Source organism: Anthonomus grandis, chromosome 4 (assembly GCF_022605725.1).
Source record: "Anthonomus grandis grandis chromosome 4, icAntGran1.3, whole genome shotgun sequence".
In the NCBI taxonomy this organism is placed as follows: Eukaryota; Metazoa; Arthropoda; class Insecta; order Coleoptera; family Curculionidae; genus Anthonomus; species Anthonomus grandis.
This window is the reverse complement of record NC_065549.1, coordinates 20,489,501-20,733,293: the sequence shown is the minus strand read 5'-3', so window position 1 is coordinate 20,733,293 and position 243,793 is coordinate 20,489,501. Positions and strand designations below refer to the sequence as shown.

General features: G+C 31.5%; 2 protein-coding genes across 4 annotated transcripts; both read right to left on the bottom strand.

The window, feature by feature from the left end:
- Positions 1–478: 478 nt before the first annotated feature.
- Positions 479–197,279, bottom strand: LOC126735702 (protein jagged-1b). The gene is made up of 18 exons (XM_050439771.1): positions 196,769–197,279; positions 170,998–171,294; positions 59,718–59,772; positions 48,953–49,207; positions 48,835–48,895; positions 45,365–45,498; positions 35,911–36,144; positions 24,408–24,731; positions 22,574–22,701; positions 15,450–15,603; positions 10,439–10,588; positions 10,246–10,359; positions 9,896–10,165; positions 6,944–7,243; positions 6,581–6,859; positions 6,266–6,522; positions 5,865–6,202; positions 479–1,501 (listed from the first exon to the last, which is right to left on the bottom strand). Exons 1-18 carry the CDS (start codon positions 196,859–196,861, stop codon positions 1,045–1,047), a joined length of 3,900 nt encoding a protein of 1,299 aa, XP_050295728.1. The 5' UTR covers positions 196,862–197,279; the 3' UTR covers positions 479–1,044.
- Positions 197,280–239,679: 42,400 nt separating this feature from the next.
- LOC126735425 (uncharacterized) lies at positions 239,680–241,632 on the bottom strand. 3 transcript variants are annotated; one of them, XM_050439403.1, is made up of 3 exons: positions 241,061–241,632; positions 239,917–241,004; positions 239,680–239,852 (listed from the first exon to the last, which is right to left on the bottom strand). In XM_050439403.1, exons 1-3 carry the CDS (start codon positions 241,098–241,100, stop codon positions 239,844–239,846), a joined length of 1,137 nt encoding a protein of 378 aa, XP_050295360.1. In that variant the 5' UTR covers positions 241,101–241,632; the 3' UTR covers positions 239,680–239,843. The 3 variants fall into 3 exon arrangements, with proteins under 3 accessions (XP_050295360.1, XP_050295361.1, XP_050295359.1); XM_050439404.1 differs by having other exon boundaries at positions 239,680–240,161; positions 240,220–241,004; XM_050439402.1 differs by having other exon boundaries at positions 239,680–241,004.
- Positions 241,633–243,793: the final 2,161 nt, after the last annotated feature.

Below are 243,793 nucleotides of genomic sequence, written 5' to 3'. Positions count from 1 at the left end.
GCAGAAATGCGAAAATTATATATAACTTTTAAAAACATTAACGTTTATTATACAATACTGATGTTACAGAATATTTCGCTTATCTAAAATAAAATAAATCAAATTCAATCCTGGCAAAATATTCTGTAGTTTCTATAAGATATTTTTATGTACAAACATTAAATATTTACAAAACGTTATTCAAATACACCAAAAAGTTGCACTAAAAAAATAAATATTAATCTAGGAAATGTTCACAGATATCTTACTAGACTATCAACTAAAAATGCAAAATAGTACAAACTAAAAAAATAGTATAAAAAATATCAGGAACAATCATACAATAAATACAAAAAAAAATAATAAAAATAAAAACAAATCGTATGTACAGCGTTCGATATGATTTTAAAATTACATGTTTAATATCTAGAATAAAATAAAAAGTTTAAAAAATCTAACAAAGATAAACAAAATTTGAAATTAATATTAAATAATATCACACTATATTTTTATGTTTTAAACTTCGATTTTACATTTAGTGTCACTTTGAGTGTCCTTTATAAGAATTAAAAAAAAGAGATCATTACTCCATTTAGGTTGTTAACAAATGCTTTATTATATAGCATTTTTATTAAGTCATTTAAAATTATTTACAAATATAGATCGCTATTTAATTTTTGTGTTTTAGAAACAAATTGTATATCTTTTCACTAGACGTATAATTGCACAAATAAAATACAGTACCGTATATATCAAAAAGGTCTTACCAAAATATTGGTTGTCTAAAATTATAATATTCGTTATTAAGTTAAATATGATGTACAGGGTGTATTTAGGCATTCAAATGGAAATAGAATTTATTATTTGCATTAAAGTTGCTCTTATTTAGTTTAACTGTAAGAATATATAGTAGGAGTAATCTGTTTTTCATCATTTGGTAATATAAATTAGAAAAGTTTTAATAATATTAACACCCTGTATCCACCAAACTAACATTATGCGTGCGTCAAGTTACGTTCTGCGCTAAAAATATAAGCTAATTCACCTAAAACTGGCTCAACGCCCTCACACGAGCACAGTAAGAACATCCGCACTAGCACTAGTGTTCTGCTGTTGCTGTAAAGTCCTTTGCTTATTCACATTAATGATATTCTTACTAAAATCCTTGTGCGCAGTCGCGTCGTCGAACGCCGCGGTATTCTTTCGCACGTCCGGATTCTGAGCTTTGTAGAGCATAATTTGACTGCTTCGGTGCGCGGGACTCAACCCGTCCAGAGTCATGCTCTCGTTCAGCTTCAGACTGTTTTCTGAGGCGCTGGTGCCCGGTAAAACCAACATGGTTTTACGCGATCCCGGGCATTCAACCTCGGAGATCATCTCGAGCATTTCGCTGGAGCTTTCGCTTGGTAGCATAGAGGAAAGAGGGCGCACCACGCTAACTCTGGGCATGTCTAGACCACACGCGCTGGCTGAGTTGATGCTTGCCATGCTACCCACGTCTTCTTTTAGCGGGTTAGCATATCTGAAACAAAAAATGAGTTATCTATCTATAAATACGATTTAAAATTTTTATTATTGGTTTTTGGATCCAAATGCCAAAATTTTCAGTTTACGTGGACGCAATATACCGAGGGTTTGATTAAGGGTCATTAGGTACCATATTAATATAAGCCTACCATATTAATATAGGAACATTAGAGAAAAATCGCTTACTAAAAGTGGCAAAAGAATTTGCTAGCAATATTTGTTTAAAAGGCATTTTTTTGAACAAAATCTGCATAAAAAGAAATTTTTATAAAAGTTACAAAAAAATGCAATTCTACATCTTTTTTATTTAACGCTTGTTGCTACAAAATATCAAATAGGACAAAAGGCAAGCGAGAACATCTATTAATACAGCACGGCTGGAAGTATTGAAATAATTTGTTTTTATGGTTCTCAAAATCGTTGTGTTTTAAGGACTATTGCATTATTTAACGAAAGAAATCCTGAAAAAAATTTAAGTCATACTTGTACTTACGTGAGGCAAGTAATTCTCAAATCTGAAGAGACAGGATTGATGGGAAACAAAAGAGTTAAGCGTACTTGATGAAGCGGCACAAGTAGAGGTATTAAGACATTTTGCTATAAATCCTACCTTATCTCTACGCCAAGCTTCAGCGATAATAGAAATTTATCATGCATTTTTACGTCAAGTATTTAAATTAAGTTATTTCCATCCATACAAAATGCAAATTCTTCAGGAATTGCGTGAAGACGACCCTGACTGAAGAATAGAATTTTGCAAGGGAATCACAGAAAAATTACGTATTTTTCCTGAGTTGCTAAAAAAATTGTTTTAGTAGATATAATTAGAGAGAGAGAGTATTAGAATCCAGTATCTACACAACTGTAGATACTGGAGTGATGAAAATCCTCGTTTTTGGGGAAGGACACACACAGTATCTAGAAAAAAATCAATGTGTGAGCGAAAATATTGGGTGATACTATTGTTGGGCCTCTATTTATTAAAGGTAACAATAATGATGAAACTTGAAAGTGATAATAGGCGGTTTATTAAAATTATTGTAATGCTAGAATTCGGAAGAAAACCTAATACAACTGTCACAAGAATTAAATAAATATAACAATCTTAAGATACAGACCTCTTTCTAATCAAAATTAAACTTAACAGTTTTCCTAATCAGTAATTGAATAATATTGGGTGGTGTGTATATGTATTTTATGTATGCAACGGATATTACCTACATTGCCCTAACAATTTACTCAACTTATCGTAACCTGCCACAAGGTTAGAAGCTGTTCCTTAGTCATTTTTTTATTAAAGAAATTTTTAATTAGGAAGAGGTTGTGTTGATTTCGTTTAGCTCCTAGTATAGAAATTGTTTATGGATTTCGTCTTATTTTAAAGGATTTAATAGTCTGTGGGATTCTCCAGATAAGCTCCAAAAAATTTAAAATTACATACATTTTACTTAAGAATTATGTAAAATTACTGAATTTTATTAATGATTTAAATATTGATAGTACTTGTTTGCCTTTGCGCCTTATGTGATCAGAGTATCTCAGAATTAAACTGCCTTTATTTTAATGTAAAGTATATTTATACAGGGTGTCTCAAATGTGAGATAACACGTCATCGATAATTTTTTTTAAATGGCAATCTTATTTTTTTTAATGAATATTATTAAAAGATTTAACAAGTTACACATGAGTGTCAAATTTCAATTTCTTACTCCTTGTCTTTTAAAAGTTATTTAACAAACATTATCTAATTCAAAAAATGAATTCAATTTAATAGTCTTTCTTTAATAAGTGTTAAAAATGTTGTCAATTCACTAACTGACAATACCCTAAATGATACTGAAACTCGTTTTGAACATTTCTAATTACTTCGTCGGAAATTAGCTTACATTCCTGTCTTATTTGTTCTTTCAATTCCTCAATATTTGCCGGTTTAGTCTTCAAATCTTTGCTCTTCAAGTAACCTCATAAGAAAAAGTCCAAAGGAGTTAAATCCGACCGTGAGGGGTACTCACAGACAGGTCTTGCAATTTTTTTTTATCAACAGTAGGTATAACAAAGTACAATAGTTCTTTTTTACTCACAATTCAAACATTAAACTACTTACTAGAATCCCAAATTATATAAGTTAAACAGAAATAAATATTTCTAAATTATTACTTACTGCTAACCCTTATACAGTGTTTATTAAAAATAAACAGTATTTTATTAAAAATACTGTGTGTGCACTCTTATCATAAATAACAAAAAAATCATGAGGTCAAGCTATTGATATACAATTGCAATTAAAAAAAATATAATGTTATGACACTGTAAAGAAACAACACATATCCAAAATTATAAAGAAAAGTTAAAGACAAAAGGAAAAAATATAAGGTCGTTTATCAAAGAATACCATAGAAGAAAAAAGAAAACGAAAAAGATAATTCAATTAACCAAAAACTAGTACAAATTATGATCATTCTCTGCTGTAATGCATTTAATTATTTCTCCTTTGAATTTCTGGTATGGTTTAGATCTTAAATATGCAGGGAAACTGTTATAAACCTTTGGCCCTATACAGTATATGTGATTCTGGCATATGGAATGCTTAGGGTTTTGTAATAAGACATTATTTTGTGTTCAATTTTTTCTATTCACCCCATGATTAATATTCTGGTTATACCAGTCTGATTTTAACATGAATCTAATTATTGCCTTCATATGTAACTCTTTTGGTGAAAGTAAGCCACTCTGTTTATAAACCAGCTCCGTAGGATATCTTTTCCTTTTAAAGAGTATTACTTTAATAACCGTTTCTGCACTATTAATTCTATTGTAACTAATTAATTATAGATTCTACTAAAGCAAAATAGACAGATTTTAATGTCTTAAAAGATAGTATATTTCTCAATTCAGTAAATTTAAAAATAAGTTTTCTAATTTTACATGTAACATATTCGATAAAATGAGGAGTCACGTCGTTCTGTTAATTAGATCTTTCCATTCGGAACGTTAGCTTCTATAGAGCAAGGGAACAAAATAGCCAAATTCGGAAGTGTGGTTCGCTTCGCTCATCCAGTGTGGTTTTTTTTTTGCTCAATAACGACAATTTTAACGATTTATCACACAATTCAACATAAACGTTCATCACAGAGTAGGATTTTTATTTGTAGAATATTCCTGTCCTGAGATGAACTTATTCATGTTTCAAAACTCTTGCCACTGAAGACTGGTTAATTGCCAGTTCCCTAGCTATCTGCCTAGTAGGTGGGACATAGGGATTTGCTTCAGGAAAGATTATTTTCTTTCAATCTTCTGTGTTTCAGTAAAGTGTGGCATTTTACGAACGGTGAACAACAAACTGTAAACAGTTTTGTCGTACAAATATGAATTGAATGTGATAATACTCTCCTAACTTATTTGTTATGAGAATGTCAATGGCAGGTATTATCATATGTCACATTCCAAGTATTTTTTAAAGAAAGAATATTGAATTGAATTCATTTTTCGAATTAGTTAATATTTGTTAAATATCTTTTAAAAGACAAATAGTAAATAATTGGAATTTGGCACTTATGTATAACTTGTTAAACACATTAAGAATAATAGTCATTAAAAAAATAGGGCCATTCAAAAAAATTATCGGTGACGTCACATCTCATTTGAGACACCCTGAATAAAATTTTACATTAAAATAAAGCTAATGTAAAATACTAATCGACGTGTCCGTGCATATTTTCGAAAAAAAAACATTGATTGGTATAATTTTAGAGGTAATGTTTCCAACTATTATTAACATTCTGCTTGAATTGTAAATTGGTTTTTAAATACAGACACAAGTTCTGGTCTTAAGTCTTGTCTTATTGATGAGAAATTTGGCTTTATTAGTAAGGGATCCACTTATCTAACAGACTTAGGTTAATTTATTTTTGAATGATATTTGTCGTAGTTTTAAGTTTGGAAAGTTTTTACTGTTTGACTATTTGATATTAATATCTATAGCACAGCTAGATCAGTTAAACATAGTGACAAACTTCAAGTATATCCCAATCACTTTTCTATTTTATATAGGTTTAATAACTTTCATTGAACTAATTATGGGTCGCATAGTTTTATGTATATGTGTAGAATAATCGGTAAAGCTATCCTGAAACGGACTCTGCTTCCTTATCAACATTTATAAGGCATGTTCAGGATTTAATTTAATTGTTTATGTGTTTTCAAAGAAGTTAAAATTACATATTTATTACTCATTATTTATTTAATATTACGTTTATTGTTATTTCTTGGTATGGGGTCGTCCCGTTAATGAAGCAAATGTAACTTCAAAATTGTAAAATGTAAATTAATACTAGTCACTACAAAGGCTTTTATCTTACCTTCTAAGGTTCTCTTCATTTTGCAAATTATTAGACTTTTCATCCTCATGGTTCCTATGGCAAGTTTCCGAAGATGGAGACAAGTTCACACCACTCAACCCGATATTTCTTCTTCTCTGTCTCAAATACAAAACAACAGCCACTACTGCTGTGGCTAGTCCAATAATAACAAAACAGACCAGAGCCACCAACAGTTTATTGCTTTGTTGCTCTTCGGATACGAGAGCAGTCTCCACTTTTACTTCTACGATGGATGTAAGTGCTAACAGGGCTGTTTGTTTCCTTGAGATCGCTTCTCCCAAAATGCGGATTCCGTCTGGGACCCATTTGTTACCAAACTGTTCAAGAAATCATCAGAGTCAGCAAATTCTATTAAACTTTTTAATCAAGTTAGTACTTACCAGGGTAACCTCAACCGTGTCATTGTAATCAGGCTTAAGATCACATAGCAGTACCAAGTTATCTTGCAAACCTTCAATTGCTTGTTGATTAGCCAACAAAGCCCTTAGGTCATTGCAAAGATCTTCAACTGATGTACCCTGAGGAAGCTTTATTTTATCCAGTAGTAATGTGAGTCTTGCGCAAGTGTTACTCAGTACCGCTTGGTTTGGCCAGCAACTGGTTGGACTGGGTAACAGTGGTGGTTTTACTCTGCGGCCTGTAGTAAATATTATTAAATTATCAATTATACTTATGAGCAACATATAAAATCTTACCACTTTCTAATTCCCTACATTCACCATAAGGTAAACAAGGGGGCGATAAGCACGATTCGGCAGGCGAAGGCACGCAAACTTGGTTTAAGTTGCACATCATACTGCTGGCTTGGTTAGAATTTCGGCAGTTGCCCAGCCCGCACCACATTTTCGTACACTTGACAACGCCGCTGTTACATATGCAAGTATTGCACTCGTGTTGCCACGTCACGTTGTTTTCAAGGGTATGACTGTTCCACAGGCAACTACCTGGGGCTGGAAGGTAGGCTATATCATCCACTGAAAACAAATATTTAGAATTTAATATTTATGAAGGTCAAGGTGTGTTGTAGTTGTAAAGTGCAATAAGATGATGGGACTTACTGTTACAGTTCCTTCCTCTTCTCCCAGGTGGACAAATACATTGGTACTCTCCAATTCCATCGATACAAGTACCACCATAGCCGCAAGGGTTCGAGGCACACTCATTTACATTAATTTTACAGTCGGGCCCCGTAAATCCGTTGGCGCACTCGCATAAAAACCAGTTGACGCCATCAATGCATTTGCCTCCGTTGTAACAGGGCTGCGAGTTACAGTCGTTCACGTCATCTTGACAGTTCGAACCTTCGAAGCCATCCCTACAGATGCATTGGTAGAAATCTCCGGTGTTTATACAGGTGCCTAAAATTTAAAATATAGTTCATTTTGAATATTTAAAATAACACATCACATCAAATGACGTGTAAGTTGTCAAGGACTATTTGTGTAAACGGCAGCGCACTAAAATTTGATACGCGAATTTGAGCTTTCCAAACAGGGTAGATTAAATTTAGTTTTTTTCTGTGTAAACACCTAGGACCTATTTTGAAGTACCAAAATGACAAGTTTGATATTTTACTGGATGTTGGCTTACGAGGTTTTTATTTTTGTACACAAAAATAAAGAAGAAAATACAGAGGACAAGCTTAAGCCTTGAAAAAGAAATTATTAGTTTATTTTTATTATCTTTAAACAATAACACTTTTAAAGATTTAGAGGTTATGTCCTATAATTCTTTGTCTAAACTCACTGACACTTTAATCCTAAAGATCAATAAAAAAATCCTAAAGATAATCCTTCACTAATTTAACCCTCAAAATCAATCCTTGTAAACAAGGCTGTACTAAATAAAAATATGTGTATCATTTGATCCATGGATCTAATAGATCCGCGTGTTGTAAACGTCCACTTTTTCAGAAATCGAGATATAAGTGCCATTTTTTTTAAGCACTTAAATATTTATAATTTGGTGTCAATGATTTAAGCTTCCGTTAATAGGTGGAGTCCACCAGTTTCTATGTAAACATAAATATTTTTCAATGTTTATATCAAAATTTTGCTTTAATTATTTGTAATTTTTTAAGCACAAAAATTTTGCCCATTCTTGATACAAATAGACAACAAACGTAATATAATTCTTTATAGTCACGGGTGCGGTGCACAAAATCGCAACTCCATTTTGCCTAATGCACTTTTAAACTCGAAACTTTAAAATAATATCTGCATTATTCAAAAATATTTAGAACAAGTGTGATTTTTATGCACTCCTCTATTGAAAGAAGGATTTCTGGTAGAGTTATAAACGTACCAGCAGATTACGTTTGTTGTTATTTTAAAAGATTTCTCTACTTAATTTTTTTAATAAACTCCGCTCTGGATGTAAAAAAGGCGATCCAAAGTTTTGTTGGTGCTGATTATAACACTTATATTAAGGACTCATTACGCAAAATTAGAGAAGAGTAAATCGAACAGCAAAAATATCTTAGTTTTAAATGGCTCTTCTTGTCTCCTGTAAAGTTTACTTTTTTTGAGTTGGGCACTTTTTATATATATGACAGTGGCGATATACATTTCTATTATACATTTATAATATATATTCAATATATTTGTAGTTAAATTTCTAGGTTAATGCTAGGTAAAATAGAATGTGTTTTTTAAATATGTAGATTTTAGAACGTCCTTTTAACAGTTATGTGTTTGGTCCAAATACTGTATTCCGAATACTCTCCTGTATTTGATTTTTTGTGTTTTTGTTAATTTTTAGTTACATTCAAAAATTTTATGGCGACATTTAACCGAGACAGAAATGCTAAGAGTCACTGGTATGCTTAAAGGTAAGACAAGTCAGCGACAAATTTGCAAGCATTTTCGATCTGATATATAAAAAGACAGGTGGATTAATAACGGATCAATTCCGAGGACCGTCGAGAATAATCACCACCTGACCAAGACCATTTTGTAGGGTTACAGGTTCGAAGGAATGCCAGTTTAACGGAATCTGTTATGGTTCCGCAGCTCTTGGAAGTGAATAAAGGATAGGTTTCGGGTCAGACTATCAGAAACCATGATAGGAGGAAAAATTCTGAATCGTTATTAAAGAAAGTAATAAGCTACAAAGTTGGTCTCAGAACGAATTCCACCGTTTTCTTTTTTTAGATATAGAAATTATTATGATTCTCAAAAAGTTAACTTGTTATCAAACACTATACCTATCTAAGTTTAACATTTATAATAATTCATGATTTCCATAATAATCTGTGACGATTCTGCAAAGATTTCTACTGAAACTAATGTAGTGGCATTTACTAACATTAAGAGACAAATATTGTTTGTATGTTCCACCAATTACGAAAATCTTTCAAAAATAGTTGCAAAATAACTTTATGTTACTCAGAATTTCTAATCTTAAAGCATATCATGAACATCATGTGATCAGCAAAAAGTGGACACCAATTATTAAACTTATCAGTATCATTTACGAGTAGGTTAAAAAGTAATAGCATACATTGGTCACCTTGAGGTACACAATTCGAGCCTTAACCTTTTGGAACCCACCAATTAGTCAACTGGTCAACTATTTTAAGTCAGCTCATTAAAGCCAGTAAGCAGCCTTTGATTTGGCCATCAGTGACCAATGATGGAGACTATCGAAAGCTTTAGACTAGTCCGTATATTTCTGACTACCTGACAGTCCATCTCCAATGGGTCCAACATAGCACTCTGATAAAGCGTAGATGTTGAACCTCTTAAAAACCCATGTGATTTGTAGCAATGATAGATAGGAACAATATAACTCTTGTGCAAAAAAGATTATTAAGATTATCTATCAAATATTCTAAAATACCGTCGTGAGTCTGGACCGCGACTAAGATCTCTTAAACCAATATAGTTTTGTATAATATTGCTTTAAGTTATTTTATTAAACTATTAGTTCCGGAAATATGAAATAAATAGATACATATAGAAAAATGAAGACTTTGATTAGGTTATTGCTAGTACTACTCTAAAACTTACCTCCATTCAAACAAGGATTCGAAGTACAAGCGGTCTGTCTAACGATATGACAAGTAGTGCCCTCCCATCCAGGCGGACATCTACACACAAAACTGCTACCCAAATCCTGACACGTTCCACCATTTTTGCAAGTAGTATGGTCGCAATGGCTGTCTTTTAAGCTGCACGTTTTTCCTTTCCATCCGTTTCTACAGCGACATTCGAAATCTGCTACGTCGTCTATGCATGTGCCGTTATTTCGACAGGGATTTGGTGAACAATCATCTGTATCTAAAACCAGTTAGTTTACATAAATATATTCTGTAATGATCCGAGTGAAAAAACTAATAATGTTTTAAAAAGAGTCTTACTTATGCTGCATAAGGCACCCTCCCATCCTTCGTTGCAGATACATTGAAAAGAATTGACTTTGTCCACACAAGTGCCACCATTTTCACAGGGGTTGATTTTGCAGTCGTTGATATCTGAAAACAAATATTCATAGAATCCGTATGGTTAAAAATTGGGTAACTAGAATAGGTAGGTCTTTCACTATATACTTACTTTCATGGCAGTACTTTCCAGTATACCCTGGTTGGCATTGACATTTGTGTCCAACTCCGGCTTGATTGACACAGTGTCCATGCTCCCCACATAAACTGGGTGGAGAAGATCTGCTGCCGCCCACAGAAACCACCACACAATTATGGATGCCTGCAACAGAAGAATAAATTAAAGTATATTTGACTTTTCTTAAAGGTTAGCATACTTGAACAGAAGTTTGTAATTTTCATTGATAAATTATGCAGATTCTTTATGTAAGATTTATAAGAGCAAGTAATTTTTAAGAGTTGATTACTGTAATTTTAACTTCGGTGAGGCCAAGGAAGTGCAAACCAGTAATTTTAGCTTGAATTGCTTATGATGCTTTGATAGATTTATTTGTACTGATTTTAGGATACATTGCTGCTGTCTGAAGTCAGAGTAATAATATAGTTACATCAATATTATAACTAATCTAGATATATATTTATTTTAACGATTAATAATCAAATATTTTATATTATTATTATAAAACTAAATTTTCTTTCTGCCACAACTAACATCGTAAAAAAAAAATATAAATGCATATAACATTAACGGAATTAAATCCAGGAACATTTGCATGTAAATGATACTATAACAACTAAAGCAGAGATACTGCTAAGAAAATTTTTAGCAGAGGTAATTCAATGTCATATTTCTATTGTTCTGAATCCTAGAGAGTGACGTAAAGTCGCACGGTATTAGAAAGATTATTTTATGTGATGTTGGTACTTTAGGTAATACGCCAGTTTCCAGTTTCAATGGTTTTACATTTTTTTTATCAAAATATTGAATATTTTTATAGGCTAACCGATATTCTTAATCGTATACTATAATTAAGGAACCTCTCTTATATTTTTATGTCTAATACACCACCAAAGACATGACTACAAATAATAGAATCCTAATGAAGTGCCTTATCCGCTACACGAGAAGAAAAAAAGATAGATCACAAGATCACGCGGACCTAACACCTATAATTACATCTAAAAAAACTTTAATTCGATTTCTAGTTATTGTAGATACGATCTGCAGTACGCAACAATAGAAATGAAAGAACTGTTTGCATCTTCTGTTTGGCATTTAGAATGTGGCTAGTCAGGCGCGCTGAATGGACGATCAAACGATATTCATTTTTATCTACCATCTTAGTTATTTCTGGTATTGTACCATTGTAGCCATTGTGCGATCTCGGGTTAATTGTATGGGTGCCTAGAGAGTATTGTTAGTAATCGATTTTGAGATTTTTTTCTTGATTGCGATTTCACTAAAGTTGATCTTTTTGGCTTACTTAATATTTTCGATTGAACCAAACATATTCCTTCTTTTTAGGTTTAAATTATGCTTATTTAAGCGTTTGTAGGAGTCGCATGAATCTTTCTTTAAGATTCTTTAGTTGACAGGGCAATTTTATGCGAACGAAACGGGGAAAAGGGAGGCAAAGACTGCGGGGGACTCGAGGCCCCCTGTTGTTTAAGAAATGAAAGGCTGAAGTGGTCACGGCAAATATACGGGGCTCCTCTCTAATTGACGGGATGGGTTAAAAACTAAGGTATAAAACTGTAAAATAATGAAGCTATTACAAATGCGGTTTTTAAGAAATATGGGTTAGAAAAAGTGGTGAAATTTATTATTCTAACAAGGAGATGTTTACATTGAAAATACAGGATAATATTTCTTAATCAAGCATTTATAAATTTAATCTATAGTCGAGTCATCATCCATATCAAATATGAAAATAAAGGAGGATTGATGCAATTAAGAAATCTTAAAAACAAATATAATTAAAAAAAATTATAATAAAAATTCGTGGTAGTTCGTTTTTCTATTTTCAATTCAGAATCCTCCATAATAAACCCTGAATCAGTATGAGAGCACTGACATCTTAACCTTTAAAAAGCATTTCGTATTTGCCCATGTTCTATTTCGTGATCATATGCCTGGATCCACATTCTGACAGGAAAAGTTTGTTACCAAATATTCGTGCTTACGCACTATAGTTTACAATCAATCCTACATGCCAATAGAGAGAAACTTTTCAATGCAACATCAGAATATTACTGGATTTGAATTTTGGTTCGGATTTAAAAGACAAATTGAGAGAGGTCCGGATTTATATGTAATCCATCTTGAAATCGGAATCCATGTGAATCTTTAATAAAAGAACGTTTTTATTAGGAAAATTACTAATGGGGGGATGGATAATGCTAGGAATAATTTCTTCAACCTAATTATTCAACAATAAATTACTAATTAAAAACATGCGGTAACAAATACAATATTTTATCTTTGTTTTTGTTTACCATTCTTAAAATTTCATGTCTTATTTTTTGTGAAAAAAGCATTTTCTGAGAGCTGATTAGTACAGATATTTTTAGTTATTGTTTGTCCGTTTACTGTTAGGCATAACAAAAGGCCTCGAGTGCAAAGACGTCAAAATTATGACCATGTTAGCGATTTTTTGACAGGGGTTGAAATGTTGGTTTGTCTTATCGCGAAATTGGCCGCCCTGTTAATTGTACGGCAATGATAGTAATGCGTGTGTGTCGGGGATATGGATAGAAGAAGAGGAATACGAAGAAGGCCGACTAGTAAACGGAGGCATACCACAAGCCCTACGAGACCGTTTTGATACTACGCGTCAGATCGCTGGCCAATGATTTGGAGAAGCAGCTAGACCTGTTACTATGCCGTCACTCTTTCGTTGCATTCGAGCCTTTGAACTTTCTTCATACCCTTCACCATTGTCGTCAACGTTTGAACTGGAGCTACGAATACCGATCCTGTCTAGGTATGCACCATGGCCGTAGAAGGGTAAGACACACGGTAAAGAACACACTTGATATTGGATTTCCTGTTGAGAGGCATTTACACAGAACTGTTAAAGTAATGGTTTGGGGAGCCTATGTTAGACGATCACCCCTTCTCTTTGTTCGAGGCAATATGACTTTACTGCCTTATGTAGGGAGCCGTTCATACATTCTTTTTCACCTTCTTCACCACGTTACTTCTTCTTCAAACAACACACGTCCCAATATTGCTCGTTAGACTAAGGACTTTTATCAAAAAGTTCGCGTTTTGTCGATGTCCAGATGTATATAGGAGTATATTCAGTTACGGGGTCGCCAAACACATTATTATTTTTTTCTTACTACTTGTCTATAAAAATTCTTGCACATGTTATCGTTTCATTCTTGATGTACGGCTAGCTCATTTCGAAAAAATTAAGTTGACGAAATTATTCCTTCTGGGGTGTAACACTTCTTATATCGGTGTTAAATTAATAATGGATTGCAAACTTTAATTTAACGACCAGGTTATGTCATTATTTCTATGAGACCCGCTATCGCATATATAGAAGAAATTAACATCTATGGAAGCATGACAATGTTAAGAAGACATTAAAAAAAATCGTCCTATGATTGGAAACTTTTGCGTGACAGTCTACAGTTTTACCACTAACCAAAACTTTATTTTCACTCTCGACACGTGTTTCGCTAACGATGTTAGCATCTTCGGGAGAAGATTAAAACTAAACTAAAACTACTTACAAATTGTATTGCAACGAAAGTTTGCTTATTTTCATCTGTCGCCAGTATTTAAAGCATGTTCGACCCTTTTTGTATTTCACATGAGCTACATGTTCTTTAAATCTAACGTTAATTCATCTTCTTGTTTACCCTATGAATTTCTTATTTCTTTAGATTTCTTTTCATAAGATATTTTGCTAGATTTTTTAAGGTAACTCCAATTTCTTTTCAATACGGGTTACTATGCACGGTAAAATAAAATACATATAAATCACTTTTTTGCGCTATTAAACGACTTATATTAAAGCTTTGGATCTACGTATGACAAGTGTAATGTATTGCTTTGCGAGGATTAAGAGTTGTAATAAAGATTTTTGTGATTATAAGAATTAATGGTAATGGTATTGGTTGCCCCATATTGCATTACTGAGACCGGTTCTTTAAGGTAGTTCCATAAAATATTATTTCAACCTGACTTATTAGTATTTATTATTGTATATGTAAGTGGTAACGTTTACCATCAAACGGATTTTAAAAGATGTTTTTATTTTATATTATCGAAAATAGTAAATGTTTTAAATTCAAATACATTTTTTGTACTTGGGTTAGACAAAAAATATTTTACACTTTCTGAATTAGCAATGCTTATTACACAAAAATATCTATATGGTTTGTGCTAAATAGTTATCAAGCAAAATATTTAGAAAAATCTAAATATTACTTAGATAAAAAAAAAGCTTTTTTTGCTAGAAAAACAATGTTGCAGCACTAATTTCTACCATCTTCAGAGCTACAATAAAAATGTTAAAAAATTGTAGGTGTTATTTGCCTTAAAACTACTAAATCATATATATGTCTTTAAATTCAAGCTAAAACGAAAAGTTACGAAAAAATAACTAAGACGATAATTTTTTAACATGGTAGATCTCACAGTTAAAATGTACATACGAGTAAAATAAATTTCTTTTAAAACAAAAATCTTATTTTAGTTTAAAACAAAAAAGAGCTTTTTGAGTAAGATTTACAAAATAAAGCAATTATATGAATTTTTAATTTCGGTCTCTTTATAATAATTATTATATAGAGTTTTAAAAATAGCCTTATCGTATGGTATATCATATAAGAACTATTTTTATTAAAAATTAAAATTAATATAAATGAAATAAAATTTACTATAATGTTTGTATAAAACTTTATAGTAAAGACATTCTTTAGGCTTCATTACTGTTGTATCAAGTTTTTTTTTCAATTTTTGACAAAAATCAGTTTTAATTTAAATAAAAAAAATATTTGTCGCAAATAACAATCGCCTACAAAACATTTTTATTATAGCACTAAAGATGATGGAAATAAGTGCCGAAACTGCTGTCACCTCTAAAAAAAAATGTCCAAAAAAAAGCTGATCCTTTTTTTCCATGTTTTAGTTATTGGATGAAAAAATTATCATAAATATTACTTACCACTTTCACATGGAGGATTATCACATACAACCTTTGCTTGACTGCAGTTTTTCCCAGTCCATCCCTCTGGACAATGGCAGTAGTAATCGTTTTGAGCCTTGAAGCACGGAGCTCTATTTTGGCACGGGTCTGGGTTACAGTGATCATAATCGTTCTAAAAAAAAATATTTTTATTATCAATTTGACTTATCAAGATTTATCTAGTTTATAAATTAAAAAATTAACCCAGAAAAACCGGCTATGAAACGACCATATCGAAAGCAAAAACCGCGTAAACGACAAGAAAATAAATGGTCACCGGTTAGAAAAATGGCTTTACTACCATTTCTGCCACGGACTGTTTAAAATCGGTTAAAAGGTAACGTTCACTTCAAATAAGAGAGATTAATCAACTCAAAATGTTATGGATTTGTTTTTAAGTAGTACGGTAAACATGACAGGCTAAATGATTCTAAAATGCTAATCAATAGGTAGTTACTAAAAAAACAGTGTGGCTAATAAATTTCGTTAATGGCTCATTTAAATTAAGTGTAGTAAAGAATGGAATTTTTATGTTTGATTTTATAGTGTTTTTATAAAATCGATTAAAAGGGTATAATCTTTTTTTTATTTTGGCCTGAATAAGCCTTCTGTGCAAAAAGTTATTCTGAAAGACAAATGGACCTGCACCCGAAGCCAGTCCGTGTACGGCATTCATTTAAACTCGGGTCGTGTTATACAGATTTGAATTTAAGTGATTGTTCTTGCCGGCGATCGCTAATTCCAACAATGTGTTCGCGAATCCGGAAATGCCCTGCAGAGTACCAGCTCGCACGCATACATGCCAAACTCGTGACCTGGAATATCGATAGTATAAACGCAACAACTCGATACTGCCGTTGGAGACTTGAGAAGTGGAAGAAGTATTAAAAAAATTTAGGAGTAGATTATATAAGAAAATATCATGTACCAATATATTTTATTAAATTACATTGCGCGAATTAAATTGCATGGGTTTTTCTTTAGTCCGACAAACTAATACCACATATTGTGCATTGAAAATCCTTTCTTTTTATCACTGTTACGAAATATAAGCATTACGATATAATTTTTGTTGAAGGAATATCTTCATTCCGTAACCAGTTCAAGAATTCTCCCACGTGTTTGAATATGAGTGCCTGAGGCGCCATCTAAAAATCAAGATATGAATATAAGCCATTGAAACAAAATAATATGCCTCCAAGGCAACTTGAGGCAATCTATCAGGTTTGCTTTTACATATCAGCCTCAGCAAATAATAAATATACAAGTTTCAAATCAATCAATCAATCAGATATTCATTTTCTTTAATGTCAATTTAAGTATTATCATCGCAAGCTTAGTCCCACATTAATACACTAATAATTTTTTTTGGTCTCCTATATCAAGTGGATTAAAACAAAGAAAATTCCTAAATATAATTATATTCTTCAAACTATTCTTGATAACTCACTTTCAATATCTAGCAAAAGATTTAAATATTTGCTATATCTTGTGCTTCTCTGCACATTTGATTGTACTTCTATTTATAACTTTTTATCTTATAGCTGTTAAGAAAAATATTTCCTAGTAAGCAGATAATCCATTTGCTTTTAATTTATTTAAAGTCTAATAAATTCAGTTTGGTAGATTTGGTAGATTATTTATAAGTGCATGATTATCAAATACTCCTTGGTTGATTATCAATATATACCTTGAACATACTATGTATATCCCACATTAATTTTTGAAAGGTTAAAACGGTTTTGTCTTTATAAGTCTCGCATAGCAAAATATTTGTTGTTAGAAGTAACTTCGGTTCAGATATGTGTGAGGAAGTATCAGTGAGCGATAAAATCAAAATTCCATAAACATAAGGAACTAGCATAAAGGAATGAATCACAATGCCTAGAGATAGGTGCTCCTGATGAGATCCTCCTGTCAATGATACTATGAGTTTTATACATTGTATTCCTATAAGGAAATCATATATCATAATATCCTATAAGGACAGTGAAAACTAATAGCTGGTTTAATGAAGCTCTAACTAACTGCATATTTACCTTATTCTAAGGCAATAATTTTGCATTGACCTGAAACTATTGTAAAATTCTAATCTGCGTAAGTCTGCTTCTCTCCAGGCTGTTAATATTTGTTTCTAAAGAATAATATTTGTTGCTAAGATCTCTTAAGTGCTATTTTCAGATTATATATTTGAAATCTTAAGCTGCTCCTTTAATACTAATAAGAGACTAGCTTAAGATTTTGTACTAATATTTAAGTTTTACGCGATCCAGTCATATATTATCTTTTTTTAAGCACTGAATTTTAAATTGGAGTTTTTAACGGTAGTCGGCCCAAGGGCAAGACTGTCGTTGGTGTTACTAATCCAAAAATTATCTAACGATGTTGTTCAAGTATTACAGACTTTTGCATTACTTGGTAAATTATTTCAGGAATATCTAAATCTTTTAGCGAATCTTGTAGTTTCTTTGGAATTAGTCCCATACATGAGAGAACAACGGGGATGACCTTCACTTTTTCAAAATTATATAACTCTTTTACTTATTATTATCGGCTTTAGTTCAACACTTAAACAATATGGGCGGTTTTCAGTAAGACAGTTTTTTTTGTTGAGTCTGTAAAATGGTGATTGCCCGGTATTTCTTTGACAGTTGAGTGTGTGTACTGTGAAATGAGCTTTAGTACTCCTATGACCACCAGCATAAAACTATTGTCTTCATGCTCTACATTTTGTCTTAATGCCGTAATCTACATATACTCCAGAGGAAGTGGCAACTGCGTTGTGACGTTCAATATATTCGTTCTTGGAAAGAATTGAGCAAGCTGAAATAACATGGTAAATAACCACACATTTTGTCTGACACAGTATACATTTTTGGTCTGAAAAAATCCTTATTACGATTTTTGTTTTGAGATAGTTAGTTGCGATCGCTTGTTCTTGCCATGCAGGGATAAGTGCTTCCGTCTCCACTTTTAGTTCTCCACGTTCAGGTATATGCTTTGTTAACACATTATTATTATTATTATACCACTACATCAAGTAAAATAAAAAGATGGAACCAATGCATATTGATATTTTCTTAGAACAAAAAACAGAAAAAAACTATTGAAACCATAAGAAATAGCATTGAACTTTGTAGTAGAAAAAATATGCGATTCGTTTTGATCAATCGATTTATTTCTTTCTAATATGTATTTATTGCTCTATTATATAGATTTTAATTAAAAGATATTAAAGAAAAACTCAAAGGACAATGGAAAGGGAAATGGAAGAAATTTCACTTAGGCAGGAATGGACTGGGAACGGTTAGGCTCCGTGCTATTATATTATATATAAACAATTTGGTATAAATTTAATTTTTTTTATTTAATGACTAGCACTGGCTCAGTGCTTATGTGCTTTTTCAAAAATGCATTTTTGTTCTTACCTTTGTTTTTCAGATTATTGAAGTTATTTCTGAATAAACTTTATAGCATCATAAACAGAACAAAAGGGACAGCAAGTTCCAATTTACATTACAGCCATTTAATTTGGCTGAAGAAAAAAAGGTGGATAACAAAACGCGCGTAGAAAGATATTAAGTGAAAGATATTAAAGATAATCAGGTGCGTTTATACTTGCACGCCGCTCTCGAGGCGAAACAATTTAAGCTACACTAATGTATACGCGGAGCAACACAGACTGCCCATGGCGACATTTAACCGCGTAATTGGCCACGGAACATGAAGTAACAAACAAAACAAATAAGCTTGGAAGCCGCTACTTGCGATATTCCCTTGATTGACAAACCGATTTTTTATTGGCAACTAGTAATTGGTTAATTTGTTCAACGCTTTATTAATAATTATTAGTGTAACTAACTGGTTTTGTATCACTTTGGTTTCATTTTTTTTTATCATAACCCAGACACACGTAATGGAGCACCCATCGTTTGCGAAGGTCAAATTTTGATTTTTATTTTGTCTAGCAATGTAAAAAACAAACAATAACAAATAGATAAACCATAAAAAAATTTATTGAAATATTTATTTAATATTAAAGATTTTTATTTTATTCTCTATCGTAAGTCTCTGTCTTTGCATTTAAACTTATTTTGCGTTAAGGAGATGGAGTTGATGAAACCATTTTTTGACCAAGTGTTAGCCGAGACTATAATATTATAACATAATTTTCAATAATTTAATGTTTTATGCTCAAAATAGCAGGTCTTCGTCGTTAGCTAGTCGCATTTTAAAGTCCCTCAATTAATCTTTGATACCCTTATTCCAGTCTCTAGACAATATCTTTCATCAGACTCATCAGATCAAATAACTTATTCACAATGTTTAAAAAATTGAGCGATGTGTGCTCTGCCAAAGTTTCACCTTATCTTATCATATTGTGGGATTAAAGTAGCCCGCGACCTATTCATATACACGTGGGTTTTATCCGATATTGCTGTAGTTGTGTTTGTAGAAATCTAGCTGTTAATAATCTTTGTCTCAAAGCAGAAATCTTGAAAGCGGTCCTGAGGCTCACGATTTCTATCTTGACCAGGATTTTTTGAATGTCGGCCTCCCAGATACATTAACGAGATTTTAAGCATACATAAAGCCGATTATTCTTCGATAATTGATATCCCTGAGGGTAAAAATATTGCTTGAGCACATTCGGCTGGGGTAAAACAATAGCTAGTCAGAAAATTTACAAGTAAAAAGATTTCGATAAAAACCAGTGTTAAAATATTGTTGTATTATGGTCATTCCAAAAATTCCAATATATTTTATTAAATTTAAATTTTTAAAAAAATGTACAACCTTTATCAAGGGGTGCGTTAAGTTTGCTGGTAAGCTTATATACTATTATAGCTTATATTACATAAGGTGATCTTCTTTTCAGCTTAATCAGGCTTTTTCGGAAGGCATCACTTAATCTGATGCAGCAACGCAACGTCATTGGATTAAAGAGATAATACTATAACCGAACTTGAATCCTGATGACTTACTTAACTTAAATCCAAACGACCTTAATATTGAGAGGTATAATTTAGTATTTGATGAATAATATTTTAATCAAAATGATCAGGTCTAAGTGCCTAAAAACTTGGATTTTACATATTCAATTCAACTTACACCCGTTTTACAATAAATTTTTTAGATATAAACTTATTTTAGCTAAAAAAGCCATTTGCACATAAAATTAAATTAAATTTTATAAATGGTATAATTCCTTTACAATTTAAAACATCAATTATCCTCCAATATCTGTAACAAAAAATTCTTTGAAAAAGCTCTTAATAAAAAAGTAAGATTACAAAATGATCTAACTGATCTAAACAATAAAATCCTGTCTCGCAATGAATTTGGTTTCACACCCGCACTCTCAAGCATAGATCTGACTATAAAGCATATATGTAGTCTGTGTCTGAATCTGGCAAAGGCGTTTAAAACCGCGCCTCATAAAAAATTACTGGATAATTTCATCCATATGGAATAGGAGGCTCGTCATTGAGAACTCATCTAGGTACATACATCAGCAAAAAAAAACAACATAAAAATGGGAATACCTCTGGGAACAATCTTGGCTCCTTAACTTTTCTTAGTTTAATTATGTTCTTAAACTTAAAGAACAATTAATTTATTATGCAGATGACACTAGATTAAAGATACAACACTATCAGAATCAAGAATCAAAAGGTTAAAAAATACAATTAAAATTTTAAGAAAAAACTGAAATACATCAATAAAACAGCAATTTAATATGCAGTATTTGAGTCTGTGCTTGACTAATCAAAGCGTCTCTGCAAAAATTAAATTATTGATTGCTTCCTGTGGACTATCCAACAGGAGTATGTATCAGCCACAATAGGTTCTTGTGAATTTATTGGTAAATTATTTCGAGTTAAAATGGTTCTGCATCTCCCATACTCAGGTATTATCCCATAAATATGCACTTTTGACAATATCTGTATTTTTTAAATACTTCAATATTTTTGTTTTGGAATATCACTATGATATTTGGATGTAAGCAGGTTTCTTTTCTTATCAAAAACAATATTTTGTGTATGTCAATCTCTATCTTTTTTTCTGTAGTACGGGAAGGGTGAAAGACTTGAAAGTGGGCAAATGATCGTTCTATTTAAGAAAAATCACTTATAAAAATTCGATGTAAGCTGAAGTTTACAATATAATTTGGGTAAAAACATAATCAACCTACTTTTTTTATTACCGATTTTTTGACTTGGTCTGACATTAATGACAAACCTAAGAAATACCAACAACGGATTCCGATTTTTATGTTGCCTTTACCTTTAAATTAAAATTATTAAGTAATCAGCACAGACAGCATAAGAAAACTTATGGAGCCTGCTTTAAGTGCTATCAAGTTGATTGACAAAGCGGTTTTCTTTTGCTGCCGGCTAATTATCCCTAATTATTTTGAATATATTGTCGGACAAATCATTAACAACGCATTTACATTAGTTTAATTGGATAACCACGGGTAATTGGGTTATAATTTATAGCAGTACAGATAGTCTTGTGATTTAAGACTGCTCTGATATTCAGAAAATATTTGTAGGCTTGTAGTTAATTAGAAGCGCATAATTATTAAATCCAAAGTATTTTATGAAAAGGTGATTATTATGAGGTTAAAATCATATGAAAGATATGGGAACTAACTAATATATTCTTATGATGGTTTGTTTGTATTTCTCACTAAAAAAATATTTCCTTTTATTTCATAATCACACCGTTACCAAATCAACCTTAATAAAGTGACTCCTCCTATGAAAAAAAATTCGTACAAAACGTTACCTACCAAACCCACCAATTTAAAGATAGCTTAATTACAAAAAGAGATACATCATGTTTTTGTTGGCCATAGACTTTTTTTGATTACTTTCATTACTACTTCGTGATCGGGTCGGTTCTTTATTCATTACCTCTTAATTATACCTGACCTGAATTTTTATACAACTATTTTAGAATCGTACAACCGATAATCTCATAAATTAGATGGATATTGCGACCTTTCATACGGCTTTTGAAGTAATAAGAATCAATATTTTGATTTCACGTTTAACAATGTCAAAGGCCTATCACCGGTATGTAAAAACACTTACTTCACATTCATGTCCCGTGATCCCTACTGGACATATGCACCTGTAGCCATTAACTTGGTCGACACATTCTCCACCGTTTTTGCAAGGATTCGACGCGCACTCATCTATGTCGGTATGGCAGTCCCTTCCTGTAATTAAATAAATAATATGTGAGGTTATGTTATAACTGATTAAAATGTTACCTTTAAAGATCAATTTTACTTATAGTGCGAAAAAGATACAAAAGGTTATTGATGCTCTGCTAGTTACCAACCCAATTATATAAAGCGTGTTTTGAGTTTGAGACTTAGGAAGTTATCCTAATAGAAAAATAAAGAAAAGTAGAAAATCAAAACATCTCTTTATTGGAAATGGATAGGAAAACATTAATAGGGACAACGATAAAGTTTAGCTATAGCACTACCGGCAAGAAAGTTTGTGACAGATAATTTTCAGTCGAAAAGAGCCTTATTAGAGGGAAAGAAGTGAAGATGGTGTAAAGAGAAAATTTAATTTTTAGGAGAAGAACATAACTAATGAGAATGGTGCCTAAGATGAGAGAAACAATAAAAAAGTTGAAAGGTGATGCAGAAAGCAAGAAATGTCTTAATAGAGAGTGTGCTAAAATAATAATATCGATGATTGTGGGCGGGTTGGATATGCAAACATTGAAATAATGTTTCGTTAATTGTTGTCATGAAAGTAAGCTTAATGGATCTGTTTGCTATATTATGTATATTGGACAGGAATGTAGGTATATCAAAATAATAGCTGATGGGTGATCAGAAGATATTAACCTCCACCTAACATAGAAACAAAAAAACTTAGAAACAAGAAACATAGAAACAAGAAAGTGTGGAACTGGAAAGTCTTATTGGTTTGTTAAATCCTAAAGTTTCTCTAATCTCTTTGTACATAATAATAATATTAAAAAACTTTGGAAAGAGATAAAAAAAACAACTAAAGAAGGATCCAGCCTTTTAGAAATAAAAGAAATATTATTTATTTATAGTTTTTAGGTGGCACACTTTCATCTTTAGGTATTTCCAGTCAGACGTTTTTCAGATTCCACATTCTACATCACCTAACGTTGACGTCTGACATTTACCAGTACCATTGAATACAGTTTCCTATATGCCTAGGTTTAAGAAAAAACGGACATTCACACACATTAAGATCAAACTCGGTATTTTATGGTAGACATTCTTATTCCACGCTTTGCACGAAGGCAAGGAAATTCAAATATGCTGTTGTAGAACGGAGAGCCGTAGCGCAGTTTGATTTAAATGATCTATTTTATTCAACTAGATCGGAGCGAGCTGTTCGATAGTCGTCCGCCTTGATGTAACGATCAGATGAATGTCCGATGTCTCCCTGAGGTATTCCGAGACTATTTTTATTTTGGTGCATATGTTTTAACCTCGATTTAAAAGATATGGTAATGGTATCTTTTTAAGATGCGAAAGATTGGCGCTGATACCGGGACAGATTCGATTTTTTTCTCGACGATTTTATAGGAAAGAATTTTAATTTTTGTTGATCTAATCAGAGTGCGCCCGATTTTATCCATCTAGTCCATAGATCAACACCTGCCTCTGTAAATAAAGGGAGCAAAATTTGACCTTTCAATTTAAATCGAGTTATTTCGACTTTCTTGATAACATGGAGCAACTCGCTCATTGAAGAACATATTTTTATTCTGAAAAAGGAATTATATTATTTTAATGTTTGGCCGCAAGAAGTTTGTAATCTTCTAAGAAATAGAAATTTAAAAATGAAAAATTAAGGAAAATAGAAAAACAAGATCTATATATCAATGATATATGCTAATTTTTTTACTTCCTATATTACTTACCTGTAAATCCAGGTTTACATGCACAATGATAATCATTAACCAAATCAATACAGGTAGCTCCATGTTGACATTGTCCCACGCAATCGTTGATATTCTGATCGCAATTTTTACCCATCCAACCTACCCGGCACTTACAGTCGTAATTTCCAATCAAGTTTTGGCAAGACACAGCGTTTATACAGGGGTTTTCGTTTTGACACTCGTCGGCATCAAATTGGCATAAATCACCTTCCCACGCGGAGGAACAATTGCATCTGAAGGAGTTCTCCAGATCAACGCATGTGCCACCGTTTTGGCATGGGGCTGATGCACATTCGTCAATATCTGAAACAAAATAAAGTTTATTGTACAAACTTTTGTAAAAAATCTACAAATAAGCGTAGTAATTTTATAAGTGTGATATTCAGCTTTAACATTAGCATGTCCCTGGAGACCTTGACAACAATATTTAAAATGTAATCAAGTAGAGTCACACTCATCTTGTTACCCTTATCGGCCTATTGGCGTTATTTAACTTTACCAATTATTTCTATTTTTAATTTAAAATCAATACCAAAGGTTCTACTTCTTCAGGATTAAATACGAGTAAATAGAAATTAGGCTCTTGACCGGATGCCTTAAAACTAAGATTTTTTTTTTAACTTTTTCAATAACCGACTAACTATTTACGGAGCGGATGTGGCACCGTGGACAAGTGTTCACGATGCGATCGTGTAGTCTCAGGTTCAAATCCTGGGATTGGCATAGTTGTTTGTGTCTTGCAAATCAACACTCGTGGGTCATAATTTATGTTAAATTGTAGGTCCATTATAAGCATTAATATTGTGTGGCCGTCGAAATACAACGCGAGTCCATTGTAATTGAGGAAGAAGAAGTTACGGAGGGGGTCTACTAAAATATAGAGTTCAGGATTCGGCGCAATGCAATAAAGAACGAGTTACTGCATGTTCAGCTGCAGAAGGTACGGGTGAAAGTTAAGGTTCGTTTTTTTACATCCGTCACCCAGTCAACAAGTGGTCGTTCTTTTCCTTTCCTATCATTCGGATTCCTTTCCTAAACCCTTTCCTACCCCTTGCCGTTGGATATAACGTGCCTTTAAGAAGTAAACTTAGTGAAAGTATCAAGCCCACGTTATCCTGCACCCAGTCAACACGTGGTCGTTCTTTCCTTTCCTATCCTTTGGAACCCTTTCCTGCCCTTTGCCAGTGGTTGCTGAACCTATTCACGCCGGTAGCCAGGCCGGATGATGCCGGATGGATCGTAGAGGAGGCGTCATCGTGCATTTCAGTATTAAAAATTGTAAAAATATCGATTCGGGGAACAGGGTACATATCCGACGGTTTTCCCGAATCTCCAAATCGTGCTGGCAGATTGCCTAGTAGCAGAGCCAATAAACTAGCAAGTCCAAGTCCAAAGTTAAGGTTATTAATAAAATTAATCTAATTCCCAGAATTTTATTTTTGTCTGGTCACCCGCCACCGCCTTCCCTCTACCCGCAGCTCTGGTCTTTTACCAACCTAACGATTTATCAATAACATGTTATTGCGCCACCCGTCGGAAAATTTCAAAAGCTGGAAGTCTAATATGGCTGCCGACTATGCCCTCTTAAAGCTGTTATGAATATATTTTGAAGCTAAAAACAAGATAACTGCAACTCTCAAGTAATTTAAAGGTTAGGTATATATATACTGAAATAAGAGGGTGTTCAATATGTTCTTAAAAATCCAAGAGATCGTATTCGTAGCGTCGAAGAATAATGTTTCTTAGTTGGCAGCACTAACTAGAAAGCTGTCAAAATTTCTTCCGTTAAGAATAAAAGTTTCATCTGTTACATAGTGCTATTTCGATTGTCCATTGAAGTTAACAATTTTTGGTTATTTATAACAATGGAGAAAAGTGAGTTTCAAGCGGTGATTAAATATTTTCATTTTAATGTTTTATACTGAAAGAAATCAAAGCTGAGTCAGATGCAGCTCATGGCACATCTTATCCTCTGTTCGCAACTGTTTACAATTGGATAAACGAGTGTAAACGTGCCTGTTCATCCATAAAAGAAGAACACCTTCGGGATGCCCCGATTGACTACAACTATCAAAAATATTGACAAAATTTTGGATATGGTTTTAAGTGATCGCTGAATTAAAATGCGCGAAATGTTGGAGCCATCGCCATACCGCAAGGTACAGTCACTTCAAATTTGCACAAAAAATTGTCTGTGAACAAAATTTTGCAAGAGGAGAGCCACGCTTGCTGACAAAGGAGAATAAGCACAATCTTTCATGATAATCCTGCGCAGTTTCTTTGAAAATTTGGAAAAAATGGCTTGGCGGATGACAACTGACTTCAAATTAAGACATTACAAAACATGAACAAACAAATGCTTGTTTTGCGAGATTTTCAAAAACAAATAATTTTTTGAAAGGCAAACGAAAAACAACGGCTGGAAAAGTGTATAGAGCTGAGATGAGATTTGTTTAACCTTTTTAAAGGCTTATTGAATGATCCTCGTACAACCTATTCCAGAATAGCTGACGAAATTACTTAATAATTACCATAGATGAATCTGCGGGGATGTTGGCGACTCATCATGTCGTAAAACTCGACATTTTTAAACAAGTCCTTTAGGATGATCATATTGAAAATCAAATTGAAAACTTTCATCTCACAAAAAGCCTACTATCAGATATTGTGAACACTTTAACAAAGGCAGTTTCTTATGTTTTAAATACTCCACCACTTTCCAGATCTGTAAATTATTTGCGAATTTTAAAAAACAATTGGACGAAATTTTTAAGACGTTTTATAAGATCATTAACAAAGAGAGGCATATATTGCTATTTATTTTCGACAGGCAAATCAGACAGATCATTACTAAATTTGTTGCATTTTTCCTTTTTGTAGATTTCCTACAAAAACGACAGGTTTAAAAGGCACAACTCTTTAATATAGGCGTAAGAAAACTTTCTTTTCAGGCAGTAGGAAAAACAGAGGTGGCTAAATACTTATTAAATAAAATTGACAAAAGCAGAGCAATAGAAATACACTCCTTAAGCAAAATATTTGAAATACCGTCTGAACCAAGTAAGCTCATCAGGAAGATGAGCTATAGTATATAATATACATTTCCGATGTAGAAATAACGAAAATATTACATGTACTACCATGTTTAATGTTATTAGCAACTTATAATATATACTTGCTTAAATTGGTTAAAACATATTCACTAAATTAATTAAAAAGCTCAGCTATATCTTGACTAGTGAATGTCACACTTTCCTTAGAATTAGTTTTCCTTGCTACGAGCAAACAATGAGTTTGACCGACCTTGGCTAGATTATTATTAATATACCACCAAAAGGAATATGGATCATGTTTCCAGTTTATATGATATCTGATATTATGAAAATAATTTAAAAAAAAACACCAAATTGTTGACCTAAATGCTAACCTATTATAATAGTTAAACATTTTCAACGGCACTCTCTGTACAACATAAACTAAGAATTTGTCAAAGCCATCGACCATATATAGAACCGGCAGAAGGTGGAAGGTATGCGGCCATATCGGAGGTCAAAGGTGGAGAAGATCATCATTTTGTCGTAATTAAGTTCCACGGCGATCGCAGCGCTCCCTGCATCTAATAGATATAATAACGGAGAGAGGTACCGAAGTAATTGTACGTTACTGATTTATACGGGCAAGGCGAGAGATGGAGAAGAACACGACGACAGTCTGAAAAACTACTTTGTCAGATAGGATCTTCTCGATTTTTTTCAACTAAATGGTTTTCATTATAAATATTAGAGTTAAGCTTGCATAGTACGCTACTAGTTTTTGATTTTTAAAATTAAATCAACAGAGATCAGTTAAATACATGGTATCTTCCCTACTTTATCTTATGAGGAAAGGATCGCAAAGTAAGAATGCGATGTACGTCCAAAGATGAAGAATAAAGATACAAAAGAATGCGCTGGTATGCCACTGCAGACCATATTTATCATTCAGAGACAACTTCATCTTTATATAATCTTCTTATTTCAATCGCAAAAGGCCGCTTTCAAAAATACCTGAAGCTGATTGATTTGTCGTGCCTACTTTGTTATAGAGGTTTTCGATTATTCTCTGTTCACTATTTGCTTCCTAACCAACCAGCAACTTACTGTACGTATTAAAACATCAATTCAATAGTAATTGATAGTCAACGATTTGTGATGGGTAATTAAGCCAAAGGGTTCATTAACGTTTACGAGAAATGACCAAGAGACTCTCATGAAAAAAGTCGCGTATACCATAGGATTTATCTGGCGGATCCGACGCGAATGTAAAAAGAAGACGCCGAGAGCATATAGGTTCTGATTTATGGAAGAAAAATGGCTTTCAGAATCCTACCGTGCATGACGCGAGGGAACTATGGGATATTTATATCGAGAAATTACTTAGCTGGCCGTATAGCTAATAAATATCGATGGTATAACAGTTGTCATGTGCATGAAGACTTTTCAATGGTGCATTAACAGTTTTTAGCCAGTTTATTATCTTTGATAGGGCTCTTCTTCTTCTTTCTAGATTGTTTTACTTTGTTAGATCACTGTTTTTCTGTCATTTTAAATGTCGTATAGTTTATTATACGATTTTTTATTAACTGATATAATATGATACAATGTATAAAATGTGAAAATATAAATTTACTATCGATATACGACAGTAGTTTAAATTTTGACAGAAGGTGTTGTGTCTATGAAACGTAGATTACGTAGATACATATTTTAGGCCTTTAAGACATCACCTGTGCTAATTGAAAGTAAGAACAATCATGCTTTAGTAAGGAAATTAATTCTTAATAATTTTTAAGAAAAAATTGGAAAAGTAAAAAAAAATAGTTTACCCCTTAAAATTTCCTGAAATAAAATCATTTTTTTAAGAAAAATCAATTATTATTTCAGTTAGTGATTACTACCACTCGGCAAGTAATTAATACACATTTTTGCTCAATATACACTTGTTTGAATTATTTGAAATCCAGCAAAATAATGCCATATCCTTTGTTGTAAGTTGTGGAGGAATACTCAAATATTCTGCAACTTCCATTCAGAAGAGCTATATCCAGGTAAGTCCATTTATCAGTTTTCCTGTCAAATAGTCGATATTGGAATCGGTTAAGTATCATGGGTCATAATATCAAGAAAATGTTTAAGCTTATAGATAAAAGCAATTTATATGGAATGGCTTCAGCATTTTGTATTAATTTGAGTAACGCTTAGTTTATCTTACCACATTACACACACACACATTAGTGAAGTGAAAATTGTGAATCGGGAGATAACATAGAAAAATGAATTTCTAACTATAGCGACACGTTTATAACCATAATCGTTAAAAACAATATGGCTCTCAAGGCAATTTCGAAACAAAACATCTTAATACGTTGAGAAAAACTTAAATAAAAATGTTTTTTCGTAGATGCAGTCAACTTAATTTTTGATATCAGTTATGACATTTTATATATCTTCGTTTTTCATTCAGTATTAACCAATTTTTGGCTACAAATTATTTTCACAGGATGGGGCTTAATTCAATCCTTGCTTGGAATAAATAGATCTACTAAATAGAAACTAGAATAATATTGTTAATTATAATACATATTGGACTTATATGGTAATCAAAAACTGTAATTTAAAACTAAAACTGAAGCTAAAAAATTAGCCGGGCAAGAGTTAACAAATTACCACCAAAAGAAGTTCCTATACTGGGCCACAGATGTGTTGTGGATACACGAGTAAATTCTCATATACTTGGTGGTCAGAGCATTCAGGAGCCTTAAGGTGATAAAAAAACTGATGAAAGACAGACGCGTTACATTAATTTGGTCTGATTCATTTATTGAAACTTAAATCTTTAATCAATAAAAAGTGTTTCTCCGAAGTTTTCTTATTAAAAAAATAAACCTCCAAATATTTTTTGGTAAATATATCGACTTTAATTAAACCCACGAAAATGGCACTGGGGCCCCTAAAAAATACCCAATAAAATTTGCCATCGGAGAGAACCCATTCTTTAATCCCGGCAAGGTATTTTAACAAGCACGAAAGCAGTCCTGTTCGGTACTCCAGAACCGATTTACGAAATGCCATTGCGGTACGAAGTTAAATAATTTCCAACCATTTATTAGCGCGAAGCATTTTAATCGCGAAATGACAAATAGGCACTAAGAATATCGTCGTTGTCGGTATGCGAAAACGGTAGCGATAATTTAATATTACAGTTTGGTGAGAAACAATTTATGCATATATGGAACTTAACAGCAAATAACTATAACTTTTCAACTTTGGAATCCTATAAGCTTTTAAACATTAAATTGAAAGCAAAGTCCCGTATATTCGAATCAGATGAATTTCATGAAGTAAATTATAGTCTAAATAACATTCCATGTTGTCTTTTGATATATATCTACATTTCTAGTATTGGATACTGACTTCTTGTATATTATATTTTTCCTTCAAAATCCTACTCTTTTATTAAAATGTTTTTTTGTCCAAATATGCATTTTTTTAGTTATTTCCCTAAAATTGTATGATTAAGTTAAGAACTAATATGTATTTCTTTTAACTGAGTAGTCTCCAGTAGTAAGTATTGACGAAAAGATAATCCTAATTAGACAGTAGCCAAGTGAGAGTGTGAGAACGTAACTATAATATTGTTAACTTTAAGTCCAAATCCTGATGAGCCAGAGCATAAAGTAAAGGAGATGCTCATCTAGTCTAGAGAAGAATGCCCAACAGATTCAACAATCACTGACAAAAAGGAAAATTATATGGCATCCCTTGCGCCACTCCAGAAGTCACGCTGGTCTCTCTTGATATAGCAATTACCACTAATGGTGTAAATACTATCAAGATGAGTAATTAGTTGATGAAAAATGTATTTGCAAAAAACAAGTTCATATCGATTCGGTTCGATTTATTTGGGAAATAAGTCAAGTGACCGTCAAACGAGATCTATAAACTAGATATTGAAGAATTTTATGTTAATATAGACTAAAACTTAAATATGCAGGATGCCACGATACAGGGGCTGGTAGTATTATAGTATAAATAATTAGTTAGTTCGAATTATTTTGTATAAAAAATTATATTTTTATATAAAACATTCGTTCTCACAATTCCATAAAATTCGTAACTTTCAAAACATCTATAGCGGTATGTAGGTTAACAAGAAAATGCAAATGAAAGTGGGGTAGTCGTCAATCCCCGTATGTAAATGTCCGATATCAACCTACCTCGTGAATTATTTAAACACGGAAGGTGTGGAGACTATTCCCAAGCAAAGGAAGAAACAGTATATGCAAATCGTTTCGCGTACCATATGCAGATTTCAGTTGAAATGTCCCCGATGAAGACATTAAGAAATGTTTTTGATACCTTTTCCGCGGGGAGATATCGTGTGGCAGTCAGCCATGCATCAACGAAAGTCTTGCATGTGTTAAATCTGAATCACGATTGCGTCCCATTTGAGAAAATCCAATGCACGGAGCTCCATAAACTTCTCGAAGTGTATGGAGAATGATATTTTGTCTCTGGGCTGTTTCAATCAACTTATGTTTAAAGCAGATATTGGATAATACAGAAAAATTCATTTGTTAGCCCAGTCACATTACAAAATCAATAATAATATTAGTAACCTTGGTTTACTTAGATTTCATTATACAAAGCCGTTCAACTGAACTTTATAAATAAATTGCCACAGGCCACCGATATATTTATTTATGACCAAAAATTGCTTCCAAAAAAAGCCTAAAACACCATAATTACTTAAAATGGTCGATTTAAAATAACACCAGGCTCTTAAATTCTCTCAAAGTTCTTAATGGCGTCTTGGCATTACCAGATGAACGAAAGAAACGTAAATGATCTTTTGATTATATAGACAAACCTCAGGGCCCAAGCGACTGGAAATAAATCTATCAACTTGAGTGTGAAGTAGCTGCTACCTTCGTAGTACAATTATTTTGTAATCTTCGTTGCTAGTTCCACTTCAGAAGTAATTTACGGTAAAATACTTTAGGGTATTAAAGATATTTAACAGCTTAGGCATAATTTATAGCTTATTAGAAATGTGTCTTGTAGGATTTATAAAGTTTAACATATGATCTTTTTTTCGGTTTTTCGTTATATATTGACTATACTATAGTATATATTGAATAAGAATAACGTACTTTTTTATCGTTTCCCTTTTTTAAGGAGAAATTTTACATTAAATTTTTTTAAATTTTAAATTAATAAATGCAAAGCTTAAAAAATATTTAGACATAGATTGATTTAACAGATTTCTTTCAACAGTTTAGTTTCAAAACAAAGATTATGCACATTCAATGGGAAAGTTATCAACTTAATTCCATGACCTTGTAGTTTTCCAAAGTTTTTGAATATGGTTTTTTTGAAGGACTCTCATTGTTATGATCAGTAGAAAGATATAAAATAAGCTAATAAATGAACGTCTGAATAGTTTCCAGGTAGAATCAGTCCACAAACTGAATCCACAGTCTTTATGACGAATTGTTTCAGCAGAGCTTCCTCTATGTCGATTATGCTATATTGTTGAAAAAGCCTGCGTGATTCATTATTGCTTAAAGCTCTCCCACTGTATATAATAAAAAAGTAATTCTTCATGACATCTTCTTAAAAGTACAATTCTAATTGGCCACTGTGATATCGCTTGGTTTTATATCTGATATACATCATCGTTTTCTCTAATCTTCTAGAATGGAAGTGGTGAAACCTGTGCCTCTAGGTGTACGTTAGCTCCTCTGCTCTTTAATATATTATTTATTGATGTGAATTTTTTGTATATGACTTTAGTGATTGCTTGAAATTGCAGAATGACATTAATTCTCTATTAAAATGGAGCACAACTAATGATCTGAACCTAAATATAATTCAGATCAAGTTCTGGCTAGCAAAAAAAAAAAAAGAATTTAATTTTTAAAAGGATGACAAATTTAAAGAGTACATGTATATTAAAGTAGTATTTAGTAATACATGTACATAGTACATTAAAGAAAGTAGACAACAATCTGTTCCTGAGTGGTATTTTAATTCTTGGTACTTAATACTATCTTGCAGTTTTGTTTTTTTCTATAATTAAATAGACTAGTAACTGTGGTGTCTAATGTACTGGCAACTTCATATGCTCATAATGCACTGTTGTATTTCCTGATCGGCAAGATTTTCTTAATAAGTTAAGACAATATATACTTTCAGTCCGGTGCAAATAATAAATTATATTTCGACAAAAAGAGGCAGGTTGTAAATGAGGAGTCGATTGTGTTTCGTTAGCGTAATATATGATCAGTTATCAAAAGTACCCGAAAAAATTATGGAACCTATTTGAATTGAGTCGTTTATAGACATTTGTGTTAGATGTGGCTTAGTTATTCATACATATTATATTATTTATAATCGTAGTATTAAGGAGATAGTTTCTGTAATGCTTCAGGATTTTATTAATAATTCTAACTTTAAATATTTTTAACTTTTAATTTAATAATTAAAGAAATATAATAAATAAACATTGATATTTATTTTCCTTAAAAAAAGAGATACTCAAATTACGATATCTCCTTCCCAAACTTTAGATTAATTTTTAACTTAATAACCAATACTATCAATTAAACCATTAAAAATATCGACATTAATCGATCAAGAAAGTTTGATGACCTGTATTGGGAGGCCCGCCATGGTTTAATAAATGATTCGGTAGATACCGACAGATAATAACGGGCTTACCAAGACGTAGGCGTTAATTTTAATTAAAAAACGTATAACTTTCAATTAAAAAACCTACTATAGAATCTACCCGGGTACAAGAGAAATTATACATATATATATTGTTTTTTTAGTTTTTAAAGATCTAATGAATAAAAAAATACAATTAATGGTCTTGAAAAAATTTTTTTTTCATCGAGATAAATTATAAACATATTTACACTAGTATAGTGAACTCAAATTCCAAAGTTGTTATGATGGGATACATATGGGCACGCCCTGTCGGTCGAACTATATACTCCGGGACCTGTTATTTTCGACGAAACGAAATTAATTGAGTTCTGTTGTAAAAGGTGAAACAACTTGCAGATATAATGAATCCTTCTTCAGTAAATGGTAGTTGTCTACCGTTTTTTAAATTATCATTTATTAAATTATCTTGTTTTTCGGACCCCTCGGACGGCACTAAAACGTATAATTTGAGCGAATTTTAAAACGATAGCGAATATCTTTTAGACCGAATGGGTTACTTTGGACTTCTGCGAATGCATTTGGATCAATTTTTCCATATTAGTGTTAGATTCTAATTTCTAATACGTTTTTATCTTAAATATATTAATTTTATAGGAGATCAGGCAATAAAGAACTGTTTTAATTACAATTAATTTAAATTCTCTCCCAAATTCCCGAGCAGTAGTTATAATATAGTTGTAATCAATACGAAGTAAGTTTTTTATGGAATATACGAAAGAATATACCATCACACAATCTGACAAATAAGTCTTGCTCACAATTCTACCTAGAAAAGTTACTATACTCTATATAAGTAACTATACAACTGGAATAGCCAAGTCTTATTTATACCAAGGCATTTATTCTAAATTCTACAAAGAACACCATTAGAAGACTAAGTAGAGATAACCTGAAAGTCCTAATGGTAAGAATAAATTATAAATCCATGAATGAGCTGACTATATTCCTAAAGATCAAGAATCCCTAATACAATAGAGATTTTTATAACTTCACTAGATAAACACCCAAACACCTCTCAATCTCTTAAATATCTGTTTTCAATAAAAGTTTATTTTACAAGCGTTTTTCGAAAATGTTGAAAGAATTTCTTAGAATTACTTTTAAATACATGATCATCATATCCTATTTAATTATGCTTAAAATGACGTACTTTTCAATATTTCTAAAAAATAATGATATTGTTATAGAAATTTGTAAGTTCAGGTTAAATGTTTACGTAATTTTAATAATTGCATTACATGATACGAATTTTAAACTTGAAAAAAATTCAATTTTAATTGTAATTTAATTTCAATTTTAAAAATTTCATTTTTCAATTCAACTTTAGTTGAATCGTATGTCGGTATCGACTGTCCTAATTAAACTATCTAAAATATATATTTCTCATTTTTTCAATTTATTCCTCAAATAAAAGCTATTTTTGTTCAATATTTCGTTAATATAATATGTTTTTATGTTTTATCTGGTGTTGCTTAAATTTTTTAATTTGTAAATTAAATTAAGTTTTACAGTATGTACTTACATGTATGAAGTAGTTTTATTGACCTAATGCAAAAAAAGACTTTCATGATATGATGATTGTTTTTCCTAATTCTTGGAGACTTATGGTTCCTCTGATGCAGAGGTATCAGTTAAAAAAAACATCTTTTTTCATATTACTAAATTAAACAACGATTGAAGTACAATATAGAATACAATACAATACTTACCAATTTCACAAATCGCCCCTGTCCACCCAGCATTGCATTCACAACTAAAAGAACCTCCTGTTTCCATACAAGTTCCTCCATGGAGACAAGGCGCAGGGGCACAAGGGTTATCAACCACCTCACAGTTAACTCCTGAAAACCCCTCTGGACAGGTGCATAAATAGTTATCTGGAGCGGTATTTTCACAGGTGCCACCATTTAGACATGGTTCGTGAGTGCCACAATAGTTTAAATCTGAAAAAAAAACATTTAATTAAATTCAAAATTTATTATTTGATTGCTTGTAGTAAGAATCTTGGAGCTATGGCTTGTAATGACTGCGGATGCAGTAGATAAAACCTTAGATAGAATGGTAAATAGTAGAACATCAAGACATTAGATTTAAGTAAACCAATTATTCCAGCAGTATAGGAAAACAGTGTTACTGCCCGAAAAGTTGTTACGATTTATGACTTCATGACAGAAGATAGATCAAAATAATAATAGAGGTGAAACAACTGAAGAAGTAAGCGTGTGAACAAGAATTAGACAAGATCTACCTCTTCAAAATAATAATTGACTGGATACTTGGTATCTTAGATATGGATTCTTCTGGATAAAGACAACGGAAATGAAGATGTTTAAGAACTATTAGAGGAACCTCCCTCATAGATAGAAACCAAAACACTCTCACAGGAATAACAAAATAAGATGTTTAAGATGTACTGCGATGGACGAGATCACGACCTTGACAATCGATGTCCAGTGAACCAAAGCAATTAACCATTAGATTTAGGCATCTTTGACGGAACTTCTTCTTTTTGGGCTACTGATCATAAAATGTATCTATTTAGCTACCGATTTAAATTTTAATGTATTCACATATAGCCAAGTAGCATTCGGTTTCTTCATTGAAAAATATACATAAGTCTGGTCACACTTAATAAAGTAAATATATTTCACCCAATAAAAAATAAATCCTAGCCTAAAGACTAAATCATTCAACTCCCTTAATCCTCACTGATAGCAAGACAAATAACCGAGAGCCTCTAAATCGGCTTACTGTCGACCCTAATTTATTCTGACCCATCTGACACATCGATGCTTCATTTTTTTTACATGGGGTGCCCTTCGTAATAATTTAATCTATTGTCATGGGACACTTGCTACCGACCCATGGGTCATTTAATAGCGGGTGCTTACGACAAGAACAAACTATATTTTTAAGGATGTTTTTTTAGAACATTTGGTTACGCATTTGTTTTTTAGAGATTGTAGTATTGTGTATATGGATTTCTATAAGTAGTTAAAATCTTAAGTAATTAAAAAAAATCGGTTTAAATTTAAGAAGATAGGTTCAGGTAGTTTAAGGGAACACCTTGACGATTTGTATATTTAAGAAAGTCACTGCTGCTAATTGGAAAGATTACCTTCATGACGAAGGTGTCAAAAAAGGGTATTATTATAATTATTTGGAGCCAAATCCCCTTATGCACGGTGATTATCCCTTATTAGTGCGGTCTTCATCTTGCTCATTTAATTTTCGATTTTGGCGCATCATATTTTTAAATTAATGAGGACTGATTTGATTAAAGGTCTGGTCTGTAAAGAAGCAAGGGCCGCTTCACTTCAAAGTCTACCGTGCTTTCCCATGAATACTTTTATTAATATTATAACTATACGCTAGATAATAGCGAGTTTGCTAGCTTCCTATAGCATAGGTAATTTAATGCATGGTACGTGAAATATTTTTAAAATTCCATCATTCTTGCGTGGTAAGTAATTAGCTTCGAAGTACCTCGGGAACGTAGTAATGCCGCATATTAATCATCGCAGGTTAAATCAACTATGTTAAAATACGGTTGAAAAATACTGGTGAATTATAAAATATTTACTGGTTTTAAACATATTAAATTTTATTTGAAGTATACTAATAAATGGCAAGATTTGTTGGGCACCTAATATAACAAAACAAGGACGCAACATATTTGGTAAAAAATACTAAATAACGTTGTCTATATACATAGAAAATGTCACAGCACGAGATTTATATCTATAGAATATGATAAATATATTTATAGAATAAATGAATGTAAGTAGATTTGGTCAACTTATCTACTTACTTAAAACCTTGAAAAGTTAATTTCTCTTATCCTTAATAATCGATTCTCATGACGACAATTACTTTAATTTAAAGCAGATAATATTTTAATCCTTCAGTATGGTAGTGCTATCTCAATTACCCCGCCATCTGTGGCCATAAAACACCTACACCTATATTTTGTAAATTTAAGTATTGTGATACTTACTTTTTTCTGGCGGTGAAAAACCGTTAAGGAACTAATCCTACTTACGTTTGGATGTAAAGCGTAACTGTAAGATTTTATTGTTACGTTTTTCCATTTGAATCTAATACCAAATCTGCTGTAGCTATTGCTTTAAATGCAAGAAGATTAAATTATCGTTTAAGTTTTACGAGCCTTCCATACTAGAAGGTATGGAAGGACATTCTTTCTTATACCTTTTCATGCCCTTAATAATCGTTCTTCTTTCTGGTTCTCTTTTATTGCATCTAATAGAAGCAAATGCAGTAGTATCTATCAATATGTATATTGCTTATTTATTACTGATCTAAGCCTTTATCGATATGGTGGAATGTATATATCCAGAACTAGTGTAGATAACGAATAGTGTCGGGTAAAAGTAATTTACTCAATGCTTTTTAATTTAACGGAGGCATACGTTTTTATATACATAAACCCATGAAAGTATGATCTTGCCAATATTCATTTTATTATAATCTCGCCTGTCTAGCACATTTTTTTTCTATTATTCAGCAGATTGTCCCACTACTTGCATTTCAACTTAGCTTTACTTAAGGCCACTAAACATTAAGATACTTTTATTTGAAGTAAATAACTTGCGCTAGTTAAAGTTTATGACTGAATAAATAAATATACTCGTCAACAATAACCGTCTAGATCAATAGTAGACGAAAATCGATTAGAATATTCCATGGGCGTAAATACTCCAAAAATAATCCAGACTTTTGCGGATAAAAAAAATATCTGGAGGTTGGGTGCCGAACTTGCTAACAGCTGAGAACTTATTTTGGTATGCATGCATTGTAACAATAAATGAATTCCTGCGCATATTAGTTACTGTAAATGAAACATGAATTTACCACTCCACCGAAAGAACAATCAAAGCAGTGGATTTTTAAATTGCGAACGGGCTCCAAAAAAGCAAAGACAACATCTGCTGGACACGCTGTATTTTAGAAAAAACGTGGTATTATCTTCATTGATTGACTATTTGGAAAATTTATAGATGATCGGTAAAAAAAACTAAAGAGAAATGGGAAAATCGTCTCCATTTGAAGGAAAAAATCCTTTTTCTCCAGAAGAATGTACGACTGCATACGTACAGTTTCAATTGCTGAAACTGAGGAATTAAAGTTTGAATTCATAGACCATCCATCGTATTCACCAGGTCTGGTCCCGATTGCTTCATCCTTATTTCCAAATTTAAAAAAAAAACGGCTTCGCGGTATAATGGATTACGTAATCGTTTAGAAGTTGGAGAGATCTGTCAAATTTAATAAAAAAGAAATAGATTTTGTTGGAAAAAAATATCCATACATTTTGTTTTTCTAGGTTTTTCTAAACATAAATTCACCTGATTTCGTGTTCTATGAAATATTCAGACGTGCAACGACAATGTAAGTTTTTAGAAAAGCAAACAAATAAGATCATTTGCTGAATGAAAAACAAAGAGAAGCTGTAATAACATCAAGGCAGAAGCTTTAGGATATTCGAATATATGCGAAACTGTCGACCAAGCAGGTCAAAAGAAACTTATCATTTGATCTTAAAATTCTGCAGTTATGAATTTTTCCATTTTGTCTTGTTTGAAATTTAACTTATAATATTTCTTATAGGTATAATTTTCTAATAATCAAACTCATGGGACTATACCTAAACTAATACTGCAAAGAAATTATTATTATTATTAAAAATCATTATGCTACTGAAAGGGAATAATTCTAATAACCAATTTGCTTAAATATCAGTAGAAATTATTAGCTGCTCTGGATTGATAGTAGATATTTCTCCAAGGCATTTGACATAATAAGTAACGCAATTTTACGATACCTTGTACTTTGGTAGTTTCTCCAAAGCTTTCTTCTCCCCTTGGCATACTACTTACTAATTTTAGCACCGCCGTTGATTTACCATTGAGAGACTTATATACTAGAGTTCAAATTAACATTAATTATAAATATTAATGTATAATTAACAAATGGTTTAGCAGCCTACACGTTCATATACCTCCAAGCGTGATTTAAACTTTAAAAGAATTTCAGCTAAAAGGTACTAAACAAAAGATATTAAAACAAAACTGGAAGTAAAATCCATTGACACAGATACACGTTGTTATTAACCGAAGAATGCACCAGACGCATCAACGTAAAACCGACATAAACGTGCCATATCATCTCGAAACTGAATAAATCGCTGAATAAGCATCAAATTACTTGGTAAATTACATTACTTTCGAGTCGTTTGGTGCTTTTTACTCGCCGCGAGATGGACAAGCGACAAAAACTAATAAACACGAAATCGGGTGTGAAAATGACGGGATTATGGTCGAAGGAGCAAAAAAATAAAGACAAGGTTTTAAGATTTACCAAGAAAAAGCGGTGAAACGGATCGATTTAAATGTGGTGTGTATTGTATAGTCTTGGTTTATACAGTTGCTTTGAAAAGAACGTGAACAATATTACTTCAGATACGTGAGGCTTTTCTAAGTTCTAAGAATAATCAATCACTAGCTCTAATCTATAATATATTGGTCCTGTTATATAAAAGCAATTGTTATAAAATAAAAGCCCATATCTATAATATACATACATAAAAATCTATGTACCATAACTAACGTCTTTATTTTACACAAAACTAAAACGCGGGAGTATAACAGATGCGTTTATTCATGATACACTTGCCACTTTGAGTGTCCTAAACCCCATACACTAAACTAAAAAAAACATAAAAAAATACCTTTGGGGTTTCATTGGAGGGTCATTGGCTATTATTCTTATATTGTCGAAAAAAGTAGAGCAAAAGCAAATAGGGTGAAGAGAGATTTTGCCATAGGGGTTGAGCTTATTATGCATTGGTTCAGGCCAGAACAGTAGAGTTGAATGTATTAAAAGTAAACTTGTTTTTTGGTTCTTTTTGGAAGCTGAAAAATGTTTTAAAGAAATCGAGAGTTAATCAGATTGTATCCATGAAGAACAATAGTCAACAGTGACACAGTTCTGTTTAGCTATTTTCAGGTTTTTAAAGTATGTCTGTAATAAAATCCTTTCGTATTCATATTGATTAGGCATGTTATTTTTCTCCGTTAGTTCCTAATTACAAAATTTTATTTCTTTTTGGAAATTTAAAAGTTTCTTCAATAGTTGACATTATTCTATAAAAGATGATGTACGAGGGTTAATCCTAATTTTCCGGTTATTAGGAAAACTAACCATTAGTGACCATGTTGTGTTCGGCCCTTCTCATTACTGAAGGTTTTGTTTGTATATGGTAAAATGAATAATATGATAGTTTATATATAATAATAGGGATAAAATACTATCTAAATACTACTAAAATTCTTGATAATAAAAAGTGATCTGTCCAATGTTCATGCCCTTAGTTATTTTTATAATAAATTCATACTGACATTTTTTTAACATATTTAAAAAAAAATGTAATTTTTATGTAATTATTTACAAAATAATTACAAAATTTAACAGACGGTCATAGTAGTAGGCCTTCTTCTGTTCTTTAATATATTTTTTACTCACCCCATAAAACACATCCATAGAATGGTGTCACGGCTCGGTGACCGATCACAATACTACACTTGATCATGTGACTATGATAGGCCCCTTTGATTAAAAATATAATAGGCTTTGATACTCTCCATATCAGAATGATTAACTAACCCTTTACGCCGTTTTTTTTGGTCATGTACTCAAACATGTGCGAGAAAAGGGTGTGATAATTTATTTATTGATGTGGGTGAGCATAGACAAGTGAATTAAAAGAGTATGTACTTAAAAACAAAAGATCATTTTGTTTTAAACTATATATATTATTTCTTTTTAGTACTTACAAATGAATCCTTTTATGAGAAATTATATTTAAATATATTTGCTCTAATCTATCGCTTTTACAAATAATTCTATTGTGTTATAACGTTAATTCCGGAGGCGTCAATGTCGCATATCTAGCACCTTTTGCCCTCTTATGGTATAATTTTCTATGTAAGGTATCTACCGCGGTATATTAGCAAATGATTACCATAAAATCGTAGTATTAAAATTAAAATAGAATGCTCATTTCCCTTTCCTGGCTATTTCGCTCCTCGTATTTTCTGCAACACGCACTTCTCTACATACATTTTCATAAAATATAAATTCTTTGGTTGCTCATCGAGTATGTAAATGCAGATATAATTATTGTAGTTTGCCTTCATTGGTTTATTAAAGCAGGATATATCTATGATTTATAAAAATTAACTTTAACAGTAACTTGAAATGAGGCATAATGCTCGTACGTCTTCTATGTTTCGTATTTTCGTTTTTCGCTTCGTTAGTTTCATTTTTCTTTTCTTTAACTGCATCTCAGATGAATAATTGTTAGCTGCGACATACAGCTCTTATGTCATCTTCAATAATTCTTGCTTTAATTAACCTTGGATATTCATTTCTAATTTCTTTCCTACTCACTGATTCTATGTTAGTTATTATTCTGTATAACCTCAACATAACCTAGAATTATCAACCGAACCTCTATATCTGAGCCACTCTCACGAATAATTTTTTAGCTTTCTCGGGTGTATGTTATAATGTTATTATATAATAAATTAGGGAAACTTATAAGTTGTAACTGGGATAAGGACACTATTTATTTCAAAATATGTTGTCTCTCAGAAAATCTCCATCAATCAATGCTTACTATCACGTCATTGATTTGGATAATATAGGTATTCGACAATATTTTGTATACAAACAAATCTCGACTGATCCATGAAGATCTTGGTAAGAGGAAGTAACATTCAAGTTAAAGCTTTTAATAACTTTAAGATGTATGTATTTATTTCTTTCTATATTATATTAACGGTAGCTCTTATGGTTACTACCACCTTATAGCTAATATTATACAGTCGAAAGGATTCTGAAATATTGATTCAAAATAGACCAACTCCAGTACAGCTGGTTAGTTAAGCATATTTAAATAAAAACGATTGAAACTGAAGATAAAAAATTTCTTTGGTTTCATAGAACCTAACTATTATATGATTAACAAAAGAAAAGTTAATATAAAAGGCTCATGGATTAGTAAGCATAGCTTTTTCCGGGCTGCTACCCGAACGTTACGAACTTTTGTTGCTTAGTCTGATAAAATATAAACATAATGAAAATAGTCATAATAAATTTATATGCATCTGTTTCTGGATGGTTGGTGGTATGCAACGTATCCTTACATTATATGATAAATATACTGCAAATGCATAATGTTCTTGCAATGAGGGATCTAACATAGACAACATCGCTCTACAGCAGAACATTAATAATAATTTTTGAATTTATTATAATTGTGTGTTGAAAAAAAAATTAAAAGTAAAAAAACCGATTGGGTATATGTAAAAGCTGGTTCCAGTCATTTATAGGAAACGTCCGCGTAAATGGTACGCAGATAGTTTAAAATCAAAAACATGGGAAATAGTCGAAGTAACTAGTTACTCATATGGTATTAGTGGTTGAAAGATCTGTTCAAGAGAAACTTTTTAAGTTAGGGAAAAAAACAATATTATTTGTATAAGCGGGGAAAGTACTAACGAAATCTGATGGGAAGAAAGGGCTTAGTAAGCAAAGCTCTCAGTTCGTAGCCTCAGAACCTTTTTACGGCATGGGTAAGTATATATACCATTGAGCTTAAGAAAAAGGAAGAAAATTTCAGAGAATGCACCTGGGAGGATCTCCTAGGGTTGTGGACTGTCCAACATATTTCTTAGAATCATCAACGGCGAAAAGGTCTAAAGTTTAAGTAAAACTGACCTTAACAAATACCACAGAAAATTCGAAATACTGGATCTCGAGGTAGGAGGAAGAACCTCTAGAGGAACACCTACTTGCATGCTGAGTACTAAGAGTTCTACCATACATACGTTCTCGGCGATTATGGCATTCAGAAGGACATAAACCATCTCTAAAACCCTTACAACTATTAGGCATATGATTGGACAATGATTTAAGACTAGCATTTAGTATTGGCCGAGAGAATACTAGTCGTAGTAGAGTGATTTCACCTCGTTCTAATCTAATCTAAGTTACAGTATATCTATACTGTAAATTATTATTTCGGCGAGGGTCATGGTAAGCTAAAGACTAATAGATTATATAAAAGAAGTTGACCTTTTTAATTATAATAATCTCTAAAATCTTTCAAAATAGTATAATACTCTTATTATTTATAATAAAAACTCGAAATCATATACATACTCTCATACCTCTCATATTATATAAACGCTATTTTCACGACAGCCATTAGACAGGCCGAGCAACAAATCGTTACAGTAAAGTTAATAAGGAATCTTCAAGTTATAACGGTTGTGCTGGATGTGGAAGAAAAGACGCGAATTCGTGAAAAGCACCGCCCAACCAGTACGGTTGCAAAATGAAGTGCATAGATCGTTTTTTTCGAAACGCCCTGTTGATCAGCGCCGCGCTATCATCTACCAACATGCCATGCACACCGAGTAGAAAACGTTCGTGAACTTTAATTATTAATTGTAATTATTATTATACAACCGGAGCTTTTTTACTATGATTTATTCCTGGGAGAGCTATGGCTGGTACATCATGGTATTTAAACTTAGACGTTTAAGTTCAAGTAAGATCGGCTATATATAATTTATTATACTTATGATCATTTAGCATAAGGAGATGTATTATTGTTTTTTGTCTAATCATCTAAGCAAACAAAGATACGATTAAATTAAAATCGATAACTTAATATTTGCATTGCTAACTTAAAAATATTCATCCTCTACAATCGATACATTTTTCTTGCCTTCACTGCGCCGATACCATGCATATTCATGTAGTATACCTGGCATATACTTAGACCAATTTAAACAGAAAGAGTGCCCGTCGAAAAAACAAAGACCTTCAAACGGAGACGGAATACGCACGGACTGAAGAGTGGAAGAGGGATAGAAAACGAAACCACCGTGGGATAAAGGCACAGGTGCTTCAAGTGTGCTTTTAAATACCATGGTAGCTCTTAATGTATGTAGATTTTTGTTTAAAACTGTTGTCGACGGTTTTTGTGAGTTTTTTTTCTTGAGTGGCGACGTAGGAGCTTAATGTTAAATTTTTGGATGGGGTGGAGCACTATAATCAGTTTTTTCCACTTACCTTGGTCACATAGAATACCTCCCCAGTTGGTGTCACAAATGCATTGCCAAGACGATCCGTTGCAATATCCATGTTTACATCCCGGGTAGGGCTCGCATTGGTCACAAAATTCTCCTCTCCATCCTGGACGGCAGCTAAAAGTAAAATATTACTTTAAAATCTAAATATATTTAGTAAATAGTAGAAAATTTGTATTTAGTAGAAGTAAAATATTTCTTTATAATCTAAAGGTATTTAGTTGCCTCGTCAAAGTTTAGGCGTCATACGAAATCGCAAGTCATCAATACCTCCGCTAAGACCACAGTTAGAAAGAACATGTTTTGAAATCAGAGTTTGATGGTCTAGCATAAGAGACTACAGATAGCTTCGATTAGCCACGGTAAATAAAGTTACAAGTGCCTTGTTTCGCGTTTCTTAACGGGTGGTCTCTTCAGTTTCTGTACGCATAGTTAGTGTTAAATAGCCGGTGTCTGGTATAACATTTGTTTGATAAGTAGATGCAATTTGCAACGAGGTATCGAATATCGAGAATTGGTTATTATTAATGAAAAAACATTTGTAACTAAAAAGACTCAAGTGTATTAACGTTATTACCTGCGATATATTTAAATGAGTTATACTCAATCGCTAATGAATCTTGTACCTAGCACTTGTTTTTTGTCCTAGAACCTCTGTATAGTATAGACCTAAAAAGTGCGCAATGCGAAAAAATTGCAGTGTTTCAATATAAACACATCAAGATTTAAATATAATGCACAATCTAAATGGATACGTCTAAGCCTTATTTAAAAAGAACAACGTTATTTTACACTTTGTCATCTCATAGAGGTGTTGCCTAGAAATCTATTATAGATCCGGTGTATCCGGATATCTAATATAACTGAGGGAGAGCCGAGTTCTAGATCTAGTCTAATTAGAAGTTATATTACTGACTAAATAATTCGGTGCCATATTAAAAAAATGTTACGTATATCTTTTATGTATAATTTTGTGTCAAAATCTTAAGTATTTTAGTTTAAATTGTAAGTTTAATTTTTTGTGATTAAGCATTTCTTTCAATTATTAGTGATTCTGCTCTATTCGACCTTTATCACTAGCCTTGCCTCAAATCAAAAAACGTTTTGTAATAATCTACTTTGCTTCGCATAATTATTATAACTTTGATTTAATTTGTGACCTACAATACTATTTATATTAATGGATAATTACAACGATAACTCATTAAGAAAATATTTCACAATTTTGAAGAATTTTATTTCGGAAAAAAACTCATTGGGTATTATAGGCAAATAATGAATTTTTTACCAACACAACTTTTTGAGAACAACAAAAAATTGCGCCTACCTGATCGCATTTAAGCACTTATGTCATAATAAGATACCCTTCAAGGCAGCATTTACATCCTTTATTTTAACTACATCTCAGTTATGCGAAGTTATTTAAGTATCATTTAATTAAGTTATACCAACGTATTACAAGAAGCGGACCGTCAATTTATTATTCAACAGAAAAAGTATTGTGGGTATTATCGAATTAGTACTGGTTTATGGTCGATCTGAATATTTACGGCCGTTGGATTTAAATAAAATCGACGCAATTATGCGAGTAACAGTCGAGGTAATTACCGGATTTTATGGGGCCATCCTGTTCTTCTTGTAAATCGGCCTGTGATCAGTTTCGTGAGTCCCTGGTTGCATGTCGTTTATGATTTCGCAACCGGACGATAGTAAGTAGGTTTTATGTTTCTGTTAAAGATTTTTCTTAGAGTTATTGGGACCAGTTAAGATTAACCCGTATAACTAATGATAGATACTGCAACTATGGTAATATAGTATCATGTTATAGGAAAAATTAGATTGTAGATTTAGGAACTCTAGCTATTCCCCAGAGTGAATATAGAATACAGATGAAATATGATTGATCTCGGTTCAGCATACTATGAGAATGCTAGCATAAAAAGGTAGGAGGCAGAATGCAAGAGCACTTATTGCAACTGTTAATGCAACTGGAAATCATATTCTTAATTTTTTTGTCCAAGTGTAAGTTTCAGGAAATATTTGCTTTCTAGAGTACCTCTGCAAGGTCACGCATCTTTCGGGCATATTCCTATATAATAAACAGCTATCCATTGCTTTAGTACCTGAATACTTTACTGTTTTTTGCAAACCTCTACCTCGCCAAAGTTTAATGTTGAACCATACCTAAAGGCTGAAAAAAGATTAGGAGAAAAAACCCAGGATAACAATAGAAAAAATGCAACTTTAATAAAAATTAAATGATTTAAAATATAAAAAAAGTTATTGTACTAAGGTTAAATTTTTTGTTTTATTATACAGTATCATTGATTCTATGAAACCCTGTATAGTACCTCACTAATAGTTATTTATTATTTAATAGTAATTAAAATTATGTTCGATAAAAATTAGTTATTCTTATAGCTATTAGAATAACTAATTGTTTTAAATTACTTACTTATTAAAATGACTACCCGAGAATCAACGAAAATACAAATCTAACTGCAAGAGACTTATTATTTTTAAATGTGTAAAACGTATCCAACGTGAAGTGGGTGTAGAACGTATCCATAAAGGTTATGCATTAAATTATGTTTTTAAACTTCCTTTTTTACTTAAAAATCAATAACCAATTCCCCTTTTTATTACTACTAAAATAGACATGTAGAATATAAAAAACATGTAATAAAAATTGAGGTTTTTCTGGATTTATTTTCAAACGGTCAAAAAACTCACCACTCTTAAACTGTTTCCTCATTTTTTTATACAAGATCAATGGACCAATACGTACTAGTTCGATCAATAAATCGATTTTAAAAAGGCCATAACGAAAGCAGTCGTTTCCGCAAAGATTACCTGGGCAGATTCTCACGTATTCCGTGGAAGAGCATTGTCTAATCTCAATCTGATTTACCCGTTCAATAATTGACATCTCTTCTTTATGCCTCTTACGATTTATTCTCCTAATAGTTCTTGTAATATATAAATTCTCAGACCAACACGGTAACTATGCTATGATGAGTCTCTCTTGTTCTTTGTTGAATATTTATTAAAACTCCCATTCATATGTTAATCAATTACTCCCAAAAAACAATATGGCAGTATAATAAGTGCCTAATTTGCTTATCTGTCTATCTACCGAAGTGTACAGTTACGGAGATTTAATTTTTTAGTTCTAGGGCTAATCGGCTATTATTCGGAAAGCTTTCGTCGTTAATTGACTTATTTGTATTCTATTGATAGCAATTAAAAAGAAGTGTTATCGCGATTGATGGTGAGTTTATGAGTTATTAAGGTTAAAGGCATACATTTCTTCGTGCAAGAAAGTCATTAGGGAAGCTAGGAAAGCTTTTATGGGGGCGTTAAAACTCATGCTTTCAATAAAAATCAAATAATTAAACATTCAATAATTATATCGGTCAGATAGGTATTTTTGTTTAAAAGTTTAAAACTTACTTGCATTCCCCAGGATTATCACATTTTCCATGTTGTGGATGACATCTGGTCTTACATACAGCTAAAATTAAAAACAAAAAATGGGTATGTATCAAAATATATATTTTAAATGTTTTACCTATATCACAAGTATTTCCTTTCCATCCCTCTATACACTGCTTATCACCGTTAGCATCACAGACAAAATGGCCGAACTTGTCGTCCCTGGGCCGGCAAAATTTTGTACAGGTTGAGTTGTAGTAATGAGTATCACATTTGACGCGCACTCTGTAGGTCAGGTGAGCCTTTGGACCCCTGTGGTTTAGCGTGTGCCACTCCGGGCTGGGGTCGATGATTCCGGAGTATGTCGCTTCCTCGATTATGTCGTTCATTGCTAAAAAGTCAAATTATAAGTTTTTATTAGGCTGACAATATTATTTGAGACAAAATAAGGTATATACTGAAGGTGTATAAAATGTTTTTTTGACGTGCCCCCTCATGTATTAAATGTTATTTCGCAACTCCCTAGAATTGAAAAAATTAAAATTGGGATTTATGTGAGGAAACTCTGGTCAAGAAACGCTCCACTCTTAAGCTATTTTATTTTTATTTAAACACAAAATTAATGGACCAATACATTTGATCAATGCACCGAATTGTAAGTACCTTAGAACATTGAATACTCTAGAATAAACATTGGTTGTTTTAGATTGAGCGCAACATCTACAGAGGGGGCAGAGAAGATATTTAGCTGATAAGCATGCTTAGTATTCCATGATTTCAGTGATTACTTAATTTTAACAGGAGAAAATAAAGTAATATAATAAATTATCGTAATTAGCAAAAACTGAATTGCATTCTTTATTATTTTTATAACCAAGGCGATTAAATCATAGATTAATACTACCTAGACCGGAAACTTTCATAAGAGTCAATAGAACACTGAAGCGGTGAATGTTGCACCCTCTGAATGTCGAGAAGTAGTACTAACAGGCCAAAATTGAATTTCGCTCTATTATACCGTGCACTTAAAATTAGTGCGAAATGTGTGGTTCTTTTGGAAACTATAATAGGCAGATTGAAAAAGTGTCAAATTGAGACTTTTTTTATCTCCATATTAAACGAAGTCTTCTGTTTATCACTTTTTCTATCTGCGTACTATAATTTCTGAAAGACCAATACATTTCCTACTAGATACATAGGTCTGGGTTTTAGAAATTAAACAAAAAATATTTACCAAATGTATTACTTTATTATAAAAAGAGATTATAGCAAATAATTCATAATTTATACAATGAAAAATTTTAAAATTGTTAAACATTAAATAAAAATAAAAATTCGTCCAAATTTCACAATGTATAAACTTACAACTTAATTAGAAATTTTTTTGTATGAAGACCAAAATCTGTAAAGTATAATTTATACAGTGTTACAAAAGCTTATGGTAAATTTATAAAGGTAAAAGAAAATAATAAATTCACAAAAGAATTACTCCCTACTCAATTCAGCAGTAATTCATATGGTAAATATTATAAAATAAATAACTGTCAATAAATTACAAAATAAAGAGGCAATAAAAAAAATTACAGCAGCAGAAGGAAGTGAGCAAAGTGTATAAAGTAGAATTTATAATATGTTACAAAAGGTTATGGTAAATATTGTATAAAGATCAATAATAATGTAATAAATTCACCAAGGAGTTACTCCCTACCCAATTTACGAGTAGTGAGTAGTAATGAGTAGTAATTCCGTAGTAAATATTATAAATGTAATAACTATCAAGAAATTAATAATGAAAGACGCAATAAGTAAATATGTTAAAAGTAAAATTTACACCAGTTACCGTATTTTCTATTTGCTTTTGAAAATTGACTCTAAAATGTGTATAGGATATAAAATTGCTCATGCATTGAAACTGCTGAAATTGCTCTTCTCTCAGATTTGGCGTCATGTTTTGAGTATGTTTTGACATTGAGGCCGTCAAAAAGTCTATACAGGAACAAGATGAGTTCTGCTTCCTATTGAGCTTCACTGGATAATTTATTTTGGAATCCAATATCTAGTAATAGAAACCATATTTTGAAGTATTAATTTTTAAAATCATTAAAACAATAAAATCTTATCCCATTTTGCCCTATTGCAGTCCGTCTAGGATACTACGGTATGACTAAAGACCTGGGTGCAATTTTTAACTTTTCATCCATCAGCATATTCTGTTATCTTTAACAGTAATTAAAAGTGGTCAGTTCTTTATAATCCTGATCTGAAAAAATACATTTTTAAATGGCATGTCCTATACATCTTAGACTCAAAGAAATAAAAAGATATTATTTTATTGATTTCAAATATATCATACAAAATATTCTTTAGCCTCACAGCAGTGAGTCTAAGAGACACAGAGTTAGAGTTAAGTATATTTTTTTTACAAAGTGTATTTTTTACTATGAAAAACTAAATTATTAATTAAAGAGCTTAGCTTAACCCAAGCAGATTCTCATTAAATTAAGCTAAAGCCTACACCTCTGATGGGGTCACTTGTTATGAAGACCAATTTAACTTACCTTGTATTAAGCCTGGGAGGTTAACCGAAAATACGGCATCTGGTTTAAGGCCCCTCCTTGAATTGAGCTTGAATGAATGTGGAGTAAAATAATTTTAACATGCATAGAATTGTTTATTACTGAGATTTTCATGATTTCAATCTGAACCCAAGTATCAAACATATTGGGCTTGTTAAAAAACGAGGCATGTCGCCAATGTCTTATATTCAATTTAAAGTTTTTACTGTTTATATCTCAGTTCTTTTACAACAATTTAAATCAGGCATTGCCTATTTATAAATTTACTATATCCCACGTGTCAGCACATTTAAATAAAAACTAATCACAGCTGACACACAAAACACTGAATTAAACAACTGGAAAAATTTTGTGCAAAGTATGAGAACAAATTAATTTTGTTAAGATTTTTCGGAAAATTCGATTAATGAAAGTTAGTTTAACTATGAAAAATGGTCGTATTTTATATGACATAATTTGATGCTTGACAGTCCGTGCACCCTCGGTAAAAGCGGTAGTTTAACTAGTTTTGCCTTCTTAGCGCCATCTAACTTTCGAGGAGTAGAAGCTTTTTAGTGTTCCGTAAGTCGCCCAAGCTTTCAAGGCCCGGTACTAAATTTATATTAATCACTAATAATAATTTATATTTTGAATTTGGATTCTTTAAATCCCAAATTTCCATTCAGAACGGCAATGATAAATTTCGGCTGGATATATTCTGTCGATAAAGGTATCTGGGCAACTGCGCTCGGTGTGTACGTTTGGGTGGTGTAATCTTTATTAACTTTCGTATAGTTAAATGATATTTTAAGTGCTTTCAGTGCGTTTTTTTTAATTAAGAATAAAGTTAAAAGCTTCCTTTTTGCTGAAAAATGATAAAGAAGTCTGAAGTGGGTTACATATATTGGGCAAAACGAAATTCAAATCCTTCCTTTCACAGGCAAGTTAGGTGGCATCCTTGTAGGTTATCATATTATAAACGACGACATATTTGTGAATATCTGAGGAGCAGACTTGCAAAATGCGGTTTGTCTAAAATTGTAAATTTTCAGGAGACATCAAAAACTGGTGCTACGAATCAGTCTGACTTACCGAGTTAGGACTTTTACCAAAAAATTATGAAAATTTAGGATAAGTAAATACTCATTTGGTAAAACTTTTTGGGTAAAATTACTACCAAAAACTTGTGATATAGTAACTCAGTTTTCAACAAAATATTATGGGTGGAACTTCTTTTCTTTAACAAAAGTTTTCGACAAGAATGAATGCCATTCACTTTTTTCAGATGCAGCAAAAGTTTTTTTATGTCAAGTAAATGCCAGTCAGTTCCAAGTTTTTGTACACCACCCACTTTGGTAGATATCCCAATATTGGTCTGGAGTTTTGATAATACTATGAGACCTTAAGCTTTTTTCAATGCGTCCAAAGATACGATCGGCGGGGAGATAAGAGTGACCTCTAATTGGAAATATAATTTCTATGTCCCTAATCTGCTCACATGAAAACGTTTGAAGCCAAAACATTAAAGCATGCACAACATGATTATTTTTATTTTATCCTCCACACCCATCTGCAAAAAAACGGGTTTTTTCATCGCATTGTCTGGAAATCTAAGTTTTTTCAAAAAATCGATAAGAGCGGAAGATATCTCAGTCGCCCCTCTACCTGCTTGGTGCTCCATCCACGTATAGAATACTGGCTCTTTACAATTACGTTTGGTAATGCAAAAAAAGTATATTGACAGCTGTTGGGCGTAAAATGCCTCCTGAATAGGGACCTTGGGTAATACCTGTTGCAGATCAAAGCAATATGAAATGGTATTGGGATCTTCAACTTTCATTAATTTATGAAATTATGATGCACGGAATTTATGCACTTTTAGTTCAGTAGATAACTTTTGTTTTTGTGTAGCAATTTGAGACATACCAATTTTGGTTTGTGTTCTAACGCAGTAGCTACAGACATCAGTAGCGGGACTACCGAATCCTATTTTAAAGTATTTACTAAACACCCGGCTGAAATATTTGTAATTTACTTTCAGATTGTTTGGTGCTTTTTTGTTATATAATTGCCCAAAGTATAGAAATGTTGTTTTCTGATGATACATAAATCCGTCGAGACTTTTTTCTTCCATAGTGGCTTTCCTTTCCTTAAGCTGACTAATAAAAGATCTTACAGCATTCAGTTTATCCACAAACTTAAAAGTGCGTCTATCCCCTCCCCTTTTTTATGCTTTTCTGCCCACTTTCCTGCAAATGGTATTCACCCTCCTCTGACCAACATTGTAAACAGCCATTATAAACTTCTGACAAACCTGCAATTTTTGTTGCTTAACGAAAACCTAAAAAAAATTTGGTGAAAAATTCAAGCTAAAAAAAATATTTAATTTTAATAGGTAAAAAAAATTTAAATCCATATTTTTTTAAAATAAAAATACATGTATATAACAGCGTGGGGATTTGAGCACTTTTAGTTTAACTCACGCAATATTTTACTGCAAAAGAGTGAGGGTTTCCATCAGCCTTGCGACACCTTTTTCGTTTAGGTATATCTAAAGTAATGTAACTGGCTAAAATTCCATCTTGAACGGTTTTATTGGATTTTCTATAAAAAAACTTCCCGAAGTTTAATTACATCTTCTCGATTCACTTGCTGACATTTTAAATTTGAATTATTTTTATGGTTGCAAGCTATATCAAATTGCTCCAAATCGGGATCATGGTTTGAATACCTTAAAATAGTATAAAGTCGTAACAAAAAGAAATAAGTATTAAAAAATAAATTCATACCTCATTTGTTTGTTTCTTTCTCTAGTTGTTAAATTAATTTGTCGCTTTCGGCTACCCCGGTCACTATCACCAACAATGCGCTCACCATCTACAGACTCCATTATGATTTAAACTTCACGAAAAAGTTATGAAGCAAACACAAAATACATGTACATAAACTAAAACTACACCGACAGAAATTAGGTTATAAAACAAACATGTTTACATCTGGACCAAACGCGATTTGTTTTTCTTGTGGACAAAATACTTTTTGTTTGTCTAAAGGTGATGGACTAAATGCTTTTTGCATGTCTAGGGGATTTTCGCAATATATTTTAAATGGTACAAAATTCGATTTGAACGTCCAAAGTGATGTGAAATGACTGAATGAGAAATTCGGTTAAATAATGTTGCGCCACCTTTAGTTCAAAATGTGAAAATTTGGACAAACTGCGTTTTGCAACTCTGCTCCTCAGCTATTGAGTATTGCATACCAAAATTAAGCTTTTCCCATAATTTTTTTACAAAAATATTAGTTAAAATGTGTATTTAAATATATTGTTATAATTTGGCAAATATTTCGCTTGTTCGAACCAGTAATCGCCACAATAATGTGTATCCGGTCGATATCCAGCGACTTCTACAAACGTTTGCAATCATCTCAAATCGGTTTAGATATATATTATAGAAAAAAGTTATCCAAATGCTTTAGGAGTTTTTTTTATTTATTTTTACAAAAAAATCTTAGTTTGTATTGTTTTAGTTATTCATCGTTAATATCTAGATAAAAAATTATTAAAATTCCTTTAGAAGATACAGACATTATATCGATTAGATAACAGCGGCTGCGGACTATAAATAGGTTGCTTTCAAATGACTTATGCTGCGTTCTCGATCTTGTCGCTAGATACTTGAGCATTGTAAACATATGAGGTATTCTACGTTGTCAAGTTGCTTTTTTTTATTAACTTTTTTGTTAAAAACATTTTTTTTATTCTGAAAAGTTTGTTGATTAGTCTCAATGTATATGTTATTAGTATGGAAAATTTTAAAGAGTAAGTTTTTTAGCTGGTACAAAATACAACCGATTAAAAAAATATTTAGTGGGTTAAGAAAAATATATATTGTATATTATACGAGAAATTGGAAAATCGATTTGACATCATTGTCTGAGAACAACCTCGCCTATGGTTTGCAGCTAGCCATCTTCTATAAATAATACTTATAAATAAATTTATAGGTATTCACTTACAATATTCTAAGGTAAGTAAAGTCGAAATTATACCCATTTGTAGTTACGTCATCCAGGTGAGAAAAAACGTATGGCGTAGATATTTTTGCCAATCAATATTAGGTTAGAAACTTTACCATCGCCTTCAGAAATTAATAGTCTGCTATGTATTTTTATACGTTCAGAAATTAACAAATGATTTATTTTAGCAGCATATTATTATGTTTTTATATTCGTGTATATACTTTCATTCCCTAAAAATTTTAAAAAATCTTGTAGTATTTATTGTATTATTAACAAACTTAACAATTAACAAATATTATTATAATTAATCATAAATAATGGGACATAAACAACAAGTCCGAAACGGAATTGCGCTTCAAATTGAGAATGTGCTAGAGCGAGCCGCAGATGCAACAAAATTGAGCACAACAACGATCGCAAATATAAAGAAGAATGGGATAAAATCAGATTAGGATTACGCTGCTCATATATTTTCCAAGCAAAAGACCGCAAAAACCAAATCTACAACATATTTGAAAAGTAGAATTCGGCACGAGCAGTAGACGTAACAAAACCGAGCTTACAAAAATTGTGAATAATGGTATAAAATTATTTTAACTCACTGGGAAAAATTTAAATACTGACAATTTAATTTACTTGTTCATGAAAAAAAATGCTGCTTAAAGGAATATGTTAACACATTAAAAATGAAAATACCATTCCAGAAAATAAAACATACAAATTAAAAAAAAAAACACGCCATATTGCATTACCAAGTTAATGAAATTGCAACGATATGATTGAATACTTAAACGACGATCATAAAATAAAATTTGCTGGGGAAAAAAAGCTTAATCAATCTCGTCAGTATTGTCAGAGTCAGAACTGAATTCAGAGATATTGTCTTCGTCATCGTCGTCTTCGTCAGTCGTAATCACAAGTGGCAGAATATCATAGGCGTCACACACTTGTATTGCCTCCCAAGCCTTTTCAATTACCTTTTCTGTATGAGAAACATATTTTTGCCAATAATCTATACAAATTTCGTTTATTACCCTTTTCCATGTAGTCAGAACTTCTGAAGGTGACCCCTTAAAATTGGAAATATATTGATCATATTTTCGTTTACATTCCGACCATACCATTTCAATTGCATTAAACTGGCAATGATATGGTGGCAGTCGCAACATTTTGTGTCCTAAAGGTTTAACATATTCATCAAGGAAGTACCTTTTTTCACTAGGGCAGTTTCTGCGTGCAATACTCTATATTTTATCTTTCATGGCTTTTTCTGGAAAGCCAATATTCTTTTTCTTCAACCATTCGGCCAGTCTCTGCTTTGTCCAAGATTTTCTCGGGATTTCTTCCTTCTTTTTTCTAATAAACCATAACTTGCATTGTCCATGATTATAAATGACTTTGGGCGAAGATTTGGAACCAGCTGAGTTTTACACCAATTTTCGAAGTTTTTCCTGTTCATATTGTCATGATAATCTCCCGTCTTTAATCCACTCTTGAATATTAAATTTGCACCCTTGATGAAGCCATCTTTGGTTCCGGCGTGGACCACGATATAACGATGACCTTAAAAATAAAAGATAATTCAATTCTCTTCTTTTAGAAATCATTCTTCCAGAACATTAATTTAATATAATTAATAAGTAATGTTCCATGCACATACGAGTAGTGTATGGAGTTAAATTCCCTCATATTGTCTTAGAGAGAAATTATATGAAACAGATGAAATTATGAGGTTAGAGGGCAATAGTTTTTGTTAAAAAAAATCTAAAAAGATAACCAGATAATTTTTACCTTCACTGTTTTTCCTTGAATCCGTGTGCTTGGTGTCATCTTGCCAGCTACTACGAAATGATCCCTTGCTAAAAATTCACGTCTCGTCAATGAAAACTGGAGTAAAACCTTCCGGACCTACATTTCCATTTTTGATATACTCCCTTAAAAAATTGATTCTTTTATAAACAATATTTGGCAAGTCCATCAAATATTTTCTGTTATTTGATTTTTTCCACTTGAAGCCTATTCTATTGATCCATCTTCTTAAGGAGTCAATGGAAAACTCAAAATATTCAATTTCTTTCCTGAACTTTTCTCTTATTGCCAATATTTGAATTGACGAAAGAATGGGCTGCCAAGGCAGTTGTGCATATAGGTCTCCTGATGGACCCGTCATGCGGCTTAGAGAAACCGACTGAAGGACTTAAAGTCGCTCGGTACACTGAAAGTGTTACCCACGTATTTGAACCTGGCGCGCGTGAGTGCTGGGCACTCCCCGACTACATGGTCAACGGTTTCATCCTCCTCACAGCACCATCGGCATTTCGGGTTGTCCGCAATACCGATAGTATGGAGATGGCTTCTTAAGTGCCAGTGACCGGTTAAAAGACCTGTCACTAGCCGAATCTCGCGTCTTTTTAGGTGTAGTAGATTTTTGGTGAGACAGGCAGATGGCCCACCTATGTGCGCTTTGGCCTGTCAAAGCGTTGTTGCCAATATTACATATTCTTTTCTGGCGTATATAGAATAAATTGTGTCCCGAATTCTATGTTTCAAATATGTTGTAATTTTGGTTTTTGCTGTCTTTTGTTTGGAAGATATACGGGCTGCGTAATCCTGATCTGATTTTGTCCCATTCTTCTTTATATTTGCGATCGTTGTTGTGCTTAATTTTGTTGCATCTGCGGCTCGCTGTATCACATTCTCAATTTGAAATGCAATTCCGTTTCGGACTTGTTCCTTTTCCAATTGAAAAAAGCCAATATATTTAAAATCATCAGCTGCGATTGTTCATTATATCTATTATATCTTTTTTTAGGCATTATCTAACACTTTTCGAAATAACTTTCAAGAACAAGTTGACAAACCAATATTTTTGATTGACAGTGACGGATATTTCACATAACCTAGTATATAAAAGATGAATAATCATCAGATACCAATTTTTTTCAAAAGTTTGTTGTCGCCGTTGTTTGGAATATGGTAAACAAAGATAAACAAAAATGACATTACAAATGGGTATAATTTCGACTTTACCCTAAAGGAAAAATATTATATACAGGCTGCCTGTAGTGCAGTGTGGGTTAACATAGCAAATGTTGGTTAAATTAACGAAGTTTTTTAAATGCATTTTTCTGCTTATCTTAACATGTCAAAAAAAGTGCACACATTGAGTTATTAATAATTTTTTTTCTTAAATGTATACACTCTGAATATTATTACACCACTAGAAAGAAATTCCTATACAAAAAGGTTATATTAAGTGTTTTAATCTAGTTTGTTTTCAAATGTCAGAAAAGGATAAAGAAAATTAAAAAAAAAATCATTTTCCTTTTTTATATTTAAATGAGAAATGTAAAAAAGACATGTTAGGTCTTTTTTTGGTGATTTAACATCTTGCTAGTGAAATATGATGACGTTGGTAGGACTTGTGCCATTTAAAATGTATACTAAAATCGCCTTAATCGTAGTCAGAGTCTACATACAATTTTTCGTATTGTCACACTTCTTCATTTCAACAAAGAGTTTAGCATAGGGCGCCTTTTATTGCAGTAAAACTTTCACATATAAATAATGTAATAAAAGACTTGATCAAATTCAAAAATTCCTTTTTTGAAATTTTTCACGTTTAAAAACAGTTTTTACTGCAGGCTTGATATTCTATGAATTGGTGTAAAAATGGAGTGAAAAAAATTCTGCGTTAACTTTAATAATTTAACTTAATAAATATATGTAAATCGCACCAATTTAAGTTATGTATTAAATAGTATTTAAAAACTTGAATTTCTAAGAGAAGAAAACCTTATTGAATGAACTAATAGACTGAAAAAAAATTAATTTAAAGTTAACATTTTTAATTTAAATTTACCTAGAGACATTTAACTCAATATAAGGTAAAGCTCTAATTAAAAGCAATGTCTCTATGGCCAGTTCTATACTTTCTCTAAACAACAATAATAAGTACAGAATAAAATTCAACAAACACCAAGAATGTGCAAAATATGTAGAGTCCCATAAGTGAGTACTAAACGGTTTCGTACTGTGTACAAAGCGGTGGTTCTTAGATTTGCAAATCACCTCGGAATCGTGGGCGACCTGTACATTCATTAATAAGTGCTTCGAGAGTATTTTATCCCATTTTGAAATCGTTTACAAGAGTGCTTATATTGACTCTTGTGTCCCTTCCTACGCGTCTTTGCACTTTTCTTGTTGACGAGGAATTAAGTGGCTCTCAAGTGCGGCAAATACAGTAGTTTTCTTTTTATTTGCATAATTATTTATGTCTGTGTGAATTATTATGTTCAGTATATCAAATTACTATGTTCTTACCTTGCATGGAAAAGTTGTTGTGGTCCACAGCCTGGAGGATGAGAGTAAAAGACCTCTGAAAAAAAAATAAAACACAAATTAATAATAGTGTGGCCAAAAGATTTAAAGATTCTTCAGATCGATCAATCTCTTAACTTTATTAATTCAATCAATTTACACTCGACTGAGTTCCAATAAATTTAAGCATTAGCGTTACAGAATTGTAATGTAATATTAGTTAAAAAACCTTTCTGTTTTGCAGAATTTAAAAAAATCTCGTATGCTTTGTCAAATACGTCGATAACTAAAAACACTAAAACCATTTTAAAAATTTAATTTTGGAGGTAATGCTTTTTCCCTGTACCTACAAACTTTTTACTGATACGAAACCAGATTTCTTCATAGGAGGTAAACAAACCACTTTAGTGAATAAATTAGACGACCAACACCTTAATTTCTGTTTTCTATAATGCTATCGAATGTTAGATAGTGCAAATGAATATACATATCCAAGCATTAAGTTAGTAAAAGAGGTTCTTTTGTGCGCCACTGCTAAATTATCAAAATTTGTCTTGATGAAGATATTTTCTAATCTATATTCTTTCTACACAACAAGGCTATATCTTAATCACATTTTATTTCTGGTGCCCAATCAGTGATGGTTATTTTGTTTTCAACCATTTCGTCTTTTCGAACTATCGGATGCAAAACCTTTAGAGGCTTCATGTAATATTGAATTATGCGAATACACGTGTGTTTACTTTTATGTGTATTTAATCCACTTGCACCCCTTAGTAATCTGAGTTTTAGATGGGTATTATATGTGGCTATTATCAGATTTTCTGGGGTTTAGTTTATCGATGCGTGAATGTGATGTAAATATATTGACAGGATTTCATTTAGTTTTTCAATATGCTCCTCCTATACTAATGTTTAAAAAAAACGTATTTTATGTTTCCGATAAAAAATTTGAAAATCTAGAACACCATGTAGTTAGCAAATCTAAAATTAACCGTTCTTGCATTTTTTTAATACAATTAATTCGATTTGACAATAATTAAAGCAGTCACAACCCACTTTATTTTTTCTAATTTGATAATTTATTCGGGTTTATTAATGCTCCTCTTTCATTTACCAAAGATCTTCTCGAAAACAATTATTTATATCGAAAACATACAACAAGAAACAAATTTTAAATTTCTTATTAATTAATTTTCTGATGGCCCTATCTATTAGAAACAAAAGATAGGGCCATCTGAAGGGTAATCCCTGAATCCACCTCTAAAATTGGATTTACACCATTTTTGAGACGGAAAATGTCAAAACGCATTTAGATTTAACGGACAAGTGTAGTCACGGTTCTAAATAATCGATTTTCTTGAAGTAATTTGCACGGGCTGTAGCTCCTTGAGGGGCATTTTAGGACATATATTTATAGAAAAAAAGTTTTATTTTGGTTTCAACAACACGCTCAATATTTGCACCTAATTTTGTAGCCACTAAAAATTCTTAAGTCTGCTATGGTTTATGGCATATAAAATACTGTGATTTACGATATTTAATATGGTTAAAATTAATATGGTGATATACAATCGGTCGAACGATGATAGGGAACTTTTTGTGTTCATAGTTAAAAGAAACAACCAATAAGTGACACATCCCACACTACTAATGCAATCATTCATTTTGTTGTAGAAAAAGTTTCTCAAACATTGACTTCTCTTGAGGAGAACAATTTGAAAAAAAATGAAAAAAAGTCTAGTCAGGCTTTGGCCTTAAAGAGTTGTTTTTTGCAATTTGTTTTGCTATTCAATTGCGAATGTAATAAAAGTCGTGTTAAGCCAAACCATAGGTCCAAATATCATAGATACACAGGTATAGGCGGCGCCAGTCATAATTTATTTTCGATACCTACCAAAACTTTTGCTTTTCACTTGTCTTCTTTGACAGGTGACCAAAATAAATGATGTCTGGCGTAATGCACTGAAAGTCAAAATAGTTAAATACTTGTTAAAAGTGGGACCGATAAGCATCAAAGAAAGTTGCAAGCCTTATATCTGAAAACAGGTGCTAGTTAAAAGTTTTTTATGTCAGCGTTTTCACGGTAATTGATGAAGACATGAATTTTGGGATCAGGGGCTGTGATTTAAGGATAAAGTGGTTGTGGCTAAATTGTTTTTTTAATAATATTGATGTAAAACCGTTTACTTAAGTAATAATATAATCTTATTTTTCGTGGTATAGCTGTTACAATTTAATCTATGCATCTTTTTAAAGTAGGGTAGGGCGGGGCTAGTTGAGCCACGGGACTATAGTTGATCCACGCACCATATGACAAAAACCTAACACTTTTTAAGAAATCAATATTCAATCATCAATATCAAACTTTAAGGCAATTTTTTTTTTTGGCACGCGAAAGTAAAAAATCGATATTGAATGTGTTTTTGGTCCTACTTCGTTATTTAAAGTTGTGGACTTTAAATTAAGTACAATATTTGTTTTTAACCGTGTTATTTTAATAATATTTAGTAAAAAATAACAGTTCTAAATACATTTTTTATTATGTGTTGAATTGCTATTGAACAGCTATTTAATGCAGCAAAAGCAGTTGAAAATGAGGGAAAAAGTATTAGAACCGCAGCAACTGAATTTGGAATTAATCGAACGACACTGGTCCTATACATAAAAAAATTAAAGAGTGGAGATGGACCAGACGAAGTAACAATGGGATATGTTGCATCTCGTCAAAACTTGACGAGATGCAACATTCTGCAGATTTGATCATTCGAGATGCAGATTCTTTAGAGCAAAAAGAAATTCTTAAAGATTACTTGCTCAAATTGGCATCCATTTTTTATGATCTATCGTCAATTGATGTTAAACGCCTAGCCTTCGAATTTGCAACAAAATATAACTTAAACGTTCCTGAACCTTGGAAGATAAATAAAATGGCAAGAAAGGACTGGTTGACGGCTTATTTAAAGAGAAAACCTCTGCTCTCAATAAGAAAACCTGAACCGACAAGCTTAAGTTAAGCAACCTCGTTCAATAAACATAATGTTAATATGTTTTTCGAAAAACTTGCCAACGTTATGGACAAATATAAATTTTCGCCATCAAGAATTTGGAACACAGACGAAACGGGCGTGTCTACAGTCAGAAAACCTTCAAAAATAGTAGCAGCGAAGGGAAAAAGAAACATAGGTGCTGTTACTTCAGGAGAGCGTGGAACTAATGTAACCCTAATTACCGCCGTATCAGCAATAGGGAATACAATACCACCCATGTTTGTCTTTCCCAGAAAAAAAATTAAACCCTATTTTATTTCAAACGGTCCTCCAGAATGCATCGGTGCAGGAAATGCAAGTGGTTGGGTTTAGAATTTTATGATTTTATGAAGCATTTCGTTAAACATACAAGCCCTACTAAACAGTCTCCTGTTTTACTTTTACTGGACAATCATTGATCACATTTATCAATTGAGACCGTAGAATATGCAAAGAACAACGAAGTGGTAATGCTTTCATTCCCACCACACTGCACCCACAAATTTTAGTCACTGGACGTGTCAGTCTTCGGGCCTTTCAAGAAATATTTGGCTTCTGCCCAGGATGCATGGGCAGACTCTTACTTCGTAACAACCCCCCCGGACAGACAATTAGCATATACGAAATACCAAAAATTGTTGCCACAGCTTTGCCATTAGGAGCTACAAGTTCCAATATAATAAATGGATTTTCAAAAAGGGGTATATATCCTTATAATCGTGATATATTTTCTGATACAGATTTCGCGCCATCATATGTGACTGATCGTCCAGTTCCCGAATTTATATCTCAGCCGCCGTCGACAGAAAATAACAGCAAATCTGCCAGCACTTGCAACCATAGCTCCAGAAACACCTGATGACAACACCATACCATCTACATCTACTGGAGTTTTTTCACCTGAAAGCTTGCGGCCTTTGCCTAAGGCAGGACCAAGAAAAACACAAAACCAGAGAAAGAAGAGAGCTTGCGCGATTTTGACAGACACGTTAGAAAAAGAAGCACTTGCTGAAGAACAAAGCAAAAGGAAAATGAAAAGTTCTGGTAAAGTAGACAAAAAGCAGAAAGAAGCTGCTAAAAAGCTATTTATATATAATACACTATTGAAAACTAAAGAACGACGGTCCAATATTACTTTACTTAACTAATTTAGCCGTTGCTCGAGAAAAAAAAAACAAGTTTTCCAAGAACATAAAACAGCATAAAATAAATAAGAAATCTTTCTCCCCATTGCCATCATCTGAGTCTGAAGATGATGAATGTTTATGTCTGATGTGCCTAGCAGCATTTACAGATAGTGTTCCGGGTGAAGAATGGATACAGTGTTCCAATTGCAAAAAATTGGCTCATTTAAGGTGCACTCCGGGTACTAGTATATATTATATGTGTATAAACTGCGACAGCGATTAGTTTTTAATTTCCAAAATGTTTAATTAAGTTTTGGTAATAAATTTTTTGAGTATTTCTAAAATTAGATTTCTATATTTCATCAGAAAACTGACTTAACCAGCCATTATGTTAGTTTAGTTTGTGTGGTTTAACAGGCCCCATGTGTCGGTTCAAGTTGCCCCATATGTGGGGTAAGTTGAATCAACTGTACTCAGCCATATTGCAGTCATTTTTACCTAAATAAAACAATATTTCGTCAAACTTATTAATTGCTTTTTAAAAACAAATATATACATAATCAATAATCCCTCGAATATTTAATTATTTATATTAAATAATAACAACATGACCCTTCATTTTTCCAAATCCGGCTTAACTAGCCCCACCCTACCCTACCTACCTGGGTTAAATATGTGTGTTTCTCGCCCAAGTTAACGACTTTTCCAAATTTTAATTTTAAATAAATTTTTGTAACTTGAACTAGCTATATTGATAATTTTATATAGGATAATCTCAAAAAACCGGAATTTATTATGTTCACAACTGTGTTCATTACACTGAAGATGATTTTATTAAGATTTGATCGTTTCATGCAAGAAATGAGTACTGCTAAGTGCTAATTCTAGTATTATTTTGCTAAAACCTCTATAAGTCCTAAGCTATCATAACTTTCATTGTGCTCATTGAGGTTATTTGTGTTTTATTATATTTAATTATTTGATAATTCTAAATGAATAATTGGCTTGGGTATGTATCTTTAAAATCATTATAATTTTGACATTCCATAACCGAAAAACTCACTTTATAATATCATAAAAATTTGTCACTTATTTTGACAGGCGCAAAATAATATTATTCCTCTTCAATAAAATATGAAGTATTTTTTTCCTAAAATATCATAAGGTACTCTATTAAGCAGTCAATGTTCAAAGTTAAATGAATGTAGTATAACGTATGACGATAATAGTATAACGTAATAACGTATCTTAGAGAAAAAGGCAACAACATCGCAACGCCGCTCGATTGCATTGTTGATTCCACCGACACAAGTAATCTTTACCAGTGAGGTCGTCAAGGAATATTTACAATATATATATATTTATTAATAATAGATTATGCTTTAAATTATAAAAAATATTACCGTTTTTTTTACATACTTCATTAGAGTAAAGGTAGTTATCTAATAGTTTTTACTTCTAATACTTAGTTTTTTTAACATACTTCATTAGAGTAAAGGTAGTTATCTAATAAAAATCATTTTTGTAGAATTTAAAAATTTTATATTTATTATAGATTTCTTAATAAGTTTTTATTATTCTACGTTTATGACAACGGTGGTCCCTTGATATGATGTTATGACAATATCGGTATTTACTAGTGAAAAGATCGGCTTAAATCGCTTTTTTCCCATGGTGCGGCACAAACGGCACAAGTTTTTACTACTGTAACAATTCTCAAAAACACTGAAATGACTCAATCTTTTTTCTTGTTCTACCAAAAACTAAAGAAAAATCACAGAACTTTACAAATGCCGAATGTAAACACAAAGCCATTTGTCAAGATGACATTTTACAAGATGACATCAGCTTTTGCCTGCGGTGCTGCCATTTCAAATTTTTCAGAAGCCGTTTTAGTAATAAGAATGTTAATATTTTTTTTGCGTTGAAGATGTTATTTTTGTGCTAGAATATCATATCTATTTCTACTTTTTATTTTTAATCCAAAATTTAACATCAATAAGTAAAATTAACATAAGATATTATGTGTTGATATATAGCTGAAAATGCTTATTTACTTTTATGTTTATTTTCCAATTAGTAATAAAATCAAGTAGTAGAATTCTTTAAAGTTGTACATATTCTTAAATGGGTTCTGCTAAAACTACCAGATATTAAGTAACATTTTTAAAATACCATATACCTACTTTTAAAGAAACACACATTGTTTTTCTAAATCAATAAGACGTAATCTCATAAATCTTAAATTTATTATGTTCACAATTGTGTTATTACATTGAAGATGTTCATATTTAATTACCATTAAATATGTCTCAGTCTAAGATAGGGTCTTTAAATTTTTGATTTTTTTTTCATTTGAATATTTTCTTTTTAGTAATAAAATAAAGCAGTAGAATTTTTTAAATTTCTACATATTCTTAAATGGGTTCTACCAAAACTACCAGATATTAAGTAACACTTTTAAAATACCTTATCCGCTTAAAAAAACATACATTGTTTTTCTAAATAAATTAGACGCCCTCTATGACAAACACTTAATGGCTGTTACGTCTTAAGGCCAATATTTGCCTTAAACTTGTGCCTTCTAGCCAAATATTATGACTTAATTGGTATTCAAATTTAAAAATAACCTATTAGGAACTCATATCTCTGCACCTGTGAATTGAAAATACAGCCTGTTACATTTATTTAGTCATTTACTTGTTAAGGCTTTAAAATTCCTTAATAAATAATTAATTATGATTAGATTAATAAATATAACTTTATTGCTCTCAATATTAATTGGTCGATGTTCTAGCATTAATACGACATCTTTACTGCCTTTAAATTAATACTCGTATTAGCTTTATTCGCTATAAAATTTATTAGATTTTATCCATAATTAATAGTTTCTTAACGCAATTAATCAAGAGTTTAACTTTTAAAGGCAATATTTCACAATATATGACCAATGGCTGTGGCCTGACGCAAAAGGAATGCAGTAAAGAAAGTGTTTGCATACTGAACCTATGGTGCACCTGTGTACATAATACTGGGTGCTTTCGTCTTTGTTTTCGGGTTTTTGTCTCGCTTCATTTGGGTCACCTCGTGGTGAAAAACCAGTTGGTTCACCTAGCAAGACATTCAGAATTTGTTTTATAAATCATGTGACAGCTATCAAAGCGTCTATAAATAATTATTTAAAAATGTCATTCTCAGATCTACGTTTTCTTCTAGTGTCCAGATGCTCTATGAAATCACCATATAGACGACACAGGTCTCATTGAAAGGGTAATTACCTGTATAGGAAAAAACACATGTTAATGCGTGTGTTCACTTCCACTCCATTAAAACTAAGTCGATATTATCTAGCCGGTTTAAACATGCGTTTAATTCATTAATAAGCGGTTATATTAAGCGGTACTTTGTCATTTCAGTTGTTAATATCACGGTAACAGAACTTACAGGAAATTAACTAGAGGAAAGGGACGTTTAAAAGGAATTTGTCTTTGTAGCTCAATAGAAATTTTATAATTATTTTTACGATAAAGATACATGCTGCTATTCATATAAAAATTATTAAAAACAGTTAATTATTTATGTAAAATAAAATGCTAGTTTCAAAAGCTGAAAAGGAATGCAACTACTATCTACTGTGCCATAATAAACTTTCTTAAAGTGTTTTACAACGTACACTACTTTGACTCTACAAATATCGAATATTCCTCCACATTACACAGATAAGTCTGCAAAAAGAATGGGATCTTTAACAAAAACCTTTGGAAAAGCCTTTGAGAAATCAGATAGGACGAAAATAGGATACAAAGTACGATAGGATTCGATAACATTCCTAAATATCGTAAAAGCAATATGTTTTGCGAACAATTTTGTCGTGCTGCTTAACTAAAACTGCTCAGGTGTTTTGGTTGAGACGTTTGGCGATGAAGGATGGTGTATCATTCATCCCAAAACAGTTTCTCAAGGCTTAAAGAAAAGTGCTTTTATCTAAGCTAAACTAATATAAGTATATATGAAGGTATGCTTATTGGTATACTAATTTCCTAAGAGCATATCCATCATCATAACTATTACTGATCCACTTTAGACAAACCATCATGCATACATAACTGAAAGTTCAGAAAACGTAGGTCTGAACTTGGTAGCTTGGTATGTGCGAGTGTCACTGAACAATGAGACTTTACTAGCTTGAAGAATGGTAAAAGACTAAACAGGTCCCAATTGCAGAATACTTCACATCCATTTAACGAACTTTAATTTAAAAAAATACAGAGCATAATCACACGAGGTAGTCTTTCGATTTTCTAGCCAGGACAACTGTCAAAATGATCAATAAACCGTTCCAAAATCCGTCCCAAAATTAATCTAATCAATACGTGGTTGATCATAGTCTTCTCCTTTTCTTAACAACCCTTTCCTACCTCTAGCAGATGGTCAGCTGAACCTATTCACGCGTGCGAGTTGTGGCTATTAAATATCCGACAGAAGTCATAACATATTTAATTACTCACCAATTTGCTAGTTAAGAACCTTGTGCGCCGACTTGACAAATAGATGACTGAGGAAAAAAATCATAGGGGGAAGGTCGGGCGAGTAAGGTGGATGTTCCATCATTATCATCCATGATGATACATTTTGCGAAAAATGCGATAACGGGCTGGTGAGTTGTCTTTATGAAAATCTAGGGCTTGCTCTTTGAAGTGCTTTGGGGGAAAAGGGATTGGTTTATTCATATTTATTTATGGCTCTGAGAAATCTTCGAAAACTTTCTTTGCCATTTATTCAACAAATTCTTGGATGATCAGACGAAGATCAGTACGGATTGACGCACTAATTTTTGTCAATGTTTCATCCGTTTTTGATGTTAAGGGCTGCTTTGGATGCTTATCATCCTCGGTAGTTTGACGCCCTTTTTTGAACGGTCTAATCCACTTAAGATCTTATATGTGGGATGAATGTTCATTATCGTAGACTTTTTTCTTCTGCTTTTGCTTTTCCTATTTTCCTATTTTATCAAGACACTTAAGATTAATCTGTTGCTTCGTCTGGTCTCTAGGTATTTTAATAAGGGAACGCCAAGGGAATACAAAGAAATAAAGAAAATTAAAAAAAAACTGGACTATATCATTGCTGCAATTTTTCCATTTCCATTTCCCACATCTTAAAAAATTATATAATATAGCTCGTAGTTGAGTCTATAAGTGAGTGGTTAATATTTAATCCTAACCAGTAATATAAAATTAGCATAACTACAGATAAATTCAATATGCAATTTTAGCTTAATTAAAAACCAAAGGATGTTTTGACCATTCGAATAATTTAATATCAGTATCAAGTATTTAAAACTTTAATTAGCTGCCGAGATATCGATTAATAATTTTTATATATCCAGAAGTGATACCATAATTTTTCACAACGTGTGAAATGATACCAACGCTAATTAAAATAAGAATTTATAATCATGAAATATAATATGTAATTATGACGGATCAATTTTTTACGTTGGTAGAACGCTTATTGCAATCTGCTGGATCAAAAGGTATAAAAGTATATATAAGGATTATGCACGATTAAGAGCTAAAAAAGTTTTCAATGCTACATTAACATCGTTTCAATTATTTTTATTGCTAATAAAAGAACTATGAAATTTAATGTGCTACATAAATGCAAAAGAAATGGCTTTTTAATAGATCTATAAAAATTATAAATCGATCAGTCCACAGATTCTTTACGTAGAACTTCATTTTATGGGAACATTGTTTCTACCTCGGTAATCTCCTACATGGTTCTGTTTTCACAATTTTAAAGTTAAATTACAGTCGTTACATTTCTGCTCTTATGCATTTATATTGATTTTTATTTTTAGAGAGCTGCTGCCTTGCCATAACAAATTTAAAAATATATTAGGAACAACTCGAGAAAACATTCTTTTGCGCTATTAATACGATTAACTATTCGATATGGCTAAATGAAGCCACAAAATGAATAAAGTAGCAGTAATACGGCCGACAATTGACTCTAGAGGCTGAATACACGCCAATAAAATACTACCATTGTAACCGTAGTAGATTTTTTTATTGGGGAACAATAGAGATCGTCTACGACTCTCTTTATAATAGAATAATAGCTGTGTCGCGTCATGGACGCATCTTTGTTACCAGATACTTTATTAGCTGAATACAGATGGCGGTGTCTTGTTTTATAAATTAAAGATTGTGAAACGACCGGTTTTTTATTTTTTATGTGTGTCTGTGTTTAGTCTTACATTTTTAAGGTGTTACTGGAAAACCTAAGGTAATTTATATAAAATCTGTTAAATATTAAAAAAAATGTGAGGTTTCGCAACTTGCTCAGCAAATGATTACTAATGGTAATTACGTTAACTAACTGGTTTAGATATTTTTTCAATTAACTTAAGAAAGTGCTTTTACAGATCGATACAGAGCTGTTAAGTAGAATATAAGAAGCTAAAGATGCTAGTTCTTCTTAGTTCATAAGCTCATAAAAGCTTTACAGAGTCATGATATACCTTTGAGGATATATCTTTTAATAAGCATATCCTCTAAACTACCTCTTAATTAGGGATAGTTCAGAGCATCCGCATGCAGACTTTTATGGTTTAATCTTTTTTCCATCCCTTTTTCTACCGAATCAGATTCTCATAAGATTGCAGGCTGATATTGCATTACTTTTCCATAGTCGAGTGCACTAGTGCTATCAATTATATTTGGTGTCATTTCAAATTAGATTAAATGTAACTTTCTATTCGTTTTAATTGCAACTTAGCATTTTTCTTAAGATGTTTTTTACTTCACTTCTGGTTGCAGATTGCATAGTTTTTAATTTCGTTAGACAAGCTCTTACTAACTATAATCTTATTAATGTCTGATTGCCTTGTAATTAAATATAGTTAAATATACTATTTTTGAGCATCGCAATAAGGTAATAAAGTAAGTTGGTAGCATTACTTATAGATGGATTCTAGGTTTAACCTCTTATAATCATCTTGTATGATCATACTTGATGACAGGGGTTATTAATTTAATTAAGTGTAAAGTCTTAATAAAACTAAGTAAATGTTTTTTTTTAATTGGTTTCTGTGTTTTTATTATTTTGTTATTAATTTTGCCTTTGTCATTTTCTTTTCTCCTAATTTCTTAAATTTTAATATTGTCCTGATTAATATTCATCATTAGACTGGGAGTTGAGGAAGATCATTATCCGAGATCAATTACAGCCTCTAGCTTTCATGCAACAAAGGTAAATAAATGTTGTCTAAAGACTTAGAGTCTTAGAGACTTAAGTTTTTCTTCGTACAATAATATTAGTTTTTATAACTTGTGCTCTTTTATGTTTTACTTTAATATTCTATGCTAAAATTTGAAGATTCAAACATTTAAACGCTTTATTATGCCGACTACCGTTGCTGTATTATATGACATACATCATTAACATGCTGGGAATTCCTTTAAATACATGAAGAACAGCCTTGTTTCACAGTTCTTTTGACCATAATCTTTATACCTCTCAAAAGGATGGGTAAAAAGGTAATGTTTCAGAAAAAATTAAAATAAATTCATAAATTTATTAGCTCCTTGTCTCTTTTTTAAGTAATTTGATTGGAAACTTAGATCTTTATTTAATCAAATATGAAAACTGTTTCCTTTAGAAGATTCAATATCATTCAAAGACGGTTTCTGAGTCATTTAACAGTTGAATAAACTTAATGATACGCTAAATTAGCCGACCACTAAGCGGTGGTACCTTGGCATGAACGAGCGACGCCTTTAATGTTCCGTGCTCAAAAAAACGACTCTCAATTGAAACACGATTCAATGTGCAAAATTGCACTTAAATTGCGATCTTCGAGAAAATCCAATTAAATTAATATCGGTTTTGGTTTCTTTTTCAGCAATCTTTTTGTGACAATTGCTCCTTTAAGACGCTGCTAATGCCGATATGGTGTGAAAAACACATTTTAGTGCCTTTTTTGGATTAATGATGTATATATGTACATTTTTAAAACATATATTATTTGTGCGCTGGTACTGGCTTAATAAACTTAATAAACAAGCTAATACCATCTGGTTTGAAAGGTAGGTTCTTTATTAGCGGTTGAAAAACTGAAAGCTGTGGGGCGTGCCCTGTCAAAAATTATTTCTTTCGCATTTGCTACGCCGAGTTAATACCAAAACATAACCTACCAGTCATCGTGAAACCGTTTCTCATTTATTTAATGGACAACATGGGAGTTTCATGGGTATTTTTAAAGTACTACTTGGCTCTAGATTATTGTGCTTGTGAAAACTATTTTTTTATTTTAAAAACGTAATACCTTAGTACCACTGAAATTAAAGCACCCACATCTATTAGTATTATACACGTGTCAAACAAAACTGCGACCTGCAGAAGAGTAATGAATGTAGCATCGGACAAGTCCGACGGTACCGTAGCCGGACATTTTATTGACTTCCAGTGGGTGTTGTCGTACGTCACTGTCATTTTCAGGGTGGCAGCACCTTTTGTGAAAGCTCGCAGTCGAAGATCTTTGATAGCATTCTCGTTTTTCGGACCTGATTTTGTATTGATAACAATTGCCAGTATGCAGAGTGTTATGTGCTTTGGCTTTACCTTTATGATACCTATGTAATTTTGAAAAAAGTTAAGTATTTATTAAATAGAGATGAAAATATTGGTAAACTGAATATTAATATCAATTTTCTATATTTTGTTTAAAAATTCTGGCTACTAGAGGCCAATAGCTTTATAGAAGAATTAAAAATGTTAATGTCACTTGGTAAACTATAAAGGTTGTCCAGATATCTGAGCCTAGCACGCATGAGTGCCGGGCCTCTCGGATGACATGGTCTACGGTTTCTTTCTCCTCCGATGCCACCTTGGATTATCTGCAAGACTTAGGATGTAGGGATGGTGTTTTACATGCCTGCATCTAGTTAGAAGACCAGTCACTAGCCAAATTTCACGCCTGGATAGCAATTTGTCTGGTGGAATAGCCAGAGTGATAACAGCCTAAGCCTGTCTTAAGCCAGTTGATTCGGTCCATCTCAAAAGAATTCTGCTATCGAGTAGATTATTAGCGACGCGAGAGCAACATATTTTTTTATACTGATTGCAGACTGGAATCAGGGTGCGACTATTCTAGCGAAGGAGTCCTCTTCCCGCATAATATAAGTGGCCGGACATCCAGATAATTTTTGCCTGAGCTCTTCTTCGCCATGTCATCTATGCTCTTTATACACTCTAGTACTAGCTTGAAGCTCACCTCATGTCAGCAATGACAGCTGTAAAAAAAATAAACTCCACTTAAATGAGAAAAAGTGTTTTTATATAAGTTTCTTTCATAGAGTTTGTAGAATTAGGACAAGCTACACATTAAACGGGCAACCTCTAGAGTATGTCGCTTCCATTCGTGACTTGGAGGGTTATTTTGCATGAGAGACTTAATTTTTCTGAGCACATTTACACTGTTTCTGTAAAGGCATCTACACTTCGAGACTTTATCATTATAAATAGTAAGTATTTTTCGATATTTTTCGGATCCCACAAAGGTTGTTTATTGTGGCCTGGTCAGATCCGTGTTGAAGTATTGTTCAGTGGTTTGTTCTCCTTATTTTTAAATGCATACAGAAACTCTAGAGCGAAACAAACATACATTTCTTAGGTATTGTGCCTACCATACTCACACCATTATCAACAACGTTCACGAACAGTCTTTGTCTTTCTCTCCACTTAGGGTTCATCATTATATGTGAGGAGCTGTATTTGTATATAGGGTCATTCATGGATTTATTGATTGTCCAAACTTGCTAAGTTAGATTTACTTCAATGTTCCGGTTCAGGCTTTATGTTTGCATAACACTTTTAACGTCCCTTTTCATAGAACAGCCATGGTATTCATAACCCACTGGAAAGGTGTATGAGACTGCCAAATAATTTTAACTGTGAGTTATTCAATATAAGTGTTAGTCAATTAAAAAGATCTTTAGCTTTCTGATATAGGTATTTAAAGTTTGCTGGGTCTGTTGGTTGTTTCTGTGGAGCAAGGTTTAAATTATTAATTTTGCACATTTTATGAGCTATTTTAAATGTTTATAATTGTCAGTGATCACTTATTGTTTTTCTTTATAGTATTTAGGTATGTATTACATAATATGTATAGACTTTGTATTATCATTAGATGTTCTTTTTTCTTTTAGTTTAAAACCAATGTATTGTAGCCTAACTTATTTAATATTGTGATTTTGTGCTGTTTACTATGTTATCCTGTATATAATAAATAAATAAATAGGAATGTTATTAAAGGCTTAACATCTTTCAAAGTCAGATCCTTTTTAACAGATAATTAATAAAATATTTTATTTTTGTAATGAAGTTGGATGAAATATTTTCTAAAGACTGTGATGTATATACAACATTTTAGTGTTCATGACTTTAAAACTTATAAGATGTAATAGCCATTGAGCTAGTAAAGCTACAAAGCAATAAATCTACTAATTTTATGATAGCTGTCAAATATAATACTACAGCACCGACTAAGATTTCATAAATTACTATTGATTATAATTTTGTAAGGCCAATTATATAAGATTTTATAATGTTTTCATAGCATCACCAGCTTTAGAAATTTCTTTGAGATATTGGAGCACATAGACAAAACCTTTACCTGCAGAGAGCAAAACTGACTTAAAAAACCAACTTCGAAAATACAAGTGAGTATTTAAACATCTTAACTCAAGCTTCGATTCGAAGGAAGTTAAAGGATATATTTTTAAAAAAGGAAAAATCTTAATATTGTAACCTTAGTTAGACCAAGAAGAAAATTGCTTTGATGAAAGCTTAGCACCCAAAACCTAGACCGGATGTCAAGTGTATTTTGGACAGATGAAAAATCGCTTTTGGTGATAGCAAAAAGCAAACTAATGACTGCGAAATCTTCTAAAAAGCGAAAACACATCTACAATGAGTTGTAGGGTAAAAGAAAGCATCAAAATCAACGTAGTAATATTGAAAAAAGTTAAAATAAAAGAATGCTGATGATGCTTTATAAGCAACAACTAAATAAAAAATGAATTAAAACCACGATTCAGGAAATATAAAGAGAATTAAATGCAATAAACTGTAAACAGATTATAACACCAACTTTTCAGTAATTTTTCAGCGTTTACACTTAAACGCTCGGTGGTTCACTTTCCTTATTTAGCGAGAACCAAACGTGACAAGATTTTAGTGATTTGGTATACTTGGCAAAACGTTCGCACGCTTTTACAAGGTTGTTTACGTATTCTATCATTCCCCGTAAAATAATTATATTTTTTCTAATTAATTAAATGAAATATTTATACCTTAAAGTCTAATATAAAAAAGTGAGTAGAAAAGTCAAATACATCTACTCTTTTACTTTTTTTACAGTTGTTCATAATGTCATTGATAAAACCCTACACACATCCGCGTATTACAAAACTTCGAAACTAATACACAAATAAACCGCAACGTTCATTCCTGCATCCCACATTGTCTCATATTACACCCGGTAAAAATATAACCCAACCATTCCATTCACAATTTCTTAACCTTCCCCTTGGCGAAACACGAGATTCCCTAGAGCTTTGGGGGAGTAACGCCTTACATACCAACGGAAGACGCGGTTAACGGCAAGGAAGAACGCGAAGAAACCAACACAGCGCCGACTGGTGGCTAATACGAGACACGCCGAAGCAGGTTACGTATGATAATTTGCGCGGTCAAACGCCTTGCAGCGGTCGCCCGATATACCATCGATACAGGTGCGAATTTTGTTGTTTGCTTCACTCACGGAGTTTGGGTTGGTAGAAGACCACTAGTCAGTGGTAGAGCTTAATATTCATCATTGATACAAATTCTTGTAAAGTAACATTTTATATATCATAGGTAAAAAGCAAAATATCAATCTAGTAATATAACCCATCCTCGCTAAGTGAAATGTCAAATTCCAACCGGCCCAGATAGATAAACAAACAAACCTAAGAATCTCATTTAACTAATAAATATGCATTTTAATTTCTAAGTGGTTTCGAAAGGAAGTCTCAGTTGATCTGGGTTTAGTTTATTAATGTTACCTATTTAAAATTGAAAGAAACGTGGGGAGAATCTTATCTTATATGTCATAGCTAATAGTTATTAAGGCATAACAAATGAAGAGGATAAGTGATTTTATTAACAAGTATTTGATATTAATGTAATAATGTGGATAAAAAGGTACACGTAGAGAGGTGTAAAAAATCTTTTGATGAACAATTGTTAGGAATAAACGTAAATTAATAAGTAAAAGTTAACTTCAATAAAATTTTAACCTGAATAATTATGTTTCCAATAAGCTATAATATAAGTTTATGTAAAAGTTACGCAATGAAGACTATTATGGAACAAAGAAATTAAGAGCTTCAAACGGACCCTTTTCTTAAAAGACTGTCTTTTTCTTCAACATTTTTCAAAGCCAATATTTAAATTTTTCAAAATTTAATTTAGGAATCTATTACCTACCTATACACTTAAGGCAATACCTGTTTTAGAGGAATATGAACCAGTCCCATTTAAGTTATGCATTTTAAGTGAAAGATTACAGTTCCTTGTTTAAAATTAATAAATTTAAAAAGTAAATAAATCTATTCCAAAAATAACTATAACTATAAAAATAACTATACTAAAGAAAAAAGTCGAAAAAAGTCAATTTATGATGTGCTATCGTGTCTAATATGGCTACTACAATTGTCCCACGTAGAACATTAAATAGGAGCAACTTATGAAATGAATTATAGGTTTTTTACATTTAAAGGTTAGTTGTATTATAAACTTATTATAAAAAATCTATATTGTTAGGATGAATTCATCTTAGTAATCTCCTAAGCTCAATTAGAATAAATATGAACGTATATCTTTATCATTCGTTATATTTAATTCAATTTTTCTTAATGTGTCCAGGAGCTGAGGTTTTATCTATCAACCTTTAACTTTCCAACCTTCTTCTTTTTAATAATTCAGCATATCAGATAGTATTTTCTAAATTAATATTTATTGAAATATTTATTTATATATTCCTGCCAAAAAGTACAAGCTTTTACACAAGTCAAAATTACAAAAAGCATTACAATTTTATTACAATAATAATAAAACCCATGCAGTAACTATATAATACGATAAGATAAAAGCATTATTTAAAACTAACGAATACAAAGCAGCTTTATCAGAAATACAATATAAACATAAAAACCACAATACACTTAAAAAGCTACAGTGGAGTGAAGAAATTCCTTAAATGAGTAAAAAGGGATGTTAATTAATAAATCTTTAACTTTATTTTTGAATATACAAATTGGCACAACCCTTATGGAAGCTGGCAGAGCAGTAAAAAATTTTACTCCGTAGTGCGAAACCCCAGTTTTTGATCTGGAGAGTCGATGAAAAGGTGGAATTAAGGAGTCATTATTTCTGGTTAAGTGCCGGTGGGTATCAGCATATGTTGCATAGTCAGTCACATTTTCACTAACAATAGGCACACTAGAATAGATGTACAGGGTAGAGTGAGAATTTTGAATTTCCTAAAGTGGGAGTTACAACACTCTCTGTAGTCCAAACGAGCAATCACCCTTACACATCTTCTTTGCAATGCAAATATCTTAGATATCTGCACCAAGTGCTCCCAGCTGATAAGACAGTATGTCATTATAGAATGAAAATAGCTGAACTAAGCAATCCTGAGTGTGTCCATTGATACAGAGCCCGATAAATTACGGATAAGGAAAATGCATCTTGATAATTTAAATGACAACTCTTCAACGTGATTTAGCCAGGTTAAACCACCATCAAGAGTAATGCCAAGGAAATTTACTGTTACATTCGAGAGATGTAACGTTTTTTTGTTCTGTTTTTCACAGAACAATAAATTGAGATTGAAATACCCTTCAATCTGTGTCTTAAGCAGAGATTCAAAGATCATTCCAAATATAGGAATTAGCGAAACAGGGTGATTCAAGAATAAACTTAAGCCCCTTTTTATGAATGGGAATTACCTTGGCAGTTTTAGGCCAATTAGGAAAAACTCCTTATGAAATTGCCAAATTATTAACTTGGTTAGTGGTACTTTAATCAAGTTTTTTATGGTTTTTATAAGTCTAGATTTTAGATCTTAAGGATCCGTACTTTTACTATTTTTCAGAGCATCAATCACCTGACGAACTTGATCATGACTCACCTCAATAAAAGAAAAGTCCGGTCCACAACTGCCTATCAAATAATCCGGTTGTTATGAGCCGAGGGAAACTCTTTCAGTTTAGTAGGAACATTAACAAATGATTCATTAAAGAAGCAAGCAGTGATTTGGCCAACGTCGGTTTCTTTAACATTAGAGTGGTGAAGCCATTTTATCACTTTCCACATAGCTTCGGACCGATTACTTGCCTGATTGATTATTTGAATCAAAAATCAGAATCAATCTTTTTAAATCGGATTTCCCTACGGTATCGACTTCGGTAAGTGCAAACGGTTTCACAGGTAACTATGTTTGGCCGAAGTGTGGTAACCTGGCTCAAGAAACAAAGTATGTCCCTCATACCTCTGAGAGAATCGACAAACCAATTTGATGCCGCTGAGCGTTTGGCAGTACTAGCTGACTTAGATTTCAGTGGGGAAAAGTTCATATATGCAACAATAATGGAGTTGACGAAGCAATTAAAAGACAGTTCGCCGGTAATGTTTTCGCAGGTAAAACTTTTAACCATACGGTAACATTGAATAAGGCCCAATCCGTGGCGGGTCTATAACAAATACAAGACACATTACCCATCCTGTGGCCACCCATCCCAAATTGAAAACCAATTCCCAAATGATCTGACAAAGAAACGTCACATATTTTCACATTATAATTCTGGATAAAAATATTTGTGAAGACATTGTCCAGACAATTAACCCCCCTTGTAGCATAATTTACTGCAGGATGTAGTCCAAAACTAGAAAAGAGGTCAACCCTCTGAGACTGATTGCAGTCAAAATTAAACCTAACATTAAAGTCACCAGTGATAACATATTTTTCATTAATGGCCAAGCTTTCAAGAAAACCCTCAAGTAAACCCAAAAAATTATTAAAATTGTTAAAATAGTAACGTCATACCTAAAAAAATAAATAACCAACTCACTTAAGTTTGTTACTCTCTTAAGAAAATATTTATAAGACTGTAAAAGTAAACTAAATACATAAATCAACGGAAATGTTCTCAATAACTTTAAATATAATGAAAATGGACCGATAATCCAATATCATTAATCTTCCCAATCTCTTTCTAGTTATTTGTTTAATCTACAATTGCATTTACAACAAGCAAACTATAGATTTTTATTAGTATCGAGTACCGCAACCACGCGGCCCGCATCAATCGATCAATGGTACCATAAATCATAGTATCGCTGCGTGACCCCACGGTACACCAAAAAAACAACAAGCGAATCGTTGTTTGATGGTATAACTGATCTCCTGTCCAAGTTCATTTTTCTAATTGATGGTCTCAATTGACAGGGAGCTAAAGTCAATTATTTTCAGATGGAGATTCGACCTGGTTGGTAGCGCTTCCTTTAAGGTATCATTAGCATGGGGTACCAAGAACCATGCTGGTTTTGCCGTGGAGAAAATACTGTAGGCACTTACTCATTAATAATCTAGTGTTACTGATTACTTCAATTTTTGTTAAAAATAAATGAAAATAACACCATGATCAAAATCGACAAGTTAATGCCACTGAACCCATTTGATTAAAAGTATCGAATTACATGGGCGCTATAATTAATATTTTAGATTTAAAACAAGTTCTTATGACATAATTTCTTGCTACCGGACGCTTTAATATTAATACATGTAATATAATAAATAGTGCAATGAACTTGGATTTTGAAGTATAAAACGGTTTTATTTTTGAAATGAATCAAACGCTTTAACAAGGCTTCAGAAAAAAATTTCAACTTTTTTGCTAATATTAACACAGTTTACACGACTGGTACTTTTTCCGGACAACTAAATTTATTACCGTAACAAATCTAGAGCTCTGGCGTCAGCTGGCCGTGTCTACTACTTTTTTTTCTTTAACAGTTCTAGTGACAAAAGCGCCATCTATTATAGTGCTACCGTGAAGGAATTTCTTCGATTTAACGAACTGCAGGTCTGGGAAATCGCGGGCTTGTTCTTGATTTCTTCACGTACGAGGTTTCTAGTCTGAAACAGTGTTTATTAGATTTTCAGAAGATTAAAGAACCAGAAGTAAGGTGGCAATGTAGAAAGAATTCGCGCAAATTAGTTAGTGAATTATCTTGATTGGAAAAAATGTACAGCTTCTGAAACCAGTTTTTTTCTTTTTGTCCAAATGTAATTGTACTCTTCATAAATTAATAAAATTAAAGGATTGCGTTGTTTTCGTATTAAAAAAATAGAGAGACAATTTCTTGTCTAATGAAAAATATTACCAGGCTATTAACAAAAAAATATTAACTTCAACTTTATCTAATCCTTTTATATAACCAGTATTTAAATTTTTAAATTTAAGCAAATAAACAAACCTATTAATTTAAGGTAATACCTGTTTTAGACAAATGGCGACTCCCATTTCAGTTGCATAGTATAATATTGCATTTTAAGTAAATGATCTAGGATCAATAAAATTCATAGTGAGGTCCTTTGATTTCTAAAAAAAAAAGGAATTGCACATAGGTAATCAAAATTGCAATGAGCAAAGGTTGCATCTATTTGTACAAGTAGTATAAATCTTATGTTTATATTCTTTTTTTAAGTTGATTTTGAAAAAGCCCTACACCAAGAAACATAGAAATAGAAATACAAAGATATGGGTATGACCATTTGATTCATAGACACCATTTTACTAATACTTACAATTATAATAAATAGAATTAAAAGATTTGTGTTAAGAAAATCGCAAGGTCTATTCACGAAAAAAATTGACAAATATGTTAAAAGAAAAAAAACCAGAGCCCTTAATGCATATCGACAAAAATAGCTAATTTATAAGTGAAATTGAACTAGCGTATATAATAGTAATATACAGCGGGTAATAATATTTGGGGTATTGATAAGGGAAATAATAGTTATAATCGTAGTTTTCGTAATAATAGTTAATGGGTTATCATAATCCTCTTCAGTAAAAAAAAAGAACTGGCAAAACTTACAGGCTCTGGTAATCTTTCTACTGCACTACTTGGTGATATAGGAAAGAAACATTCAGTAATTACAGACTTCAATGTAATTACGTTAATGTAAATAACGATTACATAGCATTATCAAAATCACTTTGAATATGAATAGGAAATAAGAAAAGAGTGATGAGATGAGATATGAGACGCAGACAAAGAGATGATAAATGGAAATCAAAATATTTGGTGTCATATACAGGGTGTCCTATTAGTGCGATAACGGACGATAGCTCCTTATACAGCGATACAAAAAAAAATTTAATACAAAGTTACTTTACTGTCTAAGGTGCATAACATAAAAATATTTTTGGATATACAGGGAGATTCATAAATGTGATATGATACACAACTTTTTAAATTTAAATGGAACACCCTATATTTTATTGCATTTTTGGATTGCTTTAGAAATTCTGCATACCTTTTACCAAGCATCGTCTATACCAAAACTTACCCGTTTGTGAGATATTTAATATTTTATCGAAAAATCGACGTTTGCACGACTCCACAAAAACAAAAATAATTCACTCAATATTGCGGAGGGTTGTTGGGTGGGGTCAGAAATAAACCAGAAACCTGTTTACCTAAATGTCGACGTTTCGACTTATATTAAGTCATCCTCAGGACACTAAGGACACTCAGGACTGGTTTGTTTCTTGGCTTATTGTTGATTCTAGTTTGCCCACAATAACACCTACAATTTAACCCATGTTAAAAATAATTCTACGCTCCTATTATAAATGTGTTTTAATTATAACTTAAGAAACCTAGACTTAGTGTCCTGAGGATGACTTAATATAAGTCGAAACGTCGACATTTAGGTAAACAGGTTTCTGTTTTATTTCTGACCCCACCCAACAACCCTCCGCAATATTGAAGATATTGGGTCACAAACACGAAATTGAAAATAATTCACTCATTTGGGATCCTACAAGCCAAATCTTTTTTAGGTTGTTAGTGCATACTTACACTTACTTTATGGTCCTATGAGAATTTGATAATATTCTACAGGGTGTTCGCAATACTCTATCCAAAATCAAAAAATGTAAACAACCATATCTTATTTTTTTCAAATAGAATGACCCATATTTTTTTATCTTAAAATGTTCACAATGTGATAAGCTTTCTTTTTTGTTAAGCATGTCCTATACCTATCTATAATAGTTATCGAGTTTTTTACACTTTTTCCTAATTTCGTCCTTAAGATTCACAATAGTCGCGTTTTAATTTATAAGAAGTTTGCTGATGCCCGTGGAAATAACAATTGCACAAAAATCAAGGAATTACTTTGACAGAAGATTTAGTGTTGTCAGTTTATCACTAAAGCGAAACATTTTTGCATTAAAAATGAATTTTTCGAAAGAGGATATGGTGAAAATGATTTACTGTTTGGGTGCAAGTGAGAAAAATTGTTTACTGGCAAGCAGAGTTTATGCACAGAGATATCCGGATACGAAACGACATCCAAATCGATTGGCATCTGAAAGACTAAAGGAGAGATTTGAAAGAACTGGAAATTTAAATTATGAAATGTCACAAAGACAAAAAACGGGGACAAATCCACAAAATGAAATGCTTGTTATGCAAGCCCTAGTAGAAAATCCGCATGTCTCTTGTAGGTAAATTGAAAGGCAGTTGGACATTAAAAAATCCACTGTTAATAGAATTACCCGGAAACATAAATTTCATCCATATTACGTACAGCTTGTACAAGAATTAAGCGATTAAGATTTTGCTAATCGCCGAAACTTTTGCCGCTGGGCTTTGCATCAAATCCAACTGCAACAGGACTTTTTTGACTTTGTGTTGTTCACTGATGAAGCGACATTTTATAAAAATGAATTTGTAAACCGACACAACTTCCATTATTACAACGATGTAAATCCAAGGCATGTGATACCACTAGATCATCAACATAGATGGTCACTTAATGTATGGGCTGGTATCATTGGGACAAAGCTTCTTGGACCATATTTCTTTGATGGGGCAGTGAACTGTCAGAAGTTTTCACATTTTTTGCAAAATGAATTCGAAGAAGAGCTGGATGATTTACTATTACAAACAGTAAGATGAATGTGGCTACAATTAGATGGAGCGCCTCCTCATTTTAGCCGTGTTGTGAGGGCTCATCTAAATGACCATTTTCGAAATAAATGGATTGGCAGGAGAGGACCAGTTGCTTGGCCGGCCAGATCTCCTGACCTCACAAAACTCGATTTTTTCTTGTGGGGGTTTGTGAAAAATCGGGTTTATCAAAGGCCTGTTACCACCAAAAACGACATGAAGCAAAGAATTCGGAATGTTTTTCAAGAAGTAACTAGAGAGAAATTCGTTTGTGTGATCCACACCAGGGTGGACATGTAGAACACTATTTATAGTTTAATGTACATACCTTTTTGGTTTAGTCATTTGTTGTTGTTATTGTTCACAATTTTAATTTTTTTTATTTAAGGAATATTTTTTTGTTGATTTTTCGATTAGTTTTAAGATTTTATTATTTGGTAAATTTTAAACAAAATTTCTTTTCTGTACATTTTGGTATCATTAAATTTGTTGTAATTTAATAAAATGCCAAATTTAAAAATGCTTTTTAATCCGTTCCGTTTACTATTTTTAAAGTTTAAGGTTTAATAAATTGTTTTTTTCAAGCGTCTTTAAACGTTTAGCAAAATCTTTATCAGATAATTCTTGCATAATCTGTAGGTACTTACATAAAAACATGTGATTCTGTTAACAGTGACTTTTTGAATTATCTAACTATGCTTGCCAATAAACAGTAAAGTTACCTCAATTGCATCCAAACAGTTGAAACAGTAAATCATTTTCACCATATCCTCTTTCGAAAAATTCATTTTTAATGCAAAAATGTTTCGCTTTAGTGATAACCTGACAACACTAAATCTTCTGTCAAAGTAATTGCTTGATTTTTGTGCAATTGTTATTTCCATGGCCAACTAAGCAAACTTCTTTTAAATTAAAACGCTATTGTGGATTTTAAGGGCGAAATTAGAAAAAAGTGTAAAAAACTCGATAACTATTACAGATAGGTATAGAACATGCTTAATAAAAAAGAAAGCTTATCACATTGTGAACATTTTAAGATAAAAAAATATGGGTCATTTCATTTGAAAAAAATAAGATATGGTTGTTTACATTTTTTGGTTTTGGATAGAGTATTGCGAACACCCTACAAAATATTATCAAATTCTCAAAGGACCATAAAGTAAGTGTAAGTATGCACTAACAACCTACAAAAGATTTGGCTTGTAGGATCCCAAATGAGTGAATTATTTTTGATTTTGTGGAGACGTGCAAACGTCGATTTTTTGATAAAATATTAAATATCTCACAAACGGGTAAGTTTTGGTATAGACGATGCTTGATAAAAGGTATGCAGAGTTTTTAAAGCAATCCAAAAATGCAATAAAATATAGGGTGTTTCATTTAAATTAAAAAAGTTGTGTATCATATCACATTTATGAATCACCCTGTATATCCAAAAATATTTTTATGTTAATTATTTTTTTGTAGACAGTAAAGTAACTTTGTATAAAATTTTTTTTTTGTATCACTGTATAAGGAGCTACCGTCCGTTATTGCACTAATGGGACACCCTGTATATGTAGACCTATAGTTTTAGTTAACTGTAGCTTTATAAGCAAGTTAGTTTTCTAACTTGCTTATAAAGTAATTCCACATTAATTGCTAATAAATTCTACGCATTTTATATTTTAGGACACACCAGATAATAGGCACTATCTCTATTTAGGTATTTAACAAATGATTTGCAATTTGAAATGATCAGTTATTGCATTTTTAGCTTTGTAATTGATAAATCTTTACCGTCAATAAAGGATAGTTTTTTAGTTTCTTCTAGAATGTTAATCTATTTAAACAGCAACAGAATATTAATTTTGCGATAGTAAAAATAGCTTATTATACAGGTTGTTTCGTTAATATTACGATAAAATTCAGGGACGTGTTCCTTGGACGAAATCAAGGAAAAAAGTTCATACGAACATTTATTCTAAACGTCTTAGATTTTGCACTACACGGTGGTAAGTTGAAAGAAAAAAAATCGATAAATTTGATACGCCTGTAGATATTATTCTGAAAATTGGTACGCAGTTTCTAAAGATACGCAGCGTTTTTACTATATACAATTTAAATTCTTATATTCACCATTGGCGGTTATGTGGGTTTTGAACTGAATATTTTTTTAAAGGGTACGCCACTGGTTTTTCATGTAATAAAAAATATTTTTAAGTTCTTTATTTCCTTTAGAGCATATCTGGCCTCTAAATAATTTTTCGCTTGATGCACGCTTTTTGCATAATAAATTAAAAACCATTATTGTGGAAAGTCATAACGCCTAAATCTGATTATCTTAATCAAGTATTACTTTTATAACCCTATTTTCAGCATTTTTTTTAAAAACGTTTAACATTTCCGGTAAACCGATAAAACATTTGAATACATACCTCAAATACACATATACATATGTAAAGACATGTATCAAATTTATCGAAGAAAGTGAGTTTTTTTCTTTCAAATTTACCACCCTGTAATGTAAAATCTAAGACGTTTAGGACATATGTTCATAAGAACTTTTTTGTTTGTTTTCGTTCGAGGAGCACGTTCCTGAATTTTGTTGCAATATTAAAAAAATACCCTGTACATACATATTCTAAAAATAAGAATTTAATTCGATTTTACTAAAATATTATAATTTTAATATCTGATTCTTTGAGCGGCTTTAAATTCTGTAATTAAAACCTCCGCTACTGGAACAGCTGCGTGAGAACTTTTTCGCCAAAACAGTTGCTTATGAATGAATTGACCATTTAATCTTCAAAATTACCATACTACTCTACGCGAAATTTTAAAAAACGCAAAAGCCCTGCCAATTATTTTCAAGTAAATTGGCAGTTCAGCGCCTCAAAATTTTAGGACATTCAACTTTTGTACAGCCGCCCTAATTATAAATAGCACGCCATGACTTTTATTCCAAAGGTATATCTTTTAACCTACGTAAGTTTTCTTATTAATTATTAATGTTTAAAAGGAGAATGTTTTGTAATACCTATATTCAGCAAGTTGGCGGTTGAAACATATGGCAAAGGTGTATACCTTACTTGGCTTTTGTAAAAAGGTTTTCCTTTTTATGTGGTAAACTCCTACATATCATTTAATTACTTAAGTGTTTCTAATTAGCCATTTTAAAAATACTAATTTGGTCACGTAATATCTATTAATACCATATTTTAACAATCTTGCAATATCTTATTATCTGAAATTTATTATTGTTCGACATAAGCTCCATGGTTGCGCTGACCATGGTATTCCTCAAGTATTGTGACGATATTCTTCAGCGTATAGAGGGTCAAAGGTGGAAGCATTCTCGAACTTATGCTTATACAAAGGCAATATTTTTTATATCTATGATTGTATCTATTCGATCGGCATTCTGAAGCGTTGAGCTTAGAAATTTATGCCATTGTGCGGTATTGAAAGTATTCAATTTATGTTTAACGGTGAGTGGATTTTTTTGGGTCTAGTTTGATTCAAAGCTTACGTTAGTAGGTATGAGAAAATTTTATTTAACCTGCAAAGCAAATATTAGAGCCTAAGGAATAACTATCATAAAAATAGTTGTGCACCAATAACTATAAAATTCTAAGCGCTTAATATAGCGTATCTAATATCCCTTATTTACGGCAGATTAAGTACATATATCCATATGAAATGTTAAAGATTCAAGATATCTTTAATTTTTTAAAGAATTTAAAGCGGAAACTATACTAGAAGAAGGAAGTTTGTTTCGTGCGGCATTAAAATTACATAATAACTCCAAGTTACAACTAATAGCTGTGCTAATAAATATTCAAAAATAAGGTTTATTATTTCAATTAAAGCATGAGTAAGTATAGCGATTTTATGCATAACTTCAAGTCAACTGTGAAAATTTCCAGTTAACCAGTAATTTTATGGGGTTTTAATCAATTAAGTTATTGAACAAATTGCTGTAATGATCGGTTTTTAGATGCATGATAGTCTTGAAAACTCGTTTAATAACACCAGTCTGCATATAGTTTTTGCTATATTAATAAATATGAAAAATATATTATAACTAATGTGAGTCTGAATAAAAGTTTAAAGAAATTATCCTTTTACATGAGCAGACCTCTACTAGGAAGTCTTATAGTAAAACTCATCACGGTACTTTCGAATCATTAATCATATCTACTAATAACTATTTCTTTAAAGAACAGAGTTCTTTAATTTTAAGCATAAGATTTTATAGTTTAGGATTTTGACACCACATATCAAAAATCGAAATAACTTAATGCACCTATAATTATGAAAGTAATTTAAATGAATAATGAACTTTCACTGGTTGTTACATTTTTAATATAACGTGTCAATTGAACCTAATTGTAAGAATATCGATACTGAAACAGTCTGCGATCGATAAACATCATATACGAGATTAGCAATATAATATATTAAATTTGCCCTATTGCATAAACCACACTTGCTCAAACATTTGATCAAGTGTTTTGTTCAATTATAAGCTATTGTGTGGTCCCATTCAAATTCACACCCCAAAAAAATATGTCGTAACACATTTGCGACCCTCACGACCTAAATATAATAAGAGCTATTGTTAAGAAGGACGAATGTTGGTCTGCTTTACTGGTTCTAGAATTATGAAAGAGATATGATATGATTTTTCAATAAGGGTGGCAAGCTGGTAACAAGTTCAAATTCAGGAAGTGAAAAAGTGTGTGAGCTTTATATTTTCGCACATATGATATCAGTATGATAAGATATTTTGAATTAATGTCTAGATGGTGAAAAGTGCTGAATAGTAAAAATCAATTGTTTATCAATAAATTTTTGTATAAAATTTCTCTAAGAATCAAATCTTATAATAATAATACCACAGTCAAATCATGTTGACAAAACATTTTCTTTTCTGTTGACTATTACATAATTATTGAAAATTCTTAAAAGATTTTCTTACTATCTTAAAATTGTGCCTTCGGTGTTTAAAAACTTTTTTACTGTTTTAAAACTTTTGCTAGTAAAACCCAATTTTGTTTTATTTGTTTTGTGCATTATAAAAAATTACAAATCATTTATTAAAAAAAACTATAAAAGTACATAACTTAAATAGGGATGGTTCTTACTTTGGTAAAAAAATGTATAAGGAAATATTAACTGTAAGCGATATTCTATTTAATCTACAGCAGAAGTCCAAAAACTGATAATTCTTTGGGTTAAAATTGATAGATAATGGTACAGATAAAAAAAATTGTTCGGTTAAATAACTAACCAGCATAAAATATAATAATGTTTTACCAATAGAATAAAAGAAGATAATTCTATAACTACAAAAAAATTAAATGGTTTTTTGTTCGAAAATCCAAACTGTACATCACACATTACACACACTGTACATTACACAGATCATCAAACATATTTTCGATATTAGAACTTAAGTGTGAAATAAGTGAAGAATATTAAGAAGATGAGATATGACCTCTAAAATTGTATTAATTTATAAATATATAGCTCCTAAAATCTCAAAATGAAAGCCTTAAAAATAACTATGCGCTCGTTACCCATTATAATTTACAATAATCTATTTACTTAATACATTTCAATTAAAAGTTATATTAATAAAAAATCTCTGAAGCTGCTGTGGATATTCTATCGCGATTATAGCCTAAATACAGATTTTGAACTGACTTTTTCAATGAACACCTTTTTTATGATAAATCATCTGAACAATACCAATCTAATATTATATGTTATTAGAGCATAGTATAGGCAGGGTGTAAATTCTTTATTAACATTTTAATATATAAGAAAGAAGTGATAATGATATGATAATTGATCACATAATAAGCCATATGGCTTATTATCATTAAGAATCGACAACCTTCCACTCAATTGGCTAGGAATGAGAAGCAATAACATTTTAGCTTACCTATTCGTATCTACTATTAAGGTATAATTTAATTAACCTAACACTTTCCAATGAGCAATTAATATTACAAAAGGATTTCATGCGAATCGTGACGGAAAATTTTAGTTAGGTGATTAAAAGATGCATAACTTATATATAGTGCATCCGTAAAGTAGCGAATAAATTCCATAAAAATAAATGGACCGTTTCTAAAAAAATGCCCGAACCCGTCGATTTTAATATCAGGTTTAGGGTTTTTCTACGTGGAAATTAAATATACAGGGTGACTCAAAAAAAGATATGATGATATCAATATGTTTTTTAAATGGAAACTACCATTTTTTAATGCAGAATCAGAAAGGAAGTATTTTTTGACAAAGGATATGATACAAATGAATAGTGGTTACATAAGCAGAAATTTTGAACGAAAAATGATGATTAAATGAAAAATTAAAGAAATACCTATAAAAATTAATTATGTCGCGTATTCAAAAGGAGGTGGTTTCTTGTTTAATGCAACTCATTTGCCTACTAGCCAAAGCATGGTAAGCAGAGTTGAAGCATGTTCGGGATACTCAAAAAGTTGGCCGGGGTTCAATAAATGAAGATGAGCTTAACGTTCTGTTAAGCGCACGGCTTCTAATGTTAATTTATCACGATCTACTGTGCATAAAATATTGAAAAAAGCAAAGTTCCACCCTTACAAGATATTTTTACTTCAAGAACTATCGGAAGATGATTTTGATCGCCGAACTGATTTTTGTGAGTAAATGCAGCAATTATGTAACGATAACAATAATTTTGTAAAACAGATAATATTTTCTGACGAAGCAACGTTTACTCTAAATGACTATGTGAACAGAGAGAATTATCGATACTGGGCGACCGAAAACCCTCATTGGTTCATAGAATCTCATACACAACACCCTCAAAAAGTCAATGTGTGGTGCGGTATAGTGGAAGGAAGAGTTTTAGGACCTTACTTTTTTGATGACACTCTCACTGGTGAGAGGTATTTGGACTTTCTTCAAAATTATTTTATCCCCGCTCTGATAACTTTGTATCCGGATTTGGAAGAACCCGACATACACCAACGTGAACTTTTTTTTTTAGCAAGATGAAGACCCGCCACACTACGGTTTACCCGTGCACAATTATCTAGATGAATGAATCAAATCGTTGGATATGTAGACGAGGGTTTATTGAATAGCCACCCAGATCACCAGATTTAACTCCCCTCGATTACTTTTTATGGGAATACTTAAAAAGTAAAGTGTATGTCACTAAACCAGCTAGTTTAGAAGATTCAAAGGAACAAATACGCCAGGAAATTAGAAATATTACTCCAGATATCATCGACAACGTTCAAAAAAGAATTTTTAAAGCGCCTTGATTATTGTCAGGTTGTTAACGGTGCTCAATTTGAACATTTAATTTAGATAGATATTTCTTTAATTTTACATTTTATCATAATTTTTCGTTCAAGATTGCTTATGTACCCACTATTCATTTGTACCATATCCTTTGTAAAAAAATGCGTTCTTTCTGATTCTTCATTAAAAAATGGTGGTTTCCATTAAAAGAAAATTTGATGACGTCATATCTCTTTTTTTCAGTCACCCTGCATATTTAATTTCCATATAGAAAAACTCCAAGCCAAATATTGAAATTGACGGGTTCGAGAATTTTTTCCACTAAAGGTCCATTTCATTTTTAAATTTATCCGCTATTTTACTTACACTGTATATCACCTTTCATCAACTTAATGATTTACAGTCAGTAAGAGTGGTAATAACTTAATTTTTGCAGTACTAGGATCGTTCAGTATATGAAAGCTTATAAGCGAATCCGAAAAAGGGTAGAAATATTCTTAAGAATGTCATGAAACTTTAATTAAAAGACGTGAAAAGATTTTCAAATGTTCTTTATTGAATTCAAATTCCTATAACTCCACAACGAATTTTCATAAGTAGATTCTATAGTCAAAGCGAGTTTAAATCGATATTTACATAGAATTTATATATTATTTATATGGAAATTAATTTGGCAAGAAAATATTCGTATCTTGTTAACAGCTAATAATAAGGTGCTGACACGATACGACACTGACTGGTTTAAAGGAAGGCAATAATTTATAGTCTTAGTTACTACTTACAATTAGATGAAAGCATTCATTTTATGACAAGCCAAAGTTATATTATAACTCTTAATTTGTGTATTGAGATCAAGCGTAAAATACTCAGCAATTACTGTCTGTGGATAATAATACATATTAATTGAAGTTTACAGAAGTAAGTGAGCTGGGCAATCGTATACATATACATAAGTGGTTTAGATAATATCGCTATAAAGGTAGCCATTTTTCATTCCCATTAAATACTTTCTCAAAAATTTAAAATATTATAAAGCCGTAATCTTTTTTGTTATGTAATTGCATAAACCTATTACACATTTACATTTTATTTATTTACATTTTTTAATTGATTTTTAGACTTTATTGAATTTTTTCTACCAGCTAATGTTACTAATCAGTTATTTGTAGTAATAATTCATTACTACTCGTATCTATAATAGTGTTATACATTATTTTTTTTAAGATGCTATTGATACAATGTTTTTGAGTAGCCCATTTTTCTTGATCACAATACTTCTTTTAGTATTAAAATAAACTTCTTATGTTTATTACAATATATTTAAATTTATATTTATGCATATCTTTTATTTCTTATATACATTATATACATGTATAAGCATTCAATTTTAGTTTTAATACCTCGATCCAACGCGTTTGGGATATGAAGAATCTTCTTTACAGTCGTGATTAAAGCATTTTTTATACGTCAATATCGGCGATTGTAACGGGTAATTTAGAATATTTATTTGAAGATCATCATTAAACAGTTTTGGATATCTTATGGAAAACGGATTGAAACTAAATTATAACACGCACATGAAAATCGATCTAGGAGACAAGACGAAAAAAATATTTCCAAGATAAATTGTGTATATTATTTCTTGGATATACCTTTCACAGTCATCATATTAAGTAATTCTTGTTAATATTACATAAATAGATTAAAAATTTCAAGGCGTATTTGATAAACTGAAAAATGTATTCAGTACAATTTTTGCTACCAGTGTAGCAAGAATTTGTTCTGATTGTTTGTGCAACATATTTAATATGCCAAGGTTGTAGATTGGTATGATACAGGGTAGTATGAACATCAGCGAGGTCGCAGAAGCTGTAAATTCTATCAAGGGTACCATTGAAAGGTTGTGGCAGAGGCTTGAAAAGACTGATGATGAGAGAAAAAGAGATACTGATCCAACAAAAGCAACAACTTCTACATGATAGGTTTGTCTACCAATCAGCTAAGAAGTAAGCGTATATGACGTTACACATGAAGTTAGTTTTACTACTCAAAAAATAAGAAAAGTGTTACATGAAAACAAAACCAGATGTCATTTAGATCTACTAGTACTATTTTGTGGAAATCGCGTAAGGAGCTTAAAATGGGCCGAAGGACATCGAAATTTAGAGTGATTCTTTTTATCGACGAATCAAAGTTTGCGTTACGTCTTGATTTAAGAAGGCTTAGGTTGCGACGAACACTAGTAATGCATCTCGCTTGCAAACCATTCAAGAACTTGACAGATACAAGGTGGAATTTTGATGGTTTCGAGGGAAGACACTGGCACAAAAGGGCAAACCCTATAGTACTCGAGCATCACGAGTAGCGCCAGGGCTACGAAGGTGTCTGCGAATATTTTTCTAACATGCTTCTAAGTTTGTAAAATAAGTTTTGCAATTTGTAATGTTCGGGAAAGACGTGCTTAGAGAGATAATTCCACAGAATTGCACTTCTTTATAAAAAGGTCCCGATATAGCGAGGTTCTAGGCGTCTACAGGTGCACTCGATATTCATAGAACAGAGTCAGGTCCGCCACCTTTCTTCTATGCGCCAACTGTCCAACCTTCTAGGCATCTCTGGATCTCTTATAAAACGTATGGCCCTCTTCTGGACGGAATCAAGCAGCTTCAAAATGTGCTTGGGTGCAGAACTCAATATAGGAGAGCAATACTCAAGAGATGAACGAATCTGAGCATTGTTAAGCGTTAAAAGCTGTTTCGGTGTATACAGCCTTTTCGTTTTAAAGACAACTCCAAGTTTCTGAGAAGCCGCTTTACCTATTCCCGCTACATGAGCATGCTAAGGCATATTGCTTTTCAACCTCCACACCTAATAGGCGAACTGACGAAGACAGCGGCAAAGACATAATAAGGCTTGGAGCGGCAGCCTTCTTTGTAAATACAGCAGCCTGAGCCTTATTTGAAAGAACTGTTAAAAACTTTTTATACCAGCACAATATTCAGGTATTGCCATAGCCTGCGCCATCCCTTGACTTAAATCATATTGAGCACGTTTGGAATTTGTTGAAAAAAAAAAATGTTTTAAATCAATGAAGAATGCTCCCAATAAGGGAAAATTTTTTTATTTCGAATTTTTGATATTTTACTTTTTTAAATTGTCATAAATTATTAATCCCCTAGTATACTACTAAAAAGTTTTGAATTGTCGATGAATAATTGTTTAGCAAAGTTCTCAAAATAAATTTAGCTGTATTTAATTTCAATATTTTCCAAATAAATTTAATTATTTTAATTAAAATTATTCTCACACTTTTTGCCTAAGTTGGTATGTAGTTAGTATATTTTTTTATTCTTTTTAAACTCACATTATTTTAAGTAACTTAACAGTAACTGAAAATTCATATACAGAATTCTGCTTATCCGCCTAATAAACGTTATATAAAACATTATTTGTTTACTGTTTTAACGTAAACTATGAAAATTTCTAAATCAATATTTTGGCCGAGTAGTCCCAAATTATTAATAAGTCTTAGTCTAATTATAACTGTCCTACTTCTAAGTGCCACTTAAGAATAAATGTTTGAAACTAGAAAATGTATTTTTTTATCAAACTCGTTTATAAAGCTATCTAAAATAAAAGCACTTAACTTAGAACCAGTTATTAGAGCGGGCCCGGTGTTTCAGTAGATATATACAGTTATTTATAATTTTTTTTGGGGCCAGTTAATTTTTATTCGCTTAATTAGCTTTGCGTCATCCTGCCCGAAAAGAACCGTATATACTTAATTATGAACAATTTTACGGTTTAAATGCCCAGGGTACGTTTTTTTTGGATTTAATTTAAGAAAATTATGTTTCTGCTGCAATACGCATTTTAATATAAATATATTTTTTAAATATGCACATTTCAATTCTGATTTATAGCACTAACTGTTTGCACTGCGACAAATGTAATGACGCTTGTTAAACCTGACCATCTGTACTTCACGGTCCGAAGATACACTTATCTTTGTGCAGTCACTGTAAAGAAAGGTAACTTCTTGTGGCATTGTATGAAATAAAGGACAAGATGTAATAGCATTTTAGTGTTATGAGAGAAAATAAATCCTTATGATTTGTTTTATTTCGTATTCTTAAACGTTTTTGCCTTTTAAACCGGCGGGCAATCGGTTGGCAAATGATGTTTGCTTGATTCTTTGTATTTTATATGGACATAGTTTTGTCAATATTTATTATTTTTGCACAATCATTTATTGACTGTTCGGTTTCTTGTGATGAGGATTTTAATCCGCAATCCTATGCAAATAAAATATTCAACGATGGATATAAATGTATATGAAATTTCTTAGTATTGTAGTTTATGAAAGCATTCACTAGAAATATAAATTTATTAAAAACAAACTTACATTGAACTGAAATTCAAATTCAAAAATATTTTATTACCCATAATACTACTTTTACAATATTCGTTTTACTGGGCAATTATTTTCTTACTTACTGATAATGTACAAGCAAATTCCAGATAGACCCTTGAGATCTCGGAAATTTTCGGACAAATCCTAAGATTTTAATTTTTTCTTTCTGACTTTTAAATCGTATAGTGAATGAATAGATAATTTTGATAGTTAAAATTAGCTTATTTTGTCTATTATTATAAAAACGTCTTATGAAAAGTAGCCGAAATAATTGTTCGATGTTATTACAAGCTGTAGGAAAATCTAAATATTTTTCAAATTCATATAATGATTTTATTGATTTGAGTTTTATCTACAAGCTGATAAGTTTCTTCGCCACAAAGGTTTTTTCAAGTATAATAATCAAGTAAACACAGCCACTTGGAAGTTATTGAAAGTTTTCAAATGAATTGAAAAAACCTTGATATTGTCAAAGATTTTACAAAAATCTAGATATACCTCATGTAACAATTTTATTAATTCTAGTTTAATACAAAAACACAGAGGGTTCTTTGCTAGCTCCATCAGAAAAAGAGAGACGGATATAAAATTTATAGCTTTAAATTAATTTTTAAGCTCAAAACTGTTTTTAAAATTTAATATGTAAGGGTCACTGTTAAATCGATAATTAAAGTGACAATTTTAATCTGGTATAACTATAGCACCCATAAAAAAAGTTGATTGTCGCCAAAAGATGAAACAGCGTAATATAAATTTAAAATCAACTTCGTGTACGTCAAAACAAGTAACCATGCAAAAATCATTTATTTTCATTGTGATACCTCATTTTAATACCCTCAATAAATACGTTGTAATAGTATTTTTTTTTGCATTTTTTATTTTAATTATTCCAAAAGTTGAATCAGATCATAAGGAAATTGTTGCCTCAATACTAAATGTTGGTGTCAATATGGAGGCTTATATTTTCTTTCTTATTGCAAAACACTCTCCAATCGTTCAACAGTTTTGTATATACATGAATAAAATTGCAGCTATTGTATTAAATCGATACTCAAATATATTCTCAATTTCCAAAAAAAATTAATGTATGGGCATATCATAGGCCTTCCGTTTAGTAAAGACAAGAACTGATTTAAATAAGGTACAGAATTGCTGACAATATTGAAAATAATTTAATGAACTTAATATGGAAATTATATTTTAACAAAATGGTCCCCCACGCTATTGCATTGGTCGGGGTTTTACGGAAAAGTCAGCGTAAAACATTTTTCGGAAAAATATTTAAACCAAAAAGTGAATAAAACTGAATTTGCATTTATTTAAGTTTATCACAAAATAATAAACATTTGTTAAGATATTCACGTTAATTAGTTTAAAAAGGTCTAAAATGAAATGTTGGATAGTTCCACATCCATTTTACGTAATCACAGCCTATAAGAATTGAGAATTGTCATGTGGTCTTAATTTATTACGTAAACAAATGTCAAACTGACCAAGTAAAATTTATAATTAAGAATAAATTACACTTAAAAAAGCAATCTTTATTAAAATTACAAACATTATCGATAAAGCAAATTTAGCCTAAATAAAGAAAAGAAATTTGAAATTAAAATTATGACGTCACTGTAAAACTTAAACAGCTTAACGTAAGAACAAGCAAAGTTCGAAAGTAACGGCCAAACTTATATTATTTACACTTAAAATTACATTCATACATAGCTCTGTGAACATTTTTTTAACTCTCTAAATAGTTTAAAACCTGTTGAGGGAGGTTGCATCTTGTGCATCTGTGGTCATCTGGGTACAAGGAACACTCAACACTTCTATCTCTAATGACTCTAAGGCATTCAAAATCCTGGAAGATGATGGTAGATGCATGGAATAATGATCATAATAACGTGTACTGAGAATTTAAATCAGAAATATTTTATCGAGCTAGCGATTTTTCCTTGCAGCACAAATTTTGATGTTTGCAAGCTTGTCTCTCAGCCTCTAAAATGCCTCTAAAACTGTGGTCTAATATACGTATTTAAATCTTACTAAAGCGGATTTTCTAACATTTTGCATTTAAAAACATTTTTAACTAGTAGAGCCCTTATTACGCCCCTGAACCTTTGAAACCTCTTACGTGTATATGAGCTGACCAAAGGAAAGCCTGGCTTTTTATCTGCTGACATAGTGAAATGTGTTTGGGGCATAGATGTCCAGCATTATCAGATGAATTAAGCAATTAATGTTGGTGTTTCAACCTGACTTTCGTGAGCCTTGGGATCATTAGGGCTTGGTTTATGAACCACACCGTTCGTACAAGGAAATCTTGTTTTTTTCTGTTTTGCGTTTAGTTTGAGGGTCGTTTATTTATGCACATTTATAATGGAAGATATAATTAAAAAATACTGATTGCAATATATATGAAAATATTACCAGATTTAAGAAGTTAAATCATTTGTTAACTAATAAGAGTATTGGTTAACATAATTTTTTAAATTATGTGTGTAACTGAGTCATTAACAAAATTTAATATTTAAATACATAGTATTCTATAAGAGGTAATTATTTATGTTTCCGGCTTAAAATTCTTACTTGTTATATTCTGTGGTTTTCTATAAACGATTTGTCGAACATATAAAAGCTTTTAATAAAGGTATGTGGTCATTTATCTTTAGTGTTAATTTCTGTATGTTGCACCTTGCATAAATTATAACTATGTTTAAATTGTACCGTTAGTTTTTAAGAAGAATAAATGATTTTCTAGATTTTTAGGAATATCGAGAAAAATAAATTTTTAGTAACATTCTTTACAAGTTTTTAAACACCATAAAAATAAAATCATCCTGGAAAACTGAACCCTCTGGTATAACTTTCAAATAAAACAGTTTTTATCATTTTACTCTAAGATAGTTTTTTACCATGTATTTTACTAGCAACTTAAATATCATCAGGAAAGATAAATACTAATAGCTTTAACATTTTGTATAACTGTAGCGACGATAACCACTATCTTTGCTAATATGCTTTAAGATATATGTAAATGGCAATAAAAAAACTTATACTTCTAAAGAAGAAAGCCACATGACAGTCTTGCTATATCTATTTTGACAAAATCTGACAGTAGAGAAAAAAGAAAGGGCATTAATAAAAAAAGATAAAATTCACAAAAAAAATTAAATAAATCAGTAGCAACAATTTGCAATTGAGAAATAAATTATGGACAGTAACCAAGTGTCTTAATGTTATCGTTAAAAGAAAACTACAAAATGTGCTATATGCAATTTTTAAGAGAGCAAAAAACAATGAACACAATAGATAATTGTTACTCTAGCTAAATCGCCAACAATGACCCAGTCCCTACTCAGAATAAACTACTATTTCTAAATCCAAAAAACTACTCATTTTTAGATGTAGTTTAGTCACTTTAGTATGCATACCGGTCAATTTTGTAAAATCTGCGAAGGCTTAAAAGAACAAAGATACTTGGAAGAAACTTTGCTATTCTGATAAAAATATAACTTCGGTCATGTATGAGATGTAAAATATTCTGAGAGAGCATAGTGAAGCATAGAAAGAGCAAGGTTTAAAAAGACAAGAACAGCTGTAACGAGCTTTACTCTTCTAGTCAAAAAAGGCCTCAAGTACTGAATGACCAGATGTAGGACACTTAAACAGAGAATAGTAAGTTATCAGTAGAAGTTGGGTTATCTAGTAAAGCATAATAGCCTACCAGAAATTTTGGAAGCCTATAATGAGGAACCATAACCGAATAATGCTAGAGATAATCTTAAATCTTCTATCTCTCACTAAAATAATCTTTCATTATTTTATTATTCTGATTTCGTTTTAAAAACTAAACCTCTCAAGATTCCTAAAATTATTGCTTTACAGGGACTAAACCTTTTCTATTTAATGTTTTATAATTACATAAAGATTATCACTCTTTAACCTTTAAAGCTTGTATTAAGATGCTTTCAACCTTGTTTAATTGCTAAAATACTATTCCAAGAGATTCCAAGTCAAAAAGTTCTGTTTCGATTTGAAATCAAAGGCTTTAAAGATTATACATAAGTTCTTGTCTTAATATCATTACAATAGTAAATGACTAAATAAATAGTAATGTTAAAAACGTACAAAGGTCTACTGTTAATTTTTATGGTTATATGTTAACGTATATGATAACTGGTAGTATCCTTACTGTATAAATATCTAATATCCTGTATAGATTTTTAAACAAAGTAAAGATCGATCAGTTACACAGGTTTGATTTACGACATAGGCCATGGTATCTTCCTCTATATATAGTACTCCTCTCGCGGTTTAATGGTTCTTAATAAATTACGGCATTGTGGTGTCATTAAATATTATATTCATAGTAGTACTCTTGTGGTGCTAAAAAGGAAATAGGCTTATAACATGGGAACAACGTATGCTTAATTTTATAGTTATGCAGCCGTTAACAGTATCTTGGTAACGGATAATCAAATAGATATAAATCATTATATTCGCTTTAAGCCATATTTTCTTATTATATAAACCGATACAAAAAATGCTACTTTTATAAATTTAAAGAAAAAATCGTTAAAAAAAATACAAATTGCCCATCCTTGGCAACGGTCGGGTAAGCACCATCAGCGCTACTGTTCGACTGTTCCCATTGTTACATAGCGCGCCGAGATCAGTAACAATTCCCCTTTTGGCTTATGGGCATCATAAATTTTATTAGCGAGAATTTATGGGTTTATTATGGTAGTTCTATTTAACGCTAGGGGGTCTTTGGTCATCTGTGAATCCGAGTCAAGACCACCATATATCTCGTCCACTAAATTTGTCTCCTACTTTACTGTATAAATTGAATATTAAAGAGGTCTCCTAGTACTTCGACATTTAAAACACTCCTCGGCCTGATACACAATCGATCTTGTCAACTATCAATACAGATACAAATGAGGCTTGCTTGTTGGGTATTTATATTTCACTGTACGATTCCATGTTTGATTTTTATTTAAAACTAGTAAAGCGGTCGAGATGAATGACGTGTCAATCTTTTTACATTGATTCTTGAGGTAGATTTAGAGGCGGCTCGTTAGAGAAGCAAGTGCTTCTTTAATTTATAAAGAGAAAATATTCTCTTCCTCATTCGTATTTAATGTATTTGATTCTTAGAAGATTTAAAGAAATTAAATACCAAATATTTCCTCTGTTATTGTTTTCTTTTTCCAGGATTCCATGTACTTCTTTTGTTCAGGCAAGTAAGTAATTATATATTTAGGTTTTCGCAAACCCCTGTAGTTTGTTAAAAAAAACATTCTGTAAAGAAAATAAAAATTTTCCTTGACGTAGCTTTTATGTTTGAAAATGAAAGAGGAAAGGTAGAAAAAAAGGAAAAAATTAGAAGATTAAAGGTTCACCCCTATTTTGGCGAAAACCATTTTATTATACAGTAAGTAAATTTTAAGCAATAAACAATCCATTATGGGTGTCTTCGATATGTTTTTTACACGAAAATAACGGACTTAGTTACAAGAAAAGGTAAAATCAATTTTTTTGAATATTATATAAGCAATTTATTAATTTATAAGCGTGTAAGTGTGCAATTAAATTAGTTGCCTATTTTCGATTGTTTTAATTCAGACTTAACGAACATATAGTTAGACTTCAAATACCTATATAAGAAAAATTATGATTGCATTTAACTTGAAGAAATAGCTATAATTATTTGAAAGAAATAACGTTAAAAGTTCAAGACATGGTTAGACATTAAAAAATTCCAAGAAGAAACCTAAATTCCTGAATGAAAATTGAAATTTACTCTATATAGACTCTCTAAATACTTGGAATATAAAGGAAATTACTCTAAAAATACAAGTACAGAGAAATATGTATTTAATTTTCACTATAACTATTACATATTTCCTACCTACAATATATCCACTTACAAATTCAAAGTTTTGTCTGTGTTTTTTTTGAGATATTTTTATATCGTGTGTATATAATACGTAATTAACCTTATTTTTTAATCTAGCCCTTTTAAATTTTTTTTTATTATAATTTTATTTATTTTTATTTTTTAAGGACACAATTACCTATTATAAAAGATCTAAGACTATATTTTTGCACCGTGCGCTTTCCCGTCTTCGCGTTTGAATTGAAAAATTAAAATCCCTTCTCAATTCATCTATTTCCTACCTATAATCCTACTATTCATTCATATTAAGTTACAGTCAAGAGTCAAGTCACAGTCAAGTCAGTTCAAAAGTCTTTTTATTTTTTTCGCGCTTCCATAGGTTCTTTCACCCTGCATCTAGATGCAGGGTGATGCATACAAATTCACCAAAGATGTCCCTTTTTTATGAGATTCAGATATTTATTTTGTGATTTATCATTTATTCCCGTCCCCATATTTTACTGCTTTCTATGCCCCACTCTTGCCCATCTATTCCTCTTCTTCCTTAATTCGTCTACCCTCACTCATCTCCATCCTCGCTCTGTAATGATCTCTGTAGCCAATCCTTCTTCTAGTTTTTTCATTAATTTTTAATCATTCAATCCTTAAATCCACTCCTCTCTACCTGACCTTGCAGATGACTTTTACACAATATCTATTACTTCTAGCTTTGCTTCTACTGCTCTACTTTTCTTGACTACCCATTTTTCCTTTTCTTCTATGAGTGAATTCTCTTAAGCACGAATAACTGCCGCCCCATTTCTTTATTCCTAATTAAAGCCTTGATTTAAACTAAGTTTTCGTTCTATCTTATGTCAGTGGAAGGGAAAATATAAAATTATCTATTTAGGACTTGCCCTCTTAAGATTACATTTTCTTTCCATGGGAAAACTAAAAAGAAGAAAATTTAAATTATATTCTTTTTAGTTTTCCCTTGGAGATATTGGGTAGTCCTTGGGATGTAACTGAATACATTTTGATTCCCAATAATCTCACATTGACGAATTGTTCAAATCACAAAGATAGTCGTTCTTTCTGTAATTATTCTCATGATCTGCTAACCTGCTGCTTATTAGAGATTTTTTCCGTTAGTTATCCCATCCTGTCTATTTGATTGGAGTTATTCTACGCAAATACTTTGAATATTTGCATTACAATGTAGAAGCTTAACAATGATGGCTTAGAATGCCGCGGACTCACTGTAAGAGTGTATATATTTTCTCCTATCTATTATATAGTGAGAAAAAATCCATTTAAAATTCATGTTGCCTACCAGCACAATACCAGAATAACAAATTAAATAGAATATTAGAAATAATCAAATAGATTATATAAATGCCTTAAAATAACCAAAAAAGAGACTTCTGGACTTAATGAAGGTTTCTTTTATTCTATGTAACTCTGCTTATGTATTTCCTAAATCTCTTTTAATCTTTCGCATAATCAAATGAAATGTCTGGAAGACAAATATCGTCTACAAGCTAAGAAAAATTAATACGGTTAACAACTGTCGTCCGTCCTCCATATCACTCAACTTTTCTTCTAGAAATACTTTCTAGATATGCATTTACACCACTTTTTTAATCAAGATAAACATTCTATTTTTAATGTAAAATGAAAATCACGCAGTCTTCCTCCACTTATTTATAAAACATTAAGTTTTTTAAAATTCCCGACATGTTTCGGAAACAGTGGTGTCTATAATCACGGGACACAAGGTTTAAAACTGGTATCAGATATACGCCCCAGGATTTGGATGTCAAAAAAAACCCTCTATTTATTATTATTGTTTTTTTTTAATTTTATTATTTTTAATTTTATTTATTTACATTTTGTTGGTGACAAGGACCGAACAGTATGCTACAAATGTTTTCATTTTATTCAATAAATAAGTGGAGGGAGACTGCAGGATTTTCATTTTACCTTAATCTACGACTCCAATGCAAGTATGGACTTTTTCTTCACTATTTTATTTTTATCAAATTAGCATTTTCGAGTTGAGAACTACACTTTTTTCTAAAAAACAATATAAATTTTGCATTTATAAAAAAAAATAAAGTTTTTAAATTTGTATTTGTTACATAGGATACAAATTGTAGAGTTTAATAGGTAAAGATGATATATCTATACTATTCCACACGTGTTCCTCCAGGGAAGCAATCTTTTTCACAATATCTCTTAATAGTTTAACTTTATTAAACTGTTGAATTAAGCAATTTACAAATGTTTAGTATTTTTTGCTTTGGTCCACGCTATGGTGTGCGGATGATTTTTTGTACTAGATAAATAATAATACAATTACTATATTCATTTGGTACTTAACAACCTGACATTTTTTTATAACTTTAGGCTCAAAATGTTTTTTAAGTAGTTTTTTTAACATTATTTAAAACTTATTCCACTAAAAAACTTTACTGATAAGGTTTAGTCTCCAAAAAGGTAAAGCGACCTCTGGCTAGATTTGAAGTTAATCAAAATATTACTAACTATCTTTTTGATAAAATATATCAGATTTCAACATCTTCTTTCCGCAGCAAACTAGACATTTAAAAGAAACGAGATATACTATCGGTAAACTCCTATAAGTAACAAATCGCTTAATTATAGACCATTGTATAATATGTTACAAATCGGTTTTAGACACAAGTTTATAACAACGCGCTAGCCGGTACACGAGGCTTATCTTTAATTATATCTTATAAGATGGCATGGTCTTCTTTAGAGATACCAACGGGAACGTCCTAAGTGGACTGTACTTATGATTTTCTTAGTTTTATCGTATAAATATAAAGACTCTGTTAACTAAACATAGTCAAGTTACTAGCATGGGGATCTATAAATATTACTTTAAACATTTTTAGAAATATTCTGAAATACTATAAATCAATATCATTACAAAACCTTCAGAAAATTCAATGCATGAATAGATTTACTCCTATGCCCTAGTATAAGAGAGATGTAATGATGCAACGATAATTTTGTCAACTCGAAAGAAGTATATTCTAATAATATTCTGAGTTATGTTTTAATATCAGAAAAGTCAATTACAGCAAAATTCAATATTATGTTTAATGTTTATAAATACCAGTAACAAGACATTCTACACGTATATTAATGGGTATGTAAATATAGATAGATAGTGTTTTGTCGTTAATTGGTGTTTGAATTCACTAAAAAGTAAACATTATTAAAAAAAATTAGCAGAATCGGTTTATAAAGGGTTTTTCAATAAGAAGCTCGCAAGAAATTTAGGGTTCAATAAAATGGTTTTCTGTAGCAAAGTATTGAAATATTTATTGATTTAAAAAATATATATTTATGTGTTATGTATAAAACAAAATATCTTGTAAATGGCCGCCATGGCTTTTCTGGCATATGCGTACCCTTTTGACGAAATTTTCATGAACGTTAGTGTATACATGTGAGTTTTGTCAATACAGCATCCGGTTTCTGAGCGTTAAATCGTAAAAGTTTGGAAATCAATTGGGGTAACCAAATCGAGAAATAACACGACCAGGAGCGAATTCGTGCAAAATCGTCAATGTTTCATCGGCAGTATAATAAGTTCTGAAACCAAGATCAATAGCTTCCAAATGAGGCACAAGAAACTGTGTTATTATAGCACGATAGCATTCGCCATTCACCGTTACTGTTATTACTCCAGGCCATATGGTACACCATTCAGTGTGATATGTTGTGGATGCATTGATGAATCACTCGTAGATTCTTAGCCCCAAATGCGACAGTTTTACTTATTAACAAAGCCACCAATGTGAAAATGGGCACAATGAAAATAATTTTGTTTGCAAAATCGGCAGGTTGCTTAAGGACCCAATTGGTGAATTTTTCTTCGCTTCTAATGGTCTTCTGGCAGAAGTTGTTGAGTCAGTTTGATTTTGTAGGCATATAAATCTATAAATATAAAGCTATAAATCTTTAGTGAGAATTCGCTGAAGAGTACTAGTTGCAATGCCCAATTCTTGTGCCCGATGACGAATTGTGATCTCTGGCCTTTCTATCACACTCTAGCGAACTGCCATGATGTTTTATTCTGCCGACCTCCACGAGCTCGTATCATGTGTTTTATACTTCCTCCTAGTATCACTACTTCCGAACTAAGAACCGAAATAGTATTTTTGACTTTTTTTATTATTCTTTTCACAGTAGACTAATTAGAAACATTGTTTTGACCGAACATTGGACATACTTTACGTATAGTGGCAATTACGCCTTTATCATTTTGATAATAATTTTTGACAATCAGGACGCGTTGTTCTACCGTGTAGGCTCCAAGTTAGCTAACTCTCATCTGTCAACTTTCGATCTGTCATATCATAAACGTTTGAAATTATAACTGTCAGACATAGCGCGCAATTCAAATCTTGCTTTCTTATTGAAACACTCTTTATTTCCTATAAGTGTATTGATTTTTTGTCATTTATACAGCTTGGAAAAGAGCAATAAAAATAAAAAACTTTTCCAAAAGTTTTCATTTTCATAGGTAAACCAGAAAAAATATTTTGAAGTTTTTCCAACTAATCATTACACTTTTCATACAATTTTTTAGTGAGTTAATATAGAAGCAAGCTCGAAACTCATTGAAACATCTTGCAAAAATTAATAAGAAAAGAAAGAGTTTTTTATTTTTAGACAAAACTTCTTGAAAAACTAAAAATTTTATTTTATACAATATTTGGATAGGAAAGGTAGAAATACATTTGAAAAGCAACACTTCATTACAGCCAAATTTTTCAAGAATTTGTAAAAAACTTAAGTTAAGTTTCGTAAACTAAAAAGTTACGTATAGGAAATAGTAAAGTGCATGTTTTTGATTTTGAACTAAAAACTTAACCATAAAAATTAGAAAAAAAAATTAAAATGAAAAAAAAACTCTATATTTCTCATAGAAGAGTTATGAAAATAAATTTGCATTTCACTTTTATGCAGTAATTAATATATGTCAATAAATGAAAAAAAATGTTTTAAATGAAATAGTAAAAAACATAGGGTCAGTAAGTACATCATTAGTCTTTAACACACTATATGCCTTACAAATATTTAAAAAATAAATATTCTTTAATATTGTAGGTGGATTTGGATTCGGCTATCACCTACATATACAAGAAAAAAACAAAATAGGAAGAATCCTCGCATGCTCAGAGATACAATTTTATCAAGATCAAGAGAGGAAAAAACTGATTACTCACGATCGAAGCCTATGAACGCCCAGTGTTTTTCTGCCTCTTTGAAAAGTTCATACTGTACATCCCAGGTGTAGTATCTTAGATCGGTTAAACATGTCAATTAAGCAGCTTTTGAGAAGCTGTAATTAAGTTTTTATGTTTAAATGCCCGCAGATAATAGCTTAAACGGTTATATCAATGATTTGTTAAGTGCCTTGCTTTCTTTGGGAGTAATTACCTTGAAAGAATTAGCTTCTTATTAGTTTATGCAACTTTCATTTTATTAAGTGCAATTAGAGTATTAGGTGTGAGAAATGTGTTTTAAATAAGGATCTATAACTAAAATTACAAAATATGTTTTTTTTTAAGGTTTTATATTTACTCAAGAGTCAACGCTCAAGACCCTATCTTGCTACCGTATATGATAAAAACAGATAACAAGAAAGAATTATTTAAAGTAGAGAATAACACTCGAAGGAATGTACAAATTTGATATACAGGTAGTCAGGATAGCTGACATAGGATCAGATAAAATCTGAAATATATTGAAAAACCATAGATCAAGGAGAAGCTATTAAGTCTTTAGTAAAGTCGTGTTGGTCCTCAGTCCTAGATTAAACTAAATAAAATAATAGAGGTAGGATTAGCTTAGGAGAGAAACTTTGCAGTCTTTCTGTCCGCCGTGACAGGACTTAGCGGTTCATTGCTTCATTAGAAGAATAAACAATCTAAGCAGGATCGCTAAACCATCTTGGAACTTTTCGATGATCATGGACAGAACCAGCTTACTAGCAGAGCGCTTTCTTGCACATCATTACTATTTTTATACAAAGGTACAATACAATAAAATAAATTGATCACAGTAAGAAACGTTATTAGATATTACAGAAAATTTTGTCAATAACTCTCTTATAATAACATCCTTTTTAAGAAAATTAATCATAAGATCCGGAAAGTTAAAGAAAGGTAGCCTAGGGTAGGTTTATTAGTTTAATAGTATGGTAGGTTTAGTTAGTAAGTTTCGACATACATCATTTTCGATTAAAAAATCATTACCATATGAGTAAGGGTAACAAGAACTGCACTAAAGCTACCCAAACGTTTCGAAATAATGGATCGAATTCTATACTTGAATTACTATTATTAACTAGTAATTGCGTCAAGCAAGCTCACCTATGATTAGATCATGGCAGCGTCCCTCATTATCTAACATTATATTGATTTTTTGTTTAATTTTAATTCTATAATTAAATATGCTAAAGATTTCTGCCGCCCCCTATATTATGTCTCTTTCGATTTTAGGCATAATCTTTTAGGTTATTAGTTTCAGATATTTTTAAATAGTATTTTTGAATTACACAGTCGTATATGTTTATTCTCTTTCAGAGTTATTCATGTTCTTATATTATTTTAGATTAAACTATAATAAATACTATTAAAAATCTAAATTTCACAATAGAGAAAACAAAAATGCATAAAATACACACGTATTGAAATATCAAATGAAAATAATTATTGACCTTGCTTTTTTTACGATGCAAGTCAAATTAGACAACTTAACGATCGATGAAGTAAAACACCTACTGTAGTTTTAAATATCTAACGTTTCACAAAATCTATTTGCTTCTTCAGGGCACTGACATATTTAGTCACATTTTGGGATATACATATTTGTTCATACAATTTGAATAATAGCACAATAACTTGTTTTAAATATAAACTAAAATGAGTATTAACGATAAGTAGTATGATTTATAACAAACAATAATCCATTGTTATCCTTCCCCTCATATTTTCTTTTATATCCTGATCCTCTTCCCATGCTCCCGTTAGGTATGTTCTTTTTTTAGTAGAATATTTATTATTAAATTTTTAAATTATTGTTTTTTTAATATTTTTTTTTTGGCCTCAACAGAATTCAGGGATTCTTTTGTGTAAGGGATATCTCTGTAAATCTGCATATTATGACCTGTTGGTAACCTTGCATATTAGCTTTTTTATTTTTTACAAATTCTAATGTAAATGATGAAATACTCAATATTTAGTGGAATTTTGTAATATTTACAATTTTGTAAAAGTTAATACACCTTTTTAGTCTAAAGAACCATTGAAATAAAATAAGTATAGAAAGACTAACTACGCAGGACAATACACATAAATTTTGGACGGGATGAAACTATTATGCATCCTAAAATGCTATCTATTATTTCAGTGCCCTGAAGCTATTTAGGACTATAATACAGTAGTACCTAGTATACCAACTGGTGTCAAATAATTGTATTATATAATTATTTTAAGATTAAACCAAGAGAAACCAAGAAATTTTTCTTTAAAATTGTCATTCATTCATATACAAAAAGAACATATTACATAACATTTATGTAAATATTGCTCATAAACAAATACAAGCTGCTTCATGGCGTCTTGAATGCATAACACTTGTCGGTGTGGTATTTACGACAAAAACGGTTTAAGGCCCGTTTTAATTATCGATTTGTATTCAATGGTAATTACGTTAAGTTTTGTAGGTGATTTATCAAGTTTTATTTACGATGTACTACCTAGTTCATTGCGCTGATAAATTAGTTAATTTGCTTCTCGTTTTCTAGTCGATCGAAGTTCTTAATAGAAACTGGGAGGTAATGAGTCTGAGTTTAAAATATATAGTCAAAATAACTGTAGTTAAATGGTTATATCACTTTTCATATAATTTTTGAGAAACCTCTCCTATTCTAGATACTAAATAAATCATATTTATTTTAGTGTACTTTACTGCCTCCATTATAGTAAACGATTTTTCCAAAAAATGACCCTACCAACGTCACGCTTTATATACCGAACGTTCAGCCACATACTGTGCAGCGAGAGCTAGACGATTGATGGAAGTAATCTTACCGGTAATCCATAAAGTAACAAAACGTGAGATTAGCTGACAAACAGATAAGTTAGGGTTAAGGAAGAACTTTAAATCCACAGCAGAAATCTATGAGGCCATTTTATTGGTTTATCGAGCATACAAACACGCTGAAATATTGCAACCGATTTTGATTTTATTGGCCTGTAAATCAAAAATGATCAACTCTGTGTATTGTTTAACTTAGATAGTTATCCTAGATCCTAAAGCTTTAAGTTAATCTCTAGGTAAGTACTGCAGTTAAAATTGTCATGGTATTTATAGCTTTTCATTCATATACAGATCGCATTGCATAGTAGGACGATAAGTAGAACACCCACTCACCTCGGCAAGTCGTGTTAAATCCACTTTTGAACAATTACAACAAAACACCTTTTAAATTATCAGTTATTTGTCAGTTCCACAGATGCGTACTACGACCGTGAATATATTAACACCAAGAACGGTCTTGAAAGTGAAGTTTTACGTGGGTGGCTGGTAATGACTTTATACCATCCTAATTTGGAAATATGGAGCAGACAAGTGCTCTAATGTCAAATAAATGAACTTCAAGTCAATAAAATATTTACATAATATACTGCCTAGAGAAAGGATGAGTTTTATGTTTGTGCGTGCCGTTTAGGGATCGAACCGAATTACAAAAGTAAAACCGTTAAATTACGAAGCCCCTGCTGAACCGTATTGTTGGTTCCGGAACGCGCAGTAAAATGGTTTACTGGCTTTAAAATTTAATTGCTGATAATTATGCTCTTAAAATAAATCAATGCATGAAAATGAGTCTTTATAGTAAAAAAGACCTTACCGATATGTAAGTGTTACCTAATATAAATTGTAAATTGTAAAATTTAAAATCTTGATAATATTTTTTACAACTCTTATTAGACCGTATTTTTTGAGGAAAATAGACTGAAACTTGATATTTAATTGACTAAAATTTTGAAAAAATGTGGACAGGAACACAATATAGAAGACTGCAGATAAAATAAAATCACAAAATTTTTCGATGTCTCTATAATAACATTAAAGTATTAAGTACGTATAATTTTATTTATAGCTGTTGCTGTATAATTGTTAGTCAACTATAGATATTACAATAAAATACATACTTCAAAATGGTCTAGGGGACAGAATTAAGGTAAGGCAATCAAATGAAAATTTGGAAAATTATAAAAACCACTTTTGTTTAACTTCTAATTAAATTGTTAATGTCGTTTTGCTCACTTTGTAGCCATGGGTTTTACAATTCACAGTTCGGCAACTATTCCCTTTTCTAGAAAACTATTCCTTGATTGAAAACATGTCTTTTTAACATATTCCAAACATGATCAAAAGGATTTAAGTCAAAGGATTATGTAGGCCATAGCAATACTTTAAAATTGTGCTGCTTCAACAAGTTTCTAGCGATTCTTGAAATATACGATTTAACATTGCTGTGCACAAGTGGAAATTTTTTACCAAATTCTGTAATGCGTGGATGAACAATGGGTTCTAGAATTTGAACACCAAAAGTTGTTTGCTGTTAAAACCCTTCAATGGGAGTCAGATTAGTCCAAAAACCTATCTGTTCTTCTCTACCTATCACCCATGGCCTGCTGATGTCATGATGCCTATAAACTATGTTTCACGATCAAGATGTTGCCTTTGTATTTTGACTATGTTGCACGGACAATTAAAACAAATTCTCAAGACACTGACAGCAAAAATAGTACTGAATATATTTTCAAAATCGCCTTGAATTTGAAAATATACTCAGAACTATTTATTTAATATGATCAAGAATAACTTAGTATGCGAAATAATATAAGGTTTGTTCAAAGAAATGCTTAATAAATAATAAACACAATTTGTTTTTGCAAACAAATTTTTGCTTTCAAAAATAAAAGGGTTTCCCGTTTTTTCTTTTTCCCTAGACTATTTTGGTGTGTGTAGGTACTGAAGTGAAATTGTTGGCTTCGAAGTATGCAATAAAAAGTTTTACTGGTCTTAAACCTTTAATTATATATATTTATATCAATTTAAACTAAATAAATCTATAGACAATTATTTTTTTCATAATAAAAAATAAGCCTAACGTTATGATATAAAAGTTTTTACATCATTTAAATTATAGCGACTGCGATAAAATTAACATGTATAGAATATTTTATTTTAGATTTAGAATTTTATAAAAACTTAATAAGCCATGATATTTCAAGAACATTTAGTATTTGATACTTGACGGTCATTTAAATACTTCATAGGAATTTGAAATAAAAACATCAAAATAACCTAAAAGTAATTTCAGTTTATTTGCAGAGCATATCTAAAATGTCAACTTATCAATCTATATTGAGTTTTGGTTTACCAGCCACTTCTGCACTTAGACCGCTTATGCAAACACTTAGGACCACTTTTGTACCCCCAAATCAAAATCATATCAATCCAGCAATTTTACCTCTGTGAAGAATCTTCCTAACCCAACCCAAGAATCTCCCTGGGTTTATTTAACTTGATGTTTGCCGTATTCAGCCATTCTGCCAATTTTTCAAGGAAGTTAAGCTTGAAAGAACGTAATGAAAAACGTCATTCACAAGAGACATGGTAAGCCGACTCGTCATTTTCTCTGCATGTAGGCTTTTCCACTATACTATTTTATTCAGTTTATCGATGGGTTGCAAGTATTTCAGTTTATGATTATTGGGCTGAAATAATTGCCGTTAGAATTTCAATGTTTTTGCTTGTTAATTGAAGGACATATTTTGAATAAAATTCTGCTGGTCTTTAGAGATGCTGTAGTCTAATTTCTTCTAAGGTTATACATCTTCTTGTTGCCAATATAAGTTTGGTCCCTTATCTCAATATTCTTTAATTTTGACAAAAAACCGTTACTGATATAATCAAGGTTGAAAGTTATTTTTTGAAAAGATAACAGTTTTATTTACTTTTTGTATGTAAGCCTAATACCAGGGGCGTAATTATTATAAAAATTAAAAGAAATATAAAATAAAATAAATATTTAAATTGAAATTAATTAACGTAGTTTATGCACTGGTAAATTGCAAGGATTATATAAAATGTTATTTCGTATTTGTACATCTATGCAGTGAGTTTCATTAAGACATTATACTTAATTACATGTTTATTACTTACGATCTAACGACCTAGTTAACCTTTGTGGCATACGGTGGATTACATACCTGAAAAAGAACGAAAAATTAAATTAAATTATTTAACAATACTACTGCATTAAGTATTTATTAACTCAAAATCAAACAACAATTATTTATGCTGAGTTCACCGACGTACAAAAGAAGTAACATGTGAACATGCAAGTGTGGTTTTGACCACATCATTTGATAGATCACGATGTGATCAAGCAGAAAGTTGTATTGTCCATTAACTATTCTCTTGTTGGACCCTAGGGATAGGAGCATCGATTAGTCAGATTTTAATTGGAGCTTTGAATGGATAGTAATTAAGTATTGTCTCGTAGTAGAGGGAGATGAAGAAAAATAACTACTTAACATAATAATTTTTTGTAACATTATTGGTAATTTTACACTTTTATTAAGAAATCTATAATCGATACGGCACGTAATATATCCCCTTTTAAAATCGTCAATAAGAGGGTTATTCAACTGTTCTTCGACCTGAAGTAATCCAGTTTCGTTAAATAAAATCCGATTTAGTACGCTGACCTCTCCATTGATTTTAGTGGTAGAAAAAATAGGATAAAACAGTTGCTTTTCTTTATGTAGATACCAGATTTATAATATTTTACTTAGGGAGCGTCATTAGAAGCTCTTACTTAGGAGCGTTAGCTAATTAAAACTGGCATTGCCAACTGAAAAAATGCCTTAAATATTAAAATCGTTCATCACTTTTGTAATTGCTACTGCTTGAAAGCTCTCCCAATTACTAGTTACTTCTACTAACTTCTTTATTACTAAAAACCCATAATTTTCTAATTTCCGTTAGTTATCTATAACATAACTAACATAATCTACCTTTTCTTAAAAGTTCGAATTAAAAAAGCGGCGACTCCACATCCTCAATAAAGTAACACGTTATACGACTTATCGCATTGTATCAATATATTGTGCTACACATGTAAATTAGCGGCGGAAAAATAACAAATGGCAGTCTACCGACACTCCAAGGCAAAGAATTCGCTTATATCGCTCCAGATTTTTTTGAAAGAAAAAGTCAGGCATTCGCACGATTTGAATTTATTTCACAGTACCTTTATTTATGATATGGAATTATTGGATTTGCTACTTAATGAGCGGCAGAAAGTTGAAATTAAAGAAGGTACTTTATAAAAGGAATTTTTAGAAGTATAACCTTTTTTATTTATGATGAGATAGAGATATCTGCTAGTATAAAAGTATGCTAGTCCTGGTTTTTGCTTCGTTACTAACCCATTTATTATGTCATCTAAATACCTCATTATGCTGTTAAACCTCCTCTTCCTGAAATGAAAAATATCTTTAATCTCCAATATCGTACTTTTTCATAAAACAATGGAACTTTGAAAGGTCCAGCCCACAATATAGCTGCTCTCACGCGCTACTTTCTTATAATATTATATTCATAGCACAAGGGACAAAATGTCAGAAAAGTCAAAGAGAATTCATAAACAATACCGCGAGATGCCAGATAAATGAATTTAAACGGCCTAATTGTTTAGAAACTTGCGTTTTGTTGATTTATGACCGTGCCTTTTACTCGGGAATGTTTTTGGAATAAATAATGCATAACTTGTAGGTATTTCACAGTATGTTTATATGTATTTTAGTTATTATATACAGTGAAAGATTAAGACGTATTGTATAGAGATAGATATACAGGGTATTTTTTTAATAATGCGACAAAATTTAGCGTGTTCGTTCGAACGAAATCAAGCAGAAAAGTTCCTATGAACATGTGTCCTAAACGTCATAGATTTTACATCATAGGGTGGTAAAGTCCAAAGAAAAAAAAAATACTTTTATTGATATACTTTTTTATTCTCGACATTGAAACTAGTTTTAATCTTCTGCCGAAGATGCAATGAACTTATACTATGGCCGAGAATAAAATAAAGAGTTTTGGTTAGGGATAAAACTGTTTTTTGATTTGCGTATCACACAAAAAGTTCCAACCAGAAGACTGTTAGTTCTTTCAAAATTAAAGCTTGACTTTTAAAGCTGCAAGTTGGTAATTTAGAGTTCTTTTTTTAGCAGATTTTATAATATACCTACAAATGGTCAAAAGAATTATATCTCTAAGTAATAATCAGCCCTTGAAACTTAACCTATAAATGCAAATACCAAATTATTTGTTATACTTTTCTTTACCTTATATATGGAATGTTTAAGGCTGGACAACAGTTGAATATGAGAAACTTGGTCTTATTTACTTGGAAAAGAAAATTTTATGATATAAGTGACTACTAGAAATATAATAAAAATATTTTGGATGCTTGACAGTTACTGCAAGGCGCAAATAATTTCCTTAAAATTAATTTTATACGCAGAATTAGACATTAATATAATTTTTTAAAGCAAATCATATTTTAAATATTTTGTAATGATTTTTTAGCAATAGCCTATAAATGATAGGGAACGTAAGAAACAATACCTTTTATTATTTTGCGTCCGATATATTGTACTGTCACCGATTTTAAAAATGGCTATTTTCTTTATTCCATAATTTATTTACTATATTTGTTTTGTAATTTTTTCTAAAAATGCTTGAGTTTTGCAAAAAATAAAATATGAAAAATCTTTTAGAAATTAAAGATTATCGAACAGGCGGCATATCTAACGTCTAGAATGATGTTTGTAACAATAATCTACTTACTCTCTACAACTTTTAAACGCTTGCAAAAGATTAAAGAAACATTCCATGCACAAAAATGCAACAAACTATTTTTGGCACCTTAATCACTCTCTATCTTCGGTACTATTAGTCGCAGCAAAGTCTATATATTTCAACTTTTAAGTCGGTATATATAATTCAACCAAACGTTCCAGTTGAAGCTACGGACACCGCAATACAGTCGTATCAATATGCTCAGACAGCAGAGCTGCCATTAAGGCTATCACGGCCGTAAAGGTAAGATCCAAGCTGGTACTAGAGTGCATAAAAGTCCTGGAGAAACTGGTGCAGGTTGGCTGTAGGGTTCAGCTCGTTTGGGCACCTGGCGATGCAGGCCATGCTGGCAACGAGGAAGCGGACTCCCTTGCCAGACTGGGATCTGCGAATGTGCCGGCCCCATAATTGGTATCGCCAAATGCGTAGCGGTCGCATCAATAAAGGGTCTGCTGGTATGAGACAGGCCAAAGCGCACATAGGTGGGCCCTTTGCCTGTCTCACCAAAACTCTATTATGCCTAAAGAGACGCGAAATTCAGCTAGTGACAGGTCCTTTTACCGGACACTGGCGCTTAAGAAGCCATCTCCATACCATCGGCATTGCAGATAAACCGGAATGCCGGTGGTGCTGGGAGGAAGATGAAACTGTAGATCACGTGGTTGGGGAGTGCCCAGGACTCACGCGCGCCATGTTCAAATACTTGGGTAACACTTTCAGTGCACTGAGTGACTTTAAGTCCTTCAGACCAGAGAGCCTTATCGGTTTTTTCTAAGGCCATTGGGCTCTGGTAACCCCCGGTGGGGCATGACGGGTCCATTAGAAGACCTATATGCACAACTGCCTCTGGCGGCCCACTGTTTGACAAATTTCGATTTGAATTTCAATATAGACTTTGGTGGCAGCAACTTTTGTTTTATAATTTTTGTCAAAGAAGTTTTTCATTGAGACCTAATAATTAAAAAAATGGATGTATAGGATTATTGATAGGAAAAAGTAGAAATAGTCATAGGCAGTATTTATACAAAGAATATTAAAACCGTAAGGCAGTTGTCTCAATAATTTATTTTGATTATTCGTGTATTTAATTTTTTTATTTGTTATGCCTTGATGAGACAACTATTTCCTTCCTGAGAAGATAAACTATTCTCAACCACGCAAAAGATATAAAAATCCGATATAGCTCAAGAAATTATTTCAAGAATGCTCCTGTAAGAACTTGAAAACCGACCTTCGGGTAGACAAAAAACAAAAAAAAATTGTTAATTATTTGCCGAGCTTGTGCGAGTTCACTACTTAGATACTATATAATTACTCAGGCATTTCACTGAAAAATCTGACATTTAAGTTTATTTTAACGACAGCGTTATTTTGCACTTTAAGTAAGGTGTATTATACTTAATTATACTACATCAAAATTGGCTAAGATAACATAGTTTTTTTTTTGTTCTCCCTTGCAAAGTTACTTTTTCAACATAAGCCATTAACCTTTTATTTTTTAATAATAATTAAATACAAGTCACTACTGATAAAACAAGCTTCACCAGAATCGCATTCCCCATTCTTTTTTGTCACCGCGAAGCAAGAATGAAAAACCAAAAAATCAGTATCTCTGCTCAAAATTAATGATCTTAACTGTTCATATTTTTCGATTGATGGGCCCGGGCTTGCGAGTGACAATGTTTTTGCTACGCCCGCCAGAACGGCTAACCGGTATCTGAGATTTTAAAATTTATGACGCGTATAGATGGCCTGAGAATGAATGTTAACAAGTGGTGTACTTTAAATTATATTTAAATACATCTCGTTAATTGAAAGCTTGTAACTTTATCCATTTTAGGTGCCATTTTTGGCGATTAATCCCCTCAATTTTGCAAAGTGCCCGAGTAGTAATTATTTTTTGGATTTACGATGTAATGAGGTGCTTGTGGCTCCTTTTAAGGAAGTCATGGTATGCGAGCTAAGTGAATAACATAAAGTGAAAATGCTGCCAGATTTTTGCATAATTTTAAGCTTACATTTGTTTCATTTTCGATAAGTCTACTCAAAATATTGAAATTAAATATGCTTTATAGTCACGCGGTTTACCAGAATCCTTAAAAAAACCATTTTCTAATAGGAAAACAAACCCCAGAATATCTCTATAATATTTTAACACCAATCGAATCTATCAATCGAATCCAGCTTTCACCAGCAAATTCATTTAATTAACGATAATTTTCTTTTTTTTACACCTTTAAAGGATAAAGTAAAATTGAAAACTAAATAAAATAAGCACCATGGCCAATTAAGATTGAATTTTTTTAAAAGAGAAATAATGAAGTGATTTTCTGATCTGATTATCTGAATGTGTCTATGCTTATAGTATTATATATCTTGTAAATGCTTATTGGGAAATTTTGCCGATGTTATTTTGTATTTATTTAAATTATTGATGATACTCATAATAATATTTAAAAATTACTTTGTAGCGTCTATACTACTTCATTAGGACGGCACAAATTATTGTCGACATTTTATTTACTTTATATATCATTTTTGGCGATTAGGCTTTAATGAATCGTGAATGTAAGGCTGTGGGCAGCCAAAGGGACTGATACACACATAGGTCTCCTAATGGACCCAACGTGCCCCCTTCGAGGGCTACCAACTAAGCCAATAGCCTTAGAAAAGCCAATAAGACACTCTGGTTTGAAAGGCTTACTGTCAATGGGTAAACTATAAGTGCTACCCAGATTTTTGAACCTAGTGCACGTGAGTGCTAAGCACTTCCAGATAATGTGGTCTGCAGTTTCATCCTCCTTCCAACACCACTGGCATTCCGGGTTGAACGCAATACCTATGGTGTAAAGATGGCGTTTTAAATGCCAGCCGGTTAAAAGACCTGCCACTAGCCGGATTTAATATCTCTTTAAGTGCGGTATTTGTCTGGTGAGACAGGCAGAGGGCTGTGATTGCGCTTTTTATTCTTATTCTGTTTCTTTATTCACAAATTCACTATTTTCTCAATATTCCAAGATAGCTTTTTATTGACTAATAATCATCGCCAAACTCATTAAATTTGATAATTTTCTCCCTTAAAGTTTATAAATCGTAAAAATCTGAAATTGATGTTTTGGTGGCTAAGTGAAGGAAATATAACAGCATATATTGGAAATTTTTTTCGCTATTGTTATGTATTTTGTCTAGATTATTGCACATACTTCTAGTAATATTTAAAAATTGCTTTGTAGCATCCATAATACTTTAACACTAGACTAATTTATTCAGATTTTAATGATATTAGCACCAATACGACGTTAGTTAAAAAAGAAAAAGTCTGAACTACAGTATGATTTCATGAATATTTATAGTGTGCGGTATTTATGTTCTCGCTATAATTGTTTTTTTAAATTGTAAATTATGCATGCAAAAATGCATAAATATGGTTTTTTAACTGTTAATGATCTATAATATCATATTACAGACCCCTCACAATTTAAATCTATAATAACAGTTAAGCAAACCAATCTTTTAAAGTCAATATTGATCCATTGTCTTTGTTATCTTTTCTTTAGACGTTTTGGAAGTCCCTCATCTACCTATACGGTTTGTTTCGATAAAAATCTGACATACATGCCATCAAAATAATTCCAAAGGCTGGCAGAAGACAGCGGCCATCAATTAAAATTAATTAATAGACGTTCAAATTCTGCAGATAACGTATCTACCAAATTTTATTATGGGTGTTGGCTTTTAGCTCTGTTTTATTGTTTGTCGAAGCTTTGAACTTATAAGATAGGAATGCCTGAAATCGGTTGATCGATTGAATTTCACAATAAAAAATGCTTTTTTTTAAATTTTTTTAGTTTTAAACTTATGAGATAAAGGTAATTATAATACTGCTGAAATACTTTGCAATATAAAAAAAACTCTCGGCTGCTTTAAACCTGTCTCTGATAAACAACTTTACTTAGTCCTTAATCCAAGTTTATTATAGCTGGTGAACCGTTACATAAAAGATATCAAAATGGAAGGTACCCTCGGTATACATAAATGCTTCTTTCGGCGCTTGGGTATGTTAATATTTTGCAGTAACAAATTACTACCAGCTCTTTTAATTTGCTCTCAAGATAATATTTATATTTATATTCGTGGGGTTTTATGCAAATAAGGGCCCGATCTCGGGTTGCCCGGTATTGTGAGCTGATTTTATTTATTGGTTTTTGCTTGTAAATAATCAGTTTAATTGGTTTAGTAAAAGCCGTTTTTGATAGCTAAAGAATGTTTTAATTAAAGTAAGATGAGAAAGAAGGATGTTATATCGAGCTATGCCGCTCTTACTGCTGCAGTTAAAACTAACACTTTGAATTTGATGAAAAAGAAAATAAACGTTCTAATAATATGCATTATTGATAATAATAATGCATTATTGATTATTTTTATTAAAACTTGTTTGGAATTTTTGTGAGAAAGACCTGAAATAGGAAAGTATTTTTGCTAAAATCATTTGTGCTAACGTACTAACCAAGAATAACCAAAGATCGACAGGGAGTTCTTCCCTTCTTGGTATTCCTACTTCAAAGGACTCGCTCGGACAGACTCACAAAAGACTAAATAGTGTTGTCTGGCTTCGAACTCCTTTATTGCTAATTTGTCTTACCCTATTCTACAGGTAGCAAATAGCAGCTAACTGCACTAAGCTAATTATGTTTTCTGATATGATGATACAACTTAGAAATCTATCCAGAGTTGTACCTCCTTTAAACTGGAGTCACTATGCATATATTGACAAAACTTTAATAAACGCTCGTGTATATTAATATAATCGTAACTGTTGTTGGTAGATTTCTTTCTTTTATATCGAATCCGCAGGATAATAGCAGAAGATAGACATGGTTCTATGTTGAATTAACTTCAGACTATGAACTATAATTACTTACAAATCATCGGATGATGATGCCACTTAATTAGTGACACTCCAAAAATTATTTCTTGGGTACCAATATCTCTAAAATCCTACTCCTTCTTCGAATGATGAAATGTTTCTTGATACTGAAGTCGTCTTTTTTTATAAAAAACTCAGGTTTTCTTGGATTAGGTCTGAGCATTCCTACCTTTCTAACTCAATATATCTTACTCTGTCTTTTTAGGACACTCTGATAAGTATTTTAACTAAAGACAATAATTTTTATTTTCCAAATGCACCCAAACGAATGACCGCGTCCACTCAGACACCAGTCTCAAAAATTAAAACACCACGTCCTGATATTTGACGTTCATTGATACCCAATACGATGCGGAATAAGGTGAAACCAGTTTGTTGCACCCGTTGATCAAATGACTCTTAATGTACTGACTTATGAATTGTATTACTTCTTAATATGAATTTTAAAAACAGTGAGGCCTTTTTTCGGTAGGTTGTTTTCGTTGAATGAAATACCTGCTACTTTTAGGTGAGAACCAGGTGCCGCAGGCTTTAACTTTATTTATTGAATAACATATTTTAGGACTTTAACCAAATCACTTTAACAAAAACAACGCTTATTTAAATTGTATGAAAATGATTAATATATTTTTTTTAAGTAAGGCTTTAGCCTAGTTTAGGTTTTATACTTTATGAAGACTTCTCACGCGACACTAAGCATTTTAGGTCAATTAAATATATCTACTAAAAACTACAATATGTGCGTCAAGTCTAAAAAGGTTATGCGTTAAAAATATCCACGGGGATCATATCTTTGTACCTACGGTTCCCTCATTTATTTTTATTGATCGGCGCAGCATATTTTTATGCCCGTTTCTAATTGGATGACCTTATCTCTTAATTGGGAGATTAAAACCGCTTGCTATACATTTCAGTTTTTGACAAAGGTCAGTTTATCATGGTTTAATATCTTAAAGTCTGGTCATCTTACTATTATATTCTTATATCGGTTGTATACCGTCCAATCTTTTATTAGGGCGGTATATTATTAATAAGATTATAAAGGCGACATGCAATTATAATTTGATAGAGGCTTGTTTGTACATTATGAACTAATACAATATAATTTAATTAATACTTATTAAATATTATTACATATTTGAATGATTATTAAAATGTTAAAGAATTAAAGAGTTGCTAGCTATAAGTTTTTAAATAATATTATTGGTAAAAAAGGAAATAATAGCTAGGAATAAGTGGGTGCGTTCAAGCAGAAGCCTAAGAAAGCCAATATATAATAAAATAATTCACCACGTAACAAGGACAACAACAAACTATTAAAACCTAATTATACTTATTAACACCAATCATATGATTTACATACATCAATCATTTGTTCAAATTCTACTTAAAAGATGCTGTTCTCATATTAAAAATGCTAATCTCACAATAAGCATAAATAGTTAATAGCTTTCAACAGGGTCAGAGATAAATAATTTTTACTATAATGAGTAGCATGATAGGTTACAGCAAAGTTCATTATGCCTACCCCTTTGAGTAGTCCAATTAACAGGTATTATAAAATTTAGTAGTTCTTGAGACTTGATGTGACCCTAAACGAGTTTATCTAAAAAACAAATATGAGCCATATGCTTTCTTGTAAATAAATTTGATAGATCCAAAGCTTGCACAATATCATCATATATAAACTCTTCCGTGATGATCGGACACAAGGATAAGCATTTCCTCTAGCCCTTTCAATTAACATGGCACTATACACCAAGCAGTATTTTAATTCTAAATAAACTAAACAGCAACAAGGTTTCGAAAAAGTTCTTATTGATAAATCCGCTGATAAGTCTGCAAATTCTAACATCTTGCAAGCTTTTGAGATAATATTTGAAATACATTTTTTTTGTATGGAAGGCACTGGCACAAAAAGACAAAACTTCTGGTACTCGAGTGTTACCAGTACTGGCAGTGCTACGAAGGCGTATGTGGATATTTTTCTTAAAATTCTGCAAGTTGTAATATTCTCTCGAATTGGTGCTCGAAGCAAGTAACGAAAGTTGATGGTAAACCACAAGAATAAAGTTTGTTAGAAAAAACAAATACGTGTGAATTATCCAAAGTTATTGCACGAGATTCACCATATTTCTCAATAGCGTCGGTCCAAACATGCGTGACATGGGTAAATAGATCGCCAGTAAATATCTGCTTTCGAAACCATATAGACGGTTACTAAGTGTGGTGGATTTTTTATTAACAATGTTGGAATTTTTGACTCACAGAAACTTGACTAACTGCTTTTGCTGTAGACTATTTGGACAATTAAGAAGTTTGTTCTTCACTCTCTTATTATATTTTTATTTGTAGATATCGATCATCTGCCTGCATGCATTATTTAAGGCAATAGAGCTAACATCATTTGCAAGGCCTGGTTCTTAGCGTATTTGCGCTAAGCAGAAATTTTGTCAATGACTGCTTTGGTACAACTTTTATTAAACGTTCATTGGTCCTAAGGCAGACATCATTCCAAGACAATGAAGAGAGAAAAAAAAAAGATTTTATCAGCAAGGTCGATGAAAAGCCTTTTGTAGTGTGTATCGCTGCGTGGTCTGTAGACCAAGAAAAAATACTTGTGAATCTTTTGGTTGTTATTTTGAACCATATAACATCGAACCCTGGGGTTTCCAAAGCTTCTACCCGTTGTGCTGAATATGTCAATAATATATATAAGATATGTCACTTCTAACGAATACGGTGATTACAAAATTATACATAAATCGAGTGTGGAGGTCATATTCAGGATATAACAGATCTTTCGTCTCTACTAGAGCCAACATTTTATTTTCTATTATGTTTTTAATTTATGACACATCAGAGCATCCATGTTTTGAAATTGGAAAAGCAGAAAAAAATGAGACGTGAGAACCACAAGCAGCAAGTAAAAATTTCCTTTTTGAAAGTTAGATAAACGTTCCTAAATTATATAATAAAATAAGGTTGTCAGTGAAAATGCTAATACATATAAATATTAATTTCATCCAAGGGATTTGTTTTATTAGTGCTCTGTAGATTATTATGAAACAGTCTTATAAATTTTAAAGAAACAAAGAACAAACTAACTTAAAGTAATTATTTTATAATAGCAATAATATTAAAACCTATATATAGAATTATAACGTTAAGCTTATTAAAAATACATTGAAACATATTTAAACCACATTATGCCAATAACAAATATTTGCAATGAACTATTTTTGATTTGTAGTAGTAACAGAAAATTCCAGAATCGTTAAGTACTTTAAGAATATTGAGACAGTGGGCAGTCAAAGAGACTAGTATACACATAGGTCACCTAATGGATCTGCCTTGCTCCACTGAGGATTATCAGAGGCCAATACCTTCGGAAAAACCAATGAAATAGTTTGTTACTTAGATATTTGGGCCTAGCGTGCTTCCGGTGGCACATAAGCGGATAACGGGATCGACAGATTCGTTCTCCTCCAAAGCCACCGACGTTCCGGATTTTCCGGAATTCCTATGGTGTGGAGATTGCGTCTAAATCTCAATGACTTAGCACTAGCCGGATTTCGCGTTTCTTTATGCGTAGTTGTTCTCCGGTGAGATAGGCAGACGGCTGGTCTATGTGTGCCTTCGCCTATCTCATACCAGTTGCTTCCGTCCATTTTTGGAAGAGGCACTTGTCCAGCAGACTATTCATCAATGCAACAGCTACACATTTGACTATACCGATAGTAGAATCGAGAATTACCAGCCGTTTCGCGGATCCCAGTCTAGCGCGGGAGTATGCTTTCTCCTTTCATGTATAGCCTAAGTAGCCAGGCATCCAGACAAGCTAAATGCTGCAGCCTACTTTCAGCAGTTTCTCCAGGACCTTTATGCACTCCAGTACGAGCTTGAAGCTCACCTTTTTGGCCGTAAAAGCCTTGATGGTAGCCCTGCTGTTATGTTATGAAAGGCCAGAATATTGAAGTTGACATAAAAAGTTTTGTTATACTGAGGATTATTGAGGTGCAAAATTGCAACATTAAAACTACGTTTAGGCATCTGAAAATTTATTATTCCGAATATATTTTTTCTATTATAGTTGTAGACCTAAAAATAAAATTAAAGACTTTTAAAGTTATAATTCACATTAACTCATTACATAAATGCAACTTTGACATAATTTAACCGACGTGGTATCTTTTATGGTTTCCGACATTCCAATGCTAAATCTTGTTTTTGGGACCATAAAATGCTTCATTTGAAACCCTTATGAAAATATATTGATCTGAGAGTGGGTTCTGTTCTCGAAAGGTAGCTATCGAAATGGTTTCGCCAGTCCATACAAAAAACCAGTTTTTTGTGGCAAAACATTTTTAATTAAAATATCTCCTGTGATCGTAATCTAACCGCTAGTTATTTTTAGTCCCGAATTATTTTATAATGAAACCAGTAAATCTATAGAGCGAGATTTTGGTCTCGGCAACAACGGCTGGATGGCCGCAGCAAGAACAGAGAGAACTACATGGTTGCATACCTCCTAATTAGACTATATTTTTGCCGGTCGCTCGATGGGAGGTTAAAAAGTAATCAACCGCGGGGACCGGACTTTATAGAGCCTCTATATTTTAACATAATTAAAGTAAGATATAGTATCGTAACTGAAGGATTAAATGATTGACTTAGGTAACCATATCAGGCATTAATAGATATATGTATATGATATTTTTAAATAATAATCTGTTGTAACAGAGCTTGCCACATTTTAATACCAACAAAAGTTAATTTATTATGAAGTTTACTAAATGTACCGTTGAAGCATCACTCTTTTTGACTGATTGAGGTCCTGTAATACGTACCTGATATTATTAAAATCAGTATTTTGTAACTAAAGTTATAAATATGTAATTTAACAATTCTCTACCGACATGCAACTGAACTAAAAATAATAAGCCAAAGAAAGCTCAACAGCGTGTTTACTGACACATTAATGGTAGGCCTGGACACTTTTACATAACTGGTATATTAAGTATGTTGTATCAATTTTGATTTTTAAGACGACGTCTTTTCATCTATACCCGTATAATAAAGTATGATTCATACATAGTTTTCATCAATAAACAATGATTTATTCAATTCAAGAAAGAGTAAAAAATAACAAAACTGTATGACCAAAATGGGAGCAGTGCAAAAGTTACTGCCCGGTTGTTTAATGCATTTAAAGTTAAAGCTAGCTTGATAAAAAAAATTAAAGAAACTTGATCTGTAATTTAATGTAATCTTAATCTGTAATTCGCCGTAATCGCCATTAAGAAAATCGACCAATTTAAAATGAAACTGGAGGAATAGAAGTTTTGGGACATGTAGCACTCCAAATCACTCGTGGACTGGCTATTTCCTCAGAACTTACATGCTCAATAATATGAAGAATTTTGAAAGACAATAAATTTCACCCGTACAATATAAAACTTTTTCATGAGCTTTATGAAGATGATTCTAATAGAAGGTTGGAGTTTTGCAAACTACTGTCCCAACATACAATCAATAACGCAAATATACTATTAAATATTAAATTATTGGGAAAAATAAACCGCATTTCAAATGTGGTTATTCCCAATAATGTGCTATTTAAGAAAATAAAGTAAATGCCAAAACTAATGGTTTGGACATTTTAAATAGGCGTGTCAGTAGATAGATAAGTCATAAAATGCAATGAAAACTATTTTTTTTTTATATTTACTTGATTAAAAATTAAAACTTTCAACGCATTCATGGCACCCGATTTAAAAATTTTAAAAAATAATTTTTTCTATGTGTATGAAACAAAAAGTAGCAAATAGAGTATCATTGTTTTCAGAATATCATCTTCTACTGTATGATGGTTAATAGTAAATATGGAATAATATACCACGTGTCCGATTTAAAATAAGAAAGTTAGTGTCGTTTCGTGTTAAACCGGAAGTGATGGAAAACAATAGAATACGTCAAAAGCTGCTCTTATAACTATTCTATCGATATACCAAATTTCATTTGTTTATCTTGAACAAAGTTATTTAGTGTTCCCTTTTTTCTGTGTCACTATTAAAGCATGAGACATCGTTGAAACATAAATTAATGAGACTATTTAAATACTTCAAATTCAGTAAAGCGCCCAGAAGAAAAAAAGTCAATGATCAAGTCAATGATCAATGTCAAGTCGCCAAAGGACGAAATCTTCTATCATCAAATTTAAATCATTATTATCTAATACTGAGAAAGTATTTTTATTTTGCTTTACGGCATTTAATAACACCGGGATTTTTTTTCTATTACCATGCTTAAGGTTTTACCATAACTTCATTCACTGATAAATGCCCAATGGTTTATGTAGTTTGATTATTTACTGCAGTGCGTATAGTAAATCTAATATTTAACTGACATTTTGCTTTAGTTGATGTGGTGGTCTAAAAATTTGCATGCTAGCTTTTCTGACAAAGTTACAGTATGGTAGGCAATTTACATGCAAAAGATTCCAGTTTCAAATATGCTCAATATTTTATAAATTTTATTTTTCTATAATGTTCGTTTAATCAGAAAGGAAATCTAATTTATAATATCGGTATTTTATATTTTTTGCACTAGAGTATTTTAATTATCGTAAAGTAAAAAAAACGAGCACTACTTAAAGTAATTTAGAATTTTGATTTGTTTTGTTTTTTTTTTGACAGTAAGAAATTTGTTATATATGTTGTTATGTGTAAAATCCCCTTTTTTCCTTCTTAACTTCCCATTCACAAAGAAAATATTGTTTTCCACTTCAGATTTTTTTAAATAACATTTTGATCATTCTGAATTTGAGACATCCTGTACAATTTGTATTATATCCTGACCCTTATCTACAATAATTATTTGCAAGATGCTAGCTTTGAACAATTCTATGCGGCTTGATAGCAGATATCTATTAGGTTTCATAAAAAACATTTAATATTAATAGTAATATATACCTAATTTTTTTATTTAACGGACCAATAAAAGCCTATAGAAAATATTAATATCTTGTTATGCGTTACATCTTATAATAAATACCATTCGAAATTAAATCTTCTGTAGGCGTGTCTAGTGGGAAAATGGATTGGCTTCTAATTTCTTTTGAACGTTGCCAAATACACGCCGTGATTGATCGTTCCTGCTTTCAATCAATAAAGTTTTTTCGAACCATTATAAAATGTACCCACAGAAATCATCGCTGCTTCTCTTATAGGTGTGTTTGCCGTTACTTAATTTTTTAAAGGTACTGCTCTAATGAAGTTTTGTATACAATTCATTAAGATAGCCGTAGTATCGTAGAAAATGGGTACTAATTAGGAACTAACCCAAACATGGCCTGACAGAAGGTGAAATTCGTGCCAATCAAAAGCTTTTAACCTTTCCATTGTTTGTATATCACATGTTATGCACCAGTATTTTTAATATAGCGCTAATTGTTAATTTGGTGAAATCGTGCTCTTCTTCGAATAAACAGTTATATTAGAATGATTAGCTTATTTCAATTCTAATTAGACAAGTATTTATTCTCTAGTACAATAGAGTTAGAAAATAACTATTAAGAAGCGATCATTAATATCACTTTATAATATATAATGAAATAATTTCTTCACTATACCAGTCCATCAGCCGACGTCTTAACTTCATCGAATTAATTACTCCTTTTTGCGCCAGTCGTTTTATACCATTTTCCTTTACATTTATTTTGAAACTCTCCTTTCGCAGCTCTTCTTCTGATATATAAATAAAACTGATTAGCAGTTGCATCACCGCAAATTACTCTGTTAATCTGGATCTTGACAAGCTGTTCGCGGCTGTGTGTGGTCAACTGTTCACGAGTCTACTTCTGCAGATATTAAGGTGACGTGAATGAAAGTAAAAAGATATTTGCAGGTTTTATAAAAGAAATATTGGGACATAGAAATGATGTTACAAGTTTTATATTAATTAATATTGAATTTAATTCTTTAAGAATACATTATAATACCATTATAACAAAGTTGCATTATTTAATGTCATAATAAAATAAATTAATTAAATATTTTAATAATTAGGATAACTAGAATAAATGAATTAATCAAATAATATCTGAGTGCTAAATGGATACACTCATTTAATGAATACCTAAAAGGGACGTAAAAAGAGTTAAAAAAAAGATATATTGACTAACCGCAGAACACCTCTTAGGTAATTTGATGAATCTGCACAGAGAGCTTTTCTGGCTATACACCTCCATAATCAACTATTAAAATTGCAGAACACCATCGCCAATGATCGGATCTATACAGGCTAAGCCTATATCCTACACGTGGTTCACCTGTTAAAACTAAATGCTGCAAATCTAGACTGGACGTCGATAAACTTCCCAGAAATGATATTTAATTATCGAACTACCATCACACCTTTCTTCTGCTGTTCTTAAGTGTGTTTCTGCATTCTCTTACTTCTGTTTTTTGCCGTCCCCGGCTTGCTGTTCTACCTTCTTAATGTCTCTGTTTGACCCCTTTTGCTCTTCTCTTCCTCACCCCAATAATCCAGGGTGTGTAGGAATTGTGCTTAAGGATGGATGCCCGTGGGAACCAACATTACGGCGACCTTTCAGACTAGAAGTCTTACCCAGGTAGACAGCTCTGCTTTGATGAACCGCTAATTCTGATATTCACTCAACTTTCCCTGTGACTTTTCAATTCACTGTGAACAATATGACCAAACTGGAACACTAAATAAAATTAATATTTTTCTCCGAGATTTTCTTTTACTACGATAAGTTCAGAAAACTCATAGCACGTAATTCTTTCCTATCCCGCTGCAGGTCCTCTAAAGAGCACATAATTCTCTTCCCTTATTCCCGAGGGTACTTTCTTAGCCAAGAATCCTGTATCCCATTCCATATTAATATCTAGTCCTCCAGGCTGAAGTATTTGCTGTGTTGAAATGCAACAAAACATTTTATAATGAAGATACCGCAACAAAATTGTATCAATTTGCTTTGACAGCAGATCCGCCATTAAGGCTATTGCGGCTGAAAACGTACGCTTGTACTGGCGTTTATAAAGGTTCTAGAAAAAATTGTTATAAAGGGCTGCAGAGTTCAACTTGGCTATCTGGAAACCTGGTCACTTGAACAATGTTGGTAACGAGGACGCTCGACTCCCTTGCTCGACTGTGATCCGCCAAACTTATACTTAAACCTATAGTCGGTATAGTGAAATGTAGAGCTGCATCAATAATGAAAAGTCTCCCTGGAAATAGATGGAAGGACCTGACATAAGATAGGCTAAGACTGAATCCACATTGATACGTAATTACGGATCCGTTGGGACCACGTAATTGCTTGCACGTAATCAGCTAATAAGAGACCCGAAAGGTTTCACGTACCTACGTGAAGGAAAACACGGATAGAAGTAGGTTAATTCGAACTTCATTCCATATTTTTGGTCCATTGTATTATTTGTTTTTTATTGTTATTTTAAAAATTTTTACCAAACTTTTTTTACCATTTGCTATTTTGTACCATTCTTTTTAGAATGTCGAGTTTGGGTTCGATTCGGGGTTCCACATATTTTTAATGTGACTATTACGGCTTTTTAGTTAATAGTCAGTCCCAAAATTATTTGGAACGTCAAGGTTTTCTAGTATATATGGAGGAGAACCAGGGTTTTACCTTCGAGCTTTGTGCCAATGAGGACAATATTTTAAATTTAGTGGCCTCTATGGGATCCGAGAACCCCTTTACAACCAAGACATAAAAATAGCTTGAAGCAATTGTGAAATGTCAAAACTGTAAATACCAAAAACTCGAGTAAAAATATAACGTCATTTAACGGATACGCTTTTCTCTATTGGATGAGATAAAAGTCACGTATCCGTACCAATGTAGATATAGGTTAAGGCACTCATATATAGGCCCTCTGTCTAAATCACCAAAAAATTGTTGTGCTTAAAAAGGCGTGAAATTTGGACAGTGACGGGTTTTTAAACAAGGCATTGGGTATTGCAAATAACCCGGACTACCGCTGGTACTGGGAGGAGAAAGAACCTGCAAACCATGTCATTGAGAAGTGTCCAACAATCACGTGTGCTAGGTTTAAATATCTTGGCAACACTTATAGTTTGCCCAGCGATATAAAATTCATCAGACCAGAGAGCCTTATTGGCTTTACAAGGATGCTGGCGTCTGATATCCTTCCGATTCATTGAGACTCATGTGCGCAACAGTCCTCTTGACTGCCAACTCCCATAATTCAATTTAATTCATTCCTTAATTAGAATCAATACAATAGAAAAAATTATATATAATAAATCATTTAACAATGAGTTTTTGAGAGTTACTGCCAAAGTTTTTTTTCTATAACATTCTATTATTAGCTATTTCTAGGTTAGTTGAAGCAGTTTTTATAACATCTAGAATGAATTCAGTAGGATAAGGAATCCTAGACACGTTAAAAGGAATTTGCCATGGATTTTTCTCACAAGAAGCCTTAAAACGAAATTTTTGGTTTCAAATAGATTTTCTAAAACTCTCTTGATTGCTTTTTTAGTCAAAGTTCTTATATTATCAATGTTTTCGTAATAGCTATACGCTATTCTTCTTTTACTTATTAGAATAACCTCTATTATATCACTATAATATCTACATTTTCTTAAAACCCAATACGTTTTTTTTATTCTTCTGCTGTATGTTTTAGAATTATGACAAATTTCGTAGTATCATAGAAAAAAGTTAGTGCCAGATGAAACTAGTACCAGATAGAAAATAGTGATACATAATTGACTATTTAAATTCCTGATCTTCCCTAACAAAATCATTTATCAGTCTTTATTTAGTTCCGTCATGTGAATATTCATTTTGTTCGAGCCATTCGAGGATTTCTGTCAGGATTTATTTATATTTCGATGTATTTACGTGATACGGTTATCCTTTTCATCCGAACCGCGAGTCTTTGATTCTCGTATATACAAGGCGTAGCTATTAAACAACCGGAGTGATGCTGTTCTTAGTAAACTGCGAGGGTGCTGCATGTTTCAATATGACAGTATCTAATATTCCTTTTCCGACCTAAAGCTCTGAATACGATAAACTAGTACATCGCTTAGTTTGACTGTAGCAGTCTATTGAATCAGTCTACGAACTAACGACTCACCGGAAGAATAGCAGGGAGCAATGGGTTAAAATCAAGTTTCTTGTTAACCCAGTGAAACTGCCACAAAAGCTTATGCAATGAAAGTAGCTTATTCAATGCAGAATCTAATAATTTTTTTTAATATAGTATTTTTTTAAGATTATACATTATTTAGTAAGTTTACTAGTCAGCCATACTGCTAGCTCATGAAGAGGCAAAATAAAGATGATTATGTAAAAGTGTATGAGATCGTATTTTCAAGAAGTGTTTATACTATATGACTAAATATTAACAAATCTGGTTTTTTACTCACCATGAAGTCTTTCATTCGTAGTCTTTTATAACATGCGGAGAAAGAAAATCATTTTTGGCGAATTTATGGCGAATTGAATTTTTGCAATCGAAGAAATAGAAGCCTGCATTCAAGAAAAAGCAAAAAATAGATAACTCAAAAAGTACATGGATAGAATTAAAATAAAATTTTGCTCTATTATGCTCGAAAGCACTAGTATATGTATATATTAGTATGATCTAAGGATGCAAGACTTGTATAGGTTTACAGGATAACATAAATTTCATTACATTCATTTACTCTGCTTCAATGAACTAATAAAGTTAATTAAACACAAGCCCCTTTACATCTACAAGCTGCTAATTCACTACTAATTAGAGTTTAAATAATTTGCTATTAAAAATAATCCATTAAGTAATGCTATTATAAATAATCAGCCGGGTTTCTACATTGGCTTTATGTATATCCTTATATGGTACTACCTTCTTATAAATATAAGCAACCATGCCCTAGAAATTCAGATTTATATACTCGGAGCTCATTGAATAATACAAGACAAGGTTCCATCGGTTAAAATATTAGGGTTTTTTAGAAATTACATTTTTTTTTTAACTAAAATAGAGGTAAAATGTTTTTTTATTATATTAAAATTAAAGTTGTATATTATATCCTACCAGGTGTTTCTTCAACTTTTTGTTCTTATCTCGTCACCTTCCCAACTTCCAAGAAACCTTTTTCTAAAGATCTTCGATTATCACCGCATACGTTATATAGTAATTATGCAAAAACTCGTTCAAAGCGATAATTACACTACGAGGTGTGGCCTTAACACTTCCAAGACTCTAAATTCCCTTAATTCTTCACTGGGACGTGCGTAATGGACATATATCACTTGGCGCATAACTTCCTACATGTAAGGATACTTTTTCCTTAAAAGTAACTCATGGTAGCCATATCATTATGTTAAAATGACAATGAAGATGCCATTGTCAAGTTATTATACCCTAATGTGTCCTAAAAAGGAACGTGGCTGAGCGAAAGATGGCCGTGCAATTTGTATTAAATAAGTACTATCGACTGGTGCAACAAAAGGAGCAGTAGTAGAACATGGTTGAATTGACTGGCTGTAAGTGCTGTAAGGTGGTTTCTGCCAAATACAGAGAGCGTGTGAAACATACCGATTACTTTATTATGTGCTACTAGGAACAACTCATAATTTTTTTACAATAATATCTGTAAAACTAGAACTAAGGGTTTCGTGTACCATCCACCTTACAATAAATAATTTAATTAATTCTAAATTAGTTTGAAATTATGATTATTTAAAACATATATAGTATAAGTTTTTCTAGCCTTAAAGCCATCAGTTGCCTGCTTTTTTGACATATAAACCTATGTGTTGTTGTAACATCTCTTCCAGAAATAATTTCTTATCATTCAGTATCTAGTATTCTGAATTGAGGAAAACTCTCTGAATGGTTCGTTAGTTTCAGAGATGATAAAACAAACTTAGTGATGATAGTGATAAAAGATGTAATAGTAAAAACAACTCCTAGGCTCAAGAATCGTGACACAAATAATAGAATTTGGGGTTCATTGAATAAGTAAATGAAAAGCAAACATAGGCATTCTTGGAATTCTCATGCTAGCCTTTTACTAAAAAAGTGTTAAGTTATAGACGAATTTGCAAGTTTAATGGTCAAACTGGTTTGTGGTTGTATCGTAAAAAGGGATAAATTCTTCTGCACCCTTCATAATAAAAGATCAAAAAGTGCTAAATGCATCTCACCACACTATTTTCAACTATAGTGAATCTTTTTTTATAATGACGTTAAAAAAATTATCGTTGGAGTTGCTAATTCGGCTCTCATTTATAGGGCTTTATTTAGCTAAGTGCGTAAAGGCATCTAAAATATTTTTGGACCCACCTAATTCTCTAGGGTGATTTTCATACGACTTTATCACTTAGTAACTTAGTGACTGTTAGCATTAAGTGCATCTACGACTGCTCTTGACTTAATTTTTGCATAATTTTAAAGGATGTCGCAGCCATTTTCTATATTATTAAGTAATTAATCTTATTTAATAATAACTCAATAAATTTTTATTACACTCAATCGCACCAAATAGAAATCCAATAACGAAAAACAGGTTTCATTCATCCTCGAACAATCACCATAAGTGGAGATACTATTCATAAAAGCCTCATCAAAAAGCAACTTGCATAACCCAAAAATAGACGACAAAGATTGTGCATAATTTGGCATAAAGTAACTGCAGTTTAATTACCTCCTTTTAGGGACATAATTTATTTTAATTGGACGCGCAGAATGAATAGAGAAAACTGAAAGTAAGTGTCGCCAGTATAACTTTTCATAGGAATGGCGTTTAAAATTCACCAAACGATCGACGGTAGATTATCGGTGGAGGACGGCTATAACAGCCTAATGTTGATATTATGCGCATCTAGTTTAGTTGCAAGACGCCAACAGAAAAAAAAACGATTGTTTCTGTTACCGAGAACCAAGAATGTGCGGTATTGAATAAGAAATAGTTACTATATGATTTTTTCTTGGAAGTATGTGGTAATTGGAGGTTATGTCTTAAACTACGGGACTGTTTCTTTATCCTAGAAAATAATTTAATTCCAGACTGAAGAAAAGGAATCTTGCAAAATTGCACTGTCCACCTACATTATCTGAAATCATATCTGTATAAAATTGACCTTTTGAGATAACTAAAAAAAATGCAGACGGAAAAACGAAATGCATGGAGACCGTAAGTAACTTACTAATTGCGAGAATATGTTGCTTTGAAATGATTAATATCCTTGTCGAGTAATTTTGTTATTATGAGGGTGTGGTTAGAGAAATATCAGTACAAGTAAGGCAGTAAATCGCATGAAAAGGGTACTCTTAAAGTAATGTATAAATAGAATAAATAGAGAGTAACATAATTAACATGATTATTATCAGTTGAGCATGCATATAAGTAGTTTAAATTCTAACCGATACATGCAAGCAGATCATACTGCTATCTTTCTCTTAAACCTTTAGAACAAGATTTTATACTTAGAATCCCTACTAATTAGCTGGTAAGTGAAGGAAAGAAACGAGTATTGAAGGATATGGGATATTAGTAACTATTGTAGGATTTATTAATATGAGATAAATCATTTAAAAATAAATTAATACTTTTTAATTAAGGCACTATATTTTTTATCATGCTTAATATACATTTTCCATAAACAAAAAGATATACATAAAACATTAGGTCAAATTCAAAAAAGTAGTCCATTTTTCTCAAAGAGACCTCTTAATAATAAAAATTCAGAGATTAGAGGGACACAAAGTCAATGGTCTCAAATTAGGTTGATTTTTAAAAACGATTACACGTGTTTCGCCCTAAGGCATCGTCAGATCTAAAAGAAAGAAGGCAACCCTATTACAAAAACAACAATGCATAGACATAAATTACAATGTTAAGATATGACTTACTGGTAAAGCTATTAGATTAACAGTACAAACATTTAAGTTGAAACAAAAATAAATACATAAAAAATAATGCTGACGTTCACATTAAATCCGGTGTCAAAACTAAATAAAATAAAAGTACAAAACAAGCAGAACAACGCTAAACTTACGTGCTATCCAGGTCGTGATGAATATTGTTAAAAATTAAATGCGGTTCGAAAGTAAAAACATCATTCACACAAGACAGTACAGGACTCCTTTTTATCTTCTCTAATAAGTCAAGCTTCTTTCCCTTGGGGCTCTCATGAAGGATTTTTACATTTTCCGGGATGGAAGGATAGTGTTTTGAGGAGAATAAATGACTGGCAAAAGCCCATTTCGTCTCGGTGATTTCGGTATCTTTGTGTTTATTATATTCTCTTAAGTGTTCCTGCACACTCGTTTTTATTTTCCTTCCAGATTGACCAATGTAAACGGCATTACAGTCCCCGCAGTTAAGGGAGTAGACTCCCGATTGGGATAAGGGTCCTCTTTTATCTTTAATGTTTACGAGCTTATTAAATAATGTGTTTGAAGTTTTGAATGATATCTGTAAATTATAGTTTTTAAAAATTTTTGCCAATCGGGAGGAGATACTACCAAAGTAAGTGAGGCAATGAAATCTAGAATTTTTAATACTGGTGTTATGGATTCAATTATAGGAGAGCTTGTACTTATTATAAAATTTGAAATAAATTGTATTAATTATACGTAATAGAAACCCATTATTTACTGCAATCTGTTTAATTGTAGCTAACTCTTTTTGAAAGGCGCTTGTTGATAATGGTATTTTGAATAACCGGTAGAAAAAGGAGTTGAATACAGCAAATTTATGAAAATACGGGGAATTAGAATCAAACTAGATAATGTTGTCTGTCGAGAAAGGTTTTCTATAAATATTAAATGTGATTTTGTTGTTATCTCTAGTCAGCAAAGGGTTTAAAAAGGAAGCTTACCGTCTTTTTCTTTTTCTAAGGTAAAAGTTATGTTAGTTAAGGTAAAAGTTAAGTTATGTTAGTCTGAGTTCATCCCTACTCCAGGCCAAACAGACATCATCCACATACCGTTTGTAAAAAACAATGTCCTTGGCAAACGTACTGCACATTATCTTACTCTCTAGATTATGCATAAAAATCTCACTTAAAAACGGGGACAGACAAGAGCCCATCCTCAACCCATTGGTCTGTTTGAAGAAACAATCGTTAAATTTAAAAAAGTTTTGGTCGAGAACAATGTTTGTGGTGTTAATCTAATAGCTTTACCGGTAAGTCATATCTTAACTTTGTAATTTTTGTCTATGCATTGTTGTTTTTGTAATAGGGTTGCCTTCTTTCTTTTAGATCTGATGATGCCTTAGGGCGAAACACGTGTAATCGTTTTTAAAAATAAACATATTTTGAGACCATTGACTTTGTGTCCCTCCAATCTCGGAATTTTTAACATTAAGTCAAAGTGACTCAATCAAAGAATATAAAGGGTATAAAATCAAATACATATATTATCCTCAACACCAGTAAAATTCAAACAAGGTAAATGTGAACTTTTTTTTCGAAATAGTATAACTACAATTTTTACATCTTCTGGCGTATGTATGCTGTATCTGAATATCAAACATATTTTTATTTTTTAACAAATATTCAAATATCCCGATATGTATAGACCAAAGACTGTTAAAATTAACAAGATTTAAAAATTCCCCTTCACCTTTTTTATACCCAATTCTTTCTTTTATTTCTAATACCCGCTTTTGTGCAATAAATATTTTAGGTGAGTTATATAATTTTGAAAAAATGTTCATTCAAATACCGGCCAAGGACACACTCGAGCTGAAGTCTGAAGTATAGTTTTGAAAACGTTAAAAAATATTCTTGTCCACCCTTTAAGATTTTTACTTATTTTATCATTAATCCTTGAAATGCCAGCAATAAGCTTGGGTTCAAATTTAATTTTTTTGAGACGTCCTAATATAAAACGTTTAATTGGCTCGGAAATATGCACAATTTAAGAAAAAATAATTAATAAATGTTTATTGAAAGCCTAACGCCATAAACTGAATATACACCCTTGATGATTTGATGATTTAAATTTAATCTAGCCAATATTACTTATATCCCAACCTGCTATCTAAAAATATCTTTTCAGCCAATTAAACTGTTCAAGCTAAAAGACAATAGACTCACACCTTTCAGCAATTTGCTCCAGCGCCGCTTGTACAGCAATTACTTCGAAGTAATTTTATTAAAATTTTGCATGCACGGTGTACGGTGACATAAAAATTGCACGTCCCATAAACCGAAGATAAAACCTTGTTGGATATTTTAGGCTTTTAACGGTATCCTCGAGTTTAAAGTCTTCAGATTTGAACTTTAACATTATAAGTTGCCTATACTAGGCATTTAATAGCAAAATGCATTATTCGTATATATTAATCATTATCCATATAATATATAAAGTATGTAAACTAAAGAAACAATCAAGTCTACATCAAGCCAGTTTGTTGGGGTTTTAAATGGGTGGGAAGAGTGACCAAAAAAGATTTTAGGCGACGACGGGTGGTGTAAAATATGCGCTGCCATATCTGGTTTTATAATGTAGCAGTTTTAATTTGCGATGTCTGCATATTATGTAGGGTGTATCATAAATAAATACAAACAATTTAATATGGTTGCTGGTAGAATATTAATAGAAGCTTCTTCTGAGTGAAGTAGCAAGCTTAAGAATTGTTGCCTCACTATTCTATTGATAGTTGGCACCAAGTTTGTTTATCAACATAGTGTGAAAATTATGTGGTGATACTATGGTTAGGCATGATAAGACACCAAAATTAATGAGATCGAAGATCCTCGCGTGCTTCTTGATGATGCGATGCCTTTGAAGTTACTGACCGGCGACGAATCAAATTAAACACTTTTTTTTTATATGCGCTTATATCCAAAAACCTTTGGTGCGTATTGCCTCAGTAAAATACGACGGAAAATGATATATTCCTTAAATTCGCATTTTTATGCAAATTTTCATGATGCATAGTGCTAGAAAATAAAAGCCGTAAGAAGTTTTATGACCTACTTATTATTAGATTGATATTATTAGGTTTTATGGTATATCAGTGGACAACACAGCCATATTATTAGGAAAAAGTATGTAATTTTTTTTCATTAAGTAACTAAAATTACTAAAATACTTTTTGGTCTCTTGTATTTTCATCATATAGGGTGAAAATTTAAAAAATTAAAATATCAGGAACGAAAAAGTAAATAAAAAACGCTGAAAAGAGTTTTTATAAAACGAAGGGAGACAAAACTAGCTTATTATTTCACTCTTATCTGCAACCCCTTGGACAGTATGAGGTACACCTCTATATTATAAAATCTTAAATAGAAAGGGAGGTCAAGTGAAGCTCTTGAAAAATGCTTCCTAATGATACCATAAAAAGCCACATTTCAGAAAATCCTTTTCTGCTTATCAAGGAAAACAATAAATAAAAATACTATTTTGATATTAATTAACTAAATCTTTAAAATGATTTCTGGTATTTTGAAGAAACTAATAAAGCTTACTTTCAAATTTTTCACGTATTTTTGCAAATGTTTCTCTAGAAATACTACGGCATTCCTGAACTATTCTATGCTGGAGTTGCTCTAGTGCCTTAGGTTGCATTTTAAAAATCCACCAATTTTAGGTGACCCCACATGTCCCCATTTAAATTTCTTAGTATAAATATTGGGCCGATAATATCATCTCCCATTATACCAGCCTAAACATTAATTTTCTGGGGGTACTGGGTATGCTCTTCTCTAAATACGTGTAGGTGCTTAATTCTTACGAGGGCATACGACAATAATTTTTGGCCAAATATTTAATTTTATTTTGCGACCAACTTCTTACAATATGCTATCATGAACTTTTGCAATGACCATTTTTGTGATGATGAAAATTCACGTTATTAGAGATACTTCGAGTTATAAGAGTGACTTTGGACGGCGATTTTCGATGAATATTTGAGTAGGAATTATTTGTGTAGTTAGAACTTTGAGACTAACTAGAATTTTTCGGCAGATTTAGATAGATTTTATGTATAACATTTTAGCAAATTAGATTGGACGTATAAGAAATTTTAGATTTCTCTCTATCTGAAGGCTCTTTTTTATAAAACTCTTGTATTAAAAATGTGAATGACTGGTGAAATCATCAGGAATAGGTATGAATTGATATTAAATAATAAATTATTCTTAAAATTGTTAATCTTCATATCCAGTTCGGTATAACAAAGAAACTACTAAACTTAATTAGGTGAAAATTTCTCCAATAAGTCAAAAATAATTGATCGTATACAAGTCTACTTATACGAGATCAATTGGACATTAGATCTACTAAACCACTTCCTTCTTTACTTTGTCTATCTTAGGCCATTGCATGAATTGCATAAACACGCGTATTTATCTTTAGAGGATCATGCTGTTTCGCTACTTGAAGCTAAGAGCTTTTCCCTTATTAATTAAAGACGAAAATGCCTGTTTATGGTATTGTAAAAACGACATAAGGTCACGCAACGGGTATTTTATTCCTTTTCAAACTCGGGTCACCATAAGGAGTAAGTAGGAATTAAACGAAAAAATCGGTTGTACAAAGCTCTATAATGATGGAGTTAGTTTTCAAGTATTCTGACGGTTTTTGGCTTGTAAATTAATAAAAATTTATAAGATTCCTATAATATACCATATGATAATAAAAAACGTGTAGTGAATTTAATACTTAGCAATTGAATATAAATTTATTCCGATAGATACGTATGTATGTTTTTTATGTAAATTGGCTCTAGACACATGTTCCAACGCCTAATAACATAAAATCCAAGCTATTTCTTACAGATTTAGATTGATTTATTATAATACATTAACCTTGATATAATATAGTTACTAAATAAATCAATTTGATTTTGATTTCCTGGAGCTCATTTCATTTATTAGTTTGAATTATTTGTAAATTGTCTAATTATAAAAACTAAACAAAAGATTAAACTTAATTCTAATTCTCAGTTTTAATGTTTTCCCAAAAATACTAACATCGTTAGCGACATATGTGTTCAGAATAAAATAAAGAGTTTTGATTAGTGGTAAATTTTTTTATGATTTGAGTGTTACACCAAAGATTGCAACCATAGGACAATATTTCTTACGTTCTTAATGTTAAGTGTAGCTAGATAATTAGTCTTGCTTAGTCCGAACTGTAGTGCTCATGTTTTATCATATTTAGATCTCGTCAACTAAGATTTTCAGTGAGGATATAACGCAAAAGAGGATTGAATGTATGTAGGGTAAATCGATGTCGAGTTGCATCCTTTTTAAAATTCACTAGGCAAAAATAGACTTTTTTCTCTCAGCGGCTAGCGTAAATCGAGAATCGCTGAAGCATTGTCGTTTTCTCTTTAACCTATTAAGGCTTTACCTATGATTTTTTGTTGCATACCAATGCACAGGAGCACCCAAGAAAGAACTTGACCAGCACTGTATATTTAAAACTAGTAAGATATTGTTATATCTAATCTTAAGGAATGAATATCATATACTCTTACAATAATTTAGAAATTTTTTTTCTACAATCGGATTATTATTTATTTTGCTTCATACATTTTCAAAAGAACAACGTAACTTTATATACAAATGTAACAAGACTATGAAAAGTATAAAGTTTTGAGTTGCCTAAACCTAAAAAAACTCACAAGCTACATATGTTTACTGCAACTAGTCGAACTTGAACAAAATTGTTACCAATTCTCAGTCATACTATATAACTAGATATTTACTGCTATAAACTTATTATATATTATAATTAATATCTATATGACACATGTATATATTACTTACATTCATAATTCTAATTCCAATCGATACATTATTTTCTTATCAACAGCTGATCGAACAATTAACACAACTAATAATAATAGGTTTCTGATCATTCCATAGAGAGTCATACCTACCGTTGCACAATTGCAAAGTAATTCAAATACTTAATAAATCGAATAATGTAATAATTAATTAAAAACTTTTTATAGTGGTTATTTTCTTGGGGAATCGACCTTCTATTTCACATTCTTTCGGTATAATTTTTATTCTATAACAATTTATGGGTGCTGGTGTTGACAAGGGAAGCAGTTATCCTTCGATTACTTTTTGTTTAATTGTAAATGATTATTATTGGTGTGTATGTAGTAGCAAATAAAATATAGCATCACATTAAATTACTACATATATAATTGACATTAATGTAGAAAAAAGTTCTCAAGCCAAACAAATAAAACAATAACCACTATCAACTTAAGCCATAGTGATTATGGTTTCTCAATTACAGTTACTTTAAACAAAATTAACCTATTTATTAACTTGTTGTTAGTTCCTCATTTTTCAGTTTTCTCACACAGTAGCATCCGTTTTTTATTTATAAATAAATAAAAGAATTACCGGGAAGGGTAAACACACTTAATTTTATTCATTAATTGTACATTTCATTGTTATATTTGTTAATAGAGCAAACGTTGAGAGGCAAGTATAAATAATTATTGTTGTTTTTTTTATCAATTAATGTATGCTTACATACTAAAATACCAATTGTTTATCTCATTAAAAATTAAACTTTGAAAAATCCAGTCCGAGAAGTTCATAAAAATGTTCGTCAAACTGTTAGGAATGCCACAGTCTCGCGTTGCTACGTCTTTGTGAACTTAATAATGGGTTTTTCTCTCTAAAATGGGCGCATCAATCTTTGCTTAATTGGGCGTAAATTAAATTCACTGACAAGCCAAGTTCAAGGAATGTTCCCGTCTGTTTTCTTGACCAGAGTTTTACCGCTATTTTACGTATTTTTGGGTACATGAAACATATAAGTTCATGTTGAGAGCACGATAAGACACATACATAAATAATATTTCGGCTTTTAATATTTATTAATAATTTACCAAAAACTGCTTAAAGGTGCTAGATAAAGTTGTAGATAAAAACAAACAGAAAAATATAAAAAGCAGTATAAGGCATAAGCTCATAAGGTAAATTTAAGTGCAAAACCTGGATAATACCTGCTAATGGAACTGTTTAAAATATTATACACCTAGATCAAAACATTAGTAGCTAAAAAAAATAATTTTGTTAACAATATCAACAACCCTTCATCAAAAATCCGTGAAATGCTACTTGAATGTAAATATATTTAAGCTTATAAATAAGTCGTTTGTTTAACACAACATATCGATTGATATTTATTATTTAAATTACTAAAAGCCTAAAAATTTTATTTAAATATTGTTTTAAATATTGAGAAGTGAAACAGTTTTGATCATATTAAAAAAAAATATTAATAATTAATTTAAAAAAATATTTAAATATTTTTGTAATAATTTTTTTTTGGCTTAAATAAAGTAAGTAGTTTACATCTAAAAAAAACTTAAACAATAATTATTGCTAGACAAAATTAATTTTTTCTTGGTATAACCCTTATATGTAATGTCGAATATGATAAAAAAAATACCATACATATTTACTAATCAGTAAATAACCACAGTACTAATGCAATCAATACAGGGTGTTTCAGAACTATGGGATCAAACTTGTAGGTATTATTCAGTGCAACAGTAGAAAACATTTGAGTATAGAGACCCATATCCGGAAAGGTGTCACTATGGAACTATGGCCCTAAGATGCGTTAAGATTTAGAAAGACAATGAATTGCCTAAATAGAATTTAATCCATTTAATTTCTACCTTTTGTACATGATATCATCAGAACAATTGTTTAAAATGTCAACATCAATGTCAATGTTTAAAAATTTTATAGCTGATGATTTTAAAAAATTTACCGATGCTTGTGTGTCGTTATCTTTAAAAACGATAACAGTAGAGCTATTTCTTGCCCTCCTAGATCACCCGATTTAACGTCGCTAGATTTTTTCCTTTGGGGAAATGTAAAGCCTTTGGTCTACAAAACTCCAGTAGAAATAAAATAATTACTTAATTAGACGAATTATAGCAGCACAGAATCACTTAAGACAAATACCAAATTTTTAGTGTAAAGTCCGTCGAAATCATGTGCGACGTCTAAATCGGTGTATTTGGGTTGGAGAAAGACATTTTGATTAATTATTATGATAATACCTTTCCAAAAGGCAAAAATTAAATGCTATTTAGGCAATTTAATGTCCTTTTAAATTTTATAGTGTCTTAGGACATATGTTCCGATACTCAAATGTTTTCTAATGTTGCACTGAATAACCCTTTGAATGTTTTTTATTAAAATTTTTTGTTTTAAATTTTACATTAAAAAGGAGATTTCTTCTGTATATATACCCCCAACTTCCGGAACAATAGCTACCTCTTTTTCATGCTTTTCTTGTTTTTTCCTCTTCCTTCACACCAGAATTTATTATATTTATGATTTGATTATTTAATCTGTTTTTGAAGGTGGTAGACAATGGTACAGTGAAAACATCTTGTCGAACTTGCATTGTCTTATTTAAATAATTAAAAAAATTATTTAATGTAACACTAGTGTTACATTAAATAAATAAGACAATGCAAGTTCGACAAGATGTTTTTGATTATTTAAATTAAAAACAAACTTAATAAAATACTCTAATTTTGATTCCCTTTATTTTAAAGTAAAACGCTTTATTTAACGCTCTTGAGTTTTGAGTATTGCTTCTTCATTAATATTGTTGAAACAGTTACAATGAAATTCTTAAATATTATTAAATATGAATATTTCTTAACCTTTTAGATTAAAATTGAATAAAGTGAATAAAAGAAAATGAACTACGAAGGACATAGATTTGTTTGACATTGAAAAAAAATATAAACTCTATAAACAACAACACACCTATAACCAAATTACACATAAACAGGTGTAGTAAGGAAAATAAAAATGCGAAAAATAAGATTTTGAAAGGCTACCATTTTGCTATGGGTAGAAGTAATGACTTAATATTTTAGGACCATCAAGTATTTAGTGGGAGCTTTCAACGATGTATCGCATGACCCCCTTTCTACTTAATTTTATTTTTCAAAATGGCGGCGGTTGAAGTTTTTCAAAATGAGCTAGGGACCAAAAAGTAGTATTTAGGTTGCTAATGATGTGTGCCAAACTTCAAATTTGTATATTAACGCATTGAAAAGATAAGAGGGGGGGAGGGACAATTAAGAGCCGCCTGTATGATTCTTAAAGCTGTTTGTTTATTCATATTAAACTATTAATGTTTAATTGCTTTTTGTGAGCTACCTGGCAATACAAGTAAAATTAACATAACATACACTCCCTGATAAATATTAATAATATTTCTACTTCAGAAAATGTTAATGAATAAATAGCAGTCTCTTATATAATTATTGTTAAAATAAAATTATTAAGAACATTAGAATGCACAACACATATTTATTAAAAATATGTGATTCCCGTAATAACTATCTACGCGATTATTCAAATATCCTTCCTAAATGCCTATTAGCCATTAAAGAACATAACTCAATGTTATAAAACAGCCCATTTTATTTTACTATTGTAATAACTACGCACTATCAAAGGTATCTCGAGCATTGCTCAGTTTTTCCCGGCTTAATAACCTTAAATACGAAATACTTTAAATTTCCATCTTCTTCTAGAGAACACCTGCATCTAATTAATAAATTTCAGAATTATGCTCTCTCACTCGCGCATACATAAAGATTAAATTTTACGATGAGAAGAAAACCTGTAGTGCACAACTGTAGGAAGCATTTTGTAATTTACCTGCACATAAAGTAAGTACCATTCTTTTTTGCGTCGGATTATCGGATTTTATTAGGGCTAATAATTTTATTTGAAAAGTTCAGTATATTATCGAATTGGTAGAGAGTGACTAAATGATTTTTTAAATAATGAATTACTTCGTTAATGTTTTGCTATTATCACAAAAAAAATATTAATAAAGTGCAACTTTTCCTACGTAAACTTAATTCAAATTAAATACCAGTATACGATAGTGATGAGACCCAATAAAAAGGTTGAATGCAGAAAGTGATACTGAAAGTACCTGACCGCCATATTTATTGCCATCAACTACTTCCTACAACGTCCTATAAAGAGGCCGAGGATCAGTTAATGCAGATCATCTCAGTTTTACGATTTCGCGATTGCACGATTTCAATGCCAATCGTTTCTATATGGCTCACATCGGCCAGAGAACATACTGCTTTGAAAGCTTCTATCGGACCGTATATCGTTTTTATACCTTGTTAAAACCTTTTACCCAGAATGACAATATCTGCTATGAATCACGATTATATCATCTAAGTAAACCAACATCATAGAGCATTTATAAAAGGGTACTTAATTTGTCAAAATAATTTTCAGAAGAAGAGCCCGAAAAAAATCGTAGCCAGAAGCAAGCCGGCGATAACACGAACATAACTTAAGATAAAAGCGATAAAAGGCACAGACCCAACACATGTTCTGGTGACTTATGGGTGCCGAGAGCCTGGTTCCCTGTCTTAAGAATTACGGTACATGTTTAGGCTTGTTTGTCGATTAAAGACTTTTTTTGCGTTAGCTCCCACGCATGTTAAGAACAGTGACGTAGGTTAACAAAACTTGCAATTGGACATTTTTAGCTATCTTTAGCCTATATATTTATTATATATATTAATAAGAAATATTACAGCAAACTTTCATGATATAACTACTCTAAATTTATTTTCTTTTTTTTAAATGTAGAATACATGATTAAACACAACTAAACATTAATTAGTTATAACATAACAACATATACTTAACATTACACATACCCTATATAAGTCAGTTAATCAATTGTTACTATGATTTAGCCAATTCATACATTGATCAAAAAATATTATTAGTTCTATTGATTTTTTCAGTGGAACTACAGCAAAAAAACTGAAAGTTTCTAACAGTTCACGGAAGGAGAAGGAGAGATACTACCAAAATGAAAATGCTGAAGTTCTACAAATAAAGGCAAAAAAAAAACCGTGAAGTACAAAGAAAGAAAGAATGGGAAAAACTTCAGACCAGCCTCCCAAACGAGGTAGCAACCTGAATGTAGGCGGCTTAAAGGCAGCAGAGAAACCAAATTTTACATGGCTTTTTCTCTCTCGTCTCCTCCTGGGAATCACAACTGAGGAAATAGCTAAATTTTTAAAAGCAAAGAAAAATCTCAATTACAGCTGTTTTCAGGTGAATATCTCACTGGAAAATAAGGCTACTGGTTTAAACCTAAAACTTTGGTCTAAAGGCATTCTTGTAAATACATTTTTAAACCTGCGCAGGATAGTACGTTAGTAGTGTCAAATACTAATTTTTAACATAATGAAAATTTATTTGTTTTATTCCACAGTAATATGTTTTTAATTAAATGCATGCATAATAAGACTATTCCCATTTTCACACGTAATTCCGATACTGTCATAACATAATATGAAGGGACAACCGTCATCATAAGCGTAGAATAGGTAATCATAGAAATAAACCGAAATAAAAACTTATTCAGAAATCTATAATAATTATAAAGTTTTTAATTTCCATAAAAATGCTTTTCATTAGATAGGTACCTTTACCCTAATGAAGGCCTAAATTTAGTTTTTTTTAGTGTTAAGAGTTAGAAGATTGAAATTAAGCTAGTTTTTAACTCTTTCCAATGTTATTCACCCCTGCTAAATACACCAGCCTATGTCTGGTATCGAAATAAAATAGCAGTATCATCGTCAAGTGCAATATTTTTTGACTTTTTATAACTTTAGAAGAAGTTAAAGAGTAGTAGATTTTTATGAAGTTAGAGCATTGACATATACAAGAAAGAGAATTGGACTAAAATACTGTACTCTGTGGAACTATATTGTTTTATTAGCTGATTTGTATACAGGGACAAGTTTTTCATATTTACAGTATATATAACTATTTCATATGCTGTAAATATGAAAAAGTTGTACATAATTCTCAAAAAGACTTAATTTAAATATATAAAAAGCAAAGGTTTTAGTCACAAGCCTCGTATTTGGAATATATTAAAAAGGTAATACGTGTTTTACCGCCTTACATGCCATCATCAGACCTAAATAAAAATACAGTTTTATCCTTAATAAACCAGAAAGTATAAAAACATGGGATTACAGTAGATATTCTAAATTTGTTGGGACATATACCAGTACTAAATATAGAATTTACCTAGTGTTTTAGTAGGTTTAATAAAAAAATATGATTGGTTTTAACAATCTGAACAGAAGTTCCATCCTCCCATCCTACTGAACCATTTTTGAAAGAATTTATTTGACTAATTAACTAATTTTCTATGATTGGAGTAAGAAACACGTTGGTACAAAAATCACAAAAAGCAAAAAAAAAATGTTTACGCTTTATTAATATTTGGATTACAATACAAAATCATACAATATTTATTTAAGTTATGCATTTAACACTGTTATGCATTTAACACTTGCAACAAAGTTGACCTAATACATATAGTACACTTAGAGTACGAATAATTTTCTTTTGCAAAGTCTATACAGGATAAACATGTAAGCAGTACAAATTTTATCCAAAAATTTCTTATTGTGTGAACAGAAAGTTCTTACTTTTTTAATATCGCAGCTAAACTATCTGCAGAGAAAAAAATTAGCAAAATAGGATTTCAGGAATTGGAAATCCATTTTCGCATTTTTCAAAATTTTGTAGCATTTTTTTGTGACTTTCAGGAATTGCAAATAATTTTTGACAATTTTTGGGCATGAAAGGACTTTCTAAATAACTTTCAGGCATTTAAAATGTCCCTTAGATATTAAAAGTAATTTTTATTCGATAGTTTAAGAGATAGTTGACAGAGACTGAGAAAATGTTTTCATATCTTTTAGGCATTTTAAGTATTGTTTTCGTTCATTCCAGGCGTTTGGCGCAATTTTTGGTTTTCCAAAGGTATGAAATAATGTTAAGCTTGTTCTATATTTTCTATTATAGATAAAATTTATTTATTTAATGGCGTAATGGAGAAATTATTATTTAGCTCACATCTTAGTAATAGCTCACAAAATTTGAGAGTGAGAAATGTATAATCCGACTTGTGCTAGTGCCGTATACTTTCTTGGATCGGCGTTATCTTTAATATATATTAATCAGAAAATGAAAATAACAATAACTAATGCATCTGTTTTTTGCTTAGCTGCTAATACGACTTTGTTAACCATTGCTAAGATCTGAAATCACTTGAATGAAAAGGCAGAAAGTACAATAAGAGTATAATTAAAAAAGTCATTCGATGTGAGCCTTTTGACCCTCAGTACAGATAAATTATTAACTGCGAGCAACAAATTGCAACTGCAACATAATTGATAAATTATACACTGATTTATTTTGACTAGTATATGATCAACATATTCAATAAGTAAACTCGCTTACATTTTGAGACTTGAGAATATTTTGAATAGAAAAATCATAAAGATAGTCTATTTTTCTCTTAGTGAATTAGTTATTTTTTATGACTTGTAATTTTAAGGGTTTCGCATCTAAAAGTAGAATGAAAAGAAAGTAGTATCAAATACACAAATAATTATTATGTTAACCAAAGATTTAGAAGCATTGGTCTTAGATACTGAACTGCCTAAGATGCGATTATTGGTCCTTAAATTTATTAAAATGCCCAATTACTTAGCAAACTTATGAGAATCATCCCAATTTACTTCCAAGAGATTTGCTTTTTACTATGATTAAGATATAAGCTTGAAGCATCTAATTGTGCTCATCTACTGGTTTATTAGTCTCTACTATATCCTCAGACTTAGTCTAACCATTGTCTTCCTAGCCAGTTGTCTTCGGATCCTCTCTCCTAAACCTGCATTGAATAGTTATTTAAACAGCCATAAAAGCGAGATTTATTTCAGTTCATATTTCCCTTCTATTTATTATCTGATGTGTGCTTTATCTAATATTGTAATTACTTTAACATGGCCTTTTAAACTGTATGCTATTACATTAAAAATTAATAATAAAAATATATTTCTATTAAAATATTTCGTAGGAAAAAAGACAAATATGGAGTGGTTTAATAGAAAAAAATTAATTTATAGTATGTTGTTTTAAATTTGAATTAATCTTACATGATTATTGACAAAATATTAAGGGTTACATTAGAGCTACTGCTAAACCTAAATCAGAAAATGTAACATAGAGTTGATGACCTGGCTGCTCATGAGATTTTCCAAGGTTAAATCTCGTCAGCCACCGATCAAAATTAAAAGTCTTTCGCGACGGGCGGGCGTCATTAAAACTGAAAATCAGATAATGAGAAAAAATGAACCGTGAAAACACCGAGTTTAATTAAAAGTGCTTTTCTGGATACCGAACGCTGGTACCATGAAATTTCTGGTTACCAACTAAAAAAAAAACCAGTTTAGGAAATGTTCGGTGTTTTTTCTGTGTCTGTTACGAAATTACGCACCGAAAAAAAACTCGATTCTCGATTATGATATGGTAGGTATTCTTCATCGGATTTATTAAATTGAATGGTGATGCAGTTAATTTGACTCCTATTTTTTGTTTGCAAAATAAAATAACCGCTAATAAATTTTACATACTTTTAATAAAAAGATGTGCGACTTGCGATAAGTAATTATTACATCTGAAGTTGTCGACATATTACCTTCCCTGATCACGATCTATATAACTGTTACAACTACTATCTTCATCTCTATACGCGGACTCGCGTTCTCTTGTAATAGCGAAGATCATAAGGCCCTGATATAACTGATTATTGTAGAAAGATATGGGAAGTACTAAGCTATAATTAGGTGTCAGTAATCAAGATAAGAAGATTTTGTCTAAGCAGCATCTTGCATTAATTTTCTTCCGGTGAGTTATCTGGAATATTCTTTATTAATACTTTTTACTAATTTTCAAGTATTTCTTGTTAATATAAACTAAATAATAAAATATTATGTGCTTTTGTGAGAATTATAGTAAAATATATAAGAGAAATATAATAACCGTTTCAGCTATTGCATCAATATCGTGCCTTCGTGACAACAGCTAGTTATGTCCTTTTCAACATAAAGTAAGATAATAAATTGAGCATAAGTATTACTGTAATTATAGTCTACTGTTTTGAGTTGAAAAGTTTATTTTATGAGGGGAAAATTGGGCTTTAAAATAATAATTATAGGTATATTTCATTTGGAGGATTTCTTAAAGGACATTAAAGTTTATGGTTTATACTATAGAAATTGGTTAATGCCTACGTTTTAATACTACCTTTTAATCTTAAAAAAGCATTTTTATGGCGAATTTATCGAATATATATTAGATTTAAGAAGCATGAATGCAGCTTTTTTAAAAAGATTTTTCTTAGAAATTGTACGTTTTAGAAAATAGTATTAATTTTTTTTATTTCAAACATTTTTAACCGAAAATGAATGCATTTGTTTAAAAATTATATATCATTATATTATTCTGTAATTGTATATAATACCCTAGATCCAGGACCCTCGGGGGCGCCTGAAAACCCTAGAGGGCGCGTCCCCAGATGACGGATAGGGGAAAGCCTCTCAGATATGAGTGGTAGGAGGGAAATCAAATACCTCCCGTGGACCAAACAGGCAAAAGACAGCGTCTGACCCAGATTGGGCGGCTGAATTCAAAACTCGCCAACCGCTCGGTAAGCGTGGCGTTTTAACTGCCAAAACCCTTCAATGATATCAACTTCTAAAACAAATTTACCCCAGATGAGTAGGATCATTGATCCAGAGTCTCGCACTGTTTTATTAGGCTGTCCCACGGATTCCGGAGGGGACAAAGACTTGATAAAGAGAAAACCACATTGAAAACAGATGAACTTAAAAATTGCAACCTAATACCAGAACACTACAATCCGAAGAGAAGCTTATCGAAATAGAACTAGAATTCAGAACTCAGTGAGGTTAGAAGACAAGAAGAAAGTTTACAGACGTTAAAGTCTGGGAATGCTTTCTATTACTATGGAAAAGAGCAAACATCAGTGGGCAGAGTTGATTTTCTAGTAAACAGAAAACAAGTAGAAAATATTGTGGAAATAAAAGCATTCGACGAGAGTTATATACATAACTTTAAAACTCAATAAGCGATATAATCTAAAAATTATTGAAGCTTATGCACCAACATCAAAACACAGTGAAGAAGAGATGGACATATTCTACGACGACGTTACTGAGGCTTTCAAACAAACCCACTCTCATTTTACTATTTTATGTGGTGACTTTAACGCCAAAATTGGACTAAAATCAGATCCGATAGAGTCCGCTTTCGGAAATTTTGGTAGGAGAGGATTATTATTAGAGAAGTTATTATAAATGCCATTAAACTGAGAGGAAACGTTTTAATAAATGAAATAAAAAATCTCTCTAATTTGTGCCTACAGAGCCAGGATGTTCCCATGTCCTGGAACAACTCATTAATGATCCTCCTCCATAAAAAAGGTGATAATACAGACTTAGAAAACTATAGACCCGTAAGCCTTCTAAATCATCTGTACAAACTCTTCACTCGTATTATCCTCAACAGACTGGAAAGGAAATTTGATTTCTGCCAGTCGAGAGAATAAGCTGGCTTCCGCTCTAAATATGGAAAAAATGATCATCCAAAATGCGTTAAGATCTTGATAGAAAAAATAGCGGAATACAATAAAAGTTTTGTCCGTATTTTTGTTAATTTCCAAAAAGCATTTGACACGGTAGACTTAACTTCAATCCTTAGAGCATTGAGAGACTGCAGAATCGATTACAGATACTCCAAGATCATACAACAGATCTATGAAAATGCAATAGTGAAACTACATACTATCACAAAGAATATAAAAATGAACAGGGGAAACAGGCAAGGAGATACTATGTCTCCAAAACTATTTACTGCAGTCTTAGAACATGCATTTAAAACTTTGGAATGGGGTGACAAGGGTGTGAACATATATGGTGGAAAACTAAACTACCTTCGCTTTACAGATGACACAGTAATTATAGCGGGCGATTTACAAGACGCTAAAGAAATGCTACAACTTGGTGTGAGGTTGAGAGATAGGGTTAGAAAAGAAGAAATACGCAGAAGAACTGGCATCCAGGATATTGTAACACGTATCCCAAAACTTTGTTCATCCACAAACAAGATTGCGAAACGGCAGATGGACTAAGAGAATTTCAGAATGGAGACCAAGATCGGACAAACGAAGTAGAGGAAGACCACCGACTAGATGGACGTACGACCTCAACAGAATTACCAGTAACTGGGTTACAACTGCATAAGATATATGTTCAACAATGGACGCGTTTGGCTGGATGATAATGATGATGATAGTGATGAATTCCTAGACAACTGCTGTAGAGTTATCGATGGATCTAATTTACTTCTAACAGCCCCTCCATATGTGTTTTATTAGATTTGGCAGTTAGGGATTTAACTGGCCAGATAAAATCTTGCAAGAACATTATTATCAACAAGGCTCATTTTCAATTATCAGTCCTCTTATTGAGATTTTCTATAGCCAATATTAAATTTGCATCACGGAGTTGCCTAGTGAGCCGTGAATCCATTGCTGGTCTTCTTTAAACGATTTTCCTTGAGTCTGCTTCAAACTACTTGTCAGCTGATTTTATAAATGTCTTTCTGGTCTCATATGGTTTCTAAAGATTTGTGTTCTGTTATTACCTTCTCAGCTACGCTGTCTTAGGCTGGCCTATACCAAACGTTGGGAGAAAAGAGTATTCTGAGTGCTTTCTTGAATAACATATCAATATAATTTTACTTTAGTTTTTTATCCAGTGAATTTTTACTACTGTATGGAAATGTGGAAAAAATAATAACAAGATTAAAAATTCAATAGAAAGGCAGTCCTATAGGCACTCCTAAGATAGGATTGAATACGATTGAATGCAGCGCCTAATTAAAGTTAAAAAATAGGATATGGAGCATCAGATTTATTGATAAGCATATCTTAAAAAGATGCATTAATACAGAAAAAGGATTAAAGATAGTGTATGCTTAAATGAAATACATAAATAAAAAAGCTAAAGAAGTTAAAAGTTAGAACATTGTAGTAAAACAAACTTAATGAAATATTCTGAATCAGTAAACGACACATTGTCATCAATGACACAAGTGCAATTGAACTATCGGAAGGAGACATAAATTACAATAAGAACCTCAAGCAGATTGACACTAATTTCAGTGATCTATGAGCAACTAAATAATCATGTGGAATTTTTAGTAGCATAGTATTTCTTGAACGAAGGCTGTTGGTCTGCTGATCTTACTATGCCAGATTTGTATGTTTATCAACGTCTTTTGAAAATTCATAAAAATGAGAGTAATTTTAAGTAATAACTATTGTTATGAATATTGTAATGAATCAATAAAAGGTAACTTAATTTATAAAATGTTCAAAATGTTGTCTATTCTTTTCCAAACAATAATAGTCTCAAAATACTTTCTAACATTTTCTTTAGATTAAGACTTCTAAGATTTCGAATGCTTTCATAAAAAAAATCTAAAGGTGATAAATCAGGTGATCGTGGTGGCCAGTCAATTGCAAGTACGGATTCTTTTTATCTAAACACTATAAAAACCATCAAAAACTTGATTATAGTACAACTAACCAAGTTAATCAATTTGGCAATTTCATCTGGAGTTTTTCCTAATTGCCTTAAAACTGGCAAGGTTATAAAATAATAATTAGTAATAGTTCATAAAAAGGGGCCTAAGTTTATTCTTGAAAATTATCGCCCTATTTCGCTAATTCCTATACTTGGAAAGATCTTTGAATCTCTGCTTAAGACACAGATTGAAGGGTATTTTGAACTCAATTGATTGTTTTATGAAAAACAGTACGGCCTTAGGAAATCGCATTCAACTAGCTTGGCAGTTATGGATTTGTGTGAGAAGGTGCTTGACGGCTTTGAGGGTGGCTTACACTCTCATGCCACATTTTATGATTTATCGAGAGCCTTTGATTGTGTTGAGCATGATATTTTTCTACAAAAATTAAATTAATACAAATTTGACACCAGTAGTCTTCATTTACTTCGGTCCTATCTGTATGATAAAAGTCAGTATGTTTTGTTTGGGGGGTGTGAATCGCAGAGTTTACCACTGAGACATGGGGTTCCACAAAGCTCCGTTCTGGGGCCTATTTTATTCTTGGTTTATGTCAATGTCCCTATTTGCGATGCTGGCTCTGTATTTTATCTCTACGCGGATGACACAACTTCTTTAAATGTTGATGCTGGTAAAGCGAATATTTCTCGCATATCTCAAGAGTCATGTGCAAACTTGAAAGAGTGGGCTGTTTCAAACAGATTATGTTTGAACGAAACCAAAACCCAGCAGATTTTTTTTCCTCCGAGATCTTGGTTTTTTTTCCGCATCTCTCGAATGTAACAGTAAATTTCCTTGGTGGTGGTTTAACCTGGCTGAGTCACGTTGAAGAGTTGTCATCCAAATTATCAAGATGCATAATCCTTATCCGTAATTTATCGGGCTCTGTCACAATGGACACACTCAGAATTGCTTATTTAGCTATTTTCATTCTATAATGACATACTGTCTTATCAGCTAGGGACACTCGATGCACATGTCTAAGATATTTTGTGATTGCTCGCTTGGGCTATAGAGAGTGTTGTAAATCCCACTTCAGGAAATTGAAAATTCTCACTCTACCCTGCGCATTTATTCTAGTGTGCCTATTATATGTTAGGCAAAATGTGATCGACCAGAAATAATGACTCCTTAATTTCTCCTTTTCATCGACTCTCCAGATCAAGAACTGAGGTTGCGCACTACGGAGTAAAATTTTTTAGTGCTCTTCCAGTCTCTGTAAGGATTCTGCCACTTTGTATATTCAAAAATTAAGTTAAAGATTTCTTAATTAACAACGCTTTTTACTCATTTGAGAAATTCCTTCACTCCACTGGGGCTTTTTAGGAGTATTGTGTTTTGTATGTTTATTTAATATTTCTCTTAAAGCTGCTTTGTATTTATTAGTTTTACTTAATGCTTAATCCTTGATGTATTTTTACTTTAATTGTGGATTATCTTATAGTATTATATAGTTACTGCATCGGTTTTATTATTATTGTAATATTAATTGTAATGCTTTTTTTTCTGTATTTTGACTTATGTAAGTAATTTTTTTTACTTTTTGGCATGAATAAATAAATTTAATTTTCTTGCAAAATTATGTTATTAAGGGGTCTATTATGTCTTCCGGCAGATAAGAAGGTAGAGTTCACCGGTTAGACTTTCTTCAATAAATCATGATCCTATAATAGAATTTCCAAGAATACCAGCCCAAACATTTTTCTTCTCTGCTTGCGTCTGACCTTCTCTAAAAATTCGCGGATTTTCATTACTCCAGTAGCGACAATTTTGTATGTTGACATTTCCATATAAACAAAATTAACACTCATCAGTTAAGCAAATATTTTGTAAAATATTTTAATTTTCATTTGAATCGGTCATTTGAGAAACCCCGTAAGTCCATATTTTGGCGAAAATGACATTTTAGCATTATTATAACTTAAGGGTCTAGACGCATCGATTCACAGAGAAAACCCGCTTGTTTCCATATAACTAACGTTCCAAATAAATATGGACTTCTACTATTCATTCGAGAAACCCCTTAAGTGCAGGAGTTATGGCGTGTCTCAAATGAATGCGCGCGCGATATCCCCACCTACGCAGTTGCTTCTATCGAAAACGTCAAGCAGTGGTCAGTATTATAAAAGTAAACAGGCCGGCTTGCGTTTATTATTTTTTATAAACTTATAATCACTTTACCTTTTAAAAAATCTACTGAATAAAATGTCTAGTGATAGTGATATCGACGAAAGTATTGCAACGAATCCGAAAAAAAGAAGGAAGGGTGTGAAACAAGTAGAGTACCAGTGTAAAAAAATAAAGAAATCGAGAGTGAAAAATGAGGAATACACAAAATATAGGGGCCATGTTGTTTAACCGACTCCCCATTTATATCCGTGCAAGTATGTATTAATATGTTTTTTTTTTGTTTTATGTTCAACAGCAATAATGTTTTTGTTATAGCTGCAAAAAAAAATGTATACCGCACTTGCTTACAATGCAAGATGCTGAAATCGTGTACAATGGAATAATTTCATTGCAAAACAAGGACGAGCAAGATATTTTACTGCAAAACAACATAAGATATCTTTGATATAAAAAGACGGCAAAAGAAATGAAGAAGCACCTCAGAGAAATTCATCATTTAGGTACCTAAGTTATGAGATAATACTAAAAGGTAATCCGACAAAACATTTTTTTAGGTATTTGGTAAATGTTCCCGGAAAGACTAGAATAAATGTTTGAAAAAAGGATTTCTTAGTGCCTATGGTGTTACCGATGATAGAATTCGAAGAATATGTAAACTTTCGGCTGCTGGCAGTGCTCCCAAAGATAAGAGAGGCAAAAACACTCCCGGAAATGTAATGCCTGGAGAAATTGTGCAAAAAATCCACGAACATATTTCCTCATTTCCTACAAAAATTGCGCATTATACCACCCGTGAAGTGCTTTACCTTAACCCTCGTTTAAATGTTAAAATTATGTGGAATCTTTTTATAGAAAAGTACCCAGATTTAAAAAATAGGGTCCAATACAAATTTTATATGAAAATATTTAATGAAAATTCTGATTTACAGTTTCAACAACCGCAAGTCGACACATGCCGTACTTGCGAGGAGCTGTCAGTAAAAGATTAAGAGTCCTACCTTAAACGAAAATGCTAAACGAGTAGCGATTACTGAAAAGATGGTGCATAATCGCCGTGCAAAAAAATTTTATTCCAAAATTTCAGAGATTCAGAAAAAATGTTCAGAAGATCAAACTGTTCTGGGTATTTACATGGACTTGCAAAATTTGCAACTTCCTGTAATTCCAGTACAGGAATCATCTTATTTACGACAGCTAACAGTAGATGTTTTTTATATTCATGAGTTGCGCAATGATACTTCTAGATTTTACATCTATCATGAAGGAGAGGCAAAAAAAGGACCCGATGAAGTATGTTCCATGTTGCTGGATTATATTATTACAGAAATTAACCCATCTGTTAAAGAATTGTATGTATTCTCAGACGGAGCCTGGGGCCAGAATAAAAACCACGCTGTTGTTCGACTGATGATGGCTTTGCAATCAACTGGTAGGTTTCAACGAATTTTTCAATATTTTCCTGTCAGAGGTCACTCTTTCTTGCCATGTGACAGAGACTTTAGTGTCGTTAAACGGAAAATTAGACGAACTGATCGAATCTACACAATGAAGGAATATGTGTCATTAATCGCAAATTCCTGTTCAATTCGTGGAAAATTCACTGTTAAACGTTTACAAACTCATGAGGTCTTAACTTTTCAAAAATGGTGGCCAAAGTTCTTTAAGAAGAATGTGCTCTCTAATGAGTCATATCAAAGAAAATTTTCCAAAGAACTAAAGCAATCGTTCACTATCTCTAAATTCAATCAATTTGAATATTGTGGAGACGGAGTCGTTGTAGCTCGAGATTTAATTGATGGATTGAAATCTCATTCATTTTCATTGAAATTATTGGCATCAACGAGGATTAGTTTGCCCCAAGAGACACTTTATAATGGCCTTGTTCCTATCAATGTGACCAAACTGAATGACGTTAGAAGCTTGATGCGGTACACACCTCAAGACGAAGAAATACAAAACTTTTATGGGGAATTGACTCGGTGGGATACTCTGTAGATTACGTAGTAATAAATACATGATTTAATCATGAAATTTTTTAGGCTGTATTTATTATACTAGTTGACCTTAACCTTAATACTAAATTGGCATTCGTTTGAGAATGTTTCCAAATTTCAAATTTTTTTTTGAGCTAAAAAATATTTTTTTTTGGTGTGCTATTATGTTGTCTTTAATTTTTAACACTAAATTTTTCATTAAATTAGTATTGAAACAACTTTAAATTTACTATAACTTCTTGTAGGACGTTATATCCAGTTTTCCCAAAATTGTATTGTTTGGACTTACGGGGTTTCTCAAATAACCGATTCATTTGTAAAATTAGTCATTATTTCACAAAACTCAATTCTTTTATTAAAATCGCCATCAAAAAGCTGTTGAAGAATTTGCATTTTATATAGGTAAAATTCATGTAATTTTTTTTTAGTTTCCTACCTGGCGTGACACACTGCGAAGTGATGTAGAGGGTGCTACATTAAAGGTACTTAAAGCTTCCAGTTGTGCAGCTTCATCCAAAACACGACGATTACGTCTTTTTTTGTTTGCAACCGAACCAGTTTCCATAAACTTAGCAATTAATTTTAAAACATATTTATGATTTAATTGACTATTAGGATCATTCGTTAAACAATACTGCCGTTCTTTTTGCACATCTTTGACTTTCCCCGTTAATAAGAATAATTTTCGTTTTTTGCTCAAGATTAAACACCATGTTTTAAAAAGTACTGAAGAGCGCATAACGCTTGACTTTTTCCAGTTTTTTTTTACAACTCTTTAACTAATTTGTCAATCGTTACTAAAGTAATTACCACGCAAGTACTAGTTGAGGGAATTTATCATGTTTGCTTGTCATGTCCGCCCTCGCCAGGGAGCTGCTGAAATTTGATTGAAAACTAACCTAAAACACGTCCCACTTAAAAATAAATTTGAAATGTTTTTGGAAATTTTTAAATTTTATATAGGGACAGAAATATAGTGAGTGGTTTCTTTTCAAATTGACATCCTGTATAGAAATCAACATGAAGAGATATTTGCTGACCTGATTTTTAGGATTCGTCTGTTTTTAAACCTAATAGAACTATATTTTAAGTTTATTTTTCCATAACTTGCATTCAAATTATATGTAGCAAGCATGTTTAAAAATTAAACTAAATACTTGTTTATTTTACATAAAAAATATATATAACTCTCTTCACCTAACCTAGTGAGTCAATTATTTTACTATAGACCTCCTTAATTAATAATAAAATTCTATTTTCAATTAAGGCTTCATTTATCTGCTTTTTTATTCAAATAGAAAAATAATTAAAATCAAACTGATTTACATAAATAAACATTAAAAATTTAAAAGACTGAACGGATTTAGAAATAAATAACCACATTACCCGGTTAATGAAAGCCAATATATGTTTTGATAGTTCATTTACAGTTTTAGAATGTCTCTAACTGCATGACGTATCTAAACCTGTCCTAATAAGTTGAGACTGATGATTATATTTCGAAAAACCAACGTGGGGTCTCGAGAAGATTGCTTTTTAAAATATTTCAACAGCAATAATTGAAGTTTACTGACATTTATTCACCTTTGTAGGCCCATAAATTACATAAAAGAAGGTACTTGGGAACAAATCGAGTAGGTATTTGTCCCATGAGTATACAGCTTCCATTGGAGAACATGCATCAATCAAAGATGGTTCTGTCAGATTACTGGGTAGCCATCACGTGATAGAATGCTGTATAGTTCGTCTTTGATTTAGACAACATAATACAAGGTGCAAATACTACTTTAAAGAAACAGTTAAATTTATTTTAATTATTCCAATACTGTAAAGAGCAAGTATCATGTATTTATCGCTTAAGTACTTCTCACAAAGTACTCGCAGTAAAAACAAGTGACTAACCTATTACTTGTATAAATACGAAGCGCTCCAGCTAAACATATGGCCGACTTTTAATGCCATAATTAACTCGTAAAGTTATAATCATTTTACCTCGAAGAAATTTATGCAGATAATTGAATTAATAATCGTCTGTACTCATTCAAGCACCTATTTAATTTACTTTACATTTATTAATGAAGATGATCCTGTTGATTAAGGATTTCAAAACATGTGGTCTTGCTAAAGAACTAGATATAGGCGTGTGTTGTTAATAACTTAATAAAATATTTAAAAATCCCAAACATATTTTTTAATGTTCCAAAGTTACACCTATTTTGGATCGTTACACGCTTTGAAGATATCTTTTATGGACAATATATCCTTCAAAATGCGACAGGAGAGTCTAATAAAATAGAATATATTACCCTGATGATTCTTTCATTAAAAAAAAACATGACATTTATAACTGGCTAAAATTATATTATTTATTATATTTTTAAATAGGGTCAGTTACATTAAATAAATGATAATTTGTATTTTATATGACATAAAATGAAAGAAATTAAATAATTAAAAAAAAAAACAAAATAATTTAAACTAGCATCCTTAGAAGTGAGAATCTCATTATATTTAATTAATAGTAGTCTATTTTATGTCTAATTTTAGATTTAATCTTAAATGAAATTTTGCTTATATAACAGGAAGGAACTTCAAACTGATATATATGAGAAAACAGTGCTTTAATCACAAAGAAAGATTATGAGCAAAATAGAGCTTTAAATATTGTCTTATTTAAAATAAAAGTATAGGCCGATTTGGCTTAGCTCTTAATGAGCTTTTGACACAAAAATATTGTTTAATCCTATACCTATTACTAATATTATAACAAAAGTGAAGGAATTTAATAAAACGACTTTGTCATTATTAACTCATGAAAGTGGAAAGGAGAATGACACAAGAAGATGCTTTTCTCACATTTTATTATGTTATTTATAAAGTTATGTCGTATTGTAATTCGAGATATATTTAGGTTAGTTTACATGTTTGCATGACAGAGAAATAGAATGATCGTCCTCAATCCAGAGAGATAACAAGAAATTTGGTAATACTTTCTGAGATTGGTGTTCGAGTTAGTGGAGAAGTTAGTTAATGTATTCCAGTAACGGATCAATCATTTAATAAAAAACAATGAACTAATGGTATTACTACATTTGTAGTTTGGATTCCTACTTGAAGAACCATCCGTTTATGAATAAATAGGAAATGATAAATTCCTTGATATTTTAGTTGATTATAATATGTTTGATATTATTCAATACAATAAAATACAATATTACAATAAATTACAATATTTTGAATGGCTTGATTCATTCCAAATACCAATAAACATTACACTGTGACACGCATTTCTGATTACAGCTTCCTGCTATTTTTGGATTTTTTTTCAAATTAGCACAGGAGTAATATTTCGTTTATTAGGAAATATGATCTCAAGCTAAAAAGCACAATTTTATTATAAATTAAAATTATGAATTTTAATAAAACACTTCAACAGGTAACTGAAGGTTTAAAATAGTTCTGGATTCCTCCTTATGTTACTACATGTAGCGGTTGCAGAAGTTTCTATATTCTAGAGCCTCACCACTCGTCATTTCGGGTTCTATCGGCCAGTGTTGGTTTGGGAAGAGAACTTAGCCATCTGTGTTTCCCTTTAAAATATATAGTGGTAACTATTTTAAAAGAGTACGGTTTTTATATACTGTAACTTTGAATTAAGTGATTTTTTTTCACACAACTATCCACTTTGTGGACTAATGAGCTCCCACTAACAGTTTTTGGGCTGGATAATGGTGGCATAGGATGTAGTACGTTTAGATATGGTTCTGCATGAAAACGTTTCCTGTACCTTTATCTGTCCCTTCCTGCCCATGGTTAGGTTTCCAACAACGAACTATTGCTTTCATCCATTTCAATTGTTAACCGAATACTTAGCTAAATAGAATTCAGATGAGTCAACAAATCCTGAAGAGAATTCTGTCTTTTTGACAAAAATATTACCTATAGTTTCCGTTTCTCCTTTTTTCTAAATATTTCGCTTCAAGCGGAATATTTAGATCGTCTTCAAGAAAATACAGTATGTTGGCACAAAATTATTAAGGTCACAACAAATTTTTACTTACAGCAACTCATTTGATGGCGGTGCACCTATTATAATTAGTTCAGTGTTTGGAATCTCAAATTAGTGTTTGGAAGTACTAGAGGCTTTCCTAAACGGCTTTACTGTCGCACTATTAAAAATATTAGCTTTAAGTTTTTCAATTACTCAACATTTATTTGAACTTACATAGAAATAAAGTTTTTCAAAAACTGGTAAACAATCTTCTACTTCCATGAAAACTAAACCATGATTTTCCCTCAGTTGCATGTCGTCATTGTTTTTTTAGTTTTTCTTTAGTTTCAAGGTTGTTCAGATCTTGTTTCGCGTTCCTGCTTCAAGCGTAAGATTCATCACTAAGTAAGTCTTCACTGAATGGCTAACTGGTCACTGTCGGTTTCAAAGAATAAAGCCACTGGATTTCTTACATTTAGTTTTAAGCAGTATTAGCAATCTAACAACAAGAACATAATTATCTTTTTATTGTTTCTTCAGTCAATTAAATGAATATTAATAATGATACTAAAAATTAAATTAAAATAAATCTATAAAAAATTAATATTATTTAAAGACCAATTTAGAACTTTCTTGTATCACATCATTATTAACCTTTTTTTTAGGTTCTGCAGACATCAATATACGCATAAATGAACTAATAAGAACTGCGGCTGCTTAATACATTATCTGTGTCTAAAAATTATTTTAAATGTTTAAAGTTATAATTTCAGAGATTTATTTCATAATACTCTCGACGTAATGGTATAAAATCATAAATTCGCCAATTTCTCAGTTGTTGAATGAAACAATCGTTTCGAATGACATCAGCGATCGCGAGTTGTACCGCAGTCGGTCACCGTGGGAACGTGGTCTTGTCAAGCTCATTGCGTATGCTCCTCGAGCACCGTTTGCCCGTCATCCTCGTCTCAAATTCGTTCCACGTCGGGTGCTCGTCAAAATATCAACCGATTTTCTTTAATAACGACTTCTTTTAACTTTTTAACTTCGATCGTTTTGGTAACACTCCGTATTTTCCGGCCGTATGCGCAAACTGAATGAGTATTGTTGTCGCCTTTGCACCTGCTCCCTGTCTTGGAGTTGATTAAGAAAAATTGGTTATGCAGTAAAGGTATATGACTTAAGAGTACCTCACCGCTTTATGAGAATAATGGAGGTTCAAGATGCAAGATAGAATTACATAGGTTTTTAATTATACCTGTACCAAACTTACTGGCTGATTCAGTGCTTAACAGAACCATAACTTTTTATAAAAATATTGAAAAAAAGATTGATTAGAATTTCTTCAGGGTGTCGTATCTGCAAAACAATACCAGGAGCAAACAGAAATAGAATTATTTTATATTGATTAGCCTCAAAATTAACCTGATCTCTTCAAAGAAAAATAAAAAATATTTAAGAAATTCTGCATACTCTGTTGTAACATCATCAGGGCAATCTGAAAACAGTATAAATAAGAGTGGTATTACACAAGGATCCATTTTATCTCCTATTTTTTTTTAGTTTAAACACTTAATATTAATAGAGCCCTATGTAGTTGGAAATAAGATCAGTACGCTATTCTATACACAATTCAGATATTTCTTTTTCGTCAATGTTGGATGCTTACAAAACAAATCACTGAAAACGATGGAGCGTTTAGTTAAGACTTATAAAAAACTTAATTAAATTGTAAATTCAGCTAAATAAATCAGCAGTCTTTTTTGGTAAAAACAAGTCAGAACTTTAATGAGTAGGAGCAGGAGGATTAATTTAACAATTCACGAAAATTATGCCAGATTCACTCTGTACTAAAAATGTAGGTCTTAGGGTCGGCAAAACTCAACCCAATCCAACCCGCTATAACAGGGCTAAGGTTTAGGAAATATGTTAATCTTGCCACTAAGAGAGCCTATTTTTCATTAAAACTTTTTTTGGAAGTAAAACAAAAATCGAATTAATAGAGACTATGTTTCTTAGCTTCTTTAATTACCATATTGTAGTAGATGGTCCTTGTTTAACTCAAAACGAAGGGAGAAAACAGAGTTGCATTCTTTTTTTTCATAAAATAATAAATAGCTTTTATAGACGCCGTTATATTTAAAAAACCGAATCCAATATAAAACGGATGTACACACTAAATCTTAGATACGGAGGGTTATTACTTCCTCCTTGGCATAAAACGTTTATGTTTGGACTAAGGTTTTTATATCATGTTTATCGCTCGTACAACGATATTCCCGAAAAGTTAAGATCGTTAATAGTTAAAGGTAGTCGAATTTTAAAAGGAAAGTAAAATCTTATGTTTTCAATCAGTTAATTCGGTATAATACATTTTAGTATTAAATTCGCAGGTTATGGTTAGGCTTTTGATTATTATTATTATTATTATATATAATAAAGTTTCAAAAAATAAAGTTAGATACAAGTTAAATAACTTGTAAAAGTAGCTGCAGAGGAGATTCTTTTGGGAGCCTTTTGGTGGCATGAATAATATTCTAATGGCAGTAGGTTTTACCATAACTCTTTTATAATACTATCGCTATTCTATCAAAACCAGAATACACTTAATCAAAAGATAAATTCTTATTGCAGAAAATCCAAACGAGAAAGGTAATTCTAATAGAAAAAATGCTAATACCATATTCAAAGATATCTAAACAGACATGATCTTCATTTACTTTCGTCACGTTAAAAAAAAATAAATTTATCAGACAGTCTCATTATACTTTTTTAAAATGATTAAAATATGGCTAAGCCAACAAAAAACGTTATTAATGTTTTAATGACTGTGTTAATTTAAGACAATTATCAAGAATAACCTATTGACCGTTAAGACTCGCCCAAACCGGGACAGCTGTATAACTCAGGTCTTAAAATTTAGTTTTATTATATCTTGTATATGATTATAATATAATGTTGGAAAAAAAATTATATTTCTAGATGGTGTATTAACTCATTTAAATAAGATTGAATTAATTTAATATCAATAACAACAATATTAGATTTATAAATTTACGCGATTTATGTTTTGGACTCTTTTTTAGTCATTTTTTTAACATACGATTACTAAGAGTTTTTATATCCTCTTAATATTGATTTTTAATAATCTATATTAATCAATGCCTCCTAGAACCTACAAGAGGTAAGGGAAGCACTTTAAGGAATCTTTAAGGACTAATATAATTGGTCAGGTTATAATTCTATTCTTTATCAAGTTTTAAGTATATGCTGAACGAAATAATACATTAAAACCTTTTTTTATCAACAATTTAACGGTATTAAGAAAAAATGTTTACTATAGCCAGAATGTTCTGAGAACTAAGAGGGGATGGAGTTAGTAATTGAATAGCTCATGATATTCTGCATCCTTTGTAGAAAATGATATATATTTTTTAATGATTATCTTAATAAACATTGCCAAAAAGTAAAGTGTGTAAAGTATTTTCCAATTCAAAAAACAATAGTCCTGCTACTATTCTGATATGTTGTTTGCTAGTTTTAGTATTATTATTATTATTAGAATTATTATAAATCGAAAACTTTTTCTTTCATTGTTTGACTTCACTCAGTACCAGATTTATAAATCACAAATTTCGTTCCTTTGACAAAAGAAGCTGACATCAATTTAATTGTATCTAGTTACCACAGTTCTTATAGACACTGCTGCAATATTTGCTTACAGTTTATAGTCTATTTCAAGCATTGGTCAAATAATAAGACGCTTTGAGAACATTTAATATCAATTAGGTCCGGTTTTGGTTATGCAGGAATATAAAGAATCCCCATTCGTTTATCTTCATTAACAGCTTGGTCGCCACGGTTTGTTTTTGCTCGACCCAACTCGGCTGATTTTCTTTAAAAATAAATTCAACCCGAAACTACTTGGGTTGCCGGCAATTAAAATACTGTTGTAGGTCCCTAATTGTCGTAAAACCAGGGCATTATATTGCAAATTAAACAAAGGCCATGTAGAAACGGTCAACTGCTAAAAACACTAATGAGTGCCGAACGAATTGGTAAAGAAAATTCCGAAAATTAATGTGTGCGTCGTTAAGTTTTAGTAATCGTGAGAAATATTGGAATACGAATATAATATGGAAGCTTTTTCTTTTAGGACATTTTTTATTAAAGTACTAAAGAAAAGTGAGTAGAAAGCAAATTGGTTAAAAAATATTCCCATGCATATCTATCTTTAAATATGTAAAATATCTGTTCTTATCACATAAAATAATGATTTTCTTTCTTATCTTAAAAATTCTCGAAGATGATCAGGACTGAACGTTCAAAATTATTAAAATATTATGCTAGATAGAAACAAGTGGAAGACAATCCTAACTGCAGCTCAGACTAAAAAAAGGTCATAAAGCTAAAGTTTGTAAAAGCATTTGTTTAATTTTACAGTTATATTATTTGTTTTATAAATTTATTTCATTTATTTGTTATATTTTTATATTTCAAATGACAATCTGTAAACTAAAAGGAATTTAATTAAACTAAAAGAACTAAGATTATGATTAAAAGTTATTTATTTAATGAATGTTTAAAAATGTTAAAATTGTAGATGGCTATGCTATTTATTTTAGTAAAACGCTGGATACAAAGGCCTAACTATCAAGGATAGTGCGTGTATAGTACAATTTAGTAGAGTCGTTAGGCTTAGTATCGTTTTAACAATCTCGGTCGGAAGTCCACGGCCGGTTTTGGAATAAATTACCTCGCATTTTAATGTACTTAATAAAACGTTCTAGTTTCTTTTCATTAGACGCGCTTCGGCTTTACCTTCTTTGGGATAATCAAACTGTCCGAGAATTTATATTATTGTTTTTGCGGTACGGAGCTAGTAGTTATCTTTATTATAGCATGTACCTAAAGCAAAGATTTTTTAAAAGAATTCTCTCAGATTCTGAAAGTTATGTATTGTTAGTAATTTTTTTTCAGAATGATATCCTATTTTATTATGCATTGAATAATATAACAAAATGATTCTACTTATAGAGAAATTATAATTTTTTTTCCAAGTTGAAAAATAATAACGACAAAATAAATGATTTGTTTTTTTTATAATCCTCTAAATACGCCAACTAAAAGGTCACTAAAAGAAGTGGTTAAAAAACTTTCATTTGTACATTATATCAAATGTAATAGTATATAATATATAAATGCAAATAGATGCTTACACACACCTTCCGTAAGACCAGATACAAAAACCGTTTCGCGCATCAAAGGCGAAAACTCGAAATGTCAAGAAAACCGCAACGGACGAAGGGAAAGAGAGAGGTTAAATGCATCGGCATATAATCCCATTCGCAATTGAATATTTCTACACCGCGGCAATTTTCGCTACCAAGCGAATTCCTTAAAATCCCGTAACAAATTACAGATCGCATTTGTACTATCTTGTAAGTATTCGATAAATTGCACATGTACATTTCTAAATTGCATCAACCTTATATCTACCGGGTGATTGTTTATTGATGGAAGTTTTTAGTATATATAATATAGTATATATATAATTTATTAAAAAATAATATAACGCAATAACAACACGTTTTTTGTCGAATAACATTTCAAAAAGCTATTTATGCATAACATGTATAGTTTCAAATTGCTAACTGTTATTTTTTAAACAAATATACATATAATAAAACCTTAATACGGTTATACTAGTGTTTAACATTAATTAAAGTAGGTAAGCTTAGTTTGAAATGCAATATTGGTACTCGTCACATTTAGCCTTATATTTGTTAAAATAAAAATAAACCAAATTTATGCAAGGACTTTTTACTATTAATACCTCATAATAATAGTCTAAAGTTGCAATCTTTTATTTTTACCAGAATAGTATTAGTACTGGTATTAGGAGAGAAGAAATAATCTAGAGCAAAAGAAGATACGTCTAGTAAATTTTATAGGTGTTAAGATTTCGCTTAAACGTCAGAGATAATGATAATGTTGATAATGGAGGAAGTGAAAAATCAATTTCAATAGCGTGTCCAATAATACTAAAATTTATCAAGGCAGTAGAAATAAACATACTGTAGAGCGTTGCAAAGCACTTGATTTTGGTTAGTTGGTATGACAGTACATCTGAGGTAGCAAGAGAATCAGAAGTTAGTCAACAATATAAATGATGGTGCGAGTGACTGAAACAATAATAGTATTAATTAAGATCCACAACTATTTAAAAAAAAATGTTGGGTATTTTTTTAGAATATCAAGGTAAAAAAGGATTGAGGAGCCATTTGTAGCTAATGGGACTTAATCTTAAGAGACTGCTTTAAAAAGTCATTTAAATCTTCAGTAAAAATAAGTGTTTAAATAACTGAATGGTATTTTATTCCCCAGAATTAATCGAGGGATTAACTTTAAAGAATATGCTATGCTAAGTAGACTTTAATTTGGAGAAATCACTTGAAAGTAGTTCTGAGAGCCTTTTAAGGTCCCACCTTAATTAGCTTTACTACATCTATGCTAAGAGATATACTTTAAGGGTAATGAAATGTGCTCTGCAATTTGCCCTGTTATCTCGATTCTGAAATCGAAAACACTGCTTCAATCACAAAAGATGGAACAAGTGTATCTCCTATTTTTAAGACAATATAATTTATAATTTTAATTAATTTATATATTTTTCGTCGGGTAGATTTTCAATTTCGGAACCTAAATTGTGCCCTCTTAAAAAGCTTAAATCAAAGTAGTTTAATATTTTAGTTTTCGAAGCAGGTTTAGAAAACAGAGAGATGATTGATACAAGTTGATTACTTATCTAATATATCTCTTTAAATACTGAAACAACTTTAAAACATAAGAAAAAATGACATGTAATAAATAAAATACACAATAAGTTGGGTTTTCATTCATAACATAAAAATTCTAGAAGAAAAAACAGTTTATAAGATATCTGTCTAAGAAACCAATATACCTGTGACTATGTAATTTATAAAGCGAGCTTATGACTAAGTACTTACCGAAGTAATAATTCATTTATCTAAATCTTTTACACCAACACAATCCTTAGGTAAGCAAAAGAAACTTACTTTGATTTAGAGGATTTTAATGCAGCAAAACCCGCAGATTGAAACACGAAAGCAATGCAGTAAATTTTAAAAGATAAATCGATGACCAGCGACCTTTTTGCTGCTAATACCTTTCTTGCATATTTACCGTCAGTACCGCACAGTTTTCCCATTTAGTCCTATAGTAAATTGTTTTTTTTGCATGTGAGCGTGAGGCACTTAAACATTAATAAAGCGGATTTTTTATGCAATAGGTTGGAGCCCTGTATGTTGAAATTGCCTCTTCGTTGTAACAGTATGGTGAAAATTAATTATTAATGTATACTTTGGTATGTTTTTTGCGCTAATTTATCAATGCTTAAAAGAATGTTTATAAAATTGTTTCCAAGCTGAATAAGTTATTTTATGTCTTGCCTTGGGGTATTTAAGTTTAACGAATACCAAATAGTTGAGTAATATTAAATCCAATGATTTTTGTTGAACCATCAAGCTCAGTCAATTGTGTCTTCATATCGTTTGACTAAGTTGCCCAATTATGATTGTTTTCATGCATCTTCTACATTTCCCCCTCGAAAGAAACAGTAAAGTTTAATTAAATCTGTTCACGGAACCGTGAAAGCTTAAAAGAATTATATGCTAACAAATCCAGTACTTATGCTATCACATTATTGCCGAGATATAACTGAATTAACGTAAATGCTGTACTGCATCCGCTCACACGACATGTATGGGTTTAGGCTAGGTAAAACCGATGAGATTTATTTAAGCATCATATTATATTATTCAATAAGCTGTTAATTAAATGTCAATTTACTTTCCAATTAAAACGGTGGTATTTCTTTATTATGTAAAGGTACCTTTAGGACTTGTTGCCAACTGGTTTGATCAACGGATGCCATAAGCAAATGCAAATTTAGAAGGAAATTAGGAAAAGTCTTACTACGAAATATTTTAATTAATAATATTGTTGTTGGAGAATAGTGTCGAATCCTTTTGCAGCTCCATCGTCACGTTTCGATGAGACATATTTAACATATAGTACTTTTAGGCTGTTGAAAATACTGTTGGTTTGTTATTAATTTTCCAAGCATATAAAGACGTATTTTAAAGAATTCACATGTGTGAAAAAAGAAAGTGTAATTTCAAAAGTTTTGTCAAGATGTTCACATTCAGTAAGGATAAATTCATTGATGTAAAGTTAAATTAAGTTATTTTTTGTTTTAAAAAGAAAGATTTTGAGGTAGTATCTCGTAGCACTAATTCACCTAGCTTAGAATTGTTTAAAATATATTCTTATTAGAAGTAATATTAATATAATAAGTCAATTAATAATTTGAATATTTGAGACAATAATATTAATTCTTGACCGTATGGTATGATAATCCTTGCCGATGTCTCGTTTAGAAAGTTATAAATTTAAAAATATATAAATTTCATCAGTAACTCTATATGAATTATACATAAAAGAATAGATATATCCAGGGTGTGAAATGCTTTTCGAAAATCCATACCAACTTGCAGATTCGGCAATTAAGCAAAGATCCTGTGAATCGACATTAATTATCTTAATATACACAAAAAGTATAAAATAAATAAAGGTGAACACCAAAAGATTTCCAGATTGAGACAAAATTCTCTTGCAAGAAGAACAAACCATTAGCGATGAAACCTACAAAGTTCACTTTGAGGGAATTAAGTTGCTAACATCTGGAAAAGTGTCCTATAGTTGACAATTGTGAGGGTTGACTAGTGTGAAAGGCGACATAAAAAAATTAATTTAACTACATTTTTCCACTTATTTCACTTAGAGGCTGTCAGTTCAATCTATTTTAGGCATCAATCTGCTAGTCTACATATAATTTATCTACATACTTCAGAATGAGTAGGATCATTAGCTGAATTTTCTTTAAATAGTGCCTCCACTCACGACTATAACTACTAATAAGTTGTTATGCCCTACATATTTTAAATGTAAAAGAAGTCCAATTATTAAAGTCTATTATTATTATTCCTTAACTAGTACCTAGAATTGATTCACCTTTAGGAAAATTAATTGACCTTAAGGTTTAAAATTAAATTTTAAGAAAGAATATAAGTTTTTGTTTAATGCAGGTTCCCAAACTAATTACATTACTACTTGGCTTCTAATTTTCATTGTCACAACATACTATTATATTTATTGCCATCAAAATAAACGGCTCTTAAGCCGCCACTTCACATAACTTATGCAGTAAGAACAGACATTATTACAAAAGGCGTTCAATGTCAATATATGGTTTATTCGGTCATATAGCAGATATGGAAAGAACGAGATGTATATATGGTTGTATACCTAAATATTTATGTAAATTGATGTAGTGTAGACGCCGGTCATTTGGCGGGATTTTGTTACAATAGTAAAAACTGATTTACAGTACTAGGATGGTGATTATAAAAGGAACTAATTAGTACCTTAAAGTCCAGAAATATTTAAAAGCATTTAGTCCCTTGAACGTAAGTAGATATATGAATAGCCAAGTAACATTGATTATAAATTTACCTTTATCTTAAAACATTTGTATTATTAAGCAAAACATTACTTACCGTCCATCTAAATGTAAACGGCAGCACCAGTTTCCCTCTTTCTGGATCGGCTAAAGTAAACGTGTCCCGTCCCAGCACTTGGCTCGAGGTATTCCCGAAGGAACACGACCCTGTGCTCGTGACGTTGCTTTGGTACTCTTTCAGACACAACCGGAAAAAAGTCTGACACGGAGCAGAGCACCGGTTCGCAATTGGCGAACGTTGACCCCCACCGCAGCATTGTCCTGTCGACAACTCTCCCCTGGGGTTGGCCATTTCCAGGACCTGAAGTTCGAAGATTCCAGAGCCATGTGTGCACTGCAATAAAGAAATAATTTAAGTAAAGAGCTTTTGTTATAGACGATAATCTGGTATTAACTTCTCGTACAAATTCAACCTACATAACACTACGATAACATGATTACCAAGTTTTTTGTAAAAACCAGTATGTATTTATTAACATTTAAGAGCCACTATAAAACAAACTGGTAAGTGTATATATGAGATCGTTATATTAACACAACGGGCCTGTGCGTAAACATGCTGCACCTTGTCTCGCAGATATTATCAGGGAACCAATATGAAAGAAATCCGCGTTTTTCAGAGCAGAGCACATAAAATTTAATGGGCCGTTTTAATAACGAAAATCGATTGGTTTTTGGGGCTATTACGGTTCCAGTTTCTTTCTTGGTCTGGTGGGATTTATACAGTTAACTTTTCTTTGATGTGAATTTTTTAATGAGAGCTTTCAATCTACTTACGAAAAAGCAGTGGGAGGTATTGTGGAATCATATCGGAGTATTAATTACATAAAGAAAAAAGTAAATAATGTAAATGGAATTCTATGTATTAAACTTCAATCAGAATCCAGTAAAATACTTTGTCGATATGGTTTTATAACTAGTGATCGTGTTAACAATTATATTACTTCTCTTGCACCTATCCACTATCATTTTACTACTTTCTAACTGGAGAATCTTATTGGAAGTAAATAAGATCCTCTTGTTAAGTCATACTACAAGTAGCATTCATTTTATTTTCCACACTAGTGCTTATTAAGAGATCTATTATTTTTAAGCAGATCTAAGTATATAGCTCACCAATTAGATTCGAAGTAAATAAAGATCCAATAATAGTATTTCCAAGAGTACTCGCTCAAACATTCTCTGAATACTGTGTATAATATTCCTTAAAAAAACCTGGATTTTCTTCGCTCCCGTAGCAAAAATTTTGCTTCTATTAAAATTAATGAAAAACTTGTTATTGTATGTTATAAATTTAGGGTTTTCTTTACTATTTGATAAAAATTTCTTACTTAATGAGCCACAATGCCAAAAAATATGGAATTACTTGCATTGTCCGGTGATTCAATTTGCATGGCAGACTTCTGCGATAATTAAAAATTCTTCAAAAACTGAGCAGCTAATTCCAGGACATATTTATAATTTAATTTACTGTTAGAATATTATGTGTTTTACTTCCAATAAATATTTCTAGCATACGCATGTCAAAAAAAACAATATCCTTTTAATAACTTCCAAATTCTTCTTATCAACGATCCATTCTTCCGTTCTGCAACGGCTGGTCCGATATTCCCACGCACTCCCGACGTTTATGATGATAAGCTCATTCAAAAACTTTTATTACCTTTGTGGTTACAGGGTTTACGATAATATAAATATTTCTGCCGTGTTTAATATTACTATTACTAGTAGGTTTGTTAGCTTAAGGACACGTAGATTATTTATTAGCGGCAAGGTATATGACTTTATTACATATTTTATACATACAGGGTGTTCATTTGAAAACTTCCCTCCACAGATTTATCGAAGACCACTGTTTAAAAAAAAACGCCGAAATACGTCAAAAGGTTTGTCAAGGGGGACAACTTTCTAACCTAAAATTACTTCATCCCCTTTCACCCTCTGCCCCCAGGGTCTGGGGGGTCTGCCCCCTTAAAAATTTTAAATGGCAAGGGGTATCGAGTAATAGTTTGTTTAAAAGGTCTTTCAAAGTCTTTTATTTTGACGTTTGATTTTTTTAAATCGGTCGATTCGTTTTCGAGAAAATTAGAAAAATCTTTGTTTATCTTAATTTGTTCAGATAGAAAACAAAAACATGAAAATATCAGTTTTTATTTCAATAAGTGTTCAAAATGTTGCCCCTTAGGGTTTGCCAAATCTACAATTCGTTTATAATTTAAAACGGAAACTACCAACATAAACAGCAATTCCGAAGATTTTACTTCCAAAATGGTTTACACACTAGCCGAAAGGGTGGAAATTATTCTAATTTATGGTGCCCAAAATCAATGTGCTTGGCAAACTGCCATCATGTTTAACGCCAGACATCCAGAGAAGATATCTTCGCATAGGTATGTTTTGGACCTTGTTACTAAGTTTACTGAAACTGGATCTGTTGCAAATAAAAAACGTGATCATCGGCGAATTTTGGATGAAGCCGCTCAAGTTGAAGTTTTGGGTCATTTTGGAATAAATCCTAATACTTCATTACGCAAAATTGTAGCTGCCACTGGTATTTCATTAGGCTCTGTTCACACAGTTACCAAACTTCATAAATTTCATCCATTCAAAATGAAAATATTAACCGAAGACCATTTCGATAGGCGAGTTGAGTTTTGTGAAAAAATGACTGAAGCGATTAATGATAATACTATTCATGTAAAGAATATCTGCTTCAAAGATGAAGGCACATTTTATCTAAATGGATTTGTTAATAAGAATAACTGTGGATATTGGAGCAATGAAAATTCTCATGCATTTGTAGAAGGGCATACCCAGTACCCTCAAAAAATTAATGTATGGGCAGGCATTTTACGAAATAAAGTGATTGGGCCATTATTTATTAACGGAAATTTAAATGGAGACATTTATTTGGATATGTTGGAAAATATCATCAATCCGCTTATCACTGAATCCATTGAAAACCAAACCCTATACTTGATGAGGCTGAAATATATTTCCAGCAAAAAGGCGCTCCTCCTCACTATGTTCTTCCCATTCGGCAATGGCTAGACAACGAGTTTCCAGATAAATAGATAGGGCAAAGGGGGCCTATAGAATGGCCTGCTAGATCTCCTGATATAACGCCGTTAGACTTTTTTCTATGGGGTCATTTGAAATCTATTGTGTTTACTTTCCAACCTGAAAGTTTGGATGAACTTGGTCAACGCATCATCGACAGCTGCTATGATATCCCACAACATGTTTTTGAAAATGTCCGTCAGGAATTTGAACATCGCCTATATCATTGTTTGGCCAAAAACGGGCAACATTTTAAACACTTATTGAAATAAAAACTAATATTTTCATGTTTTTGTTTTCTATCTGAACAAATTAAGATAAACAAAGATTTTTCTAATTTTCTCGAAAACGAATCGACCGATTAAAAAAAATCAAACGTCAAAATAAAAGACTTTTAAACAAGCTATTACTCGATACCCCTTGCCATTTAAAATTTTTAAGAGGATGACCCTGGGGGGCAGAGGGTGAAAGGGGGTGAAGTAATTTTAGGTTAGAAAGTTGTCCTCCTTGACAAACCTTTTGACGTATTTCGGCGTTTTTTTTTTAAACAGTGGTTTTCGATAAATCCGTGGTGGGAAGTTTTGAAATGAATACCCTGTATATAAGTCCCAAGACTTCTAACAAATTATGCTTAAGACAAAATTAAGAAAGCATCGATATTTTTATAGCTCTGATATATAAAGTTTCTCAATACTCAAAAAATTAAATTAACAAAAAAAAAGAACAATTGATGGTCCGTCTAAAATAATCCCAGCTTGGCGCATATTTCACTTTAATAGAACTAAACGGGCTTGATGATGATTATCTCGGCAGATAAAACGTCGAAATGCTGAAAAAGAATGTTGGTAAGCGAGACACACATGCACTTTTGAACCTCGTTTAGAAGCCATTAAACCCAATTTCTAAGAAACCGGAACATTAAAAATTTTTGGTTTTAATTATAATTAAACGCGGTATGGAAAAATGTGAAGAAGGTTCATTTGTATGTATATGCATCGATAAAATACCTAAGAAGAAAAACAAATTACATATTATTCAGGTTTATATATTTTAATAAATTAAGTTTTTTTTCTAACTTTCCGATAGACCTTTTTAAAATAGCATTTTGTTAGGCGTTTCAAATACCAACCAAATCTATTACGATTATCAAAATACATCAATTTATGTGCTAAATAATAAAATAAGCTGTGCCTAATAACCAGAGTTTTTCTGGAGAAATTCTGGAAGGGGTAGTTCAAACGTATTTCACTAATGTTGAAATTACTGTCGTTAGCTCTTTGAGACGAAGAAAATAATCAATTAATATTAGAAGGCAATAATTAATTCTCTACTGCACCGGTGAAAGCAATAGAGGCCGTGAGTATTTATTGGTTTTCAATAACTCAACCGAATATTCATAATCTCATAAATCTCTGTAATACTGTAATCCCTAAAGTATTCCTTCTTTTGCTTTTGCTTACGACCTAAACAAGCCAATAAACTGAAACCCCTGTTGGTAAGTACCGTTCTTACCTTTCTTTTTCTTCATTATTATTTCGAATTACATATTTCTTTGAATGCTAAATTGGATAAAATAGAAAATTTACCTAAGGAGCAAATAAATACCTTTATTTTACGTCCCTAATCTTACAAACCCCTGGTGCGATAATATAACTAAATAATAAAAAAAATAATTACATGGACCAATAAACGTGTTTTGCATTCTGCTGTTGTAGAGCCATGCTATAAATCTTTACAAAACTTAAAGGTGAGGTTGGGAAGCCTATTAATCTTTATTATAAATTTTATTCATTAAAGCATTCTTAATATACCGTTACATTAAGGTGTAGATTACGCAACGACACGTAAGGTGTCTAAAATCTATTGTATTCACACTTTCCGGGTGGTTCATTGAAGAAAACTACCTGATGGCGAACAAAACAAAACCTCTTGTATAGGTTTGTAACACTCGGAGTAATTTTTACGGCTTAAGCCTAGGCTGGTATCATCGCGACATTTCCTACAGACAGAACAAGTTGGAAACTTAACACTATTTACGTAACTTGATCGTTTGGAGCTATAAGATATCTGAAATAAATACGTAGCTTTTGTGAGTTTTTTTGGGTTGTTTCGGAGTTACGTGCGTAAAGGTAACAGTTAAATTAAAATGCACTAAGTAGTAGTCCAGTAAATCAGAAGAACCAGACAAATAGTTTATTTAGAACAAAAATTAGCTTAATTCTTCTTCTAAATAAACTTGTTAATTTAATATTTCAGTATTTGGATTAGGAAATTTAGTTCTAGTACTAAATTTTTTTTTCACTTTTGGGGATTTTTATATTGCTGCAAAACAACGCGGAAGATCTGCCTTGCAGCCATTTTTTTTTAATAATTATATTCAAGTAATATTTGTTTGCATTTTTTTAAGAAAATAATTCTTATCAAATTTTTGTTGCGGTTCTAATTGGTTATTTTTTTAAAACTAAGTTTACCAAAACCCTTTATTTAATTTTCTTAACGTGCTTGTCAAGAAAGTAACATAAGGTATATGTTGGCAGCATTTAAAAAAAATATATTTAAAATTGTTGCTTTATTTCACATCTTTCAATATTAGCACTGTCGCAAAACTAGTTATGAAGCAGCTCATTTTAATTTATAGTTAGACATTTGGGCAGATTTTGCGTCACCAATTTAATAATTTCTCTGGATAATATTTCAGAATAATAAAAATAAAGTAGCAAATCATAGAAAATTTTTAACATTACACATACAAACATTACAATTTCTATTTTTGCGTTGCAGTTGATTCTCAAAAACTACTAAGCTTAGTGATGACTAAATCTGTTTGAGAAATTCAACGTACGAATATTTCGCCAATATTACCGTAGAATATTTTGTGGATATTTTGCAATATTTGTAAATATTCCAAGAACTTCTAGAAGATAATCTGTGTTAAGAAAGAATATTTCATGAATATTTACTATTTGTCAATTATCTCATATTCTGCCATTCATGTTTTTTTCTCAATGATTTGCAATTATGTTATTAAATATAAAAAAATATATCAAAAATTATCTAAGTCACCTCAAGTGACTTCGAAATCTTTTTTAAATACATTTGAATTGTAAGAGGTATTGTTATTATGCACATAATCTCCTAATGGACCCGTCGTCCCCCACTAAGGGCTACCAAAGGCCAATAGCCTTGGAAAAATCAATGAAGCGCTCTGGTTTGAACGACCTAATGTGGCTGTTTCTGTAGGTGTTACCCAGTTATTTCAACATAGCGCGTGTGAGTGCTGGGCACTCTCAGGTAACGTAGTCTACAGTTTTGCCCTTCTCCCAACACTACCGGCATTCTGGGTTGTCCGCAATATCTATGGTGTGGAGATGGCGTCTTAAATGTCAGTGTCTGGTTAAAAGATCTATCACTAGCCGGACTTCGCACCTTTTTAAGTGCAGTTGTTGTCTGGTGAGACAGGCGGAGGGCGTATATATTTCTACCTTTGCCTGTCTCATGCCAGGTGCTTCCGTCCATCTCTGGAGAGTCCACTTATGCAGCAGACTCTTCATTAATGCAACTTATACATTATAATCAAGTTATACATTTGGAGATAGTGATTGTAGTTTCGGGGTCTACCAGCCGTTTCGCAGTCTAGCAAGGGAGTCTGCATCTTCATTTTCCGCATAGACTTAGTGGTCAGGCACCTAGATAAGCTGGATCCTGCAGCCTACCTTCCTCAGTTCCTTCAAGATCTTTATTCACTACAATACGAGCTTGGGGCTCACCTTTTTAGCCGTAAAAAACGTTAGTGGGAGCCGAGTCCGAGCAGATTGATGCGAGAGTATTGCGGCGACCGCAATTTGGGATTTTCTATTCGCATTTCAATACAGTGAAGACTTCAGCCTAGAAGACAATCGCATGCTGCCCTAGCTAGTAAGCCTTGGAGTCTCACCAGAGATTACTCTATATGCATAAATCACCTGTTCACCTGTTCTGTTGTTCATTCTGGAGCCATCTGTATACTAGATAATCCCCCTGTTTAGCAATGAAGGTACAGTGAAGCATAAATACAATGAATATATGATATTGGAAACGCCAAGAAACCAGCTGATCTTCTTGGCACATCGCATGACGTATCAATCTTCCGGAATTATGGTCAGCTGAGTATATAAGGAACCGCGTCCCGCTGGGAGTCAGTTGTAATTTCAGTGCAGTTAAGTTTGGAATATTGGCGCGAGATTTAAATCAGGCATAAATAGTTAAAAATAAATACAGTAAAAATAGATATTACAAACAGTCGTAAGTACTCGTATTTAGTAGTTAAAATAAATTAGTTGATTTTTTTCTATTGTTTTAATTCACACTAACAATCGGTAGAAACACTACAATACAGACAATACAATGAAGTTAAATTTTAAATCGCGAATAATTCGGATAGTTTCAAAAGTTAATTATTAATTAACTTTTGATAATAATTTAATAGAAACTTGTTGCTTAAAATCCACCTCTGTATCTAATTTTGCAGTTATTTTTACGATAAGTTTTTTCGTCTCGTAAAATAAACATCCACTTTGGCCTTCCTAACGTATTTTCGACGTCCTGTACAATTTATAGTTACATTGTACTTAAGGGGATAGGCTTCAAAAAATCTAAAACCTCTTATTTACTAAACTAAAATGGGTGCGCAGTAATAATTTATAATTTAGTTATGTCGTTTAATCCTAGTTTCATAACCCTATTTTTAGGTTTCACTGACTCTGCTTTTATCAGGTACAACCGTTCACTGTGTATGCGTTCCCAATATTTATTCAAAATCCAGTTGAGTCAAGACGAAGTCAAATACAGCTGTACCCGAAGTGGTTCTTGGGTTCTTTGCGTGATGTCGAACCGACCCGTACATATACAACGAAAAACAAGGTACTAAAATCACCAGATCTGTCGGATCTTCTTGAAAGAATTACGGCTACGAAACCCGTGTGTAAAAAGAATAAAGAAATCTTGGTATTTCAGTTTGTAGGATGTTAAGGGCATTTATGTCGTTAAAAGGTTTCAAATTTTTCGCTTTCCGTTGGTAAAAAATTCCTTCAATTGTAAATTAAATTGTTCCCATAACGTCAGTTTTGGACATTGATATATATACACCCAAGGCATCATACTAGATCCTATCTGCAATTGCGTGTAAGATATAAGTTAAAACAGCAGCAAAAGCATGAAAAGTTTCTATAAAAGGTTACTTACAATTAGCATTAAAGATACTATGTAAATAGCTTAGAAAAAATAGTCGTATGGCTTGGGAAATGAAATGTTAAGCAAAAAGCAGTATGTAGTTGGAATGCGTTTTTCTTGAATATAATTTACAGATCATTAATTTTAATATATTCAATTTCATTATTTTTATATGCAATATAATATCGTTATAAAATTTATAGTATTTTAAATATGAGGTACAGTTTAACTTTACAAGGTTTTGAATATTTTTAATATTATTTATGGGAAAATAAAATAACTAATCATAACAATTTATTACTAACATTAATGTAGAAAGCGTAAAACATCACCAAAATTATTATCGTTATAGGTAATGTTTAAGTGATATCAAAGGAATAAAGCTATATAAATTCAAAAAGACTGTTAAAACTTGAAGTTTCTGCGATAAGGATCGACAAGTTTATCAAACTCTTATTTCTCTAATTCCAAAGTTATTAAGTTTGCTCATCAAAATAATGAGATTAACCAGATCTTCACACCATTAATGACTAAAATCAAAGAACAGGTGTGAAAAATTTTCATTATCTAAATTTTTTTGTTTTAAGGTATATTACAATAATGATACTTAGAAATTGAGATCTTTTTAAAATCGATATTATAATTATATATAAATAAGTACATCATCCAGTTCCTCAGCAACAGAAGTCAAGAATAAATTAGATAATAAATAAGGTATTCGACATAACACAATTCGAATTAACAGTTCTGCAATCTCTTCTTTAAACATTCTTTGGTCTAGTTTAAACCACTCAATAAATACTAAGTAGGTATTTTAGAATAAAACTGATGTAACAGTCTTTTTTAATATTTTTACAAACATTTTTAAAAGTCAATTTTGGAAGGTCTAGGGTTTTTGTTACAATCGCATAATTTTTTTTTCAGATATTACTGCTAAGATCTCTAGTTTTAATAAAGTAGATATATCGAAAAAACTATGAAAAATTTACCGACAGATAAGTTAAAGATAAGGGAGTTGTGCAATCTATCAAATGTCACTTTTTTTCCGAAATTGTCGTTTCCAGCGATTTCTTATATTAATATTTTTGATCAAATAATTGTGTGATCCAAAATAATGGCAAGCCTGCTATTGCCTTCTAGCAGGAACGACTATAAAGAAGTATGAATTTTCCACGAAAAAAATACAATTTTTCGCACTTTATGTTTATGCTAATACGGAACTTGAAATAAATATTGAAAACCTCAATTTTATGTATAATAGATTTACATTAGGTTTGGACCGCAATTATGAACGAAACGGTTATTAAAGACAACTCTCCTAGGGTTTCTAAAAGAATAGATTCGATTCACTTATTGATGACTAATTTTTTGAAATTAATTTTAAACTCGGCATTATATTGATTCTAAATCTTATTTCGCGGTTTCTTTTTTATAAAAGATTAATCGTATACTTAGAGTCACGTACTGATTTTTCTTTCGTTTCCTTGTATCTTGCTGAATGGTATGAAATAAAAGGATCCGTAAGTAGAATGAGTCAGTCTTATAATTTAGTTTTATTGGGTTCTTAAACTTAAAGTTTAAGCTAATTTTTTTACATTTATCTTATACCTTTACACTCAACACCAGTGGCTTAAATTATACACCAATTAAGAAAGCTGTTTACTTCTAATTCCTAAATTATAAGGTTGGGCTTAATTAATGATTCCACGCCAATTATCATAACAATTAAGTGAGTTAACCAGGCGGTGTCTGAATTTTTCTAATTTAATTCGGTATTGTTGGAGCAGCAATTTTGCGTTCATAATATGATATTCAATGGGCATAGGAGAATTTTTCCACGTACGGCGTGTAGTTGTTCCGTTCAATCGGTCATTAAACGTTCATACATGAATAAAAAATAATGTGGTAGATTTGTATATTACAAAATTTTAAACTTGTATTTGGTATAAAGAGAGAATGAAATGCTACAATCAATTTCTTACATACATTGATTTCCGTAGACAAGACCTTCATTGGCCGGGCCGGCCGGTACGTTGTACTATAATCTCATATTACTGTATTTTTTAATTTACCCTATAAACCTGTTTTAATACTTGGAATGCTAATACTACTAAAGAGAATTTTTTTGTGATTTTTAGGTTTATTTACTCGCATTTGCTTTGGTATATTGTACTTAAAATATCTCGATGTCAGTAAAATTATTATATATGTATGTCCCATGCAGATCATGAAAAAATCATATTTTTTTTAAACGAAGATTTTTATTATTAAATTTGGGTTATAATTTCGTATAGAAGATGATCAACCTTTGTACTTGCATAATATTTGTCAAATAATAATAACCATAAGTACAAACATTGAATTAAAAACTATGCGCTTCAAGTATTATTTAAATAGAAGTACGTATTTTTATATTATATTTTTATCTTATCGTAGTTAGAATTAAAAATATAGGTAAGCTTATTTAGCCTGTTTGCATAATATTTGTATGCAAATATTTTAGTCTGAACTTTACACCAATATCTTAACTATCAAACTTTTTTAATAATAAGCTAACGGCAGTCATTATTTTTATTAACATAAATATTCAAAAATAAAGCAGTTATTTAAGTAGCCAGTTTAAAAGACGACTGTGACCTACCAATAGCTCAAATTTCTTCGACATCATGGTTCACTTGATCAAAAGCCTTTAAAAAATCGGTACATAGTGCAGGCTCCTGACAACATATTATATACAGACTGTATATAGTGGCCCAGCACTACCCTGCATAAACAAAATAAAAAACTCGTTAAGGCGTAAAGCTAAAAGGACTACGCCCTGAAAAACGTTCATTTGTAGGTGGAGAAGGTACCTTATAACCTCTTACCTATGTATGAAAAATGATTCATGAATTGTAAGAAAACTATTTACGTCATGTAAGTTTCTCAAGGCAAGTTAAGTGCCTTAGAACTAAAACAGGTAAGAACCGTTCTGAATGAAATTTCAATTTAAAAAGATTAGGCAAGGAAGAATAAGGACAGGAAAAGGTTAATTACTCATCACTAGTTAATAGTTATAGCTTATTAGATTGATAGAAAACCAAATTTAGGTCTGAGATATTAAAAATTGTATCGATATGATATATTAAAAAGTAAAATACAATATTTCCATCAGGCAATTATAAAACTTGATTCTATCGAATATTGAATATGTCTAGAAAAAAAAAGAAGTCATTTAATTAGAATGAATTTATTTAACGTTTCGATAAATATTTATTTGCGATAATTGCAAAATTTCAATAAAATTTTGTAATATTTAAAAATTAGTACTTAACATGTCTGGTGCATGGTCAGAGGTACCGTACCATTGTATAATTTCTTCGATTATATGAGGCTTCTGGCCACCTACAAGGCGGTTTATTACACTTTTACTTATCACAAGTACAAAATGGAAAGAATTTTGTACCTTTGATAAATTGTACTAAAAACGTGTTGGTCCATCGTCCATTATCATAATAGAATTTCTGTTTAATATACGTAAAAGTGTCCTATGCGAAATGAAAATAAAGAGATAAATATTAATCGCAAGTCTTTTTTATTTTAGGTCAAAGTAATAGAACAATAAAATTATCTTTTCTTTTTTAAATTTTGGGTAAAACGCACAAATTGGAAAAATATTAATAAAAGAATTATACAAATTGGCCATAGAAAAGCTTCACCAAAATTGATTAAAAAATACAAGTTTCAGTCATATCTATTGGAAAATGGCCTGATATTATTTTGCAACTCCGGCATTCAACTTTACGCTAAAATATACAGTAAGGACGCACAAGTTCGAATAAATTCATTTAAAATTCAGGGATGTGTTAAAAAAAACCAATTTTTTTGATGATGAATTCATGTGAACCCAAAATAAGCAACGACTATCAACTTCAATTTTTTAAATAAAAACATCTATTTTTTATTCCATTTTTGAATTCTGCATAGAATTTTAAGTATATTTTGTATAGCATCTTATACCTAATACTAATATTATTAATAAATTTGCAACTGTTTGGGCCATTTGAGCATATTCAAATATGTTTTTTCATAGTTTTTTAACAGGTATATTTGATTGTTTGACACCTTGTCACTATTTAATCGCATGGGAACTGTATGTATTACTTTACGTAAATGTTAGAAAGTGTCAAGTGCAGTTGCAAAGTTTAAAAGTATGGCGCGTTTAACTGAAAAACAAAGAATTGAAATTTTGATGATGGTAGGATATGGCGACAAAACTCGTACACAGGGCGAAGTTTGCGATCTGTTTAACAATAAGTACCTAGAGACGCCTATTACACCTTCGGTAGTGCGCAAAATTGAAAAGAAATTTAGAGATTTTGGTCATGTTAGAGACAAATATAACCTGGACCGTCCGACGCTTCCAAAAAACAGATAATTAGATAATTTACATGAAAATCCACATAAATCAACTCGACAAGTTGCTGCAGATCAGTCGGTTAGTAAATCATGTGTTGTAAAATATTTGCATAGAAATAAATGGTATCCATATAAATAATTTAGGAGCTTATTGAAAATGATGCGAAATAATGATGAATAAATGTAATGCAAACCCACAATTTTTAAGTAGGATTGGCTTTTACAACAAGGCAAGTTTTTTTTTTAAATGGTTCTGTAAATAGGCAAAATTTTCAGTATTGGGCACCCGAAAATCCACACGTCAATTGTGGGTCCCTATTTTATTGAGGGCGCACTTACCTCTGAAAAATATTTAGAGTTGTTTCAAAATCAGATAGTACCTAGTTTAATTGCACTTTATAGTGAAAACCCATTTATAACGGCAGATTCGATATTATTCCAACAGGATGGCGCTCCCCCACACTATTCGCGAACAGCACGAGATTACCTTACCAACATTTTCCCAGATAGATGGATTGGAAGGGAGGGTTTTATTAAATAGCCAGCAAGGTCGCCAGATTCAACCCCATTAGATTTTTATCCATAGGGTTATCTAAAATCTAAAGTTTATTTTGATAAACCTGAAAGTTAAGAAGAATTAAAAAATAGAATTAGAGCCGAAATACAATAAATACGGCCTCAAACAATAAGTAAAGTATTACATAAATTTCAATATCGACTTGGTTACTGTCAGGAAGTTAATGGTCAACAATTTGAACATATTTTATTTTTTTTTGTTTTGTTTTTTTTATAAACTGTTCCAAAGATTCATGGTTATTTATAAACAATTTAATCGCAAATTTCTTAATAAATATTGAGGTAAGGTATAGGACATGGTTTACAAAATATACTTAAACTTTTATACAGAATTAAAAAATAAAATAAAAAATGGACGTTTCTATTTAAAAAAATTAAATTGATAGTCATAGCTCATTTTTGGTACACTCTGTATACATGAATTCATTATTAAAAAAATTGCGACACAAAACAAAAATTTACGTGTCAAAGCGTTTTTTTTTTTCGAACTTATCCCTGAATTTTAAATGAATTTGTTCCAACTTGCCCGTCCTCACTGTATATAGTAGTTTTTTTTGGTAACTTTAGAGGGCCTAAAATTAATTTTTATCTAGTATATCGGGTATTTGACATTATATTGATTGATTGATGAGGCCATAAGGGATAATTATATTATATTAGTTTGTATTTATGAGTAAAATGCGAATATAGGATAATCTGTTTTTAGTTTTCTATTCATTTCATATTTTTTTACTTTAAATATAGGCAAAAACAGTGTTAAAGGTTGGTTTTAATTAACTTCCTATTATGTGGGTGTTGATAAGCTTGTTGGTTAGGTCAAGGCTAAAAATACTCATAAATTAATTTTAATATATGATAATGATTTAGTTATAAACTTTAACTAGGCAATTATAATATTCCAATATAGATCTAATTAAATAAAGAGATAAAAGATATTAAAAGGTAAAAATAATAACTTGATTAAAAAACTAAAAGTGCGCAAACTCTTTCAATCAATTTTTAAACAAACTTTATCCCGGGGTACCTCTAGAAAGAACCCGACAAAAACCTATTGGTCGATGTTTCTCGTGAAATTCAAGATAATAGGTGTGTTATTAAATGAGCCGACTATGTAATTGGCAGAAAATAAAACGAGTGTGCGAAATAACATGGTCTGTGCGAACTTTACGAAGCAAAAGCACAAGAGTTTTCAAGTTGCCGGGGCCGGGTTTTAATACTCGTAGATAAAGTAGCTACGAAGAAAATTACCGATGCCCAGACCATGAAAGACAATTTATTTCTTACCACGTTATTTGTTTTCCTTTGTTAATAAAAAGCTTTTATTTAAAAAAAAAGACTTAAAAAATCAAAGAAAATTTTCTTTATTTGTCTTAAATATTAATGCATTATTAAGAAAAACTCTTGGCATAACTTAAATGGATATTATTTTCATTTTATAGTCTTGCTTAAAATAATTTATAAATATTAAAACAAACCTGCGTTTGGCGAGTAGGAAGATTTTTTTAAACTATATACTTATAAATATAGATTAATTTGGCCAAATCATGTAATAATTTTAACTTTTATTGTCTTACATTTGCAACAAAATCGTAGAACCATTAGGAAGTAAAAAAATATCCAAATATATAGACCATATAAATTCCACCAAGTTAAACGAGAAATCAAATAAAAAGAGATTGTAAAGTTTATGGAGGATTTAGCAAATCGGTGTGAAGAGAAACCATCAACTCTAGTCAAATAATATGGTCGGTTTCGTTCAACATTTACTGCCGGTTCAGGTGAACGTCTTCATATGAATTACAAAGCCCGCATTGTGGAAAAAATTAGGCTTAATATAACGGTGTCATAGTAGAACTAATATCATATAATGATGTAAGCGTTTGTAATTTAAGTTGTTTGAAGATTTTAATATGAAATTCATTCTAATAAAATTGCTTAAATAAAAAATAATACAATTAATTTACTAGGTGTAAAGAAGTTTTAAAGTTTTTACTTAGTTATTCCTAAGGGAGTTTTAAACGAGTCTTCATAAATGATAAGTGCCTTATTTTAATAATAAAGAACAATAATATCTTAGAATTCACGTTGATATCCCTCTTCTTCCTTTAAATTGATTATAATCAGAGCTTCAACTCCCTCAATAAAGATTAAGAGAAAAAACTAAGACACTTTATTGCAATACACTTTACTGCAAGACCTCCATACTGTCATTAAACCAAACATCGAAATATAACCAAGAATAAGAACATTAGTTTCAACAATTGTATGAGCACCGAATACGTTAAAATAAAGAGTTTTTTTTAAAAAAGACGATAACCAGAAAATAGAAAAAAGTATATTGAAAATAACATACAAATTATAAATTTTAGGCTGAATTCAAGTAAAGATAATTGATGACTATGGCTCGAAGTCCCTAAAGAGACATGTAGACTTATATTCTAGCATATTCTAGCATTATAACGTTTTGTGGTCAAAAATAGCTTAGATAAAAAAAGATAGTTTTTCAAAAATTCTTACAGTTGGTTTTTAGGTTAGGAGAGGATAGTCAAAATAATTTGTTGACAGTTTCTTATCTTCATATTATAGTATGTCAACAAGGATAATTTACATCTAGATCAGAAATTATTAAAAGTACCTTAGAGTTAAAATAAGTTAAGGTAAAATTCTTTAAATATTGGTCTTTTATTTGCCAAAAATTAATTTCAAGTAATAACGTGAATTAAAATTCTTAAAAAATTAGTAAAAAGTAGTTAAAATACTTAAGCTAACATTATACTTGCAAATTATTTAATTCATACTGAAGCTTAAACAACTTACAGTAAAAAGTAAGAAGTGACCAGAAGAGAAACACTCACATATCTTATTATTATATGTGATGATTATACAGAGTGGTTCAGAACTATGGGATCAAAGTTCTGGGGGTTGTTCAGTGCAACAGAAGAATCTATTTGAGTATAGGAACCCATGTCCGGAAATGCGTCACTACGCCACTACGGCCCTAAGACGCGTTAAAATTTACAAAAAAAACATTAATTACGTAAATAGGATCAGCTGCATTTATTTTTACCTTTTGTACATGATACGATAACAACAATTGTTTAAAATCAACGCTTATTAATGTCAATTCTCAATGTCATTTTTAAAAATGTTATACCTTACAATTTTTAAGCATTTATTGCTAATGGAAAACTTTACCAATCAAGAATTGGCGGCTGTACATCCAAACTGCTCATTTATGAGATAAGATTTTATGCTAACAAAACACAAACTAAACTTTTCAAAACTGTAGGCATTATATTATTAATCAAGATTTTCGCCTAAATTAAAAATAAGCCTTAAGAAAATATGTCCAAAAATGTGGAAAAATGGAGAAAAAATAAGAAATATGATATAAGGGTCTGGACAGATTAAAGCTGCAGTGTTTTAGAAATACTGTTAGCCCAGGACCCTTATTCAAGTTTACAGACAGTCACATGTAGTTTAGGGATGTGAGTAATGTTCGAGTCTAACTTATGGTTAGGCTAGATTAGTGAGATGAACTATATTATAGAGGAATAGTCTGCAAACATGGAGCAACTTAAATGGTTAAAATACTTTAGTTCATAAGAAAGCTGTTTTTTTGCACTGTAAAATTTAAGTTAAAAAAATACCATTTAGTAGGAAAATATTAATAGATATGTAATAAGATAAGCATTTAAATATTTAATTATTTTTTTACATTGAAACTTGACCTTTAAAACACCTACAAAATTCCAAAATTGGTACATTTCCCATTAACCATTTAATAGCTTTTTGACCTTTTCAGCATCTGTTATAATTTATAATCCCTACTGAAACCGATAAAATAATTTCTCCATTTTATTACCCTATAATTACCCAAGCCCGAACTAAAACAGAACCATCAATTCATTTTCATATTTCGATCGTAAATCTTGAGCTTCCTTGCCTTAGTTCTAAATTAAAATATTTTAATGAATGAATTTTTAAGCAGGAAATCTTTCAATACCGAATGCCTCGTTATATATGCACATCAAAATATTGTAGATTTTTGATAAATATTTTAAATTTTATATTAAAAGGTGACCACCATGCGTCAAAACACAAAGTAAACACATTAATAAAATAGTCCCCACCTATAGGTCTTTAACATTATCTTGCTTTGACACTAGAAAGTGATGTTTTATGACACTATAATCAATTGTGTACATGATATAAAATTTTTATAACTCCACAGCCGTGATTGCACTTCACACCTCGTAGTATAAATAAATAACCATTATTATAATGGAACAGGTTTAAAAGAAAAAGTGTCGGTTGAAAACTTTATTAGTATTATCAATTTGTTATTTGAATCATTACGATTTAGTTACTTTGTAACTGATTTGTTGATTCAATAAATCTTTTTTTAGTTTACATAATATCTTTATAAAATTTTGTAAGTTTATGTAAGGAATAAGAACAATTTTAATTATTAACCTAGAACCGGAATTATATGTAAATTTAATAGTTAGTTATTTCTATTTTAACATTTACAGTAAGGATTCCAATGAATTTTGATAGAATCAAATATATCATCTTATAAGAAAATCGTACATAAAGAAGATATTTGATAATCCTAACTCTTGAAACGAAGTTTTGATGAATATTTCTATAAGAATCTAGGTGCAGACTGAAAACAGTTACACAGAAGATTCGCTGCTCTCCTAAGAACTGCTGATGTTGATCTCTTAGAAATAAAAATATTAGAATTTATTACACCGTCTGGGCCACGTCATAGCAACCACCAAAGACTTGCCAGTATATCGTTAAATAGTATAGTTCCTAGGATGTTGCTGATTTTGAAATAAAAAGCCCCAGATACTTTCAATTAGTTTGCAGAAAAGATTGTTATCTCTCAATAGACTTATCCAAACATCCAGAATTACTCAGCCCTCTAAAGCAAATACTCGAAAAAATGCATAAGTGTACGGTGATCCAGAGTATCGTGGATAACAAAAACTTTAAATTGTAATGACATTTTACAATATTTACGTATATATTAATTATACTATACCAGTCTACCATATCAACATCAACACATCTAAAATATAATTAAATTCACATAGAAAACAAGAATACAAATGAAATGAAATCTTTATTTTTTTATTTTGAAAATTTTTTATTTCTTAAGGTTGAACATCAAAAACGATCGAGTATAATGAGTTAATTATTGTTAAAACACCTAAGTTGATTCTACCAAGGTGATATATATTCTTTAATAGTACGCTATTAAAGAATGTGATAAAAACCTCTATATTCTTGCATCAATGATTAAACCTAAAAATTTATACTCTTTCCTTATCACTCAATAGAAATTCTTTATTAATATAGCTTACATGAAATATAAAATTTTAGACCAGCAATGGTAAAAAACTAGCCAGTTGGTGTTACACCATTGTAGCAGCCACCTCGTTATAAGAATATTTATTGCTAAAATATAAATTCTTAGTACACAGTCGGACTACTAGAAATATATAGGAGTATTTCGTAGATACACACACAACTTGAACTCTAGGCTTCTCATACTTTACTGTGGTAATCCATAGAATCACCACAAAACAATTATAAGACGCTTACCTCATTTCATCAAAATTTATTTATGGATGATTACTGCTATTAAACTGATCTAAACCTTTGTACCATCAAAAATTTATGTAGAGAACACTTTATTCATTTACTTCATATATATTATTACTAACTATTTAATAATTTATGACTATAGTGGAATTCAGATATTGATTTGAACGATAATGGATGATTTTCAAAAAAGGATATCATAATTTAGATAGATTAATTATAATTTAAATAGAATAGAATGTGTAGGGTTAATAATAAAAACACACCCTAAGCGTTTAGCCTACCACGGGCACTTTCCAAAGGGTAAATTTCTAAAGATTAACTCTTAAACATCTTGCAATGAATCATCTTAAGGTTTTCTTCTGTTTTAATAAGAAGTAGCAACAATTTTACCCTAAATATAAAATCTGAATTATAACATTTGCTTTACCATATTTCGGGGATAAAACAAAACAAAGGTAAGAACACAAAGTCACAGTCTCATCAAATCCATATAATTTTTTCAAATCTACATGTATTTCGCTCCAATCGGAGCATCATGAGGCCCAAAAAATACATTAAGATATTTTTCACAAAAAGAACGCTTATAAATTATGATAAAACTCATTACCTAGACCTACACAAATCACATTACAACTAACAACAACTGGTGCAGGTTGGCTGCAGGGTCCAGCTCGCCTGGATACCTGGCCACGCAGGCCATGCAGGTAATGAGGAAGCGGACTCTCTTGCCAGACTGGGATCCGCGAATGTGCTGATGGGGCCGGAACCCATAGTTGGTATCGCCAAATGCGTTGCAGTCGCGTCAATGAAGGGTCTGCTGGACAAATGGACCCATCGAAGATGGACTGAGTCTCCTGGTATGAGACAGGCCAAAGCGCACATAGGTGAGCCCTCTGCCTGTCTCACCAAAAATCTACTACGCCTAAAAAGACGCGAAATTCGACTAGTGACAGGTCTTTTAACCGGTCACTGGCACTTAAGAAGCCATCTCCATACAATCGGTATTGCGGACAACCCGGAATGCCGATGGTGCTGTGAGGAGGATGAAACCGTTAACCATGTAGTCGGGGAGTGCTCAGCACTCACGCGCGCCAGATTCAACTACTTGGGTAACACTTTCAGTGTACCGAGTGACTTTAAGTCCTTCAGACCAGAGAGCCTTATCGGTTTCTCTAAGGCCGTTGGGCTCTGGTAACCCCCGGTGGGGCATGACGAGTCCATTAGGAGACCTATATGCATAACTGGCTTGGCAGCCCACTGTTTCGACAATTCAATTCAATTCAATTCAACTAACAACAAAAGGAAAGCTAGGTTAAGTTAACAATTCCCACCATAGATAAAAATGTATGCTTAAAAAATAAAAAAGTAAAAATGTAAAATGTCACCAGTGGGGAACGATCCGGCAACCTTTAGATTCATAGGCGCGCGTCTAACCCATAGGCCACCAAGTAACATAACCAAACATGGGGAAAAATCCGAACTATATTAATAAGTGTGAATATAAGTAAACAATCTTAACAATAAAAACCAAAAATATATAAAATCGAAAAGGAAAAGACTTTTTAAATTCTTTGAGAGAGGTTGTTATAAATGAGATGAGGTTCAAACGTGAAAATATCGTTCACACACATAAGGACAGGGCTCTTCTTAGCTTTAGTTATTTCCATTCTTTCCAACAAGTCCAGTTTTTTGCCTTTTGAGCACTCATGCAAAATATCCGCTCCCTGAGTTAAAGAAAAACCATGTGAGGAGGCCAATAAATGATTAGCAAACGCCGATTTAGTTTCAACCATGTCAGTATCCCTGTACCCGTCCACCAAACTTGTATGTTCCTTTATTCTGGTGGAAATTTTTCTCCCCGATTGCCCTATGTAAATGGCATTACAGTCATTACATCTTAATGAATATACCCCTGATTTTGAAAAGAAATATGCCTTATCTATTGTACTAACTAGCTGCCTTTTTAAACTGTTTGTAGTTTTAAAAGCAATTGTGGGATTTGTAGACTTGAAAAACTTTATAAGCTGAAAAGAAATAGTACCAATAAATGACATTGATCTAAAAAGGTGACTATTTTCATTATTAAGATGGATTAAGTTGTAAGTGAGCTTATATTTATTATAGAATTTAGAATAAAGGCGATTAATTATATCAAGTGGAAAATCATTATTAAAAGCAATATGTTTAATTATATTTAGTTCATCAAGGAAAGCTTTTCTAGAAAGGAGGATGTTGAAAAGGGAATTAAAAGAGGCAAATTTGTAGGAATAAGGGGAGTTTGAGGAGTATTGGATGACATTGTCCGTAGTGTTGGGTTTGCGGTAAATCTCAAATTCAAGTTTGTTGGTATTTTTTGAAACAAGCATATCAAGAAGACTTTTTTAAAAAACCTGTTGTTGAAAACGAAAAAATTCTGATCAAGTACTAGCTTGAGGAAAAAAAATACATTACTGCAAAAAATACATACTGCATACCAGAGGGTTCAAAACTAATTTCTCTGGACGTTAAGAACTTATTTCCAAGAAACCTGGTAATTGCCTTGATCTAGTCAGGTCCCTTTTGCTTAAGTCACCGCTTGACAGATTTATTGTTGATGATCTTTTAACACTCCTCAAGCTACTCCACTAGACACGCTCACCCCGTAATTACTAATTTTAATGTGTTATAGACACCTAAATTTGCCTCAGAATTTAATTTTAACGTTATTGAAGTGACTTATTGCAATGAAGTAATATTTAATTAACCATATTGCAATAAATACAACCCTATAAAACCTTTTAACCAAAAAAAGCTAACGTTCTTAAAACTATAAAATAACATTAAAATTACATAACTAGGTAACATACTAATATAATTTATTTTGTAGGTATCTCACAATAAAGCTTTTCCCTATAACCATGTTAACTAAGTACCATTCTAGCAATTTATCATGAACAGGTCACCAGTTTTGCCAACCTCCGAAGACAATGCAAAATGCATCATTATCGTCATCTCCGTAACGAACTAAAGAGCAAAGACTCGACGACAATGTAGAAAGTTTAAAAGACAAACAACAATCTTTCATGCGGCGGGTTTTCTGAGATCTTCTGGGTATTGTTTTGGCATTTCCGGAGTAATGCCATGCTGGACATACAAATTAAACGACTTTGTTTTTCACCAGGGGCGGACCAAACACATCGTATTTAAAAATTAAATTCTATTAAGTGGTCATATAGGAAAGACAAATTATTGTAGAGCTGCGATAAATTTTTTTGGTTACATTGACCAAATCTAGTACATAAAAACATCCTTAATTTAAAAAGCGAGAAACTCATATGAATCACCAAAACACGTATGGCCATAAGTATTCTTCGTGGTTGCACAAATTCTTTTTTCTATATGCAGCAGGTAGTACTTTTTAAGGATTTGCTAGAAACTAGAGAAAATTTTGTGTCTAAGAATATAATCTCGTCATTTTTGGAGAATCATTATAAAAATTTTATGACATACTATTTATTATTGAGGTGATAAAATAAAAAACCCAAAGTATTATATTTTAAATCCATAACCCTAAATAAAAAAATACTAAAGGTTTTTAGTAATATTGAGAAATATAGTTGCTACCCCACTGCTCAGTCTTGTCTAAAAAAAAACAATTCTTGAACAAAATAAGGAAGATCTCGAATGTTATCAGCCACGTCGAATCTCAGGATGCCATTGTTTTACTCTTTTAGAATTAATGCTCACAATATTCCTGTCATCTTTCAGTCCATCAATGAGACCAGACGGTTTGAGTAATCACGGTTTTGAAGTACAATTTTTATGAGCTTTTGTCGTGTATAGTATTGCTAGCTTTGTAACGAAAGTACCTATGAGGGCGGAGGTTAATTAGATATTTTAAATAAAACATATTTTTCGTTTATTCTGAATCTCAATGCATTAATACAATTTTGAATATCTTTTCATTATACTTTTCGACCTAATTTATCCCAGCTATGTATACTTTTAATGATATTGATTATCCTTCTTTTGATCATAACATCTCAAAAAATAATCCTAGCCTTATGAACTCTGTAGTTGATAGTTAATTTAAGCTATGCAATAGTTCCTTCAATTTAAATAGTTGTTATTATCTCCAGTTTTGTCTTTCACCAGTAATATGCATCTATCATAAATTTTATGTATACTCGGGCTTATATTTAAATTAAATTTAAAATGCCTTTGTAATTTTCTGTAGTTTTCCAATATTTTTACCTCTAAGAATTCTATTCTCAAATTAACTTCTTCTGTAGAGATATTGATATATTTACATATTTTTTTCTGGATTACGACTTTTCATGACAAGTTTATTCATTTTGTTAAAGCTTTATTTATAGTTTTTTAATTAATTTTTTTCTCACGGCATATTGGAAAGCAGAATCTTACTCCTCTTACTCACTTCCTTCTATCCTACCTTTTCAAATATATGGTGCCAAAGAAGAACTTTAATCTTTCAAAATTTCCACAATCGATCAAAATAATCAATTTTATTTTTATATTTGTAGTTTTTCAATATTAACACGAGAGTGACATAAGTATCTATGTTTTTTTCGTTCTAAGACACCATAGGGCTAACATAGGTTGGCTGTTTTGAACCGGATATCTTTAATTTATTACAATCGTTTATATGTATGTACACTAATATATGCAACTAATTACCGCAATGATGCTATTTTTATATTTTAGATAATAATTTATCATAAACAAGTTTTTCCTAACCTAAAGCAGGTTTTTAGGATATTACCAGAACGAAAATAAGTTGACAAGATATTCATTTTAATTACTTCCTTTTTCCTTTGCTTCAATGAAATTAGTTTTTTTAAACTGCACTTAATCACTATCGTCGTCTTGACATATCACTTATTATTATTCAGTTTACTAATTATTAAAAATGCAATTTGTATTGTTTCGTAATAATGCATTACATATGTCCTCATTTATAAGTTTATAAACGCGTGAATTTTTAAATTACTTGTACTCTTGATTGTTTACAAAAATTAATTATTTATAGAAATTTTTTTATAGCATATAAAAATCAAGTTTTATTTCGGAGCTTATGCTCATAAAAAGATCATAAAATATTTAATGATAAAGAGTGCATAACTTATTCGAATATGATTACTTTTTTCTTAAATATTATAAAATGTAGTACATAAATTTAATTATTACATTGAGTGCAATATTGTACTTTATTTTGTGCTTTTGTTTATTTGATTAAATTAATTTTGATACTTTCAAACTTTTATTTTCCTCTTTTAAGTTAAACACGTAGGTGTGTTTATGATATCTCGAAAACTAATTATTAATTTATATTTATCCAAGTTATCTAAGTATCCTTAGTTACTTTAGATCCCTAATAACCCTATTGCGGCATCCTTGATAACCCAAACAAATATTAAGTTTTTTAAATATATTAAAATTTAGAAAAGATTTTCTTAAAAATCTTACTATATCTTATTGGTGCTAGTTAAAAAAATACAGCTGACCAATTACACAAACAGATGAATACATTGCTGATCCATTAAAGTAACAAAAAAAAACTAAAATTAGAAGAAACACGGATTGTTTTTTTAGACTCTATGGAATAGAAAATGGATATACAAGAATTTATATTATTCATTTATACTCGACTTTATATTATAAACTCAATAAATATACTATATGTGTGACAGGTGCTTAATGTAAAGTACTTATAACGGTACGTCTTATAAAAGCTACGATAGTTTTTAAAGATCTAAAAGCATCTTTCCGAGGCCACTAAGCATAAAATATTTGGTAATGCTCAGATAATTTATCATCTAACTATACGATTTTTGAGAACATGCAATTATTTTTCCTCACTACAGACACAATTATATTAGTAAACAATTAAGGCTGTTCATAATATAATAACATAAAAAATATTTCTATAATAAAATTAGACTATTTTTTAGGGAATCTTTGAATCCAAAAACGCCTAAAAAATCACATAAAAGTCAATTTAATTATTCATTAGAATTCGTTGGAAAGAATCCGTTGTAATAAACCTTTTAAAAACCATTATTAAAAAAACTTAAATATTAAGAATTTAAGATTATAGTAAACTCCTCAATAAAATTTATTAAACCGATTATTATGGTCATAATTCAAATATTTAATTAATAAATGCGGCCGCTGTAATAAGTGTGCCAATTTTTAGAAAATTATTTTATAATTTTTTATCTATTTTATAATACCATCCTAATATATTTCTTCAAATTGGATTGTTGTAACCCTACAAAATCATACTTAAAATAAATTGCCTAATCAGATTAATGATGACTACAAGAAAATCTGATAGATTCCCACAGAAATTATGCATTATTACAAGAAGTTTCTCATATCCTTGCATTAAGTCCTTTATTAGTTATAATAGCCCAGTGTTTTTTATATCTTTTGTTACAATTAATGTGGATTATTTGCTGATCATAAGATTTCCGTTTTTTGTTTCATTAAAATTCAAAGAATTTTAAATATTTTTGTGGATAAAAATAAATATCTAAAACATTTTTAGCATTTAATGAATCAGTAAAAGTAAAATTAAAAAAAAATATATAAGTGAAAAATTGTAATAAATAGATGTAAACATCTGAGAACCCAATCTGATATGATGAAGAAAAATTACTATATAATAAAGAAATTGAGAAAAAAGAATTATTAAAAAATATCAAGAGAAATAAGTTTTACTCTTTATACAATATACGGATACTAACTAAACTCACATCACACTGACTTTGAGAGTCAATTCGGAAACAATGATGTTCAACCATGCTAAAATTTCTAAGGTGACTTATCTTGAAATACCCTTTCTTAATCTTTAATAGTCAAAACATTATTTTTCTATATGATATAAAATATACAAATTAATATTTAATACAGGTGCATAACATGGCTTGTATAATAATCATTACCTGCAATACACTGAGCAGTAAGAAGAAGAGCAACAAAAAATATCCATGTGTCATGCTCCTACACATCAACCGCCACACTACACTGCACATCATCACTACAGAGGTCAAACATCGAGCTTTCCACCCCGAAAGTGTCACGTCCGAGTAACTACTTTACTATTTCTGTCACTATATCCAGGAAAGCTGAACACTTATATCAGTCACTATAAAGATTTAAATTTTTGGAACAGTTTAAGGCGGCATGCGCTAGGTAGCATCGAAAATTGTTATTGGGGATTGATTGTTTATATCGCTTATTAGCGGCGCGTAAAACGTCAAAAAAAATTGACGTTACGAGAAACGAAGACGTATTTTAACGGCGAGACACGACAGAGACGGCGTGCGGACAACAACTGATGACTAGCGCAGCCGCGGGCCTTCCCTCTCTTCTCCTTGAGGGGCCCCAGAATCCGCGATGGACCAATCGCGGCTTGCTCGAGGGGGCTTCTTTGTGCTCCGTAGCGAGGGGCATACCCTGGGGCTACCACTTGTTGCCTCTGCTGACTGTGGCTGTAGCTATAAGCCTTGGCTGCCGAAGGAGAAGAAGAAAAGTCGAGATTGCGGCGGCGAGCGAGAGCGGCCACGAAAGATTTTATTATTATTGTGTGCTGAAAGTCCGGGCTTTTTGATTTTAGAGAACTAAACTGGTTTATGGGTTCGAGTGGTTTGTTCTTTGACTTCTCGTTGCTGATGTTGCCTCGGGTTTCGGGTACCGGCGACGATGATGGTCTTGTAAACGTTGAAAACAGAGATTTCTGCTTCGGGCTTTTTTTTTTTATTTAATTATGTAATGCCCTTCTGTTAAGTGGCTATTTTTGGTTCCCAAAGAGGGTCATTTGCTTAATTAAAATAGTATAGTAGCGTATTATTTCTCAAAAATCTTTATCATTGTGATATCTTAGATAATATTTAAGATTTAAATTTGAATTTATACACATTGCACCTTATATGGAATTATGTTATTTCCATATTTTTTTATCATATCATCGGGTTACAAGCAAAACACACTAAGTCATTTCTCTCTAATTCCTCATCTCTATATTTAACTTATTTTCTTTATGGTAGAATCTGCCAAACCAATTAAGAATTTTTAAATATTTATTTTAAAATAATAATAAAAAAAGGCCATGATAAGACAATTTATACGATATGCCTTTGTTAAAATCTTTTTGCTAAAAGCTTATGTTATATTATTCAAAAGTACTTTTTTAGCTTTTTGACATAATGTAGCAATGTACTGCAATGCTTGATATAAGGATTTAATGATATATTATTCTTTAAGTATTTCTAAAATATATATTGTTGGGATTCATTCCTAATAATAAATAGTTAACTATTTATTGGATATTACCTAACCAATAAATATTATAGTTAGAAAATACTTATATACTTATATGAAAAGAAGAAAATAATGTTACTTATTTAGAAGAGCTATGAATAATACCTTACCTTTAGCAAACCTAAAGCCTTTTCTGGTCCATTTTAATTTTCTGATTCTAAGTGCCATAATATAGAAACTCTGCTATAAAACAGTATTCGAATACTGAACGAACGAAGAAATATTTACATCATCTGCAAATATTAGAAATTTGCAATGCCTTATACAGGCGATAGGTGGAAAAGATTAGTCGTCAATGACCGCTTTGAGGTAATTCTGAGAGAACTTCAATGATTTTATAGATTGTTCCATACCATTTAACCAATTGTATTTGATTTGCAATGAACCTAAACAGTCAATTAAAATCTGGACTATCTACACCAAGCTTCCCTAATTGATAATAAGTTTAAATATATAGAGTTAAACTGTCTACCGCCCTCCATGTCATCCCTGGTACTTTCTACTATCTAGAAAACCAGATTCGCTTAAATGGATCTGCGTCCCAAAACGAATATCGTTCTTTATAATCACATATTTTCATAATGATATTACTTTGCAGTTTGAAAATTATCGTTATGATTGGCTGCATAAGGCTTTAATCTAGTTTCTCAGATCAAAAAAGTTATATATATCACGTTTTCTGTTTCTTGCGATGGGTTCTGACTCGTACAATATTACCCTAAAATGGGAACTAGAATTAAAAACTCAGAATCCACCCATGCTGCGTAGAGTTTGTCATTATAGTTAAGTCAACTGGATATATTTAAAAGAGTTCTTCTCTTCGTTTCCTTGGAATGATGTATGTTTCCGGACCAACGATTCTTTAGCATATGTGACTGAGATTTCAGAGGTGATTTTGGCAGGTACGGAGGCTTATTTTTCTAGCATCTTGAGAAGCCTTTTAGGCAGCAAACCGTAGTTAAATAAAAATTTTCACAAAGGCAGTCTAAAATAAAAATGCTGCTTATCGCAAATGGCGCTGCAAAAGTCCTGCAAATGATGTCAACTTTATTGCCTTGCGAAATGGGTGCAACCAAACAATCGATATATGCAAAGAAAAATATAATGAGAGAGTGAAGAACAACTTCTCAATTGCCCAAATGGATCAATATTGTTCTGGTCTATAGCAAAGGTAGTTTTTTAAGGTTTCTTTAGGTCAAAAATTTTACGATTGACTAGGGAAGACAGTTCGATTGCAATGACTGCAATGAAAAAGGCAGACTTGCTAGGATGTTTGCACTAAACTCTACCGTGACCAATAAGACAAAACACCACCGACTTTGCCGAGACTGACTGATGTACATCAGGTAAAAGAAGCCTTTCTTGATCTCTGAACCATCTAAATCACTTTTGAAATACATATTTTTACGCGCGGCAGAGACCGTCCCTTTATTGGGGTGACGCCAAAAGTTAGTTCGAACCGTTCGGGTAACTGCACGAAACGCACATAGCTGGCATTTCTGTTAGTCGTTTTTGAGTTATTGGAGAGTATGTTTTGTTTTATTTCAATTGAGTTGATGGTGATATATTAAATCAGATTTTTTTACTAATTTGTAAAAGTTTTCCAAATATTCAGCCATACTTTTAGTGATTTATAGTCTATGGAGGATATCAAAAAAAATGTTTTTATGAAATCTAGAATTAGTGTTGCTTCATTATTTTTTAGTTCAAAACACAACTTCGAAAAAGAAATGCTGAAATTATGTGCTGTTTTATTGTTTAATCTCACTAAGATGATGATACCTTATCTTTGAATCAATTTTAGTGGTTAGACTGCAAGTTTAACCAATTTCCATGATCTTTTTTTTTAAATTCTCTTTCTTTTCGATTCGATCGAAGTTTTTTCTACTACTGAAGACAATATAAAAAAAAATAAAAATTTCAAATTCTTTTAAAAATTTCAATTTTATTTTTTTACGCACTAGTGTGTAATGTACACACTAGTGCGTAAAAAAATGTCATATATTTAAGAACATAGCAGAATGTCAAAAAATTCCGAATACCATAAGAAGGCTCCTAAGTATGCCAGTCAACAACACGATTTTACACACTATTACTTTCTTATGCATTGATGTCTGAAATATAGGTTCTATTGAAAATATATTAGGGTGACAATCAGAAACTCACTTAGTACTAAAAATAAGTGTGTAAAACTAGCGTCCACATAAATCGATCAGGATCAGACTGTAGTTTGATACAAATTATTATGAAAAGATATTGACTTTTTAAAATTTATAATTTTAAGAATCTACTATTGAAGTTACAATTCTGAAACGATATAAGAATTTTACAGTTTTATATTTTAAAGCTTAAAAATTTTATCAATGTTCAAGCTAGTTCCTGCGATATTTTTTAAATTTTCCTTTCGCTTGACCAATATCATTTTCACAATTCAAACTGTATATCGTAGAAGTTTATAAAACGAAATTTTCTTTTTGGCCTAATTTATGTGAAAAAAAATTTAATGTAAATAATACATTAATAATATTTAATCGTGGTAGATTAGTTGGGTGCAGTACACGTTAAAATATTTTTAAAGTCAAATAAGGATTTGAATAATACTTTAACAAACATCTTCGGAATTTTAAAATAAAATTATTACATATTATTATCATTATTATACTATATATTACAAATTCTCATCAACTTAGAATTAAAATAAGAAACACTTGAGGAATATTTTTATATTTATTATGTCTGTTAGATTAGTTACAAATAAGTTTGGTGGTTCAAAACATTCTAGAATAAACAACTTCATCTTCTTGTGTCACTTTCTTTATATATATTAAATAATAAAGTAACCATTAAATCCCAAAATAGCTATATAAAAATACTTAAATTTAATTTTAAAGACAATAGAGTCTCCTAATAACGAGAATAACTTATCGAAAGTACCCACTCCGTACTCTTAATTTCTATTTAATGTAAATTTGTAAATGTTTTTTGAACGAACGTGCTTTATGTGTCAATTTCAGGCATTGTCTTATTTTGGTTTTTTGTAAAAACATGTGCATTGTTTGGTGCATAAAAAATCATTCGACATGTTTCAAAATATGTATTTTATGAAGACGTTATTGAATTTTATTTAGTAACATTACAAATAAACTAAGCATAACTGTATATGCTCTTTCAGATCGCCTTATTTTGATAATATAATGCTATTAGTAGTAGCAATACTCTACTTTTTCATTTTAATCCAAGAGTATCAATTACCATTCTATTTCTTATTGATATGGCTTTAAATTAAGTCAAAATATATACTTGACTTCCTTTCTAGTAATCTACGAAAGGGTTTCGCGGTTAGACAAGGCTCTGCCGGTTTACGTGCTTCTTGCGGCAAAATAAAGGTAAAGAATATTTTTACTACCGACAAAAGTGGTTTGAAAAATATCTGTAAGGTCTTCCTTTTTGAGGTATGAAAATACAAAAAGGAAAGGTAGTGTATCTAAAATGTATTAGTTAAATGCAGGTGTGGAAGATTTAAAATTTATATATTTAGTTAAATTGTGGCAAAAATAAATTGCGGTATATTTGAAGTTGCCTTAAGAGTTGACGGTTGATTTCTTTTTAAGTATATGAAATAAATGTTCTTGGAGATTACTTAAGTAGGTTGCATTAAGAAAAGTGAATGATTTTTTTATGGTAGATGTTACTAAAGGACGCCGCTAAAATTCATCCATCTGGATAAATTCATGGGATCTATCTCTATCACATAGATTTTTTATACTCTGTCTAATGAAAGCAAAGCAAGACGTTATTTAGATCAGAACTTAACCTTAACAAAACCATATTTTTTGAGCTCTAAATAAATAAATCGTAAGAAAAAATGTATTTATATACAGTGTGTCCGAGATAAGAATGTCTATAATGGGGATCTCGGCAGCTATAGGAGATACGAGGTTGATTAAATTGGAGAAAAGTTGCGTATTTTAGAGCCTAATAATACGCCGTTTAGAAAGTTTTAAAATTTTTTAGTAGTTCTAGAGATATTCGAGAAAAAACGAAATTTGCCGATTTCGTTTTTATGTTTTTCTGGCGTTATTTAAAGAGATATGGAAAAACAAAAGACACTTTCTCATGACCACTTTTTAAGCTCTAGAAAATAACATTGCGAGATTTTTCGTATGACGTTTCGTTTTGAAGAACCCATCATCAACTTTTTTTATATGGCGCGTAAAAAACGTACACCCTATGTAAAATAGCATATTTTATTACGATTATAATTATGTATGATACAATATGTTCCTATAATATTTAAATGTTAAAAATTGGATTTTTATTAAATTCCGATGGTTTTTTTAATGTAGTAGGCGGTGAAATGATGACGCTGAGTATGGTGTAGTAGGCTGCTATTACTCATATTTTAAAATACTAAATAAAAATCACGTTATTGACAACTTAAAAACTTTATTCATATACCGTAACGTAGCTAGGTCACGTGCCTATTTTAAAAAATTAAACACATTATTAAATTAAAAAACTACCTAATAGAAACCCAAAAATACTAATTTAAATCATAGTAATAAAAGTTCAAACAAATTACAATTATTCTCCAAACACAGATAACATCTTTTAACAGTCGAGTTTAAAACACTTCTTAACATATCAAATGCTTCAAGAACTATTCTCCTCAGCAGATCGTCAGATTCAAAAACACGACTGTAAACATAATTTTTGCAACAGCCCCAGAGAAAAAAGTCGAGCGGAGTTATGTCTGGGGAACGTGGAGGCGACGGAACTGTTAAATGTGTTCCTATCCATTTTTCCGGAAATCTGTTCAATAGATACTCTCGCACGATTAGTGCATTGTGTTCGGGCGCACCATCCTGCTGAAACCAACAGTTTCTAACCTTGGCAAGCGGTAAGTTGTCCAAGGATTCTTCCAAATCGCGTTTCAATAAGTTGCGATACCTCTCCGAGGTAAGGGAATTGTTGTAAAAAAAAGGGCCTATTAAATCTGTTCCAAAAATGCCAACCGACATATTAAAACCGAAACGGTGCTGATGTCTAGCCATTCGGTGTACTCGGGGATTATCTCTTGACCAATAATCGGTGTTCTTCCGGTTAAAAATTCCATTATTTGTAAACATGCTCTCGTCGGACGAGATAATCCTATGGGCAAATGTTTCATCCTCCTGACACTTCCTGGTGTACCATTCACAACATGTTCTGCGCCTTTCTTCGTCACCAGGTCTGAGGCCTTGACAGATTCTGAATTTAAACGGGTGGTATTTATGTTTTTTCAAAATGAAATCGGCAGTAGATTTTGGTATTCCAGTGGTATTTTCAATTTTTCTAACAGATATTTTCGGATTTTCAGTTACAGCTAATACCACATTATTTTCTTTTTCTTCATTGCAGGGCTTCTTGACAATACTGGCTTCTTAAACGCACCATACTGCTTAAGATTAAAAAACAATCGTCCAAAAATTTTTGTACTAGGTTGTTTCCTGTCTGGATAGTTATTTAAATACATACGAACAGCTTCAACGGCGTTGCTGTAGCATAGGATATAACATTTCAACATATCAAACTTTTCTTCAGGTAAAAAAGCGTCTTCCATTTTGTAACAAAAAAAACTAGCAACAAGACGCAAAAACAGAGTTCAAAAACACAATGTCAACTAAATTTATCAAATAATTAAAACTATTTACTTCACTTAATATAAAAAGGATAAAAAATAATGGTTGTAATAAAAACTACCTTGACATTTAATTTTTTATTTAATTTTGACATTTTCTCAACGTCATTATTTTACAGCCTACTACATCAAAACTATCGGAATTTAATTAAAAAAATTTTAACATTTTTTACAATTTAAATATTCTAGAAACATATTGTGTCATACATCGTTGTAATCGTAAAAAATATGCTATTTTCTACAGGGTGTACTTTTTTTATGCGCCATATAAAAAAATTAAGTTGATGATGGTTTCTTTGAAACGAAACGTCGTACGAAAAATCTCGCAATGTTATTTTTTAGAGCTTAAAAAGTGGTTATGAGAAAGTGTCTTTTGTTTTTCCATATATCTTTAAATAACGCCAGAAAAAAATAAAAACGAAATCGGCAAAATTCGGTTTTTCTCGAATGTCTCCGGATCTACTCAAAATTTTAAAACTTTCTAAACGGCGTATTGCAATAAACGTAAGATTTATATTATAATTTCACTTTACAAAAAAATTAATTATGACTCTACATTTGCGTTATAATTAGATATTTTTTCCATAAAAATAATCTAATATATAGACTTGCAGCATGTTATACCTCAGAAGCCAACGAACATAAGGATAAATTGCAGATTTCCTGCTGGAAAAATATTTGAACGAAATGGTCGTTGGCTTATTGTCGCAAACTGGTAGAAAATATAACTTTTTAATATGTCGTGCATAGTTTTTGGAACGTTTATCAAAGCTAAACATAAAGGTGGAAATCAAATCAATATTGTTAGTAATAAAGAAGAAATTTAAAATATGGATCTTTAGAATTGTAAAAGCAGATCTTTCTACATATATATGAAAAAATAAGTAGTTAGATTTATTTGCTCAAAGTTAATGCTTAACGAATTTTTAATAATCCACAATTACATCTTAATTATCCATAAGAATTACAACGAATCAAGTTACAAATGTATAGACATGTAAGTAAATTAAAAAAAATGTTAGCTGGAAAACTTTATTAAACATTTCCTTAGACCATTCTGCCAAAAGGTTTAGATGATCTGTATTATGTGCTAGTATGTTGTTTGTGCATAATGGAGCACCACCACATAGTCCATTAGTTCGGAGGAATTTAAATAGGCATTCTGTAAGTTAGATTTTCTTTAATAAGATGAAATCTAAACTCTTTAGTGTAAGCCAATCCAGTTGATACTAAAAAAAGTATTAAAAAGTAAAATTTTTTAATGCAAAAAAATAAAAGCTAACATGGAAGAACATTCTTTTATTTAAAAAAAGTGTGCGCACGTTTTAAAGGAGGTTTAAATTTAAACTTACGTAGAAACATACAACCTAATAAGCGACTGGTTAACTCAAATAACCCCACAGGCTACACCTGCGAAATTTCACATTCTACGTAAGTATACATGCCTACCACAGACGCACCAGATAATGAAATAGAAGAAATTTGGAGGACTATTAAACAAAGAAATTTTTGTTAATAACAGGGGAAATCAATGCGAAACTAAGTAGCACATAAAATTACAATTATTTGCACAAAACAATAGAGAAGTATGGTTTAGGAAAGAGGAACGAAAGAGGTAAGTGACTAATTCGGTTTGCTATAGAAAGTGGTCTCACCATAATGAACATAAGCTTCGAACATCATCCACGAATACTCTCCACGTGAACTTCACCCAATAAGTAGCAAAAATCAAATAGAATATATGATTATAAAAACGAGATGGAGGACATCGATAAATAACGTGAAGGTGAAACCAAGCATGCTATGTGGGTCAGATCATAAACTGCTATAGGCCGACTTCAAGATCAAACTCCATACAACGGAAAAAAATCCTAAAATAATAATAATAAGAAAATCGTTAAATAACGAAGCAAAAAATAATTTCATCAAGAATTACAGACAAGCAAAAAACCAGAGACCTCTAAGAGGGAAAAATCCAATCTGGCAGGCAACAAAAACATAAATCACGAATCAGCAGAAAAAAACAAACAAGACGACAAAAGTACAAAAAAAAAATTAGACAACGAAGGAAACTATATAGAAGATAGAATAAAGAATAGAATACAATAAGAATAGAAATAGAGAAACCCTATTAAAAAATTAGAAAGTAGGAAAGCGTCCGGCGCAGATATCATAATCGCGGAAATGATCAAGGCTACGAGTAAAATCGTAATTGACAAAAGACAGTTATGAAAGTAAAAACAAGAATCGTGCAATTTCATATTTATATTCTTAATATAAATATGAAATAAAAAAAAGACCACACACCAACTGCAATAACTATAGGACGATTGCACTGATACCATACGTCAGCAAGGTTCTACTCAAAATAATTAAAGAACGTCTAGAGTTATATCTCCTCCATCAGATATTAGACGAACAAACAGGTTTTATGACTGGAAAAACCTCATGAAAAAAGATCTTAAACACTCGACAGCTCATTGAAAAAGGACTTAAACTCAACACAAATATGTACATATGATTTGTACAAATATGTACAAATGGGATAAGCTCTGAAAAATTCTAAGCGAAATGGGAACTCTTAATTCAACTCATTCAAAATCTAACAGCGCTAAAGTAAGGGTCAATAACGTAGACTCAGAAGCCTTCACAACTAAAGCGAAGTGAGACAAGGGTGTATTATCTCCCTTACTTTTAAACATATACACAGTTATAAGCATAGTAATGGATGAGTGTGAAGGAGGAATAACCATTGTGGGTAGTGAGATAAATAATTTTAGATACGCGGATGATGCCCTTATTATAACTTCTAATGAGGATGAACTGAAAACGATCATGAATAGACTAGTAGACGCTAGTAGAACCTATGTCCTAAAAATCAACGAATCTAATCAAAGAAAGGTCCAAAGAATCGCGGGATATAAAGTAGTGGAGTAATTCCAATACCTCAGATCAACGATATTAAATACAGGATAATGTAAACCGGAAATTTGAAGTCGATTGAAAATAGTACGTACTGGAACCACACGGCTGACAAGAATTTGTAACGACACAAGCATAACTAAAAATACTAAACAATGATTAATACGTATAATGACTATACATACGACGCATGTTGCGCATAGACTGCATACCGCACAAACCAATCAATCATAGAAAAACTTGGCACAAAGAAAAGGCTCACCGCCTCATATCTCAGATTCTTTGGACATTCGCGCGGCGTCATAATACTATGGAAACCTCAGTAAGTCAAGAGAAAATGGAGGGACACCGTTTGAATGGTTGATCGCCAATGAGATGGATCGACCAAGGGAAGATGATAACAGTATAAACATTACAAGGAGGTTCCCCCTCAGCTCAAGATAGAGAAGACTTTCTGGAAGACGATCAACTCAATTACTAACTCATATTTTTTCTAAGAAACGTTCATTTTATCAATTTTATCAGAGTACTTTTTTTTGAAACAGAATTTTGCTATTAAAAAAATTACCTCTATATACAGGGTGTTGAAAGTAAAATTATTTCTGCCTAAAAAACTATACTACCGATACAAGGAAGATATTTATATCAAAATCTTATTTTATTTAATTTTTTTCTTTTAAAATTCATTTTATTTAAATTACATTTGATAATTTCCTTTTAAATACATACCTTAATATTAATACAACTAAGAACTGCGTTGTAAGAATAAAAATAATCTTTTAAATAGATTTTACTTAGGAACTTTAGTATTCTTCATTCAAATTAAAAACAATATTACATTTTTTTTATTTATTTAACAGGCTAATACTAAATTTAACAGGCTAATACTGTCTATAATTTTTACTGAATGTTCTTTTTGTAACCACTAAATATTTAAAATGTTATAACAGACCTTGATATAATATCGCAATCATTCATTGAATAAAGAAGATTTGCAAAAACTAATTAAGTAATCAATTAAAAAAACATTTTTTTTTAAATGTGGTCATTTTACATTTTAACATCATTTTTCATTTAAAATTGCTTATGAAAGCACTATTCATTTGTACCATATCCTTTGTACAAAAATGCGTTCGTTCTGATTCTGCATTAAAAAATTTTGGTTTCCATTTAAAAACCATATTGATGCCGTATATTTAATTTCCACGTAAAAAAACCCTAAACCAAATATTAAAATCGACGGGTTCGGACATTCTTTTCAGAAACGGTCCATTTTTAATTTATCCGCTACTTTACGGATGCACTATATATACATTGTGATAATGGAAAGAAATGTGGATTGGGCGCCCGCTCTCTATCAAGCTAACATTCTATGTTATAGTAATTGAAGATTTTTTTTCTTAAAACTAGTCAAAATCTTAATTGTACGTTTTTTTAGCATATTAAAAATCCTCGCCAAGCAAATATGGCAAATTGAATGGTATTTTTGTTACATGTGTATATCCGCGTATTAACTATGGGTATCATCCTCGTGATTATTGATACTAAGATTCTGCAATATTAAATTTGTCATAAAATGATTTTTTAAAGTTTAATACTCATGTTTATTGGAAGTCGTTTTTCATACATTATGATGATGTGGACTATTTTCGATAAAACTCGCTTGGACTTTGACTACATTAATTAGACAAAATTACACATGCAATATTTAGCTGACTATAGTTCCGCTCTTGATACAATAATTTACCAGTATATGATACTCATTCACGATGACTCCGATACTTTTAACTTGAGAGAAAAAATGCACATAAGCTTTTTATGTTTTTAGTACAATATTTAGCAGAAAAAAACGAGCTATTAACTTTGCTATTATATCCATTCTCGTCCCTTAAAGTAAATAAAAGTTCACAATAGTTCAGGCTTAATTTCAATCAGCATGTATATTAAAATTCAGTATTTCTAATTGAGATTTAATTTTTTTCGACCTTTGTGGAAAAATACTAGCTATTTTATCATAAGATCATGTCATCATTTTTTTGCTTCCTGGCTGCCTTGCCACAAGGATCCCTCATAACTTTTTACTTTTCGTCTTGTGTCCGGTTTTATATGGATTCGCTTCTATTTTAGATTGACAGATAAGCTCAATCTTAATGACGACCATTTTGCGATATTAGAATGTATATGGGAATCTACCAATATGCTTTGAATGTATGTATTTCTCCTTTCTATTACCGTCCCGCGTTACATCTTCTGTTATGGAAACTCGGGGGCCTTAAAGCTTAAGCCTTTAATACGATATTCAGTGAAATATTTACGTTTAAAAAGTTCTCTAAGTCTATATTTTATGTTATGTTAATGTTAAATATTGTTATGTTAAATATTAAGATATTAATATATGCAGAATAATGAAATGAATTTGAATGAATTTAAAACCTTAACGGAAGCAATGATCATTTAACCACGGAAAACTGAACGGTAAAACACATCCTCTTGTAATCTGATCCCCGTAGTTGATTCCGCATTGCAACAAAATAAGACCAAAGATATGGCGGCGGCAGTTCAATAATTCAACAAATTCCAAAAGGGCATTAAATTCATGTCTCTTTAGTAGCGGGAGGTCTAAATGAACCGCTTCAAATATGGTCTCCTTTATACGGTTTACGTGTTATTACCGGTATAAACCGTCGTACGTTAAAGGCTATCAAGATTTCGGAATATTTTCGATCTCAGGCGGCTGTACGAGTCAACGGGCAGCGCCTCCTATGACGAGTTTGCAAATGTCCCTTTTGTCCACCACGACCGTCATGGTTGATCTTGATGTCGCTAAAGAAACGTTATTAATCATCGATTGAAATGACAGTGAATACGTTAAGGCAACGAGGCGCGGACATTTTTTATGTCGATCTGGTATTTGCGAGACAAATTTGCGAAATTATGGATACGTGAGCTGGAATGGATTTTGTGAAGAATATTAAACGTGCGTCCGCTGCGTTATCCTGATATCTTTTTTAAGAAATCTTGCTTTCTATAGTTCTTCTCGGAATGTTGTTAGAGAATTACGTGATAGTTTTTGTTTATGCGATTGTAATTCAAAAGTTATGTGATTTGTATAGTTTATAAAGATATTTTATAGTATTCAGGAATACTTAATTTACGATTAAAGTCTATGCAAGCCTATGAACCATTTAAATATTTTAACTCCTTCAATCGTAAATTTAATATTTAAATTCACGATTAAAGAAGGGAGTAAAGAGCAAATATCGAAAATGAGGTCACTTGTTGCAAAACTTGTAAAAAAGTGGAGTTAAGATGGATCAAATATAAGATCAAAGAAGCGCTAAGTAAAGTAAGAAAACTCATGCAATTCCTATCAGATAGTTTTGAAGACATTATAATACCGAAGCGAGAAGATGTCAAAGAAAGCAAGAGGAAAATCTTCTAAATTGTGAAAACTGTGAAAAATTAGTTAAATAATTAATTTATTCCCAGTGAATATCAAAAAAGGTGCACCAGTTCTACTAAAGATAAATAGTAGAAATGTGTTGATAACAAGAATATTGATGCTAAAAAACAGCAAGTTGAATGAATGTGGGTAAACCGGATGAGGAAAAGGTATATATTTTAATGCAGACCTAACCAGACAAAATCAGAATCTTTTAAAAATACAAAAGAGATTAAGAAAAAACCTAAAACTCATTGTCTGTTTACTGTCTGTTTTCTGTTTAGAAAGTCGTTTTTTACTATTTTTTACCTGAAAATTTTAAACTGTATTTTTTTAGGAAAATAGTCCACAGTTTTTATCAGTAAAGTGTTAAACTGTCCATAGCACCTTATTTTACACATAAATTTATTTCTAACCTCAAAATGGCTGCGACATGCAACAAGTGTTCTGTTAAGTACATCTTTAAAGAGCCTAAATATCTGAGGAAGTTACCCTTGCAATTTTTGCTTAAGCTTAAGTGAGTATTTTAACATTAGAAGGGGCTGTGAGTGAAATTAGAATCACCAATACCCAAAAAATTTAAAATCAACAAGATTTTAAAATCCAGATTCGTGAAATCATAAATAGGGTGAAGAGTATGAGAATAGTTTTGCTTACCATTTTGGAAGATAAAGAAGGATCTTACCTTAATAAAAGCTTCTACGACAACCAAAACTGGACCAAATGATAGTAGCTATAGTGCAGCTGTTATGCATGGAAATGCGATGAAGCAGGTGTAGGAAAGCCAAAAATGGTCTTGCAACATGATGCTTTCTAATATTCCCCACAATGATGAACTCGAGGACATGTGTAAAGTCAAAGATATTTCATCAGGTCTCGTTGGCTGTAATGTAAATATTGTCAGCTTAACTAGAATTGGAAAACACAACAAGAATGGATATCAATCACTCAGAATAACTCTGGAATAACCTAGGACAGTCCACTTGGTATTAAGAAAAAGGCATGAGTTATACAGAAGTTAAAAAATATGTTTTGATGCAAATATGATGCGATTGATGAGCAAAGAGCTAAAGCTAACGCTTTAAAAAATAAACTGTAGAAGAGGAAACGGCTTGGGGAGAGCAATCTTACTCTGAAGTAATTTAATGGTGTACTCTTATTACTTGCAAAAAACTAAAATCCTTTTTTAAACCAGGATTGAATTCAGCCCTTACAATATTGGTGTACTTTCAGACTGTCAGAGGCCGTCAACAAAACTGCATTTTCCTTATGGAAATATGTTTTGTTTATATTATGACATTATAGTTATCAATGAAACGTATATCGAAAGAACAGGTCAAAGGATACAAGCAGCTTTTCTCGTGGAGATGGAGTGCTCACAGCTGTTCGTAAAACGTAGTTCGTAGAACGTGTATTTGTAAAGGTTGACCTTAACGAGACTAAATTAATCATTACAACAACCCTCTTTTCCTCCACGTGATGCACCTGGTAAATTTATGGGGTTTACTGATAATGTTAAAACCGTGTCTGAGGAACATCCAGGACACAAAATTTGCATACTGGGTGATGATATCTCCATCGAGAATCTCCCACATTGTCTGTAGTCTGATAACAGTAATACATCAATAGCAGTGCCCCATAGGGTTAGAGTAGTGGCACCAGAGGGGGTTGAATATATCCAAACCTTATCACACCTATGTTCTTACCACAACCTATATTAGGTCAACACAGTCAAAAATGCTAACGACAACTTGCTGGATTTGGTTTTCGTGCAGAATCCGACTGAAAGGCCTGATGCCCTCCTTCCAGAAGACGTTCGTCATCCACCTCTTCCTTTAAAAGTAAAGGCCAAACGTATTTTAAAAATCAGGTCTAACTAGTTATGGTTTTTGTAGAAACTTTAATCTTTCAGATGTGATTGACTATTTCATAATTTAATTGGGATGATTTGTTTATGAATAAGACTTTAGATGGCATGGTAAAAATTTTTTATGACATAATTTATTTAGCCATTGATGATATTTTTGTTCCTCTCAAGTGACGCTCAGTGAAAAAATTCCCTCCTATTTGGTTTTCTCCGAAATTAAAATAGTTATTTGTTGAGGAAAAAATTGCACACAAGAAATGTATTACTACCAGTTTGATTGCTGATTATAATTCTTTTTTTTTAGTAAGAGCTCAGTTCAAGAACCTTAAAACTCAGTGTTTTCAGTATTATACAATTGAAGTAATAGAGGCATCGCCAAGAAGTAATGTCAAAAACTTTTGCAAATTTGTCAATGATAAAAAAGCCAGCAAAACAGTTATATACTTTCTTCTATGCTCTATAGCCATTTTACTGCCTCTTCGTAATCGAGATTATATATAATGAAGTGAAGACCGACGGCCAATGCTCTACTGCGCTACTTCTAAATTTTACTGACTTTATTTTGGCTTCCTTGGAGAAAACGTATCAGGTTTATGCAGTATATACTGACTTTGTGAAGGCCTTTGATCGGATAAATCACAAGGCTTCAATTAACAAGTTAAGAGATATAGGAATTCAGGTAAATCTTTTAAAATGGTTTTCGTCTTACCTTACTGATAGAATACAACTATTTCGTATTCGCGGTTTGCAATCTAATGAGATTGCAAATGAGATGAAGTACTATCCGAGGTAGAATCATGGTATAGAAAGAGAAAGCCAACCCAAAGATCACCAAGCCCAAGACCTACTTGAACAGAGCCAAAATTATAGCAAAATACAAATCGTAAAACTGTTCGAGCTGGAAAATCACTTCCACACTATAGAAAAAAATCTTTAAAAAAGTGCATCGAAAAAGCAAGAAAAAGACAAAATGATGCAAGGAAAATAAAAAGATCAAAAAAAAGTTAACACAAAAAAGAGTGAATAAGCCCAGTCGACCCACTCTAAAACAAAGAAAAATAACAAAAGAATGGTCAAGCAGATGGAGAAGTGTTCCAAATGGGTAAAGTGTCCTAGATGGGCCCATGAAGATTGTGGAGGACTTACATCTGGCACGTTTTTATATTCTTTCTGTAAACAAAGGTTTTTTTTAAATAAATTTAAGCTCTGTCTGAAATTAGGATCCTATCTCAAATTAGGATACAATAGTGTCTCAAATGAGGAATTATTAAAATAAAGTGTCGAATTTGATACATTCGCTAAAAATTTAATTTTTTCTCATTTCTTTTTAGATTTTTAGTATTTTTTTACTGTAGATAATATTTGTTAAACTTTAATAAAAATATATGTTTATCTCTAAAAATAGTATTTTATTGTTGGTTCCAAAAAAATTGTTGCCATTCTCCTCTAGATGTTGTTCGTTATGTTTTTTAGATGCCAATAATTTATTGTGATTATGTATTACAAAATTCATTATATAAATTATAAAGATTATAAAATTCAATTTTGTGAAAACTAATCGAATTGGTTTATAATTATAATAATGAAGTACACGCAGCTAATGGCTAAGAGATAGCTATTAGAGATAGATGCGCACGTTAGTCCATATTCTATGACAAGTGTGTAGAGCCGTTCGCCACTCGTGGAGCAGCGGTCCTCTTTTCTCGTGTAGTATTTTGAATTTTACATAAGGTATCGACTAAACTTTAAATAATTTACCTTTAATGCTTCAGATACTTTAATTTCAGTTTTAAAGCATAACTCTTAAATGGCACTACAAGAACTCATTCAATTTGTGCAATTGGTATGGATTATCGATCAGTTTTTATATTCTTTATTTTATCCTAAAGTGAATGCAATAATTAGTTCTGTAACTAATGATTTTCATTAATTATGAAAATAATATATTATTAAGTAGGAAAAATAATGTCATCTCTTTACTGAACTTTATTTATATACCTTAAGTTATGCCATAAACTAGCAAAGGTAATAACTAAGCATTTTTATTTTCGATACAGGTAGTTTCGAAAATCAAAATCTCTTCATTTCACACAACCACTAATTTTCTTATAAAAATATTCTTAGAAAGAACTTTTATATAAGCTTGGAACTGTCAGCATTGAACTGAAGTTGTGAAAGAAAAATGCAGTTTAAAAAAATGAAAGGGAAAGAAACTTATTGTGTCTCCATTTTTTTAACAGTTTTGTGCGACATGTCTGAGCCCTTTATTAAAAACTAAAAAACGACGATAAACGATTCAAAAGCACCTCTTGACGTAAAGAAATTCGTGTCGTTTTTTAGACATCATAGGGACAACTTTCCTTTCCTTAATATATCTACAGTATTGATATATAGTTCTCAATATAATAAAGTAGAAATATCACCTAGAACCTGATTTTCTGTTTTTCTATCCACCCAATATATATAACCCTGCATATCAGGGTTCAGGGTTATATATTTTGGTACTTACAAGATACGAGTATTTATTAATTTAGGATTATTTCTTTTTAATATATTTTTCTCAATTATTGCTTAATTTAACTAATTAACAAGTAGTCAATTATAGATCTTTTCCGAATATTTTTATCTACTCTAGTACCGAAGTTATCAAAGCTATTTTGTATCATATACTTGTTTTGAAAAGCCTTAAAATGTACGTATTTTGGAAATTTCTTGAATTTTTGCTCGGTTTTATAGCAATTAGACGAACGCCAATGAAAATTAGCTTGATTAACAGATACAGACCAATAACACAGGTGCTACAAAACAACGCTGAGGGCAAGGCTGAACCGACATTTTAAAATAAGAATGAGCGCCGACCGAGAGTTTGCCCTTTGCTGGACAGAACCAGGACCGTACTATTATACTATTATATTTATCCTTGTTCAATGGAAAAGTAGTCAGATAAACTAAGGTAGACAACTTTTATTAGTTTTTAATAAAGGAATAGGATTTTATTGTATTTTTACTTTTTTTCAGATTGCAAGTCACATTGCAGTAATCCAGAGTTGTCTTACAGTTAATACAAATTTTTTAATTTTGTTAGATATGTTTCTCTCTTCCAAGAAACCAAATTAGATTTTGGACTCCTTAAACTATCGACGTAAAATAAATAGTTATACTGATACTGTCTTTTGAGATAGAAACCAATCATTAAGTCAATTATGATATGTTACTAATAATGACGAAATTTTTATTATTAAATATGACTAAAGTTTTGCAAATAATGAAAATGTAAATTTCTAAACTTAGTAACAACTGTATTCCATCTCGTCTTATTAATTAAAATCCTAATTGTGATATACAGGGTGACAATATAAAAACTTGAAATGGCCATGTTTTAGGAACGAATCACAACACTGAATTAAAAAAACGCTAAAAACACTTTCTCAAAACGAAGGAGAATAAAAACAAGCATATTATCTTACCCTTATCTGCAAATTTGAAGAATGGTGGAAGAAGAAGAAAGAAAACTGGCTCTGTCACGAAAAAATAGGAAAAATCAACCGAGATTAGTAGATGAAACAGCACAAATCAAAATTCTGTTCCAGTTTGCACTGAATTCAACTTTAACAACTCGTCAAGAAGCTGTAGCAATTGGATTCTCTCGTGAATCAACAAGGTAGGTACTTAAATTTCATAAGTTTTATCCCTATAAACTGTAAATACTGCAAGAACTTGCCAACAACGGAAAGAAGAATCCAGTTTTGTGAAATAATGACAAATAGAATTACGACAAAACCTCGACTAGTCAAAAATATCTGCTTCAGTGATAAGTAATTAATGTACATAAACAGTAAACATGCCAAATGGGCATGTCAAATCTTAAATAGAATTAGGCATGTTAATTATTTTAAGTGTCGTTATTGGAATTTACTCAGTACCCCCAGAAAATTAATGTTTGGGCTCGCCTATTGGGAGATGGTATTATCGGCCCAATAGAGGCCGCCGAATTCGAGAGCCCTACGCAGGTCTATCGAATCACTAAGAGTGTAAGAATTAGAAAATCAGAGGGACATACAAAAAACGTTATCTTTCGAAAAACGCTACAATTCAAACAGGATGGAGCAACTCCTCATTATGTAGTTCCGATTGGGCAATGGTTGGATGATTATTATCCTAACCAGTGGATTGGAAGAAAAGGTCCTATTGAATGGCCAGCTAAAATCTGTGGTTTTTAAAACGAGACACTAAAGCAATTCCAGCATAGAATAGTTTAGGAATGCCATTCTATATCCAGAAAAACATTTGTAAATGTACGTGAAAAATTTTAAAGTGGGCTTTATTATTGTCTTAAAAATAACGATAATGATTTGCAACATTTAATTAAATAATAATAAATATTTGAAAATAGTGTTCTTATTTATTGTTTTTCTTGATTTCATTAAAAATGACTTTGAAAGTACATTTGAATACTTTAAATACGAAAGGTTTAGGTTAAATCCACTTGAATTCTCAAAGAATTAAACTGAAAAGAGTTTAAATGGATAAGAAAGTACTCAGGAGAATATTGTGAACTGAGGATTTGAAAATATTAATAAATACATTATATTTCGTAAAGGGCCCTATTAATAAATCTGCAGGTAGGAGTCTAAAAAAATATTCTTTTGTAAGTTAAAAAAAATTAAAGCACTGAGCAAAGAGATACTGTAATGAAATAAACAGCTATATTAATAAGGCTCCGCAAATCCTTCATAATTCATGCATGTCTAGATTGAAATTGTGATAAGCAATAATAATAGCATTTTCCTAGCAATCTCCAGGAATTCACAGAACTAGGAAAGATCCTGACTGCAATATCAAAATAGTTATTGAATTATTTTTCGTGCCTCTGGTATTCAAGTGATTTTTAAAACTTAGATGCAGTCCTTAATTTTTAAAAGAAGTTAGAGTTTTGTTCTTACACAAACCAGTAGTAACTATATTATTTTCAATACTTCTGACCACATTAATCTTTCATTCCTTTTTTTTTAAATAATAGACACCCTAGCCTAGGTATCCGTGGATGGTAAACTCGTTTTGCATCTATTTACTTCAATGAATACTATTCGTAAATCTATGAGTCATCAATACCAATTCGTAGCTGATAGTATAATAAGACCGAAATATGGAGAGTCTAAAATTACTCGTTTGTTTTATTTTTTTTATAAGAAAGAGTTAAGAGAAAAGAGGAAAGAGAAGATCTATATCAATTAGGAATATCTTTCAAACATAGAAATAATATTTAACTTTGAATAAGGAGCTACCTAATATGAAATTTTCATAATACAAAGATGATTCAAAATTGCATTTATATTATAATAACTAGATCTGCTTTCCTCGCTTAGTGGTTCTAACAACAAGAAACTCTACTAGTATAACATTTTGAATTCCAGTCATATCTTTGACCAGAGATGCGAGAATGAATAGTTTTGCATATATTTCGAAATTGTCGTATAAAAAATATATTTGGCCTATACAATACATGCAAAGTATTAACCTGACCTCATTTATCTTAAAAAGTAAACTGAATCTATACATTCGAGCAACGATTAATTCTAACTTATGGAGCCCTTGACTCGGCCAGGCATACTATTATTACCGGAAAGCAGTTTGATATTTGATATGAGGCGACAAAGTCAATTTAAATTAATAAACACATCAAGAAACCTGCACAAAAATCACAAAAATATTCCTTACATGTCACGATAGTTTCTGTAGAAAGATTTTATTTTCTAATTAAGAAAAATAACTTAATCTATTGTAAAACTATCAACTTATTTGCCTTAGAACTAGCCAACCAAGCCGATCCTGGCAATTACTAAAATGCGGTTCATCGACTCAAAACTCGCCGCTGCAGGGTTATTCGCCAATTATGTGAATCTTTTACTTTGACCCAAAGATTCTCTTCTGTGCGCTCTTACCTCTTATACTTATACACCAATCGTTTAATAACTTATACGATATTGCTCGAAGAAGTCTGTTTTATTCTCCTTCTTTTTCGTCCTTCCTCTCTTCTTTTGCTGCATGTTGCCGAAAGATGCACACGGAAAACCGGTCTTTTCTTTTTCATTTACTTTATACATATTTTTTATAATGCAGTTATTAAAGGATTTTAGGAATTGATGAAGCGATTTATGCTGCCAATCTTTTTTTTTTTATTTTGATAAAAATCTAATTATATATATTAATTATCTTTAATTATATTTAACATTTATGTTTGCTTCAGTTTCACTACCGTAGATTTTTAATCTACGTTACAAATCATACATGTATCCATCTTTCATTTACTATTAATTATTATCGATTTCGACAAAACTAGAAAAATTATCAGTTTTTGAACCGCTGCAGGCTTATCCCTTTTCTTCTTTACATTCACCTCGCTACCCTAGTGGACTATGTGGACCGGGCTGCTATAGATCTTTATCTATCTCCGTTTTTTAATATGGTGTAAACGGTGGAGGTTTTGCTTTTATCTTAGATCCTTCTTTCTCGGTATGTACGGAAGCCTAGAACATTTGAGTTTTCAATCAGTTTTCGTTCTTCCAAATGATCTTATTCTTTAAATTGAAATGAAATCGGTTAATTTAAGTGAAGTTGAAAATTAAATGTACTTTCCCTTAGTAGCAAAAAATGGCAAAAAAAAAGAATATAAGAAATAAATCAAAAATCGTAAGTTTAGAAAAAACTTTTATTTGATTAGTGATTGTTAAGTCTTGTTTTTCTTTGGTTTTGGTTTCTTATGTTTTTTATTGATTTTATTCTTGTTCGGAGGCTCGTCTTTCATCTGCTGCTCAGATCTATCTGAGCGGTTCCAATAGTGTTAGGTTATGTATTATAAACTACATGCTACAAGCTTTTAAAAAAACATTGATGAGATAAGTAGAAGCATTTTAAGTAGAACGGGTGAGTTATTGAAGTTTAAATCATGCAATTATATTAGACGTTGAGTGAATCTGAGGCTAAGTTATATGTAGCGTATTGATGTGTGCTTGAAATAATGGGTATTTAAAAAATAAATGTTGTGTATGTACCTAGTTCTTCGCATATGCATAAACGTCAGATAGGATTTCTTCAATTTCTGAGATATAATCGCCGCGAGACATAATTTATTTTGATCATCTGTCAAAAAACCTTTTTGATCCTGTTAAAGAATCTGATAAACAATATATACGGGAAATACTCATTCAGTTAATGAACATTTCACCCTGAATATATATATTATACTTTTATACTTCTTATATTCTACGCTTTTGGTCATTTGGGACCATTGCTCCTACATTTTGTTGTATAAATATATTTCTATTTGTCGGCCAGATCTGGGACATTTTAGTTTATTGGCCAAGTTATTGGCACGATAATTTCCGCGCATATTCATATTCCACTATGACTAGGTATTATGGGGTATTTTTCCTTTCACCTCCCGTATCAAATCCATAATGCCTCTCCGAGAAATGTTTTGTAGTGCGTTCCTTAAATTTGAGAAAAATACAGCTGATGCAGTGTTACTTTCCTCTATTATTCTCACGTTTTGACAGAACATCTTGCATATTTTTTAATAAATCTATCTATACTCGCATATTATAGCATCATTCAATCCAATTATAGCTATTTCAACTAGAGTACCATGTGACAGAGACTTGCTTGTGCATTCCCTATTAGTATTTCAGCTGCTACACTAGGGAATATATTTGTTGGTGTACACCTCGTCATACACAAAGCCACTCTGAGTGCCTGGAAATATATTTTAGTAGGCATCATCTAGATGAAACCTCAGTATGGCCTTAAATCATTATTTACATTTGGGCGTAGTTCATTAGGCGCTGCACTTCAGTACATCCTGGCCAGATATCTCATGATGCCTTGTTGATGTATTCTCTCCACGTCATATGCTTTTTTGTAATAATTTTCAGTATTTGATCTAAGGGTTTTTCCCCAAAATCAGTTCAGCTTTCAATCGAATTTTTCTTACTAATAAATATTAGGTCCACAGATTTATTAGATTTTCTGACAGACAGGTCCTTTTAGGGTTTAAATAATCCTTGGTTCATTCAAATACATCTGGAGACGTCCATAAGCTGTTTTAGCATTTCCAATTCGCATTACCTTAAAGCATTTTAAATATCTGGATGATCTTGCTGCAAGGCGCATTAAGGTTTCGTGTAAAGGTCTAAATTTGCATTAATTTTTATTGCTGCCAACAAACAAAAATGTGTAAGGCGGGAGAAAAAAAATTGATTTTGTTATGGTTGTGCAATATTTAAAGAATTATATTCTTTTATTAGAAAGATTATTGCTCTTCTAGAGATTTAAATATTATATTAAAAATAAAACGAGCCAGTGGTCAAACCTGGAAACTCATTTTCCACTAAGCATCATCAGAGAACAACACATTTTGACGATGGAAAGAGACACCGTAATTCTGATATTTTTAAAATTGTGGAGGAAGAGCTCAAAAAACGAGAACTTTTTTTTGCTCAGAAAATATAAAAAATATAAACTGCCGACCGTCAACTTATTAATATTTTCCATTATTTATTTGCAACAACATATACATAAAATCACAAGTTAATACTCGACCCCAGACAAGTCCCAATCAATGAACTCTCACCAAGAATAGCAAAGAATTTAAAAATGTATCGATAAATTATTTAGGTTGGCAATAAAAAACAGCGGATTAACGTCAGCGTTAAAAGCTCTTCTAAACCTTTGTGTAAATAGAAGCCAAAGCGTTTGTGCTCTAATTCGCATTAATGTTACGTGTAAACCCAGTAATTGTCGGTGAACCACATGAAGGTGCTCTACAGTAGTAGCGTTTGGGAGTATTTCTTGATTTCTCTTTTAGCTCATGGTTGATTTCTCCTCAACTAGCAACCCCCTATGGACTCGAATATAAGCAGTGGCCGAATAGCGTTACAATAGTTTACTTCACGCATCAAGAAATAGTGAATCACTGAGTGCATGCTTTGAAGAATAAATAATTTAATCTTTTATTGCATAAGATATTGTTTTCGAAAAGTTTCTTAACTTTCTTTATGGAATTCTGAGACACACTTACTTAGCTCTAACATGAATTCCTTTTAAGTCCGACTACGACTCGCTCAATTTCTGATGGTCGGCGCTAGACTTAAGTTATTTTAATCCCCTGTCAAAAAACCTAGCACACAATATAAAGAGCAAGCATTAACATAGTTATGACAGGTAAAAAGCAGGAGTTTTGACAAGTGTCCCGAATAAATTATGTCTAATAGCCACTATACGTTATAGAGATATGACATTTTCGTGGCTTGTTATATCTGTAGCTTGTTTTGAAATCGCATTATTGCCTGTAAATTTTCAACAACCTCTCTGCCATTTCTAGGTATTCTATAATATTAGTGTTTTTGTAATCTGTAGTTTCAGTGGTATAATGTAGGATTAGCTGTTAATAAGTGGGTGGATGCGATGGTAATGAGAAAAAAGGAGTGCTGGAAATTTAATGATATTTATAAGCGAAAAAAGGGCTTGGCTACTTACATATTTTCTGTCTCTCTCTCGCTATGCCTCACAGCATTAATTCTCTAAAAACTCTATTGTTCTATTAGGTTTTTCTCTTAATTTTTCTTATCTGTCTGTTTCTAAAGGAGCATCTTCCATGTGAGAAAGTTCATCTTCTATCCTTCAGTATAAATTGATAGGTTCTGGTTTCGTATCTTTGTACAGAGGTAACCGTCTTTTTCCTAAAATCAGCTAAGAAGCCATAATTCGCTAAGGGCTAAACTTAATTCTGCAGAACCTTGAAATCTGTTTTTAATATGGTTTCTAATCTCATTTATTTTATCTTTGATGATGTCTCAGTAATTTTATATTAAATACTACCACTGTTTTAAGTTATACTCCTTACTACCCTTACTTAGTTTTCTGTGGTAAGGCTCATTACAAAAAATTATACTGAAGAGCGAATACGTGTACAAAAATAAGCCTAGTCGTTTAACTTAAATTATCTACTGTCTACTATCATTCTCTTGACATTAAATTAAACAGCCAGTGAGCCTTTCAACCAACATAGTAAAAGATTTTTGGGTCAGTAGACTAAAGATAGTTTAGAGTATGAATCATGATCCAATATGAGTAGTAAACGCCTAGTTCCGCAGAACCTTGAAGCCAAACTATATAGAATATTTCTAATTTTATTTTTTTATACTTGAGGATACGTTTCCAGTTACCAACGTTTCACGTTATACTATGTACTACGCTTGGCTCATAAGACAAATTATTTCTAAGCAACGAAAACATGTATAAGATAAGCCTTATCGTTTTTTTTTTGAATGATCTATCTTCTGCCTTATGACGTAAAATTATAGACCAGGAGCCAGATTATAATGAATGCAAAATAATGATTTCTAAGTCAGTAGCTTATATAATATTTACGGTCATCCTGAAAAGAGCGAAAGATCAACAATGTTTGCTGACGGCACCTTTATTATTTTGTATTAAACATCTTCCTGATGTTGGCATACAACTTGTATATAACTCTTATAGTCGAGATATAATGATATACCAATATCGATTTCAGCTTAGATTATTAAAATATCGTTGAATTAAGGTTGAATTAATTTAAAGTTCGTGACATATTCAAAAGCTAGTGAAAGAGAGGGTGAGATTCTGAGAATTTGTGATTTTTCAAAAGGAGATATGCTAAAAAAATTGTCATATCTTATAACAACCTCAACTTTACTAAAATTGTATTTATTTACACTGTTCGTTGTTTCTCTGTATTTTTTTTAATCCCGACTCTATTATGGTTGACCAAAACTATATCTTTTGTCGACTGTTCTGATTTTTCATTCGATTGTTGAAATAATATGCAGTTCTTTGTACTTTGAAGTAAAAGCATGTATATTATTATCTCTAACTACAGAAGAATCATAATCAAAGTGTTAAAGTCAAACTATAAAACAATGCCTCATTCATAATATTTTCTCAATATTTTCCTACTCTTTGCATTATCCAAGATTACTTCTAAAATAAAAACTAAAATTGATGCAAGATAAAAGAATAAAAAAAAATAAAAGTAGCTTATAAGCAATTCTCGGCTCAAAGAGTTTGATCTAATAATATTTCTTCCGACTCGATTTGCGATTTTATTATATCGGATTTCAGCGGCGTTTTCTTCTTTTGTAATCATTCCTCCCTCAAACGCTAACCAGGTAATAATTTTATTAATCTGCTCTAACATAGGAAATCCCTGTAAACAGTAAAGTTGAATTAAAGCATTTGCAATACGCTGGCCTTCATGATACAGTAAATCACCAGTTATTTGATCCACGCACACCTCAAGTGCAATTTCGCGGAGACTTGAAGTGGGATAAATGATAGCTGCACTTCGTTCTAAGCAAACTTTTTTTAGGCAATGCACCTTCTCAACTTCACAAGGAATTAATTTTTTTACAAAAAATTTGTCGAAAGTACTTGGGCTCTGCTTAAAGTTTCCCATGACTTCGGAGGTAGCAAATACTTGAAGATCCGTTTTACAAATTTCTGTTAAAGTGTCAATATTTTTTTGCTCTCGGTCTCTTAAATATTCTATTTTTAAATCATTGTATAATAACATACTGTTAAGAGACAGTCCCGCTATCAAGCCTAATAAAGCAATTCGAAATCGTATAGTATTTAATTTCTTTATAGGCTGCGAGTTCATGATCTGAAATTGTAACCAAAATAGTGAACGCATACTTTGCCCATAAGCTATTCTAACAAATATAATCCAGACAATAACGGAACCGAATGCAATGGCGGCTCGCCGAGCTGTTATTACTAAAGATATTTTTAAAGAATTTTCTTTTAATGATTTTGGAGTAAATACATTCATGACGTGAAGATAATATATAGAGCTACTGTCAAAATATTCATAAAAATTAGATTCAGCTTTATAACCTCCAGAGATTATATGAACGCTTCTTTCAAAAAGCATCCTCGGCCCTTCACTTTCATTAATGTTATTACCCTGATTTAACATACCCCCTAACCGAGAAATTACGTTTGTTTGGAGTTCTCGAAAAACTATAGAAAATACGGCTTGTTCACCACCCGTATATTCTTTATTAGCAAAAGGTGGTTGTTCTCGAAAGTATACATTGATTGTGCTATTCCTCCAACGTTTCGGAAAAGTCCATTCTGAAAAAATATTATTTAAAAAATGTGACTAATTAAAACTAAATAGATATTCTATATGTCTTTTGTTTTGAATCGCTAGTAAAAAAATTTTACATTTTGACCATCATACTGTAGACCTTTTCATGCAATTATATTTAAATAAGGTATGAATTGAATGAATGAATTATCGAAACAGTGGGCTGCCAAGGCAGTTGTGCATCTAGGTCTCCTGATGGACCCGTCATGCCCCACCGGAGGTTACCAGAGCCCAACGGCCTTCGAGAAACCGATAAGGCTCTCTGGTCTAAAGGACTTAAAGTCACTCGGTACACTGAAAGTGTTACCCAAGTATTTAAACCTGGCGCGCGTGACTACTGGGCACTCCCCAACTACATGGTCAACGGTTTCATCCTCCTCACAGCACCATCGGCATTCCGGGTTGTCCGCAATACCGATAGTATGGAGATGGCTTCTTAAGTACCAGTGACCGGTTAAAAGACCTGTCACTAGCCGAATTTCGCGTCTTTTTAGGTGTAGTAAATTTTTGGTGAGACAAGCAGAGGGTCCACCTATGTGCGCTTTGTCCTGTCTCATACCAGGGGACTCAGTCCATCTTCGGTGGGTCCACTTGTCCAGCAGAACCTTCATTGACGCGACTGCAACGCACTTGTCGATACCAACTATGGGTTCCGGCCACATCGGCATATTCGGGGATGCCAGTCTGGCAAGAGTGTCCGCTTCCCCATTACCTGCATGGTATCGCACCAGGTATCCAGACGAGCTGGACCCTGCAGCTAACCTGCACCAGTTTTTTCAGGACTTTTATGCACTCTTGGCTACAAGCTTGGAGCTTACCTTTGCAGCCGTGATAGCCTTAATGGCAGCTCTGCTGTCCGAGCATATTGATACGTAATAATTGATTTACTTCTCTTTAAAATTTGTTTTTATACGTTTTCTTCTTCACACTGCAATTTTGACTTCGAAACTTTTTACTATCTAATACTAGAACTGCCTGAGGTTGCCTTATGCGCTTTGAAATGTCTTTATCCCTTAGAACATTGAAAGACTAGAATTAGTGAACAACTTTGTTTGAGTTCAACATGTACACAGGGGCAAGAAAGGTGCTTTATTTACAAACATATTTAACAATTCTCTGTTGTCAATTTTACACACATTTTCAAAAGAGGAAATTTTTAGCTATATATCAATACATATAATAATGTTAATTCAACTCATTGTTGTTAGACTTTGGATAAAAAAAAAAAAGAAATAGGTATATCTTATTTTAAGTGCAAAAATAACATTTTCCAAACAAAAAAAATTATTAATATTCTTATTTCTAAAACCGCTTCTAAAAAATTTAAAATGACAACACCGCAAGCAAAAGCTGATGTCATCGTGCGAAATGTCAGCTCGTGAAACGGCTTTGTGTTTACATTCGGCATTTGTGAACTTCTATGTTTTTTCTTTAGTTTTTGGTTGAAAAAGAAAAAATGACGCATTTGAGTGTTTTTGTGGAATGTTGAACTTGTGCCAATTGTACCGCACCATGGAAAAAGGCGATTCAAGCCGATCTTTTCACAAGTAAAGAAATCTATAATAATTATAAAATATTTAATTTCCATAAAAATGCTTGGGTCCGGTAAAGTTAAAGAGGCGTCTAAAACCCGATTTTGTTTTTGAAAATTTGTACATAGAATGTTGAGTGTGCTCAAAATATTGATAAGAAAGTGAGGATGATTGGAAAAAATACAAAACTTTGGAAATTATGACGATTTTTCTACATACGTTAAATACGTAATTATTGTCGGTTTGCGCAAGGTCTTTTAGGTCTTGATTTTGCTATGATTAAAAAATATATATATTAGCAAAATTTTGGAACTTTTTGGGGGCTAAAATTGCAAATTTATAGGATTTTTTATCGTTTTGTACCTCTATAAATTACGCACACGAAAAATAAAACAACAACCTTATTGACAAAAATGGGAGTGGCTTCAGTGTGTCCCCAGTAGTATTTTTTTGACACTTTTTAGTTGGATAGGTTGGCTGTGGGCTCAATTTTAAATAATAAAAGCATAATATAGTTAGATTTTACATTATTTTGTGAACAAAATACATTTATCAGATGTTAAAAAATACGTATTATTTATTTAAATTATTTGATATTTTATGTAGTTTAATATATTAAGTATAAATTTGAAATTAAAAAAAAAACAAAATTTAAGATATTTAATTATTCATAGGTAAATAATAACGATGAGGTTTAATATAAATTAACTTATAGTCAAAACAATAAATATCTTTATTAATAAAAACATTTATATAAATAACTAAGCGCAACCATAAGAACCTATACCCAAAACTATATTCTAATGATTAACAGAGCTACCTACCGCATGTGAAAGATATTAGATTGGGACTTGACATGCACATGGGGCGTACTATTTATGGCTTTTAAATAGGACTCAAATGACTACTTAAACCAGTATTTAGCGCTAACCCAAGGTTCCAATCCCTTTTTGCAATCCCAACTCCACATGTGCGCCAATCCGCTTAATCTTTTGCCTTGCGCCAACCACACAGTCCCATGTGCGCACACGGGGCTACCGCCCCGTTTGCATATTTAATGATTATATAAATAAACAAATATTTACCTAAAATGAGACACGACAGAAAATTACGATAATCGTACTAGTACAGTAGCCACTCACAATAAATAATAAAAAGTTATTTGTTGACTTAAGTGACATTTGACGGTCTTTTTTATTTATGAATTAATCCGTATTTACATATTTGGTATTCCTGATTTGCGTGTGGAAATTTGCGTTTATGACCTAAAGAAGTGATCTAAATCTTTCTTACAGACGTTGGTTACTTAAGGCTTTAAATTTGAATAAATAGCATATATAATGATCAACGTGATGGCTAGTCGCAAATAGAGTGTAGTTAACCGTAATTGTGAATAATTATACGTAAGTAAAAAATCCATTATAATTTCTAAAATTTTGCATTTTTTTACTTCATCCTCACTTTTTTATCAATAAATTGTTTAAACTCAACATTCTAAGTAGCAGTATTAAAAAAAATCGGTTTTTAGACGCCTCTTTAAAATAACGCATAAAGAATTTATGAACGGAAATATCGTTTATAATTTAAAGCATATTCTATTATTAATAAATATGGATCATGTATATTTATTTTTATTATAGTTTTTGACGACTTCACTGGTAGATATTTCCTGTATTGGTGGAATCAACAATACGATCGAGCAGCGTTTTGATGTTGTTGCTTTTTCTCAAATTTACGTAATCTGCATTCATTTCACTTTGAATATTGACTTCTTTATATTATCATATGTTATTAAAGAAAAAGCTTTATATTTTATTAAAAAGGAAAATTAGTATTGTTTTTTGCCTGTCAAAGTAAGTGACAAATTTTTATGATATTATAAAGTATTTTTTTGCCATTTCCTACATAAGCATTTGTCTTAATGTATGAGAGATGTTACAAGCAAACTAACTTCCCATGGTTCCACGACAATGCTAACTCTAGCCTTTCAATGTTCTAAACTTTATCCTTACTTGAAGCATTTAGGCACTTAATCTTATATAAGAAACTTCTTTGTACTCGTCTTGTCTCTTTCAGTATTAGCTGTAATAAATACGACATGCTGGAAAAAACTCCAAATTGAAAATCGTCTCCTTATTTCTTCAAAAACACTTTTAAATTGCGAGGAACAGTTAAAGTACTTGAGACTATTTATGAATACTCAGGAGAATATTATAGCTCTACAATATGACCAATGCTGTGATCCCGCAACAAAGTGAGTTATAATTTTAAGAAACACCTTATACACTCACCGGTACCAAAAACATACCACTTAATGTATATTCTTTTTACATATAATAAAAATTAACTGTATATATAATTTCTTTTTAAAAAAATTTTCATGATGTTGTATTTTTCTAAATACTTCCATAGAAATAGAACAACATGTTTTAAGTATTTTGTAACATCACAAAATAACAAAAATCATCTGTTTATTTATTATATTATTCAACAAGTCGTTTAAAAGTTTTGCTATGTTTATTTGAGCTAAAAATGCTTGGTATTCATCCTGAACAATGGCTGCTATGGTTGGAATGATTTAAGGCAAAAGAAGTCGTTTAGAGAAGATACGTTATAATCCCATATCAAATAGCACTGTGCATCGTATTTATATATCTTTTTTTGGTAAGCTGGACGTTGCACTAGACGACAAGGGACTAGCACCTAATGAACGAGTAACGCTCATTATGATCGCTTTACCATCTTACGAGGTCTCTAAGATCGCTCGTGGGCTTGAGATACCACAACTGTAGGAACCATAAGTAGACTTTTATTAGTTTTAGTTAAACGAAGACTTGCTGAAACCAATCTTACTAGTCATACACCTACGACAGGTCCAGCTTCTTAGATGTCATCGTATTACGCGATATCAGCCTGCCCGGAATCGTAAACACTAGGATTTAAATTAATAGGACCGTCTTCTGTTTACTGATGAGTCGAGATTTAGCCTACAGTCTCCGCATGGTCGTAAAACGATATGGCGAAGACCACAAGAGCCTTTTGTATCAGGTGGTCCTAGAGTAGGGTACCAAGCGATTCACTTATAGTGTGTACTGGAATTTCTCTAGAGGCACGCACAGGACGTCATTCCGAGAGATCTTAATTAAATTAAGACGTAGATTTGCTTGGGTAAAGACTACGAAGTGTCGTTCCTTCTCCTTTAATCTTTGAGAACAAGGAAGCCTTATTCCTCAAAAAGACATTCGTCATTTGATTTTAAGCATGCCAAGAAGAATGCAAATAATGATTCTGGCACGTGAAGACCACACTTAATATGAGAAATGCGCCTCCGCAATTTTTGCTAGCAATACGTTTCATTTTTTAATTATTTAAGGTCTCTTTATCAAACTATGAATTTATGTATTTTTATTGTAACAAAACCGTTTTTTTTTTTGAATAAATGTTCATTGTCTTATTTCTGTGTAAGTTATTAAAACAATACAAGATCACAAAATATTTTAAAAGAAATTATATATAAAATGTAAAGTGCTCCACCTTTCGTGCCGGTGAGTGTAGTCTTCAATGAAGGAGGGATAAAACTTATAAAAAACTATTTATATTCATCAGTTACGTAGTTTCTTCGAGTTAAAGCAACAAGCTTAAACAAAAATCCATCACTTTCACCGATTTTACCGTCTGTCTTATATTAGTCTTCATTCAGTTATATTTTTCGACATTCAGTTATTATATTCGTCGGCGACAATATTTTTATGTTTTGACTGACGCCCTTTCATACAAAATTTATTGTTTTCTATAGAGCCGTATAATGGATAGAGACTCTCAAAGTTCTTTATCTATTAGACTCCAAAAAGATGGTCTCCGATTTTGATTTCATATTTAATTAATGTCTTATAAGGTGTACCAAATTCATCTTTCACACCTAAACTAATCAGCGAACAATAAAGGAAAACTATTGACTGATTACTACTTTTTTGTCAAGAAACTAATACAAGTCATCATTTACTTCTTAGTTTTTTTTATCTTCTACTTCGCTTCGAAGTTTCCCTCGGTTTTGTCTCTAGAATTTATAAAGTTAATTTAAAATAACCTTAATTGGCGTGCCTCTAATAGATAAGTATTAGCCACCGTAATGAGCTTTTACTCTTCCTAGGCTAATATTGATATGTTTTTCTCTTCCTGGGGCTCGTCTAGCATCCTTGAGTGCAGCTCAATCTGTAATAAACTTATTATGTTCTTTCCAATATCTATCTATTCTATTAGGGCTAACACTTTGCTGCCCTGCACTAAGCTGTATAGATCTTTCTTTTGGTATTGTGGTGCTAAGCTAAAGCTAAGCTAGAAGACATCCTTCTAGGACGCCTCTTCTAGAGTTAGTGTATCTTTTCCAAATATTGCCTTCTGCGACAGAGTGCGTCATTTATTGCATATTCTTCCTGAGATCGATAAGATCCTCTTCTAGAGAGTTCATCCGCTTTCTAATTTCCTTATTCGGTACCCACACAAGTTTTACATTGTTAAGATTTTCCAGCTTTTTTAGATTCAGTAAACTTTAATATAATCCTGTAAGCTGGCTATCAGATATTATTAGGTTCTGCTTTTTATTGTAGGCTCTATTATGATTCTCACTCGCACATTTCAGTACTTCAAGGAATTCTATCTGAAAGGCTAATGTAATATTTCTCGATGAAATCTCTTAGGCTTTCCTCGTAAATTCCAGCTCCGTGCCAGCGTCAAACGCTTAGAAAAAGAGTTTAATAAAATAATGTTTGTAGAGTCGAAGCACTGAAGACTATATTATGAAATGCTTATTTTTACAGTTAGTAGTTCTCAATATGGTTTTTAAGCTGTTCCAGTTAATTCATTCCACCTAGATGTTTTTTCTTTTCTTACAGGTATTTAAATAGGTACGCTAAAGAAGCTGGAATAAGATATCCTCACTCATTAAAAAGTGTAAACTATAAATAGTAATCAATACCATATTTGCATCAGCACTTGCAGAATAAAGATTCAGACGATATTCTGAAGAAGCCACCAAAATGGTTGTCAAAATGTTGATAGTGACTTTTAGTAGCAGTTCAATTCAAAAGACTATGAAAAACATAAAAATTAAAACTCAACGATAGGAAGCTTTTTGTCAAAAATGATTAAGTTCTTACCAAACAAATTTTGTTCAAACTCCTTTTTCAATGGGCATTTTCCAAGATTAATTAATTGCGTGTCTGGTTCATTAAGGTTTTCAAATTTATAGGGATTAAATGTATATATTGTGAAGTTATGATATATTAGGAGGACCTTAACTATATAAATTTTTGCCAGGTTTTGAAGAAACTTATATGTCTCATTTAATGTAAAAATTTTCGGAGTAAAAAGTATAAATATTGCCCTCCGGTTTATTGTATTACCCGAAAGTTTTTTATTAAAATAATGCAGGTTTCCTTGTTCTCGTAAATTCAGTAAATAGCATACTTTTGTTGTTGAAGGCGAAGGCAGTAAATGTTCTCTTAGCTCTATTGTCTCTTGGAGTATTCCATTTATATATTTAATATTTTCATTGCTAATAAGATGAGACATTTTATTTTTAATAACGCAGTATTCTGATACTAAATTTGTAGCACATTGTTGAAAATCACTTTCTTCACTAACTTTTTGTACAACCTTTTTAAAGATAATAGATCTATTTCCTATGCCATTACTAAAAGGCAAATAAAATAAAAAATATAAAATGCTTGTTGCCTGCATAATTTTACCTTAACGTGGAAATGGAAGTAGGGCGTATGTACAGGTATCTAAATAAGTAATATTAATCGGTAATATGCATGTTTCAATTAATTACGAGTTTGCCGTAAAACTTGAATGTTTATTTCAAATAAAAGAGAATTTTCTACTGTTTGTGTTTTCAGTAACAATGCTTGTCTAGTTTTATCAGTTATTTAAAAAATCCGTTATAAAAATAAAGGGTGATACAAAATTACATATTTTTTCTATTTTTTCTGAATAATTTATCAATAATTAGACCAAGATCTTGTACTTACCATTTATTAGAAATAATTTTAGTTTCAAAGTATCTTGATCATCATCAATATACAGGATGAGTCGGTAGGAATGCATTAAACTCTAGGTGATTATTGTATACGTGAAAATAATTTTAAAAAACTCGTATGTTCCTATGCGATTCTCATTTGTCTTTAAAATATAGCGTTATTACAAATAAGCAAAATTTTGTACATTACCATGGTTTAATTTTATTATAGTGCTGTTTTAATAAAAATACCGCTATTAACCTCTATACACATTTTACTTCGTCTGTGAAGAACCCTTGTTGCTTTTCTAAGTGATTCAGGTCTTTCTTTGATAGACACTTCTAGATTTCTAATGAATCGAAGGGCCTCCTGAGTGTCGACTTTAACTTGGTATACTTAATTTTTAAACCAGCTTCACAAACCATATTGTGTGAGGCTTAAGATCTGGGAGACCTTGGAGGCCAACTAATAAGACTTCCGTGACTAATCCATAATCCTGCAAATTATTTAAACTCTTCAAACACATTGTCAATGATACTAACACATGTCAGAACAACAAAACGAACCAAAAATCGGTACCTACAACATTTGTGATAAGAAGCGGTCAACTGATTTAAAATATTTGAATTACCATATAATTAAAAAACAAATGAGAATCGGATAAGAACATATAATTTTTTTAAAATTATACTCACGTGTACAAACTTACCTGCAGTACAATACTTATCTCCCAACTCACCCTGTATAATAAAAAAATTAGGGGACTGACAGAGCTTTGGGATACTACATATTTACTGATCATCATTTCAGATTACATTTTAGCTCCCCTATTACTTTTCACACGCACACACTATTTTCTTCGTCAAGAATATGAGGCAAGTTAATCCAAAGCAATATCCATGCATCTATGGAAGTAAAACATAGAAACATATTTATTGATTCACATATTACAGGCAAAATGAAAAATGTTTAATAGCTGATGTATCGCACCATTTGTGCTGAAAGGCTAAATTGAGAAGATATTAAATTATTAGTTAAATCAGATTTAATCAATATCTCTAAAATTTTATGAAAAAACAGGCAGCAGTTAGTTAGGTTGGAAGCTTGCAGTACAATTACTTCCGCTTTTGTGCATTAGAATTATGATTATAGGCTTTATTTTTTCCGGAAGGACTATTTTAGAACAATAAAGAAATCTTGTCTAAAAATTTTAAAGTAACTTGATCCAAACCGAAATATGATTTTTTTAAATATTTTTAACTTTTTTGAGTATTTTATTTAGCATGACTTAGAGTAGAAACGATTTGGCCGACTATTTTCATAAAGTTTTTCTCTATTAAGATAAGATATCTAAAAATATCTTCTTTGGTCTACTGCAAATATATCGAAAATAATTGCACGTGCAGAGGATATTACGAACATCACTGCACTTAGAACTCTGTTGATGTATATCAGTGTATTCATATACTGAATGAGGGGTATATGGAAATTGTCTCTTCTTCGTGGTACTCGACAGTGTAGCGCCATTCTGTTTTTGCTAGGGGTGCGTTCAGAAATCGTTATCTTGCGATATCGGGTGATTCAAAAGCCGTTCTTCCGTTCAGAAATGAGATGAGGGACTGCCCTATAGGTGTTTACAGATGACCTTAGAACATTGAAAGGCTAGAATTAGCATTGTGGTGGAACTATGGCCGTTTGTTTGCTTGCAACATCAGAGATGCAATGATGCCAAATTCTTATATAAAAATTCTTATATAAAAAAACAAGTTATACACGGTGTTTCAGAACTATGGGATCAAACTTCTAGGGGTTGTTCAGTGCAACAGTAGAATCCATTTGAGTATAGGAACCCATGTCTGGAAATGTGTCACTACGCCACTACGGCCCTAAGATACGTTTAAATTTAGAAAAAATATGAATTACCTAAATAGGATCTGATGCATTTATTTTTACCTTTTGTATATGATAACATCACAACACCGATTTAAACGCCGCACATGATTTCGGCGGACTACACTAAAAAATTGATCCTCGTTTTGAATGATTTCAAATGCTGCTGTTATTCGTCTAATTAATTCAAGCTCTGATTCTACTGGAGTTTCGTAGACTAAAGACTTTACATGTCCCCACAAGAAAAAATCGAGCGACGTTAAATCAGGTGACCTAGGAAGCCAAGAAACTGCTCCACCTCTGGCAATTTAACGGTGCTCAAACCGCTGAGCCAAATACCCGCGTACTTGTACAGCAAAGTGAGCCGGCGCTCCATCATGCTGAAACCACATTTGCTGTCTAACGTTTAGTGGAACATTTTCAAGAAGTTCTGGAAGAACTTCCTCCAAGAAACGCAGATAAATAGGTCCTGTTAACCGTTTCGGTAGAAGGTATGGCCCAATTAATTATCAACAATGCCTGCATATACGTTGATAGACCAACGATTCTGATGTTTTCTTGGAAAAATTGCATAAGGATTTTCTTCGTCCCAAACACGGCTATTCCTACTATTAAAAATACCGTCTCTTGTGAAAGAGGCTTCAGCGGTCCACAAAACATATTGTAAAAAATTTGGTTGTGTAATGATGTGATCCAGAAGCCATCGACAAAATTGAACTCTAGGATGATAGTTCATATATCGATAGTTTATCAGCTGCAGTCATACCTTGAACGTTCTGGTAGTGTGTGTGTAAGTGGTAAGGATGGAGTTGTTGCTCGTGTAGTACCCGCCAGACAGAAGCGTTACTCGTATTCATATTCTTAGCGACGTCACGTGTGCTATTTGATGGTTCATCGACAACTCCGCTGAAGAACCTCTTCTTCAAATTCGACTGTTCTTACGGTTCGAGCAATACCAGTATCATGCATCTTGGTCTTAAACATGGCAACCGCGATGCTGCTCGTGCATTGCAGTTTGTTGCTCCGTATGCCAAATGCATATCCGCCAATTCTTGATTGGTAAAGTTTTCCATTAGCAATAAATGTTTAAAAATTGTAAGCGATAAATTTTTTAAACATGACATTGAGAATTGACATTGATGAGCGTTGATTTTAAACAATGGTTGTTATGGTATCATGTACAAAAGGTAAAAATAAATGCAGCAGGTCCTATTTAGGTAATTAGTGTTTTTTATAGATTTTAACGCGTCTTAGGGCCGTAGTGGCGTAGTGACGCATTTCCGGACATGGGTTCCTATACTCAAATGGATTCTTCTGTTGCACTGAACAATCCCCAGAAGTTTGATCCCATAGTCCTGAAACAGCCTGTATAATATCATAAAAATTTGTCACTTATTTTGACTGGCGCAAAATAGTACTATTCCTCTTTAATAAAATATGAAGCATTTTTTTTCATAATATATGATAAAACAAAATATGATAAGATACTCTATAAAGAAGTCAACATTTAAAGTTAAACGAATGTAGATAACTATATTAGAGAAAAAGGCAACAACGCGTAGTCGATCGATAGTTCTAGCCTGGACACTTATCCCCGCTTCCATCGAAACCTCACAACAGAAGCCGAAATCATGCGAGGCGACGACCGCATCGCGATGGCAAAAATTCCGCGCTGGGGCACATATTTTGCGTTGATTCGAAATAATATTTTACTGCAGTTATTATTGTAGTTTATAGTAAGATTACGCATTTAAAATTTAACTACCAAACTTTATGAAACCTTTATGATTTTTTTAAACGTACTTCATTAGATTAAAGGTACTTATCAAATAAAAAGCATTTTTATGGAAATGAAATATTTTATAATTACTATAGATTTCTTAATAAGTTTTTATTATTATACGTTTATGACGACGGTTGCTTCTTGAAATGATGTTATGACAATATAGGTGTTTACTTGTGAAAAGATCGGAATATTGCCTAAATCGCCTTTTTGCCCATGGTGTGGCACAAACGGCACAAGTTTTTTACTACCGTAACACTTCACAAAAACACTGCAATGACTCAACCTTCTTCCTTTTTCAATCAAAACCTAAAGAAAAAACACAGAACTTCACAAATGCCGAATGTAAACACAAAGCTGATGACATTTCGCAAGATGACGTCAGCTTTTGCCTGCGGTGTTGCCATTTTAATTTTTTTAGAATCGGTTTTAGGAATAAGAATGTTAATAATTTTTTTTGCTTGGAAGATGTTATTTTTGGCTTCAGAATAACATATATCTATTTCTACTTTTTATTTTTAATCTAAAATATAACATGAATAATTACTAACATTATAGCTAAAAATATTTTCTAAGCAGATAACCCAACCAAAATTTATGGATTTACTTTTATGACTTGCACTTTTACGATTTGTTTTTGTTATGCTTTTGTATTTTTTGTGTTGTTTGGGCTTCGGGTGAATATTTTTTTTAAAAATTCAAGATTCGATATTTCAAGATACGGTTTGCTAAACGTGTTTGTTGAATAAAAAAATAGACCTACAAAATATGTTTTGTACAAGATTATATATGTCTAAAATGCCGGAAGTCTTTTTGCAATGGCGAATCTTGCCAAGTTTATTTGTAAAAAAAATGGCGATAGCATAGTCCAGTTTATCATTGCTGTCCTCAGATTTAGAAGAAACCAGGTTTTGAAATAACTGCAGGCTATCCAAAATGGCAATATTGCTCGTCCCTTATTATATTGCTCACCTTCCCTTATGTTTTAAATTTTCACAACGATAATTACGTACTTGTACTTGAACTATAATATATGAATATGAACTTAATTTGGAATACGCTTAAGGCACGATATCTTCACCCTTAATTTTACCACAGGTCAATAATTCAGTATTTTTAAATTTGTATTTACAAAGAAGAAGCATTAGATTGGAACTAAATGCATAAGGGTCGTAAAGATAGAATCGCTATGTATTGGCGTGGATGTGACTCCAACGCAATATTAATATTACTTTTACAATCTGTGACTTGACAGAACTGAAAGAAAGAAGAGAAATGATGAACTATGAAAAAGCTAGTTATCCAGAATTGTAAGAAATGAATCTATGTGCCAGATTTTTCGTGGTAGTAATTTACCAGATCCGCTATTTCCTGTTTACTCCTGTTTACAAGTATATCAATTACTCTTCATGTTAATATAAATAAAAAAATATAAATACCCGCTCGGTTAATTCTAAAAGATTTTTTTTTTGAAAATTAGATCAAATCATAATGTAACTAGATAACTGGGTTTGTAGCAGCATTCCTGATTCTATTTACTGAAAAATTTCTATTAAAAAGGGAGAAATAGGTCTTAAGATTTCTTATAAGAATATAAGAATCAAAAGCTCCTACCTTTCGTTTCTTGAAAAAATCAGAAACTTAATTTAACGATATGCCACTGACTTTTAGTTGCCATTTATCCAAAGCAAGTTAGCATTTGAGATGTGAATTCACCAAACTATGAATTTATTAAAAATAAACAACTTAAGCTTAAAGCTACAAAGAAATTCTGAAGAAAGTGTTAATAAGGTATATTCAAACTTTATTAATTTCAAAAATCGAACTTATATTATAAATATGAAAGCAGAAAAATTTTCCCTATATCTTATACAGTGTTATAAAATAGATAAGAGAATAAGAGTACAAAATGGTTATTAATCTTTGTTCTATATAATGCTAATATAATGTTAATCTAATATTTTTATATAATGCTAATTATGAAAAAAACACTTGGGTGAAATATTGAACTCTACCAGATAGCCCAGATAAAGCAAGACTATAACTTCTTTAAAAATTAAAATTTTGTATGCAGGTAAGTAAATATTCATTTTTTATATAAACACTTGTTTTCAGCAACTTCCAACAGTATATTTTTACATATTTCGATAGAATAACGCTTGTTGCTTGCATTCTTAAAAGTAAGTACCTGATATAACTATTTTCCTTCTATTTTTGACGGATTCTAATAAAGGTTACAGTAAGATATTCGGGAAAAATTATGTAATATAGTTTTATATATATCGGGTGACCCAATAAAACTGCGCCTCCCTATCTCGGGAACCGTTCGTCGTATGACTTATCGTAGTAAATCGGTTATGAAGAATAGATGAAAAATATTTTTAAGTTCTAAAAATTACCACCAGAGGGTTTAACTGCCATCCTAAATTTTAAAATTGCATTTTCGTTAAATTTAGCTTAACAACTAAATTTTTAACTAGTTCATCTGTCATTTTTGTAAAAAAAATAGTTATTGCAAAAATAAAAATGACGGTGGGCTTCAATTATTTTTGCAATAACCCGCTTTAACTTCTTAACGATTGGACCGATTTTAATAAATTAAGGATTAAGATAAAATGAAAATCTTTAAAAAAATCTTGAAAATCTTAAAAAAAGTTTAAAATTAGTATTGGATATACGTCAATACCAATACGCAATACCAATTTTAAACCTTTTATCCTCTGATGATGGACACTACTGTGTCTGAAACCTGTATGGAATTTAAATAACTAAGTGTTTAATAAATAAGTGGAGGGAGACTGCAGGATTTTCATGTTACCTTAACCTACGACTACACTGCAAGTATGGACTATTTCTTCAAAATTAAGGATTGGTTAAAATCGGTCAACAAAGAATGCCATTATCGTAGAAAAGAGCATTCCTTGTAATCGACTGATATATTCGACTTAATCGACTTAATAATCGACCAAAATATAATTAATTTAGTTGAATCCTTTTTCGCCAGCAATATACCATCCAAAAAAGCCAGTAAAAACCGTTTGCTAAAATGTTGTTTCTAACCTTAAATATTGGAAAGGATCGCGCGATAAATTTTCTAAAACTATTAAAGATTTAGCTACAAATTGATTCCGATGTTAGAGGCCATTTCTCAAAAATATATGCTTAAAAAATGTATATCAAAATAGTTATGTTGCTCAAAAGGGATTAAACGTATCCTAATCTTATTAAGTCACTTTAATATTATCTAATCTCGAAATTCTTACCTTTAATTTAAAATAAAAAGTCTAAAAACCCAAATAAGTCTACTACTTATATACAAATTCAATCAAAATTAGATAAAAATGCTGTTTGTAAATTGTATCTTAGATTTACCTTTAATAAGGATTTAAGCAAGGATAATAATTAAGCAAGGATAACAATTGACAACCCAACTTAACTACCAACAGTTACTAGAAACATAATCTTAGAAAATCTAGTTATGTCAAAATTATGGCAAAATTCATTAACTGTATCTTAAATAAATCCTAAACACCAAGTTTCAATTAAATCACATCAATGAAAAAAAATTAGTAAAACATAACTTCACAAAATGATCTCTACCCAACCATCCCCTGATCTTAAAAAACAATAAATTTTTTTTATAACAATAATCTTAACAAAAACTTTTGAAGTAGAATCACATTTTACTTGTAAATAAAATCATTAGTCACCCACTGCTACTTTGTCCTAACATTACTCAGTTCTGAAACTGTAAATCAGTTCTGCAATTTCTAAATTCTATCTGCAATTCTAAAATTTAAGATGGCAGTTGCGCCCGCTGGTGGTAATTTTTAAAGTTAAAAATGTTTTACACTGATTCTTCATGAACGATTTCTCCAATAATTTTTTTACCCCTCAGTCAAACGGTTCCCGAGATATGTCCGAGGAACTCTCTTGTTGGTTCACCCAGTATATATATAATATAGTATATATAATTAATATTGTTTATATGTATATATATATATATATATATATATACATATAAACAATATTAATTATATATATATATATATATATATATATATATATATTATTATTTATATATATTATTATATATATATATATATATATATATATATATATATATATATAATATCACATTTAAAATTAGGAAATTAAAGCAAATTTAGTTAAATTGTAACTGACAGGTTTTTATTCATATAACCGATTTTTTTTTCCTTTTTTAGGTTATACAGTGTTCCCTTTGAGAGAGGGAACCACTCAGTATAGTGAAAAGACAAAGGATAGCAGCTGTGCAAAATTTAATTAATAAGTAACAAATGTAAGTCTAATGAACATTGCTTCCGTTCCTTTTACCTAATAGTATCTCTCCTAAAAAAGCTAAAATACATATAGAATAGAATACTATAAAATAATAAATGTGCGCAATAAAAATTTCTCGTACCAAAGAAGTTGATTTTATGCTAATTCCAAACATTTTATTTGTAATTTTATAATAGTGAACCTCGACTTTACTTTCTTCTTTCCTAATTATTCCTGCAATAAACCATATTCGAAACAAAATGCTGTTAATATCTTCAGCCATTGGCCATCCTTTGATAAAGTAGCTTTGTATCAGATCTTTGGTAATTTGCTGCCCTATATGTATCTGTGGTCTTCCACCTATTTGGTTTGGACATACATCAAAGGCTAAATAATTCATAATTACTATAAGCCCAACCATTGCAGTGGATCTATCCCAACAAACCTTTTTTAAACAGTCGGATAATTTAATTTTACATATACCTATTTTATTTATCAGACGTCGATCTGATTCATCAGAGTGTTTCATAAAACTTTGCATAAGTTCTGGAGAAATTAAAACTTGAAGATTCGATTCCAAAGCATCATTTATAGTATGGACATCTTTCTGATATTGCTCATTTAAAAATGACGTTTTTATATAACCAAATATTAACGTGTTGTATAAATATGTTCCGAACATTAAGCCTGCCAAAGCATAACGAAACTTTAATTTATGAATCTTGTTTATAGGTTGTGACATGTTTATTAAGTAACATATCCCTATCAGTGGACCACAGCGTATACCATAAGCTAGCTTGACAAAAAAACACCAAATTATAATAACACAGGTAAAAACACCCATTCCTTTGATAGTTACAGAATACAATACTTCAAAGAGACTCTTTTTTAATGCACTGGGAGCAAATAAAGTGGATTGCTGCAAATAATATACCAGGCTGCTATCAAAATCTTGATAAAATTCCGATATAGCTTTATAGCTTCCGGCAATCATATGCACTTTTCTTTGAGAAAGAAGCCTTAAACCCTCACTTTCATAGGTTCGATTGACTTTAAGTCCTTGGAATGTTAGAGAGCCCATCTGAGAGGAAATTTTAACCCCTAGTTTTTTGAAAATTGCTGAAAATAGAATTTGTTCAGCACCTGTATGGTCTTTATTTGTAAAAGGAGGTGCATTGCGATAATAGATATGTACTGTGCTATTTCTCCAATATTTAGGTAAATGTTCATCTATAAAAAAAATATTTTAATTTATCAAAAGCAAATTTAAAACTATAATTTATTACCAAACAATGTTTTTTCAAAGTTTTTTTCTTTATTGCACATTCCAAGCCTCAATAATTCAGTTTCTGGTTGATTAATGTTTTCATACTTGTAGGGGAAATATGTATACACAAAGAAATTGTTATCAACCAAAAGAACTTTTATTAAATAATAATCAGCAAGAGTTTGAAGAAACTGATTTGATTCACGAAGGTTCACAACTGTTGAAATAAACAGTATGAATATCGCTTTTGTATTAAAAGAGTTGTTACTGAGTTTATTATTAAAATTACTTAAATTGATTTGGTCTCCTATATTTAGCAAATAGCACCTTTTTGTGTTATCCGGTGAAGGTAGAAAACTGCTTTTTAAATCAATTGTTTCCTGAGATATTCCACAATCAGTTTCTATATTTTGGTTAATGACAATTAGGTGTTTTTTATTTTTAAACGCACAGTATTTTTGAACTAAACTAGCTGCACAATCTTGAAATGAAACCTCTTCATCAGCTGCTTCTAAAAGTGGCTTAAGAATAACTGATTGGTTGTAAACGATAAACTTGTTAGAAGATAAAAAAATAAAAAAAAGGAGAATGTGTAATATGGCGTTCATACCTTTTAAGAGTTAAAAGGATAATAATCTAAAAAAATGGCGTGTTCAGGTGTGTCAATAGAATTTTTTTTCTGTATCATCAAATATTTATAATATAATCATAGAGTGAATATTTACGTTTTATAGCTTGTATATTCATTTTTATGACGAAACAAACTAATTATAATGTATTGTTTCTAGTGTATAATAAATTACAATCAATCTTCTTTTTATAACTTTATTTTAAAGAGCAGTTACAGGGGGTTTCGGAGTTGCGGTGTAGTAAATTCAAAGAGGTTCCAGTCACCAAAATATGAAAAAAAGTCTTGTAAAACATCCATTCTTAAATACAGGGAGTTCTATTAATAATTAATAATTATTTCATACATAATTGATTACCTGAAATAGTTTATTTTAACAATTAAGAGAATTCTAGTAGACGAGTCATAATTAGTTATCCAGAATTTCCAGGATATATCCAGCTATCATTTCATCTCATGTCGCTATTCAAAAAGGCATATTTTAATAGCGACAGAAGATCGAGTAAATATCCATAGAGAAACCAACGGTATGTTTCCCATAGGAAAAGACCCATTTGATCATCCTGCGATAGTGGCTGATATTGAGGATGAGGTGATCACGAGTAACGAACATAATGGATATCAAGGGCTTGGAGTTGAGCTTTAAGCAGGGAGTTTTAAAGATAGATGATAAGAAATTTATTTTACATAGTAAGAGGAATTACATTTAAGAGATCATTTTGGATGGCTGTGTTGATTGCAAGATGAGAACAGATGGTAAAATAGTTATGTTTGATATTGAAAAATTTAGTAGGGGAAGTATTTTCTCCACAAATAAAATGCCAATTCTAATGCATTTCGGCAAATTTTCTTGCCATCATCAGACTAAAAAGTGACTGTGTTTGTCTTAACATGTTCACAAAATATAAACAACAAATAGTTCTCAAATTCATGAAATAAATCACTCTTGACATTAATTAGGATTGGCAAGCTGCGGCTGTGGAAACCAGCCGGGAAGCCATTCCGAAAACTTAGAAGGGACACATCATCAGGCAGCGGTCTAAGGCCAGACCAAAGAAAAAATCTCCAGAGGTATGATGATACTTTTAATACTGGAAAGAAAGGGAAAACCAACATAGACCAGCAGAAAATTAATACAGAAAATGATCGTCCCATCCGGCAGACATCTCAAAGACTACCACAGGCTAAGAAAGAGGAGGCTGATAACATTGTTGAGAGTATAGATAAGGAAGACGTCATAGAACCATCTAGCAATCCGTGGTCTTCACCGGTGGTACTGGTAAAAAAGGAAGACGGCTTAACCAGATCCTGTGTAGATTACTGGCAGCTTAGTAACGTGACTAAAAAGAACAGCTATCCTCTTCTACGCATTGATAACACTTTCGATACCCTAGCTGGATCGAAAATCTTTCTTACTAGCAAGTTGAATTACTTTCTGAAGATCGGGAAAGGACAATTTTCAAGGTGGGTGTTAGATATTGGCAAATAAACGTGATGCCATTTATAGTCCAAATGGCATGCTCCACATGGTAATGCTCCTGCCACTTTTGACCTGATAAAAAGGCTTTTGGCTAATAAAACGGATTTTTGGGAGGACTATCCTGGAAGACTTGCCTGGTAGGGAAATTATTTGAGAAAACATGACAAATCTAAAAGAAATGTCCTTAAGGCTAAAAGATTCTGGACTTAAGTTAAACCCAAAGAAATGTCTTTTGTGTCAAAGGGCTGTGAAGTATCTCGGTTAAGTCATTTCAAGTCCAGTTGCTGTTGACAAGGCAAAGGTCCAGACAATCAAATATTGGTCAGTTTCAAAAGCAAAGCATGAGTTAGGCACCTTCTTGGAGTCATGCACTTACTATCGACGCTATTTGCATTTGCCAATATCGCAAAACCATTGACCAGGCTGACAAAAGGAGAATAAAAATTCCAATGGTCCTAAGACTGTCTGAGCCAGCTCTTACCTGAGTAAAACATGAGAGCAGTGCTGAGATAAATCAAGAAGGAAAAAACCAACTAGAAAAAAACATTGGCTAAAGACGCTATCCAAGCCATGGCATAATTATTCCGTCGATCGCTGAGAGTTTCTAGCTGTTCAAAGCGATGGAGCACTTCTACAAACACCTC

Coding starts and splice junctions, on each gene's coding strand:
- LOC126735702 (XM_050439771.1), bottom strand. CDS start 196,861: ATGATGTGCAGTGTAGTGTGGCGGTTGATGTGTAGGAGCATGACACAT. Junction 49,208..59,717: donor CAACAACTTTTCCATGCAAG/GTAAGAACATAG, acceptor TTGACTTTTTAG/CAATGAACGACATAATCGAG. Junction 10,589..15,449: donor TAATCCTCCATGTGAAAGTG/GTAAGTAATATT, acceptor CTTCTGTTGCAG/GCATCCATAATTGTGTGGTG.
- LOC126735425 (XM_050439402.1), bottom strand. CDS start 241,100: ATGTGCAATAAAGAAAAAAACTTTGAAAAAACATTGTTTG. Junction 241,005..241,060: donor CTTTGAAAAAACATTGTTTG/GTAATAAATTAT, acceptor TTTTTTTTATAG/ATGAACATTTACCTAAATAT.